The sequence below is a fragment of the Phascolarctos cinereus genome, unplaced genomic scaffold (assembly GCF_003287225.1).
Source record: "Phascolarctos cinereus isolate Bilbo 61053 unplaced genomic scaffold, phaCin_HiC Scaffold_2;HRSCAF=192, whole genome shotgun sequence".
NCBI lineage: Eukaryota > Metazoa > Chordata > Mammalia > Diprotodontia > Phascolarctidae > Phascolarctos > Phascolarctos cinereus.
The window spans coordinates 147,141,860-147,430,217 of NW_027555625.1; the positions used below are offsets into that span (position 1 = coordinate 147,141,860).

Consider the following 288,358-nt stretch of genomic DNA (forward strand, 5'->3'; position numbering starts at 1 on the left):
ATCTCATTTTAGCTGTCAATTCAGTGGTTCTTCTGCTTTCAATTTTGTTAACTATTTCTTTGATTTTTTGGGTTGCTATTTTGGTGTTTAGCTAGGGACTTTTGTTTTGTTACTTTCCCAGGGTTTTCTGTTTGTTTTTTGTTTCTTTTGTTTTGTTTTTGGTGGTATACCTAATTCATTGATCTGTTCTTTCTTGTGTTGATGAAAGTGTTTAGGAGTATAAACTTTCCCTTGAGAACTGCTTTCACTGTAATCCAAAGTTCTTGTGCATTACATATTAATAGGTGGATTAAACATTTAAAGCTACACCATGTGCAGAGAATCTAAATATAGGAAGATGCAAAGTTTAGGTAAGACAGGGCTCCTCATGGAACTCACAGTCTAGTAAAGGGGTTTCCAACCTTTTTTTGGGGGGGAGTCCTCTTCACTTTCAGTAAAGTAAATTCTATAAATATATTCAGTACATTGATTTTAAAGTAAATCCAGTAAATTTCAGTAGATTCTAGAATTTACCACACAAATGCACATACAATTTTTAAAGTGATTAATAATTTTCTAAAGGATAATATAGTTATTTACCAACTATTCTTTGTGCAACCTTCTCATATTCTCTGGCAGTACATATATCCCATGTTGGGAACCCCAATCTAGAGGGAGGATAACATATATATACAGATAACTATAAAACAAAATATTATATGTTAAATTCATTAGAGAGGTACAAAAAAGCTGCTGAGATTTGAGGTATAATATGCAGTTAGATGGTCTTCCCATTGAGCAAGTCCAATCTATCTTGGATGGGCATTATAGAATTGAACAAAAGTAGGAAAGTAAACTAGCTAGCATTCTGAAAACTACAATGTTTTTTTTTTAATCTCAAGCTATTCTGTGGCATAAAGACCCATTTCAAAAAAATCCATTGATGCCTTTTGAAAACGATATTTATAACAAGCTGTGGTATATGAGTGTAATGGAATACATTGTGCAATAAGAAATGATGAAGAGGCAGATTTCAGAAAAGCCTGGAAAGATCTGTATGAACTGACACAGTGAAATGAGCAGAACCAGGAAAGCACTGTACAAAGTATCAGCAATATTGTGTGATGATGAACTCAGCTCTTCTCAGCAATACAATGAAAGGCAAAAGTCAGTCAATGGCAACGAATACATGAGAAAGGGGAAATAGAGAAATACCTTGTATGAAAAAGTAACCACCGCTCCATCTGACTAGAAAAGAGGGAAGAGAGTTTTCCTGCCTGAGTCTATTGCAACAAATCTCAGCAAGTCTAAGGTCACTGAGGAAAACTCTTTCTCTGAAATGATTTTTTTTCCAGTGGTTTCCATCCAATTTGTTCTCTCTCACTTAGCTAAAGAGGTATTTCTTGGCATCTCCATTTCTCTTCAGATTGATCATCTATGCCTCTTGCCCTTATAGGAAGATCATATCAAGTTTAAAATGGGGAACAAGGTTTATAGAGGAGATGAAGGGCACTGAAATATCCCAGAATTTAATCTCAGCCACTTGTTCTGCAAGGAAGAGAAAGGAAATGGAGTCTCATTTAATGTTATAACTGAAAAGGTCATCATGAGTATCTAATCCAACTTGCCTCATTTGGCACATCTGGAAACAGGCCCAGAGAGGTTACTTGTGCAACTAAAGAGTGGTGCAGGTGAGACTTGACCTGAGGCCTCCTGACTCCTTCCACCACATCAAGTAGTCCCCCTCTTCAGAAGGGACATCTAGAGGGAATTACATGAGCCACCAAAGGAAGCTTGAATTTCCTTTTCTTCCAGAAAGTGACCATTCAGGTAACCGATCAGGCGTATCTGAATTAGTTCATTTATCTCTTCCCCTATTTTATAACTGATAATCTTCCACCTATCCGTACTCAAGTTTTGGTTGATAATCTCTGAGCTTCAGGAAAAGAGGATAGGGAATGCATACACAAAGAAGCTGCCTATTTTTAAGACCATGAAACGTATAGTTTTCAACTTATAATATGAGAGAGAAATAGAAGTATCATAAAATATGTAACATGTAATATGGCAGCTAGGTGGCACAGTGGATAGAGCGCTGAGCCTGGAGTCAGGAAGACCCAAGTCCAAATCTGGCCTCAGACATTTACTAGCTGTGTGACTCTGTGCAAGTCACTTACCCCAGTTTGTCTTAGTTTCCTCATCTGTAAAATGAGCTGGAGAAGGAAATGGCAAACCACTTTAGTATCTTTGCCAAGAAGACTCCAAATGCTGTCGTGGGGATTCAGATGTAACTGAACAACAGCATTTATCCAGGGGTAGGAAACCCCTCGAGGCCACATGTGGCCCTGTCCGTCTCAAGTGCAGCCCTTTTCACAGAACAAATCCCCTTAACAAAAGGATTTGTTCTGTAAAACTTGGATTCAGTCAAAAGGCCACACCCAAGGACCTAGAAGACCCCAGGTGGCCTTGAGGCTGCAGGTTCCCCACTCCTGTCAATTATACTATAAGGTCTGCCAAGTACTTTACAAATAATATCTACTTTTATCCTCACAACAACCCTGTGAGGTAAATGCTATTTTTTTTTATTATTTATCATTAGTATTAGTATCAATTTATTAGTAGTAGTAGTGGTATCAATATTAGTAGTAGTAGTAGTATCAATTTGTAGATGAGGAAACTAAGGCAGAGGTTAAGTGACTAGCCCAGAGTCATACAACTAATAAGTGTCAGAGGTGTTATTTGAACTCTGGACTTCATGACACCAGGTCCAACACTCTGTTCAACTGTACCGCCTAGCTGCCTCATCGGCAGAGGGAATTTCCTCACTATGAATTCCATACACCAATATTAAAGATCTGGCCTCTCAAATTGGTATGGGTTAGTGTCTTCAGGGTCAGTGATGACCTGTATCCTGGACCTCCTTTCTCATTTCCTAATACTAATCCAGTCCAATTCAGCTCCTGATACACTTGTGTGATTCTTTTCCGGAGAGCACTCGGTGTGTGTTTGGCATCTAATTAACATCTGTGGTAGAAGACAGCTTTGTCTCTCTGGTGGTAGTATTCTTTCATCAGATCTCTGTGCCCTCTGGTTCCATATCATGGGACAAGGATAGTAGCCCTGGGTGTAAGTGTGGAGGAGACTGTAATTTTATTTTGTAGATACTGTTATTTGTTTATACTGTGAATTATGACATCATCAGGTACTAAATGATCCATGTGAAACTGGAAACAGACCCAGACATAACATAAGCAGAGACCAAAACGCATTTGACTTGCATAAATGATTTTGGATCACAGTGATGCCAACTTTAAGAAGGGGAAGCAACTGATTCTTAATATCACAGACAAAGCCCATATACTGTGTTACAGGATTGCAACAGAGATGTCAATAGGATTATCAGTGAGCTACTGGAGAGGAATCTGAACATGCATTCCTGGGAGATAGTTGGTGAAAACAAAGGAGTATCAGGACAAAAAGATGGAGGATAGATAGAATACAATAAGGAAGGCAAAGACTCTAGGTCTCAGATAGGGTGGGGAAAGGAAATGTAGGTTTAGTATCTGTGGTAGGACTAGCTGCATGAACAAATTAATTCCTTAATTTCTGCCATTTCACTGTAGGATAGTGACACAAGTGTTGATTTCAGAAAGATTAGCATAGATATGATAACTGAAACTATAAGAGTAAAGTGGCATTTCAAGGAATAAATATAAAGGGATAAATCCAAGGGCAAAGCCTTTGAGAAAACCTAGAGTTACACTTAGGGAGGAAAAAGAGCCATTTGGGGGGGGGGGTGAGGCAATTGGGGTTAAGTGACTTGCCCAGGGTCACACAGCTAGTAAGTGTTAAGCATCTGAGGCCAGATTTGAACTCAGGTCCTCCTGACTCAAAGGTTAGAGCTCTATCCACTTCGCCATCTAGCTGCCCCTAAAAAGAGCCATCTTTAGACAGATGGGAGAAGTATATAAATATAGAAGCCAATGTGAGTTTGGAGAAGGATGTAGACAAAAGTATCACATATATAAAGAAAAGGTCATTGGATTTGGTTGTAAGAAAAGAGTGCCCTTTAAGGTAGTCCCATACAAGGTCAGTTACTGCACCACCACACAGTGGATAGAGTGACAGGCCTAGAGTCAAGAAGACCTGAGTCCAAATCTGGCCTCAGATACTTAATAGCTGTGTGACCCTGGGCAAGTCACTTACCCCAGTTTGTCTCAGTTGAGCTGGAAAAGGAAATGGCAAATCACTCCAGTATCTTTGCCAAGAACACCCCAAATGGGGTCACAAAGAGTTGGATACAACTGAAAAATGACTAAATGACAACAATATAAGGACTGGCGCAGAACAGTTTTGTGGAAGTTTTTACAGTTGCTTTGTGAATTTATGACATGTTCATGGCAGAGTACATGGAGACTACTTGCTCAGAGTTTGGTAAGTGACCAAATCAGTGTAAGTTTATTTCAGAAGACTGATGGAGAGTGTACCTCCCACTTCCAGGTAGACTAAGAAGGTAGAGGTGGTAGATTAGAAGTACAGAGTGCAGCATACAGTTTTAGCCATTGTCAATGTGTTGATTTGTTTAGAATGACTATACTAATTGTTATAAGAAAAGGTTCTATTGGGGTGGAGGGAGTCAGTGAGAAGTGGCAATAAAAGAGCATCTATAGAATATTTTTCTTTTAAAAAAACAAATTTGGGGGCGGCTAAGTAGCTGGAGCAGCAGATGAAGCACTAACCCTGAAGTCAGGAGAACCTGAGTTCAAATCCAACCTCAAACACCTAACACTTAATAGCTGTGTGACTCTGGGCAAGTCACTTAACCTCAATTGCCTTGCCAAAAAAAAAAATTGACATCAAAAGAGAGAAATTAAATATCAACCAGAACATTATCAGGTTTGTACAACAAATTTGTTTGCAATTGAGGAAGTCTGTATTAAGCTTTTATGTGTTTTCTTGCCTCTTGAGTATTTAGCAAAATAACAATTCAGACTAAATTGTTCTCCAAATTAATTATATTTCCAGGGTTACTCTTTGGCATAACGTCGCTGATGTATGATGACAGATGACTTGCTACTGAAGAATTTTCCACACACACTACATTCATAGGGTTTCTCTCTCGTATGAGTTCTCTGATGCTGATTAAGGTGTCTTCTTTGGAGGAAGGCTCTCCCACATTCAGTGCATTTATAGGGCTTCTCTTTACTATGAATTTTCTGATGTTGAGTAAGGGATGAGCGGTCAAAGGCTTTGCCACATTCACTACATTCATAGGGACTTTCTCCTGTGTGAATGATCTGATGTCTGCGCAGGCTAAGATTTTGTCTGAAGGCTTTCCCACATTCATTGCATTCAAAGGGCTTCTCTCCAGTATGAGTTCTCTGATGTCGAGTAAGGGTTGATCGGTCAAAAAAGGCTTTCCCGCATTCACCACATTCAGGGCCTTTTTCCTTAGTATTTTTTGGAGGAAGTTTGATTGACAATTGCTTGAAATCTCTCTCATGGGAAAGGGGTTCTTCCCTTGTCCTCCTTTCTGTATTTGGTCTGTATCTTTCTACTTTGCCCTCAGGTACAAACCCTCCTCCTCTAAGTCTTTTCATTAACACTTCTGGTGATCCTACTTCTTCAGGATTGTTCTTCTTTGGAGTTGACCCCTGGGCCTCAGGTATATTTCCCAGACTGAAACCAAGAGAAAATATAAATGTCATCTATTCTCTCTCTGTCCTAGACAAAAAGAAAGGAAGGAAAGAAGGAAGGAAGGAAGGAAGGAAGGAAGGAAGGAAGGAAGGAAGGAAGGAAGGAAGAAGAGAAAAAGAGAGAGAAAGAAAGAAAGAGAGAAAGAAAGAAAGAAAGAAAGAAAGAAAGAAAGAAAGAAAGAAAGAAAAATGCTGTAAGGAAAAGAGATAACAAAACTAAAAAGAATGCATACTAAAATTTGTAAGACTGGATAGGTCTCCAAAAAAGCATAGTAAACTGGAGAGAGGATCAAAAATGGGAGAGAACAGAGCTCAGGATATAATTGGAGGGAAGGTGACTGGTCTACTAACCAAGAAATAGGAGAACCAGTCTAGAAGTATGATAAGAATGATGTGCAAGTATGTTAAATGGAGGGAATAGTGATGAATAGAAATATCAGGAAAGGAATGAGGATTAGGATAGGATCTGGGAAAATAAATTTTCGGTGAGTAAGGAAGAATGTCTCTGGGTAAAGAAAAGAAAAGAGCTGGTGGGTGACAACTTGAAAAGAGAATCAGAGGAATCATAATTAAAGAATGTGATGCCACTGACCCAAGATAGCTTTCCTACATGAGTCAATGGCAATAGACATATCAACTGACCTTGGGGCCACTGAAAAAAAATTCCCTCTCACTAAACAAATAGGCTGTTATTTGAATTGACTCCCATCTACCTAGTTCTTCTGTCACTCACTCACCCAGAGAAGTATTTATTGGGACCCTTCTCACTTCAGTTCTCTGCAGGTTGAATATCCAAGGTTCTTCCCTTTGCTCCAATTGGATGATAACGTCAGATTTAGAAATGGAAAGCCCTATTTATAAAGAAGTAAATAAAACATAGCAATTTGTCCTGGGGATATAGAACTATCCTGGAAATTGGTTCCAGGAAATTTTTTTCTGTAAGGAAGGGAAGGCAAATATAGACTCATGTTAGAAATGGAAGGACTTACATCATCTAGTCTGAACCCTTTACTTTATAGGTGAAGAAACTGATGCTGGACTTCCTCAAGATCACATAGTGAATAAGTGACAGAGCTGGGATGAACCCAAGTCTCCTGACTCTACTTTTAACTCTGCCAAGCTGACATGGAATGTGGTAGACAAGTCCAGAGGGAGTTTGCAGAGATTTCTGAAGGAGGCACAGGCTGGTGCTTCCAGAAACTTTGGGACCACAAGATGGGAGAAAATAAAACATCAGAGAAGTATGATGAAGCTGTCTGTTTTCAGTTCTGTGAATTATAGAACTTTCACCTTGTAACACAGAACAGAAATACTTGATATATCTGAGTCCAAAAAAGATTAGAAACCTCTGGCTTGTCTCATAAGTCAAAACTCATTTGAGCAATTCTCTTCTCTATAACCATCTCTTTGATACCTGTGTCCAAAGATGTGTTGAGATGGTGACCCTTTCCTCTGTCCCTTGCCTCCATACTGTTGTCGTCTGTACCATGACTGACTATTCCAGGTTGTTGTTGGTTTGGTTTTTTTTTTATGGGCACAACTAATCCACACTTTATCTTCCATCCTTGTCACTAATCTTTGGTCACATTATGCACTTCCTTGCCTTTCCCACCTAGTTTTAAGAATAGGACGTTTATTTCTCTTCCCTTCAGGATCCAGAGCTCCCTTTAGGTAGCAGGTTTTTTGTTCTTACCATTTACACAGCAGTAGTCATTGTGTTTATTATTTCAAAACCTCATTCATTATGTGGTCCTCATGCAGTTAGTAGACTGTATTATCACTTTCACAGCTAAACAGGAGTCTCTGAAGCTTCAAAGCATTTCCCATAGGCATCTATTAAAGTCCTCTGCTGCCGTCTTCATTACGGCATAGAGGTAGGTGAGCCTAGGCTCTCAAAAGCTATGCCCATAGTCTTGATAAAGGCTTCGAGGATGAAGCCTCTGGTGGACCATGTGCCTGGTAGCAAGGACCAGCCCAGTTAAGTTCAGAAAACCTCATCAACAGTTTTCAGAGTGCTGAATTTGTCGGGCACAGACTAAAGAGATTATCTACAAAGTGGTAGAGAGCTGGTGCTTTGCATTTTTTGAAGACAGTATCTCTGATCCCTGGAAACAAATCATTCTAACATGACGACACTTAAGAAACAGTCACAGTGAAACAAAACCAACTCTAGTCACACACCTGCCCATCTACTACTTGAAGCTTTTTCCAATAGTCAGTGCTCTCTCCTGCCTCGAATTATCTTGTGTTTACTTTTCTATATACATGTTATAACCCCCTCCCAATAGAAAGTAAACTCCACGGGGCTGGTTTTTGTTTTACTTTGTTATCCTCAGTGCCTAGTAAAATGCCTTACACTTATTAGAAGCTTAGTGAATACTGAAGAGATGTAGCAGAGCAGATGAGCTGGCCTGAAGCCAGAAGGACATGGGTTCATGTCCCACCTCAGACACATACTAGCTGTATGAACCCGGGCAGGTCCCTTGATCTCTCACTGTTCTCAGCAACTTTCTAAGATGAAGTTTAAGGTACCAGCTTGCATTGGTAGTTTCCACGCTTGGGAGCTCCATATACCAAAAGTTCAGTTTTTATTCCCCAATGAATATTCATTGAATTAAACCGAATTATTTCCATTTAGCAAAGAAGCATATTGCCTTAATAAAGGGCGGACTCTAAATCACAGGATAAAGCCATCCTTACCCAATGAGATCAGATTTCTATAGTTCTTCAGCATCACATCCCTGTACAGGTCTCTCTGAGCAGAGTTCAGTTGTATCCACTCTTCCTGGGTAAAGTTCACAGCCACATCCTTAAATGTTAGTGATTCCTGAAACAAATACATCTTTGATTGCCCTCATCCCTGAGGGAAGAAAAGTATCTGAAAGCACTCAGAGAGAGAGAAAGGATGGACAAGAAGTGGTTCTGATGATGTTTTCAGGGGTGGGGAACCTGCAGCCTTGAGGCCACATGTGGCCTCAAGGCTGCAGGTTCCCCACTCCTGTTTAAGTGCTCTGAGCTCAATGTATTGTGAAGTGGGGAAGAAGCCAGAGAGAGGTTCTTGTTTCCAAGTCACTGTGCCCATCACTATGTCAGGCTTCAGCTTAGGAAACCATAATGGATGCGGGTGCACAGCAGATGAAGAATTAGGGCTCATTCCTGGATAATACACAGCTGGACAGAGAAGCTGTATGATAAGGGAAGTAAAATCTGGAAACTGTGTTTTGATTTCATGAAAGAGGGAGGAAAGGTCAATTCACCTGGGACCTGGCTGTCTGGAACACAGGAACCATTTTTTTCCTCTTCTATATTCCCCTCCTGGAGAAAGGCAGAGTCCTGAGAATGCAGGGCTGAGAAAGGAGAAAAAGGACATGAGGGAGATTGCTCATGTGACTCACCATGTTGGAAATCTACAGAACATCTTGGTGGGTTGTCCAACCTTCTCCATGCCCTACAAAGATGGAGGTCAGCAAGACCAACACATTCCAGGGTGGGAGAAAAGGATCAATGATACTGCTGGGACCATCACCCTGAAATGCACTTGCAGCACGTTGAAGGGGACAGACTTGTTTCTGAGTCGAGACGCACGGCTTAAATTAACAGGACGCTTCAACTAGCTGTGATTTGTAACATAACTCAAACCCCTCTCTGCCAAAGTCACCTTCTCCTTCAATGAGAAAAAGTATTTCCCATTCTTTCCCCTGATTCTAATGACATGTAAAGAATCAGCAAGCAACCTTCCAAAGTGGCCTCATGGCTCTATTACATTAACATCAGAGAGAAAGCAGAGTGTAGAAGAAAGAGCACAGCCCTGGGAGTCAGGAAATTTGGCTTGCCATTTTGGCTCTACCAGTAAGGAGTAATGTGACCTCAGGCAAACCACTTAACCTCTTAATTCTCTCTAGAAAATGATGATGATACACATGGCTCTAAAGTAATGGGAATGACTCTACAAACCAGTGATAAAAATCAGTTCCTTACATTAAAAAAAAATTTATATTTTTTTAATTCTGAATTTATTAGACACCTTAAAAAACAGGACAGTTCTACAAACAAAAACCCAAAAAGAAGATTATATGTGAAACTGTGAATCTTTATTACATACTGTCTGCTTTTTTTCCTTTTCCTTTTTTTTTTTTTTTGGTGAGGCAAGTTGAGTGACTTGCCTAGGGTCAAGTATCTGAGGTTGGATTTGAACTCAGGTCCTCCTGACTCCAGGGCTGATGCTCTATCCATTGTACCACCTAGGTGCCCCTGATACCACCTGGTTTTTTTAAGTATATAATCAATAAATTTCATTATTTTTTGGTACCTCCTTTAGTAGAATATAAGTTACTTGAGGGCAGGGACTATTTTTTTGTTTTGTTTTTATAGCCCAATTAGTGCTTTTCATCTACATTTAGAACACCATTTTACTGTCTTTAATATAACTCATAAAACTTCAAATTACTAGTAACTAACATTCTTTTTAATATATTTTTATTTTTATTCTGAACTTAAACACCAAACAGAACAAGCATTTGCATACACGTAGAATAGAAAATAGAGGATTGTACATGGAACTGTGGGTCTCTGTTATGTATAGCTTGTTCTTTGTAAGTATGTAAGATCAACTAGTAATTTTCTGAGCTGACCTACTTATCTGGCTTTCTTTCTGGCTTTCCTTCTGTTCTTTTCTCTCCACTTTTTAGAAAAATGCCCCAATGACCCTTTTTTTTCTTTCTTTTGGTACCCTGTCCTTATCTTCTCTAAACCTTGACCCTCTTCCCCAACTGAAAAAAAAAATGGAAAAACAAAAGTCTTATAACAAACACAGTCAAGGAACACAACTTCCTATATTATCTGTGTCCAAAAATATAGGTCTCATTCTGCATCTTGGGTCTGTCACCTTTCTGTTAAGAGGAGTGCCAAGATTCATCATCAGTCTTCTGAAATCATAGTTGACCACTGCAATGCTTAGCGTTCTCTAGTCTTTAATTCTGATCACTTCATTCTGCATCAGTTTGGACAGGTGTGGTGAGGCTTGTCTGAGACCATCCCTTTCAATGCTTCTTATAGCACAATAATATTCCATCACATTACATTCATACACCATCATTTGTTTAGTCATTCTGTTACTTCTTGATAACATTTCACATCAGAGAATCACAGACTTTTAAGAGGTGGAAAAGGAACTTGGGGGCCAGTTCGTCCAATTTGTACCTGCACAAGATGAACCTCTACCACATACCCTACGAGTGGTGAGAGGGTCTTTGGGGACCTCTAGTGAGGACAAACCTATCTATCCCCCAAGAAGCCCATTTCGCTTCTAGAAAACAATGTTGGGAAATTTTTCTTTACATAGACCTTAAATCTGTCTCTTTAGAACTTCCTCCAGTTTCTCCTAGTTCTGCCTTCTATGGCTAAGTAGAAAAAGTCTTAATAACTTTCTGCAACTAGATAGTACAGTGGACAGAGCACCAGGCTCGGAATCCAGGAGACTCATCTCCCTGAGTTTAAATTTGGCTTCAGACACTCACTAGCTTCATGACCCTAAGTAAGTCACTTAACCTTTGATTGCCTCAGTTTCCTCAGTTGTAAAATGGGGATAATAATAGTACATAGCTCACAGGATTGTTGTGAGGCTCAAATGAGTTAATATTTATAAAGTGCTTAGCCTACATAATATCTGGCACATAGTAGGTGCCATATAAATGCTAGCTATCATTATTATTATTATTATTGTGTAACAGTCCTTCCTTTCCCCAACAAAGTCTTCCCTTCTCCAGGTTAACAATTTCGATACCTTCAGCTAATTTCTACGTGGTATGTTCCCCAGTCATTTGTGAACAAAATAATTAGGTCTCTAGCTAGTTGAAGTCCCTCACTATGCGTTCTGGTGTCACACTTAGGGACACACTGTAGCTTGTTCATGTCATTCCTAAACTGTGATGCCCAGAAGAGAATAAAGTCTTCCAGGTGGGGCCAATAATGCAGCCTAACATTATCTTTTTTACTCCATTTTCACACAGTTAACTCAAATAGAGCTCAAAGTCCATTAAAAACCCCAGACCTTATTGTTTTAAAAAGATTTATTGATTTTTTTTTACATTGTCTTTATTTCCAAATATACTCCTACCTCCTCTCCAACCCAGTGTGCCTTTCTTGTAACAAAACTTTTTTCTTTTAAATATAGCACCCTTCACATGGTCACTTGAGCAGGAACCAGACATGGAAAATCTCCAAATGCTTCAGGGACTGGCCTCAGGAGCCAATCCATCCCTACTACACTGAGGGGGAAAAAAAGGATAGTGCATCAAAACTAACCAACACATCAATTAAACCAGACAATCCAGGCACCCCTATAGTCTCTCTGTTGGGCCACGACCAGTTTTGGTTTTGAGGATTTTTTTATTGATATCTTTTGTTTATATATATCACATTAATTTCTAAATCCCTCCAATCGGTGAGCCATCCCTTGTAATGAAAAAGGAAAAAAAAAGAGTGAAAAAAGAGTGTTCAGTTAAACACATCAAAAAGGATTGATGGTTTAGGTAATGAATATTCAACATCTATAGTCCCCCACCTCTGCAAAGATAGGAGACAGATACATTTTCTTATCTCTTGGGGACAAACTTGACTCCTAGACCTTTTTTACAGGGACTGACATCTAGTCATATCTCTCACTTCCTATATCTGTACAGTGACTGGGGGGGGGGGTGTTAGTGTCGAATCTCACATTTAACTATATTTTATTTGGTTCATTGTTCAAGGCTGTTGGTTGTTTTTTTTTTTCATTCTGACTCCATCACACAGCATGTTACTTATACCTCCTTTCTTAAGTCAGCTGCAAATTTAACAAGTTTGGCCTTTTGACTGAGTCCAAGTTTTACAGAACAAATCCTTTTATTAAGGGGATTTGTTCTGTGAAGTTTGGATTCAGTCAAAGGGCCGCACTTGAGAACCTAGCATGCTACAGGTAGCCTCCAGGCCACAGGTTCCCCACCCCTGAATTCTAGCCCATCTCCCTGTTTTATGCACAATCAATGACTTTATCAAATGCTTTACTGAAATCTATGTATACTATGTTTACACAGTTCCCTTATTCTACAATCTTCTTACTCAGTCAGTCTTTACACTTTATGCTTGCTCTGACTTCACTTTCCTCCCCTCCCAGTATTGACTCTATAATTAATCAATTAAACTTTACATTGCCATCTACTTTTAAATCTTCTGCCTTTTTCTCTTATTGCTACTCATCCCCTTCCAAATATCATCCCTGGATTCCTACCATTAACCATTTTTTCTGCTTGTAGTCATCTTGCTGGAGGAAGTCATATAACATCAGAGCTGGAGGACATCATATAACCATGCTTACTGGGTACATTATAAATTCACATTATCCAACTTCAACTGAGTCCCCACTGCAGCAAGCAGTGATAAATAAAAGCAAATACTGCTTTAAATTTTCCCCCCCTAATTGGTTCCCTATCTTATTCCTCACAAAAGCTACTTCAAATGTTCTCAAGATTCCTACATCTTCCCTCCCACCCATACTCTCAGCTGATAACCCTAGCAGAGAAGAGAAAGTGGTAAGCCTTACCTAAGCCATGGACTCTATAAAAATTAGAATAAATCAAACAGAAACCAATGACTCCATGAAATAGCAAGAAAAATTAAAATCAAATGATTGAAAAAAATAGAAAATACAAGATATATAAAAAACAACTGATCTAGAAAACAGGACCAGACCAAAATACCAAATGATTACTTGACAGAGCTAGAAAAAATGATGAAATTCATAAGGAAGAATAAAAGCCCAAGAATCTCAAGGGAAATAATGAAAAAAAATGGGAAAGAACCCCCTAGCAGTACTAGATCTCAAACCATAACAAAGCAGTAATCATCAAAATAATCTGGCACTGGTTAAGATATAGAAAGGCTTATCAGTGGAAATGATTAGGTATATAATATATCGAAGCAAACAAATATAGTAGTAGCCTGTTAAAAAAAATTCAAAAACCCAACTATTGGAGTAAGGATTCACTACTTGGCAAAAACTATTGGGAAAATTAGAAAGCAGTCTGACAGAAATTAAGTATTGACCAACATATCACATCATATGCCAAGATACATTCCAAATACATGTATGACTTAGAGATAAAAGGTCATATTATAAACAAATCAGAGAAGCAATGAAGACATTGTCTCTTAGAACTATGGCTAAGGGAAAAGTTCATGACCAAACAAGGGCTAGACAGGATCAAAAAAGATAAAAATTTTGATTACAGAAAATTGAAAACTTTTTAAAATTTTTTATTTAAATCTTTTTACAAAAACAATGCAGCTAAAATTAGAAGGAAAAAACTGGGAGGGGGGAGAAACTACAGCAAAGTTTTTCTTTCCAAGATATGTGAGAAACTAATCCAAATTTACAGAACAAGAGCCATTCTTCAATAGCTAAATGGTCAAAGGCTATGAACAGGAAGTTTTTAAAGGAAGAAATCTAAGCTATCAATTGCCCTATGGGGAAAATATATCTTCAAATAACTAATAATTAGAGAAATACAAATTAAAGCAATTCTGAGGTTCTACCTCATATCCCTCAGATTGGTAAAAATTACCAAAAAAAGGAAAATGACAAAAGAGATCATCTCAGAGAGAAGGTGCTAGTAATAGGTGGGACTGGGAGACCAGTAAAGGCCTCCTGAAAAAGGTAGGCTGTAAGGTGAGTCTTGAAGGAAGCTATAGATTGCTAAATGGTAAAAGTGAGGAAAGAGAGCATTCTAGGCATGGGATACAGATGTGGAGGTGTGGAGTCACATGATAGTGTCTTGTGCTAGGAACAAGAAAGCCAGTGTTTTGGGGTTGTAGAATATGTGGAGGGGAACAGGTAGTAAGAAGACAGGAAAGGTAAAAGGGGTTAGGTTGTCAAGGGCTTTAAAGGCCAAATAAAACATTTTATTATCTATCCTGAAGGTAAGAGGTAGTCATTGGAGTTTAATGTACAGGGGAAGTGACATGGTCAGACTTAAGCTGTAGAAAGATAACTGAACAGAGGATGGACTACACTGAGGAGAAACTTGATGTGGGAAGACCAATCGAAAAACTATTGCAATAGTCTAAGTGTGCGGTGATGAGGGCATTTACTAGGATAATGGTTGTGTGAGTGGAAAAGAGGGGATTTGTACAAGAGATATTTTAAAGGTTGGAAAATCAAAACTTAGCAACATTGGATATGTGGAGTGAGGAGGAGTAGAAGATGACAATTGGATCTTCCACTCTGGGTTTTTCTGACTCAGTGATACTAATAGACCTCTTCTTCTCAAAAAATCAAAGAGAGGATGCCTATGTACAAAAATATTTGTACCAGCTCTTTTTGTAGTGGCAAAGAACTAGAATAATGGCATACAAATGTAGTAGAATACTATTATGCTGTAAAAATTATGAAAGGGAGGATTTCAGAGAAACTTGATAAGACTTGTATGAATGGATGCAGTCGCAAGCTAGCAGAAGCAAGAGAATAATCTATACAATAACAACATTGTAAAGACAAACAATTTTGGGAGGCTCAAGAACTGTTATCAGTGCAGTAGTAAACCACTAACTCAGAGGATTGGTGATAAAAGCATATTACTCAACCTGACAGACAGTTCATAGAGAAAAATGCAGAATAAGACACACATTTTTGGATACAACCAATGTGGGATTTGTTTTGGATGCTTATGCATGCTTGTTCTAAGGGTTTGGAATCTATTTCTTATATCCTGAGCCCATCACCTCTGTCAGGAAAGAGTAGCATGTTTCAGTATCCCGCCTCTTGGGTCAATAGTTGGTCACTGCATTGATCAGAGTTTTTAAGTCTTTGGAAACTATCTTTACTATGTTGTCATTATTGTAAAAATTGTTATCTTGGTTCTGCTCACTTCACTTTGCATCAATTCATATTTCTTCCTAGGTTTCTCTGAAACCAACCCTATGAATAATTTGGAGAAACTAGAGAAGGCTTGTATGAGGTGATGCTGGGAAGTAATTAGAACAATTTACACAATCAAGTACAAGAACACAACATGAGGAGGCTTTCAGAACTCTGATCAATGCAGTGATTAAACAAGATTTCATAGATCTTTCAAAGGAGCATATTTCCAGCTGCAAAGAAGTAAATTATAGATGCAGAATGAGGTATACATCTTCAGATATACTACTTAATGTATTGACTTGTTTTGTTTAATCGTACTTCTTTGTCGAGAAAGGATTCTATGGAGGTGGAGGAGACAGTTAGCCTTTGAGAAATGACAGCAATGTTTAAAAAAATAACGAACAGCAGGCATAAAAAAAAATTTCTCAAAAACAAAACAGCAATAATAATAATAATAAAAACCTAGCAAACTGCAAGACTTTCAGCCTGGAAAACTAGAAAACGGAGGCGCACATCAGAAGGTGGGCCGACAAGCATTTTATTAAGAGCTTATTATGTTCCAAGTATAGTTGCTGATCACTGGAAAGACAAAGAAAGGAAAAAACACTGTCCTCTGCTCTCAGGGAGCTCACATTCTAATCACAGGTAATACACAATAGAGACAGTGAAAGTAGAAAGTAACCTCAGAGGGAAGGAAGTAGCAGCGCCAGTCTCCTCCACTTCCCGCTGTCAGCTCGGGCACACGTGCAGAGAATCCCCCATCCCCACCCACACAGCTGCGTGCCACCCCACCCCTGCTTCAAGTGGGACGAAAGTACCCAAGCCAGGCTTGGTAGGAGGGAAGGGAATCATCTCTCTTTTCAAAAGCAATCTGAGACCCCGCACACGGCGAAGGGATCAGCGCACTCCAGCTCCCCGCAAGCTTCTCCAAACACACACGCACACCCTCTCGCTCACTCGTTCTGCACCTCAGATCGAGGCTGCTTCAAACTCCTTCTCTCCAAATTTCTTCAGGCTGCTTCGTTTCCCGTGCCCAGACTCCCCTTTCCCAGAGGGCTCTACGGCGTTCCGCCCTGGTCAGGCCTGGAGATGGATTCTGGGACATGAAGTCCGAACTTGAATGAAAGAGACTGGTCCTATGGACTCAGGGAAATGTAGTCCTGGGCTCCCATTTGTGCAGCCCCATTTCTAGGGTCCTCAATCAGTCATGCGCTTCCTAGGTGCAGGGCACTGTGCTAAGAGTTGGGAATGCAAAGAAGTGCAAAAACAGGCCCTGTCCTGGAGGAGCTCACAGATTAACGGGGCAGACAACGTGCAAACAACTGTGTACGAACAAAATATGTGTAGGATGATGATGATAATAATAATTGTAGATTATCTCAGAGGGAAGATGCTACCATTGAGGACTAGAAAGCCTTCTTGTAAGTGGGATGTTCGCTGAGACCTGAGGATGCCAAGGAAGCCAAGACATAGGAGGAGGGAGAGAATTCCAGGCATGGGGGACAGCCAGTGAAAATGCCTGGAGTTGGGAGATGGAGCGTTTTGTTCAAGGACCAAGGAGGCCAGTGTCACTGTATCACATGGGGTGGGGGGGAGGTGTAAGCTGTAAGAGGATTGGAGGGAGGGGTCAAGTAATGGAGGACTTTGTGTATTTGAACCTGGAGGTGGGAGCCACAAGAGTTTATTGAGTGGGACTGTTGGAGAGATGACATGGCCACACCTGCACTTTATGGAAGATCACTTTGACCATTGAGAGATGAATGGATTGGAGTGTTTGGAGACTGGAGGCCACAAGAGCAAATCAGGAGGCTATTGCAGTGGTCCAGGCAAGGGGTGATGAGAGTCTGCGACAATGGCGGCACGGTGGGTGGAGAGGAGGGAATGTGGAGGAGAGATGTTTTGAAGATAGAAATTACAAGACATTTGGCAACTGAATATGGGCTGAGTTTGAATGAGGTGTGGGGGATGATGGCTTTGCAAGCTTTGTAAGGGAGGATGGTGATGCCTGTTTGATTACCTGCACTACCTGCTCTCCTTCTTTCCTCCCCAACCTCCAAATCCCACTCCTGTCATTTTACAAATAAGAAAACAGAGACCCAGATATGGAAATCATCTCAACCACTTGGCAGGCAGGATACAATGACAGGTCATTTAATTCCATATTCCATCACTTTCCTTGCACTCCCAGTGCAAAAATGAAGATGTTTGTACTACGTTAGAACAAAAATTCTATGTAGTTGAATGGCATGTATGTGGTTGTAGAAACTCTAAAATATGATGAGATGTAAGAATGCCTGAATCTACAATATAGAATATTATAAGTCAAAGTGATTCTCATATCTGGGAATATTATAAAACACACAGGCAAAATAAAAAAGACAAAGCTGTATCAGTTTTTTGTGGTTTGCAAATAACTACGAAGATGCGAAGTATTACAGTGATAGAAATAGAGCATCTTTTAGCTATATGGAATGAAGATTGCAATCAAAAACAGATTCCTCTTAGCAGAACAGCCATTAAGACAAAAACTTAAAGTTTATTTAAGGCTGTGAAAGAAAATGGAAATGAAACAGATAATGAGGAATTTTTTACTGCAAGCCATGATTGAGTCAGTTATTTTTAAAATCAAGTTTGACTGCATAATGTTAAAATTATTGTCTGGGTGGCCAATGCAAATGAGATTCCATAGATAAATAGCCTGATATTTTGAAGAAAATAGTTGAAGAAGGGTAATTACACTAATCAACAAATTTTTAATGTGGATGAAACAGGCTTATCCTGGAATAAGATGCCTTCAGAACTTACATTTCTAAGAAAGAAAAAATTGAGACTGGATTTAAAGTGTCTGAGGGATCCCTAATACTTTTATTAAAAGGTAATTCAGAAGGGGATTTTAAAATAAAACTAACACTCATTTATCATCTCAAAATCCTCACTCTCTGAGAGGCTATCTCTTCCAGTTCTTTGGGGGTCAAATAAGAAAGCATGTTTTTGAGGACTTATTTGTTAGCAATTAGAAATGTTAAGGAGTCCCCTGAACTTGTCTTTTTGAGTTGTCATATTCTCCAGGAACACTGGACTCGGAGCATGCAGGAGACCCTGCGTGTGTCAAGGACAAAGTGCCCTCACAGCTGACAGTCTGTTGTTTGCACCCCAAGCTGGATTCCCTCTGTGTCCTTGGATGGCAAAAAAGGAACCAGTCAGTCTGTGCCAGGCTGGGAAAATGCTTGTGCAGCTGGGGTCCTTTGCAGATAAGTGGACCCTCTTATCTTCATAGTTAGGGTTCCTAAGGGAAAAGAATGAGGATTTTGCCATGTCCTTGCTTCTCCCTTTCAGGAGGGGTTTTGTCCTTTTCCCCACCTTTACTGCACCTTTCTCTTCCCATGCCAGGTCCTCTTCCTGTTTTCTCCTCCTCCTTTTGTTGAACTGTCAAAAATAAGCAATCTTCTGTAAGGACTGTGAACTCTTTGGGTTCCACTTGCACGTTCATTTCTCATGTAATAAACCTGTTTATAACATAAGTCTCCTGACATTGTGATTGCCTGTTGACAGAAAGAAGTCATTATCATTGAAAACTAGTTTTATCTTCATCAAGAATTTGTTGTTCAGTTATGTCTGACTCTTCATGACCTGGTAGACCATAGCCCCCCAATACTATCCATTGGGTTTTCTTGGTGAAGATATTGGAGTGGTTTGCCATTTCCTTCTCTTGTGGGTTGGGACAAACAGAGGTTAAGTGACTTGCCCAAGGTCACACAGCTAGTTAGTGCCTGAAGCTAGATTTGAACTCAGGTCTTCCTGATTCCAGCCCCCTTCCCAAATATAATGGAATAATATTATACTATAAGAAATGACAAAAGAAACTATTTCAAAGATTTATGAGTAATGTGGACTAATGCAAAATGAAGTGAGCAGAACTAGAAAAATAATGTATACAAAGACAACAACATTGTAAATAAAAACGTCTTTGAAAGATTTAGAACTGTCATCAAAGCAATGACCAGGGGTAGCTAGGTGGCTCAGTGGATAGAGCACCGGCCTTGAAATCAGGAGGACCTGAGTTCAAATCTGGCCTCAGACCAAACACTTGACACTCACTAGCTGTGTAACCCTGGGCAAGTCACTTAACTCCAATTGCCTAAAAACAAAACAAAATTTAAAAAATAAATTAAAAAATAAAAGCAATGACCAACCATGCCTCCAGTGACATGATGAAGCATGTTACCCCCCTTCTGATAGAGGGTCGATGAACTCAAAGTGACAAAAAGAACATACTTTTTGGACATGGCCATGATGTGAATCCATTTTTACTTGACTATGCTTATTTGTTACAAGATTTTTTCTTTCTTTCAGTTTTTAATTGGGGAGTGAGGTGGAGAGAAGAGGGTGATAATGATGCCAAAATATTTGTTCAGTCTTTCCCCACTCCCTTAGAGTCTAGTCTTTCCCTGCCTTTTAGTTCCCCCTTCTGGATCAATATGTTTTATTTTTGGCTATTGCCTCCCCAGTATTATCTTTGCTCTTTAGCTCCCTTGCCTCTCCATTCCTGCTTGTTTCCCTGTTGATTTTGATGGATTTCTACACCATGTGTGTGTGTGTGTGTGTGTGTGTGTGTGTGTGTGTGTGTGTGTTCAACCCTCTTTTGTCTGTTTCAGATAAGAGCGAGGTTCATCTGATGACTGCTACCCCCAGATCCTTCCTTTAGGTCTATATATTCTTTTTGCAAACACCAGTTATGAGAAGTAGTAAGTTCTACCCCATTCTTCCTTCTTTCCACACCAATCTATTTCCTCAATCTTTGTCTCTCCCTCTCCCGTATTAATACGCTCAGAAAAGAATCAATCCTTCCCAGGTCTTCTGGTTTACTGTTTAACTCCCTCAATACCCCTTGAAGACATGAAGCTTCTGAAGGTCCACTTGTTTGGTTTCCTCATATAAGAATGTTAGCACCACACCATCATACAGCTTCTTCTAACTGTTCAAACACATTTACCTTTCTAGGTTTCTCTTGACTGTGTTTGTATTGAAAAGCTTCCTTTTTCAAAGTCATTTCATGAGGAATGCTTGGAAGTCCTCTATTTCATTAATAGTACATTATACTTTTTCTGGGTAAATTGCTCTTGATTGTTAACCTGTATCTTTTGCCTTTTGGAATGTTATATTTCAATATTGTATTTCTCCTCTCATCCATAGTAGAAACTGCCAGGTCTTCTGTGATCCTAGCTATGGTTCTTTGGTACTCGAATGTCTTTTCTGGATGCTTGCAATATATTTTATTTGATGTGAAAGCTCTGGATTTTGAATATGATGTTTCTGGGACTTTTACTTTGGGTTTTCCTCTAAGAAGTGACTGGTAGATTTTTTCAGTTTTTACTTTGTCAATTTTCATTTATGATTTCTTAAAATATAATGTCTTGAAAAGAAATATCCTTTAAATCAGTTAGTATTGATGACTTTGATTTATTGTTAGTTTGATTGTAGGATTAAGCTCCCTTCTTTAGGAAAAGCTATTCCTAACAGCTAAGCCAAACTTACATTACATTACATCTTAAGTCTAGGTTACCTATAGATTTAGTGAATAAACTGATAAGGCTTTATCATTTAGTAGCACATAATTTAGAGTAAGACACATATCTTTGTAGGAATAAAATAATCATAGGATTATAAGACTCTTTAAAGGCTAAGTTCTCCTTTCTGTAAGCTGAAGAAAGGGGGGTTAACTAAAAGTTAAGCTCCTCTTTAGAGTCTTAGTGGATGAGCTGTCTTTTTTTTTTCTTGAGCTAGAGCTTAAGTCTAACTAATCTTGGCAGGTGTGTGTGTGTGTGTGTGTGTGTGTGTGTGTGTGTTAAACTAACTAAAAACAAGTTCCCCTTTAAAGAGAACTTTCTGGTTACAAAAGGCTTCACCTGTAGTGCAAGGACTTCTGTGGTAATTTCACTTTGATGAATTTGAGTTAAGAAAGCCTGGGAGAAATGAACTAATCAGATACCCTGTTTTGTCCAAATGAATTATGTTCAAAATAAGTTTCCTGTTTTTTATTCCTCTTTTCTGTTATAAAAACAAGCTCTGTAAATCACTCCTTTGTCACTAATTACTAAGGAATTAGTTGATCTGATTTAATGGTAATAATTAACTAATTAATGCATCATCTGCTTGGTAATGTTGTGCCTCAGTTTCTTTTTATTTCAAATAATTAATTTTAACATTTGGCACCCAGATGGGACCTGAGAGATGAATTTCAGACTTGCATAAGTGGTCCATAAGGAATTTCCCTGAGAGCTCTCTGGTCCCTGAGAGACTTCTCTGAGCACTGCCTTGGAAGCCTGAATTCACTTCAGTCCAGAACCTAAATTCTTCAGAGCTAAAGTAAGCCTCTACTTTGAGGAGGAAACCACCAAATCTTTTTATCTCTGCAGAAATTGTTAATTGCAAATTTCTAAGAGTCTTTCAAATCTAAGGTCGCCTCCACTTTGGAGAAGAAAAAACTTTTTATTAGAGGGTATCCTTCACATTTGTGAAGAAAAAAGAGTTTGGGGGGGGGTTTGTTGTTTGTTTGTTTTTGCTTTTCCGAAAAAGTCCTTTGTTAGAAGATTATTGCCTGGGGGAGAGAAAGCGTTTGGGGGGGGATGTTTAAAGAAGTAAAATAGGCATTTCTCTTTTAAAAATTCTTTTTATGGGGGCAGCTAGGTGGCATGGTGGATAAAGCACCAGTCCTAGAGTCAGGAGGAATTCAAATGTGAATTCAGACACTTACTAGCTGTTCAGTTAATTTTTTTCTTTATGAATTTAGACAGACTGCTGACTACAGTTCTCATTCTGGGGCTAACATAACTCCCTGAAATGCTTCTGGGGGCTGCCTTCTGTCTACAGGCAGGACAGGATGATTGCTGACTAAAAGAAGGTTGGGAACTCTGGCTCCTGCCATAACCACTGGGCAACAAACTTCTTGAACATTAAAATGGTCCATATTTTTAAAAAGTAAAATTAAAATGGTCCAAATAGAATTGACTTGCCCAGAATGCAAGGCAAATGAGGAGAACAGAGAATAGAAGTGGAATGCATGATTTGACACAAGATAATTTCTGCCATAGAGTAATGACTCCATGGGACAACAAGAAATACTAAAGTCAAAAGGCTGAAAAAAAATACATGAAGTATCTCATATCAACTGACCTGGAAAAGAGATCAAGGAGAAATAATTTAAGAATCATTGTACTACCTGAAAGCCAGGACCAAAAAAGAACCTAAAAATCAATCTTATTTCAGTAGTTCTTAGCAAACCTTAAAGCCCCCCAAAACCCCTATTATTTAGAACTGGAGAGAAAAATGAAAATCAAAAGGATACATTATTTACCTTTTGAAAGAAACCTAAAACAAACTTTCTTAGTGGGAAAAGACAAAAGATAACTGAATAGCAGCCATAAATAGTAACAAGTTTTAATATGAATTTTATTTAAAATAAGAAGAATCAGCCTTAAGTTTTTATGTAGCCTCTTGTCCCACTTTGACTCTTGAGCATTTAATAAAGTGACAAGTCTGACTAAAGCCTTCCTATAATTCATTACATTCCCAATTTCTATTCTTTGGCATAACGTCGCTGATGTTGGATGACAGATGACTTTCGACTGAAAACTTTCCCACATACACTACATTCATAAGGCTTCTCTCCAGTATGAGTTCTCTGATGCCGACTAAGGTGACTTCTCTGGCTGAAGGCTTTCCCACATTCACTACACTCAAAAGGCTTCTCTTTACTATGAATCCTTTTATGTTGAGTGAGAGATGAGAGGCCAAAAAAGGCTTTCCCACATTCATGACATTCATAAGGTTTCTCTCCAGTATGTATTAACTTATGTCTAGTGAGTAGAACTTTCTGACTAAACACTTTCCCACACTCATTACATTCATAGGGACTCTCTGGAGAATGAATTCTCTGATGTCGAGTAAAAGATGAACGATCAAAGAAGGCTTTCTCACATTCATCACATTCGTAGGGCTTCTCTCCAGTATGAATTCTCTCATGTACGGTAAGGGATGAACGGTCAAAGAAGGCTTTCCCACAGTCATGACATTCATAGGGACATTGTCCTGTGTGAGCCATCTGATGTCTCCTTAGACTACTGCTGTGTCTGAAGGCTTTCCCACACTCATTACATTCATAGGGTTTCTCTCCAGTATGAGTTCTCTGATGCCTGGTAAGGGATGAGCGATCAAAAAAGGTTTTCCCACATTTATCACATTCAGGCCCTCTGTCTTTATTGGGATTTTTAAGAGGGTTCATTGATATTTGCTTGAAACCTCTTTCATGGCAAAGGGATTTTCCCCATGGTTCCCCTTTAGCATTTTGTTTCTTTTCTATCCTGGTCTTAGGTAGAAGATCTTCTCTTCTGAGTCTTTCTATTAAAATTCCTGGTAGTTCTAATTCAGAAATATTCTGCTTCAGAAGAGACTCTTGCACTTTAATTCTACTCTCCAAGTCTGAAAAGAGACAACACAAATTTATTCTCTTTGCTAGAAAAAGAAAAGGAAAACATTTTTATGGAAAAAGGATAATGAGATCAAAAGTAATTCCTACTAAGATACTGTTGGTACTGGACAAGTTTCAAAAAAGCCTGGTAATCTAGGGAAAGGTTAGCCAGTGGGAGAGGGGTTGTGAACAAGTAGAACCTGGTGGAGGGAAGTTAATTAGCAAAGTAAGCAGAAAATGGGAAACAAGGAACAAAGGCAGCTAGGTGGTACAGTGTATAGAGTACTCTGCCTGGAGACAGGAAAACTCACCTTCCTGAATGCAAATCTGGCCTCAGATGCTTACTAGCTGTGTGACCCTGGGCAAGTCACTTAACCCTATTTGCCTCAGTGTTCTCATCTGTAAAATGAGCTGGAGAAGAAAATAGCAAACTGCCAAGAAAATCCCAAATGGGGTCATGAAGAGTCAGATACAACTAAAACAAGTAAACAACAACAAAAAACTAGGAATGTGGTAACATATAACTCCCTCATGCTTAAAAAGAGGAGAGGCCAGTGATGAGTAAGGACTAGGATAGGACCTAGAAGTTAAAGGATGGTTTCTGGCAGGAGAAAGAGAAACAAAGAACTGGAGGCTAGCAAAATGAGAGCCAAGCAAAGGAACCACAGCTAAGGAAAAATGGGCCTTGGTGGCCCCACCAACACTGACATAGGAAGAGGAGAGATTTTATATCTGGGTCCATAGCAATGGACCTTTAGGCCTTGGGGCCACTGACTATGGCCCCTCATTAACCCTCTGGGCTCTTCCTTCCAGTGAGTCCTCTCTGTCTGGCTTCCATATCAATCATACACTCACCTTGGTAGATATTTCTTGGGACCTCTTTCTCTTCACTTCTCTGCAGATCAAATGCCCAAGGCCCCTTCTCTTGTTCCAATTGGAAGATCATATCAGATGTAGAAATGGGAAGCCCTGTTTATACAAAAAGAGGAGGAAATACAGCAGTTTGTCCTGGAGACAGACAACTGTTCCAGAAGACAGTCCCAGATCCTTTTTTTTTTTTTTGCTTAGGGATGTGAAATATAGACTTATAATATGAGCATTGGAAGGATCTATATCCATCTAGTCCAAGCCCTTCATGTTCAAAGGTGAGAATATTGATGCCATTTACAGGGGAAGATATTAAGAAGTGTCTGACTTACTAGAGATCAAATCACTAATACACAGTAGAACTGGGATGAGTCCAGTTCTCCTGATTTTACTATACCATGGTCCCTCCTCACTGAGAAAGGACAAGACAGAAAAATTCAAAGGGAGTTATGGAAATTTCTGATGGTGGCTTAGGCAGGTGTTTCCAGAGCCCTTGGGAACAAAAGATAGGGAAGGTTATAGCCTTAGACAGATACAATGAGGTTGCCAATTTTCAGTTCTATGAATGGGAGCACTTCCATCTTATAAAGGGAAGTAAGTACCTGGTCTCTGAGTCCAAAAAAGGTTATAAATCTCTGGCCTGTGAGCAATTCAAAGACTCCATAGCTATTAACTAACAATTCTCTCTTTTTTTTGTTTGTTTTTTGTTTTTAGGCAATTGGGGTTAAGTGACTTGCCCAGGGTCACACAGCTAGTAAGTGTCAAGTGTTTGGTCTGAGGCCGAATTTGAACTCAGGTCCTCCTGACTTCAGGGCGGGTGCTGTATCCACTGCGCCATCTAGCTGCCCCAACAATTCTCTCTGATATACCTGTACCTCAAGATTTGTTGAAATGGGGGTCTCTACCTTCTCTATCCTGCTGCCTTCTAGACCTTGCCTGGCCCACTTCCTGCCTGGTGTTTTTTTTTTTACTTTGCAGGCACAATGAGTCTGTACTTTGCTTAGTGCACATGGCCATCCTCATCACATTCTCTTTCTGTAATGTGCCCTTCCTCTCCCACCTCTTGGATCTAGTTTTAGAGTAGAAGTTTTCTTTGTCTTTATCAGTCCAGGTTTCCCCACAGGTTACAAAACAGATCCACACTGTTGTCACCTCCCTCTTGTTTAAGTCCCCATGCCTCTGACCTCAGAAAAATCCTATTTTTCCTCCCTAAATTATCGGGTTTTGCTATATAGCCTGCAATAGAGGTTCTGATGGGCTGTTCTATGTTTTGTGTGTCTGAGATGTTACAGGAAGCTCTTGTTTGCAGACACATGGTTCAAAAATTCTACATATGCTCTTTCTTCCTCTTCTATCCTTTCTTATCTATCCCATCCCATCACCATGTGCCCCGCCCCCTCCACACTCTACTTCTTAATCTGTAGGCTTTCTCTGTACTAGAAATGTTCTTTCTGTTTCTGTTCCAGAGGCACAGAGATGTTCTGAGGTCCTCATCCTCTCCAGCACTCCATCTTTTATCTGGTCCTTGTGTAACCAAGAGAGCCTCATTATCACTTTAGTTAGGTAGCAGGCACTGGGGATTCAAAACATTTCCTACAGGCATTGTTAAGGTCCTCCACATCAACACGGTGTTACACTGGGTTCTCAAAAGGCATCCCCACATACTCTCCTGAGCTACAAAAGCTTTAAATACAGAGCTATGGGTGGCCTGGATGTCTGTGAAGCTAAGCTGAGTTAAGGGAGCCCCATTACCAGTTCATTTGCTGGGTGGTACATTTTTTGGCCACAGAGAGTCATAAAGACCAAGTTGTAGAGGGATAGTTATCTGCCCTTGTTGAAGAGAGAACAAGAGCACAAATCCTTGGAGTAATGACATAAATCTTAATTATACTTCTTACATAAGTGCAACATGGAGAACTTCAGTTCACCTGTCTGTATTTACTTAGCTTTCTTCAAGGTTCCACTCAGGCATCACATCCTATAGGAAGCCTTTTCTGAAGTCTCCCTGGTTTTGAGTACCCTCTCTTGTCTTCTGTTTTATTATCTGTGTATGTGCATGCCCAAGTATAATTTAAGCTCCACTACACTGCTATTTATTTCCAACTTTACTATTCCCAGTGTCTATTTAGTACAGTGCCTTTTACATATTAGGCACTTAATGAACATTTGTTAAATTACTTCCATATAGCAAAGAATTGCACTTCTTTACTACAGGGCAGATTCTAAATCACAGGATGAAGCCGTCCTTACCCAGGGAGATGAGATTTCTATAGTTCTCCAGCATCACATCTCTGTACAGGTCCCTCTGAGCAGGGTTTAGTTGCCTCCATTCTTCTTGGGTGAAGTTCACAGTTACATCCTTGAATGTCACCAATTCCTGTAATAAACATATTCTTGCTCACCTATGGATGCCTCATTCCAAGGAGAAGAGAAATAACTTAAGGCATTTAAGATAGGTAGAATGGATAGGCTAGGAAGTGGTTTGTATGATTCTAATGGTTCTAATGTGAATTAGGAAGAATGTTGGGACCTGTGATCTGAAACACAAAGTACTTTGTCCCCAAGACACTGTGTCTAACACTAGGCTTCAGTGAGGGTGAGCACCAGATAGAGTACTCCTTATAATATATCATCTACCAAGGTTCTGAAGACACATTCCTGGGGATGAAGAACTGGGGTTCTGAACCCTGGATTGGACACAACTGGGCAGAGAATTTCCATGACGACGGAAAGAAAAAAAAATACAGACACTCTGGACACTGTGGTTTTCATTTCAGGGAAGAGTGAGGAAAGACCAATAACTCACCTGAGACTCAGGAGTCATTTTCTTCTTTATCTTCTGTGTTCCCTCTTGGAGAAAGGTCGTGTCCTGAAGATACAGGAATGGGGGTTGAAACAGAGGTCATGTCTTATAGTTCCCAGACTCGAGAGGCTTAGAAATCACTAAATCACAGGTTGGTGTAATTTCTGAATCTTCCGGACCCTACAAAGAGGGAAGCCAGAAAAGAGCACAGACACAACTACTCCGCCCTCTCCAGGGGTCAGAGGTAAACTTGTAGCACAGGGCAGGGGAGGGAATAGAGCTCTGTCTTGAAGTCAGAAACCAGGCTTGAAGTCACAGCTTTGTCATCAACAGGCTGTGCAATCTGGACCGTGTAACTCAAGCTTTCTATGCCTCAGTCACCTTCTCTTTCACTGAGGGAAACTGTTTCCTACCTTTTTCTTATCCCACTGGCCTCCTGAGGGGCCCAATGACATTGTAACATTAGGACTAGGGAGGAGGCTCAGGGAAGGGAAAAGATCATAAAATGAAGGATTAGAACATTTGGGCTATTATTCTGGTCCTGCCATGCACTAGTGATTTGGCTTTGGGTGAATTATATAAACTCTCAATTACTATCTATGAAATAAGAATAATCAATCAATCAATATTTATTAAGTACCTACTACATGCCAGGCACTGTATTAAGTGCTGGGGATACAAAGAAAGGCAAAGGGCAGTCCCTGCCCTCAAGGAGCTTACAATCTAATGGGGGAAACAGCAAGCAAAAAAATATATAGAAAGCAAGCCATATACAGGATAAATAAGCAATGATTAACAAAGGGAAGGCAATAGAATTAAAAGGAGTTAGGAAAGACTTCCTGTAAAAGATGGGATTTTCGTTGGAACTTAAAGGAAGGTGGAGAAGCCAATTGGCAGAGAAGGGGAGGGAAGGGATTCCAGGCATAGAGGACAGCTAGAGAATCCCAGAGCTGAGAGATGGAGTGTCTCCCTTCTATATTCATACAATGCTAAATAAAGTAATGAGAGTGATTCCACAAGCTACCCATGAAAATCAATTTCATTACTTCTTTGTAACAACTTATTTCATAGCATCTGAGAGCTAAAAAGAAACTCAGAGGGCATCTAGTCCAACCTGTAAATAAAACAATTTCTCTTTAACATAGTGGACAAGTCATCAACCAGTCTTTATTTCAGGACCTGTAGTGAGGGAGGAAACTACTGTCTACTCAGGCAGTTCATTCCACTTTTGGATACCTCTAAATGTTAGTGTTTTCTTTCTTTTAGCCTAAATCTGCCTCTCTTTATCTATGGTTGCTTGTAAAGTTCTTAGCACAACACCTGGCACATAGTAGGCACTTAATCAATATTTGTTCACTTCCTCTTTCCCTTTTCCTTATAGGGCCAAACAGAAGAAGTCTAATGCCTTTCCATAGAACAACCCTCCACATTTGTTCTAAGACTTCTCTTTTCAATTAATCAGTCAAGATACATTTATTAAGCACTTACTGTATGCCAGGCCCTCTACTACTGGGGAGGAACAATATGTACCTGAATTAGAATATACAGAATTATGCAAGGTAATTTGGGTACTTGTTGCCTCCATTTCCTTAGCTACTAACTCATTTCCCAATCCCTTGAAATCTGACTTCTGACCCTACCACTCACCTGAAACTGCTCTCTCCAAGGTTATTAACAATCTCTTCACGGCTCCATCCAATGGCCTTATCTCAGTCCTCACCCTTCTTGAGTTCTCCGCTGTTCTGACATCTTTCACCACTCCCTCTTCCTAGACTCGGATACTGCCCTCTCTAGGTTTTCCTTTTCCCTTTCTGACCGCAATTCTCAGTCTCCTTGGTTGTGTTATCATCTATGTGCTTCTATGCGCTATATGCATGGGCATACCTCAGATTTATCTTGACCCCTCTTCTCTCTTCTCTCTATATTCTTTTTTTAGTAATATCAATAGTTCCCATGGATTCATTATCATCTCTACACAGATGACGATCAAATCTATATATCCAGATTTAATCTGTCTTCTGAGTTCCAGAGCTTCATCACCAAGCATATTCTAGATGTCTCTACTTGGATTTCCCATAGATATTCCAAACTCAACACACCTAAAATAGAACTCATTATATTCCCCTATGAAACACACCCATCATATAACTTTCTCCATTTCTATTTGATGGCACCAAAATCTTTCTAGTCAACCAGATCTTCAACTCTTCAGTCTTGTCAATTCTACCTCTACTGCACCTCTTTTATCTGCTTCCTTCTCCACTCATACAACTAATCATTCTAATTAAATCTCTAATCATCTCTCAATTGGAATATTACAATAGCTTCCTAATCGCTCTCCCTGCCTTCACTCTCTTGTTTCTTGAACCTATTCTCTAAATAGCCTCCAAGCTGATATTTTAAAATGCAGATCTGATCCTGTTAACTCCCACTCAAAAATCCTGAATGGTTCTCTTTTACATCTAGGGTAAAACACTAAATCCTCAGTCTGGCATTTAAAGGGAGCTCTCCACAATCTGGCTCCCACCTGCCTTTCCAATCTTATTTCATATTAGTCTTCTTCATATATTCTCCATTCCAGTCAAATGGGCCTACTGCAGGTTTCTTACACACAACATTTCATCTACCATTTCCATGTCTTTACACAAATCGTTCCCCCATATCTACAATGTACTTTCTCCTCACCTCCACTTTGTAAAATCACTAGCTTCCTTCAAAAGTACAGCTCAGGTGCTATACTTTCCTGAACCTTCCCCACCTCCAGCATTTATTAGCATTCTGTCTTTCTTTAAATTCTTTCTATTACTTTGTGTTTACTTACTTTTATTCAAATTGTATTTCCAGTAGAATGTAAGCTCCTTGAGGGCAGGAACTGTTTTGTTTTTGTCTTTCTATCCCCAGTGCTAGTAGAGTGCTTTGCACACAGTAGGCAATTAATGTTTGAAGAACTAAATTGAGAATGTAAGAGAAATGAGCTGAAGGTAGAAACAGCCAGGTCTGGGATGCAAGAGAATCCACAGAAGTCATATTCAGAGAGGTAGGAAGAGAATCTGACCAGTATTCATACTATGCATCTTACTTCTAAAGAAGAGACAGACTTTAGTGAATAAAGAGAAGATACTGTGAAGGCAATTTATAGCATTCTGAATTTGTGAAGAAAGCCAAAAACTGAATCTTGGGGGGAGAAATTCTGGAGATATTGAGGGAAAACAGAAAAAAAAATCAACTCAAGCTAGATAAAAAAAAATTTGAGGAAAAAGGACTCAAGAAAGAAGAAAGGATTTCAAGAATTTTCAAGAAGAAAATAGTAACTAGGCAAAGTTAAAAAAAAGTTAAGGAAAACGAATGGGTGAGAGGGTCTAATATTTGTTTAGAGAAAAGTAAGTTAGATGTGGCTGTCAAGATGTTAAGGGGTAATGAAAAGTAATAAAGGCAGTCAATCTGTAATGGATATAAAGATATTTAAAAAGATGACAAGAAGGAGATCAATTAATGGTAAGAATGGGGAAATTTTGCAATGACCTGGATGTGATATCTGTTTTTAGCTACATCCAAGGAGCAAGAAAGCATTCATTAAAAAAAAAAAAAGCAAAAACCAACCCAAAGAAGAAAAATTCATATGAACTGATGTACAGCAAAACAAACAGAATTAAGAGAATGTACATGACCACAATGTAAAGGAAAAGATTGTTAAAAGAAAATCAAATACTAAGTAATTGAAAGATGGAGCCATGACAGTTGTCTACAAAGTGTTTGAAGGGTTTTCATTGCAGAAGAGGGATTATACTTGTTCTGTTTGACCCTAGAGGGCAGAATTAGAGACAGGGGGGAAAAGCTGAAATGGGGCAAATTTAGGCTTAATGCAAGGAAAACCTTCCTAATAATTAGGGCTTTTGAAAAGTGGAATAAGCTGCTGGAAGAGGTAGTAGGTTTCCCCTCTTTCAGGGTCTTTAAGCAGAGATTGGATGGCCACTTGCTGGGTGTGATATAATAAGGATTATTTGGGGGTATGGGTTGGACTTCATGGCACTGAAGCTCCTTATAACCCTGAAATTCTGTGATTCTTTCATTTGGAACACAGCAAGGAAGTCAAGGAAACAGAAAGTTTCACACATTATTCCATCTTTTCTCATTTCCTCCAGACACTCCCCCATTTTTATCATTCCCTCTAGAATCTCTTAGGCTGATCAGATGGGTAGGAAGAGAACCTGAAGCAAGCCAATATCATGAAAGTCCAGGAGGAGGGAGCATATATAGATATCAAATGCTACAGAGAAATCAAGAAATCTGAGAACTGAGGAAAGGCCATTATATTTGGCAACTATGGTCTATAGTCTTCTTTGCTGGCAGTCTTGGAACAGTCTCAGTTGAGTGGTGAAGTAGGAAGCCAGGTTATAAGAGGTGGAGGAGGAGTACAGGAAGAAGGAAAGATGTGTAGAGGGCTTCTTATAAGAACTTGATTGTGAAGGGGACTAAAGAAAAAGGGCACTGTTTTAGGGAATGATTGGGTCAAGTGAAATTTTGATTATTGTTTTTAAAAAGATTGGAGAGACCAAGGAAGGAGTCAGTAGGTAGGAAGAGATGGAAGATTCTAGAGGGAATAATCAAAGGCAGGGAGTGGCTGGAGCAAATGAGAAGAGAATGGCATGTGAAATGTGCTCAAAAATCTTCAGTGGCCTCCAGGATAAAATACAAACTCTCTAACTTGGTATTTAAACACCTTTACAAAAACCCATTCTTCCAGGCTTATTTTACTTTACTCTCCTTTAATTCACTCTCTATTCCAGTTAAACTGGCCTGATGGAATTCAGAATTCCTTCTCTCATCTCGGTACCTTTACAAAAATTGTCCCCCATGCCTGGAATTCACTCCCTCTTCCCCTCTGCCTCTTAAAATAACTGGCTTCCTTTAAGGTTCAGCTCATGGGCCATTTCCCACAGGAAGCTTTCCTTGAACCCCTAGTCCTTAGTGCTCTTTCCTTTTCAAATTATATTTCATACATTTATCTGTTTACATGTTGCATTTTCCCAGTAAAATATAAGCTACTTTTTTTGGTTTGGTTTTGTTTGTCTTATCTTGGCACCTAGGATAGTATCTTGCAAATAGTTAATAAAAGCTTTTGTTGGATTGGATTGGAAGGAGTGTGTGATGGAGAGTACTGAAAGAGTTCAAATAATGTATTAATTCCTGAGAGACGTCAAGCAGAATGGAGCCTGGGCAAATACCACTGGACTTGGCAATTAGTAGGCATTTTTCATGGGGTTAGTAGTACAGTTAACATCTGCTTGCATGTTGATTAGTAAATTGTCATATACTCTGTTAATGAATGACAGTAGAGCCTTATTCATGATAGCTGTGTCCAGTCATGTATGTGACTATGGTAGCAATTCCATTAAGGCAACACTATTAATATCTGGCATTGCAAGATGTGACGGATGTAGGCATGAAATAAATTTCCTGGCAATTTTGAAGATTTCATTACAACTTGTCCATATCCTTTAAAAATCTAAATTGTGGGAAACTTTCATAAGTGAGTAATATTTTGATAAGAAGAGGGAAAGTGGGGAGGAAAAGCATAATGAAGTTCATAGAACACTGCATCTGAAACCAGAAGAGTTGATTCCAGTCCTAGGCCTGCCATTTACCATCTATCTGATCATAAACAAGTCACTTCCCTCTTCTAGGTCTTAGTTTCTTCATCCAGAAAATGAGAATTTTGGACTAGCTGAATTGCAATTTTCCTTCCAACTCTAAAATCTTATGATCCTAAAGCACTGGAAAGACATGGCATATGGCATGAGCAAAGGTATGGAGACAAGAAGGAATATTGTGCACATGTAGATGCACAGCAGGAAGGTTGACTTGTTATAGCTGAGGATGCATAACAGAGCAAAGCAAAAAAAAAAAGGGATGGACAGGGCAAGTGGTAGATTATGAAAGATTTTAAGTGCTAGCTTTGAAGCCAGGAAGACATATCTTTTGACACATACTGGCTGTGCAACTCACTTAACTTCTAGCTCTAGGGAAATCTCTACATTCGTAGAGAAAATTCCCTCACCTGGGAGTTTCCTTTACAAATGAAATCACAGGTCCTATACCTCTCCTTATCTTTGAATTAAATAATTTCCCACATTGCTAATAGGCTTATGATTATGAAGTTTTAAATGTATTATCTATTGACCCTGTCCTGTGATCTCTTGTAGAATATAAACTCACACTCACCCCATGATGAGAAATAGAAGGTAAATTCTTTGAGGGGGTGGGATTTTTTTTTTTTGTATTTGTAGCCATGCCATCCATAACATGGCAATTTGCATGTAGCACTTACAAAAACAAAAACAAAAAATGGATCTAGGGGTATATGAAAGGACTCATTTTTGCTGGGAACCAACTGACTTGGCCTTGCTCACTCAATGACTGGTAAGGAACAGAACTGTGGCTCAAATCCAGGTCTTTCTTATTCCAAATCCACTGCTCTTTCTACCACCCTCATACTGTCAGGAGGACCGGGCTGGGAGTTTGAACACTCTAAAATGAGCAGTAATGGGACTCTTTTTTTAAAAAAATGATGTTTTTTTCTTTGTTATTCTGAACTTGACAAACACCAACAAAAATGAGCACTACTACCATATGCAAAGAAGAACAGAAAAAAGTTGCACATGAATTCTCGAATCTCTATTACATATAATTGGCTTTTAATATGTATATATACATATATATGTATGTATGTATGTATAATAAATTCAACACCTTAGTTTCAAAGCAGTGTCTTCCTTCACCCACTGTAGTCTCATGAACTAGGTAATGACAGACTGAATTTAAGAGAGATGAAAATGAATCAAGCGTGGGAGATACCGGAGTCTGTAAGACCTGCCAGACGGAGGTGAAAGTGATGGGGGAAGAGAAAATGAACAAGTAGAGCACATCTTCTGGTCTAAAGGATGGAAAAGACAAGAGCTAGCCACACTTTGGACAGAGGGGATGAAGCACGGGGAGGGGTCACCGCTGCCAGCCTGGCTGCTGGGGGTGGGAGCAGGGGTGGTGCCAGCCTCAATCCACACCCGCACACCTGCGCGCACAAGCCAGGGAGGAATTGGGAGAGGGTTCCGAAGGTACTCATTCAAGCCTCAGTGGGAGGGAAGGGGATTCTCCAGCATCTCCTCGAGCCCCCGCCCCCGGCAGGGGACCCCCACGCCAGCACAACCCCGCAGGCTTCTAATGACACAATCATTCACGCACACACACACACGAGTGGGGGCACAGAGCAGCCTTTACCTCCGGACCAAGGCTGGTCCACAGTCCTACCCTCCCGCGCCACCAGAGTACGCCTGCGCATGTAATCCCCAAGGTGAGCCCCCAATTTCTTCAGACAACTGTTTCCTGCTCGCGGACTCCATTTCCCATAGGCCTCAGTGGCGCCCCGCGACCCAGAAAGGCCTGGAGGTGGAATCTGGGAAGTTGTGTGCGAGCGTCTGCTAAGCTCAATGCATCCTGGGTAATGTAGTCCTGCATTCCCGGTCTGAGCAGTTCCCCTGCCTGGGAGTTCTACCTTTCATTTTCTCTTATTCCTTCACATCCACAGAAGACCCAAAGGCTTGGTTCAAGCAATAGCACCTGTTCGGTTTGAATTTTCTTAGTTTGACTTTGCATATTGATGTGTAACTCTTACTCGGGGTACTCCTCCCAAATCTAAGCATATTAGTGAAGTGTTGGGCATTGGTTATTCAAACATTAAAAAACAAAAAACTATGTAACACTCAGTGGAAGCCCTGAAGAAAGTTACAGCACAGAAAGTTGGGGGCATTCGACATTAAACTAAGGAAACTTCAGACGACAGAAGATCCGGGAAGGGTTATTGGTGGAGCACCCCCACTCTGTACTACTTTCCCAAACTGGTACTTTCAAGTTGGGTTCCCAAAGGGGTGACTATTCTCAAGTTCTATGGGACTGCACTTCTCACACTAGAAGAATCCAGGAGATAGTTCCTAGCAAAGTCATTTATTCAAATGATTCTCCCTCATCTCTCCACACCTCCTCCACAGCCTACTTACCTTACCATCACAAGACCACATACATGTCTCTCTCCCTTCCAATTCTGGAACCATTTGCTGTTGTTGAGTCATTTCAGTCGGGGCTGACTTTTTGTTACACCATATGGAGTTTTCTGGACAAAAATACTGGAGTGGTTTGCCATTTCCTTCTCCAGCTCATTTTACAGATGGGAAACTGAGACAAAGAGTTAAGTGGCTTGCCCAGGATCATATAGCTAATAAGTGCCTGAGGCCAGATTTGGACTTTGGAAGATGAGTTTTCCTTACTCCAGGCCAGGCACCTTATCCACTACTCTGCTATTGTTCCTGAATGGAGTGTCAATCTACTTGGCCACTTTTCTGGACCAAAAGGCCAGCACGCTTCCGTGTGTGTTTTTTTCCCCATTGGAATATAAATTCCTTGAGAGCAGAGGCTATCTTTGCTTTTGCATTTCTATACCCAGTGCTTCACAAAAGGTAAAAATGATAATAAAGGCTCTAGAGGAAGAAATCCCTTAGAAAGTGGTAAGCTTTACCCTATAAATGGACTCCTTGAAAACTAGAATAGACCAAATAGACATCAATGACTCCATATGACAGCAAGAAATAATAGGAAAAAATAAAAGATTTGAAAAAAAATTGAAGAAAATATAAACTATTTGATATAAAAAACTGACCTGGAAAACAAGTCAAGGAAGAATTTAAAGATTATTGGATTTCCTGAAAACCATGATTAAAAAAAAACCAAACTATATTTCAAAAAAATTATAAATAAAATTGTCCAACTTATAAACACTATCCTTTTTGGATAATAAGTTTATCAAACACTATTTCTGGATTTTAAAAATTCTGTTATATTGATCTGGGTTTTTTCCCCTAATATCAGGTTTTTAAAAAAATGTTACTTATATTTTGAAATCTGGTTAGTTGAGCCTCCTTTCACTGACTTTCTTCCTAGTTCTTGAAATTCTCACCTGGTTTTCCATATGAATTTTGTAATGACTCTGGTATTATATTAAATCTATATGTAGGACTTCTGGGTCATGTGAGCCGCAAGATAGAGGAAGGACTAGATATTTTCTCTGACCCCCATACTTTCTTAAATGTCTCCAAAATAGAAATTATGCAGCAAAGATAAAACAACTTTAGCTGTTCCTGTGATCTACAACACCCAGAATCCAAAAGAAGGTTAAAAACAATAATATCAAACCCATGAATACTCACTGACCCTGAACTCACTCAGCACCCTTCTCTCATCTTCCACACTACTTGTAGTGAGGCTGTATGACCTGCAGCAAGCTACAGAAGTTTGCTCCAGTTGTGACAGCAACTTTAAACACAACCCTTCAAGAGCAAAAACCTGTCAGGGGGCCACAACCCTATAGCACCAGGACTGCAAATCTCTGCATTGGCATTGTTAGGGAAAACAGGGCTACAAAGCTCTGACCTGCCTATCCTGGGCCAGAGAACTGAGGAAGAGAGGGAGCAGAACAGGATACCATGTTAGGGGTGAGAAATCTGTGTGACACTCCCTAAGCTTGAGGGAAAGAGAATATCATGCAACTGAAACCAGTTCTGACCACCCAAAAGTCATTTGGGGTAGAAATCTAGACTGGTGGACCATGAGTTGCCCAGTATGGGAGAAGGTTGATGCTTTGTGATCCATTTTCCAAGGAAACCAACATCAGAAGGGACCGGGAGCAAAAAAAGACAAATTCCTAAAGATCTCAGAAAAAAGAAAACTCAAAGACTCTGAATAGAAGCAGATAAATCAACAGGGAAACAATAAGAACAGAAAGAAATATGGCCTGCACATCTAGTAAAGGAGTTCAGATATCTATGAATAAATGCTGCAAAACAAAGGAATATGATCCAGTGCTTGATGAGACAGAGGATCCCATGGAATGTGAGAAGAACATCAAACCATAACATGCTGTTCCTGAATGGTTTAAAAGAGCCATGAGAATTACTGGGAAGAATTATAGGTCAGAATTTGTGACCTGCACAGCAAAAAATAATGGGCAGAAGAAAACAATGGGAATCTTTGTTAGCAAGTCTCATTAAAGAAACAAAAGAGAGAACAATAGATTAGGAATGTCAATGTACAGAAGTGAAGTACAATGTAGAAAAGAAGCAAAAAAGTAAAAGAAAATATGCTTACAGGCAAGCACAACAAATTGATCTCAAAGACAGGACGTGTAGAGACAACCTAAGGATCATAGGTCTCCCAGACGAACATGATAGGACAAAAAAACCTTAACGCTATAATGAAGGAAATAATACAAGAGAACTAGCCCAAAATTTTGAACAAAGAAAATGAAATGCCCATTGAAATAACTTATATATCATCCCCATGGGGAAGAAAAAACCCCAACGCCACAAACTCCAAGGCACATAATGGTTAAATTTAATAATTCATTTCAGAAACGAGATTCCACACGTGATCAGGAGAAAGACCTTTAAATACAAAGGACAGGAAATTCAAATAATGCAAGACTATCCAGCACCCACCAGAAAATTTTGGAGGGAATGGAATGGTGTGTTTTGAAAAACAATGGAGCTCAGGATGTAGCCCAAGGTGACGTAATGTGCAAATCTGAGCTTAACCACATGTGAAAGGGAAAAAAAAGATGGACGTTCAATAATAAAGAGGCTTTTGACACATTTTTGGAAAGAAAACCAGAAGTGAAGTGATTATTTGCTTCTCAAATACACCAAACAGCAGAAATGCAAGAGGAGTGAATAAATGCAGCTACCAAGGATAACAAGGGAGTGACAGCACAGACTTCAGACGGAGTGGGAAGGGGGGAGGGGAGAGAAGGCAGAAGTCTAATGGATATAATTTAACAATGAAGAGGCAAACAGGGGCTATTATGGACAAAACCTGATGACACCCTGCCTACAAGTGAATCAATGCTTCTTTTTGGGGACTCATTACAACATGAGAGGTTACATGAAATGGGGGAAGGGAAGCAGGGCATGGAGAGAAATGTATGATGTGCCAGGGTTAAATCAAGGGCTTAGCAATGAGGGAAAAGTGACCCTTGTGGTTTCAGAAAAAGAAGAGCCTATATGGGACTAGGTAAGGAGGAAGGGGGAAGGACTGAAAAGGAGTAGAAAGGAAGGAGGTCTTGCTTAAGTAGTGGGAGGGGGAGGTTCTACTGGTGAATGCTCCTATGGGGGAAGAAAGATGGTCTGTGAAAGGATATGGGGACCTTGTGCTAGGTGTGGTTTGGGGAATTTGGTGCTTGAAAAGTCTACTTCCTACTGTGAGAAGGAGGGGAGTTGGAACTCCTGGGGGCAATTGGCCCCTGAGAGAATGTGAAAGCATGGACCCAGAGGGGAGATTTTGAGGTGAATGTAGGGGAAAAGGTAACCAGAGGGGAGGTATTGATCAGTGGTGGACTACATAATCAGGGACATGATAGAAGAAACACCCTACTATTGAGTAGTGTCCTCTCTGACACCTGCAATAATTAGCATTGTTCTGGAAGTAACAATGGCAAAGGGGAAGCCATGAGGTAAGCTCTATATGGCAGTAACAAAAACTATCTAGGATATCTGGGCAACCTTGATTGCATGAGGAATATAGAGAAAAGAGCAAGACCAAATAACTGTAGGGATCATAAATCAGAGAATGAAAAGCTAGAGTAGACAGAAAGGATGGATAATGAAGGGAGTGAGAGAAATCCTTTTGGAAAATGGAATTAAAGATTTAAGGTATCTTCTAAATGAGACAACAAAATATGTGAAAGGGAGTGATGTGAGTAAGGTTTGTATATTTAGGTTTTATTCTTTTTATCCATTCAACAACCAACTCCTTTCTCTCTCTCTCTCTCTTTTTGAACTTTGAACATTTTTTTCCAATTACAGGTAAAAACAATTTTTAACATTCTATTTTTCTAAATCTCAAGTTCCAAGTTCTAAGCAATTTTATATAGGTTATACATATTCTTTTTTTTAGGTTATATATATCAATCATGCAAAACATATTTCTATATTAGTCATATTGTGAAAGAAAACACAGACCCCAAAAAAACAAGAAAAGAAAATTTTTAAAAAGTATGCTTCAATTTGCATTCAGACTCCAATAGTTCTTTCTCTGAAGGTGGGTAGAATTATTCGTCATAAATCCTTCAGAATTGGCTTAGGTCATTGTACTGCCAAGTGATTCTGAGTCATAGCTAAGTCATTCACAGTTGATCATTGGACAATATTGATGTGACTGTGTAAAATACTCTGGTTCTGCTCACTTCATTTTGCATCAGTTCATGTAAGTCTTTCCAGGTTTTTCTGAAAGCATCCTGCTCATTATTTCTTACAACACAGTAGTATTCCATCACAATCATATACCACAACTTGTTCAACCATTCCCCATTTGATGGGCATCCCCTCAACTTCCAATTCTTTGCCGCTACAAAAAAAGCTACTATAACTATTTTTGTACATATAGGGCTTTTTCTTTTTCTTAAAATCTCTTTGGGATACAGACCTAGAAGTGGTAATCCTGGGTCAAAGGGTATGCACAGTTTTACAGCTTTTTGGGCATAGTTCCAAATCACTGTCCAGAATGGTTGGATCAATTAGTTCACAACTCTACCAACAGTGCTTTAGTGTCCCAATTTTTCCACATCCCCACCAACATTTATCATTTTCCTTTTCTGTCATTTTAGCCAATTTGATAAGTATGCAGTAGTACCTCAAAGTTCTTTTAATTTGCATTTCTCTAATCAATAGTGATTTAGAGCATTTTAATATGACTATAGATAGCTTTGATTTCTTCATCTGAAAACTGCCTTTTACCATTTATCAATTGGGGAATGACTTATAAAATTGATTCAGTTCTCTATATATTTGAGAAATGAGGTCTTTATCAGAAGCACTTGCTATACAATTTTTTCACAGTTATGATTACTGTATATTTCCTTCCATCCTATTTTCCCTATTTATCCTGCTTTCTCTTTCCTTTCATCCTGTTCCCTCCTCAAGAGTGTTTTGCGTTTGAACACCACCTCCACCAATCTGCCCTCCATTTTATCAGCAACCTCCTCTTCTCTTATTCCTTTCCCCTTTCCCTCGTACTTCCCTATAGGATAAGATAGGTTTCTATACTCAACTGAGTGTGTATGATACTCTCTCTTTGAGCCAATGCTGATGAGAGTAAGGTTCAAACATTGTTTGCCATCGTCCCCAATCTTCCCCTCCTCTGCAAAAGCTCTGTTCTCTCTTTTATGTGAGATAATTTACCCCATTCTACCTCTCCCTTCCCCCTTCTCTTAGTGCATGCCTCTTCCTTACCCCTTAATTTTTTTTTAGATATCATCTCATCATAGTCAACTCACATCCATGCCCTTTGACTATGTATACTCCTTCTGTGGGCAGAAAATTCCAATCTGTAATAAAAGTCACTGAGAAAAACTTGAAGCATAATTAATCAATTTATTAGGGAGTCTAGAGGCCACTATTTAATTGGGTCCAATTTCTTCCTCACGATCAGGAACCCCTCCCCTTGGGTATTAGTTACTTTTATATACCTCTAAGGGCACTAAAAATAGAATGAGATATTACAATTCACTGATTGATCAATTCCAGAAGATGATTTTGTGACCGAGTGTATTGAATGTAGGATTCACTTCCCTTGATCTTTAAGTTTGACCGTTACTTTAAATATTTTAAGGAAATATTCCCATGTGATTCCTTTAATTATGATGGTTGGATTCTTTTCTATATCACACTTTTTAGGGAGCCCAATGGCTCTGATGTTCTTTCACCATGCTTTTTCCTCAAGATTGATCTCCTTCCTCTAATATTAAGTCCAACATCAGGAAGGAGGCTAGAAGAATCACCAAACCAAAAAAAAATACCTCCATAAAAAGCTATTATAGTGAAAAGGATTGTCTAGACACAAACTCAGAAGAGAATGACTCCAAAATATTTACAAGAAAAGCCTCCAAGGAAAAAAACTGTTTGGACACAAGTTCAACCAGAATTCCCTGGAAAAGAAGAAGCAAAAGTTTAAGGCAGGGGAAAAGAATTTAAAATGTTTTTACAAATAAATGAAAGTGCTGGAGGAAAACTGGAAAAGAAATGAAAGCTATGGAAGAAAGAATTGGAAAAGGAATTAACAACATGGCAGAAGAGGTACAAAACCTTCCCAAACAACAACCTCTCTGAAAATTATATTCGACCAAATAGAAGCTAATGACTCCATGAGGAAACAAGGAATATTTTTTTAAAAAATTAAAAGACTGAAAAAATAGAAGAAAATATAAAGTATCCCATAGCAAAAACAATTGACCTGGGAAACAGACCAAAGAGAGATAACTTAAGAATCATTGGACTACCTGAACACCATGACCAAAACACAAGCCTGGATATTCTCTTCTCTCTAGGTTTTTGGGACATCACTTTCTCCTGGTTTTTCCCCTATAGGATGCTCCTTTTTAGTCTCCTTTGCTGGATTCTTCTCCAGATCACACCCTCTCACCATAGATGTCTCTCAGGGCTCTGTCCTGGGCCCTCTGTTTTTCTCCCTCTATACTTACTTTACTTGGTGATCTCATTAGCTCCCATGGATTTAATTACCATCTCTTTGCTGATGATTCTCAAAAATAAAACCCTATTACAAACATGTATATTCAATCAAAACAAATTTCTGCACTGGCTATGGGAGAAAAAATTCTCATTCTGCATTCTGAGTTCTGTACCTCCATCAGGAGGAGGTAGCATGTTTCATTATGGGCACCTTCCATCTGCGAAGGGAATCTACTACTTCCTGCTGCTCCCTCATAGCCAGCATCCTCAGGTGAGAAGACTTCAGAGCACCAGTAAGCTTTCTTTCTAACTTTGGAGGGAGAGGTGTATTTTTACAGACTGAAAAAAAAAATTAACTATAAATAATGATTCCTCTCCTTTGTTTACAAAACTTTAAAAGCTTTCTTAGTTGGTTTTCTAGGTCTTTCCCCCGTTTCCTCAACTGTTTCTGCAATTTTATGCTCCAGCATCACGATTCTGTTTCCAAATGAAGCCACTGTTTTGTTTAGGTTCCCCAGAAGTATTTTCAAAGTACTGAAAATACTTGCAGACTCTTAAGTCTTTTTTATTTCATCTTGTGATGTTTTTGCTGATTTAATTTTCCTTTGACTTCTTTAATGTGTTTATTGTCCATATTGATGAGTATTATGATCATTTTAGCTTTGTTTCTGGGGATATTGTTAGCATTCTATTATATTTTCCTTCCGGCATTTGTTTTCGGTTTCTATGAATCTATAAGATTTACTCAAGGTATTAGAAATGTTGTTTGCTAATTTTGAGGTTTTATTACAAGGATTCAGATAGTCTTGATTTCAGGGGGGAGCAGTAGATTATGTTTTTAAGAATTTTTTGTTCCTTTTTAGCTTATGTGTATGGCTAGGTTTGTAACATAGTATGCAAAGACCACTTGCAACAAAAGGAGGGAAATTTAATATTCCGAAAAAGTAGGCTATTTGAAACACAGATTGATTTAATATCATTGGGACTAAACTTACATCTTTGCATCTCACCCCATCTTGACTTGAGAATTTAACAAAGTAAAAATTCTGAATGAAATTCTTTTCTCTGAATTTATCACATTTTCAGGGCTACTCTTTAACAAAACATCTTTGATATTCGCTTCCCTTGTACAACATATGGCCCGTGGGCTGCTTGTAGCCCACCAAAGGATTTTGGGAGGCCCACATAAAATGCAGAGGATGTAAAAGAAAGTAAAGATGTAACAAGTGCTTTGTCCGTGCTCTGCTTAACCCACCTTCAACTAGTCACTATTGTGCCCATCACAGAACGTGGTGGGTGGGTTGCCACTGCACACTCTCTGTTTGTCACGTTACCCATGGTGACCAACCATCATCAATCTGTCTCTAATCTGAGAGGAATAATATAATGATAAATGAAAATCTTAAATAGTAAGTATAATTAATTGATATTAATTGAAATTTCCTTTTTAAAATATGGTTTATTTGCAAAATAGTTTAATCATTAATTATACCTTTACTTGGAAAGTGAGCCATTAAAAACCTATCTGCAGCCCAAAGAAGTTCATTCTATTTTGATTTTGGCCCCTAATTACTGCCAAGTTGTGCAGGCCTGCTCTAGTATGATGATGTTGAGTAGATGAGCAGTTTTTAAAAAAATTTTCAAATTCATCACATTTGTAGAGTTTTTTACCAGTATGATTTTTTTGCATGTACAGTAAGCAATAAATAATTGAAAGAGGCTTTTCCACATTCATTACATTTATGGTATCTCTTCTTCATGGGTTTTTTGCCAGAGGTGACAGATGCCAATACTTGCATGACACCTCATTCATGGGAAAGGGATTTTTCCCATGTCCTCCTACCTTGAGAATTTTCTCTATGCTTCTGCAATCTGTGCTCTGGAACAGGAAAAGGTCCTGTCTCTGAGTTTTTCTTTTAAGGAATCTGGTGATTCTGTGTGTTTAGAAATGTTCTACTTTGGAATTGATTCCTGGGTCTCAGGCCTACTATGCCAGTCTTAAACCAAAAGAAAACACAAATTTGATCTATTCTCCATGGAAGAAGAAAAGAATATAATGTAATTAGATGATGATGCATACAATAAGGCCTATGAGGCATCCATTGTATGGGCAACCATAAAAAAGGACTATATTGTAATCTGGAAAGAGGCTAGGAAAGGTGAGAGGAGAGTTGAAAAAAGTAGAGAGAAGGGGGAAGAGTGCTGATAACACTAGGCAAGGTGATCAAAGAATAGAGAAAGCCTATTTAAGAGCATGATAAGAAAGATAAGAGAAGTAGATCAAGTGAAGGGGACGGTGATATTGCTAGAGTCAAGCTACAGTATATCCAACTGTGGCTGATCAGACCAATATGAACTTGTAATGTTTTACCACAGGTCAGGCACAAATAGCCCATGTGAACATTTGGGTTGGATTCTCTAAATTTGCACATCTGGTGTTTCTTTTGAGCTACTTCAAGTCTGCTTTGTTCATAGAGCACAGCACCTTCTCTGACATGAGCATGCCATGTTGAATGGTCCTATGCCATGTCTCCCATTGCACACAATTTATTCAAAATTCTTAAGAGAGACCTCAAGAAAAATAGGAATACTAAGGAAGGAAGAAGAAACAGAATGGGATCTGGACAAATAAACTGTAAGGAAAGGGTAAAGAGAGAGCAAAAGGTGGTACACCATCAGTGGGGGCTAACAATTTCAGAGAGATGAGATACCCCTGAGGCTCCTTAAGGATACTGGAGAATTGACTATTATGGAAGTGTTTTGCATGACTGTACATGTATAGCCTATGTTGAATTGCTTGCCTTCTCAACGAGGGTGGGTGGGAAGGGAGGAAGGGAGAGAATTTGGAACTCAAAAGTTTTAGAAACAAATGTTAGAAATTGTTTCTGCATGCAACTGGTAAATAAGATACACAGGCAAAGGGGTATAGAAATCTATGTTACCCTACAGGAAAATAGAAGGGGTAGGGGACAAAAGAAGGAGATGTTATAAAAGGGAGAATAGATTGGGTGAAGGGGTAATCAGAATGCAGGCTGTCATTGGGTAGGAGGGGCAGGGGAGGGATGGGGAGAAAATTTGGAACTCAAAATCTTGTGGAGGTAAATGTTGAAAACTAATAACAAACAAATAAATAAATAAATTGGGGGGGGGTGAGAATACTGGAGAACCCTGGGGAGGGGCAAAATGTTAATATATTTGGCTTCCAGATAGTAGAGGCCAGAATAATCACCATTAATATGTTCATTCCAGTTATAAATAAAAATGTTGAGCAGTAGAGGACCCAGAATAATCCATGAGGAATCTCCCTCCTTGATAACCCGTTGTATTTGATAATCAGTTATATGAGCCCATCAGCAGGTACTCTTGTTCATTCAAAGTGTCGAATCTATTTAACTGTACTAACATAAAGCCTACATTTATCGATCTTGCCCACAACAACAGTATGAGAAATTTTTTAAGATGCTTTTCTTCCCTCTCACCCCACTCATTCTCTTTCAGTTGTTGCTCTAGAGACACAAAGTAAACTCAGCCTTTATGATGTAAGCATTTGGTAGCACCTATTGTGAAGCTCACTAAAGGAATGCATTAGTACAATTCCATTCCGAGCTTGACTATGTTCGTAGAGACCTAAGTAATGTTAACAACCATTCTGAAACAAGATAGGTATGTCTTTATCCTTTTCTTTATCAGTAAGCCCCCTACCAAACTCTCATGCCTCATCTAGTCAATTTTGTATTGTTATGGGAATTTTTAATTTCCTTTTATTCCTCCTGCAGCTTTTGGTTAATATTAACTTAACCTGACCAAAACCTGTCCCATAGGATGTGAAATTTTATTTAAGGCCTTAAATATTCCTTAGATAAGAAGCCAGAGGAAGAATCTCAACTGTCCCTGACTCCTTGGACATACAAGTCCTCCTCCACAATCAGTTTACTTGTGAATCCTCTAAATGTAGTTTGATCTGCAACCTGACTTAGTTTGCCTGTAAAATTTATTAATGAGTTTTGTTTCCTTAGGGGATGTGTGCTATTGTGACCGTTTTTGATGAAATCTAGGCATACCAAATCTAAAGTACCACCTTCATCTATCCATATTATTACCATGTCAAAAAATAAATGACGCAGCTAGGTGACTCAGTGGATAGAGCACTGGGTCTAGATCAAGAAGACCTGAGTGCAAATCTGGCCTCAGACACTTACTAGTTGTGTGATGCTGGACAAGTCACTTGACCTCTGTTTGCTTTAATCCACTGGAGAAAGAAATGGCAAATCACTCCACTATCTTTGCCAAGAAAACCACATGGACGGTATTGGCATACTATGGTCCATGGGGTTATAAAGAGTCAGATATGACTAAATGAGTAAACAACTAATTCTTAATAAAGATAAAACTAGTTTTTACTGCTCATGGTTTCTTTCTAATTGCTCACAACCATACTTTCCCCACAGAATCTTTGAGGTGTAAGAGACCTCAGAATGTGATCTAATCCAACTTAAATCCAAAAGGAACCCTACCACTCACATACTATAACATCTCTGATACTTGGTCACACAACCTCTATTTGAAGACTTCCAACGGGAAGGAATCTACTACCTCTTCATGTAGCTTGTCCTACTTTTGGACAGCTCTAGTAATTAGGAAGTTTTTCAGGACATCAACCCTAAATTTAGCTCTCTACAATTTCCATCCATTGCTTTTGGTTCTGTCCTTTGGGTTTGCATAGAAAAAGTCAAATTCTCCCTTCTATATGAGAGCCTTTCAAACACTTGAAAATAGCTATCATGTTGTATATGTATAGCCAAATCAGGTTGCAGGTTGTCTTGGGGTTAGGAATAGGGGAGGCAAGGGGAAAAATTTAGAACTCAAAATCTTATAAAAGTGAATGTTGAAAACTAAAAAGAAAGGAAGAATAAAGTGAAAGTAATTTAAAAATATAATGCTGACATTATTTGTCTATTAAAATTTTCTTCCATTTTCCAACTATTAAAAAAAAAGAAAATAATTATCATGCTCCTTTCCTTCCATGCCTTGAATCTTCTCTTCTCCAGACTAAACATCCCCAATTCCTACCACCTATCTTTGGGCTCAAAGTCCTTCACCAACTTGACTGCCATCTTTGGGATGCTCTCCAGCTTACTGATGTCCTTTCAAGACAGTGGCACTCAACATTGAAAACAAAACTTCAGATATGAGCTGACCACGGAAGTTTAGTTCAGTTATCACTTCCTTATTTCTGGAAGCTATGCCTCTCTAAAGGCAGGCCTAGGTCACATTTTTTTTTTGGATGCTGTATTGCATCACAGACATATAGATTCATAGATTTAGAACTTGAAAGTACTTCAGAGGCCATTTAGACTAACAACCCCCTCATTTTACAAATGAGGAAACTGAGGTCCAGGGAGATTTAGTGACTTGCTCAAGGTCACAGAAATAGTAGTAATAGGCAAGACTTACATCCAGGTTTTCTGATCATAGAGTAAATACCGTTTCCACTGTACCATATTGCTTCCATACATTTCACACAATGTTGACTCATATTGACCATCACATTGTTGATGTTTATTGAGTCTCAAGTTCACTAAATACCCCAGATATTTTTCAGATGACTTGTTATCTAACAGCATGGTTTGAAGTTGAATTTTTAAACTTAAGTGCAAAACTTTATATTTTCTTTTAAAAAATTAAATTCAGCTCCATGTTCTAACTTATCAAGATCCCTTTTTAGATCCTGACTTTGCTTTCCAGTATGTCAGCTATCTTTCCTAGTGTTGTAGAAAAAATTCTGATACAATCCTTGGTCTGGTCAATTAAAAGTGAACTCAGGAAATAAGACAAAAAGTTTAGTTTATTGGCACCAGGACAGTCAAATCCAAGCTCCAGCCTGCCTTTATAGAGAGAAGAACAATTTACCTATAAGGATAAGACAATCCTGATTCGTAGACATTTTAAAGAAGAGATGGGATATGTGTCATCTCAGCTCCTCCCCGTTGCAGCATCTTTTGGAGATAAGACTAGTTTTCTGGTGATGGGAGTAGTCCTCAAGCAATGGGATTGCCTGCAGGCAATGAGATTAATTTGCTGATGAGAGTAATCCTCAGATATTTGTCTAAAGGGGACCTTTAGACCTGTCTCCTACATTTTGGCTAAGCAAAGTACCCCAAAGTTGAACAATATGGGGGTTATTTAGACTGTATTTTGCCCAGTGGCCTGACTTTGCACACTAGCATTAGGTAACTTGAAAATGTGATAAACATGCCACACATGCCTCTATCCACTTGTCTCTTCTTACTCTGACCATTGCTGGGTGATCTCTGACCTGATGGGCCTGTGAATCTCTATCTTCAGTCCTTGGCACATAAGGTGCTTGAGATGGTCCAAGCCCCCCTCTAACATTCCTGTGGATTAGCTCCACACATCCACACATTCAGTGGTCATTTTCTTTTCCTTCTCTATTTCCTTCTGACCTTCTGACATAGGTTAGAATTCTCTTCTGCTTTTTCATATCCTTTTTCTTTTTTTGTTTTCTCCTTGAAACATTTCTTTCATTCTTTCAGCAAATACTTCATTTCCCCAGATATCCTAAAGAAGACAAATGTGTTTCCCCAGATAATTTCATCTTCTCTAGGACAGAGACTGATTAATACCATGAATATGTAGGTGCGACCTGGTACCGCCATCAGTACAAACATTGCACAATTTCTGCAGATACTACAAAATTTTTTCTTGACCTCCATCCACACTTGGTTAAAACAAGATCTTCAGTCCTTTGTCTTCTTTTTTGCTGACACATCTGGCTAATCTTAGTGGCTAAATGCGGTGGAGATTATCTCCCAATCATACCTGATAGTCGCTCTTGGGGATTCAGTCACTAAGGACTCTTGTGAAGGATTAATTTGTAAATGTTCAGCATTAATTGGTAATTACCACATTCTGGCCTTAGTCAGAAACAAATAGAGACCTTTTCAACTAAGGAAAGATTATCTAATTAGATCTAATGACCAACCTTGTTTCTGTTTGTCTCCTATCTCCAGTATCTTCTACTTTCCTGGGTTGTTGGCTGTCTATCAAATAAACTCACAAGCTAACCAAATGGATACAATTTCTTGGGAATAAAGAATTTGTTCTCTGGTTCTTGGACATGACCCAGCCAGGAAGAGATGTTCTAAGATGGGTCATATTTTGGAAAGACAAAAAAGTCCAATTCACTTGAGACCTGGGTGTCAGAAACATGGTGGTCATTCCCTCGTTTCCAGGGCTTCCTTCTTGGAGAAATGCAGTCTTGAGGAGGCTGAGGAAGGAAAACAGGAAGATAAGGGGCAGCAGTTGTGGTGGGTAAAAGAAGAAATGACTTAGGAAATAAAGGTTTGAGCTTCCAAGCATTTCAATTTATTACGCAATGCATGCCAATTGCCTAACAAATTGGGACCAGTTAGGCTTCCTCAGTTTTGGTACAGGTGGAGACAGCATCACAGGCACTCAGTGTTAATTGAATTATCTTTCATTACTCTTCTCTACTAACCCTCTGTTTTGGCCAAAGGCAAGATGACTATACGTCCTGGACAAGAAAGTTACCACTTCCATGATTTGGTTCATACTATTCTCTCTTCCTGTATGGACTTGACCTCATTCTCCTCATATTCATAGCAATCTTAGTCCAGCTCAAATCCCACATAAAACTTTTCCCTAGCCACCCTACTCCAGAACTGATTGCTCAGTTTTCTCAATTCCTTCTCAATTTACTGTCCTCATTCTTTTGGGTCTTATCACTGACTGTCATGTTATATGTTAATGGACGTAGGTGCACATACATATATGTGCATATGTACACGCACGGATCGTGTGTGTGTATGCATCTCTCTCACGTATGTACGTATCTAAGAAGAATGAAAACTGCAAGCCAAAAGACCACCTACACAGATATGAGGGCAGTAGAAATGGAAAAGTTACAGCCTTTTGAGAGCATCTTCTCGAGGGCAGGACCAGGGCAAAGAGAATGATAAAAGGAGTCGGGGGCGGGGGTGCTATGCCCACAGATATTCATCATCCCCAGGTTTTACGCCTGCGCAGTCCTTATCCTTAGCTTCAGTGGATCAGGGAACGCCTGCAAGACTCTTCACAAATTCTATTGGCTTAGTTTACCAGCGCCCGCCGACTCCATTTCCCGGAGGCCTCAGTGTGGTTTCTGTCCCGTCCCCTGCCCCCCGCCCAAGCCTGTAGAATTGCTTTGCCATGAGGGCCCCAGGATTCGGGGAAATGGAGTCGGAAAGCAAGTCTCAGTTCAATTCTAAGGCTTCTGGGAATTGTAGTCCTAGGGCTTGTTTGAGTAGGCCAGGGATAATCTGGGACTAAGTTCCTAGGAAGAAGTGGGGGGGGGGGAGTTGGTGTGAATGAAAGGCGCAAGGTCATCATGCTAACAGTCCTTTCTTTTTTTTTTTTTTTGGTGAGGCAATTGGGTTAAGTGACTTGCCCAGGGTCACACAGCTAGTAAGTGTCATGTGTCTGAGATCGGACTTGAACTCAGGTCCTCCTGACTCCATGGCTGGAACTCTATTCACTGCCACCTAGCTGGCCCAAAATAAGTTGGGGGACTTTTCTGTTTGTTTGTTTATTTTGGGTTTTTTTTTTGCAAGCCTATTGGGGTTAAGTGACTTGCCCAGGGTCACACAGCTGGTACTTGTCAAGTATCTAGTCTGAAACCGGAATTGAATTCAGGTCCTCCTGACTCTAGGGCCAGTCCTCTATCTACTGCATCACCCACCTGCCCCATGACAGTCATTTCTTTAGGGACAGGCCCAGGGAGAGCACAGTCTGTTGATGCCTCTTTCGTCCCTCAACCTTTAGGGGTGGAGCCCTTTTCTGTTACCTAGTCCTACCCCTCATTTTACAGATGGGGAAACTGAGGCGCCCAGTGAGAAGGAATTTGTCACCAGGAAAGTAGGGAATCAATCCCAGATCTTCATAAAAGTATGAGGTCATAAAAGACCTCATTAGTGTTCATTACAGTGGGAGCACGCCCACAGATGATGGTATTGTGGCGCTTTTCTGCAAGTGGCAATGGAATTGTCATAAGCCTGTCATTCCCTCCTTTTAGTAGGTAGAGAAGCTTATTGACTAGATTCATTTTGATTGTGAAACATAATCCGCCATCTTGGTGCTCCTCATCACTTTGGTCACTCAAGAATAATGTGTATACTTATTTTTACCTTCTGTTGAGTTTTGTTTCCTCTTTCTGATGGTTCCTCCTATTGGTTTTATTTTTTACTTACAACTTCACTAATGTGAAAATATGTTTAATAGGAATGTAAATGTAAAACCTATAGCAGATTGTGCGTCATCTTGGGGAGGGTGGGGGGAGGAAGGGGGAGAAAAATTTTCAACTCAAAAGCATATGGAAGTGATTATTGATAAATCAATAAATTAATAAAATTGGGGGGAAAAAAAGAAAAAGAATAATGTGTATACAATGCCAACTTTGGTAAGCTGGCCTACATTTGCCAGCCTTGTTTCACTCAGGGAGGCTATTTAGGTGTAATATATGCTGAGTCCTCTCACAGCAAGAGCTGTTTGTCTTTAATCTTTTAATCTAATGTTTGTCATCTACTGTATGAAAATGTACCAATGGTGAGTGAAATCACCTTTGCAAAAGTTTTTGTATTTTCTTTGTGTTTTTACTGCAGGGTAGGATCCTCACCTGCCACATTAAGCAGGCTGGGGTTAGGTTTGGTGAAGCAGACAATTTTTAGGGCACCTTTTCTAGGCTCTTTTGTGATCACACCAGGAAAAGAGCAGTGCCGTCCTTTAAAAAGCCTGCTCAGACACCCTCAGAGGACTGCTGAATCCCACTGCCACTTAGTCCAGTGAGGAGATTCTATGGCCTGGGTGTAGGGTTGTGAGTACAGCTCCCAGTGTATCTGCAGCAGTTACCTTGTCACTTGCCTGTGGCCACAGGACTTTGAGTTGGATAAAAATAGTAAAATGGCATGGATGATTTCTTTTCACATTAGAATAAATTGAATTTCATTGAGGCAGAGCTGCTCGAAGTTATCAGCCTCACTTTCTCCCAGAGTCATAGAAATCCAGTGGCAAGACACATGTCCGGACTGCTGGCAATGGCCCAGGATGCGGTGGATGACCTTGGTGTCTTTGGAGTCTAACAAAGCTTTAGCTGCCTTCATGGAGCTGTTGAAACAAATTGTTTTCATCTGCCCTTTCCACTGGGATAAGTCTTCACATGCTTGGGGTAGACATTCCCCAACTCAATGATGCTTTTGAGACCCCTTGGTTACCATCAGCCTGGTTTAGCCCACCTGCCAAAAGGGTTTACTGGGGAGGGGGCACTGCTCATGCTATAGCTTCTTGGAGCTGCAGGTGAGAGCTGAGTGAATCAGGTGGATGAGCAGTCCTGAAAAGTGCTCATCAAGGCTTCACGCCAGAGGTGCTAGTCTTCCCTGAACACCTGCACACCCCACCTAGACCCAGTTACCAGTGAAATGGGGGAGGGAAGATGTCAAGAGGGTATATGGTGAGTCCCAATGCTGTCTGATAGCCTAGCCAGGGGTCTGTGGATTAGTAAGGCTAATTCACTGGACCTATTGAATAAGTACAGTTTCACAGGGGGATAAGATGTATATTTATAGGTAACTATAATACAAAATAGTGTATCATTACAATGCAAATAATATAAATATATGATACAAAAATATATATTAGAAAGGTGCAAAAAGTAGCATGTGATCTTTGAGAGTCATTAGCAATAAAGAAGATCTGATTTTTAAAAAAAGCAATTTGAAATATCTGAAGCTAATAACTAATATTATGTGTAATGGAGAATATCATATGTTAGAGCAGACTTCTTAACTTTTTGGTGTCATGGACCCCTCCAGGCACTGTCTCAATGTTTATTGACTGACTGACCCCCTTTGGCAATTTGGTAAAAACCTATGGACCCCATTTCAGAATAATCTTGAGTGCATAAAACAAAATACATAGAATTATAAAAGAAACCTAAGGAGGTGAAAATAAAGATGTATTATTTTTCCCATTTGAATTCATGGACCCTGTGAAAGCTATCCATTGATTCCTTGATGGGGAAGGGGCCCAGCTGTGGATTAGTTAAGAATCCCTTGGAAGTATTCCCACCATTAATAGATGCAAAGCAATATCGTCCTCAGCTTGTCATTCAAATCCTTGACAACCAGGCTCCAGTCTACCTTTCTAGATTTACTTTACATTACTCCTTCATTCACTTTCCCTTCCAGTCAAACAGGACTACTTGCTACTTCCCCAAAGTGGACATGCCATCTTCTAACTTGATACCATTGGAATCTCATTTCTGCAGGTCACACTCTCCTCAAATCCTTAGCTTTCTTCACGGTTACATTTTAAGATGACACTTTCTGTAGGAAGCCTTTCAGGATCCCCTTGGTTATAAGTATTCTTTCCCTCTACAAATACATCTGTATTTATCTACTTGAACGTCATTCTTCTAGTGGAATGTGAGCTCCTTGGGAGCAGTGATTGTTTTTGTTTTTGGCTTCGTCTTTGGACTCCCAGCATCTAGTACACGGTGAGTACTTAATATGTACTGAACTTTCTACTCCTATTTGATGTGGTTTTAGAAATGCTAGCTAGAGTAATGAAGCATAAAAATAAATCAAAAGAATAACTATGGATAATTCTTATTTGAAAATGACTTGATTGTCCAAAATATCCACAATCCTCAACAACAAAAAAAATTGAGATAATAAATGGCTTGAGGAAGGCAATAAATTCACAAAAATCACTTGCATTTGTACTTATACATAAATGATATTCTCTGAGACTACCTACTTTCCATTTATTCTATATGAACGCTAAAGGATGTCCCAAAAATCTGAGTGCAGTTTTAAGCTTTAATTACTTAAGTTGTACTGAGACTATTGGGACACCGTGTGTGTGTGTGTGTGTGTGTATGCATATGTACACACACACACACACACATATATATATATATACACATACATATACATATATATTATATAATTATATATTGTTTCCTCCATTAGAATACATGCTTCTTGAGGGGCAAGGATAGACTTCTTTGGCTTTTATTTGTATCTCCATCGTTTGGCACATTTGTCAGGTACGTAGCAAGCACTTAATAAATACCTGTTTACTTGACTTGAAACACTGACAGTAGAATATAGATTGACGTGGCATCTGTCTCACAGAATTGTGAGAATCAAATGAGATAATGCAGGTAAAACCCTATGAAAATGTTAGTTATAATTTTTAATGAAGACATATGTAATTCATTGCACACATTTTCCTCTGAAATTTAGAATGGTTATAATACACATACAGTTGAAAAAATATATATACAAAACAAGAAATAACCCAACATGTACATTTGACCCAGGATTTATACACACCATCCAAATAATTTAGAGAAAGCAGAAAATTGTTATAAAATATCTAACTCAGAGGGAAATATCCAATATAAAAATTCTGACCTTTATTCATTTTTTTTCTTTGTGTTGAGCACACTGGTGTTTGTTTGCAACAACAAAAACAATAAATCTGCTTGAGTAATTTAGTATAACATTCAGTCTTAAAATTAAGACATTTATTTCAACAAGGTAGGGAATTTAAAAAATCAAACATTATATACAAAAAACCAAAATTTATGTAAATGATACTATAATATTAAGGATATGATCTTGATCGCATCTTGCCTCTGAACTTGATTATTATAAATTCTTCCTGTTGTATGTCTTCACTTGGATTTCCCATATGCATCTCAAACTCAACATGTCCAAAACAATTTATTGTCTTCCCCTAAAACCATTCCTTCTTTGAATTTCTCTATTTCTTTCTGTTGGGGCAGCTAGGTAGCTCAGTGGATAAAGGGTAGGTCCTGGAATCAGGAAGACTCATCTTCCTGAGTTCAAATATGGCCTCAGACACTAGCTGTGCAGTCCTGGGCAAGCCTCTTAACCCTGTTTGCCTTAGTTCCTCATCTGTCAAATGAGAAGAAAATGGCAAACCACTCTAGTATCTTTGCCAAGAAAACCCCAAAATGGGATCACAAAGAGCTGGACATGACTGAACAATGAAAATTTCTTCTGTTGAGGGCACACCATTCTTTCAGTCACCCAGATTCACATAGGAGCCATCCTCTCAGATTCTTCACTCTCATTAACCAGCCCCAATTCGCTATCCAGATCCAGTTTAGTTACCTGTTATCAATTTTGCCTCTTCAACATATCTCTAATCTTGTTCACTTTTCTCACCACAACCAGACGCTCTTATCACATCTTGACTTGGACTACTGAAATAGGCTCCTAATGGTCTCTTCCCATCCAATTTCTCTACCCTCTCCAATCCATCCTTCAATAAAGCTGCCAAATTGACATTTCTAAAACACACACAATGTTGCATATATGTGCATATATGTATATACTTGTATATGTGCATATATGTGCACATACGTATGTGTATGTGTACAGCCACCCCCTGGCACAAAAGCTGCAATAGAAAAATAAAGTCTATTTGGCATTTAAGGGCTTTTGACTGTCTGGCTACAGCTTATCTTTCCCTCTTACATGTATGTTCACCCTTGTGCATTGATATTCCTGACAAATTGACCTACTTGTCATCCTTTCATCTATCCTACATTTCATCTCTTTTCTTGGCTGCCTCTCATGCCTGAAATGTTCTCCCTCCTTGGTTCTACCAGGTAGCATTCCAATAACCCCTCCCCACCAGCAGCGCTCACCTTTCATGACACCACAAGACCTTTCCTGATTCCTTCATCCTTTTGTTTATTTTGTATATACGTATTTGTTAATATACGTATCTTCTCCATAGGATGTAGGCTCCATGAGAGCAGGGACTACCCCACTTCTGTAGTTGTACCCCAGCACATAGTAGAGTTAAGTACCTAGGATGTGTCATAGTAGGCACTTACTAAGTCAGTTGATAAAAATGTTCTTCAGCGAAACCAGTCCCTATCCCTATTTTGTAGAGTGATTTTCCACACATTATTTCATCAGATCTTCACAACAGTGTGGAGGTTATTAGTGTTACAACTATTATATTTAACCAAAAAGGAAGCTAAGGCCCCAGGGTCACAATTCAAGTGAGAGGCACAGTTCAAACCCAGTGTTGGAACTTTGACTCCAAATTCCGTGCTCTATGTCACATATTATTTTTAAAAGGTCATTACATTAACACCAGGACATCTAGAATTAATAACTTGGAAGAGAGAAAAAGCCTAACATATACTGATTACTCATTTGGTATTTATTCCTTTCCACACTGCTCCCCAAATGTAGGTGGATAGGTAGATACTTTTGTACCAGTAGGGAAGGTTACAGTCGTAGTAAGTGCAAGAATTTGGACCCTACTTCACACCAAGCTTCCAGAACTTAGCTAAAACCTTTCCAGCTTCTGCAAGAATGTAGCTTCACAACCAGCAACTGCTGTTACAATTCATGTTTCGTTTTTCAGCCAAATCAATAAGCATTTAAGTGTCCACGACGACGTGCAGGGCAGTTGGGCTGGGAGCTGGGGATACAAGTACAAAGAATGAAAACAAAGGAGCTTAGTTTATAAGGCAAGTTCACGGGGTAATTCTTCGGCTTTTCCTCCATTTAAGAAATCATACGGGAAGGCAAGCTTTGTTTGCAGTTTCTACTTAAGAAGGCCTCCTCGAACGAAAAAGAAAAATCTAAGTATGGCAGCGCAGACTACAGGACCTAAGCAAAAAGTCCTGCAGAAAATCTGTCCCCAAGAAGGTTGACTTAAGCTCTGCACACTTTTTTTAGCGAGTTCGGACGTAAGCCGAGCCCGGAGATCGCCCGATGGCCTCGAAGACGCCTATCTCGTCTCCATTTTGCAGATGAAGAAACCGGGCCCGAGGAACGAACTGGCAAGGCCAATAACCGTAACCTCCGAGTCGGAAGCCAGCCACCTGCACACTCTACAGCTGCAAAGCCTCTGCAGGGTTAGTGCAGCCACTCCCGCCCGGGGCCTTTTTTTACAAGCTTGCGCCGTGACGTACAACGACGAGACGTCGGGATGCACCAATCGCGCACGGTCTGGCGGCGGCGGGCGCGCGTGTGCCCGCAGTTTGAACTAAAAGCCGGTGTGGCTGTCGGTAGCGGGCGAGCGGAGGAACCCGAACCGAGCCAAGCGGGGTGAGTGTGCACGCCCGCGGCGGGAGCTTGGGTGGTCGTCCTGGCGGGCTGCTCCGTCCCCTCCGCCCCAGGCCCCCCGCGCTTTGGCGCTGGCCCGGACTGGGGCCGACCCTCTGCGGCGGGGAGAGCCGGAGCTAGGCGGGCCGAGGGCTCCCGGAGCCCGCTCCGCCCCCGCCGCCGGGGCCTGGGCGCTCTCGGGGCCCCCGGGAGCTAGGGAGGGCGGGGCCTGTGTGTCTGCAGGGAGCCAGAGGCCCGGCAGCCGCTGGAACGCGCTTCCCGCCCTCCCCGCTCCTCTTCCTCTGTCTTTGTCGGCCTCTGCCCTCCCTCCCCTGGGCCGCACCGCCGCGTGCTCCGGCGTCCTTGCGCCGGCACCGGCTGCCTCCGTGCGTCCCCCTCCGGGGCAGCCTCCGGCCTCCTCCGGCCCACGCGCTCAAGTCTCCCCGACTTCTGAACACAGTCCTTCGAACAAGCTGCGCGGGGGACCTTCCCCTCCCTCCTGGACACCCGCCTGTCTGGTGTCAGCCCCTCCCTCCCGGTAGAATCTGTAAATTCCTGGAGAGCGCGGTGCCCAGGACATAGGGGACTCAACAAATGCGTGTTAATTTATTCGATTATTAATTGCTTCTCCCTTTGTTCTGCCATAGTAAGGTAATGGGAAGAATGCTGGATTTCTAGTTAAAGGACGGGGAGTTCCATCCAGATTCTGCTATTTACTACCTATTATGTGACCTTGGGCAAGTCACTCAACTTTCTGAAAGTGTGAGTTTCCTTATCCGTAAAATGTTGGATTTGGACCCAGCGATTTAAAGGGCCCCCATTTAGCATCAAATTTATGGGTCTATGAAGTCCTGCCCTACTTTCCCTGACCCTCCTGGGGCAGCCTCCTTACTCTCCTTCCCTTCTCATAGCTCTGAGTGAGTCTGTTTTAGGCAAGGCATTTACCTAATTGCTTTTCTTCTCCAAGTCAAACAAATACATACAAACAAGCCATATACGAGAGAAAGAGGTTATAAATAAGGAAATAAAGTTTGGGAAAGGCTTCCTGTAGAAAAAGGAGTTTTAGTTAGGATTTAAAGGAAGCCAGGAAAATCAGTAGGGAAAGATGAATAAGGAGAGTATTCCAGGCATGTAGGGCAGCCAGAGAAGATGCCTGGACCAGAAAGATGAGGTGTCCTGTACATCAAGGCCAGTGTCACTGAATTGGAGAATAGGTGTGTAGGAGAATAAGATGTAAGAAGACTGGAAGGGGGAAAGGAGTAGCTTATGAAGAGCTTCCAGCGCTAAAGAGAGGATTGGTGTTTGGTCCTGGTGGCAGTAGGGAGTCACTGGAGTTTATTGATTGGGGCAGTTGACATAGTTGGACCTGTACTTGGGAAAATCATTTTAATGACTGAATGGTGAGTGTTTTGAAGTGGGAAGAGACTTGTGGCAGGCAGACCCACCAACAGACTATCCAGATAGTCCAGAAATGAGGTGAGTGTACCAGAGTGGTGGAAGTGAGAAAAGAGTGGGTGTATTTGAAAGATGTTGCAGAGGGGAGATGGACGGGCCTTGGCGGGAGCTTGGATGTGGGGGGTGAGAGACAGTGAGGAATCCAGGATGACACCTAGGCTGTGAGCCCGAGGAACTGAGAGGATGGTGTTGCCCTCTAATAAGGGAAAGATTGGGGGGGGAGATAAGAGGGAGACTTTGGGAGAAAGATGCTGAGTTCTGTTTTGAACCTGTTGAGTTTAAGATGTGTATTTGACATCCAGGTTGAGATATCTGAAAGGAGATTGTAGACAGGATTGGAGGTCAACAAAGAGTAAAGGCAGGATAGTAGATTTTAATCAATCAACATTTATCAAGCTCCTGTTATGTGCCAGCCACTATGCTAAGTCCCGGGAATACAAAAAGAGGCAAAAGACAGTCCCTGCCCTCAAGGAGCTCACAATCTAATGGGGGAAACAACATGCAAACAAATATGTACAAAGCAAGCTATATACAGGAAACAATTAAAAGAGGGAAAATGCTGGAATTAAGAAAGTTAGGAAACCTTCCTGTAGAAGGTGGACTTTTAGTTGGGACTTGGAGCCAGGGAGGTCAGGAAAGAGCATTCCAGGCATAGGGGACAGACTGGAAATGGTAATTAAATCACACTTCATCGTTTCTTTCATTCATATACTTATTCAATATTAATTTATTTAGTGCATTCCTCAGAATATAGCCTAGATTTTTCTTAACTTAAAATCTGGCTGGTTTAAACCTTAGTATTGCCAATAATTGGAGTTTTTTAGTATATATTGTAATGATCCATGCTTTCCTTGGGTTGAGTATTTTCTTTAACGGTATAAGATGGTAACCTTAGATTATGGTATTAGTGAGTTGTGGCAGTTAAAACAATATTATCACCTACTCACAAACCTTCTGGTGATGTGTACCCAATAAGTATATGCAAGCTTAGGAAGGGAGCCAGCTCCTCAAGAAGTCAGGATCATTCATCAAGGAACTGATGAGGATTTTAATGAAAAGGGAAGTCTGTTTCAGTGTATACCTAAATAGGGTTGTGGCCTCTATTAATTTCTTATTATAGGTAAATTAACTATACAAAAATTTACGATAACTTATTGCTTCCTATAAAGTAAAAAGTAATTTTCTTCTACATTAACTGAATCTTAACATTTAGGGATTTTTGTCAGGTCTTCAGGCATTTTCTGGTCCCTACTGATTAGCTTCCATTCTTGTCTAAAGCAAGGCCAGCTAAAGATAAAAGCTGAAGTTAAAGTGATGGTGTCAAACTTGAATAGAAACAGATCCCTGTAGGCTGCATATGGACTCAGAAGACCGCAGATGAACACTTACTATGTTCTATTTTTATTTATTATATTAAACATTTCCCTATAACATTTTAATCTGGTTCAGTTTTGCTGGCTACAGATACTCTCTGGCTATGAGTTTGATACCTTTTCCTTAAAGCATTATATAAATACTAGCTATCATTATTATTGTTATCTAGTCCAACCCCTTCAAAGAAACTAGAGCCTTGGAAGTCATGATAACTAATCCCTGTCCCTATTGTGCTCTTAGGACAGGTGTCAACTTTGAGGCCTGATGGCCACAAGCTGCTGGAAATGTAATTGGGAAATGTTTTAACAAAATAAATAAAAATACAGTACAACATAGACAATGTTAATTTGTGGTTTTCAAAATCAGTATGTGGGCTGAAGGGGTCTATTTCTGTTTGAGTTTGATACCACTGCTGTACACTGTCAAAGATACCTGCCTGAAGTGAAAGACATGGTCCCATCCTTTCAGGAGGAACATACAGACAGAAAAAAATACATGAAAGAAATAGAGAACACTTATAAGGCATTGTATCAGCAAGCATATAATTCTTCCTATAAGCTCTATAATAGGGCATATGTATTAAAATTAACTTGTTTTGATATTTTGTGTACATCCTTTGATTAGTGATATCCTGGATTGTCACAAAATTAAGATTGTGAATTACTGTTCTAAATAATTTAATGGGTTTTTTCCCAGTTTTCATATAGATGTGTCATTGTATAGCTATAAACCCTAAACTGAAGGTAGCTAAAAGGAAGAGTTTATATCTGTGAAACCTTTCATTATGGTGCCTATTATAAGGTTATATGCAAATTGATATTTAATAAATATTCTGATAAGATGCCATATAGTAGAGTAGAGTAGTTCCTCAGATTCTTGAAGTTTAATCAGTTTTTACAGAAATAAGTATAACACTTCATGGAACTGATGAGTGGATAAGGTGATAATGTTTACTTATTTGAATATCTTCATCTATCTATGTAGGCTTTGTTTAGCTATTAAAGACCTAATATTAAAAATTGGATTTTCCCTCCAAAACAAATCATATGAATACAGATGTTCAAATAAGTTTGGCATAAATTACATTAGACTTGATGAGTCAACACATCCTTTTAATCAGTGAAAAATATTCTTAATGTTATGAATAACAGTTTAAAATTTTATTCTAGATAAAACCATGAAGAAAATGGAAGTTTTCTTGAATTCTACTTTCCCCGTTTTCCCTTGAAGTTTTACTGTGAACAATTAGTTTTAAATAATTTTTCTTTTAAAGGACTTTTTTGGGTAGTCTTATCAAGATGATTACATCATGTCCACAAAGTCCACAAACACCAAAGTTTTCATTGAATTCTCTTAGAAGAGGAAATGCACCGATTAATGCAGTTCTTTCCAAAAATATACCTTCAGAAACTCTTACACCATTAAAAGATTTAGTGAAATATAAAAACAACAATTTAAATGACAACAACAATACAAATGACCTTGGAGAGCACTTGAGCCCAGAAACAGAACAGTGTAAGAATGAAATCAGTTCACTTCGGTCAACAATAATAGCCGGTAACCTTGGCTCTGACAATTTTTCGGATGGCTCTGACGAAAAAGCTAATGAACACAAAGAAGCAACATTTTTTCCAAATGAGGAAGTTTTCAAGGGAAACAAAACTTTTGACATTGTAACCTATGACTCTCCTGCAAAAATATTTCAAAGAATGAAAACAAGGGCACAAGAAGCTTCACAAAAGCAGTCACTGAAAGACAATATATCGTTGGAGTTACAGAGAAGTCAGAGAGATGTGATCTTGAGTCCTGTTTCACTGGATAAGACTTTTATTTCTGGCTTTCCTGATTTTCACAAAGTGTCATCAGATGATCATTCATTTTCAGGTTAGTCTTATTACTTAGGTTAGTGCTAATTATTTTAAAAGTGAGAAATTAGGTAATTGCAAAACTAGTTAAAGGATAAGATTGTGTATGTATCGATACATTTTTATGGCAAGGATGTATTCTAATCTAGAAATAAATACCCAGATTTTCACTGTTGCATATGATTTTAGGTAGAGAGTGGAAGGTTCAAAGGAAATTCTTCAGTCGGTGAATAAGCATTTATTAAGCACCTACCATGTATATATGTCAGGCACTGTGCTAAGCACTGGGGATACAAAAAGAGGCAAAAGACAATCCTTGCTGTCCAAGAGTTCATAGTCTAATGGGAGAGACAACCAACAAACAAATATGTATAAACGAGCTATATACAAGAGAAGTGGAAAATAATTAAGAGATAAAGCACTAGAAGTAAGAGGGGTTAGGGAAGGCTTCTTGTAGAAGGTGAGATTTTATCTGGCCTTTGAAGGAAGTCAGGGAAGCCAGCAGGCAGAGATGAGGGAGGGAGAATGCCCAAAGAAAATGCCCGGAGTGGGGAAGATGCCTGGTTCAAGGAACAACAAGAAGGTCAGTGTCTCTGGATTCAAGAATATTTGTTGTGTTTAAGGTATAAGAAGACTAGAAAGGGTAGGGGGAGTAGATTATGTAGAGCTTCGAATACCAGAGAATTTTGTATTTGATGCTGTCAGCAGTAGGGAGCCATGGGAGTTGGGGTGGGGGGGCCGATTTGAGATAGACAAATCTTCTCAAAAGAGGTTAAAAGTTGAGAGACCAAGTAGTGCTTCAGAATGGACTACTTCTTCCTTACTCTCCCTCCGTCCACTCAGGTAGCCTGAGAAGAGACGCAAATGCACATCTCTGTTGGGCATTGGTCCTATAAAGAGAGAAGTATTTGCATTGGGACAGAACTGATTCAGGTAGTTGCTGACCTTTCCTGTCATTCCCTGCCCATTTCCAGTTGAGTGGAACTGAAAGCAGACAAACAAATTTGTCTTTATAACAAATATCATTGCAGAATTTTTTTGATGTTATTATTCTTAAGTCTCAGTCATTGGTTCCACTAATAACAGTATATTCCTTATAACAAAATTTTGGTAGCGTTAAGTATTCTTGAGTTTGTTATATTGGCTTTCAACATCTGTGGTACTAAGTATCTTTTGTGTGTCAAGAATAAGGCCTAAAGTTTCTTGATAAAGAAATATATAGAGAACTGAGTCAAATTTATACAAATAAGAGCCATTCCTCAGTTTATAAATGGTCAAAGGATATGAACAGTCAGTTTTCAGGCAAAATAATCAAAGCTCTCTATAGTCATATGAAAAAATGCTTTTAAATACTTGATTAGAGATGCAAATTAAAAAACTGAGCCACCACCACACACCTATCAGATTGACTAGTATGACAAAAAAAGGAAAATGACAAATGTTGGAGGGGATGTGGGAATATTAAAACACTAATGCCCTGTTAGTGAAGTTGTATACAGATTCAGCCATTCTGGAAAGCAATTTGGAACTATGCCCAAAGGGCTATAAAGCCATGCATACCCTTGGACTAAACAATACCACTACTAGGTCTGTATCCCAAAGAAATAAGAAAATGAAAAGAACCTACAAGTACAAAAATATTTATAGCAGCTCTTTTTGTGATGACAAAAAATTGGAAATTGAGAGGATGCCCATCAATTGGGGAATGGCTGAACAAGCTATGGCATATGAATGTAATACACAATATTATTGTGTAATAAGAAATGATGAGCAAGCAGATTTCAGAAAAACTTGAAAAAACGTGTATGAATTGATGCAAAGTGAAATGAGCAGAACCAGGAGAACATTGTATAGCAATATTTTATAATGATCTGTGAATAAGTTAGCTATTCTCAGCAATAAAATGATCCAAGAAAAATCTGAAGGACTTAATGATGAAAGGTGCTGTCCATCCCCAGAGAAAGAACTGGTGGAGCCTGAATGTAGGTCAAATTTCTTTATTTTTCTTGGGTTTTTTTTTATCTGTCTTTTCTCTCACGGCATGACTTAGATGGAAATGTGTTTTGCATGACCACACATGTATAACATATCAAATTGCTTGCCTCCTCAATGAGGAGCAGAGGGGAAGGAGGGAGAGAATTTGGAACTCAGAATTTGAAAAAAGAATGTCAACATAGTTCTTACATGTAAGTGGGAAAAATTATTATTTTTTTTAAAAAGAATAAGGCCTAAACCATGGTTAAATTTTTCAATATCTTGGAACCCATCTGTATTGGTTTTCTGAATTGGGAGGTTTGAATCATAGTGTGGTTAATAAACAGTTTATTTCAAGGAATCCCAGAAGCCTGTTGTCTTGTACAGTATTTTAAAAATTACTAAATTATTCAATATCTAAAGCTTCTTCAATACTTAGGAGAATAAGATCCTAGGAAGCAGAATAAGGAATAATCTACATGAATTTTGGAAAACTCAACATAATTTTTTCTTGAGAACATTGTGCTGATATGGAAGTTTGATATCGTACCTGTTATTTAAGAGTAGTATTTGATAGTAAGAGCTTTATCTTTAAAAGTTTGCAGGGCAACTAGGTGGTGCAATGGATAGAGCACTGGCCCTGGATTCAGGAGGACCTGAGTTCAAATGTGGCCTCAGACACATAACATTTACTAGCTGTGTGACCCTGGGCAAGTCACTTAACCCCATTGCCTAGGCAAAAATAAATAAATTAATACATTAATAAATAAATAAATGTTTGTAAAGTGATAAAAAAAAACTTGAATGAATTGTAGGGTGCATGTGAGGGAAAAAAGCACTTGGGGATTAAAATGGACGTCAATATTGAGGGGAGATAGAGTACAGTTTAGGTAGATTCAGAACTTATTGAACATTATTATTTTTTTTTATTTTTAGGCAGTTGGGGTTAAGTGACTTGCCCAGGGTCACATAGCTAGTAAGTGCCAGGTGTTTGGTCTGAGGCTGGATTCAACCTCAGGTCCTTCTGACTTCAGGGCCAGTGCTCTATCCACTGCGCCACCTAGCTGCCCCAGATTCAGAACTTATTGAACAGTCAGATTTAAAGAATCATGAGTAATGACTTAACTGGGAGGCTTGAAGAATGGTCTTGAGTAGAAGTGCTTCCACTGTTTATTTTTATAAGTGACTTGAATGAGGCATAAATGGCTTACTTGTTGAATTTGTAGATGACACAAAACTAAAAAGGATACGTTGAATGGCAGAATTCAGAAGTTTCTAATAGGCCAGAACATGCCTGCACAGCCTGTGGCACACCAAAGGATTTTGGCAGTCTGAGAAAAATGAAGAGGAAAACATTTGCGGGTTGTGCAGGCCTGGGCTGGAATGAAGTGTTAAAATCTAACATAAGAAGACTAGATGAAATAGAAATGTAAATTCATATACCTGGGGTTTAAAGAATCAGTGCCACAAGTACAAGATAGAGGAAGAGGTAGGCAAGTTCAGATGGAAAACATCTGAGAGTTTTAATGGACCGGAAGCTCAATATGAATCTATCTGTGGTGTAAACCAGTAGCCAAAAATGCCAATGCAGTCTCACTCGCCCTTAAGAGAAGCATCATGTCAAGAAAGACAGATGTGAGAGTGTTTCTGCTTTGGTTAAACCAGGTCTGGTGGTTTAGGTTTATTGTCATTTTAGGAAGTTCACTGATAAGGGGAAGTGTAGCCAAAGGAAGGTGGGTGGCATGATTAGTGGCCTAGAGTATACCCTCCCATAACAGAAACTGAGGATGTTTTATCTTAGAAAAGTAGAGACTTGGTGAGGTAGGCTGCTCCAAGCCTTTAAAAGACTGTTCTGTGGAAAGGAGATTAGCTTTATTTTGTTTCATCCCAGAAAACAGAATTAAGTGCAGTGGGTAAAAGTTACCTAGAGGAAGATTTGGGCTTGATATAAGGAGAAACTTCAAGGTAATTAGAGCTATCTAAAAGTAGAACCTGCTGTTATAGGAAGTAGTATTGGATTTCTTTCACTAAAGGTCTTCAGGCAAAAGCTGGCTAGCCATTTGTCAGATGTTTTGTACAGAAGCTATTTAAGTACACACATTGGATTAGGTGGACCTTGAAATCTCTCTCAACCCATGAAACTTTTTGGAAAAGTCTTGTCACTGTATTTACTTTATTTTGCTTTTTGATGTCAGATAGTTAGTGATGAAAATAGGAATAGAACTTGTATCTCCAGAATCCCAGACTGTTGTTCTATTGTACTATATTACCAATTTCATATATGTAGATTAAAAAAAAAATTCCACCTTCAAGTTGTGAGGGGTATAATCAAATGGCATTGGAACAGGGAACATAAGTGGGGTGTTATACATGTTAGAAAATACCCAAGTAAATATCCTATATTGCTGTAATGAAGTCTATTTAATCATTAAATGTTTGTTTTCTGAATAAATGTGTTTTCTTTATCTTCACTGATTTGTACAGGTGAACCTTCTGTTTCTTCAGAAAGAAAAACCTCTTCCCTACCTAGTGAGGCTCCCCTGATAAATTTCCAGAATAAATTTTTCCTTCCAGTAAAACAAAAGATCCCACATCAGCAAGAAAACCAGTCTTCTCATCAGAATTTGACTTATGGTAAGTTCTTTGTTCCTACACAGTTTCATTGATGAATAGTTTTCAGTATCAGTGTGAATTAAAACTTCAACTAACATTCAGAAAATGATTATTTCCCCTTTCTTCTTCCTCTCTGTAAAATCAAGTTTTTATGCCTTTACCATTTAAAAAAAAACCTAATTATGTAAAAAGTTGGAGTCTTAAGACTTAAGTGGGAAGGCTTAAAGGAAAGTTTTGGGTAGAAGAAGAACTTGGCTCTTTTTGAATGTTTGTATTTAAAACTTTAAGCATTTCTGTTTACACTTTATAGCCTTATAATTCCTTATAAATATAATACAATTTGAATGGTTTTCTGCAGACATTACAACTTCGAAAGACAGACATGAAAATATTTCAACTTCAGTAATTCTGAGTGAAGCATTAGCCAGCTCTGCCAAGCTCATTCAAGACGATAAAAACAGAACTACAAGTGTTGAATTCAGCTTGTCTAATACCCTTATTTTGGAAAGCGTCGATGCTGATGATGAAAGATCACAAAGTCCTAATATTAATGGTGTCAGTGTCGACCGGGTACCAGCTAACACGGGCAGCCAGTTATCAAAATGTGACAGTGAAGTGCCTACAAAAGGATCATTAGAACAGGAAATGAGTGAAGAAAATGAAGAAAAAATCTCTAAGACTGTCCAACAGGGTTCTGCATCAGATATGTTCAAAGTTTTGACTGCAGCTCCTAAAACTCGCGTAGTAGCACCAGAGAAAAAAGTTTCTAAGATTTCCACTAGTGTATCAAACACCAATAAAAATGCATTCACTACCAAAAAAAAGGTAGGAACATTTCTAAAGCTTTTGTTCTTCTTATTATTTGTTGTTAATTGGAAGCAGGAAGTAGACATACTTTATGTTTTCCCTGCTGCTGTTCTTCAAATGATTAGATTTGATGGGCTTCCTAGAGTACATTGAAAGACAACCTTAAATAACCAATGTTTACCTAATTGAAGATACAGTACAAGCTTACCTATTGAGAAAATGTGGTCTAATGGAAAGAAAAAAGGCTGAGGAGTCATTTGTTCTTGACCTGACTCTTCAGCTAATTAAATATGACCATTGGGAAGTCATTGATCTATTTTGTAACCATTTGTTACAAAAGGATAGTTAATGAGGATGGTTAATAACCAGCCTTCACTTCTTCCCTTATGTTGTAATGTCAGTCTTTTCTTTGATGTGGATACTTCCTTCAACAATGTCGATCATAACTTGTTTATGTTGCTGGTCTTGTGAAGCTCTTGTCCATGTCTCTCCATCTTCAGTCCACTTAATGTACTTTCCTTTAATTTTCTTGACGTTGTACGGATACTATTAAAAAATGCAGGCTGTCCATTGATTCTTACTTGCCTTTACCGTGTGATGAACCTTTGTTCTCTTCTCATCATGAATCTCTATAATGTCATCCTTTGTGCTTCTTCATTTGATTTATTCTTTTTAAAAACAGATTTTTAGTGCTATCTTTTTTTTTTTTTGGTGAGGCAGTCAGAGTTGTGACTTGCCCAGGGTCACACAGCTAGTAAGTGTCAAGTGTCTGAGGTCCGATTTGAACTCAGGTCCTCCTTACTCCAAGGCCGGAGCTCTATCCACTGTGCCACCTAGCTGCCCTTTATTGCTGTCTTTTTTTTTTTTATATTGCCTAGATTTCCTTCCCTTGCTCAATCCCAGAGAGCCATTCCTTGTAACAAAAATTTTAAAAAGAGGAAAAAGATAAAAAGCAATTTAGCAAAATTGATCAACAAATCTGATGTTCTACGTCTACACCTGTGGACACTGACCTCTACAAAGAAGGAGGGGGGAAGTATCTTCTAATATTTTTCCTTTGGTGCCAAGCTTCTTTATAATTCACTTTTGAGTGTTTTGTATTCTTTGTTATTGTTGTTCTTTCCAATTACATTTTTATAGTGGTTTTGTGTGTTTTCTTGTCTACTTAAGATAGCTCTTTTTTTTTTTAATTTTTAAGCAGTTGGGGTTAAGTGACTTGCCCAGGGTCACACAGCTATTAAATGTCAAGTGTTTGGTCTGAGGACAGATTTGAACTCAGGTCCTCCTGACTCCAGGTGCTGTATCCACTGTGCCACCTAGCTGCCCCAAGATAGTTCTTTTTAAAAAAATAGATTTTATTGATATTTTTTCTTTATATCACCTAGATTTTGTCCTGTATCCCTCTCCCTACCTTTCCACCCCCCAGCTTAACCATCCCATATAAAAAGTAATTTTTTTTAAAGAGGAAGAAGAGGAAAAGAAATCAGCAGTGCTGGTCAGCACATTGAAAAAAACAAGCAAACCAACCAACCTCATTTATGCGGTGTTCCACACCTGAGGACCCTAACTGCTCCCAAGAAGCAGTAGGGAAATATTTTCACATACCTCTTTTTTGGAAATGAGTTTGTTCTTTATAATCTTGCAATGTACAGTTTTGATTGTTTTGTGGCAATAGTTCTTTTTCATTTAAATTGCTATAGCCAGTATATGTTAATTTTCCTTACTCTTACAGTTTGTGAAAGTCTTTCTGTATGAAAATGATGCAAGTCTCTGTATTCATCATGTTTGTGATTTCTTACAGAACCATTATATTACATTATTTGTCTAGTTATTCTCCCATTATGGACATCTACTTTGTTTCCCTACCTTTGCTATCTCAAAAAAGTCCTGCTATAAATATTTTGTTGTATATGGAGCCTTTCTTTTTGAAGGTCAGTTACCTTTTCAGGATATATACCTAACAGTGGAATCTCTGGATCAAAGGGTATAGGTATTTTAGTCGCTTTTTCAGTTGGTTTGGTTTTTTATTTCAAATTGCTTTCCATACTAATGCATTGTTGGTAGAGCTCTCCATATCTAATCTATTAACTCCTTCCCAGCTGCCTACAAATATGCTTATGTTTCTGAGATCCTTAAAAAAAACCCTAGATCTTACCATACTCACTAGCTGTTAACCTATGGCTTTTTTTTTTTGTGAAGCAGTTGAGGTTAAATGACTTGCCCAGAGTCACATAGCTAGTGAGTGTTATGTGTCTGAGGCCGGATTAGAACTCAAGTCCTCCTGACTTCAGGGCCACTACCTAGCTGCCGCTTTAAAATTGCTTAGTATTTTTTTTTGGTTTTGCTTTTTGGTGAGGCAATGGAGGTTAAGTGACTTGCCCAGTGTCACACAGCTAGTACGTGTCAAGTGTCTGAGGCCAGATTTGAACTGAGGTCCTCCTGACCAGAGCTCTATCCACTGCCCCACCTAGCTGCCCTAACCTATGGCTTCTTGCCCTTTTGTGGCTAATCTCCTGAGGATAGTTTTCTGCTGGGTGCCTCTACTTCCTCTCCTGTCGCTTTCTTCTAAACCCTCTACAGTTTGGCTTTTGATCTTATTCAACTGAAACTACCCTTTCCAAAATCACCAGTGATTTCTTTAGTTGCCAAATCTAATTTCTTTTCTCAGTCTAGCTTCTTTTTTGACCTCTGCAGCGTTTTAACACGTGCTCACCTTCTGGATATTCTCTCCTCTAGATTTTCATAGTGCTTTTCCTTCCAGGACATCCTCCTACCTGTCCTACCTGTTTGACCCTTCTCTGTCTCTTTTGTTGATTCTTTATCCATGTCAGGCCTGCTAACCCATGGCAGTGCTTCAAGATTCTGTCCTTTGCTTCCTTCTCTTTTCACTCTGTTATGTCACTTGGATAATCTCATCAGTTTCCGTGGGTTAAGTTATCTCTGTGCAGATGATCCTCAGATCTAGGCATATGTCTAGCCCTTGTCTCTCCTGAGTTACAGTCCTGCATCACCAACTTCCTCTTGACATTTCAAACTGGCTATCCCATGAGAATCTCAAATTCAGTATGTCTAAAACAGGACTCATGTTTCCCCCTAAACCTTCCTGCCTTCCTAATTTCCCTCTCACTGTTGAGAATACCACCATCTCTATAGTTACCTGGCTTAAAAACTCAGTGTCATCCTCAACTTCTCACTTTCATTCATTCCCCATATCTAATCCACTGCCAAATCTGCCAAGTAAAGCTAAGAAATATATGAAGTCCTTTCTTTTTTCTTATTTCAAACAAAATTTTGAGAGCATTTGTTTTTGCATTAGTTTCTCCCAGTATCTTTCCTTCTCACCTCTCCCAGAGAGCCATCCCATATAACAAATATTTTTAAAGAGAGAAGGGGGAGGGAGCATAATATAAAAATACAGCAAAAAGTCTGAAAATATGTGCAATATACCACACTTGTAGACTTCTCACCTTTCTTGATCTTTTGTTCCTCCAGGTGAATTTTATTATTTTTTCCTAGCTTTATAAAGTAAGTTTTTGGTAGTTCGATTGGTATGGCAGTGAATAAGTCAGTTAATTTAGGTAGTATTGTCATTTTTACTGTATTGGCTCAGCCTACCCATGAGCAATGAATATTTCTCTAGTTATTTAGATCTGTCTTTATCTGTGTGAAGAGTGTTTTGTAATTGTGTTCATATAGTTCCTGGGTATGTCTTGGCAGGTAGACTCCCAAGTATTTTATACTGTATGCAAGTTATTTTAAATGGAATTTCTCTTTCTATCTCATCCTGCTGGGTTTTGTTGGTAATATATAGAAATGCTGATGATTTGTGAATAATCTTGCAGCTTTGCTAAAGTTTGTAATTGTTTTGGCTAGCTTTTTAGTTGATACCCTAGGGCTTTCTAAGTAAACCATTATATTGTCTGCAAAAAGTGATAGTTTTGTTTCTTCTTGCCTAGTCTTATTCCTTCAATTTCTTGTCTTATTGCTATCCCTAACATTCCTAATACAATATTGGATAATAATGGTGATGATAGACATCCTTACTTCTCTTCTAGTTTTATTGGAAAGGCTTCTAGTTTATCTCCATTACAGATAATGTTTGCGTGTAGAAGAGTTTGCTGTGTTGAGGAGAAGGGCAGTCTTCATCTTCATCAGAGATGTCTTCGTTATAGATGGGAATGAATAAGGAGATAGTGGGAGAAGACATCTGAATTATGGAAGAGAAGGAGGAGGGAAAAAAGAGGGAGCTGTTGGAGAATGGCCGCAATTTTTCAAGTTAAAGTATGAGATGGACCTCAACTGAGAAGGTAAAGGCCGAATTGTGGTGTTATAGGAGGCTTGAGGAGGGGCCAAAAGGTTTAGAGAAGCATTGTGTTGCTGCAATGAGGGCCTAGTTGTAACATAAATTTGTAGTGGAGCAAATCAGCTTGGTTTGTTTTATAATTTTTGATTGCATGGTTTTATGATTTTCTCCAGCTCAGTTCAGCACTGTATAAATTGGAATAAAGGAGGCAGATGGTGAGCATAATCCAGGATAGTAGCTTGGGATAGTGTGATCAGTAACAGGACAAGGGGGCAAGGGATTGAGGAATTAAAGGATAATATAGCTTAAAATTGGTTTATTGGGGGCTGAAATAAGAAAGGGAGAAAAATGTGAAAGTGCAGGGATGATAACCTAAGGTAGAACTAAGGAAGGGACAGAGTGGCAGTCAGAGTGAGAATGGAGAACAGAGTGATGAATCATGAAGCATAGGGAAAGGTGGACTCATAAAAGATTACAGACAGATTTAAAAAAATTCCAGAGTTCATGAGTATGGAAATAGGACACTTTGTGAACCATGGTAGGATCAAGGGTATGATCAGTTCTGTGTGTAACTGAAGAGGAGTAGGGGGAAGAATAAGGTCGAATATTGTCTTCTTGTTCAGTCGTATCTGACTCTACATGATAAAGTCCATGGAGCTTTCTTGGCAGAGACACTACAGTGGTTTGCCATTTCCTTCTCCAGTGTGTCCCCATTTAACAGATGAGGAACTGAGGCAAATAGGGGTTAAAGTGTCTTGCCCAGGGTCAGACAGCTAGTAAGTGTCTGAAGCCGTATTTGAACTCAGATCTTCCTGACTCCAGGCTTGGTGTTCAATCCTAGCTGTACCACCTAGCTGCCTCAGCGTCAAACAGAGTCTGGTCTGATTCATTCTCTGGCCTGCCTGCTGGAGATGAGCCTCTCTATACTTAGCCAGGCTGGTCCTCAGAAAGCAGATTTAGTCTGTTGTGGATGTTGTATCCAGAGCCTTTCCAGCTTAGTAGAATATACCAAAGTTTGTATTCTTACTAGTCTAGCATTAAGAATCCAAGTTTAGGGGCAGCTAGGTGGCACAGTAGATAGAGCTCCAGCCTTGGACTCAGGAGGACCTGAGTTCAAATGCGGCCTCAAATACTTGACACTTACTAGCTCTGTGACCCTGGGCATGTCACTTAACCCCAATTGCCTCACCAAAAAACCCCCGAAAACAAGAATACAAGTTTACCTCCACTCTTACAATAAAACATTGGAGTAGGATTTTGTGGGAGAACTATGTTTGTTGCAAGGAAATAATGAGTTGACATTTGAAAACTTGAAAATTGTTAGATCCTTTTTTAAATTTAATTTTCGTGATGACACTTTGAGGTGTGTTCTACAAGTATTATTATCTGAGTTTTACAGATGAAGAAACAGGCTTAGAGAATTTATATAGCTTGCCCATGGTGTCCAAAGATGGGATTGAAATATAGGCCCTCCTAACTCTAACCTAAGCTCAATACTTTGGAAAAAGTTAAAAATGATATGGTAATATAATGATGGAATTATTATTAATATGTATCTGGGCATGATTTAGTAAAATTCTGATTCTGAGAGTAAGAATTAATTGAGCTTTCCATAAGTAAGAGAAGCCATCCAAGCTTCTAGGGTTTTAAAGATTCTTGTTTTTAAATTTTTGAAGAATTTATCTGGAAAGGTAGAAGGGAGACTTGTACCTTATTTATATCAGCTTCACAGTGTCCATTTGGGGAGAATCTGAAGAAACCGTTGCACATCCTTTGAGAGGTACCCCTATAGAAGCTACAATCTCATACACAGAAAGGTCAAGATAACCTGGAGATTGCAGGTCATCTCAGTAGTTAAAAATAAAGTACACAATAAAAAGAAAACCTATCTAAGCAAAATAATCTACACAGTCTACTGGATTATTAATGGAAAGAAAAGTCCTTAATCTTGTAGGAGAAGTAGTTGTGGTAATGTAAATGTATTATACCTGACTAGTTTCTTCTCTGCATTCTTTGGTCTTTTTATTTTTATTTTTTTTATTCCTGAGTCTTTTTGAAAAGCAGAGGGGTGTAAGGAAAAAGAGTGCTAACTTCACTTGGGGTCAGGGGAGACTTGAGTTTGAGTTCTTGTGCTGACATTAACTGATCTGGGGCCAGCTCTGAGCCCCAATCTCCTCATCTGCAAAACTGGGTTAGTATTTCTATCATCTGCCTCACAGTGTGGTGAGAAAAACATTTTGTGAGAAATGGCCGAAGGATAATAACAGGCAGTTTTCAAACAAAGAAGCTGTTCCATGAACAAAATTGTTAACAACAAAGAAATGCAAATTAAAGTAACTCCTTGGTTCCACACAGATAACCTACAGATTGGTTAATATGATAGAAAAGGAAAATGACAAATGTTAGAGGAGACGTGGGAAACCAGGCACACTAATACATTATTGGTGGAGATGTGAATTGACCCAGCCATTCTGGAAAGCAGTTTAAGATTGTGTCCAAAAAGTCTCTAAACTATGCACATACCCCTTGATATAGGATGCTGCTATTAAACTTATACCCCAGAGAGATCAAAGAAAGAAGAAAAGGCCCATGTATACAAAAATATTTATAACATCCCTTTTTATATAGTGACAAAGAACTGGAAACCGATAGAGAAATGGCTAGATTAATTAGGTTACATGAATGTAATGAGAATATTATTGTGCTGTATGAAATGATGAGAGGGATGGTTTCGAAGAAAATCTGGGAAGACTTATATGACCTGATGCAAACTGAAGTGAGCAAAACCAGAACAATTTATGTAACAACAACAGTATTGTAAAGACTAACAACTTTGAAAGACTTAACCCTGATCAAGGCAATGACTAACCACAATGCTGTAGTGCTAGTCAAGAAGTACGCTACTCGATTTGTACCAGAGAATGGATTTGAGATTAAGAATAAACATGATTTTGGGACATTGCTAACCTGGAAAATTTTTAAAAATTATATGTAATTATTGCAAGGGTTTGGTTTTTTTCTTCCTTTTTCCCTCAGTAGGGGAAGTAACAGAGAGATACACTAAGTTCTTGTTAATTGAAAAACAAAACAAAAATTTAGGAAAGCATTTTGTAAATTTTAAGGAGCTATATAAATCTGCATATTTTTCTGTATTGTGTTGTCTTAAAGTGTGGTTGGGGAGTTTAGATTGGCTTTTCAGTTGTTTAGGATGCTAGAAGATGGTGGGAGGTATTAAAGAAGTTGAATAATTGTTACTAGATAGAAAAAGAAGAGTATATTGAAAATTCCATTCTCTTGTCCCTTCTGTTGCAGTATAAAGTTCATAGAATCAGGCATTTTTTAAAAGTAAAATGGAATAGTTTGGCAGTGTTTCTTCTTGGGTTCTCGTCAGTTAAAGTTAGGTTTTCTTAAGTTAGGTTACTTAAGTAAGGTATTTTTTCCCCCATTAACATTAAGGAAATTAATAGAAAGAATGTGTACTTTGTTTTATACTTCATTAGGAAATTTGTCTACAGAAATGGATGATTAGGAACATGAATAATAACACTGCTGTATGTGTAGAAGGAAAATTGATGTAAGTATACAATATTAATATGTTTTCAATAAATTATTTTATTCAAATTGAATATAGGAAGTGCTAAGTGGGAACATGATAGCTTTTCTTGAAGTATTTAAAGGGCTGTCAGTTAGGAAAGGGGGTAGACCTGTTCCACTTGGCCCCATAGAGCAGAATTAGGGGCATTTCCTGGTGGATGGAAATCAACTTTGAGTTGAATTTTGAAGTTTATTCTTTTTAAAATTTTATTATGAACTACAGACAACTTTTTAGTGCTTACTTACCAAAGTTATAGATGGGATTCTATCTATGTTAGCCTGAGAGGTTCCTGTACTAGGAATTTAGCACTGCCCAAATCACAGATCCTTGAATGTTTGTGTATAAATTACCAGAAATTTTGCTTTGTTCTTATTTACATTAGGTGACATAAGATAAAGCACTGGATTTGGACTTGGGAAATCCTGAATTTGAATCTTGCCTCAGACATTTACTATCTTTGTAACCCTGGACAAACAAATCGCTTAAACTCTGGCAGCCTCAGTTTTCCACTTGTAGTGATAGCACCTGCTATACAGGTTATTGGGAGGATCGAATAAGAGAATAAATATATGCAAAGCTGTTTGTAAATATTAAAACACTTTATAAATTTTAGCTAAGGTGATGATGAAGATGAGTTCATGTAAATCTTGAATGTGAATATTTGAGGATATATTTACTGAAGAATCTTAATCATCTTTTCTCTAGAGATACTCCTGACTTATATTGGCATAGTAATGCAATTGTTGAACGTCTTGACTACAACAGACTTAGGACTATATCAGGCAATGTCTATGTATTAAAAGGAACAATAGACACTATTTCCATGAAAGAAGCAGGTAAAAACTTAAGAGCAAAATTTATTTTTCTTTATTTTTATTTTTAAAGTAATAATAAACTGACTATATATCTCTAGTTTTGATGACTTACTACGTTTTTATAACAGTTAAAATAATTAGTAATAAAATAGAAAAATAACCTAGCATATTAAGATTGAAGTCACTGCCTTTGTGTTATATTTATGTCATCTGCAGGTCCAGTAGATTAACCCCTTCAAACCAAGGATGTTTTTATTTTCACCTTTTATACCTAGTTAGGTAAAATGCATGTGAGCTTCTTAAGAAATTTTTACTGAATTCAATTTAATTGAAAAGTTTGGGAAGAGAAGTAGAATATTTTCTCTTTTCCAGGGGGTCAGTTAATTAAGCTGAAAATATAAATTGCTGTTAGTAACATAATCAAACTTTAGTGAAACATTTCTCTGAAAATCAGAAGTTGCAATGAAATTCTAGCTATTTATAATTAATTAGCTATTTTGCTCCAAAATTTTGTCTTTGAAAAAAGTACTAACTTCAGTGTTACCATTTCTTTGTTTTAAAAAGGGTTTCCAGCTAGTTTTACTAGGAAGTTTATATTTGGATTTCCAAAAAACTGGAAACAATATGTTGATGATTTGTTACACGAATTAAGGTAAAATGTTTTTCTTAATGTAAAATATAACTCTGCTTTATTCTTTTTTTTTTCATTTTTGTTTTGTTCTTTTCCTTTTTCTTTCTTATTAACTTAAAATTATCAACAAGTGTGCTCACTTGGCTAGACAAAAAACAAAAAAGAGGGTTGTATATGAATCCATGAATTTCTGTTATATACAATTTTAAGTGTAAATTCATTTGAACACTGTAGTAACAAAACTCCCCTGTTGATCACCTTTTTTGAACTTTTTTCTTCTGGATATTTAAAAAAATAAATGTTTATTGCTATCTTGTGTTTACATTTCTTAAAATTCCCCTTTATCCCCCCCATTCTCCTTATTCTTAAATATGCTCTCATAAGCCAGCAGGACTTGATAAGAATTTCAGTGCTTTCTAGAAATAAAGCTGAAGTCAAAATTTGACAAGACTTGGCCATTTTAAGATGAACACTTAGCTACCTACCACTTTTCCCTGTGTTATAAAATCACAGGATCTTCTTTGAAAGGTTTTTGGAGGCCATCTAATCTAATCTAATCCAACACATAAGCATACAGGAATCCCCTTGACATCATTCAAGAAACTGTCAGCCTTTTAAAGAGCTCTGGTGATGCTCCAGCCACCTCCCAAGGTAGCCTATTCCCACTTTGGGATTGCTATTGGCTAAAAATTTTTCCTTTTGTCAAGCTGATGCCTATTTCTCAGTATACTTCGTTGTCACCATTTGCTCCTAGATCTGCATTCTAGGGCCAATGAGAATGTCTACTCTTTCATCTATGTGTTAGCCCTTTCAGGACTTACAGACTACAGACAAGTGTCATGCCCTCCATCTCTCCCAGGTCTTCTCTCCAGGACAAACAACCCCTGTTCTTTCAACCAGTCCTACAGTGTAAGGATTTTAGTTTCTTCTCCATCCTGGTCTTTCTCCTCTCTGTTCCTTCCACTTTTCAAAATGTGGCATCCAGAACTAAACACAGTGATTGAGACGTGGTATGGTCGGGATAGAGTATAGAATTGTCACCTCCCTCATTCTGATCCTGGCACTGCACCACTTAATGCAGACAAGGATAACAGATTTTTTTAGGCTACTCTATCTTACCATTGATTCATATCAAGTTTAGAGTCTACTAACATTCTCAGGTCTTGTTTTACAGAGATTGTTGCTTAGCCATACCTTCTCCTTCTTATTCCTCTGATGTCAATTTTTTTAACCCAAGTATAGGACTTCATATTTGTCTGTATTAAAATTAATCTTATTCACTTTGGCCCAGTGTTGCAGCCTGTCAAGATATCATTGACTCCAGTGTAGAGATCTGGTAATCTCCAGATTTGATAAGCCTGCCATCTCTACTCTTCATCTCAGTCATTGATAATTATTTCAAATGGCAGAGAGATGAGGAAAGATGCATGAGACACCCCACTAACGAGCCATACCATTACAGAAACATGGACTCTGAGAGGCCCTCTAGTCCAACATACCTGACAAATGCTTATCCAGCCTTTGCTTCAAAAGATCCATTGTGAGAGAAACCCATAGTCCTGGGGCAGCAAATTCTACTCTTGCTTACTTCTGTTTGTTAGGGGTCTTGACATTTAGCATAAATCTGCCTCTTTGGAACTTTAGCCCAACCCCGCTACCTCCTACTTCTCTGCCTTTGGGGCCAAGCAGAACAAGCCTAATTCCCCTTTCACGTGACAGCCCTTTTAAGTATTTGAAGACAGCTATCATGTTGTCTCACTCTAGTCCCCAAGCCTTCTCTTCCTTAGATTAAACATCCCTCGTTCTGATGAGGTACTTGGGTGCTTGTACCTGGATGTCACTTGCAAAATCATATTTCTCCCTACCCTCAGAAACACTATCCCTGGCAGTTTCCTTCTACCCCAAGGTACCTGACTCATGAGTGGGCCTAGTGAGGTGAACTATCTCTCCCTGTTACAAGAACAAGCTAACCTCTTGTATGAACAGGACTAGCTTGTACCAGCAGAACTATCAAGTACTGATGCCCAAAGTTACTGTATGCAATCTAGAGGTCAAGCTATAGATGTCAACTCCTGAAACAATCTTGTTACAGACATAACAGACCAAAAATATACCCTTTAGGAAACTCTCCCCCCTCCCTGTGGTTTCCAGTAGTGAATGACATAGTTGTATGTTAGAGCTTTAGCATCATTCTTGTCAGGTTGCAAGGTCCCTAAGGAGCTCTGCCCACCAGGGCAGGCTTCCTTAAGGACCCCTACCCTCTGTATAGCGTAACAGTAAGTCTTTGCTACCTTGACTTAAAGAATGCTTGAGTCTGTGAATTCATTCCAGATGACCCTGTCCTGTACTCTGGTCTTTGAGGGGTCTAAATCTCTCAAACAGTAACAGTTCTTCCAACTATATATGCCATAGAGTAGATAAATGTTTGTTGATTGATATGGCATGATCTAGAGGTCTTTCACTGTCTTTCACTAGGATTTATTTTGTTCTCTCTAGTCCAAAGATTATTGTCCCAGGGGAACACATAAGCAAAATAAGAGCTGAGCAGTTTTACCTTCTCATTATGGTACATTGTCATCATCATTTTCACTGTCAAAATCCCTTCCTTGATCGTTTCTTTTTCCTGACATAGCTAAGACCTTTTTGTGGCCTTATCATCATCCTTGAACTCATGCTGAGGTTAAACATTCCTGATGGTATTCTTTTTGTGTTTACATTTTGTATTTACTTGGTTTTTTTGTTTTGTTTTGTTTTTCTGATTCCTAGCCCTTCTCTCTATACCACCCCCATTTAAAAAAAAAAAAAAAAAGAAAAAATCCTTATAACACATATACATATCAAGAAAAACAAATTTTTTGATTAGCCATGTGCAAAACGCTGTGTTATTCTGCATCTTTGTCCCATCATAATGGCCTGCTTCATTATCAGTCCTCTTGAATTGTGATTGGGCATTGCATTGATCAAAATTCTTAAGCCCTTCAAAATTGTTTTTATATGAATTATTCTTCTGATTCTACTAACATCACTCTGAATCAGTCCGTAAAATCTCCCCTGAAACTTTCCATTTCATCATTTAAAAAAAAATTAATTTGCTTTTTTCTCAATTACATGTAAAAACAATTTTTAACATTCATTTCTTTAAAATTTTGAGTTCTAAATTCCCTCCCTCTGTCCCTCCTCTCCCCCACTTTGATTGTTAAGCATTTATTTATTTTTTTGTGAGCAATTGGGGTTAAATGACTTGCCCAGAATCACACAGCTAGTAAGTGTTATGTGTCTGAGGCTAGATTTGAATTCAGGTCCTCCTGAGTCCAGGGCCAGTGCTCTATCCACTGTGCTACCTAGCTACCCCTCCCCCCCCTTTGAGAAGGCAAGCAATTTGATATAGATTATACTTGTGCAGTCATGCGAAACATATTTCCATATTAGCCATGTCACAGAAGAAAACAGACCAAAAAAAATTTTTTTAAAGTATGCTTCAATCTGCATTCAGATTCCATCAGTTCTTTCTCTAGAGGCTGATAGCATCTTTTCATCCTAAGTCCTTCAGAGTTGTCTTATTGTATTGTTGAGAATAACTAAGTCATGCACATTTGGTCATTGTACAGTATTGCTGTTGCCATGTAGTGTTTTCCTGGTTCTGCTCGTTTCACTTTGCTTCAGTACATATAAATCTTGCCATCCTGTTCATTTCTTATAGCACCATAGTATTCCATTGCATTCGTATACCACAGCTTGTTCAGCCATTCCCCAATTGATGGGCATCCCTTCAATTTCTAATTGTTTGCCATCCTCAAAAGAACCATTATAAATATTTTTGTACATACAGGTCCTTTTCCTTTCTGGTTTTTTTTTTCTTTATCTCTTTAGGATACAGACCTAATAGTGGTATTGATGGGTGAAAGGGTATGCACAATTTTTTAGTCCTTTGGTCATAGTTTCAAATTACTCTCCAAAATGGTGGGATCAGTTCACAACTCCACCAACAGTACATTAGTGTCAACAATTTTTCCACATCCCCTCCAACATTTGTTGCATTCCTTTTCTGTCATTTAGCCAATCTGAAAGGTGTGAGGTAGTACCTCAGAACTGTTTTTTAATTTTCATTTCTCTAGTCAATAGTACTTTAAAGCATTTATTTCATATAACCATCATTTCTTATAGTATAATAATATTCCATTATATTTACCACATTTTGTTTAGCCATTCACTAATTGGGCATTTGCTATTTCCAGATATAGCAATTTTTCATTATTTCTTTAAGTATGATATCTAGCTTTTATTTTGTTTTTGTCATGATTTTCAGATAATGTGATGATTGTAAGATTATCTCTCCTTGACCTGCTTTCCAGATCTGATGGTGGTGGTACTATATACTTTACTTTCTCTTCTGTTTTTTTTTCCACTGTTTCAGTTTGTTTTATATATTTGTTGTCTAATAATTATTTTCTCTTTAGTCCTTTCTAAGTTTCAAGGAGTTCAGTTTTTAGGTAAGGCTTGCCACAATCTGTTTTAAGCTATTAATTTTCCTTGCTATTCTTTTTTTCCTACTTGTCCTTTCCTTTAACATTTCATTTTATATTTCTTATTTGATTTCCTCAGGGTACTTTTATAGTTCTTGTTGTCAGGACATTCTTTTCTCTGAGACTCTATGTTGACTTCTATGTGAAGTTCTTTTGGATTTACCTCTTGGGCTTCTCTTTGACCAAGATATTTTTTCATTGTGTTCAGTGTTTTCTTCTGTCTATTCATATCTTCAGATACAGTTTTCTGAATTAGGGCTATGTGCTGAGTTAGACCTTGCTACTTTCCATACTTCTGGATGATGTGGGCAGCCCCCTATTTGGTCCCATATGTGGTGATTAAGACTGGGCTTTCCTCAGGGCAGCTAGGTGGCGCAGTGGATAGAGCGCTGGCCCTGGACTCAGAAGGACCTGAGTTCAGATATGGCCTCAGACACAGAACACTCACTAGCTGTGTGACCCTGGGCAAGTCACTTAACCCCATTGCCTAGCAAAAAAAAAAAAGAAAGAAAGACTGGGCTATCCTCCTACAGGAATTCATCTTTGGCTCAGTCTTCTGGTGACTTGGCTTACATATTGGCCTTGAACCCCTTCCCTCTCTCCTTCTCCTTGTATAGTTCAAAACCTGTATTTCAGTCTGTCTTTGCTGTGATCTTGACGAATCCCACCTATATGTTGTTGATGGTGCTGGGAGAAGGCCTTCTGGGAGACTCTAAGTGGTTTGCTTCTCACATGCTGCCCTGGTCCTTTCTCCTGCTGTGTCTGAAGCACGGGGCTCCTCTGTTTCCTTCTTATATCTTGAGTAGGACTGACAAGAGACTATGCACTGCGTTCCCTGGCTGCTGGTTTGACCCCATCTTCTGTGCCTCAAACTAGGAACCCGACATTGTTTCTTGGGCACTACCTACCATTGCTTTCATCCTCTGTACCGATATTTTTAAAAATCTAAATCAATTGCTCAGTTCCCTGTGCCTTAGATACTCCCCTTTTTCTTTCTCACCCCAGTTATTTCTGTTAGTATCCTGTCTTGCTTGGACTGACTTCTTTAAAATTTTAGTTTTTTTAATCCTATTATTCTTTCTCTTTGTACTCTCTAAAATTGAGGATACAGATCAAATGACATCTGGCTTTTCTCACCTACATTATCCCATGTTCTAAAATAGAGTTGTTAATTTCTCCCTACAGTTCCCATTTTTTTCTCTTAGCAATCAGCTCCTTTTTAGTCAGAATTAAGTTCAGATTCTTCATATTGATTTCCATACTTCTGGAAAGACTAAAATGTACTTAAGACAAGTTAAAAAACGTATTAGCTACAGAACCAAGAGAACATCATACACAGTAACAGCCATGTTGTGTGATCACTGACTTTGATAGACTTAGCTCTTCTCAGCAATGGAAGGATCTAAGACATCTCCAAAGGCCTCATGATGGAAAATGCTATCCCCATCCAGAGAAAGAACTATGGAGTTGGAATGCAGCTTGAAGCATACAATTTGCTCTTTTTTTTTCTTCTGTTGTGTTTTGTTTCTTCTTTCTCGTGGTTCCTCCTATTGGTTATAATTCTTCTTTACAACATGATCAATGTATAAATATGTTTAATAGGAATGTATATGTAGAGCCAATATCAGATTGCATGCTGTCTTGGGAGGGGCAGCTAGGTGGCGCAGTGGATAGAGCGACGGCTCTGGATTCAGGAGGGCCTGAGTTCAAATCTGGCTTGACGCTTACTAGCTGTGTGACCCTGGGCAAGTCACTTAACCCCATTGCCTAGCCCAAAACAAAACCAAAAAAAAGAGAAAGGGGGAGAAAAATTTAAAATTCAGAAGCTTATGGAAGTGATTGTTGAAAACTAAATAAATTAATTAATTAAAAAAATGTATTAACGGCTCTGGTTTTGACAGAGAGGAAGCCATAGCAGATTTTCAAACAATTAGAGCGTCACTACTCATCATGCCTCATGCCAGGCTTGTAGTCTGTTTTTTGAAGTCATCATCTTATTTCTTCCTTCTGTCCCAATGGCCTATAGTATGCTACTATGACAAGATCCCTTCTCTAATCTTCACATAAATCCTATCTTTTTTTTTCGCTCTACTATCTTTCCTTGTTCCTGTACGTCCTCGCTTGAGTATATGTTAATATGCAATAGTATAGTGTTCTCCTTCAATCTATTTTTGTTCTGAACAAAGCATATTCTTTCATAGCCATAAGCCATAAATTTCACAACCATAAATTTTATCCTACTAAGTCTCAGTGTTGCCTATGATGTTGAATATGTTTTCTTATATAAGAATCTCTACTTCACCTTCCTTATTATGTTCTTTGATAGTTTTTTTTGTATAATAGCTATAACTGAGTTATTGTTTTGTTCTTTTAAAAACTCAATGGAGAGAAAACTTGAATGTTAACTATGAAAAGTATTTAATTCATACATTTTTTAATTGTTTAAAGGACACTTCCTAAGAAAGGAAAAAAATGTAAATTGGATCAACAAGAAACAGATAAATCTGTCTTTGACACAAGGATGAAAAAAAGTGATACATCAGAAGAAACTGGAACAGAAATGGTCTCCAAAAATGCCAAAACTAAAAATACTACCTTTGATGTTTCTGAAAACTGCTCTGGTATGCTCATCTTTTTTCTTATATGTTTAAATTGACAGGAAGAAGTTGAACTATTGATTAAATCTATATTATTTTCTTCTTATACCTAAAGTGCAATAGTATGGAAGTTTTTGAAACATTGCATTTATTAGGATAATTTATCTTGTTTTTGAAGATTGTTTTACTGACAAAGAAATTACATTGTAAGCCCTAGAACCTTTTGTAGCCAGGATCACAGTTTTCCTCCTGGCTTCTATTAGATAATAAATACCAGTAGATAAACCAGCTTATCTTAATTCCGATAGAGATGTAAATATAATAGGTTACCTGGAACAAAGAAAGGTATTCTGGCCACTTAAACCCTAGAAGCTGGTCCAGATTTATATCAGAGCCATCGAAATGATTCATTCCTGTTGAAAAAGAGAAAACCCACTTTCTTTTAGGTAGTGATAAGAACATAATTTTACTTAATTTGGTCTAAAAAAAAAAGACTGCTAAAATCATTAGTCATATCAAACCTTTAACATTTCAGGACAGCTGCTATTGACCTTGATAACATTTCTTGGTATATGTCCCATTATCACTTCTAGGAGGAAAAAGGATGTTTATTTCTCTGCATAATTCTCTCTCTTGACGCCCCATATCCTTATTTTCCTGTTTTGAATCAGCAGTCATACTACAAGCAGAGACTTCTCTAAGACAAATGTACTTCATTCCTTCCAGGGTAGAAAAAGGATAATTTGCATCCACTTGGTTGTGTCTCAAGCCTTTATCTGCTCTCAGGCGCCCTCCTAATTTCTCTACGTTGACATAATAGGCTTTTGGCACAGCCTGAACACTACTACCTTCTGATGAAAGTGAAGTGATAAACTGTAATGATAGTACCAGTCTAGTTCATCTTCTTCTCTAAGCAGAAGGAATCCTGCCCCCAAAGTGGGATATCATCTGTAAATTTTGCCCTCTTTAGCTCTAAAACCTCACTGTCATCTCTCATTTAGAGATTAGTTCTTTTAAGAAACCCGAGACACAGCTGAAAGAAAGGAGAAATTTTGAATTACAGTCTTGCCGCTGACTGAATTTGTGATTCTTTAGTGAATGGAACTGAAAATCTCAAATATTAGGGAAGGTTACAGAAAGTGGCAGGGAATTTCTAGGATTTAGATACTCATGTCATCTCCATCTTTATATGCCCCCAGCCCATTTAAACTGTTAGGCTGAGAAGAAAGATTTTTGCATGAGGTCATGGAACTAAAGCCTTTATTTTGTCCAACATCACAAGCCAAGGCAGGTGGAAGTTTTGGTTGCCACACAGAGAAGGAAGTTATTTTTTATAGGCCAAGAGAATTTTTTTGTGTGAGCTATTTTCTGCAGATACTTGTATGAAGGAAACATATAGTTATGTTTAGTTCCCCGCTGATCAGCTGTTTGACTTGGGGTACAGTTTTTTATGTTTCAGGGCTTTTTTAATCCTTTAATCTTTCATTTCCCTTGGTGGTCTGAGACAGGTTGGACTTTATTTACCTTTTGGTTATCCGTACACAATGATTGGGGTAAAGGAGACTCAAAAAATAAGGGTTTGATGTGTTACCTCCCATCTAATGGCATTACTTTTTTTTTTAAAAAGAGAGAAAATAACAATGTTCCACTCCCACTGCTAAGGGAAAAAAATGACATGAAGAGAAAGTATCCTCACCCAGTACTGAGGGTTGAGTAACAATATGAGAGGTGGAAATTTAAACCTTACATAAAAGAGATCAGATCATAAAATTTTTCTCTTGCTTTTATCATGGAGAGATAATCCATTTGTTAACAATCTTTAAGTGTCTTAGAAAATATAGCAATTTAACTAAACTTGCATTTTAAATTTCTCCTCTGGATCTTGATTTTTTACTAGCCTAATGACTTACAATGGAAGAATATGTTTTTTTACCTCCAGATTTCTTGATCTCTTTCCTTTCTAACCACTTGGCTCCAGTTTAATGTACATGTAGTTTGACTGTGAGTCCCTTAAATATTGTTTTTATCCTGTTAGCAGTATTTCTTAAGACATTTTTATAACATTTAATCAGTATTTTATCATTTTCCAGTTTTACTCTTTGGTCTCCAGCTCTTGAATGAGATTCTTTGAGCAGTTTCTTAGTGTGTAGGTTTTCATAATTATTATGAGAGGTTTTAATACATCTCTCACATTTCCAAGAAGTACAATTCTATGTGTAAGTAAACTTACTATTTATGTTTGTTTTTGTTGATGACTTAGTTACTATTGTACTACACAACAAAATGAACAGATTTTAACATAAGGATTCCATGTACAAATAGAAATATAGAGGAAATAGAACTAGATTTGTTAGCTTTTTATTAAATTGTTGCATTTGTACAGTACTTTCTAGGCTATAATGTGCTTTTTACCATTTTTCCTCATAACATCCCAGTGAGGAAGATGGTCAGTTATTTATTAATTCAGTCCTCCACTCTGAATACCACGTCATTGAATCTGGGGAAGAAGGTTAAAAATTCATAACTCTCAATGCGTGGAAGTCCCCTTTTCCTTTGTGTTTTGAAAAAGGGTGATATAGACAGAACCTACCCCATGAAATAAGTTGTCTAAAAGCTTTAAGAAGTTGTAAAGCATGGTATCTTATAATTTATTAGGAATAAATGAACTTCCCTTTTATTAGGAAAGATCTAAAGCAAAATTGTCCAACTCCAATGGATTACTTTTATTCAGTAATGGTTGGTTTGCAATCTGTATTTATTTGATGTGCCTTTTATTAGAAAGCACTATACATTGAAAATCTTATTCCTAATGAAATATAATCTTTGTCCTCATAGAAATACCTATTGAGTGTAATGCTTTACATAGAGCTACAGAATTAAAAATGTTTCATACTGATCAGCATCATGAAGTACCTTTAAAATTTCGGCATGATGAACATAATTGTGATAATCAAACGAATATCACTTTCCATACTGGTGGAAAAACCTGCCTACCTAAAGAGGTAATTTTTTTCATACACTATTGTTTGATCTTCAGATGAGTAAAACAGACATCTGACTTCAGTTGAATACTTAGTGTTTTTGCCCATGTTTGACTATTTTAAGAATAGGAGATTGTCAAGATGAAGCATACTATGGAATTTCCATATACTATTATCTGTTATAATCTAAAAATACATTTAAATTTCAGCCAGAGAAACTCAGTTAATATATGTACTAAAAAGACTTCATATTTTATTAGCATAGCCTCACCTAAAAAACAATATTAAGGCAAAGATTTAGAGGATATAAAGGTAATGAGGTACCAGAGTATTAACCCTTATGATGTGGTTCACGTACCTTAGCATTTTCTGGCTGTTTATTTCTACCTCTTGTGACTTAATGAAATGAAGTTGGGGTTACATGACAGATGGCCTCAGGACACAGCCTGCGGATAGGAATTTTTAATCTTTTGTGTGTCCTGGACCCCTTTGGTAATCTGGTAAAACCTATGGAAGATCCCTCAGAATGTTTTAAAATGCATATAGTAAAATACATGGGGCTACAAAGTAAAGCAATTATATTGAAATTCACTTATCAAAATACTTTTAAAACAAAGTAATGGACCCCTGCCCTAGGGAATTTGAGGGCCATGTGATCAGCTAGCTTTACTTCTACCTCATGGCTTCTTCAGCACAGAGAGGCAATTTAGGGAGGTGACTTGCAAAGCAGGAGATAAAAGAGAAGGTATTTCAGAGTTAGAAGATTCCAAGGGACAGGAGTGGTTAGAAAGTAATTTTTTTTGTTTGTTTGCCTCCACCAAGGACATGTTGGGGGGAGATGATGTGACATCCGACTATAGGAATATGTTAATTTCTATGCCGTGTACATAATTTTTAAAGTGCTCTGAGCTTCCTATTTAGGATGGATACTGGCAGTGTTACTGATAGAAAATTATTTCCATCTGTTTTGTTTTTAAGGAATCAACTTCAAAAAATGAAAGTAAACTGATAACTTCTCCAAAGAAAACCAAAAATCATGAAGTTAAAACAAATGAAACAATATTTAAAAGTCTAAAGAGAGGTAAAATGCCCCCCAGTATTTTTTAAATGAACCTTTTTATTTTGTTTGCTATATTATTTTAAATATGTAGATTTGGAAAGTGCCCATTTTTAAATTGTCTAGGCCAAAATTATTCCTGAAATTGCCTTAAGGATTCTCAACTCTTATTCTGTATTAATGACTTTTTAAAGTGTATAAAACATTTTATTTTATTTTTAATGCATTTTATTGATGCCTTTTCTTTATATGACAGCTATTTCAGCTCTCTCCTCCAGATTGAACCCTCCCTTGTAATGAAAAAACCACTTAACCAAAAACATATGATACAGTGATTGTATTGACAATGTATATGGTGTTTTTCATAGTAGTCCCCCATGTCTCTCTATGGGATCTTGATTAGTTTTTCAGTTATTCAGAATTTTATTTCTTTTTGGTGTGGTTTTTCATTTATACTGTAAATGTTATATTGTTCCCTTGGTTTGGCTTATTTCTGTCTGCAACAGTTCATGCAAATCTTTCCATGCTTCCCTGAATTCCTCATATTTGTTATTTCTTACTACATAATATTCCATTACATTAATATACTGTAGTTCCTTAGCCTTTCCCCAGTAGATAGATACCTAACTTGTTTCTGGTTCTTTTCTACCATGAAAAGTGTTCCTATGAATATTTTGGCATATGTTGGACCTTTGTTTATGTTTTTTTTATACTTCCTTGGGGTACATTTCCAGTAGTGGAAGTAAAATAGACATGTGTGCCAGCGTCTACTCTAGGACCAAGAGACGCAACACAGCGAGGCTAAGACTTGATACGTATAGTTGTAACTAGATAAAAAACCAAGTGATGAGGTGTAATGGCAGCAATGAGGCCAGTTTGTCTAGTGACAAAAGATCTATTCATATCAAGTCTTCATGACCAGAATGTGGTTCCTAGAGGTGCTTATGTGAGCTCAGGAACCACCTAGGGGCTGGTTTGAGCCAATTCTGTGATGTAGCTGCAGCAGAGTTTGTCCAGATGGTGACTGCAAAGGACTCTTGTTATGCCACACTGGGCCTTAGCTCTGGAAAACAAGGTGTCTTCTAATAGTAAGAAAAGAGAGGAGTGGTCTTGCTGTGCAGTCTTGACATTTGGATATCAGACTTTTATCAGTGATAGTTGATGCCAATATTTTTCCTGCTTTCTAGTTTTTCTTCTAATTCCACCTTCATTGATTTTATTCATGCTAATTTTATATAATCTAAATAATTGATTTTTATGTTACTGTACCAACCATGATTTATAGTATCAAAAAACAAGTTATTCTGAGGCAACAAGCCATTTGGATTTATTAAAAGTACTGGGCAATTTCCCAAATGTGAGCTTACTTCTGAAACAAATGGGCTATTTTTAGACAAAAAGAAAAAAGTTACTGTATGATTTGATGATATGTATTTTCAGAATCAAGAGCTTGTACAAATTTAGTTACTTGTTCTTTGAAATAAATTTTAGTGGCTTTATTTCTTATTACCACTCAGTATTGTCCAAACAATCTGGCCATGTGTAAACTACCTTTTACTTTTGTCAATAAAATTCCTTTTCACATAATATATAGAAGTACTTTTTATGTTCTATATAAAGAAATAAAAGAAGGCACAGGATAATGATGCATAGTGAATTTATCACTTAAAAGTTTCTTGTTTTTCTTATGGTCCTCTGAATTTTAGATTATTGACAGATTACTAAATTTGATTTCTGCTCTTTGACTCTGACTCTAAGATACAATGAAATAAATATTCCTGTGTTGCTCATTTCACTTATTTGGTGAGCACATAGAGCTACAGAGAAATTAAATTTATTTTCACTAATTTAGAGCCACAGGGCTCTAAATAATAGTGCTAACACTCTTTAAAAGTTAAGTAGGAGCTTGTTTAAAAAGTATTAGATATAGACTGTTACTCTAAACTGTTGTCATTTGGGAGGGATTATAGCAAACCCATTCTTAACGTAACAATTACAGTCAGTTTGCATAGTCTACTGTAGTTAAGAACAGCAACATGAGCGGATAATCCAAAATTCATTTAGAATCATCTTTGGTATACATTAATAGTAAGAAAGTAGATTCACTTCACTCATATGTTTGTCAAACATTAAAACCAGTTAGTCTTCACTGAGCATACACACCAAGTGATTGTAAGGAAAAGTAGAACAGAAGTGTCCTCCAAAGAATATGCTATGATTCCACAAGTGCTATTGAGGACGATCGAGAAGAGACAAGAATTGCTGGCAGATGTCGGAATCCCTGCTCAGAGATACTGAAGCAGTGTTTTGTCAAAATGGTCATTAACAACAGAGAAGTCTTCTGTATTTATCCAGCATGTGAGCGAGAACTTCCCAAGACTTCTGGAAATTCACATAGACATCAACCATACTGCCAGAAGGAATCTAGAAAGCATATCTGAAGTTTACAAAGTCTTTGGCAAGAAACTCAGCACCTTAGGGGCAAAACTAGTGTTTTCATCACCACTGCCAATCAAAAATTACGGGTTTCAGGAAAAAGAGGCAGATTTGTGAACAGCTAGTTAAGAATATGATATCTGAGTAGGGGATTTGGATTTGTGAACCACAGCTTAAAATATAAGAATGAAGGACTCTTGGCTAGTTATATAGTTTACCTAACAAGGGATGATTTAAAAAAATAAACCACTCAGATTTTCCTAGAGTCTTGCAAATCTCATTTTTACAAAAAGGCTTTAAAATGAAAAGGAATGTGAGAGAAACCTGCCTATATATAGCTATGAAGCTAGATACTTGGTACCTAGGTAGAGAATTACTTCAACCCAGGAAGAATAGCAGTGAAAACACTCATAGTCATAGAACTCAAAATTCAAGAAAAGAACGAGCAAAAAAAAAATCACCCTCAGATTTTCACACATAAATACACATATGAGGAATAGGCAAAGTTAAATGGATATCCTAATGAAATGAAGCAAATCAGACTTCATTCATAGTTCTTGCCAAGACTTGGTGACATGGGACCCATGACTGAAATGTGGCACTGGAACAGTTTAGGGGAATAAGTAAAGAAGAAGAATGACAAGTAGCATTGTATATTAAGAAGATATATTTGGGAAAAAAAAGATATATTTGTATGAAAAGATCCAGGAAACAGGTCCACTGTAGTAGCCCTGGACCAGGCGGAGGAACCTTCATTGCAATGTCAGGAAACTGGTGCATTCTCACCCAATGGACTGTGTATTGTCCCTGAGCACTGGGGGCCTTCAGCAGCTCCTTTGGCCTCAATGAACCGCAGAGGGTCCCAGAGCTAGGCATTATATCTATCTTAAAGTATGCCATCCAGAACTGAATAGGCATCAAACTGTAGGTGAGATTTGATGAGGGCAGAGTACAGCAGGAACTGTAACTTCCTTTTTTCTGGACCTGATGCTTCCCCAGATGCGGCTGAAGCTTGAGTTAGCTTTTTTGGCTGCCACATCAAATGAGCTGTTTTCTACCCCTACCTTCCCTACCCTGTATTTATGAGGACAATTTTTTGCAGCCTAAGTGTAGGACTTCACATTATTCACTTAAATTGCATCCCATTAGATTTGGCCTATCTTAACCTCTTGAGCTCTGTTTGGATCCTGACTGTCATCCATCGGATTAACTTTACAGCTTTGCACCATCTGCAGTTTAATTAAGCCATGCATTCTATGCCTTCTTTCAATTTAGTTCAGTTCAGAAATGGGGGAAAAACAAACCAAAAGACCTTCCACAACCCAAAAGAGTTTACATTCTGCCTCTAGGCGAAACGTGTCCAAGATGTATGCAAGTGTGAAATCAAGTTTAATACATGACTAGAAAGCACTACTGTCACTACTGTGGGAAGTGCTTCTGTGATTAATGGAGCAAGAAATCACCCTTGCCCCCAGTGTGCTTTGTGGACCGTCTTCGACAGCACTCAAGAGTGTGCACTCCTGTCTCAGGCAACTCAAAGTGCTCTTCAGTGGAGCTTCTTTCTATGTGTGTAGCACTAGGAACGCCAGGGAAATCTGAAATGATGGCTTGTTGCCTTTCTCATAGTCAGAGATACTTGTTTCTGGTTGGAGATGGACGCTATGAAATTGAAATTGCTCAAATTCCAACTGTTCAGATATTGAGGGCTTATTTGCAGAGGAGGCAGCGCTCAGCCTGCTGCTGTACTTCTCTGGTACAAGCCAGGAGCGCAGGATGCGACCCAAATGAAGTTCAGTAGTAGCAAAAACTCCAGTTCTTAACAAAAACCAGTCAGTTACCTGTTTAGTAGCCATGTATAAGGCAACAGCCAAACTCCTCTTTGTTTTGTTTAATTTAATATTTTCCCCCAATTACATGTAAAAACAATTTTTAACATCCTTTTTTTTTAAATTTTTGAGTTACAAATTCTCTCTTTCTTTCCCTCCCCTGCCCCTTCATTGAGAAGGCAAGTCATTTAATATAGATTATTCATGTGCAGTCATGCAACGCATATTTCCATATTAGTTATGTGAAAGAAAACACAGGCCAAAAAAACCAAACAAACAAGGAAAATAAAATTTAAAAAAATATGCTTCAGTCTGCATTCAGACTCCATCAGTTCTTTCTCCAGAGATGGATAGCATTTTTCATCATAACTACTTTGGAATTGTCTTGCATCGTTGTATTGCTGAGAATAGCTAAGTCATTCACAGTTGATCATCATACAGTATTGCTATTACTGTGTACAATGTTCTGATTCTGCTCACTTCACTCTGCATTAGTTGATGAAAGTCTTTGCAGGTTTTTCTGAAATCTTCCTGTTTGTCATTTCTTATAGCACAATAATATTTCATCATGGTCATATACCACGACTTGTTTAGTCATTCCCTGATTGGTGAGCATCTCCCCATTTCTAATTCTTAGCCACCACAAAAAGCTGCCATAAATATTTTTGTACAAATAGTTCTTGTCCTCCCCACCCCCCCTTTTTTAATCTTTTTGAGATACAGACCTTGTAGTGGTATTGCTTCATCAACGGGCATACACACTTTTATAGCTTTTTGGGAATAGTTGCAAATTGCTCTCCAGAATTAAATCAATTTAATCAAATTAAATCAATTCCTAACTCCACCAGCAGTGCATTAGTATCTCAAATTTCCCACATTCCCTCGAACATTTGTCATTTTCCTTTTCTACCATGTTAGCCAATCAGATAGATGTGGAATGGTAGCTTAGAATTACTTTAATTTGCATTTCTCTAATCACTAGTGATTTAGAGCATTTTTTTCCATATGGCTATAGGTAGCTTTGATTACTTTGTCTGAAAACTGCCCGTTCATATCCTTTGACCATTATCAGTTGGAGAATGACTAGTTTTCTTATAAATTTAACTCAGTTCTCTATATATTTGAGAAATGAGACCTTTATCAGAGAAACTTGCCATAAAAATGTTTTTACTGTTATGATTACTAATTGTAATTCCCTCCATCCCATTTTCCACTCTGCTTATCCTTCTCTCTCTCCTTTCAACCTGTCCATCCCCAAGAGTGTTTTGCTTCTGACTACTGCCTCTTCCAGTCTGCCCTTCCTTCTATCAGCCTTTCCCCCACCCTTTCTCTTACCCCCTTCACTTCCTTCTTTCCTGTATGGTAAGTTAGGTTTCTATACCTAAGTGTGTGTTATACCCTTTTTGCCCCCTTTTTTTTTTTGCTTCTTTTTGGTGAGGCAGTGGGGGTTAAGTGACTTGCCCAGGGTCACACAGCTAGTAAGTGCCAAGTGTTAGAGGCTAGATTTGAACTCAGGTCCTCCTGACTCGCAAGTCTGCAGCTCTATCCACTGCACCACCTGGCTGCCCCTGTTAATACCCTTTTTGAGCCAATTCCAATGAGAGTAAGGTTCAAGTGTTCTCCCTCATCTTCCTCTCCACTGTAAAAGCTCTTTTGTGCCTCTTTTATGTGAGATAATTTGCCCCCTTCTACTTCTCCCTTCCCCTTCTCCCTGTGCATTCCTATTTCTCACCCCTTAATTTACTTTTTTTTAATATAAATTTATTTATTTTTAGCTTTCAACATTCACTCCCACAAGTTTTTGAATTCCAAATTTATACCCCATCTCCCCCCCTCCTCCCACCCTAAGATGGCATGCATTCTGAATACCCCTTCCCCTAGTCTGTCCTCTCTTCTATCTCTCTCCCCTTCTCTTATCCCCTCCACCTTCTATTTTCCTGTAGGGCAGGATAGACTTCGGTACCCCATTTCCTGTATTTCTTATTTCCCAGTAGCATGTGAAAACATTTTTTTTAAAACATATGTTTTTAAAACTTTAGGTTTCAAATTTTCTCTCTCCCTCCCCACCCACCCTCATTGAAAAGGCAAGCAACTCAATATAGGTTGTATATGTGCAGTTATGCAAAACACATCCATAGTAGACATGTTGTGAAAAACTAACTATTTCCCTTAATCCTATCCTGCCCTCCCATTTATTCTATTCTTTCTTTTGAACCTGTCCCTCCTCAGAAGTATTTCTTCTGATTACTCCCTTTCCCAGTCTGCCCTCCTCTCTATCACCCCCCTGCTCTCTTGTCCCCTTCTCCCCCTATTTTCCTGTAGGGTAAGACAGATTTCCATACCCAATTGAATGTGTTGTTATTCCCTCCTTAAGCCAAATCCTATGAGAATAAGATTCACTCATTCTCTCACCTTCCCCCTTTCCCCTCCACTGTAAGAGACTTTTCTTTTCTGTTTTTTTTTTGTGAGATAGTTTACCCCATTCTACCTCTCCCTTTCTTCTTCTCCGAGTATTATCCTCTCTCATCCCTTAATTTTATTCTCCAGATATGACCCCTTAATCTTCAACTCACCCTGTGCCCTCTATCTGTCTATCTACATTTACATACATATAATTTTTTTCCTCCAACTACCCTAATACTGACAAAGGTCTCATGAGTTATAAATATCATCTTTCCATGCAGGAATGTAAACAGTTCAATCTTAATAAGTCTCTTATGATTTCTCTTTCCTGTTTACCTCTTCATGTTCCACTTGAGTCCTGTATTTGAAAGTCAAATTTTCTATTCAGCTCTGGTCTTTTCATCAAGAATGCTTGAAAGTCCTCTATTTCACTGAATGACCATTTTTCCCCTGAAGGATTATACTCAGTTTTGCTGGGTAGGTGATTCTTGGTTGTAATCCTATCTCCTTTGCCCTCCGGAATATTATATTCCATGCCCTGCGGTCCTTTAATGTAGAAGCTGCTAAATCTTGTGTTATCCTGATTGTGTTTCCACAGTACTTGAATTGTTTCCTTCTGGCAGCTTGTAATATTTTCTTGACCTGGGAACTCTGGAATTTGGCTACAATATTCCTAGGAGTTTTCCTTTGGGGATCTCTTTCAGGAGGAGATCTGTGGATTCTTTCAATTTCTATTTTGCCCTCTGGTTCTACTATATCAGGGCAGTTTTCCTTGATAATTTCTTGAAAGATGATGTCTAGGCTCTTTTTTTGATCATGGCTTTCAGATAGTCCAATAATTTTTAAATTCTCTCTCCTGGATCTATTTTCCAGGTCAGTTGTTTTTTTCAAATGAGATATTTCACATTGTTTTCTAATTTTTCATTCTTTTGGATTTGTTCTACTGTGTCATGATTTCTCATAAAGTCACTATCTTCCAATTGCTCTATTCTAATTTTTACGGAAGTGTTTTCTTCAGTAATCTTTTGGACTTCCTTTTCCATTTGGCCAATTTTGCTTTTTAGGGCACTCTTCTCCTCATTGGCTTTTTGGACCTCTTTTGCCATTTGGGTTAGGCTATTTTTTAAGGTGTTGTTTTCTTCAGTATTTTTTTGGGTCTCCTTTAGCAGGCTGTTGACTTGTTTTTCATGATTTTCTTGCATCACTCTCAGTTTTTCCTCTGCTTCCCTTACTTGCTTCTCAAAATCCCTTTTGAGGGGGCAGCTAGGTGGCGCAGTGGATAGAGCATTGGCCCTGGAATCAGGAGGACTCAAGTTCAAATCCAGCCTCAGAGGCATAACACTCACTAGCTGTGTGACCCTGGGCAAGTCACTTAACCCCAATTGCCTCACCAAAAAAGAAAACAAACAAAATCCCTTTTGAGCTCTTCCAAGGCCTGGGACTGATTCATATTTTTCTTGGAGGCTTTGGATGTAGAAGCTTTGACTTTGTTGTCTTCTTCTGGTTGTATATTTTGATCTTCTTTTTCACCAAAGTAAGATTCTATGGTCTGACTCTTTTTGCACTGCTTGCTCATGATCTCAGCCAGTTACTTGAGTTTTAAACTCCTTGGTAAGGTAAGAGTCTGCTTCCAATGTGGAGAATGTACTGTCCCAAGCTTCAGGGGTTTGTAAAGCTGTTTTCAGAGATACTTGTAGGGACTTATAAATTTTCAGTTCTTCCAAGGTGGTATGATAAGGGGCGAGGTGTTTCCTCCTTTCCTGGCCTGTGACCACAAGTATTCCTTTCTGTCCTGTAACTGTGAGGAAGGGTTCCTCTCCACAGCCACTCCAAGCTCTACCACACCAGCATTCCTCCTCACCCCAGCACCGCAGCCCAGAACTGTGACCCAGATCCAAACAGGGGCAAAGCAAGAGATTCCTGCCTCAGCACTGGCAAAGAGATCCCTACAGTCCCTCTCTGATCAGCCACGGGATTCCCCTTCAGTCTGTGAGCCAGAAGCTCGGGAAGCAGCTGCCCCCTCCCCTCCCCCCCAGGCCACGCTCTTGGGGAATAGAGCTGAAACCCCACCTTCCTCTCAGCACCGACAGCAACAGACTTTTCCCACTGACCTTCTAAGTTGTCTTTGGCATTGGTGGATTGAGGAGTCTGGAAACCGCCACAGCTGCCCGAGATTCAGTCCTCTGAGGCCTGCTCCAGGTTTGCTGTGGCCTGTGCGCCCATGCCATGCCACGCTGCGCTCCACCTTTCTGATCAATCATCCAGGTTGTCTTGGGCTGGAAATTCGTTTCACTCTGTCTTTTTGTGGGTTCTGCTGCTTCAGTTAGAGCCATTTTTTATGAGTATTTGGAGGGGTTTGGGGGAGAGCTCAAGCAAGTCACTGCTTTCACGCTGCCATCTTGGCTCCGCCCCCTACTTTTTAAATATCATCCTATCATAGCTCATACCTGTGCCCTCTGTCTATGTATACTCCTAACTGCCCTAATAATAAAAATCTTAGGAGTTACAAGTATCATCTTCTCATGTAAACAGTTTAACTTTATTGGATCCCTTATGATTTCTCTCCTATTTACTTTTTTATGCTTCTCTTGAATCTTATATTTGAAAGTAGAATTTTCTATTCAGCTCTATCTTTTCATCAGGAATGATTGAAAGTCCTCTGTTTCATTAAATTTCCATTTTTTCTGAGAAGTGATTCTTGGTTGTTTGTAATCCTAGGTCCCTTGCCCTCTGGAATATTATATTCCAAGGCCTCTGATCCCTTAATGTAGAAGCTGCTAAATCTTGTGTTATCCTGACTAAGCTTCATGATATTTGAATTGTTTCTTTCTGGATGCTTGCAATATTTTCTTCTTGACCTGGGAACTCTGGAATTTGGCTATAATATTCCTGAGAGTTTTTATTTTAGGATCCCTTTCAGGAGGTGATTGGTAGATTCTTTCAATTTCTATTTTACCCTCTGGTTCTAGGATATCAGGGAAATTTTCCTGATTTTGAAAATGTGAAAATTTCTTGAAAGATGATGTTGAGGCTCTTTTTTTGATCGTGGCTCTCAAAGAGTTCAATAATTCTTACATTATCTTGCCTCAATCTATTTTTCCAGGTCAGTTGTTTTTTCAGTGAGATACTTCACATTTTCTTCTATTTTTTTTCATTCTTTTGATTTTGTTTTATTATTTCCTGATGTCTCATGCAGCCATTAGCTTCCACTTGGCCAATTCTAATTTTTAAGGAGTTATTTTCTTGAATAAGCTTTGTACTTTCTTTTCCATTTGGGCAATTGTACATTTTAAGGAGTTCTTTTCTTCAGTGAATTTTTGTATATCTTTTTTCATTTGGCTAATTCTAGTTTTTAAGGAGTTCTTCTCTTCAGTAGATTTTTGTGCCTCTTTTACTGTTTACTATTTACCTATTGTTTTTTAAGGTATTATTTTCTTCAGTTTCATTTTGTGTTTCCTTTACCAAGCTGTTGACTCTTTTTTCATTTTTTTCCCGTGATTCTCATTTCTTTTCTCAATTTTTTCTCTACCTCTTTTATTTGATTTTTAAAATCCTCTTTGAGCTCTTCCAGGAATTCTTTTTGGGCCAGAAACTCATTTTTCTTTGAGGTTTTGAATGTAACTGTTTTGACTTTGTTGTCTTCTTCTGAGTTTGTGTTTTGATCTTCCCTCTCACCATAATAATTTTCTGTGGTCAGGGTTTTTGTTGTTTGCTCATGTTTCCAGCCTATTTCTTGCTTTGTAACTTGATGTTAAAGTTGGACTCTGGTCCTGGGGTGGAGGGGCACTGTCCCAAGTTTCAGGTTTTTTGTGCTGTTGTTTTCAGAGGCACTTCTCAGGATCTGTAAGTTTTCAGTTCTTCCAAGGTGGTATGATCTAAGGAGAGGTATGTTTATTGCTCTCCTGGCCTGTGCTCTGGTCTATGAGTGACCACAAGCACTCTTTTCTGGCCTAGAACTGTGACCAGAATCTTTGTATCCTTGTAGCTCTGGTGTGCTAGTGCTCCTTCTTATCCTGGAACTGTGACCCAGGACTGAGACCCTGATCCAAGTAGGAGTCGTGCACCAGAAGGGGGACCCCTATAATCTTCTGACCAGTTGTCCAACCCCCTTACCATCTGTGTTCTCTAGATTCAGTTGTCCCCCGGACCTGCTGCTGGCTTGCCAGGTCTCTGGCATTGCTTGCTCTGGACTGCACCCAACTCTGACCCCACTCCAATCAGTAGACCTTTCCTGCTGACCTTCTAAGTTGTCTTGAGCTGGAAAAATGTTTCACCTTGGTCCTTGTGTGGGTTTTGCTATTCCAAAATTCATGTTGAGGCATTATTTTAAAGTTGCTTGGAGGAGAATTTGAGAGGCTCCCTAGTAATTTCTTGACTTTCCTTAATAATAATTTCCTCCCTCCAAAATTGGAGGAACCCATAAAGACAACTGGTAGCTTATACCCAATTCTTACCAAAAAGAAGAAACTGATTTTGTTGACATATAAGTGGCAGGAACTGTGAGGAGAAATGACCACTCCTTCCTGTAATTAACGATAGAGGAGAGTTCTTGACTTGAGAGAGCAGATTTCAAAGGATTTAGAAAAAAGGTGATTAGAGGATCCCACATAGACTGAAGTTTCTATAGGGAAAGTCAGCCCAGAAGAAAGTTTTATTTATTCTGAATTTAATGAATACACACACTTAAAAAAAGAACATTTCTATATACAAAATAGAAGAGAAAAAGAGGCCAAAAATTTCTACTATATACAACTTGCTTTTAAAATAAATTCAGCATGTTACTTTCAGTTTGCTTATGTTTCCTTCTGTGCATTTTAAAAAAATGCTTCCATAACTCTCTCTTACACACACATACATTCCCCCTCTCAGTCCCTCCCCCATGCTATCACTAGTTCTTCAGGAGAAACTAATGACAATCTGAAGATATGAAAAGAAACAATTTCTGATGAGCAGAAAAAGGGAGGAGTTGTCTAGAGATCACTGTGTATGCATATGAACTATCAATAACATAGATTTTTTTAAAAAAAGGCACATCCAGAATATTGAAACAAGGGCAGGTAATAGAGAGTGAATTTAAAGGGGCATGGCCTTCAACCACAATTCCAGAGGAATTGTGATGAAATATGCTACCCACCTCCTGGGAGGAACACAGGGTGCAGATTGAGACCTTTTTCTGAACTTGGCCAAAATGGAAATCTGTTTTGCTTGATTATTCATATTGTTATAAGGATGTCCTTTTTCTAGAGGGAGGGAGAAGAGAGGGAGAGAAAATGTATTATCTTTCCCCCTAAGCGACCTTCCCACACTCCTACCTTCTACATTGCTGTAGAGGGCAAAACCATCCTCCCAGTTCCTCAGGCTCACAACCTAGGAGTCATCCCCAACTCCTCATTATCTCTCACCTTTCCTTATCCAATCTATTGCCAAGGCCTGTCAATTTCACCTTTGCAACACATCTCAAATACATCAACTTCTCTCCTCTGATAACTGCCACCACTTTGGTGTAGGTCCTCATCACTTCATGTCTGCATTACTGCAATAGCTTGCTAGTGGGTATGCCTATCTTGAGGTCTCCAAGCCATCCTCCATTCAACCACTAAAGTGATTTTCGTAAAGTGCGGGTCTGACCATCTCACTCCCCTACTCAATAAACTCCAATGGCTCCCTATTGCCTCCAAGATCAAATGATCAAGTAATCAAAGAATGCTCTGTTTGACCTGCAAAGCCTTTCATAACCTAGCCTCTTCCTACCTTTCCAGTCTTCTTACATCTTACTCCCTGCCATGTACTCTTTGATCCAGTGACATTGGCTTTCTTGCTATTTGTTCCACAAACAAGACATTCCATCTCTTTTCTTTTGGGAATTCTCCTTCATGCCTGGAATGTCCTCCTTCCTCAACTCCACCTACTGACCTCGCTGGCTTTCTTTTAGTCCCAACTGAAATTCCTTCTTGTACAGGAAACCTTTTCCAGTCCTTCTTAATTCTAGTGCCTTTCCTCTGTTAATTGAGTCTTTTTTCAATTGTGTTTGATTCTTCATTGATCCCATTTAAAATTTTCATGGCAAAGATATTGAAGTGGTTTGCCATTTCTTTCTCCAGCTCATTTTACAAGTGAGGAAACTGAGGCAAACAGAGTTAAGGGACTTGACCAGGGTCACACAGCAAGTAAGTATCTTTGGCCAGATTTGAATTTAGGAAGATGTCTTCCTAAATCCAGGCCCAGCACTCTATCCACTATAACACCTAGCTGCCCATCCTTTGTTAACTGTTTCCAATTTTTCTGTACATAGCTTACTTTGTATATATTTGTTGCTGCCCTCATTAGATTGTAAGGTCTTTGAGAGCAGGGATTGTCTTTCAAATCCCCAGTGATTAGTGAAATTCCCAGCACATAGTAGGAGCATAATTTGATTTATTGATTGATTTTTGCTAGTTGAAAAAAAATTAAAATGTTTGAAAGCAGCATATTCCTAAAGGAATGGCTAGGATTTAAAGCTTAGGATGAGCTAAGTTACTAGATATACTTTAATGTAATAAAACTAAATTTCTTTTAAAATATTATATAATTTTAAAATTACAGAACTTGGAACTAGATTAAACTGACTTTGACCTATATAGTAATAGTCCACGTGGTTCATCAGCAGAACCTGATAGGACTTTATCATTGAAAATGACACTAAAGGAGATGAATTACCATCTGCCTTGCTCTGCTGCACCCTAAAGACCTTTCCATCTGCCTTGCAACTGAAACTTCTTATATGTTTTGTCTCCCCAGATAGAATGTGAGTTCTTTGAGAAAAGTAACTGTCTTCAACTTCTTTCACCAGTGACTAGTGTAGTGCTTTGTACATAGTAAGCATGCTTAATAAGTGCTTTTTTATTCATTCATTCATTAGTACAGATCAATATAGACTTAAGATACATTATGTGTCTAGTTTTATTAGGATAAAAGGTTTCTTTTTTTGGGTATTGCCTTCAAGTGCTGTGGTAGCATATTGCTAAATATCACATGTGGTTTTGAATAGCATTATTTTCAAATGGTAGACAGTATACTTCCTCTTAAGATTCATGTATTTTAATTATTAGCTATGAAACTTTTGTTTTTTTAAATTTGCATGTATAAATGTATATGAATGACTGATTTTTTTTTTAAAGTAAGGAAGAATGTGGCTAAAGACACCACTCAAGAGTTGATTGAGTCCAGTGATACACAGTCTTCAAGGGAAGAGTTTCTTTCAGATACAGAAAAAATGGAATGTGTGAATAATATAAAAAAGAAGCTTACTGTCATGTTAACACCAATGAATTCTAAAAAGACACTGGAGCAAAAATGTAAAGATAATAATTTGTCCACTTACACCATAAAAAGAATCTCAGAACTTGCTTTGCCAAAACATAAAAATGGTGGCAACAAAGCTGACTTGAGGAAAAATAAAAACAACAGATTGTTAAAGTCTTTAGAAAAGACATTTGGAAGTGGCTTAATACACAAAACTGAGGATGAGGATGATACTGGCATATATGCTTCAGTCACCATCAACCAGAAAATTAAAATGTCATCACCTCCAAAGGAGCAAAGTTCTACTTCTGACTCTGAGAGAAAAATAAAAAAGTCATTAAGACTAAACAGAATTGAACCTTCTGGAAATATTTTGCCCCACAAAATTCAAACCAAGGTGACAGAGATCTCTAGTCAAGAAAGTGAAACAGAAGAGGAATCCAGAAAGAAGGCTCAACTTGGCATGAAAACAAGGCAGAAGGATATCAAGGAAACTCTAATTAACCAGTCAAAATGCAAAAGGAAAGATACTAGGAAAAGGCCAGTAATATTAGAACATGAAAGTGAAGAGAGCGATAAAGATATTCACTCTAAGACAAAGAAACCCACATCTCTTTCCAACAAAACTGCTGTTCAGAAGATTGGTAACCGGAAAAAGTTTTCATCAGCAGAGGTGATGGGATCTAGAGAAACAAAGGATCAACCTTTGGAGTGTTTTCCAGATTTAATTAAAGAGGATAACTGGACTGAGAAGGAGTTACAGAAATTTCAAGGGTAAGTAGTTTGATTTAATACTTTACTTTTTTCATTTTTCTAAATTTTTATTGAGCCTCTCCCCTAAAATGTTGCTTATTTCATTTATTTATTTATATTAGGCAATTGCAGTTAAGTGACTTGCCCAGGGTCACACAGCTAGTAAGTTTCTGAGGCTGGATTTGAACTCAGGTCTTCCTGACTTCAGGGCCGGTGCTCTATCCACTGTGCCACCTAGCTGCCCCAATGTTGGTTCTTTAAATTAAAAAATAATAGAGTAAAAGAAATTCTAATAGTGAAATTCATCTGTAGCAGATTGGAATCTAGAGCTAACTCTTCACACAGTAATAGATAGATATTTATTTAGAGTACTGTGACTCGTTCTGGGCACAGAAAGATAACTTTAGGAATACAAATCTGCTGATGGATTGGTTAATTGGATCTGTGAGAAAAATCTTAAAATACCAATAGAAAAGAAAACGGAAGTTTAATAAGTGGCTACATATATGAACAGCATTATTATAAGGAAGCATGACTAGTTAGTTCTTTTTTACCACTAAGGAAAACACAAAAGGAATTGATTAAATGGAATATAGTTAGTTAAGGAAGAGGGTGTAATCGCTTTCTTGAGGCATTTTTACAAAAGGAAGAGAATCAGCTGTTTATATAATTTATAAATAGATAAATAGGATTTTAAAAACTGACATAATTCTTCAAGTTTTGATAGTTCTCATTCATCTTCACTTATTTGAACTTTGGCTACTTTAACATTCTTGATTTAAAAAGCACATATGGCTTTGGACTTCCACAGGGCTTTATCATCTGTGCCAAAACAAAAACATGGTTTCTGGTTGAATGTAGCCACCTCTGTGGGACCTCGGACTACCGAAAAATCCCAGAAGAAACACACAGAAGAGCATCAAGGAAGAGGTTCTCGGAAACGTGCCGTCAAGAAAATGGTACCCAGCCCCAGAGTCTCAAATGGTAACCTTTACAGTCCAGTGGTAGAGTTTACATGGTCTCAAAAGGGCAGATTACATAGAGTAGCCATTACACAGATAGGAATTTGAGTTATTTGAAAACTTAACTGTCTAAATGCATATTTACACATTATTTGCTTCTTTTGATACTTAACTCTTATTTCCCTTATTCCCAATTAAAGCTAAAACATTTTCTGGAAATCTTAGAATTTTGTAACTGGTAGGGACCTTTGAGAGTATCTAGTCTGTGTGTTGCTTTTTAAAGCCTATTTAGTTTGTGTTTTCTCTACAGGACTTTTCTTAGCCCCAGTTGTATATACTAACCCAGGAAGATGGTAGTTCACAAGTCATCTGAAGGTGTAATCCACTGTTTAGTGTGGCTGCAGTCTGTCTGGGATTACTAGAGCTTAGACATGTTTCTCCCAGGGATAAGAAAATCACTCCTCCCTAGTAATGCTCAAAAAGCTAAGAATTACCTAGATGTTTAAGAAGAGGCAATATGTATAGAAGTAGATTAGATTGTCAACCCCTTGAGGTGTCGAGAACTGGCCTCTTTTTGGACCCCCTGCCCTTAGCACAGTGCCTGATACATAGTAGGCACTCAATAAATATTGACTGATTTATTGGTTGGGTGTGATGATACTCAAACTTTACCTCATGGCTCTACCAAAATTTAATGTTTTATACCACAGTGAAATCAGTAGCTTAGATACCTACTTGGTGATTTTCTGGTGGTAACTAATTATCAACATAATTAATACATCTGAATGTAGCCATTTTCATAATATATATAAGGACCCTATTGATCTTAGTTCCATTTTTATAATGATAATAACAATCAATGGTAATTATTTAGTGCTTTGCAGTTTATAAAGAACTTTACATTCTTCTTTCTGATACCTATTCCTTTACTGAAGTCTTACACAGCCCTTCTTTTCTGCCTTTCAACTCCCTAATTACAGGCCATAACATAAGTAGAATACCAACCTTAGATAGAGAATAGTGTATTTAAGGAAGCAGCAAGTCATCAGAAACTGAGTTTACAGTATGTGTATGCAAACTTTAGATTTTATTTAAGTTACTAACTTTCCAGACCAAATAGCACGACTGATCAAATTCTTACCGAAATCTCTGCATGAATTTAAGGCACAGAGGTTGATACTGATACAAACCAGCCTGTAAGGATAACTGCCAGAGTGGGAACTCTAAAAAGAAAACAGCAGATGAGAGATTTCTTAGAACAACTGCCTAAGGATGATCATGATGACATGTTCAGTGGATCGCCTTTGCATAATCAGAGAATACAGGTAATAATCTTAAACAGGGAATGTGGCATTTTAAATGACTTTTTATAAACTTTCATTTTTGTATACAACTACAAAATTGCATTTGGCTCTATTTAGACAAGGACAAGGGTTGACAAACTACTGCGCAAGGGTCAGATCTGGGCAGCAGCCTGTTTCTGTTTGGCCAGCTAGCTAAAAATGGTTTTTACACTTTTAAATACAACAAAACTTTGTTTTAACATGTAAAAACCATTCTTAACTCTCAAGCTGTACAAAAACAAGCAGCTGGTCAGATTTGGCCTGCAGTTTGCTAACCACCAGACTAGGGTTTCAAATAAGCAGCAGACATAGCTAAAGCAGATTGCCGAAGGCCAAATCTACCATAGCTTGCTAGAATGCATCTAACTGGGAATTGAAGATAATTATATAAAAGGAGTAATGTTACTGTCATCTGTGACTGTACATCTTTATACATGTGTGAGAATGCGCGTGTGTACACACACACACCCACACACACCCCCACACCCTTTCCCCCCTACTGGGCATAGAGGCAGTTAGAGTGACCTGCCAGAGATACTGATAGTTCCCTCCCCTCCAATATTGTGCTTCCTTGGGTTGCACCCTTTCATGTACACCTTCGTTACCAGTTGTCCTTTCCCATATTCTTTGACTTATCAAGAGGAGCTAATACTAAAGGCAGAAGGTAATAAAATAAAAAGTGACGTTGAGCCTGATGATTTCCTGTGTCCCTGGGAGGGAATGTTCAAGTTTGAAGAAGAAAGGAGCTCTCTTTTTTCCTGCTAGATTTTGACCCAAAGATGACTTCTCTTAGCCCAAAGCAAATTCCTAATCCAAGAGTCCTCAACCTTATATGCATCTGACTCATAGAAATGCATGCATTCTTTTGAACAAACCTACAGGTTGGAAAAGTTAAGCTAAATAACTAATCCCTTAATAGTCATTTCTCTCATATAAATCTGCTAATGTGCTAATTTTCCTTGAGCACTTTTTAACCAGAATGTAATATATCCTTTTTACTACAAACCACAGTGTTCTAGATGGCATATATTTATACCCATTAGAAGTACATGCTTGAGGTGAGACACTTTAGGTGTAGACCAGTGCATATATCCTCAGATTCAGTTCAGGGCTTGGTTAGTTTTGCAGAACAGCTTTCTGTCCCACCCCCTTTCATCCCCTACAACTATCTATCTGTCCTATATATCTTCTACCCTTTGTAGCTAAACTCCTTGAAAAGACTGTCTATAATAAGTGGCTCCACTTAGTCTCCTCTTACTCTCTTCCAACCTTATGATTCCACCAAAACTGCTCTCTCCAAAGTTACTAATGATCTCTTAATTGCCAAATCCCGTGGTCTTTGCCCAATCCTCATTCTCCTTGACCTCTCTGCTCTTTTTGACACCGTTGATCGCTCTCTCCTTGATACTCTCTTCTCTAGGTTTTCAGGACGCCATTCTCTCCTTCTCCTGGTTCTCCTCCTACCTATCTGACTATTCCTTCTTAGTCTCATTTGTTAGATCCTCATGCAGGTCATACCCTCTAACCATAGGCATCTCTCAGGATTCTGTCCTGTGCCCTCTTCCCTTCTCCCTCTGTACTGCTTCACTTGGTTATCTCATCAGCCTCCATGGAGTTAATTACCATCCCTATGCTAATGATTCTCAGATCTGCCTGTCTTATACAAGTCTCTCTGCTAACCTCCAATCTCACATCTCTTACTACCTACCTTTAAGACATCTTGAACTGGATGTCCAGTAAACATCTTAAAACTCAACATGTCCAAAGCAGAGCTCATTATCTTTGCTCCTAAATGCTCCCCCTACCTCCTCGCCTTCTCTATTACTGTTAAGGGCAATACTGTCCTCCCAGCCCCTCAGGCTCACAACGTAAGAGTCATGCTAGACTCTTCTCTGTCCCTCATCCCCCATATCCAGTCTATTGCCAAAGCCTGTCAATTTCACCTTTGCTACACCTCTTGAATACTCCCCATTCTCTCCTGTGACGCCACCACCACTCTAGTGAAGGCCCTTATCATCTAATACCTGGGCTATTGCAATAGCCTGCTGGTGGGTCTGTCTGCCTCAGGTCTCTCCGCATTCCAATCCACCCTCCATTCAGCCGCTAGAGTGATTTTCCTAAAATGCAGATCAGATTAAGTCACACACACACCCCTCCCCCCAATATCAATAAACTCCAGTGGCTCCCTATTGCCTGCAAGATCAAATACAAAAATGCTCTATTTGGCATTCTAAGCCCTTTGTGACCTAATCCTTCCTACCTTTTCAATCTTCTTACACTGTATACCCTGTCATATACCCTTCAATCCACTGACACTGGCCTCCTGGCTGTTCTGTGAACAAGACATTCCATCTCTTGGCTCTAGACATTTTCTCTGGCTGCTGTCCACCATGTCTAGAAGGCTCTCCCTCCTCAACTCTGCCTGTTGACTTCCCTGGCTTCCTTTAAATCCCAACTAAAATCTCATCTTTTACTGAAAGCCTTCCCCAACACCTCTTAATTCTAGTGCCTTCCTCTGTTGATTATTTCCTATTTATCCTGTGTATAGGTGGCTTTGTATATATTTGTTTGCACATTGTTTCATTAGATTGTAAGTTTCTTGAGAGCAGGGACTGTCTTTTGCCTCTTTTTGTATCCTTAGGGCTTAGCCCTGTGACTGGCACATAATAGATACTTAATAAATGTTTTTGATTGATTCATTTTTATATTCTTTGTTACAAGGGATAAGCCATGGGGGAAAAAGGGGGAAGGGGAATATAAAATAAAGGTGATATACAATCAAAAGCGGTAAATAAAAATTTTATGTATAAAATAAATTTAAATAATATTTCACATAGGTGCCTATTAATTCCAACTGATATTTACTCAAGATTGATATTATTAAAGTAAGAATAAGATCAAATATTTTACCATGATACCTAAAAGAACAGAAATGAATATTAATCATTATACTTCATTAGTTTGGTTGGTACTTTCTACCTCTGCAGGTTATATAATTCATCCTTGCCTTCATTCATCCCAAGCTATAGGTTGTCTTCATGGCTTTTCATAAATTCATTGTGGATGCATCAAGCATATCGGAAACCGATTTGACATCCAATCAAAGAGGATGCCCCTTTTAACATCAAAAACTTTCAGGAATCCACACATGATAATAATTGTGCTATTAACATCTGATAATTGAAAATATATAATGAAAAGCTATTATGAATTCAGTAACTTTTAGATGGTTTATATTTTATAATCACATGGATTTGAAAAATAACGTATGTAGATGAGAGGCAGCATAGCGTAGTGGATAAAGAGCCAGCCACAGTAGGAGGAAGACCTGGGTCAAGCCTGCCTCTGATTCATACTGACTGTGGGACCCTTGGCAACGCATTTAACTTTTTTAGTACCCTGGGCAGCACTCTTAAGACTGAGTTTCAGTGCAAGGTGCTCATCTGCATAGTAGAGGGAGTTCCCTAATTGAGAGTTTCCTGTACCAATGAAGTTACAGGTTCATTCCTCATTTACACACACATACACACACACACACACACACACACAAGCCAGATAATTTATATTCAAGTTATAGAAGATTTGTTTTCTATATTTATTACATTGTTATTTGATGATCTTATACCCCTTATAGTAATTTTTAGTCTCTCCCTACCTGCTATATATGCATCCTACTAATTGGGAACCATTTTTCTAGGTATTTTAATATTTCATAGGTGCCAGGCAGTGCTCAGGCTATTCTGAATTTTGTTTTTAATTATCAGACACATTTTCCCTCTCCTACTCTTTGTAATCTTTGTCGCAAAGAAATATAGTCAGGCAAAACAAATGTGCACGTTGGCCATATCCAGAAATGCATCTCTGATTCTGCATATCAATTCATTGGCACTGTCAGGAGGTGGGCAGTATTTTTCACCATTGGTCCTCTGGTATCATGGTTGATCACAGTTCTCACGTCTCCCCAGTTTGTTTGAGGCCATCCTTCCATTGTCTCTTGTTCTCACTATGTGACTGAGCCACCCTGCCTTTTCTGGTCACGTGTGTACTTGCCATTAGTTCCTTAGAACTGCACTGAGGTAATAAGAAAGGTGTGTGTGAGTCATTATCATTTTCTTTTCTAGTTACCAAATTTTGAAGTCAGTCAGGATGATGATTTTCCACCTATGGACAGAGATCCAACAACTCCATCTTCAGTTATTTATCCCTTGGCAAAAACCCCCCAGTGTCAACATGTCAGCCCTGGTATGCTGGAATCTGTTAACAGGTAACATACGTTTGTGCAGGGAATAAGGAATATGTCTTTAAAAAATCTGAAAGTAGGGCAGCTAGGTGGCACAGTGGATAGAGCTCCAGCCTTGGAGTCAGGAGGACCTGAGTTCACATGTGACATCAGACACTTGACACTTACTAGCTGTGTGACCCTGGGCAAGTCACTTGACCCCTAAGTAACAACTACATAGAGACACAGATCAGTTGACAGGACAGAAGTCAGGAAATAAGATTTCTGTCTCCCACATTTGACCTCATCACTAGAGTACTTTTTTTGCTGTTGTAATACCAGTGTTCCTTTGACCAGTTTTGCTTCACTGAGTACCTATGTTACTTGCTTGGGTGTATTTTCTAGTCATAGTGGAAAATAAATTTTTTTAAATGTCAAGACCTGTAGTCATCAGAGTTATCTTCCTTAACAGATTCCTGTTTTTTAGTGTACCTTGTGAAACGAGCATCCAAAATTAAACACAATATTCCAGCTATTGACTAACCAGTGCAGAGTATAGTGGGACTATTGTACCCCTTGTTCTGGATGTTATGTTTTTATTAATAAGAGTATAAGATTGCATTAACTTTTTGGTTATGTTATATCATGTTATATACCATGTTATATCAGTAATTCGTTGAGCTTGCAGCCCTCTGATGCCATCCTCAGTACCTGGTACAGTGTCAGGTATATACTATAATCTTGATAAAGTCTTATTGAATGATTAGAATATTTGAGAGTTCAAAAGACATTGTCATTTCTTAAAAGTTGCTTTTTGTAAGTCTGTGTGCAAGTTGGTGCTTTTAAGAATCTGAGTTAAATATTTGATTTGTGGGCTTAAGAATACTTTGATTTTATAAAAATAGGGAGAAAAGTTTTCTCTAGACCAAAAACAATTTAAAATTCATGTCAATTTAGCAATTACTGTATAACTAATTAGACCTCATGGATTATCTATGTTCATTTTGAAATGCTAATTTGTATTTTTGCAGAAAAGATTGTGATAAATATGTGTTTCAAATGCAAAAGGAGAATAAAAGTCATGGTGGTATGGTGTGGGCCAATGTCAAGAAGAAACTGGTAACATTTTTTATTCTTATTATTAATCTCATTTTGTTCATTCATTCATCATGTATTATGTAGGTTTCAGAAAGCCCAGCTTCCTTGTGACCATGAGTGACACTCATGACATAGTTGGTTTTTGAAGCCAATTTAAGTCTAGTCAAGCTTCTTTAGCATATCAAAAAAGAAAGCCATAGTCATACTTTAAGAAGCAGACAAACTCAGATTTTTCTAAAATCCTTTTTCCTATGAAAAGTGAAAATGTTTTTTGATAAGGAACACAATAAAATAAAAGTTAGATCTTAGTCCTGGCTTTATCATTGACACTCAGGATGACCTACAGTGTACCACCAGCTTAGCAAATCACTTCCTGGCCTTTTGCTTTCTCATACAAAATGACAGGGTTAGCCTCACTGATCTCAAATGGCTTTTCAAGTTCTAAAATGGGATTCTAGAACGACACTGACTACTTTTAGACTTTATTTTACCTAAAATGCCTTATAATTACTGAAAGTCTACTAAACCTTGATGCCTCAGAGTCCATTTTCACATCTCTTACAAATACTATTTTGTATTCGCAAAGATTTTGATAAACTTAAAAATTGGAAGAGCTAATCTCCAATGTAATACTCTATATAGCAGCTTAAGATATTAGTCCTTGATTTGAGATTATTTATTTACTCTTTTTATTCAAACCATCATTAAAATAATAAATTCAGTAAGTTCCTAGTGAATGAAGTTAATGTATTGAAGCTGAATTAACTCTTCTAAGGCACCAGTTAATTTAGTGGATTGAGCAGTTAATACATTCAGAAAACTACTATAAGTTTATGACTGCCAATATGATGACTTTTATATTATTTGTTTATCATAGTAAATTTAGCAATGTATACTGATTAAGATGAAAACCAACTCCTTACAGAGGGAACTATTAAAAATAAAATTAAAAATTAAATAGGCTGCCTCAGGACATAGTAGGTTTTATGCAAAAAAAACGTTGGCTGGGTATGTGTCAGAGGACATTCCTATTAGAGTAGATAAGATGGGTTAGATGGTCTTTGTGGTCCTTTCCAATTCTGAGGTTTTGTGATTCTTTTTAGGTTGGATCTGATTTTACAACTCCAACATCTAGAAGAAGAACTCAGTTTAATAAAGGTCAGTAACATTTCATACAGTGTTGCATGAAAGAAGGACTAAATTAGCATTTAGTGCTCCCTTCCTAAGAAGTGAAGAGGTTTTAATAGCCTTTAAATAGATATGCTTGAGGCATATGTACTTCATGACATCTAACCATGCTTGTGAAATGGCCTTGTGAAAAGAGTGTCAAGCATGCCAGAGCTCAGCATAAGTTCAAGCTGACAAAGAAAGTTAAAAATATGAAGGACTTTTTTGTTCTGTTTTTTACATATATTAGGAGAAAGTGAGCATTTAAAAAAAAAAAAGGATAAGACCACTGCTCAGGGTTGATGAAATGAATAATGATAGATGAAAGCCACTTAACTTTTACTTTGCTTCTGTTTTCCCTGACAAGAACAATCTTTAAACTGCAGAGGACGGAAGAAAAATGGATGATAGGGAGTTGCTATTTAAAATAAGTAGGGATATAGAGAGCATCTGGCTACCCTTGATGACTTCAAGTCTTCAAGATGAATTACATCTTAAGATAGTGAAAAAACTTGAACTAGTCAGTGAGCTCTGAAAGGTGACGGAGAAACAGGTACAACAGAATTTGAGAAGAGCCAAAGTCCTAGTTTTTGAAAAGGAAGGGAACAGAGGCTACAGACTGTAGATCAGTCAGTAAGTTTGGCTTGGATTCCTGGCAGAATTCTAGACTGCGTTATTAAGGGAATGATTAGTGTATGCCTAGGAAGTGATGATCATCAAGAGCTTACAGCACTTAACCTTATTGGGTTTTTTTGAGAGTTATTAGTAATCTCTGGGCTATTGAGGGAATCTTGTAGTTTACCTAAATTTCCACAAAGCATTTGACAGTCTCTCATACTGTTATTCTTGTGGAAAAGATGGTGAGAGAAATGTGGACTACATGGCAAAATGGTGGTTGTCCTTCATTCTTGAAGAGGACCAAAATGACATTACTATGTTAGAGTCAAGTTACAGTGCCTCTGATTGTCTGACAAGACCAATACAAGCTCAGAATGTGCTACCACAGGTTGGGCACACATAGTCCATGTGAATATTTGGGGTGGATTCTCTACATTTTCACATCTTGCATTTCTTTTGAGCTACTTCAATTCTGCTTTGCTCATAGAGCGCAGCACCTTTTCTTATGAGGGCACGCCATGCTGCACAGTCCTGTCCCAGTGTCTCCCATGTCACATAATTCTAAAATTCTTAAGAGAGACCTTGAGAATGTCTTTGTATTGCTTCTTCTGACCACCATGTGAGTGCTTGCCCTGTGTGAGTTCTCCATAAAATAGTCTTTTTGGCAAGCGTACACATTTAGAAGTGGAATGGGCTCCCTCAAGACGAAGGAGATTTGAGCAAAGGCTGGCTAGCCTCTTGTTAGGTATGTTGTAGAGAGGTTTTTGTTCAGCAGTGGGTTGGGCTAAATGACCTCTGAAGTCCCTTGTAGTTCTAAAATCCTTTGATTCTGAGATCTATATTTTTTACTGTTTGTGACACAGATCTATAGTATAATCCTGTGTTTGGACTAATTTGTTGCTCTAAATTTGACAGATTTGTCATTCTGTTTCTTGGAAATGTTATATTGCCATATTTATTTAAATTGTTTTCATTTATAAAATGTGTTCATCCTGTTCCTTAAAACTCTTCTGATCACAGGAATGAAATCTGATATTGGAAAACTGTTCAGTTATACAACAAAATTGAATTTTGATGAAGAAGAACAAGATGATTATTTCTCCAACTCTGATTCTGCAGAGTAAAATAAGAACACATGAATTCCACAGTTTATTTAACACCATAACACACACTTGTATATGAGGTACAGTGCATTTGTATTAATTGGAAATGTCAATATTTCCTCTGTGAGATTGTTTTACATATATGTTTATTTTTTACTTTTTTATTTAGTGTATAAATTGAGCATTTCTTTCTACTTTCCTTGCTAATGTTCAGACATGCAGATCTTACTAAAAATGTAAAAAAGGTTTTTTCTTCGTAAATATTTTTTATAAGTGATTGTTTATCTGATATTAAAAATATATATGTATATATAGTTGACAACTCTTCTGCAGCATTGTTCTGTTTATTCTATGAATGAGATGTTTCAAATAGGTATCAGCAAAAATCCATACCCTTAGATGCTGAGTAATTCTCATCAGATGCTGTACAGTGATTTTTTTGTTTGTTTAATAGAAACCTTTTAATACCAAACATGCCCAGGTGTGTGTGTGTAACTTTCGCAGAATGTTGGGTCTAGTTTATACTAACATTGGCTTTTGCCTTTCTGGGATACAGCTTTCTTTTACAATTCTTTTTTTTTTTCAACTTTATGCCGAACTTGAGTGAGGATTTGATACAATCCACAATAAATTGACCATAGTTACTAGTCTGATACTTCGGCCCAAAGATAATAGCTTTTGTTGCACTCTTAACACTTGTATATTTGACTATGAAGATGAGTCCCAATGGTAGATGACTAGAAGAAATTATAAAAAAAAAACCCAAGGCTTTAGGCAAATTTATTTTCAGTTAGAATATCATTTGTTATGTTCCAGGTTTAAGTTTGGACTATGGTTGTCTATTTGAACTCATTTCAAATCCCAGGGAGTGTTTTTCCTGCTAGTAATGACAGTCTCAAACTAACTCTTTTGAAACAAGAATTTTTTCATTTATTTCGTTGTTTTATAAATTGGCATAGAGACCATCACCTGCAGTTATTCACCTGCCTCTAATCCACAACCGGCTTAGCTCTACAAATAAAGCTCTGATGTTTTTGTGTTAGTCAGTGTCATTTTGACCTGGCCGTCAGGTGACGGTAGACTTGATGGTTTGGAGACGAGGTAGGAAGGGTGTGGTGGTCCAACAGTTCCCTCTCCTATGCAGTTTCTTTTTTCTTTTTTTTCGTTAGGCAGTGGGGTTAAGTGACTTGCCCAGGGTCACACAGCTAGTAAGTGTTATGTGTCTGAGGCCAGATTTGAACTCAGGTCCTCCTGAATCCAGGGCCAGTGCTCTATGCACTGTGCCATCTAGCAGCCCTCGCAGTTTCAAATCAACCAAAAAAATCTTCATTAGATTTAGTAGAAAAAACAAAGACCTTTTCCCTTCCAGGTTCCTCCTTTCCATTATCTTAAAGAAAAAGTTTAGTGAGTAGCAAGATTGTGGGATTTATAGAAGCTTCTAAAGGGGTAAAGTAAGAGAAATGTGATAACTATCCTGTAATATTATCTGTTATTCCTTAAAATAGGATGATGGGACTGGGACTGCTTACAAAGTAAGATACTGAATGAAATCTAGACAGATCTCGAATCAAAAAATAAAAGGACTATGTAAAATGAAAATTTATGGAAAACTCTAAAGGGAGCTTCCAGATAATTGGCCAGACTTCACAAGATACTCTTGGAAGCCTAGGAACAGATGTGATTTTTCCCAAGACCACACAACCAAATTAGCGGAAGGTTCGGAACCCAGGACTTGTCATTCATAATCCAGGCTTCTTTTCAGTGTGCCATGCTACCTCCCAGAAGTAACTGTATGATTTTAATAAGTGAGTTGAATAAATTCAGGAATTGCAAAACATTTTTGATGCTGAATTAGTATTGTGTTAGCATCTGAAGGAATGATTTGAAAGAGGGAATTGGCCAAATTCTCTACATTAACAGCAATTTCTAAAAGACTGATTTTGTAGTAATTTAGTCACCAGCCCTGAAAGATCAATCCTTGCATAGAATTTAACTAGCTTAATGAGCTTTCACAGCTAGCTAGTAGAGGTCTCCAGACATTATGGAATGTAATTTTGCCATTAGAACTGGACCATCCTATTACAGACACATCAAGATCACAATGAAGATTAGTCAATAGAATTTCAAGTTGCAACTTAAATTGTAAATTTACAATTCATGGTATACTAATACCTCCGTATGTAACCTCTGAAACCATGCTATGGAGCCAAGTTAAAAGTGAAAATATGTTCTAAGAGGGGGGCAGAGCCAAGATGGTGAAGTAAAAGCCGTGACTTGCTTAAGCTTTTCCCCAAATAATGGTAAAAAATGGTTCTAAAATTCTAAAGCAGCAGAACCCACAAAAAGACAGAGTGAAACAAATATCCAGCCCAAGACAACCTGAATGGTTAATTGGAAAGGTCTATCACTCTGGGCTGGGAGAGGAACTCAGTTCCATGAGGAAAAACAGGCCTCAGCAAACCTGGAGCAGGCCTCAGAGGACTGAATCATGGGCAGCTGTGGTGGTTTCCACACTTCTCAACCCACAAACACCATAGACAACTTAGGTCAATAGGAAAAGTCTGTGACCTCGGTGAGAGAGAAGCTAGATCCCAGCACCAGTTCAGGCTGAAGCCCCAAGGCGGTGGCTGTTTCTGGAGCTTCCAGCCTATAGATTGAGGGGGAATCGAGTTGCTGATCAGAGAGGGATTCCAGGGATTTCTTTGCTGGTGCTGAGGCAGGATTCTCTTGCTTTGCCCATGGTTGGATCTGAGTCACAGTTCTGGGTGGTGGTCCTGGGGTGAGGAGGAGTGCTGGCATGGTGGAGCTTGTAGTGGCAGTAGAGAGAGAATCCTCGTTACAGTTCCAAGGCAGAAAAGAGTGCTTGTGGTCACTTATAGACCAGAGCACAGGCCGGGAAAGGAGTAAACACCTTGCCCCTGATCATACCACCTTGGAAGAACTGATCCCTAGAAGTATCTCTGACAACTGCTGCACAAAACCCCTGAAGCTTGGGACAGCACATTCTCTACAATGGAAGCAAACACCCCTACCTTAATAAAGAGTTTATAACTCAAGTAATTGGCTGGGATCATGAGCAAACTTCACCAAAAAAGTCAGACCATAGAATCTTTCTTTGGTAACAAAGAAGATCAAAACACACAACCAGAAGAAGACAACAAAGTCAAAGGTCCTACATCCAGAGCCTCCAAGAAAAATATGAATCAGTCCCAGTCCCTGGAAGAGCTCAAAAGGGATTTTGAGAAGCAAGTAAGGGCAGTAGAGGAAAAACTGGGAAGAGAAATGAGAGTGATGCAAGAAAATCATGAAAAACAAGTCAACACCTTGCTAAAGGAGACCCAAAAAAATACTGAAGAAAATAACACCTTAAAAAACAGCTTAACCCAAATGGCAAAAGAGGTCCAAAAAGCCAATGAGGAGAAAAATGCCCTAAAAAGAAAAATTGGCCAAATGGAAAAGGAAGTCCAAAAGATTACTGAAGAAAATACTTCCTTAAAAATTAGGATAGAGCAATTGGAAGCTAGTGACTTTATGAGAAATCAAGACACTGTAGAACAAATCCAAAAGAATGAAATTAGAAAGAAATAAGTGAAATATCTCATTGGAAAAACAACTGACCTGGAAAATAGATCCAGGAGAGAGAATTTAAAAATTATTGGACTATCTGAAAGCCATGATCAAAAAAAGAGCCTAGACATCATCTTTCAAGAAATTATCAAGGAAAACTGCCCTGATATATTAGAACCAGAGGGCAAAATAGAAATTGAAAGAATCCACAATCTCCTCCTGAAAGAGATCCCCAAAGGAAAACTCCTAGGAATATTGTAGCCAAATTCCAGAGTTCCAGGTCAAGGAGAAAATATTACAAGCTGCCAGAAGGAAACAATTCAAGTACTGTGGAAACACAATCAGGATAACACAAGATTTAGCAGCTTCTACATTAAAGGACCGCAGGGCATGGAATATAATATTCCGGAGGGCAAAGGAGATAGGATTACAACCAAGAATCACCTACCCAGCAAAACAGTATAATCCTTCAGGGGAAAAAATGGTCATTCAGTGAAATAGAGGACTTTCAAGCATTCCTGATGAAAAGACCAGAGTTAAATAGAAAATTTGACTTTCAAATACAGGACTCAAGTGGAACATGAAGAGGTAAACAGGAAAGAGAAATCATAAGAGACTTATTAAGATTGAACTGTTTACATTCCTGCATGGAAAGATGATATTTATAACTCATGAGAACTTTGTCAGTATTAGGGTAGTTGAAGGAAAAAAATTATATGTATGTATATGTAGATAGATAGAGGGCACAGGGTGAGTTGAAGATTAAGGGGTCATATCTGGAGAATAAAATTAAGGGATGAGAGAGGATAATACTTGGAGAAGAAGAAAGGAAGAGGTAGAATGGGGTAAATTATCTCACAAAAAAAAACAGAAAAGAAAAGCCTCTCACAGTGGAGGGGAAACAGGGGAAGGTGAGAGGGAATGAGTGAATCTTATTCTCATAGGATTTGGCTTAAGGAGGGAATAACATACACATTCAATTGGGTATGGAAATCTGTCTTACCCTACAGGAAAATAGGGGGAGAAGGGGACAAGAGAGCAGGGGGGTGACAGAGAGGAGGGCAGACTGGGAAAGAGGGTAATCAGAAGGAAATACTTCTGAGGAGGGACAGGGTCAAAAGAAAGAATAGAATAAATGGGAGGGCAGGATAGGATTAAGGGAAATAGAGTTAGTTTTTCACAACATGTCTACTAAGGAAGTGTTTTGCATAACTGCACATGTACAACCTATATTGAGTTGCTTGCCTTTTCAATGAGGGTGGGTGGGGAGGGAGGAAGGGAGAAAATTTGGAACTTAAAGTTTTAAAAACACATGTTTAAAAAAAATGTTTTCACATGCAACTGGGAAATAAGAAACACAGGAAATGGGGTACAGAAGTCTATCCTGCCCTACAGGAAAATAGAAGGGGAAGGGGATAAGAGAAGGGGAGAGAGAGAGAAGAGAAGGCAGACCAGGGGAAGGGGTATTCAGAATGCATGCCATCTTGGGGTGGGGGGAGGGGTGAGAAATTTGGAACTCAAAAACTTGTGGAACTGAATGTTGAAAACTAAAAATAAATAAATTTATATTTTAAAAAAATAAACAATTTTTTTAAAAAAAGATTTCTTGAATAATACAAATGGCTTGATTTTATACGGAATTTTAAAATACTGCTTTAGTTTTTCCAACCAATGACCTAAAATTACCCCCTTCAATATGTAGCATATTCTTTGCTTTTTTCCTTACCACATCTTCTGAATTTTCCCTTATTTTGCATAATCTGCAAACATTTTAGTAAAATTCTCTCCCTATATTTTATTAACCCTTCTCCTCCAGTTAACAAATGTGAACTGGCCTAACAGACGATCTTTAAGGAACAGTTTTGGCAAGCGCATAGCAGATAGAGAGCTGGCCTCAGTGCCAGGAAGATCTGGGTCTGAGTCCTACCTGTGCCACCCAGTGGCTGTGTGGCCCTGGGAAGCCACGCTCTTGGCAGAGAAGGCACTGGCTGGCATTGGTAGAAGGAGTTTCCTCCCCAGTGTAATCTCAACGCCATTTCTTATGCTCCTTTGGATAGCCTGTCATACTGTGCCTCCTAATGAGATGGAGAGATGCGGCCTGCATGAGAGTAGTTACTTGGACTTGGAACGAATTGACTGGACTCCAAAGAATCATTTTTAATAAGTCAGTGTCAACATGGAGTGTAGTCTTTAATGGAAGGTCCCAGGGATCCCTCTATCCTCAGACTTGTGCTGTTCAGCAGACGGCTTCTTTGTCATATTGGCAGATGGCACAGTGTTGGAAAGAGCGGCTAATGCCGGATGACATGATATAAAAACATTTCAACAGACTAGAGCAGTGGGCCAAATCAGATACATTGAAAATTAATAAGGATACAGGGCAGCTAGGTGGTGCAGTGAATAGAGCTCCAGCCTTGGAGTCAGGAGGACCTGAGTTCAAATGTGGCCAAAAACACATAACACTTACTAGCTGTGTGACCCTGGGCAAGTTATTTAACCCTATTGCTGAGCCAAAAACAACAACAACAACAACAAAAGAAAATTAATAAGGATAAATATAGTTTAAAAAATTATTCACAAATACAGAATCTGAACTGCAAGATCATATTGGCTTGGCAGCCAAAAAAAAATGCTGTCTTAGATTATATTAAAAGAGACAGTGATCAGAACAAATGAAGTAATAATAGTCCTGCCATACTCTGCCCTGGTCAGAGAGGTAGTTAGGTGGTATGATGGTTAGAGCACTGGGTCTGGAGTCAGGAAAACCTGAGATCAAATCCGGCTTCAGTCACTTACTAGCTGTGAGTTCCTGGGTAAGTCACTTAATGTTTGCCTCTGTTTCCAAGACTACAAAATGGGGCTAATAGCATCTATTTACCAAAGTTGTGAGGATCAAGCGAGATAATATTTATAAAGGCACTTAGCATAGTGCCTGGCATATGGTAGGCGCTTAGTAATCATTCCTTTCTTCTAGTCAAGATACATCTGCAGTATTGTGCACAGTTCTGGGCACCACAGTTTAGGAACATTATGAACAAGTTGTGTCATGACCAGAGGGTGACCTGGAAAGTAAGAGAACTGGAAGATATGTCACAAAGATCAGTTGAAGGAGCCAGAGATGTTTAGCCTAGAGAAGATGACTCCTAGGCTCTGAGTCTGAAGGAGTAGGAGGACAGTGTTGCCCTCAGCAGTAATAGGGAAAGGGAGAGGTTTTAGGGGAAAAGATAATGAGTTCTGTTTTGGAAATACTGAATTTTAAGATGTCTGTTGGACATCCAGTTTGAGATATCTGAAAGGCAACTGGTGATGTGAGATTGGAAATCATCAGACTCAGGATAGGTAGATTTAAGAATCATCAGTAAAGAGATGGTAATTAACTCCATGGGAGTTGATAGGATCACCAAGTGAAGCAGGGAGAAGAGAAGAAAGCCCAGGATAGGACCCTGAGGGACACCTACAGTTAGAAGGCACGCTCTGGAGGAGGATTCCCCAAAGGAGACTGAGGAGTGGTCAAATATGTTGGAGGAGAAGTGGGAGACAGTGGTGTCCCATAAACCTAGAAAGAATATCAAGGAGGCGGGGCAGCTAGATGGCACAGTGGATAGAGTACTGGCCTTGGAGTCAGGAGGACCTGAGTTCAGATCTGGCCTCAGACACATAATACTAGCTGTGTGACTCTGGGCAAGTCACTTAACCCCAGCTGCCTCACCAAATAAAAAAAAAAGTTATGAAGGAGGCAAGGGTGATAACAATATCAAGGAGAGTGGGTGAGAATGAGAGATCATTGGGAACTTTGGAGAGAAGTTGCAGTGGGATGGTGAGGTTGGAAGCTGGGTTGTAAGAAGTCAAGAAAGAGGAAAAAAATGGAGGCCTTTTCAAGGAATTCAGCTAGAAAGGTTAGAAGAGATATAGAATGATGGGGTTGGAAGGATCAAATGAGGGTTTTTTTTCAGGATGGAGGAGACATGGGCATGTTTATAAGCAGTGGGGAATGAGTCAGTAGGCAGGGTGAGATTGAAAAGTGAAAGGGGGATGACAGGTGAACTGTTAAGAGATGGGATGGAATGAGATTGCTTGAACAAGTAAGGGGTTAGCCCTGGTAAGGAATGAGGTCACTTCATCACGTGAGACACGAATGAAGGAGGAGAATGTGACAGAAGGCGCCTGAGAGAGAGAAGATGAGGAAGAGGAGAAAAGAGTGGATTCACAGTGAATGGCTTCAATTTTTTTCTGTAAAATATGAGACAGGTTCTCAGCTGAGAGATTGGGGAAAGGGGGAGACATAGGAGGTTTGAGGAGGGATGAGAAGGTTTGGAAGAGCCAATGTGAAGACTGGGAGAGTTAGTTGATAAGGGAGGTACAGTAGGATTACCTAGCAGCAGTGAGGACCCAGTTGAGATTGTAGCGGACCTGATTAGAATGGCTACATGATTTTCTCCCTCTTTGTTCTGCCACAGGTGTGGAAGCAAAGGTAATGAATGGTGAGAGTGATCCAAGGCTGAGGCTTAGCTAGGCCTAATCAGTGATATGATAAGGAGGCTAGAGATTCAAGGATGAGGACAGTATAGAATTGAATTGGTTCACCAAGGGGTCAAGATAGGGAAAAGAGGAGAGAGTGGTTAGTGAAGGGGAGATGGCCTAGGAGAGAATTTAGGGGTCACGTGATTGGAAGCTGTGGAATGGATGAAGAGTAAGGTTTTGTGAAGTAAGGAAGAGGGAGAAGTGAAAAGCAATAGAGATTATGGTTGGATAGGGGGAATTTCAAAATTCTCGAACATAGAGGTGACACATTTGTGGGTGCTGGCGAGATCAAGGGTATGAACATCTTGGTGTGTGGCTGAGGTTGGGTGGAAGGGGAGCTCATGAGCAATGAGTAGGTTAAGGAACTGAGTGGTTAGGGTGTTTGAAGGAGAGTCAATACATGTGTTGAAGACTCTCCCAGCATGAGGGCAGGAGTTGAGGAGGAGAGAAAAATTGTGAGCCAAATGTCAAACTCATTGAAGAAGGAAGGGGAATATAGACAACAACTACCAGGATTTTGATTGGGTGGTAGATATGAACAGCATTAACCTCAAAGGAAGAGAGGTTATTTAGCAATAATGCAAGTAGCTATAGGGAGCAAGGAATATTCCAACTCTCCTGCCTTGGCCAGTGAGTTGAGAAGAATGAGGAAAAATGCAGCCAATACTTGAAAGGGTGGCAGGGGAGGGGATGGGGTAGGTTGTCATCAGAGAAGAGCCAAGTTTAGAAGGAATATGTGAAAGAAAAGATTTAAGATGAAGGGATGTTTGTTGCCTATAGAGGAGACATTCCAGAGGACACAGTAGAAGGGCTGGGTAGTGTCTGGTTGAACTTTGAGGGAATGAGGGTGGGAATGAAGAATTGGATGGGGGGGAATGAGGTTTTGGATGATACTACAGGTGTTCAGAGTCACTGGGATGTGAAGGGTATGATGAGATGTGAGAATGTTCATCATTGAATGGAAGGCACCATTCCTCTTCCCAAAAGAGGTTGAAGATTGGGCTGGAGGCAAGTGCAATATAAGATGAGAAGCACACAGTCTTGATGGTCAAATGGGAGGCATTGCTTCACAAATCCTCTTCCCTCCAAAGGCTGGAGATTAGGCAAGAAAAGTGTGTAGCTGGAGATGGAAGGGGAAAAAGGGAAGACAGCCCCTGTCCTTAAGGAGCTTATAGTCTAATAGACTATAGTCTAATAGTCTAATATAGCCTGTATAGTCTAATAGGAGCAGTCTATACATATTCTCCTATATAGCCAGTGGTGGCCAAGAAAAAGTGTTTTGCTTTGGAAAGTTGTAGGGGTGAAGACCAATGGGGGCTATGCCCTTAAAGCATGCTCAATATACTCTGCCTGGTATCAACCCACATGGAGAGTTGGTGAACCTGCTTCTAGAAATGTGTGATGGTGTATGATGGAGGGCCTCTTCCCCACCCCACCCCCATTCATAGCATGCCTACACAGGTATCCTATGACTGAGTGCTATTCTGTCTTTACATAATTATTTTACATGATTAGCTACTGAGCCAGAACTGAGTGTTCATACAAAAGAGCTCAATTAAAAAGAATTCTCTTTTCCTTGGTGATGAGGCAAGAATTGCTGTAAGCTTCAGGATAGGAAGAGAGGTTGCAGGTGCTACCAACAGCTGCCTTCTATCTCCCACTTGCACCGCCATGTGGGTATGAACCCAGGGCCACCTCTATTGTTTTGATCCCTGATAATTTTTTCCTAATCTTTGCTAAGTGAGTATCAGAGATGAAACAGACTATGAAACCTTGTGTGCTTCATTAAGATTGGAAGAATTACCAGAAGTCCAGCAACTGCAGCCCGTGGTAGAGTCTGAGGGAAGCTAGCCGTGAGAAATAACACAGCAGAAAATGGACCCATGAGCCAAAACAACTGTATCCTATAATCAAGCATTTATTCACCCATCTGCTATGCCACTTCCTGAAGCGGACTTGGTAGGTTCTCACTCTGAAGCTTATAACTTATAGTAGATCTTGTCTCTTCTCATTACCAAGGAAAAGAGGGCTCTTCCACTCATTTTAACCTTTTATATGTACACAGTTTTGGCTCACTAACCAATTAAAAAGTTTTTCATTACCATGACATAAATTGACGAGAAATATAGGACAGCCTCATCATCACTCACCATTATACATTTCTGGAAGTAGGCTCACTAAGCTTCCACATGGACTGATACCAAACACAGCATATTGCACCTATTTTAGGGACTGGGGTCTCATTGGCTAAGTCCTCTGTTACATAGTGAATAGAACCACAGAAGAATAGTGTGTTTTGAGAATCAGAAAGTTGATGTATTTCATCAGTTTTTTAAACTGGCTTGTTTAAAATTGGTCTTGTTGACCAATTCAATGGCTATTTAACTTTTTTTCTCTTTTTATTTTCAGAATTTTAATTTTTTTAGTTAGGATTTTTTGATTTATTGCTTTTCCATTTTTAAAAATTGCATGCCCAATTTGTGGAGTTGTTCTTTCCCTTTTTTTTTTTTGTTGATGAAAGCATTTAGAGATATAAAATTTCCCCTATTGACTGCTTTAGCTTTATCCTAAAAGTTTTGATATGTTTTCGGAAATCACTGTTTTAATTTTTTTTCTGATGAAATTATTTGTTTCTACTATGTATTGTTTGACCACCATATTCTTTAGGATATTACTCTCCATTCAAATTTGAATCATATCTTCAAATACCCCTTTGTTGATTGTAATCTGCATTGTACTGCAGTCAATAAAAGAACAGTTTAATATTCTTGCTTTTCTGCTTTTGTTTATGTGTAAATTTTTGTAAAAGTGCTATGTGGAGCTGAGAATTATGTATATTCCTTTCAATTTTCATTCAGGAATCACCTGAGGGCTATTATATCCAGTTTTTCTAACATTCTATTCATGTTCTTGACATCTCTCTTCTTTGTCTTATCATTTATTAACGTCTGCTACGTGTCAGGTACTCTGCCTCATCCTGAGGATTAAGCCTTCAAAGAGTTCACAGTCTAACAGGGACAATACACTAAAAAACTCGTTTACAAACAAAATATATACAGAATAATTTGGAGGTAGTCTCAGAGGGAAGGCACTAGCATTAAGGGGGCCTGGGAAAGCATTCTTACAGAAGGTGGGATTGTAGGTGAGACTCAAAGGAAGCCATGAAGTAGAGACAAAGAGGGAAGGCATTTCAAGCACGGGGACAGCTAGTGAAAATGCACTGAGTCTGAGAATGGAGTGTCTTGTGTGTGACAAATACCCTTTTTATTGTCCTTTTCTTCCCTCGTAATCTCACTTCATTCTGAGCTTTAGCATGTCTGACAATATGGTACAGTTTCATCATTTCATTTTCTTCTTCTGTTTCTTCTATCTTCTCTGCATTTTGTTGATTAGTCAATATGCATTTATTAAGCACCTACTTCATGCCAGGCACTCTGCTAAGTGTTGGGGATACAAAGAAAAACAAAAACACTATTCCTGCCCTCAAAGACTTTACAGTATAACAAAAGAGAAAACATGCAAATAACTATGTACAAAAATATTTGTGGAGGGAACTTTAGAAGGGAGGGTGAGGGAATAATACGTCAAAGAGGCATATAAAAGGATGTTTAGATTTATGGGAATAGAAGGATAAGAGAGAGCTCATTGGAGAGGGGTAGATCAAGTAATAGGAGGGCAAGGTAGTACATGGAAGTAAAGTAGAGGAGTCAGAAGGGATAGGAAATAAGAGACATGCACAAACATAAAAACAAAGATCAGGAGTAGAATCTGTTAGGGAATGTATATGTTTGTATTATGGATGTCTATATGTATACATATATATATAGACATACATATATGTATATATCTATATCTATTTATAAATTTATAAATAAAAATACAATTGCTTAATTGTAGCCTGGAGCGAGGGGGAAGAAGGAGGAAAAAGAACAAAATATTACTTGATCTGCCCTCCTCCAGATGAACTATATGTATTAGGTTCCAGCTTATTGTAGGTCTTCAAACAAATTGCTTGTTAACTCTATTGTAGAGGGCAGTACTGGATGGCTGTTGACTTACTATCCAATTCTAAATTTCTGTGATTCTATAACTGATTGGCTATGCACAACGTGGGCAAAATACTTCCCCTCTCTCTTGAGCTCAGTATCTGTGAAAGGAAAGGGTGAAAGAACAGTCCTGGTCCCACCTTCTCCCATTCCTGCAAAGTTTGGTTCCCAAAGTGGATGATACTGCCCCCTGGGGGGAGCTGGAACGATCCAGGGGGCCGTAGTAGCCTAGGGTGCAACTGGGGGGCCTTGAATAAAAATAAGGGAGCAGTGGAAACATAAGGAAAGAAGACAAGAAGAGAAAATTTTGAAAAATCGTTTGCACGTGTTTCATCTGTTGTGTAACACAGTTAAAGTCATAGTGATTACATTCTTATCCAAATAAATACACAAAATGCAAGTTTTAACCAATCAGTGGTCAAGTCTGATGACAAGTCTTAACAAGCAAGTGTTGGCAAGTGATTGAGTAGCACATCATCTGGAAGTCCAGGATGCATCAGTAGGAAAATATGCTGTGTAATGACGTGAGGCAATATTGTGTCATCAAAATTTCAATGCAGGAAAAACCCCACAAATTTACAATAAATTATTAAATTTACAATGCATCGTTTAAAAAATTTTTTTTAAATAACAAAATTTTTGTAAAAAGTCAAAGGGTTAAAGAAAGTAGATTTCGGGGTGGGGAGGTGCTGAGTAATTTTTTTTAAAAAGGGGGCAGTAGGCCAAATAAGTTTGGAAACCTCTGCTCCAAACCCTAGCAGGAGGGATAAAGGCAACCCCTGAACAACAAACTATGAGGATGCTCTTACCGTAGACCCCTCACGCAACGGCTCCTTACCTGATAGAGGGGAAAAGTCACCGCCTCTGATGCCTGTTCCTTGAGTGACCATGGTCAAATCACTGTATTACTCATCCCTAATCTGTAAAACGAAGGGGTGGAACTCAGTGGCCTCTGATGTCTGTATCTATGATATTGTTAATGTTTGTTAGGCAATTGGGGTTAAGTGACTTACCCAGGGTCACACAGCTAGTGTCAAGTGCTTGGTCTGAGGTTGCATTTGAACTCAGATCCTCCTGACTTCAGGGCCGGTGCTCTATCCACTGCGCCACTTAGCTGCCCCGTAGCTACGATATTGTCAAAGTGCACGGCTCACGTGACGTCTGTCCTTCCGCATCCATCCAAACTTGCCCACCCTGCCATGGTCTCAATGGACCAGCAACAAGACGACGACGGTCAATATTGATATGCTTCTTTAACACTTCAAAAGCACTTCACATGTCATATCTCATTTGATCTTCACAACAACCCTACGAGATAGGTGCTCTTAAAATCCTCATTTTACAAACAAGGAGACAGCGACTGTGCGCCTGAAATCCAGGACTACATTTCCCAGAGGCCAGAGAGCTCTGCTCTTGCGCACAACGCATCAATTTCCCAGAATCCATTTCCAGAGCAGACTGCCCGCCCTCGAAAACCTGGAGGGCGGGGTTCCGGAGCCACGCAGAGGCTGCTGGGAAAGAGAGTCTGGCCATTGGAAGTTGAAGCTAAGCTTCCCAAAGGGTTTTGGGTTTATGTTTATGTAGACAGAGCCCGGGATGGGATCCGGGGTTTTGGCCGTAGGCTTTATGTAGTCCAGGGCTGAACGAAGGTAAGGCCTGTGTGTGTGTGTGTGTGTGTGTATGTGTATGTGTATGTGTATGTTTGTGTCTCCGTGTCCGTCTCCGAGTGTCCCTGGAGGAGAGTGGGGTCTGCAGACCCTGGGCCGGTGCAGGGGGTGGGGAGGGGTTTCTCTGAGGATCGGAGGCCCAGAGAAGGGGAGGCGACTTGCCCAGGGTCACACAGATAGCCAGTGGCAGATCTGGATTCGCACTCAGATCTTAAGGCTCTTGGAGCATTCTCTGCCCCATGGGACGCAGACTCCCTCCCCTCCCCTTTTTCTAACAAAAGCCCATTCCCCAGTGACAGTGGGTTCTCCAGTCTCTTTTAGGAGGGAAAGGAGAGAGAGAGAGAGAGGAGGGGGAGAGGAGGGAGGGAGGTGCCTCAGCCTCAGTCTGGTGGAATCGAGGTCCTGGCTGGTGAGAGGCAAGGGAAGGGGGGAGGGAGCGAGAGAGAGGGACCTGAAACAGAGAACAGGGATGTACACTGAGGTCAGCCAGGTCCGTGACTTTTCCCAGCAACACTCAGACCTGGGACCATTTTTTGAGTAATAGGTCGAATTCTGTTACTTTGTTATTCATTCTCATTCTCAATCTCTCTCTCTCTCTCTCTCTCTCTCTCTCTCTCTCTCTCTCCTCTCTGTCTGTCTCTCTCTCTCTCTCTCTCCCTCCCTCTCTTACCTCTCTTTTTCCCCCTCCTCTCTCTCTCTGTCTCTCTTCTCTCACTCTCTCTTCTCTCTCTGTGTCTCTCTTCCTCTCTTCTCTTCTCTCTGTCTCTCTTCCTCTGTCTCTCCATCTGTGTTCTCTCGCCATACACACACACACACACACACACATACACATACAGTCTATGGGACATGTACATGGGACAGATATGTGTGTTTATATGTGTGTATATATATACACACATATACACACGTATATATACATAGTATATATAGGCATACTGTATGCATATGTGTAGTATATGTATATACACACATACCAGTATACATTATATATAAATATACATACATATGTACGTATTGTATTCCTGGTTCTTTTTTAAAAAACACTCTGCCTAACAAATGTTTGCAGTTTTTTACAGCTTTTCTCTGTTCTTTGTTTTTTAAATTAAAATTTATTTTCAAAGAAATGTCTTCTCAACCTCTCATTTTGCCCCCTTCCCCATTCAGAAAGCAAGAAAAACAAAACCCATTACCACGTGTAGTCAATCAAAACAAATTTCTACATTGATCATGTCCAACTCAATCATTTTTCATCATTAGTCCTCTGGAATTCTGTTTGGTTATTATGCTGATGAGATTTCAGCACAATAGTATTCCTCCATAGTTATATACCATAACTTGTTCATCTGTTCCTCAATTTATAGGCACCCTTCCTTAGATTCCCATTGTTTGCCTTCTCAGAGGGCCTTGTAGATCCTTAGAGTTTGTTTTGTTTAGGACTAATACCTCCCTTATTCTACTATCCCTCTGATTCCTCCCCCCCCCATTCTCCCCTTTCCCTTCTAGTTCCCTATTCAGTGAAATGTATGCTTGTACCCAACTCTGTGTGTGTTTTCTTTCTTCTTTTGACCAAGTTAGATGAGAATGAAGTTCAACTGCCAGCCACTCCCTGCCACTCTCTTCTCCTTGTTTGTGTAGGTGTCTACTTGTGCAACCTAATTATGTGAAATAATTTTCCCTAACCTTCCTTTCCCTTTCCCTCCTCCCAATGTATTCTTCTTCCCTCTCTTTCCAGTCTTAATATCATCAAGCCGCAACAGAACTATTCTCAGGCCTTGTCTAATTGGACTCCCTCTAGGAACTCTGATGATGGTAGTATCCAGAGGATATTCATGTATCGTATTTGAATGTAAGCAGTTTATCCTTGTTTAGTTCTTTATATATCATTGTTCATTCATGTTTACTTTTTTATATTTCTCTTCACTCCTGTGTTTGTGCTTCAGAGTTTCTCCATAGACCTGGTCTTCTCATCAGGAATGCCTGGAAGTCCATTATTTCATTTAAGGTTCATTTTTTCACCCTGTAACATTATACTCAGGTTTTCTGGGTAAGTAATTTTTGGCTGGAGGCCCAGATCCTTTGCTTTCTGGGGTATCATATTCCAAGTTCTCTTCTTTTAGTGGTGGCTGCTAACTCTTGTGTGATTCTCTCTGTGGCTTCTCAGTACTTCTGTTCTTTCTTCCTGGCTGCTTACAATATTTTTTTTGTTTTGAGCTGAAAGATCTGGATTTTGGCAATATTTTTCCTGGGATTTTTCATTTTGGGGTTTCTTTTAGGAGGTAGCCAGTGGATGCTTTCTGTTTCTTTTTTGCCTTCTGTTTCTAAGAGATCTGGGCAGTTTTCTTTTAAGATTTCTTTTTTTTTTTTTTAAAAGGCAATTGGGGTTAAGTGACTTGCCTAGGGTCACACAGCTAGTAAGTGTCAAGTGTTTGGTCTGAGGCCAGATTTGAACTCAGGACCTCCTGACTTCAGGGCTGATGCTCTTATCCACTGCACCTCCTAGCTGCCCCTAAAACTTTTTTTTTTTAAGATTTCTTGGAAGATGATATGTAGGCTCTTTTTTTGGTCACAGCATTCAGATAGTCCACTGATTCTTTTCTTCTTGATCTTTTTTCCAGGTTTGGTTTTTTTTTTCTATGAGATAACCTTACATTTTCTTCTATTTTTTTTTCAGCCTTTGGACTTATTTTAATATGTATTGTTGTTTCATGGAATCATTGACATCTGTTTGGTTCATTCTAATTTTCAGGGAGTCTGTTGCTTGGGCAACATTCTGAACCTGTTGGGCCAAGCTGTTAATTCCTTTTCCAGTTATTTCTTCCATGGTTCTAATTCCTTTTGACATTTTTTTTCAAGTTCTCTCATTCCATTTATGAAAGAAAAAATTAATTCTTCTTTAACTCTCGCTTCATCTCTTCCGGGAATTCTAGTTGAGTTTGTGCCCCAAGTTGGGTTGTTCTCTTAGGTCTTGCTTGTAGAGGTTTTGGAGTCATTTTTTCTTCTTCTTTGTGTCTTGAATGTCCCTGCCACTTATAATAGCTCATTATGGGATTCTTTTTCATTTGCCCATTCTTCCAGCTTACTTCCTGATTTCGGGCTTGTTGTTAGGGCTGGACTTTGTGGCACTTCTGGAGGGAAGGCCTGGGCTGGACCTGTTGCTGCTTTTTTGGGGTACTGAGTGTTGTGTTAATCCAGGATCTCAAGGACAGGCTAGGGACTGCAAGCTTTCGGTGCTCTCGACGTAGTCTGATCCCCAGGGCAAGGACTGATCACTGCCCTTCAAGTTTGAGCTCTGCAAGTTCCTAATGTGAGTTTGGGTCTGAGCAAGAGTAAATGCTGCTAGACTCTGTCCCTGTCAGCTAACTGGAAAGCCGTTGGTTCAGGGTAGCCGAATCTAGGCTCCTCTTTAGTGTGAGATTCCTGCCCTGGTTACTCCTCTCTGGGCTGGGCTAGACATTGGAAATGTAGCTCTGCTTTGCACCTGAGGCATGAACTACACTGCTGCTGATAGCTTCTGAACGTACTCCTTTTTCTGTGCATTGCCCAAGGCATTCAGCCCTGGATCTGTGACCCAGGACTGGATTATGGGCGACAAAGCTGCCTGTTGGCACTTGACCCCATTGCAGTGCCCTGGTATATGTCTGGAGATATCCCAGTCTGAGTCCAAGACCTCTTTTTGCCCTAGTGAATAGTTTCTCCCTGGGCACCGGAGAGTCCCAAGTGTAACAGCAGGCTTTTGGCCTGACTGTTTTCAGTATCCTAAAACTTCCCTCTCTCCTTATGTCGAAGTGGGCTGGACAAAGGACTCATAGTGACTTTTTCTGGATTTCCCATCAGGATTCAATCTAGTACATTATCTGAATTTGTTGGGAAGAGTTTGTGAAAAAGAGATCAAGTGCATTGCTTCCTATCACTCTGCCATCTTGGTTCTGCCCAACATCCCTGTTCTGTAGATCTTGAGATGTTAAGTTCACAATCAAAAAGAAAGTCTGGAAAGGACCTTTGAAATCCTTGGAGCCAACATTTAGAGCCAGAAGGGAACACAGAGGTCATCTAGCATTTGAAGGACTTGTGTGGGAGAGGGATTAGACTTGTCTGTTTGGCTCTAGAAGCTGGAGCCAGAAGCAGTGGTGAAAATTACAAAGAAGCAAATTTAAATTTGATGTCAGGAGAAACTTCCTAACACTTAGAGCTGATCACAAGTGGGACTGGGTTGCTTTGAGAGGCTGTGAAATCGCATGCCCTTAATTTACAGAGGAATAAACCGAGGCCAGAAAATGTCAATTGGCTTGCCTCTTGTCACATGGCGAGCTACTGTGGGTTACTTCTGACTCAAAATCCATTTTTTTCCCCACTTTATGCTGCCTTTCTCTCATCTCACCTCTTCCTATCAAGATTCTTTGCATCTGGGGCCGCTAGGTGGCCCAGTGGATAGAGCACTGGCCCTGGAGTCAGGAGGACCTGAGTTCAAATCTAGTCTCAGGCCAGATACTTGAAACTTACTAGCTGTGTGACCCTGGGCAAGTCACTTAATCCCAATTGCCTTGCCAAAAACAACAACAACAACAACAAAAGATTCTATGCATCTATGAATTTACCTACTAATTAGAAGTTTGGAAGTTAGAGACAAGTTCTTTTAAAAATATTTTAAAAAATGATAGATCCTTACTGATACTGTTTGTTTTACGTCACCTAGATTTCCCTTTGTATCCATTCCTCTCCTTTCCCAGACAGCTATCCTGTATAAGAAAGAATTTTTTTGGAAGAGAAAAAAATCAGCAAAACTAATCAACATATCCCCCAAATTCTGACATTACATGCAGTGTTTCAGCAGACAGAGATAGATGTCTTCTCTTCTTTGGTGAAAAGCTTGGTCTTTATAATTTTGCAATATTCAGTTTTACTCTTTTGTGGTTGTTCTTCACATTTACATTGCCTAAATCACTGCTGTTTTGTTTTTCTGGCTCTGCTTATGTCACTTATGTCTTTCCATGTTTCTCTGTATGGATCATATTTATAATTTATTTATATATACTTATATAACATGTAATATATTTTATTTATAATATATAAACATATAATGTATCGTCTTAGTCATTTCTTACAGCCCAGTAGTTTTCCATTACATGTATTCACTACAGTGTATTTAGCCTTCCTCAGCCCATGAGCATCTACTTTGCTTCCAATTCTTTGCTACCACAAAAAGTTTTATAAATATTTTGATGTGTATTATGGAGTCTTTCTGTCAGTGACCTCCCTGGGATTTATAATTAAGAGTAGAATCTACAGGTCAAAGAGTATGGGCATTTTTGTCTCTTTTTTTTTGTCTGATATAGTCATTTTAGAATGATTGTATCAGTGTTCCACCAAAATGCATTAGTATGCCTATCTCTCCACAGTCCCTTCTCACATTGACTATTCCCATCTTTTCTTGTCTTTTCCAGTTTGCTTGGTGTGAGATGAAACTTTGGAGTTGTTTGATTTGCATTTCTTTTATTAATTAATTGGAGCATTCCTTCATATGGTTGTAAATAATTTGCATTTCTCCTTTTATGTCATGTTAGTTCTCCTTTGACCCCCTTTTTTTTGGTTTCAGATGCTCCCCTTAGTTGTCTACCTTTCTTCTTTTGCAGATAGTTCTAATGAGGCTTTTAACATTTCTGCCTAGGATATGTCAGCACTACCTTATTCTTGCTCAATACCATTAACTGAGAGGTAGCACTAGGTATTAGTGATATTGTCTTAGTGAAATGCTACCTTCGGCATACATAACTGGACTCAGCTGTCACAAATAAGGTGCTACTGATAGTTGTTAACAGAGTATAAGGCTATCTATTAAACAAAAATTAACTGTACCAGTAAGTCTGTGAAAAATGCTTCCCATTTCCTGAATCCAATGACCTTTTCTCAATTTCCATTCTACTTGAGGTCTCGTAGCATTTGACATCACCAATTCCCAGAAACTTTCTGTTCTCTTGACTTTCTTTTATGATGTTACACCATCCTGGTTTACCTGTTACCTTTCTGATCATCTCTGTGCCCCTTTTCCTCCTTCTGCCTCCCCAAAATGTGTGCTCCAAAGTTCTGCCTTCAGTTTTCTCTATATTTTCTTCCTTCAAGATCTCATGCATTCACACAGCTTTAGCAATCACTGTACCTCTGGCTCTGAAGTCTTTCCTAAAGCATCTGTAATCACATTCTTTGGTCATTCTTTACCCTCCAATAGGAAGTCTTCCCTACAATTCTGGCCCCTTACAGAATTCTCCTTATCATTCTACAAGAGCTTGGAATTTAGAGAATTTGTTTTGCCAGAGCATTTAGAGTTATTTCTCCTTTCCAAGAAAAATATAGTTTATTTAGGATTCATTAATATAGAAAGTATAACTGAAGCCATGAGAGTGGGTAAGCTTACTATATTGTATATAATGAGATGTATGTGTAGAGGGACGTCTTCTCAGCAGACTGAGAACAGAGCCTTGTGGGCAGGAGGAGGGAGAGGAAAAGAAGGATTCTTCAGAGAGCTAGGAACAACCACCAAAAAAGTCCTTCCTTCAGAGTTTTTTCCCCCGTTGTACTACAATGCTTCATTACTTGGATAAAAGCAGAGATGGTGAGTTTATCAAATTTACAGATGCGACAAAGATAGCAGGGATAATTGACACTTTGAATGACATCAAGATCTATGAGGGTTGAACGCTTTGTGTGGGCAGTTGGTAGGATTTTTTCCCCTTAGTGCTATAAAGGCAAAAGCCCTCACTCAATAAAACATATTTTTAATCACTCACCCTTTCCTCCCACTGAAGACCAAATGAAAGAAAGAGAGTATACATAGAGTCTTTGAGGGAAAAATGGGAATGTGAAAAATTGCTACTGGCTGAGCTAATTTTTTTTCAGTGAAGTACATGAAGTACATGAAGATAATCTATAGAAAATGAAGATGTGAGAGAAGAAGGAATAGAGGGTTTAAAGAGAATGTGGATCTCTATATCTCAGCCAGATAGAGGAGTTTGGCTCTGATTAGTAAGGTTGTGGTTTGTGTAAAGTTTTATGATGGAAGTAGGGATTGTGGCAGTTTGTGGTCTCTGTGTATGTCACACATGTGCAGATTTCTGTCTGTATTAGGAAGCAACACTGGGAGCTCAATGCTTTTCAAATAGCAGTGCCATGTTGCTGCTAGCTGCTCATGTACTGGGTTATTTTCTGTGTTTAGGATTCGTTGGCTTTCTCTGAATGCAGAGCCTTGAGGACAGGTTAAGCACCTTTGGTTGATAGCTCTAATACTGATTTCTCCCCCTCTGTTTTGTTTCTAGCAGTATTTGACAGAAAGTACAATGATCCAGCTGCTGTCTGATCCAAGGAGATTAACTTTCTGCTAGGAAGAGAGGTAATTGTACTCCTCTGTTTCATTCTCCTTGCCTCCCAAAAGTCCAAGGTAGAGAGAGGCTGTCTCTTTGCCGTTCTTCAGATGTTTTAAAACCAGGGTCTATGGGAAAATGTGGATCCAGAAGATAAGGACTGCATCTAGGACCAGGAATCGAATCACTGAAGATACATTTAGTAGACCTTCAGATAATTTCAGTACCAGGAGAGAACAAGATCTTGACAGACTTTGAACCCACTCCAGGAACATGTCTGACCATGGTTGAGAAGGTTGTGTTGCTTCCAGTGCCTGGGGAATTCCTGACCATCATGCTCCTTGTGTTGGGTGGGAATACAATATCCAAAGAACAGTGAGAAAGTAGTGAACATGGTAGGTCAGAGATGAGAGGACAGAGATGAGAATAGTCAAAAATGGAGAGCTGAGGAGAAGAAGGTGGCTGTGACCTGGTCTGAGTTAGCCCTGGTTTCATTGTTTTTATGCCATGCCACTCTCTGATACTAATGTCTTCTATCCTAAGACCACTTTTAAAAAGTTAGAATATGAGTCTTTACTTATGAAGTGAGTGCGGAAGAGGAGGGTCAGATGTTGTCCTTCACTGAAGGAGCTGTGCAAATGGAGACGCAGTGGAGCAGGGTGGATAGATACCCAGCCAGAGTCAGAAAACAAGGGTACGAGGCTTGTGTCTGATCTACTTACTGACTGTATAACCCTGAGCAAGGCCTTTATCCTCCTATGGCCCCCAGGCTACTCTTCCAGGCTCTAAGTTGCAGAACAGGTGCCAGTTTGTGTTGGTGGAGGGAGTTTCCTCACTGCCATCTTGTAACAATGAAATCACAGGCCCAACCGAAAACAAAATGTGGTGCAGATAAATGAATCACAGAGCTATGGACTGTTTTCTTCCAGATCACATGTGGACATAACTGTTGATTCAGGTCATGTTTTCTGAATCAGAAATGGAGCAAGTCCCTATGATATTCTAGAAGGAATGGGACAATCAGAGTGTCAGGGAGAGTGGCCCATGTCTTTGACCTAAGGAAAGGGTACACTAGCATCTCTTTAAATTCCCTATTTGTAGAGTATGTAGGTGTAAGGAAATTCACACCAGCTGGTATTTAGAAATTACCTGCACCCGACATCCACCCCTACCTGCAAAGAGATTAAGGAACCCTTATGGTCCCCTCTGCTCTGACCTCCAGAAAAGGAAAGAGCAAAGTCAGTTCACTGTCAAGAGTAAAGACTCCCAAAAGACCTTTTGAAGCCCTGTCTACTACTTCCTGTCAAATCAGTTTGGATACTACTATTTATATGCCTACTTGATAGGATTCAAGCCTATTCATCACAGTGGCTGAAGCAGTATCTTATTGTAAATTGTGGAAGTGAGGAAATCAGCTTTGAATCAAGAGTGTCTGACTACATTCAAAAAAGAAGGCCATTCCATTGATCCAGTCTGCATGACCGGATTCTTTCAGAGGTGAGCTGTCTTCCAATTCTCCTCAGTAGTGCCTCAACCCTGAGAGTCTGGAGGCTGCTGATGGGTTTCCTCAGGGAAGGGAACCAAGTCAATGCTATTTTGAAGCTTTTGAATTCTGAATCTTCCACAGAGTCATTAAAAAGACAATCTTTTATAAAAGCTAAAAATTTTGGAAGATGATAACCTATCTACCAAGGTAAAGATAAAACTCAGAAAGTGGTTTTCAAGCCTGAGGTGAAGAGAACAGTCTTTGAGTGGACCTACAGCATCTCTGAGGATAAGGCATTAATGGCATCTGTGCAACAGGCATCCACATCACTGGAGAGGACTACTGACATGGCATCACCCTGGACTCCAGACAGGGGGTATGTACAGGTGAAGGAATGATTATCCTTCAGGAAGGCTGGGGAGGAGGGGAAGGGATAGGGGAAGAGATGGAATTACTTCTTTGTATTTTGGTTTTATTTTTTTTGCACCAACAGTGTCAAATTAAAGAATCCTGATTCAAATGTGAAAGAGACTTAGCTGGGGTAGACAACTTGGCAACTTGGAAAGAGCACTGGATTTCAAACCAGAAGATCTGGAGTCAAATCCCAATTCTTCTACTTTATGACCTAGAGCAAGTCTTTTTTCTAGGATTATGGGAATCCCTCTAGGATCTAATATAAACCCCTCTGTTTGGCATTTAAGACCTTCATTACTAAGCCCTAACCTACCTTGTTGAGGGCCGATCTTAAGAGTCTGATAAGGGTTTAAGATCCAAGGCAGAGTTTGACCTCTGCTCAGGCTTTCACCCCAAAGGGCTCAAGGATTAAGTGGTACGGCTCCCCAAATTCCTTCCTGATAAAGAGGTCTCTGAGACATCCCTTCTCTCTCTTTGAACCTTAGGTTTACATATTTACTCCTTTATGCAGGTGGCGCCTAGGCACCTGGGAAAACCTTGGAATCTACAGCCCAATCTAGGAACCCTGATAAGGAGGAAATTCATGATTGTTACATCCTCAGCAGATGTTCTGGGGAGTATCTCACAGGGAGGACTCTTTGAAGTTAGGCTAGATCTTCCCTATATATTCTGTGCCCTCAGATGAATAAACTGAGTCAGTAATTCTACTCCGCCTGGCCCATGTCATAAGTTATTTCACGCCTCTCCGTTCGGTGTACCATCTGGTTGCGGGCAACATACCTTTCTAGTTTTGTTGCACATTACTCCCCTTTAAGCACAATAGACTCTAGCTGAAATCGATAATGTATGTATGTGTTGTAAGCTTCTTGTGAGCTTGCACTGTCTCTTCTCTTTTTCTTAGTATCTGTAGCACCTAGCATAAGCCATGGCATATAGTAGGGGCTTAATAAATACTTATTGTTTGACTGACTCACTGGAGATGGGATTTGGACTCAAAGTTTTCTTGACCTATTGTGAACAGATAGCAACCCCCCTTCAATCCATTACTTGCTGTTTCCAAATATGAAAGGAGTGGATTATTTTATACTACCACCTTTCTCCCAAAATCATATAGCTATAAGGTGACATGGTAACAGTGGTTAACTATCATATTGCCATGGATGGCTGAGCTGAAGAGGCTTCATAAAAAGAAGGGAGCCAGGCAAGGACTGGTGGTATCAGTGGTACAGATGTGGAAGGGTCTGCCATTTCTATGGCACTGGTCTATCAAAGAGAATTGATAATAGCTATCAAACCTCTGAATTGCTCATTGGTTTATGGTTCTGACCAAAGGATTCTGATATCATTAAGACTAAGAAAGGGCATTTCAGCTCCAATACAAGGTGAAAGTTCTATACTTCATAGAATTGAAAACAGAATTTCATGGTTCTGGTCTTAAGGCTGTATCTTCTTTGTCCTTTGCTTTTGCAGGTCAAAACCTTTCATGCAAGATCTCAATGCAAATAATTGTTTTCTGGAAATACAAAACATGAACCTCCTTCAGAAATCCCTTCCTTTCCTCTGGATTTTCCTGTCATTTCCTTTGTGGAAAAGGAGGCATCTTGGTCTTCTCAAAAGAAGAGTCCAGATACTTGGGTTCAAGTCTCAGCGTTGTCACTTATTAGCGATATGATCGTGAGCAAGTCAGTTCACTTCCCTGGGTTTCACCTTCCTTTACCTCTATGATGGGGGGCGGGGTTTGAACTCAGTGATCTGTAACATTCCAAATCTAACATTATATGAGTCTGTGTTTTCATTCGCTGCTTTTGAGGGCAAAGAGTTAGAATAGACATTGCCAGGGTAAAGCAACCAAATACTTAGGGGAGGGGAAAGGGTTAGTATGCATATCTATCTTCGATTATCACTCCACCCTCAGTTTTTAAGCAAGCAGTCAGAATGTTCCCTTACTTAAACAGTAAGAATAGGCAACATGCATTTAGTCATGAAGAAATTAGAAATAGGATTCTTTGTTTTCAAGAGGTTAAAAAGAGAATGGAGAGTTGGTACAAGAGCTAAGAATGGGTGTATGCATGGAAGGGGAAAGAATGAATTCTGTGTTGGAACTCTGTGACTGTGGGGCTGTCACCCCAACACAGATAAAAATCTGAGAGCCTCTGTGAATGTGTGTGTGATTAAGGAAGAAAAATGTGGTTCAGATTCACTTCTACAATAAGAGACACTCCTAGAGAGAGAAGTGAAGGTAGCTTTAATTAAGATTATAATGTAGGTATAGAAAAGCTAGATTTATAGCAATATACAATTAGCAATATGACTATAGTCAGGCTAAGAATACAAAGGATAGCAATAATATAAGAAAACATCACCAATTCGGGGAAGCACCAACACCTGAAGGCCAAGCTGGGTGTTCCCAGGGTACAGCTCTCAGGGTCCTTATTGGGAAGGTCCCAGGCAGAGCATCCTCTCCATGAGTGAGAATCCAAAGATGGCTTTCTCAATTAGGATTTAAATAGGGCCTCTAACAAACAAGGCCCTGTGCCAGAGGTGTCTGTGATTCTAGTAGATGTTTTCACTTGGTCCAGGAACTGGCCAAGTTCTTGGAGCAAGCAAAACATCTTAGAATATTAATTAACTTGATATGTTCTGATGAACTGGCCAGGTTCCCAGAGCACATCTTTTCCTGAGAACTGTCTAAATTCTCAGGTCAACATAAATAACCACACTGTGGCTTATAGCCCAATGTTTAGAGTCATACAGGGGACGTGGAAGATATTTCCTTGTAAGATTTATCAATCAGTGTGAAGGCAGCCAAGCCGGGGGGATTAGAGGTGCCTCAGAGTCTGATAATGAGAATCTTTTCAGTATGCGGTGGTCTAGAGAGATTTTCCTACTGGGAAATGAAATGTTCTCTCCATCACAATAAGTATGAAAGTGTTGCACACAAAGTGTTAGGAGTGAGTGGAAAGACCAGCAAGTTATAAGGTGCTAATAAATCTGTGTATGAATGGGTCTGTGAAGACTAGTGACTTCTAAGACAATTCTTTGTTCTTATTATGAGAAGGACGGTCATAATCTCTCTAAAGCAATTTCTTTGACTGGAAGATGGAGATAATAATGCCCGTAGTATCTGTCTCAGAGGGTTGATGACAGTATATGCAAAGCATTTGCAAAGATTAAAATGTCATATAAATATTGGCTAATATTAGTATTTCTTTCCTCCAAAACAAGGTTTTCCATATCTAAACCTGAAGTGATCTTCCACTTAGAACAAGGCAAAGAGCTGCGGATTCTTAATCTGCCAAGAATTAAAGAACAAGAGTTGCCAAAAAATTCTTCAGGTGAATGATTATGAATCAGAAATACAGAAATCACTGGAAGTGCAGCTTAGCAGTTTGGTGAAAAGGGGCTATTTTCAGAGGTCTCAAGACCTGCCGCCAATGTTATTGCCATTAACAGCCCAGAACAGGAAGCTGGCTTTCCTTTTTTTCCTAAAGTGAAGTATCACTTTTTCTTCAGTTATGAATCTTCTTCCCTTTTCACGTGTATCCTTTACCACCTACCAGCTCTTCTTCCTTCCTTATCCTTTCCGAGGATGATCATTCCCTGTTCATTAAAAGTTAATTCTCCCAAATGCCATCTTCTTTCCTATTCATTCCTTAACTTCCTACTCATCAGCATTTCCTCCATATAACTTATTTCTCTTTTGAACCTTATCACACTTTTGGATGGGTCCTCTAATCAGCTTACTTAGTGAGCTAGTTTCCTTAATGAGAGGCAGCTTGGCATAGTAGATAGAGCTTTGGAATTGGAGTCAGGAAGACCTGGTTTTGAATCCTACTTCAGACACTTATTAACTAGTTTTCTAACTTGAGCATATAATTCTCCTATAAAATGAAGAGTTTAGATTCAATGATCTAAGTTGCCTTCTGTCTCTAAATCTTTGATCCTATGGTTCTCTCTAAATTACATGTGTGTTTTTGAGAACTACCTGTATGTCTCATTGACATGGCTTTCAGTTTCATTATTTTCTTTTAACGATAGCCTTTTCCTTTCTTCCCACACAAATAATTGTTATTTATCTTTTTCCTCGGTTTTAGACTGGGAGAGTCAACCTGAGCATCGCAAGTCATCTCTAAAGTTAAACATTTCTGAAGAAATAGAATCACCAGGGATAGTAATGGTTCCTTTAGACCTTGCAATTGGTGGAGTCTGTGTACCTGAATGCACATTGGATAGAAAGAAAGAAAACTCTAAAGGCAAGACATGGGAAACATCCCTTTCTCATGAAAGAGATTCCAGTCAAGTGTTAATCACCTACCAACAAAACCCTACTAATGATAGAGGCCATGAATGTCACACATGTGGGAAATCCTTTTTTGACTGCTCATGTCTTACTGAACACAGTAGGGAGTTTCTTTGAATGTAAGGAATGTGGGAAACTGTTTACTTGGAAATGTAATCTTTACGACACCAGCTAGCACATACTGGAGAGAAACCTTATGTATGTAAAGATTGTGGGAAAGCCTTCTTGAACCATTCATATCTTACTATACATAGGCGAATTCATACTGGAGAAAAGCCATATAAATGTGAATGTGGAAAAGCTTTCTCTAAACATTCGTCTCTTACTGAACATGAGAGAATTCATACTGGAGAGAAAGCCTTATGAATGTGATGAACATGGGCAAACTTTTGGACATAGAAGTGGCCTTATGAGACATCAGCTGATTCACACAGGAGAAAGTCCCTATAAATGTAGTGAATGTGGGAAACCGTTCTTAAATCCCTCATCCCTTGGTGTTCATAAGAGAACTCATACTGGAGAGAGGCCCTATGAATGTGATAAATGTGAGAAAGCTTTTGCTAGATATTCATCTCTTTCTCTACATCAGAGAATTCATACTGAAGAGAAGCCCTATGAATGTGATAAATGTGGGAAAGCCTTCTCTAAACATTTGTCCCTCACTGAACATGAGAGAATTCATACTGGAGAAAAACTTTATAAATGCAGTGAATGTGGGAAAGCTTTCCAACATAGAACTGGCATTATGAGGCATAGGATGACTCACACAGTAGAAAATCTGTAAAAACATAATAAATGTGGAAAATACTTCCTTAATTCTTCATCCCTTACCATTCATGAAAATTTGTACTGGAAAAAAAGCTCTGTGAATGTGGGAAAATATCTAGACATTCATCTGTTTCTCTATATCAAAGGACCTCAGCTAGAGAGAAATTTTATCTATAAAGTATGTGGGGGAAAACTTTTTGTAGCAGCATCAAAGATGGTATGCCAGAGAAAAATCCTGAGAATATAATGATCTTGGGCAAAACTTCAATCAGACTTGTCAGTATGTTAAATCAAAAGAATCAGAGTATGGACAATAAACCCCACAAAGGTTAAAAATTGATTTTATTTTAAATCTCTTATCTACTTCCCTTTCTGGTTAATTTTTGTTTTCTTTTTTAGCTACCGAACTTGTTGGGTGTGTCATCTATGTGTACTATATGAATCTGACCTCAGATACTCCCATACAAAAATGTGACTTTTAGGATACCCTGCCTTACATACCTACTTAAATCTGTTAATGTACAACACATCGAATACACAAATATATGAGTTGGGGATGTGCAGGAAGATTGAGGAGTTAAAAGTTGAAGGGGAATCTATCTCCTCAATACTCCCCTAAAAAACATCAGTAGAAATACCAATAATAGATGCAGTAGTCTAGAAACCCTGAAAAGAACATAGTTTTTAAAAAAAGACACACTACAAGTAAACTTCGAACAAGTTGAATAAAAGTTATGGATTCAGAGGAGATGAAGCCAAAATGAAAAAAGAAAATTATATAATGCTGTCTGTAGCCTCAGAAACAAAGCTGAAATTACTATGATACATCAAAGTGTAATATAAACATGAAATTATTTTTAAAGAAGAAACTAAAAGCCACTAAGTATTCCCAGGAATAATGACTAGCTTGGAAATATCAATGGAGAACATAAGTAGAACAGTGTCCCTCACAAATTGACAGCAGTGTGCAAGGCAGACTTAATGGGAAAACTTGTAAGACAGGAAGACCACTTAGGAAGTTAAAGTAGGTTGGCCACTGAAACAGGAGACCTGATTTTTGGATCCAACTTTAGATTCTAGAGTATGTCTCTCACAAAAATGATTTTACTTCAGGACAGAATAGCTGAAACAATACCCAAACAAACCAAAAAACCAAACCCAGAATTACTCAACTCGAAAAGTTCTGGAAGCTTTGCCAGCAAAGGAGAAGGACCAAGACGAGATCATGGAAACAAATCAAAAACTATTGGGTTCTTGAAAATTCTGTGAAAATAGATATATTCTGAGGCTGATCAAAATATTTCAGGAAAGATTACAAAAATTTTTTTATCTAAAATACTGAAAATAGGGGTCAGATTGCTGCTCAAAAGAATTGAGATGTCAGCAGAAGTTAACAGGTTCAACACATTGAAAAGGCAAAACATAGCGTGCATCCTCCAATAAGGTCCTTCTCATTAGACTGTGAGCTCCTAGAGAACAGGTTCTGGTTTTTTTTGTTTGTTTGTTTTGTTTTTGCCTTTCTTTGTATCCCCAGTGTTTAATATAGTGTCTGCCACTTGGTAGGCACTTAATAAATGCTAATTGACTGACTACTCTGCTGCCTTATTTTGGTGTGTAGGTTACCCTGGGTTTTTTTTAAGGTTGCTTAAGTATAGGCTCTAGCAGGTCTTACATCAGAATTGAAAATCTTTGAATATAGGATTGGCACTGGATTTCATTTTAGCCATTTAGTTGTTTTTTTTTGGTTTTTGGTTTTTTTTTTTAGCCAGAGGAATTCATGAAGACTTTTTAGCTTTATGATACTATTCTAAATGTTTGGCCTCTTCTACATGGGAAATGCTCTTGGGAGTAGAAAATATAATCCTATCCAACATGTACTATCTGAAAGAAAATTCATAGTAATAATAGAAGATAAAACCCATGATGCTGTGAGTGCCTGTGTCTGCGGCTGTGGTCTGATGCCGTTAGAGTGTGAAGAGAGAAAGAATCACGGGCCAAGTGGAAGATGTGAAGAACAAACTTTGTTTATTGATCTGAAGGGCTCAGGTTTATATAGTACTGGATCAAGCAATAGTAACATTATTTTCCATGAAAAGCGCAAACCTAATTAAGTGATTTCCTTACTTTCTTGTACCTTGTCTGTTACTTTCTTTCCTGTGTCCTGTCCTGTACCCTGTCCGTTTCCTCCCTTCCTGCATCATGTTCTCAAGAGACCAAGAGACGGAACAGGGGGATGGTGAGCTGACATCCTGAGTTTCACAGCTGTCGGGCTTAGTACAAACTACAAGTAAGAACCAGGCTGGCCTAGGCCCTCCAACTCCCCAGAGCCGGCCCTCTACACCATGATTTTTTTTTGTTGTTTGGGGATTTTTCCCTTCCCGACGCCATGGGTTTATTCCCTTGTTTAATCAGCTGCTGCTGATAGTTAAAGAAGTTCACGGTCTTCTATCCCAAACTCGAGTACTACTCAGGAAATACCTACTCCATTCTCTGTTTCTGTTTTTGTTTGTTTTTTTTTAAGACTAATTCTCCTTTCACCCAGGCTGGATGTGCAGGGACCACTCACTGGCCTGATCCTACTACTGCTCAGTCTGGGAGTTTTGACCTTCCTTGTTTCCAGTCTTGGCCAATATGTTTCTCCTTAGGCAACCTGGTGGCCCCCTGTCCCAGAGATCTCACCGAGTTGTTTCCAGATATAGTTCACTTGATTTGCATAGCCCGATGCATCTCAGAACTCTGAGCTCAAAAGGTCTACCAGCCTCAGCTTTCCCTGTAGTTAGGATTACAGTCATTTGGCTACATGGTTTCCTTTGCCATAGCTTCTGTCTAGTGGACTGAAAGATTATACCAGTGTGTTTCTATGGTTTGGACCAGGAGTTTCAAGTCCAGTAAATGTCCTCTCAGGTCACATGGAATTACCAAATGCCTCTGCCCCAAAGTAGCCATCTGCAATTCCTATGGTTGGCAGAGTGCAAGGAATGTTCCCTGGACCACAGATCCTTTCTTTGTTGCTTTTTCAGAATCTAGCAGCTAAGGCTAACTGCCACTGACCACTTTTTGTTTTGTTTTTGATCCTGTACAAAGGGATGACTCCAACGAACCAATCATGTCATTCCCAATTGTTGAGCCTCAGTCACTTAAATGAAGCCCAAATAGATCCAGGAGTACCAGTGGGCATGTCCATGCCCTCCATGGAGAGCCACAGTCAGAGTTCTCAAGCAAAGGCTCCCCACCCAGGAAAGACATCAGGTTCTATCAAGGAGACTCCTGAGATCAGTCCCCTTTATTTTTAATTTCTTTCATACTCGCCTCTTCTTTTCTCTTTCCACTGATCCCTACCTAGTTAAGGCCTTTATCACTTCATTCTTGATCTTCTGCAGCATTAATACAAAATAGTAGCTCACAGTTTTAGAACACTTAAGGTTCACCTAAAATGTTTCCCTTATAACAACCCTGTGGGGTGGCTTGTGCATGACCACTGCTTCCCATTTTACAGATAGGGAAACAAGTTCTTAAAGGTGACATACTCTTACCTGGAGTCACACTCTAGAATCTAAGGTGGGATCCAAAATCAGGTCTCCTCTTCCATGTCCAACCTACTTTAACTTCCTAAGCGGTCTTCCTGTTTTAAAGTGCTCCCATGCAGTCTGCCTTACACACTGCTGTCTTATTGATCTAACCAGTCACCACTGTGCCCAACTGCTCATAGTATTACAGAATCTTACGAGATGGACAGAACCTCAGTCTATCTAGTCTAACCAGTAAAGGAATAAGAATCTCCTTACCACATTTCTCAGCCACGGATCATCCAACATTTGCTTGAAGAGCTGTCAAGAGGGAGACTCACCTAGGTCCTGAGGTAATGAATTCAACTTTTGGAGAATTTTAATTATTAAGAATTTTTTCCTGACATCAAGTCTAAATCTACCATTGCATCTTCCACTCATTCCTCCTAGTTTGGCCATCGGGGCCAAACAGAGCAAATTTAATCTCTCTTCTAATTGACAACTTTTCAAATACTTAAGAACCAACAGCTATTTTGTCTTCCTTAAGTCTTCCTCAGACCAAACATCACCAGTTCCTCTAGCTACATCATTCTCATATGGAATGGTCCTTTGCTTTATTCCTCTGGATAATCTCCACCTTATCAATATTCTTCCAAAAATGTGTCATTTAGAACTGAAGATAGTATTCTGATCATCTGACCTGAGCCAGAGTGTAGTAGGGCTATCAAATCTCTGATCTTGGACACTATGCTTCTCACAATGCAGACCAAGATCATATTAATTTTTTTGACTGCTGTTATTACACCATTGCCTCATATTGAGCTTGCATTCCACTAAAATCTCTAGATATCTTACATGCAAACTTTTGTCTAGCCATATGTCTCCCATCTTATATTGGTAAAATTAATTTTTTGAAACTCTAAGACCGGTCCTATTAAATTTCATTTTACTAGGCTCAACCCAGTGTCAATCTAGCCTATCCATATTTTTTTTCTGATCCTGACATGTTGGCTGTCCCTCTCAGGTTTGTGTTACTTGGACATTTGGTAAGCATGCCTCCTGTGCCCTTATTTAAGTATTTGATAAAAATGTCAAAGAGCACAAGGCCAAAGCAGAGGTGTGTGGGTGTTGTTCTGGGATAAGGAGTGAGGAAGTTCAGAAAAAATAGTAGTGTGGCTACATGATAGTTTCAGTTTCTCCTATAATTATCTCTATTACAATGTATATGGAAATGCTCGTTTTATTTGGTGTTTTTTTCAAAGTTCAGAAAATAAAAGGAAAAATGTTACTTTTTTTTTTTTTAAAGAATCTAAGGGTGGAAGAGGTCATGGCCCCAAGGGACTCCAGGCTTCTCCCCTTCCTTGGGCAACCTGGGGCCTGTCCCAGCTTCAGGTCCGGATTCTGCAGATGACTAACTGTAAGTCCTTCTGCTAGTCGCTTCCCCTCTAGCTATCTCTGGGCCTCAGTTTCCCCATCTGTAAATGCCAGGGGTGGACCAGACGACAGGACAGCAGCAGCCGTTCTCAGCAGGAGGACAGCTCCAGAAACAAACTCAAGAGGACGCTGGACGCAGATGGCAGTTACCATGGTGACTGAGTCTTTGTTCCCCCTGTTTCCCCCCCAATGCCTCCCCTCCAATCTCGCTCTTTCTCCCCGGCACCTGGCAGAGGTTCTCCTTACCGCTCTCACACTCTCTGGCTCCAAGTAGCTGCCTCTGCCCAGGACCCTCTCTGAGCCTGCGCAGACGGAAATCCAAGACTACATTTCCCAGAGAAACTAGAGTCCCGGGGGCACGAAGACTCGGACTCAATTTCCCAGAAGACCTTTCGACATTGAGTGGTTCAACGCCCTTACAACCTTTAGGAATCTAGGTCACGAAACTTGCTGAGGCTGCTGGGAAGTAGAGTCCGCGCGGGTCGTTAGCGTGTGCGCAGGCGTCGTTCAGAGTGGGCCCTGGAGACCAGGACTTCTGCGAACAGGCTTCGGTGGGCCTGAAGTAAAAGTGTAAGCGCGTGCAAGCGTGTCTGTGTGTGTGTTCCTATTGTCTGTTCATATGTCCGTATGCGTTATGTGTTTCCCCGTGTGTGGACTGAGGAAAGAGGGGTCAGCAGACACAGGGCAGGTGGGGGGCAGGGGATGGGGTGTCCTCTCGGGATCCGAGGCATAGCTGGCTTTGCACCTATGTTTTCAGACTCCTATAGCAGTCTGCCCCATGGGACGAAGACTCTCGCCTTTTCCGAAGAAAAGCCCAGCCCCTGTTTTGGGGGTGGGGAGGAGGGGAAGGTTCGTAAGTGCTGAGGGGAGGGTGCAAGAGGGACGTAAAATCCCTCTGTCCCCCCCCCCCTTCACGAAAGCTTGTTTGGAGCCGAGGACATGAATGTACTTTGAGGTTCGTTCAGGTCGGGGACTTTTCCAAGCAACACCTGTATTACTCTGTAAAAAAGTACTAAGTCATGCCTCTCTGGTTGGGGCGGGAGGAGAGAGACTTGAAGTGGTGGTCGGTACAGATGGGGGGAAGAACAAAAGCCGTCAGAATGTGCTTTTAATTAATGTAAGAAACTATCAGATTTGGAAGGGACTTTGGAAATTGTAGGTTCCCACATTAAGAGGCAGAAGGGAACGTGTAAAGTCATCGATTCCAGCCCTGTAATATTACAAATGAGGAAACTGAGGCCTAGACAGGTTAAATGACTTGAACAATATTAATCAGGTGGTAAGGTGCAGCGTTGGGGTTTGAACCAGGTCTTATGACTATAAATTCGGTGGTGTTTCCAGTGTATGGTGCCATGAGTTGAACCACAGAATTTTACAGAGGAGAAAACAGGCCTAGAGAGGCAAAATTAACTTGCCCATATCAAACAGCTCCTAAATCTTTAAGCTTCTGATTCAAAATCCAGGGCTTTTCCACTTCCCCCCATTGCCTCTCACGGCTTCCAATCAAAAGTCTGCCCACCTATGACAGTTTCCTATTAATCAGTTTTAGAAATTGCTTATAAAGTCTGGCAGTGGCTCTAAAATTTTCTGTCTAGACAATGTCAACACTGTCCTCATGCATGGTCACTGACATCTCCTGAGAGGTGGTCCTGGTATTAGTAATGTATTAATGAACTGGCTACCCCACACACATTTAAATGAACACAGCTGTCACAAGGTGCTCTGCTTATTTGTTAACTGAATTAAGACTATTTACTAATAAGTAAAACTAAGTAATTTAGTAATAAGGAAGACTGTTTAGTAATAAAATAGTGAAAATAACTGTACCAGTAAGTCTGGGAAAAATACCTCCTACTTCCCAAGGACAGTGGTCCTTTTCTTACTCACTTCCCTTTCTACTTGAGGTCTCTCACCATGTGACACTTGTGACCAACCACTGCTAGAAAATTTCTACTCTCTTGACTTTCTCTCATGATATTCACTGTCCTGGTTCACCTCCTACCTCTCCGATCACTTCTGTGGCCCCTGTCCCTCCTTCTGTTCCCCTACAGAGGCTTTTGCCTTCAACCTCATCTTATACTTTCTTCCTTTATGATCTCCTCCACTCATAGAGATGGCTTTTTATCTCTGTCCCTGTACTTGCTGTACTATATCCCTGAACTCATATCTAACCAAATGCTTTGGTCATGTTTCTTCCTTACCATGGTGGCCCCCAGAAGAATTCTCTTTATCCTGGAGAGTTTAGAGTTGAGCATATAGATTATTTAGAAGTCTTTAACATGGAAAGTATAATTGAAGCTGTGAGAGAACCATAGAAATTGTACTTGGAGAAAAGTGGAGGAGGCAGAGAGAGAACCTTGTGATATGGCCACAGGTAGGAGTGAGAGAAGGAAAGGGCCCCGGGGGAAGGGGGGGGAGCGCAAGTGACTCTCCCTAGAGCTAAGAACAACAACCAGGAAAAGTCTTTCCTTCAAGGCCTAGCTTAAATGCCACCTTGAAGCCTTTCCTAATTCCCCTACATAGATAAATTCATGCCATAATAAGCACATTTTCTCTTTTGAATAAATTAATTTAGACAGATAGATCAAAGGAGTATTGAAGATATCATTTACTTAATTTTGGCAAAGCTTTTGGCAAAGACCCTGTATATTATGCTTGTGGACAAAATAGATAAGTAAGGACTGGATAATATAATGTTAGTGTTCATCAAAGGGTCAGGTATAAAGAATAATGAGAGTTTGGCTTGGAAGGAGGTCTCTAGTGGAGTGCCCCAGGATTTTCACTTGGCTTATGCCAGTTAACATTTTAATCATTTGTGGGATCATAGATTTATAGTTTGAAAGAACCTCAGAGGTCATCTAGTCTATCTCCTTCACTTTATAAGTGAGGATATTGAAGCCCAGGAAAGTTAAGTGATTTGCCCAAAATCACACATGTAATCAATTAAAAAACCAGAATTTAAATTGAAGTTCTCTGGCTCCAAATCTAAAGTCCTTTCTACCAGGACAGTGAATATCATGCTGCTTCATTTCTTGAATAAAAGCATAAATTATGTGTGTCAAACTTGCATATGACACCAAAAATAGTAAGGATAACTAACTTTGAATCTGAGTCAAGATAAAAAAATCCTAACAGGCCAGAACTAAATATAATAAGGTGAAGTTTATTAGGGACAAATAAAAAGTTTGGTAATCAAGTTTACACATAGGAGTGAAAGTACAGAAGAAGAGATTGGAGATGCAAAGGTTGGTGATGATTATTTTGGGACTTGGATGTTAGAGGACGTGGAAGATGATGAAATTCAGATCTAGGGAGGCTGGCTTTGAAAAAGAGAACATTGTTTTCCCTAGAAGTGACTGAAGTAAAGGCGCCAGACACCAATAAAAACATATCTTGAACAATTACCTCTTCCTCACAGACCAAAGGAAAGTTTGAAAGTAGAGATACACTTTCTATGTGGTAAAATGGTAATCTGGTGAATTGCAACTGGATGATCTCATCTATAAATTCATCCATAGAAAATGAAGGTATAAAGGGTAATGAAACTGGGGGTTTAAAGAACATGTATATCTCAGTATTTGAACTAAATCTGTCAGGGCAGGGGGATTTAATTTGTCAACTGCTTAGAATGAAAGGCAATGAGCATCTCTTTTTGTATATTTAATATATGTGCATATATCTGTGTAAGTATATGGTCTTTTTATTTTTAGTGATCAGATCTAGTAGAAATTTTTTAATTATTGAATATTCAAACAATGGTTTGGAGAATTGTTGCCTTTTAGAGATTCCTTTCTATTAGCCAACTGTACCAGTTTGACACAAGTCTGGATCTTATAAACTCTTGTGAAAAGTCCTTATGGACAAAGCTAGAAAATTCTACCTTATTACCTTATAAATCACCATATATTGTTGTAGGTCAATAAACATTTGTTAAGCACCTCCTATGGTCTAAGCACTTTGTGTCCCGAGCTAGAGGATACAAAGAAAGGCAAAAGGCAGTACCTACTGTCAAGCTGGGGTTTTACACCATTAAAATGACAACTTAGGAGCAGTATTTATCAAAGATACATAGTAGTTTTACGAGAATAAGCTAATTTCATCTTGTCATATATATTAAAATGCTAATGTTTTAAAATATAATATATGTTAATATAAGCAGATAGATTTTTATTTTAATCAACTAGTAGCTTTTAAATGTCATGTTGAAAAATGTAGTTAATCACAGGCATTTCTTAATTTCAGTTTTCTACAAATTTGAGACCCTAATGTTTTGCTTCCAAAAGATCCAAGTGGGGGCAGCTAGGTGGTACAGTAGATAGAGCACCAGCTCTGGAGTCAGGAGAACCTGACTCAGACACTCACTAGCTTGGGAAAGTCACATAACCCCAATTGCCTCGAAAAAAAAAAGATCTTATTGGAACTCTATGCTTGCCAAACAGTAGTGCTGCATTGCTTCCTTATTCTCATAGAGTAGATGATTTCTGTATTTTGGATCTTTGACTTTCTCTACATGCAGTTCCTTGAGGCTGTAACCAAGCATCTATGGTTTATACTTCCTTAATGTTGATTTTTCCCCCTTTATCACTTTATCAGTCCTTGATAGAAACTCATGATCCAGCCTTTGTGTCTCCAGAGGATTTGTGCTGTGTCAGGGAGAAAAATATTTGTATTCTCTTCCCCCATCCCCTAATTACCCAAAAGTCCATTTGGGCAAGAGCCTGATCCTTTGTTGATCTCCAGATTCCTTAATTCCTTGCTCTACAGGGAAAACTTGGGTTCCTGAAGAGAATTCCATTCATCTTAAAAATACAATCAAGAAGACACATTTGATGGACCTTCAGGTAGTTTCAATACCAGGAGGGATCAAGGCCTGGACAGACATCGGACCTACTGCAGGAGATGGGATGTCCATGTTTGAAGCTAGAGATTCATGCAAAGAAAAATCCGTTCTTCCAGTACCAGGGTAATTTCTGACCGTCATGCCCAAGGAGTTGGATTGGAAGCATGATGTCTAGAGAACAGTGAGAAGGTGGAGAATTTGACCCAAAGGTCTTTACCAAATAGAGGTGAGAATGGTAAAAATTTGACCCCTACCAAATAGAGATGAGAATGGGTAAAAAAAAAAATTGAGACCTGGGGAAAAGAAAAGGACCAAAACTAGATCATGGCTTTTCCCTGTTCTTACTGAGTGAGTGTATTTGAACATTCATCTGTTACTATTGAAATTAAGGTAAACAGTCGCAAACTTCCAAGCAAGTTCAATTTACCGATAAGTCTAGCAATTACCAATTAAAGGGGTCTTTAGCTCCTCAGCAAGCCAGAAGACCCCAAATAAGGGCAAACAGATATTTTACAGACAAAATGAGGAGCATCCAAAAACTAGAAAGCAGCATCATAAATGGGAAATGTTTTTCTCATGATTGGTTACAAAGCTTGTTGCATCATAGATGAAGAAAACCATATGATTTGTTGCACAGTCTGAAGCATCACAGGCATGAGGAACAGTGTGATTGGCTGGAAATTAAGAATGAGCAGCTAGCAACAACAACTCCTTCCAGCCTGTCTCTAAGAAATGTTCATGTTTGAGTCCACCTGCAAGTACAGTTTAGACGCAGTTAATCAGACTCCCTGGTGTTCACCTGCATCCTTCAAGGATAGCAGATTTCCTGGAGGCAAGAATGGAACAGTGATTAGCAGGAGAACTGAACTTCTACAATTAACTCAGAGAAAATGAGTCATTTCCAGGAATGTTGAATTTCCAGATTTGGCTCCGAGACAAATGAAATATGACTTAGGCAGTTACAGAAATGTTGGTAGTGATACAGAATGGAATCAGTAACAGAATCAATTTGATTTTCCCAATTTTTGCCTCATAGGGATTCTATATCATATCTTCTCTTCTCCTTTCATTTTCACTGAAGGAAAAATCTTTCAACCCATTACTCAGTGGAGATCATCCCTGCACTGGTTGGAGCCACAGAGGGGAAGAGTGGCTTATTTTATAACACCATCTTTCCTTCATGTGTGCAGCTATAAGGTGACCTGGTTGTAAATTATCATCTTGCCAAGGATGGCTGAGCTAAGGGGGCCTCATAAAGATGGGAGCCAGGCAAGGCCTATTGTCACTGATACAGAAGGGGAAGACTTCTGATAGATGCTCTGGCATCTATCAGAGAAGATTAGTAGTAGTTGTGGAACCTCTGAGTTGCTCAGCTGAGATTTAGCCCACTGTGTGTAAACATAGGAAGAAAGGTAAAGCCTGAGAAAGAACAGGCTGCTTCTGTTAAGAGCATAATCCATTCATTGTCCTGCACTCCAAAAACCCAGGGAAATCTCTTTAGAGGTTTCTTCCCTTTCTGTCTTCTATCTTTATATCTGTGAAATGAAATGAGCAATAGCTAGAATTCCTTACCATTAAAAGCCTGTCACATGTTACTATTTTGCATACTTTTCCTTCTCTTATTTCATGGGACCTTACCAAGGTGACATAGATAAAGTATAACGTATGAGATATTTTACTAAGAGATAACGAAAAATGATTCTCATAAGTAGCTTATGGAATCATCATAAAACAAGACCATACTCCCTCAATGTCTCTTTTTTTTTTTCCCAGCCCCCAGTTCTCAGGACTCTGTCTTTTTGTAAGAGAAAAAGGACAGAAGAGGAGGGAATAATGCCAATGTTCCTGGCAGTCAGGTACCAGGTGAATTGGGTTTTTTTCTCTCCCCTGAAATGTTGTCACAATCTCCAGAGTATGGCAACTTTCTATACTCTTCATGGATCTTCTCTACCCACACGAAGTGTGAAAAATATCTCTCATTAACGAGGCTCTTCCTCCGTAGGGCCCAGTGATAGGCGCAGTGACACAGAGTCAAGGTGTCCTTCTACCTTAGGTCATTGGCCTTTATTTTTTCCCCTTACCCCATGGTACCCAGAACACCTTAACATTGCCTCTGTCTCTCCAAATGTTTTCAAATTTACCCCTTCCCCTGGGGTTGTGGCTTCCATGGCTGAGCCAGATTGTCTTTGTATTTTAGGAATCAGTGACATTCAGGGATGTAGCTGTGAACTTTAGCCGGGAGGAGTGGGGACAGCTGAACCCTGCTCAGAGGGACCTGTACAAGGATGTGATGCTGGAGAACTATAGAAACCTCGTGTCATTGGGTAAGAGAGGCTTCCACCCTGTGATCTAGCATCTGCCCCATCTTAAAACATTCCTCTGTTAAATGGGAGTGAGTACAGAGATGTGCCTGGAGTTATTTATATTTCACTGTGACTGTGTCTGAAGTGTGGTCACATAAGAGATACTTACAGAAACTACTTTGAAACCTTGCTGCACTGGGACATAACTGAAGGTAACAATGAAGTCTTGCTGCTTAGGGAAAGGTGGAATGCTAGAGACTTTTTAAAGAAATCTATCTCTAGAATAAGAAAAAGTAGAGGAGCAAGTATATGGTACAAGAAGTTCTTGGATTTAGAAGGGTGGGGGGTGAGGGGCTCAAAAGGAAGTAGAGGAGTCACCTGTTGAGTCAAAAACTGGCAGAGTGGGAAAACAAGGGCATGGGGCAGAGCTCTTTGGAATAACTCAGAATGATGGGAGAACAGAACATCCAGTAGGCATTATGGTGCACAGTGAAACCAACAGGCCAATACTACGGTATATGGGACAATAGGCAGAGGAAAAAAATAGAGCTTCCTGAGTCCTGGGTGGGAGGGGGGAACTCAAATTTAAAAAGATAAAAATGGCTGTGTGATTTGTTTTGTTGAATTTTTTATTTTTTTAGTATTTTGGACATGCCCTAAGTAGAAGAGAAATTTTTAATTCTAAAACCTGTATTGGAGGATAGGGTGTGCTACAGAAAGGTACCATGACTTAAGACTGGTGACAAGGAGGTGACTAGACTAAAGAAAATGAAGGCCTCTGTAAACACAGGCCCCAGCAATGATATTATGGAGCCTGCTGGAAGAGGGAAACTTTGGGGGAGAAAGTACCTAAATCAGTTGGGGCCCAGTACTCTCAAGATCTTTTAGGCACTCGATATCCCAATACCTGGAAGCTGAACCTGACAAAATAAAGAACAAAACCATAGAGAAGGAATTTCGATGGACGCTATCAAACAAGTGAGCAGAACCAAGAGAGCAATTTACACAGAAACAGTCATATTTTTAAAATAATCAGTCAATATTAAAAGACTTTGGAGCTCTGATTAATGTAAGGACTCACCACAGTTCCAAAGGACTCCTGGTGAAACACTGTGTCTACCTCCAGATGGAGAGCTGAGGGACTCAATGTTGGATGAAACCAGTCCCTGCTGGTATTGTAGTGCTACTGCCACATCACCAATTATAAAAATATTTCACAGAGCTCAGAAGTGAATAGAAAGACCAAGATATTGTGAAGAGTTAATGAGTGTATATGAGTGTGTCTGTATCAGAATTATATTTGTGACTTCTGGGACAGTTCTGTGTTTTTGGACAAAACTCTGTGACTGTGGCTAAGTCACTTAGCCTTCATGAGTCTGTTTCCACATTTCTGAAGTGGGGATAATTATGCCTATCATATTGACTTCATGGGTTTATAATAACATTGTGACAGTGCCATCCATATAAATGTTGACCGATACTGACATTTCCTTTCCACCAATAGGACTTCCAATATCTAAACCTGACGTGATCTTCCAGTTGGAACAAGGCAAAGAGCCATGGTTACTTGGTCTGCCAAGAGCTGAAGAAAGAGAGTTGCCAAACAATTCTTCTTTGGGTGAGTGACTGAGAACCAGAAATAAAGATATCACTGGAAGTACAGCCTCGCAGTTTGGTGAGAGATCACTGTTCTCAATGGTCTTAAGGTCTACTACAGTTGTTATTGTCATGAGCAACCCAGGCAGGAAAGCTGTGTCTCTGTTTCTTCCCGAGGGCGAAGTATCACCTTTTCCTCAGTTGTGATTCCTCTTCTTCCCTTTTCATGTGTCTTTTACTATCTACTAGAACTTTGTCTCAATTTGCTTTTTCCTAGCGTCACCTCCCTTACTGACCGAAAGTTAATTTTTCTGGATTCCATCATACAATTCAATCTTTGCCCTTCCTACTCATTAGACTCCACGTTGCTCTGGTGACTTTTCCCATAGTCCTGGATTTCATGTTTTCTGCTCACTTTGCTTAGGGAGCTAGTCACTTTTCTCCAGCTTCTTAATGAGCAAGGTGCCCAATAACCCATTTTTGTTTTCTGCTTCCTGTATTTTGTCTGTCTAGATGTTTTGGGGGCATTATTTTCAGTTTCATTATCCTTTCTACTGGAACTTTTTTTTTTTTTAACAGCACAGAGAACAGATTATAGTTGTGTTTTCCCTTGGTTTCAGACTGGAAGAGTCATGAGACCCAGAAGTCAACTCCAAAGCAGAAAATTACAGAAGAAGTGGAATCGTCAGGAACATTAACAGTAGACTCTGCACGTAGAGGAGTTCAAGTACCTGGTGGCACATTGGACAGGAAGAAGGAAAACTCTGAAGGGGAGACGTGGGAGACATTCCTTTCCCATGAAAGAGATTCTAGGCAGCTGTTAATTATTCCCCCCCAAAACACCATTAAGGGGCAAGGCCAAGAATACAAACAATGTGGGGAAACTATTAACTGCTCATCTATTACTCAACATCAGAGAAGTCATACTGGAGAGAGTCCCTATGAATGTAATGAATGTGGGAAAATCTTTAGCTGGAAATGTAATCTAACACGACATCTGCTAACACATACGGGAAAAAAGCCTTATAAATGTAAGGAATGTGGAAAATCCTTCTTGAACCATTCTTACCTTACTTCCCATAAGCGAATTCATACTGGAGAGAAGCCCTATGAATGTGATGAATGTGGAAAAGCCTTTGCTAGACATTCATCCCTTACTCTACATCAGAGGATTCATACTCAAGAGAAGTCCTTTGGATGTGATGAATGTGGAAAAACCTTCTTTGACTTTCCATCACTTACTCGACATCAAAAAACCCACTCTGGAGAGAAACCCTATCTGTGCAGTGTGTGTGGAAAAACTTTTTGTAGCAAGGCATCAATCATCCAACATCAGCGACGTTATGCCAGAGAGTAACCCTGAGAATATGATGTCTTAGGCAAAACCTCAGTAAGGTTTATCACTTTGTTAAATACTAAATACAAGTTAGCACAAGATTAGTGCTACCCCAAACAAATATTTTCATATGTACTTCCCCTAAGCTGATAATATTGGCAGTGGTGGTTTTAAAAGGATAAAATTCAGTGTTGAAAAGGCACGCTCTAACACTGCTCATGTAGCCATGAATTGATGCTTCCTTTTGAAAGCATTACATAATATCTACAAAACTTTATATCTTTTGATTTAGTCATTCCAGTACCAGACCTATACCTTAAGAAATGTTATATATGGTGGAAAAGGGGTTGAGGGGGAAGAGGAAAAGAAAGGCCTATCTCTACAAAACTATTCATAGTACATTAGGAAATTTAGTGTATTAACATATAGGACTATTATTGCAGTATCAGAAGTGACAAATATGAAGAACACAAAGAAGTATCATAAGATATATAAAGTAATGCTTAGAAAAGAAAGAACCACCAAAACTATTTAGATCTTGGCTAAGTTGTGTATATAACAGTTACAATAAAATCCATAAAAAATTTAAAGGGGGGGAATAGAAACAAGATTATTTTGTTATCTTTTCAATATACACATTTTAAGCATTTTTAAACTACCTGTATGTTTAAAGTTTCAGATACAATCGTATTTAAAAAAATCTTTATTTGAACGTTTTTATTGATTCAATTTATACAGGTTGGAATTTTATTACTTTGTTGTATCTCTTATCCCATGAATGTGAGTACTCTGTCCAGCCATTCAGATCATCACCCCTATGTGCCTTACATTCCTTTTTGACTTTGGTCCAAGTCTTTTTCATAAATTCTTTATCCAAGGCCCAACCCAAATGATGGGGGCTTCTTCTAGGTCTCTTGACATGTGGGCACCAATGCAGCAGTCAGATGTTGCACTGTTATCCCTTGAACTTTCCATGTGACCTCCCCACTTGTAATTCATATCTTTGACAGTATCTTATACCTGGATTATATTATGTAATTGATGGTATTGAAATGTGGAAGTCCACTATTTCCATCATGTATGTTTTCATCACCGCTTATATGGCCTTCCATTTGAATTCCTGATATTTTTACAGAATTTGTGAGTTGGAGGAGACTTATCCATGTAGCCCAGTCTGTACGTGAAAGGAATACGCTATAATGTACCCAGAAAGTGGTTATCTAGCTGTTAACTTCTGCCTCTAAGGAGGCACAGCTCCCTTCGTGTTTTGACAGTCCGTTCTTCTTTCAGACACTCGCTTACACTGCTGGGCGGTTTTTCCTAATTTTAAGCCTAAATTTGTCCCATTGTTTCCATTTCTACCCATTGTTCCTAGTTCTCTCCTTTAGGAACAGTGAAGCAGAACAAGTCCTTTCACTACACGACCGCCCTTCACATACTTCAAGACAATTGCAATCTGCCCCCAACTCTCACCTTCTCCAGGCTGAACATACCCTTTTCCTCCAACTGATTCTCAGTATAAATTCAAGGCCCTTCCTCTTGGCTGTCATTGTAAATTCTCCAGTTTATCAATGTCTTTTTTTTTGGTGGGGAGGAGCTATCAACGTCTTTCTTAAACTGTGGTGCTTAGAACCGAACACAATATTCCAGATGAAGTCTGGTGACAGCAGAGTACAGCGGGACTGCAACAGTGAGGAATATACAGCTTGTGCCCATGTGATCTTCAGTTTTTTGCCCAAGACTTAATAATTGTTGGCACTATTCTTTTAGGTTTCTTCTGGAGGTGCTATTTGTGGCCATGGGAACCATCAGAGGTGGGTAGTTCTCATTCATTTTGATAAGTCTTGGAGGTTCTCTGCTATCTTGTGGATATGTGGAAGGTTACAGAGTTTCCTGTTGTTATCAGAGTGACCAATAGCTGTCTCAGTACCGCTGATCACCACCACTCTTCTAGAAGGTCTTTCACTTAATAGTTTCCATGGTTTTACTCTCAGAGCATCCAACTGTCTCCTCTTTAGGATAAGCCTCAAATTCATTAAAAATTTCTTTTGATTAAACATTTCTCTCCTAGTTCCTCTTCCTTAAAACAACAAAACAACAAACCCTTTTAACAAATATGCATAATCAAGCAAAACAAATGACCTCTTTGGCCCACAAAAAAGTATGTCTTTTTCTGCATCTTGAACCCATCACCTCTTTATCAGGATTTAGGTAGTATTTCTTCATTTGTCCTCTGCATTCATGGTTAATCATTGCATTGATCAGAGTTCTTAAATCTTTCAAAGTTGTTTATCTTTACAATGTAGCTGTTATTGTGTAACTTGTCCTCCTGGTTCAACTCACTTTACTCAGTTTATACAAGTCTTTCATGTTTCTCTGAAACTATCTGCTTTTTTTTTTTCTTATGGCACAATAATTTTCCATTTTGTTCAAATACCATAATTTGTTCAGCCACTCTCCAATTCATGGGCACTCCCATAGTTCTTTGCCATTACAAAACAAAAATTACTATGAATATTTTTATAACATATGGGTCATTGTCTTCTTTCTTTGCTTCTTTGAGTATAGGCCTAGAAGTTTTATTATTGGGTCAAAGGTTACACAGTTTTGTAGCTTTTTCAAGTAGTTCAAGATACCACGTAATCATCGCACCCTGTTTACAACTTTTCATGGTGTAATTGTCACATGGTATAATTCTGTTTGTCATGCCACTTAAAAGGTAAACAGAACAGCAGTGCATTTGCCAGTGGCATGTGGATACACATTTACCTTGTCAGGCATTGCAAGCCTAGAGCCTAGACTTCTCAGTGCATGTGCATTGTCATTCAATTTTAATGTATGTTCATGAGTATACCATGCATCCTAATCTTGCACCAAAGACAGTTTAGTAATAAATGATTTTTAAATAATACTGGCACAGTTTTTTAAAAGGAACTTCACATAATGGTTGAACCCCCCTTTTTTTGCAGAAAAAAATTGGCATAAAATCTGCAACGATTATGTGGTGAAATATGTGGTAACTTTACAGAATGATTGTACCAATTCACAGATCTGTGAGAAATGCACTAATATATCTGTTTTCCCAAAGTTCCTCTAACAGTTGGCATCTTTCATTTTTTGTTCAACTTTGCCACCTTGGATCTTTTTTTAAGCTCTCATTGGGCTTTCCCTTCCCTTTCCCCTCTGTGTGACACTTCTATTCTCCATTATCCTGATAAAGATCAAGTTTGTCCTCCTCCACTCTTTTTCTCCACTGAAGCTTTACTTTCACTTTTTTGAGGAACTAAGTATTGTCCCTTACCCTGGAATGTGGAGAAGTATTCTAATCCCTTCACCTCCTCTAGGAGGGAGATCATCCTATATTTAGAACATTGATAATAGCCACTAGACTATGACAGAAATATAAGCATGACACACTCAATGCAAGTCACTGCATAATTTCTTCTTTTAAAACTATTTGTGGGTGTTTACACCTTAACCCTAATCATCTGGTTAAAACTCTTTAAAAAGTTCTTAACTTTAAAGTTAACACTTTACACAACCAATTTGCCCCACCTATTAAACCATCCTACCAATTTATTTAACCCTGTTTTTGTTCCACTTATCTCTTCTTACTCTTTGCCTTGTCTCCCCAACCTTTTATCCTTCTTGAGTTTCTTTTCATGTTCCTCTCCTAGTCCTCCCTAATCTTTTATGGCATCTTTAAAAGTGTCCTTGATCTTGCTGCTGTTACAACCTAGATATAGACCACGGAGCAGTAACTGGATCTAGAGATAGCTCTCCTTCAAATTTCCTTCAGTTTCTTCCAAAATTTGCCAAATTTCTCCTCCCCAAATTCAATTTCTGGTATACTACACTAGTCCAAACTACTTCAAGCCAATTACACAATTTTCTTCTTTTTGGACTTGTCTCTATCTATTCTCCTGCTCCTTCCACAACCTTCTTCCACAGAAGCCTGAAGTGATGAGTCCTTTGTGAATACATGACTCTGACTGTGGCAACCACAAAATTATATTTACAATAAACAACCACCACCACCACCACCACCATATCACCATATACTCAGAGGAGATCCTAAGTCCCCTTATCCCCTGAGACATAGGTTCAGAAGTTCAAGGAACAAAGTTACTGCCTTGTTCACCTTAAGTTGATCTAACAACAGGGTTTATTGAACAATGTACAAACTATATGGCTATAGTCATACGTGAAGGGTACTAAGAAATGTGCACATTCACTTGTCTTCCAGCCTTTAGTTTCACATATTTATTTTGTCCAGGGAGTTGAAGCTTTCTCCAAGTTCAGCTACTCAGACCTAGCCCAATCACTGCCTGACCCATTTAGCTTATGTGCCATTGTTTACGGTACATGAAGGGATCTGGATGCTCTAATTTAGGGTAAGCAAATCTGAAATACCTTTGAATACCCCAGTTATGAGTTAATCAGATAAATACTGGCTCCTCTAGCTCAGAAGTTCTCAAGCTGGGGGGTCTATAAACTTATTTTTTTTAATTGGTAATTTTAATATTATTAGTTTCCATTGTAAAACAGTGTATTTTATTTTATGCATTTAAAAACATTATTCTGAGAAGGCTTCCATAGGCTTCATTAGACTGCCAAAAGGGTCTATGACACAACAAAAGCTAAGAACCCCTATTCTAACTCACTCTGCATATACCCCTTCTTCCTCATACTGAAGTGGCCTACAACAAAAATATTCCTTCCATCTAATCATGAGGATTTGGGTCCTACATCATTTCATGATAGTACCAAAGCTGAAGCAATATCTGTGATGATGAGTTTCCTGGCAATGAACTTTTCCTTGGAGAAGTGGGTGGGATGGGGGAAAAGGAGTTACGATGAAAGAGTGGAATCCAAAAAATACTGATGGAAAATAGATGGAGTACTATTACCTGTGAGTATCAAATGAGATGATGTACATGAACCTTTGCAAACTTTAAGCACCATAAAATGCCAGCTAAAATGTTGCCTAGGACACCAAAAAAATCCAGTTAGAATGAATACAATCTCATTTACTATATTTGTATTCCCAGTGCCCAGCACAGTCCTTGGGCTATAATAGGCAGTTAATAACTACTTGATGATTAAGGGGCATGCCCATATCATACAGCTAGTATGGCTCGGGAGCAGAACTTGAAACCGGTTCTACTGACTCCAAGCTCCATTATCTATCCTTTATGCAAATGCTGCAATAATTCAAACCTACACATTATACAAAAGTTGCTGATCTGCATCAGTGGGGGATTTTCCACATTGGGAGCTCTCTGTACAAAACAGATAAGTGTTCAAAAGTGATCAACAACAGTTTTCAAAAGAATAGCAAACCATTAACAACCATATGGAAGAATACTCTAAATCACAAAGAGAAATGCAAGTCAAAATAATAAGGCATCACCTCACACCCATTAAATTGGCAAAGATGATAAAGGATGGAAATCATGTTGGAGGGGTTGTAAAAGGACAGGTACACAAATGCATGGTTGGTAGGCTATTCCACTATTCCAGAAAGTAATTTGGAATTATGTAAATAAAGTGCCTAAAATGTCCATACTTTTTGAATTAGATATTCCTGTGTTAAGTGACTCCAGGGAGGTCACTGATAAAAAGAAAGTCTTTATATACACCAAAATATAGCAGCACTTTTTGTGGTAGCAACAAAACAAAACAAAACCTGGCAAAAATGTTCATTGATTGGGGAATGGCTAACCAAATTGGGAGAGCAAGTGGTCTAACTGGTATAAAATGAAGATTCTCTGTACTTGCAGTGTTCAAGCCTCACTGGACAGTCGTCGTCGAGGAATATTGTAGAAGGTATCCTGCACCAGATTAGATGACCTCTAAGGTCTCTTCCTACTCTAAGACCAATGAATCTTAAAACTGTTACATCATTTCGGTTCTAAAGCTATTCCAATTTCTCTTAATTCGCATTTCAGTGGAAGGTTTTTGTGATGACCATGTTGATTATTCATTTGATATTGATCTGGGTGGGCACTGTGAACTACAAAGCAAAACCCAGGACCTTAAGATTCAGATTGATTTGGCTGACTCCCTTCGTCTACAGTAGCTAATGTGCGTGTTGGGTGGAAGGCGTCATGGCTCCAGGTGACTCCAGGCTTCTCCCCTTCCCTGGGCAGGGTGGGGCCAGTCCCACCTTCAGTTCCGGACTCTGCAGATTACTAACTGTAAGTGTTTCTGGTAGTCGCTTCCTCTCTAGCCAACTCTGGGCCTCAGTTTCCCCATCTGTACTGACCACAAGCAAGTGGCAGTTACCATGGTGACCTGCCTCTGCCCAGGACCCTCTCTGAGCCTGCGCAGAAGGAAATCCCAGACTACATTTCCCAGAGGAGCTAGACTCCCAGAGTATGGGGACTTGGATTCAATTTCCCAGAAGACCTTTCCACTTGGAGTGGTTCAATCTTTAGGAGCCTGGGGCAGAGAACCTGCTAAGGCTGCTGGGAAGTAGAGTCCGCGCGGGGCGTTAACGTGTGCGCAGGCGTCGTTCGGCTTGGGACTTGGAGCTCGGGACTTGTGTGGACCGGCTCAGGTGGGACGGTGGTACATACATGCGTGTGTATCTGTATATGTCTGTATGTGTGTTCATATGTGTACATTTATGTGTGGCCTGAAGGAAGCGGCCGGATCAACAAGGGGAGGGGGTCTCTGGGGATCCAAGTCATGGATTCGCACCCAGATCTTCAGACGCCTAATGTTATCTCTGCCCCATGAAACGATAACACTCCCCACCCGACCCTCGCCCCTTTTCGAACAAAAGCCCAGCTCCCTGTGACAGTTGTTCTCCAGCCTTATTTGGAGGGGATGGGAAGGTGCAAGGACATAACACCCGCTCCCTCCCCTCTCCACCTGTCTCTCTTCCCCCAACCCCCACATACAGGAAAGCTCATTTGGTGGGAGAGTGTACCATAAGGTCAGTTCAAGTGCATGACTTTTTGGTTTTTGATCCATTTATTTTTATTCTTTATATTTGTATACCCAATGCCTAAATAAATGCTTGCTGATCGATTTGATTGCTTGATTCACCTCCTCCCCTCCCCCATCCTCCATCCCTCCTTTGCAACAAAGGGGAAGCAAACAGTTCCGCAGAGCCCACCAGCACATCAACCTCACCTGTCGGTACTGTCGTCCACCCACATAGGCCCCCACTCTTCCAGTGAAAGAAGAGAGATATGATTCCTCATCTCTTCACCAGTGCCAAGATAAGCTTTTATAATTATTGAGCATTCAGTTTTCTCTTACTGCTCTTTTCATCGTATTGGTTTTCCCTTGATTTATATTGTCTTCTTGGTTCTATTTAATTCACTCTGCATAAATTCAGTTAGTCAGTCAATAAACATTTATGAACTTGTCTCGGACCACTGTATTGCTGAGAAGGAAGTCAGTCACAGCTGATCATCACACAATGTCGCTGATACTGTACAATGTTCTGGTTCTGCTCACTTCACTCAGCATCAGTTCATGTAAGTTTTTCCAGGTTTTTCTGGAATCTGCCTGCTCATCATTTCTTAAGGAACAATAGTAGTCCATTACATTCATATACCACAATTTGTTCAGCCGTTCCCCAATTGATGGGCATCCTTTCAATTTCCAATTCTTTGCCACCACAAAAAGAGCTGCTATGAATATCAATAAACATTTATTAAGCACCTACTATATGCCAGGCTCTGTACTAAGTAAGTACTGGTGTTACAAAGAGGCAAAAGACAGTCCCTACTCTTGAGTAGCTCACAATCTAATGATACATATTTTCTCCTTATTTTTCTAGATGTGTCATAATTATTTTTTTTTACAGGACTACAATACATGACATTTAGACATCATAGTTTATCTAGCCTTTCCTCAGTAGAGAGGTGCCCATTTTGTTTTCAGTTCTTTCCTAACACAAAAAAGTTCTGCTTTTAATATTTTGATCAATAGGGGACCTTTCTGCCTTTGACTGCCTAAGGTATGTACCCAGCAGTGGGAGCTCTGAGTTGAAACCTATGAATAATTTAGTGACTTTCCCCCCCATATAATTCCAAATTGTTTTTTGAATAGTTGGACCAATTCAAAACTCTACTAATAGTGTATTAGTGTGCAGGTCTTCCCACAGTCTCTTCAATATTGACTCTTACTGTCTATTGTCTTCTTTGTCAATTTGCTGGGTCTTAGGTGAAACCTTAAAGTTGTTAAATTAATTTGCATTTCTCTTCCAAGTAATTCAGTCAGTGATGCATGTGGACAGTGTACTTGTGGACAAGATGGAGATACAGAAGGGCAATAGTACTGTAAAGTGCATTCAGATTTATTTTCATGAAATCCATTGTAAACCTGTACAAAAGGAGATGTTGAAGGTGCTGAAGAGGGAAGAGAAAATTTGGGAACATGGATACTAGAGGAGGTAGGAGAGGATGGAATCCAGTGGTTGGTTTTAGAAAAGGTCACTTCTCCCTCTGAGATTGAAGGGAAGGATGAGACCATAGACAGAAATGGAATTCTATGAAGAATTGCTACTGAATGAACTGGTTTCTTCTCCCATAAATAAAGTTTGAAACGTCATCCACTGAAAATGAAGTTGTGGTTGGGGGAGGAATTTAGGGCTTAAAGTAAATGTATGACCTCAAACTCTTGAAAAGTAGCAATCAGCAAAACCATTTGTTATTTGTTAAATAATAGTGAGATTGACTAGACAAAAATAAAAAATGATAGAACTCAGTAATCTAGTTTTTGACAAAAACATAAATGTAAATTACTTAGGAAAGAGCTCACTACTTGATAAGAACTAGTGGGAAAACTGGCGATCATTCTGGCAGAAATTAAGTTTCGACTAACATCTTATACTATATAATAAATTCAAAATGAATATATCACCTGGATATTAAAAATCATACCATAAAAATTTTAGAAGAGAAACAGATCATATACCTTTGGTACCTACAGGCAGGAGATGAATTCTTAATCAAGTAATGGATAGAGATAATTGTAAAAGATAAAATAATTTTAATTACATGAAATTTTTTAAAATTTGCATAAATAGAATTAATGCATCTAGGATAAAAAGAGAAGTCAATGGGAAAATAAATCTATGTGTCATATTCCCTGGATAAGGGTTTAGCATCAAAGATAAATAGGCAAAAGAAATATAAAAGACCAAAAGCCATTTCCTAGCAGGTGAGTGAACAAACAATTATGAACAGATAGTTCTCAATAGAAGAATTGCAAACTATTGACAACCATATGAAAGAATGTTCCAGATCACTGATAATAAGAGAAATGTAAATCAAAGAACCTTGAAATTTTACCTCATAATCACTAAAATGGCAAAGATGACAAATGATGAAAATAGTGTTGGGGAAGTTGTGGAAGAACAGGCACAATTATGCATGGTTAGTGGAGCTGAGAATTTGTTCAATAATTATGCAAAGTAATTTAGAATTATGCAAATAAAGTGACTGAAATAACCATTACCTTCTACCTAGAGATTCCATTACTAGGTACAAACCCCAGCAAGGTAATTGTCAAAAAGAAAAGCTCCATGTATACCCGTATATTGCAGCATTTTTTGTTACAGTGAAGAACCAGAAACAAAATAGATAGATGCTCATTGATTGGAAAATAGCTAAACAAATTGTGGTGCATGAGTGTAATGGAATATTATTATACTGTGAGAAACAACTAACATGATGAATATAGAGAGTCATGGAAAGACTAACATGAACTGATACAAAGTGAAGTAATCAGAACTAGGAAAACAACATACACAATAATTACATCAATGTAAATAGAATGAACAACAATGACAAAGCAATTGAAGATACATATTTTGAAACTATGAAGAATAATCTTGGTCCCAAAGAAGAAATATGAGAAGATACATTGTTCTGTTTCTTTGAGAGGCAGGAGGACAGTATACGTGGAGTGTGGAACATGCACATATTATCAGATTTTTTAATGTACTGATCAGTTTTGGTGAATTTTTTTTTACTCTTAAAAAATGTTATATGGTATATTTCTTTGGGAGGAGAGAAGGGTATCCAGGGGAAAATTTATTCAATGTAAAAACAGAAGATATCACTAAAATTTGATTAAAAATAAATGTGTGCCTTTGTATCTGATCCAGATTTGGGAGTTTGGTTTTGACTGGTGGGTGGGGGGAGTAGTAGTTTGTGTAACTTCTTAGAATAAAGGTAGAGACTGAATGTGTCAGCATGTATTCATATGCGTTATACATGTTCGTGTATCTGTATGCCTATGTGATGGCATCTGAACGAACATTAGGAACTCTATAATTATTAAATTATAGTGTCATTATTACTTGGTGCTCATATTCTGGATCATTTGCATGTTTAGGGTCCTTGGCTTTCCCTGAATATAGGACCTTGAGTTTGAAACAAGAGGCTATGGTTGTTGAGTCCCTAGTGTTGATTTGTTCTTTATTCTATGCCTGTTAACCTTACAGTGATCCAGTCTGTGCAGTACCAGGAGGTTGTCTCTCTGCCAGGAAAACAGATAGTTGGCCTTCCCTCCCTTATCAAAAGAAGTTCCTGTTGGAACCTGTGCCTTCGCTGTCCCTCAGATGCCTTAAGACCCTTTGTCTGCAAGAGAATCTGAAATTCCAGAAAAGGATAAGGAGTCCAAACTAGAAGACCCATTCCATGGACTTTCAGGTCATTTCAGTCCAAGAGGGACTGGCAGACACTGAACCCACTCCAGGAACTTGGAGGTCCAAGCTTGAGTCCAGAATTCCACACAGAGAAGGTCTGGTTCATGTCTATCACAGTAATTCCTGCCTGTTCTCCCCAAGAAGTTGGTTGGGAGCACAACAACCAGAGGGCAGTAAGAAAGCAGTGACTATGGTGGAGAATTTGATCCAAAGGTCTGGGGCCAGAGGTGAGAAGGGCCAAAAATTGAGAATTGGGGAAAAGAACCTGGCCATGACCTGGTTAGGGCTGTCCCTAGTTTTGTTGAATGAGTGTAATTTACACTTCTACATAAGCTTTTCCACCATATCCGGTAGTTTGCACCTCCTTTCTGTTTCACTGTGTATGAGATGGAGAAAACAGGCAGCCTCCTTAAGAGCACAGATATCTTCCTCCCCTTTCACTACAAACACATATAGAGAGAGCCTTCTAAAAATACATACAGTTTTTGTCTTAAATATGTATCTGAGATAAGGAATGAGCAGTAGTAAGAATTACTTACTATTAAAAGCTTGACACACCTAATATTTTACTTTCTTTCCCATCTCTAATCTCATATGATCTTAATAGAATAAGATGCTGTGAAGTAAGCAGGTTATGAGATAATTTACTCTGAAGTAATAAAACTGATCTTCATTAGTGGTTTATGGAATTGCTCTCATTAATATACAGTCTCCTCTGGTATTATTCCTATTTTATAGATAGTAGACAGAGAGACTGGGAGCTAAGGTAGATAGAAAATCAGTCTCAATTTCAGAAAGACCTGGGTTTAAGTCTCAACCTGTGACACATAATGTCAGTGTTATCCCGGACGGGTCACAACCTCTCAGTCCTGCAGATAACGCTCTGAGACTATAACTTGCAGAGAAGTTGCTAATCTATGTCCCTACACCAATTAAGTCACAAGCTTGGACCAGCTCCCTGCTCCCCGCTCCTCCTCCCTCCTGTCTTCTCCCTTTCCCCCCCAAAAAAGGATAGTGAATGAGACATTAAGTTTTTTTCTTTGGTCATACAAGTAATTCTAGAACTAGAGCCATAACCCAGGTTTCCTGATTTCCAGTTCTTTGTTCTTCACACTATACCATATTACTTCTTATATCCTAAGGCCACTTTAAGGAAGTTAGAGTTGATTCTTTATATATCAAGTGGGTTGTGGAAGAAAATGGACATATTTTCCTTCATTAAAGGCAAAGATTAAATGAATTACAGAGGTTAAGCATTATATCCCAGATTACATGAAGACACTTTTGTTATATTCAAGCTATATTTTCTGAATTAGAAACACAGATCTGAAACATTCTAGAAGCAAAGGGACAAAGTAAAGTGTCAGGTAATAGTGGCCTTTATCTTTGATCCTGGGAAAGAGCAGAGCTTTTATGCCAGACCTCCCTCAGAGCTCCCTCTTTTAAATTATTTAGAGATAGAGAGATGACTCCCAGATAATATATAGAGAATTCCATCCTTGGGAGTCTGAGCCCTCCAAGACTCATTTCCCTTTTTTTTTCCCTTCTAGCCCAATATTCTCAGGATTCTGCCTTTCTTCGAGAAGGGAATACAGAAAAGAAGGAGATAGCAGCTGTATTCCTGACAGTCAAATACAAGGTGAGTTGCTTTCCTCTTTCTTCCCTGAAATGCAGTTGTGATTTTAGAGTATGGTGACTTCTTTAAGAGGATGAACTTCAACCTAATGGATGTATTTTATGGAATATTATCTAGATGCTTAGGGCTCTTAATTAGAAAGGTCCAAGGACAGGCACATATATCCATTTTATTTCCTATCCCACAGTACTCCAAGTCTAATATCATCAGTACCACACCCTGTACTTTCCGTCTATTTCTCAAGATGTTTTAAATTTCACCTTTTCCTTCAGAATGAAGGAGTCCAGTAAGAATGTGCTTATATTTCAGGAATCAGTAACATTCAAGGATGTTGCTGTGGATTTTACCCAGGAGGAGTGGGAACAGCTGAACCCTTTTCAGAGAGACCTTTACAGGGATGTGATGCTGGAGAACTACGGGAACCTTGTTTCACTGGGTAAGAATGACTTTCACCTGTGATTCAGTATCTGTAGTACGTTAAAATATTCCTGTTCACTCAATGGGAGTGAATGCAGAGAGGAGAATGGAGTTACTTGTTTTATTGGTCATGAAACATGCCCATAGGAACTGTTTTGAAGCTACAGTGACTGTTGTGTAACTGTGAAGGTCACCATAGATGGGACCAAATAAAGCATGAGAACTTTTAAGAGGTCTTAGTTTTTCAGGAATAAGAACAAATAGAAGAGGTAAAGGGAGAAAAACTCTAGGATTTAGGAGGTGAGGAGAAGAGGGGTGAACACTGAAAGGGAAGTAGAAGGCAAATATGGGAGTCAAGTATTGAATTTAGGATTAGTGGGTCAAGAAAGCAAAGGTGGTGGCCAGTGCCTCTTTGAATAACTCACAACTCTTTGTAACAATAATCCTAAAACTGACACACAATTATGTCTTTAGAGGGAATATCAGCAGATTGACCATCAATACCTTTGGTAGATCCTTCATATAAGCTTCCTCCCCTGTAGTCCTGGCTTCTTTTGTCATTTGCTTTTCTGCTGTAGTCAACTGAAGAACACAGAAGTCTAGGTTCACATCTCGGCTCTTCTACCTTTCAGCCATGTGATCATGGGCAAGTCACATCACTTCCACGGCTTGGACCTTGCTTTCCTCACCTCTCAAATAAGGAGGATGAGTGATCTCTAAGGTTATTCCAACTCTATTATCATGTGAGCCTTTTTGCATTCTCTATAGAGCAAGAGTTTTAGGGTTGTGAATTCTGGTATCAGGCAGTCAGGTGCTCAGAGAAAGGGAAGTGTATAAAGCTATCTGTCTACAGTAGTTATCTAGCTCCTCACCCCTACCCACAAAAAGGCAACGAGATTATTCTCTGACAGTGGTAACTGGTGTAGTACTTATTGTGTAGAGTTAGTATTTGAAGCAATTATTAACTATATGTGGAAAGCAAGAATGAAGTACTAGTGTTACTGGTGAAACTGAAACTGGAAAGTGGATAGTAAGTACACAGTCGTTGCACAAAAGAGGGACAAGATGTCAGTCTGTAAACATTTATTAAGTACCTACTCTGTGTCAGCTGGGGATACAAAAAGAGACAAAAGATAGCCCCTGCCCAGAAGAAGCTCACAATCTAATGGAGGAGGCAACAAGCAACAAATATATACAAGCTGTATACAAGAGAAATAGAAAATAATTAAGAGAAGGAAGGCACTAGAACTAGAGGTTAGGAAAGGCTTCCTTATAGAGTTTTTTTTCTTAATTTTGAGTTCTAAATTCTTTCCTTTGTTCCAGCCCCATCCTCATCCATTGAGAAGGCAAGCAATATATCTCCATTATACATGTGAAGTCATGTAAAACATTTCTATATTAGCCATGTTACAAAAAGAAAAAGAAAAGAAAAAGAAAAATTGAGAAAGTACAAAATGATATGCTTCATTCTGCACTCTGAGTTCATCAGTTCTCTCTCTGAAGGTGGAAAGCATTGTGAGTCTTTTGGAATTGTTGTGGATCATTGTATTGATTAGAATAGTTAAGTCTTTTACAGTTGATCATCTTTACAATAGTATTGTTACAGTGTACAATGTCCTCCTGGTTCTGCTCATTTCACTTTGCATCAGTTCACATAAGTCTTCCCAGGTTTTTCTGAAATCATCCTCCTCATCATTTCTTGTAGCACAACATTATTCCATCACAATCATATACCATACTTGTTCAGTCATTCTAAATTGATAGGCTTCCCTTCAATTTCCAATTCTTTGTTATCACAAAAAGAGCTGCTCTAAATATTTTTGTACATATAGGTCCTTTTCCTTTTTCTTTGTTCTCCTTGGAATACAGATCTAATAGAGCATAAATCATATTTCATATAATCAAAATCATCCGTACTTCCCATAAGCTTCTCTATTTCATATTTGGTCATAAACTTTTTTTTGTAGTTAATCTTTTTTTAAAATTTTTAAATTTTCTAAAATTTTTTTTTGATTTATCAATAATCACTTCCATATGCTTATGAGTTTAAAATTTTTCTCCCCCTTTCTCCCCACCACCCTCCCCAAGATAGCGCACAATCTGATATAGGCTATGCAGATAAATTCCTATTAAACATATTAGGAGCCACCAGAAAGAGGAAACAAAAGTCAACAGAAGAGAAAAAAATAGCAAATAGTATGCTTCGATCTGCATTCAAATTCCATAGTTCTTTCTTTGAATGTGGATAGCATTTTCCATCACGAGGCCTTTGGAGATGTCTTAGATCCTTCTATTGCTGGGAAGGGTTAAGTTTATCAATATTAGTCATCGCACAACATGGCTGTTGTTGTGCACAATGTTCTCTTGGTTCTGCTCACTTTACTCAGCATCAGACCTTTCCAGGTTTTTCTGAAGTCAGCCTGCTCATCATTTCTTATAGCACAATAGCATTCCATTACATTCATATACCACAACTTGCTCAGCCATTCCCCAATTGATGGGCATCCCCTCAATTTCCAACTCTTTGCCACCACAAAAAGAGCTGCTATAAATATTTTTGTACATGTGGGTCCTTTTCCCATTTGTATGATCTCTTTGGGATATAGCCCTAGATGTGCTATTGCTGGGTCAAAGGGTATGCACATTTTTATAGCCCTTTGGGCATAGTTCCAAGTTGTTCTCCAAAATGGTTGAATCATTTCATAACTCCACCAACAATGTATTAGTGTTCCAATTTTCCCACATATTCTCCAACATTTGTCATTTCCCTTTTTTGTCATGTTGGCTAATCTGATAGGTGTGATGTGACCCACTCATTCTTTAGGATTAGCTTATTTAGTTTCTAACTAATCTTTAATCTGTGCTTCCAGGGCCCTTTATTGAATGTAATATTTATTGCATTATGGTCAGAAAGGGGTACATGTAATATTTCTGCTTTTCTGCATTTGCTTAAGAGCTTTTTATGCTTTAATACATAGCCAAGTTTTATGAAGGTACCATGTACAGCTGAGGAATTTTTTATTTTTATTCTCATTCAGATCTCTTCAGAAGTCTATCATGTCTAACTTTTCTAAAATTCTATTCTTCCCCTTAACTTCTTTCTGATTTATTTTATGGCTAGACTTATCTAGTTCTGAGAAGGGTAAATTGATATTGCCCCACTAATGTGATTTTACTGTTTTTTCTTTCTGTAACTCATTTAACTTTTCCTTTAAGAATTAGGATGCTTTGCCATTTTGGTGCATGTATCTTCAGTACTGATAATACTTCATTGTCTACAGTACCTTTTAGCAAGTTGTAGTTTCCTAATTATCTCTTTTAATTGGTTCTATTTTTGCTTTTGCTTTGTCTGATTAAGTTGAGACTTAAAGGAAGCCATGGAAGGTAGTAGGCAGAGATGAAGAAGGAAAGCATTCCAAGCATGGGGGGAAAGCCAGAGAAAATGCCTGGAGCCAAGAGGTGTCTTGTCTGTGGAACAGCCAGGAGGCCAATGCCGCTGGATCCAAGAGTAGGTGTTGTGTCAGGGAGTGAGGTGTAAGAAGATTGGAGAGGTGAGGGACAAAGGTGGGAGTAGCTTGTGAAGGGCTCTAAATGACAAACAAACAGAGGATGTTGTATTTGATCCTGGAGATGACAGGGGGCCACCTGAGTTTATTGCGTAGGCGGGTGAAAATTACTTTGACAAGCGAATAGAGATTAGATTGGAGTGGGGAGGAACTTGAGGCAGGCAGACCCACCACCAAGCTATTACAATAATCTGGGCGTGATGTGGGGATTATGATCGCCCATTCTGTAAGAAAAAACACTGAGGCAGAACTCTGAGCCAATGTCATTTTATTAAAGGATGCACGGTCCACTCTACTGAAGTGGATCTCAGATCTTCCTCATGATCTGAGATGCCCCCTTCTTCCAGGACCTTGTTTTTATAGGGTTTGATACCCAAATATGCAAAAGAAGCATGGTAAAATACAGAATCTAAGATACAGAATCTCATTGTTTAATAGACCTTGCTCTTGAAGGCCAAAAATGACATATCAGCAAGGGGTCACAGGTTGGGTGAAGCAAGGGACATCTCCACTGACTGAGCGGTCTTAAGATAGTTATCTGCTCATGTTGGACAAGAGAGAATGGTCCGGAGGTACAAAAATAAGTTCAGGGACTTTCCAAAGCATCAAGGTATCCCACCCATGCTGGGTTTACACATGGAATTTGAGTGAAACAGGATGGAGATATCTTTGTTTACATTCTTGTGGTTGTGCAAGTGAGCTTCATAAGTAGTAGACAAGTAGTGAGCATAACATTAAAGTTTAAGGCCCATTATAAAGGCCTATTATAAGAACCTATCTTATCTAATTATCCCTATATAATTTATGTAAAATATCAAACTGATTAATACTGATTGGAATAGAGGAAAGGTCCAAATGAATCATTTCTTAGAGTGAGGTGATGAGGGCCTGTAATAGACTGGTGGCAATGTTAGAGGGGACAAAGGGGCATAATCAAGGGATGTTGCAAAGGTGAAATCAATAGGCCTTAGCCAAAGATTGGAAATGGGGGGTGAGAGATAGTGAGGAGTCCAGGATGACTCCTAGGTTGTGACTAGGCTCCTAGTTTAGCCTCCTAGACTCCTAGGGCCTTAGAGGATGGTCTTGCTCTCTACAGTAATAGGTATGTGTGTGTGTGTGGGGGGGCATTTAGGGGGAAAAAACAAGTGCAGTTTTGGGCATGTTGAGTTGAAGGTGTCTACTGGACATCCTGTTTGAGATGTCTGAAAGGCAGATGGAGATGTGAGATTAGAGGTCAGCAGTGAGGGTAGGGCAATATAGGTATATGAGAATCATCAGCATAGAGATTATAATTAAATCTATGGGAGCTGGTGAGATCAGTAAAGGAGGGAGAAGCAAAGATGACCCAGGATAGAACTTTGAGGGACAACTGTCATTAAAAGACATGATCTACATGAAGATCCAGCAAAGGAGACTGAGAAGGAATTGTCAGACAGGTAGGAGGAGAAGCAGGAGAGAATGGTACCCTGAAAACCTGGACAGAAGAGAGTTATCAAGGAGGACAAAATGATCAACAGAGTCAAATGCTGTAGTGAGGAGAAATGAAAAAGAAGCCATTGGATTTGACAATTAAGAGATTATTGGTAACTTTGGAAAGAGCAGTTTTGGTTGAATGGTAAGGTAAGAAGTCAGATTCTAAGAGGTTAAGAAGAGGAAAAGAGGAGAGAAAATGGAAGCACTATTGTTGAAAACCTTTTGGATGAATTTAGCTACAAAGGGCAGAAGAGATATAGGATGATACTGCGGATGGAAATATCAAGTAAGGGTTTTTTTTCAGGATGGGGGAGACATGAACATATTTGTAGGCAGTAGGGAAGGAGCCAGTAAACAGAGACTGAAAATAAGTGAAAGAGTGAGGATGGCAAAGAAGGCAGTCTGTTAGAGGAGATGGGATGGAATAAGACCACTTTAACAGGTAGAGGGGTTAGCCTTGGAAAGGAGTAAGGCCACCTCATGATGTAAGACCAGTTTGAAAGATGTGATAGTGACAGAAGGCACCAGAATGATAGGAGAAGAGGAAGAAGGGAAAAGAAAGACCTCCCGGTGAATAAACTCAATTTCTTTTGTAAAATATGAGACAAGGTTCTCAGCTGAATGGGTGCAGGGAGAAAGAGTCATGGAATTCAGTGTGGTTTGTAGGGTGTGGGGGATTGCCATGTCATCAGAGATGGAAGGCTTGTAAAGGCTTCCGCCCCAGGAGACATTAGATAATGTGCATTCATTGCCCATATTTTCAATACAATGGTCTGGGGAATTTTTCTTCCTGGTATAGGCAATGCTGCCACCAGCCTGAGTGGGTATAAGAGTGGTGCATAGGGCTTGGATGTGATCTGAAAGCCTGACGAGTGATCAAGGGCAAATGAGTGTGTATGAGTGGATCCATATCCAAAAGAACTGACATTTGCCACATTTCTGTGTCCTTTGATCAGTAGCTCTGTGACCGTAAGAACATCACTTAACTTCACTTACCCTCAAGTCTCTCATCTGTAAAATGGGGATTATGATAGGTATAATACCTCATTCATAGATTGTGGGGGATAGTACCATGGATATAAAGCACTTGGTAAACCTTGAAAGGCTATATAAGGGTCACCTATTATTATTTCCTTCTCCACAAACAGGGCTTTCCATTTCTAAACCTCAAGTGATCTTCCAGTTGGAGCAAGGGAAAGAGCCATGGATACATAAGCTACAGAGAACTAATGTGAAACATGTGCCAAAAATTATTTCTACAGGTAAGAGAAAGAAAACTGGGAATATAGGATTTGTTGGAAGTTACATTCTATCAATTTAGTGAGAGAGCACAGTGGACCCAGAGATCTACTGAGATTGTTAATGGCATGGACTCATGGAGGAAAGCTGTCTTTCCTGTTTTCTTGGTTGGAGTATTACCTTTTCCTTAACTGTAATTCCTTTTCTTACCTTTTCATGAGTATCTTTGATCACCTGCCAGCTCTAGGGACCACCCTTCCTTATTCACTGAAAGTTAATTTTCCCAGATTCTGCCCTTTTTTCATATTCTTCTCTTGATATTCTTACTCATCACCATCTCTTCACTTAATCTATTATTCTGGTTACCACACTTCTGGATGGCATGTCCTCTGCTCACCTTGTTTAGTTACCTAGGCTTCTTCTATTTCTATTTGCTGATCACTTCTCCTATTTCCTAGACTCTCTCCAGAATACAAGGGGACTTTTTGTGAAGTGACAGTGAATGCCTAGTGATCTTTATTTCTATTGCATTACCCTCTTTCACTATAGTATGTTATTTTTACCAACAGAATAGATGACATTTGTGTTTTCTCTGTTTCAGACTGGGAGAGTGGGCTTGAAATTCAGGAATCAACTCCAATGTTTGGAATAGTCAGTGTACCTGACAACCAGTTGCAGAAGAGGGAAAACTCTGAAGAGGAGACAGGGGAGGACTTTCTTTCCCCTAAGAGAGATTTAAAACAAGTGTCAATTATCTCCCAACAAGACTCCACTCAGGAAAGAGGCTGTATATGTAACAAATGTGGAAAAACCTTCTTTGATAACTCATCTCTTATTCAACATCAGATAATTCACACTGCAAAGAAGCCCTATAAATGTCAAAAAGTCTTTAATTGCTCTTCTGCTACCCTACATCAGATAATTCATAATGGGGAAGGTCTCTATGAATGTTATCAATGTGGGAAAGTCTTCAGGTGGAAATGTAATCTCACTCGACACCAGCTAATACATACTGGAAAGAAGGCTTATGAATGTAATGAATGTGGGAAAGCCTTCTTTGACCGATCAGCCCTTACTCAACATCAAAGAACTCATAAAGGAGAGAAGCGTTACAAATGTAATGAATGTGGAAAAGCCTTGTCTAAACAATCATCCCTTACTGAACATGAACGAATCCATACTGGAGAGAAACCCTATGAATGTGATGAATGTGGGAAAGCTTTCACCCTGAAAAGTACCCTTACTAGACATCAACGAACACATGTTGGAGAAAAACCCTATGAATGTGACGAATGTAGGAAATTTTTCAGTCAGAAAAGTAATCTTACCCGACATCAGCTAACACATACTGGAGAGAAGGCTTATGAATGTAATGAATGCGGGAAAGCCTTCTTTGACCAATCAGCCCTTACTCAACATCAGAGAACTCATAAGGAAGAAAAGCCATATGAATGTGATGACTGTGGAAAAGCCTTCACTCTTAAACGTAACCTTACCAGACATCAGTTAATTCATACTGGAGAGAAACCTTATTTTTGCAGTTTATGTGGGAAAGTTTTCAGTAGTAAGTCATCTGTTATCCAACATCAGCGACGTTATGTCAAAGATTAACCTGGGGAATAATAAGTTCAGAGAATACTTCATTCAGACTTTTCATTTTTTTAAATACCTAAACATCAAGGTGGGACAAGAACCAATAAAGATTTTAAGTTGGTCTCAACTTAAATGTTTTTAGAACTATTTCTCCTTTAGGTTATTATTATTATTGTTAATAATAATAGCTGGCATTTATATAGCACTTTGAGGTTTACAAAATACTTTACAACTATCTCTTTTTATTTTCACAATAACTTTGGAAGGTAGGTCCTTATTATCCCCATTTTATAGATAAGGAACCGAGGTAGATAGAGATTAGGTGACTTGCCCAGAGTTACACAGATAATTAAGACTGAATTTGAACTTGGATCTTCTTGACTCCAGGTTTAGTGCCCTATTCACTGTGCCACCTAGCTGCCTTTATTATTAAACTGCTTTTTATTTTACTGACAAATTCACTGGGCACATGGTCTATATATAATTATGAACCTGGCTTCAGACACTCTCGATATAAAATATAGCTTTAAGTTCTCATTTCCAAAAATACATGGGCAGCTGAAGTCCCTGTTAGGGCCTAAACCAGAGGTACACATACTAGAATGGGAATTTAGAGGAAGAGGGTGAACTAACACAGTGGTTTTGTTCTGTTTTATTGGACGTATGGTTTCATTGGTGGACTGGTAAGTAACTTCCTCTACTAATGGAGGAATAACAGCTTGAAAGAGAACCAATCTCAGTATTTCTCTAAAAACATCAACAGAAACACCAACAAAAGTAATAGGGCTACCAGGAAACCTAAACAAAGAACATTGTTTAAAGGAATGAATAAATAAAGGAAAAGTTCCAACATTGTAAGAATTGTGCATTCTAAGAAGCTGAGGTCAATGCTAGAAGACAAATATAATGATAGGATACCTAGAGCAGCATCCTCTCTGGCCTCCTACAATGCCACCAACCCAGTTGCCTCACCTGTGCCTCCCTCCCACCAACCCCCACTTCCAGGTTTTTGGCTATACATTACTGCTGCCCAACTCCGGAGGAAGACTTCACCCTGATAGTGGGTGGCCTACTTGAATTCATTCTTCAATTATTAACATACTTCTACCCTCTCACACCTTTCCCACCACAGTGATTCTCTCTTGTCATTGTTCAAACCCTGTTATCCATTCCCCATGAGTGTTATTGCCATCTTCCTCAACCCACTCCCTTCAACATCCTACTTTAAAGCTACCTACCCCTCCCACTATGTTCTCTGAAATGGTTTCTCCATAGGTAACAAACTGGCTTTCTTCTTAAATCTTTTTTCTTTCTCACTTCTTTGATGTTGTACTCCCTGAAACCTGGCTCCTTCCTGATAATACCACTTCCCTGGCTACCTTTTCATTGGTTTCATTGTTCTTCATACCCAAACTCACTGTGCTCTGCTCCTTACTCAGGTAGAGTCCCTACTCCCTTATGATGATGACTGTTCCTCTCTACCCTAGAACTGTGACCTAGAACTGGGTAATGGGGACCACAGCAGGTTCTGCTTCATCCATGCTGTACTCCCAGCCACCTCCCACACTAATATCTGCAAACTTCTCTTTGTGACTTCCATAGCTGTCCTGAACCAGAAAAATGACTCAATGTAACTTTTATTGGCTTTCCCACTCAGAATTTGGTTTGGTATGTTTTTAAAATTGTTTTAGGGAGGATGTATTAGGAGAACTCAGAAAAAATGCTGGCTTCCCTCTGCCATCTCGGCTCTACCTCTCTCACAACATTCTCACTCATCCCTCTCCTCGCCCCTCCACTATAGAAGCCTTCTCTTGTAAAAAATAATAATAAAAACAAAGTCAAGTAAAATACATCAACAAATTGATTATATCTGGAAAATATCTCATTCAGTACCTCTAGTCCATCCCTTCTCTGCCAGTCTTCTTAAGTCATGATTGGTCAGTGCATTAATCAGTTTTAAATTTTAAAAATTTGTTTAAAAATTGTTTTCCTTTCCATTATTGTGGTTATTGTATACAATGTTCTCCTGGATCTGTTCATTTCACTCTGCTTCAATTAATATGTTTCCCCTGTTTCTTTGAATCTGTCATATATATAATGCCTTATGACATAATAAGTCTCACTATATTTCTACCACAATTTGTCCGACCATTTCTCAACTGATCAGAGCCCATTTTCTTTTCAGTACTTTACTACAATAAAACCCCCCCAAAACGTTTTAATATGTATATATCCTTTCCCTCTATTTTTGACCTCTTTGGGGTATGTGCCTACTAGTGGTATTTCTTGGTCAAAGGATATGTACAGTTTTGTGATTTGGGGAGTATAGTTCCAGATTGTTTTCCAGAATTATTGGATCAATTCACAGCTCCATTAACACTGCATTAGTGGGGGAGGGGGGAGAGCAAAATCAAGAGAGCAAGTGAAAGGAGGCATTTCTGCATAGCTCACCTAGTTCTTCTCCACAATGACCTAGAAAATGTACCGGACCAAATTCTGATTGGGAAAGCCAAGAAAAAAAAAATCACAGTAATTTTTTTCCAGCCCATGGAAACTTAGGGAGACAGAGAACATCTACAAGCAAAGCCTTAAAGAAAAATGCATACTAAATACAAACCCAACAAGAATTCTTGGAAGAGTTCAAGAAAGAGTGAAAAAACAAGAGAGCAAAAAAAATTCTAAAAACCAAATGAGAGGTAAAAGATATGAAAATAGAATTAGCAGCTTGATAAAAGAGACACATACACACTGAAGAAAATAACTACTTGAAATTTAGAATTGACTAGATGGAAGCTAATGACTGGAATCCTGGCATCCAATTCTCACCTGTGCATTGCAGCAGCCATACCCTGGTAAAACCTTCTTGAGAGACAGGCTAAACCAGGTTGAGGGTAACCAACAGGCCTCAAACCCATCAGTGAGTTAGAGTGATGCCTATCCCAAGCATGTGAAGACTTCGCCCAGCAGAATGGGTGGATGAGAACAATTTGTTCCAATGCCCATGAAGGCAGCTGAAGCAGGTGCTATGGAACACTTAGAGCTTGGTCAGACATAAAAGATGCCAAACATCCCCTACATCCTAGGCCAGTTGTCTTGACTTCGGCTTTGCCACTGTCTGGAAGAGAGAATGAGGCTGATGACTGTGTAACTCTGCCTTACTTCAATCCAACTCATGTACAACCCAAGATATCACCCCATAATGTTATTATCACTCTTTGAAAATGAAGGATGAACAGCAACCGGTTAACACAGCCTGCTTGCTGCCACGTCTTAGAAACCAACATTTTGTCTAGTGCTGGTACAAATGGTGGCTGTCACAGCTCCACATGCGTTGCCTTTATGCTACTTGTACTTGTCTCCCTTGCTTTCGTGTCTCTCTCCTGCTTCTCACATATTGGCTATGTAACACTGGACAAGTTAGTTAATCTCTCAGTGATCCAGGCAACCAACCTTGCAGAGAAGGTCTGTCCTGCAATGGTAGAAGGTATTTCCTCACTTGGTGGTTCCCTTTACCAATATTAATTCAAGTCCAATCCTATCCCTAAATTTGTTAAGGATTAAATTAATAATAAAAGAAATTAAAAAAAAATGATCAATAAGTCACTGCAAACAAAAAGACACTGAATAAAGTAAAAACTTGATCAGAGAAGGACTATCCAAAGACATATCATTGTGATTGACCCTGTAAAGATAGACATCTCCGGAATTATGAACAGTTAAAGATGTTTGTAAAGGTATGAAGGTAGGGAAGGGAAATTTACATAGCACCTATTGTATGCCAGGCACTGTGCTAAGTGCCATACAAATACTATCTCATTTGTAAACCTCCATCCACACTTCCCAGTGCATGACTCAAACTAGGAAGTTTCTCAGAGGAACAACCATTAGTCCTGGATAAAACATGCCACTAACATACTGCAACAGTGGCCTAGGACCGAGGTAAAGAAACAGAGGAGGCTGATAAGCCTTAAGAAACCAGAATTGGATCTGAAACTCAGTCTGATTCCAAGGTCCTGAGCCTGGTAAACAAGAATCCTTGCAGAGATTAGAGACTGGATTTGGCAGATAAAAGACAGCTTGGAAAACCTATCTTCAATTGCTCGATGTCCCCTCCCTCATCACCGTCTCCATCCCCTCCCTCACAATATCTAGTTCCTCAAATGAGACTGTTTTCTTCAAAATTACCAATGCCCAATTAAAAATCTCTATCTTTTGTTTTTACATCACCTCTATTTCCCACTGTAATCCCTTCCCCTACTTCCTCCTAGAGAGCCATCCCTTATAATAAAGAATATGGAAAAGAGGAAGAAAGTTACACAAAACTAGGAGGTGTGTGTGTGCGCGCGCGCGTGTGACTCTGAAGTCACATTCCTCATCCTTGGTCCTCTGCCAGGGAGCGGGGGAGGAGGTGTCAGGGCGGCTTCGTTGCATTCAGTCTGGGTTTGCAGAGGTGAGCCCTCCTGGGCTCTGGCTGCTCCGCGGCCCCTTCCCCCCGGGATCCGCGGGACAGATCTCCCAGGGTCACGTCTGGGGGCTCCCTCCCGGGCAGACACCGGTCTGGGGTGTCGCCTTCCCCCTCGGGGCGTCACACACGAGCTCGTCAGGGGGCACCCCCGCGCGAGGGCAGACAGCAGGACGCTCTGGTTTCTCACGCTGAGCCGCCTTGCACTGGGCCTCAGTTTCCTTCTCTCCAAAGACAGGCCCGCCCACAGCGCCCCCCCCGCCCCGTCCCGCCCCAGCCCAGCGCCGCGGCTGCGCAGGCGGAATCTGGGTCTCCACTTCCCAGACGGCACCAGGCCGCGCTATCTCTAGCGCTGCCTCATTTCCCAGCATTCCTCTCGAGGCGGGCCAGACGGCCTCGAGTGCGGCCGGGTAGCTGCCGGAAGAAATCGGAGACTCCTCCTTGAGGGAACATCTGCGCGGGCATGCTTCTGGATTGGCCCCAGAATTGACATCTCTGGGTTAGCCTTGGTCTGAGGTAAACAGTGTGTGTGTGTGTGTGTGTGTGTGTGTGTACGTGTCCGTGTACCCTGGGCAGGTGCGAGAGGTGGTGCTGGTGGTGTCTCTTGAGGAGCTACAATGGACAGATGCAGAAACCGAGGCTCAGAGAGGAGAGGCGATGTGGCCAGGGTCACACAGGATTCGCACCCAGGTCTTCAGACACCTAGTGTAACCTCTGCTCCATAGGACGAAGAATCTCTTTCCTCTCCCTTTTTCCGAACAAAAGCCCAACACCCCCCATCCCGTGATAGGTGTTCTCTAGCCCCTGTTAGTAGAGAACAGTGCAGAGAAGAGAGGTACCTCGGCCTGGTGGAAGCGAGGGCTGGCTAAGGGGGGTGGGGGAGGGAAGGGGAGGGGGAGGGAGAGAGGGAGGGGGAGGAAGAGGAAGAGGGAAGGAGAGTAGAAGGGGAAAGGAGGGGAGGTGAAGGGGGTGTTTATAGCTGCTCTGGGAGGGTGTAAGAGGGACATGAAAGTATCTTGCAAAAGCTTGGTTGGAGGCAGAAAACATGGATGTGCCGTGAAGTCAGTTCAGGCCCATCATGACCTTTTCCAGTGAGGCAGGAGGCTGAAGTGGTGGCAACCCGGGATTGGAGTCTGCTTATTGTTAGTGGATCAGTGGATTCCTAGAACTGGAAGGGGTGTTTCTCCATGAGAGGTTATCTGGTGGAGTCCAAACACCAATATCAACTTAAGTACCTGCACAACAGGTGACTCAACAAAGAGGCATCTCGTTACAGTTTGGGAAAGCTCTGCATATTGAGCCAAAATTTACCTCCCTGTAATTTCCACCCATTTTCCACAGAACTATGGCTTCTTGGAGTTGGAAGGATACCTGAATAGGAATTTTTTCCATGCCATTTCAGTAAATTGCATGAAATAATAGCTAGCATTTTTTCATATAATCCTTTAAAGTTTGTATCCATAAATTTGATAAGCATGCAACATAATAACAATTTATTATTATTAGAGCTAGCATTTATATAGCATTTTAAAGTTTGCAAAGTGTTTACAAATATTTTCTCATTTTTTCTCACAATGACCTTGGGAAGTAGGTGCTATCATTCTCCTCAATTTAGAGATGAGGAAACAAGCAGACAGAGGTTAAATGACTTAAACTAGAGTCCGAAACTAGGAAGCCTCTGAGGCTGGATGTGAACCTCTAGGTCCGATTCCCTATCCACTTTGCCACCTAGTGACCTCTAAGAAAGTACGCACTATATTCCAAGGCAACCCATTCTACTTTTGGGTAGTTCTGTTATTAAGGAAATCTGCAAAATGAAATAAACAGAACCAGAAAACTAATTTACACTATGACAACAAGATAAATGGAAAGAACAACAAGAAAACAACTGAAATGAAATTATAATGAGCACCTTTCTCAGCAAAGAAAAGCTACCATACTCCTCCTGTTTCTTTGTAGGTGTACAGGAGCAGTGATATGGACCGTTGCATAACATGTCAGACTTTTTCCTATATTGGTTAGTTTTGCTAAATTTTTTCTTTCACTTTTTAATTCCTTTATTATAAGGAATGGTTCTCTGAGAGGGAGTAGACAGGGTTACAGGGGGAAATGTAGCTGTTGTGGAAACAAAAGGCATAAATAAAAAATTATTTAAAAAAAAAAGAGAGAAGCTAAATCTGTGTCTCTGAAACTCCCATCCATTGTTCCTATTTCTGCCACCTTGGGCCATGCAGAACAAATTTATGTCCTCTTTAACATGACAGCTCATTGCTATTGAAGCTAGCATTCATGTTTCCTCTAAATCTTCTCCAGAAAAAATATTCCAGTTTCTTTAATCAGTCTTCAGAAAACATCATTTTGGGGTATATACTCTTTCCTGTAATTGATGTGGAATGGAGGTGGCAAGTCTAAGGTCAAGGAATTATAAAGTTAAAGAGTAAAATGATCATCATCAGTGTTGAAAAGCATGGAGAATGATTGTAGGGTGAAGATACAGGCAAGAGGCTGGTGTTGTAATGGTAAGAGTACTGAAGGCTCTACCTCAACAGCCATTTTATGGTAGTCTGACCTGGAACAACTCACTTATATTCTCTGAACCTCATTTTCCTCAATGGACCAACTTCTTAGCTTTTACAAGGATCAAATAAGATGGTATAAAGCAAAAAGTAAAATATTTAGTGAATATTGATGAAATCTAAGGATGTGAAATGGGTTATGATAGTAGTGACAGTTGAAAAAGGTAGAATAGACAGATCATATGGATTTCAAAAGCTAACATTCCCCCTTCTCACACACACACACACACACACACACACACACACACACTCACTCACACATGCTCCCTGCCATTCCTGGATTTCCTCACATGACTACACCTTCTTAATATGTAGTACTCTGTTACCCTTCTTCCTTTACCTATCCTGTTTCTTTTGAATAAAGTATAACTATCCAAAATCATAATTTAGTTGTGGGTTTCCTTTTACCAGATCTTGGTGATTCTTAAGAGGTCTAATTTTCCTTATTTGCCATAGATTTTACCACTGGCTCTTTTCCTGGATTTTGGTCTCTATAGAATTTCTGGTTGTCTTTTCTGCTAGTCTCCCTTCTTTGTGGTGATTTCTGTAAAGTATCTAACTTGGAGGGTATGTCTAGGCAGTCTTTTCACCTCTAATCCTCTTTAAGTTTAAAGTTTTTTGTATTATATTTGTAAGACACTTGGCAAATATATTCTTACTTCCATTGTTAGGCTTCCATTGTTAGGTGTAATCTTATCTCTGGCTAGTAATCTGTTAACCTGTATCATAGGCTGTGATCTAGAAATCCAGATCACTTTCTCAGATACTGCCTTCTTAGCCATAACTTCCCAAATTAATTTCTCTTCTTTATCAATTGCCTTCATTAGTAACAGTGATGAAAACAGCCTGTGCCCTTATGGTCTTCAGTTTCTTGCCTAGAACTTCATAACTGTTGGCCATACTTTTTATGTTCCTTTTCAAATTGTCATTTGTACCCACATGGATCACAAGTGTTAACCATGAACCCCACAAACCCCAATTTGAAACAGTCTGCTCTAAGAAAGAAACAGATGAAATTGGGGTACATGTGTCCATGGTTTAATTTTTCCAAAGTGGCTTGACATGTGTTGCATGGGAATTCAGTCCAAAATTGGGCCCCCGTAAGGGGCCCAGTTCAGAACTAGTTTGGTTTGGGATTTTGGGGGTACAGCCTTATATGCCCTTTGAAGAGTAGATGTTCCCAAGGAGTGCCAAAAAACCATGATTGGTCAACATATTAGGAAATGGGTGTGTTCCAGAGATCACTCAGTCCACAGGGGCTGATAACTCCTGGCATCAAAGGAAATATCACCCCCCAGTCCTGGAAGTCTGTCTCCACCCAGACCTGAGCAGGATAAAATCAATTCAGTCCTAGGTTGAAGTTTGACCAAGATAAGAAGATTTGATGCAATCTCATCATCAGAGATGTCCTTCTGAACAACTTTGGACAGAAGGCTGGCAGAATGGAGCTCTGAGTCTCCAGGACACAGATTACCTAGAGAAATCATTTTTAACACAAGAAATGGGTAGTTGTCTTCTGTCTTGATAAGTCTTGGGAGATTCTCTGTTCTATCTTGATATATGTCCCAGGAAGACCATAGACATCACTCTTGTTATCAAGATGACCAAAAGCTGCCCCAGTACCTCCGATTAGGGTATTATCAACTATTACCACATTGCTTCCTTTTTCTCTTACAGGATAATCTCCCATTTGATAGCTGCCATGACTCCACTATATTATTCCTAGAAGAACAAGCAGTGTCTTCCACAGAGCTCTCTCTTCTTCAGCAGAACCTGTTTGTAAGTTGTAATTGACAAATGCCGTTTCCCTTTCACTTTGATCTCTTTGCAGCACTCTTCCATTTTCCATTACCCTGACAAAGATAAACTCTTCCTCCTGGTACCTTAGAACTCCTCCTCCCTTTTTCTTCCTCAACAGAAATCTTGCTTTTATATTCCTTCAGAAACCTTTCATCCTCCCTGAAAACCTGGATTGTAGTGAGGCACTCATTTAGTCTTTTCACCTTTGTCTAGAGGGCGCTATGGAGAGTACTGGCCTGGAGTCAGGAAGATTCATGAGAGTTCAAATGCAGTCTGGGTGACCCTGGACAAGTCCTTTAACCTCTGTCTGCCTCAGTTTCCTCATCTGTAAAGTGGGGATCATAATAGCACCTATTTTACCAGGGTGATTACGAGGATCAAATGAGGTAATAATTGTAAAGGGTTTAGCACGGTGCCTGGCACATAGTAGGTGCTATATAATACTAGTGCTACTGCCAATTAGTATTATTATTATTATCCTCTGGGAGGTAAACCAATATGTACTTGGAATACAGATATTGTCTTCAGACTGGGACAGAAATATGAACATGGCATCCTCTATGCAAGTCGTTGCACAATTTCCCCTACTGTCTATAATGGGAGTTTTTTAGCATTGTCTTTTTAAAAAACCAGTGGTATCAAACTCCAATAGAAGGAGATTCCTGCAAGCCACATATTGACTTAGAAAATCACAAATCAGCATCTATGTTGTATTTTCGTTTATTTTCTTAAACATTTCCCCATTACATTTTAATCTGATTTGGGCTTCACTGCGGAGTTTTGGGGGCTGCTTGGGGCCAGTTGCCAAGGGTTTGACACTGTCTTAAAACTACTTCTTCCCTACCTCACATAATACATATATAAACATTGAAATTAATATTTCCTACTCTGATGTTCTCTCTTAGTGGGGATCTGTAATATAGAAGTAGTGACATGGAGATAAGAGACATTGTCTATTATATGAGGTGGCTTCATTAGAGGACAAAGCAAATAAGGAAGAACAGAGAGAACACTATGTTCCAAGTCACAAATGTGGTTGAATTGTTTATTCAAACCAGGTTTCCTGACTCAGAAACAGTCTTTTGTTTTTTGCGGTATGCTTAAAGCAGAGACAGAGTGAAGATCCTGGGGAGCAATGCCTGAGGTCCTCTCCTCTGGTCTTTGGAAAGAGAGGAACTGCTTTGTCCATGTTCCTTCTGACTTCCTCTTTGAAGGGGATTAAAGATGGGGTTTAGAGACTTTTAACCTGGTTGCTGTGGGAGCTCCAAGACATTGCTTTTTTCCCTCATATTGCCTTTCTCCTTCCCCAGCCTATGCTCTTGAGATGCAGCCTCTTCTCTAAGTGGGTTGTGCAAATTTGGAAGCAATGGCCACCGATTTCCTGACAGCCAAGTGCCAGGTGAATTGACCTTCCTCATTCTTCCTTGAGACGTCTTCTCACTTGCCAGAACATTCTTTTCCTTATCATGGAACCTGAATTTCTCTGCTTAGCTGTTTCCCCTCCAGAAATCCATTTCTTCATCAGTAAGAAACCGGGCCCATCCTGGTAGATTCAGGTCATCATGAGAAATACCTTTTACTCTTGTGTTTTTCCTCAGTGGGTTCCTATTCTATAGACATGGTAATGTGGGACTAAGAGACCTTTCTTTGATAGGTCACCTTGCACCTCCTTTCACATTCTATAGTACTCAGATGGCTTAAAGTCATTAAAACCACTCTATCTATCACATCAGTCCCTCTAAATGCTCTTATTTTCACACTTTCCCATTAGGTTGGAAGAGTTTTATGGGTGAGCAAGAATGTGTTTGTTTCAGGAGTCAGTGACATTCAAAGACATTGCTATAAACTTCACCCAGGAGGAGTGGGGGCAACTGAGCCCTGCTCAGAGGAACCTGTACAAGGATGTGATGCTGGAGAACTATAGAAACCTCATCTCATTGGGTAAGGATGGCTTCTCTCTGTGATTCAGAATCTATCTTAAATTAAGAAAACTCTCCTCTTTTCTAAATAGTAGTGAATGCAGAGCTGGGATTGGATTTATTTATGTTTCACTGTGATTTTGTGTCTTAAGGATAGTCATGTAACAGATACCTGTAGAAACTGCTTTGAAACAACAGTGATGGCTGTGTAACTGTGAAGGTGAGCATGAGGTCTTACTGTTTGCTCTGCGACCAGGTGAAGGGTGGGGTCCTAGAGAGGATAAGAACTTTAACAGGTCTGAATTCATCAAGAATAAGAATAGGAAAAGAAAAGCTGCAAGATAGAGGCCATGAATTTAGAAGTGGTAACTGAAGGCAAGAGAGAGATATCAGAGAGAGTCATAAGGTAATTATAATTGTTTGGGAGTTCTTCCTCACATCAAGCCTAAATATGCTTCTTGACAGTTTCTACCCATTACTCCCAGTTTTGCCTTCTGGTGCCAAACACAACAAATCTAATCCCTTTTCCACATTACAGCCCTTCAATTACTTGAAGACTGATCATAGCCCTCTGTAAGTCTTCTCTTCTTTAAGTTTAATATCCTTAGTTCCTTCACTTGGTCCCGATATGGCATGATCTCAAAGCCCATCACCATCCTGGTCACTCTCTTCTGGATGCACTTCAGCTTATCAATGTCCTTCCTAAAATGTGGTGCCCAGAACTGAACACAATTCTTCAAATGTGGTTTGACCAGAATAGAGGACAGCAGGATTAAAACCTGCCCAGTGCAATAAAGTATAAAATTCTTGTGGGTAAAGTTTTGTTCTATTTTTGTCTTTGTAGCCACAGGACATAAACACAGTAACTGCTGCAGAATACTAGTATATAAATAATGGAATTGATATGGCTTGGACACTGCCTTTTAAAAAAATTATTGACATATTTTGGTTTTATATCACTTGCATTTCCTAATACATAACTCCCTCCAACCCAGAGAGCCATCCCTTGTAACAGAAATAAAAAGACACCATCCTTTCCTAAGGTCACATTATTTTTTTGTCTGCTTTATCAATCATACTATTGATTCAGTATTGAGATTGTAGTACACTAAAACCACAGATTTTTTTCATACAAACCACAGTCTAACCATACTTTACCAGCTTGTACTTGTGAAATTAATTTTTTGAATCCACATGTAAGAGTTTACATTGACTCTAATTAAATTTCATCTTCTTAGATGCAACCTAACGTTCAGCTTATCAAAATGTTTTGGATCTTGTTAAACAATGAGTTAGTTATTCTTACTAACTTTGTGTTACTAAAAAATTTGATAAACATACCATTTGTGCCTATCTCCAGGTCATTGAGAAAAATATTAAATAGTCTGGGTCCAAATACAGATCCTTAGGATACTCCACTAGAGACAACCTTCCAAGATGATATCAAATCCTTTGGGTTTGGCTATTTAGCCAATTTTGAATCATCCTAACTCTACTATCTTTTACATAAAATGAGACAAGGTTATCCACATCTCTTTATCTTGTCCATAAGTATACAATAAGATTTTATCAAATATTTTATTAAAGTTTAGGTAAACTATATCTACAATATTCTCCTATCTAGCAATATAGTAATCCTATCAAAAAATAAGTGAAGTTAGTCTGGCAGGACCTAGTTTTAATGAAGTTGTACTGTATATTTTCTGAATGTTCACTAACTTGTTTTTATAATTCTGTCTAGAATTTTTCCAACAGTAAAAATTAAGTTCACTGGCCTATAGTTTGTGTACTCCAATCTTGGCTTTTTTGGAAATCCTGTGGCATTCATTCCTTTCTATGTGATATTTCAAAAATCAGTGAGTGTCTCAGCAGTCCCATTTACCAGTTTTTTCAGTACCCTAGGATGTAATTGGTCTGGGTCCAACGATTTGAAGTCACCAAGGATAGCTAGGTCTTTTATTTTCTTCCTTCCTTCCTTCCTTCCTTCCTTCCTTCCTTCCTTCCTTCCTTCCTTCCTTCCTTCCTTCCTTCCTTCCTTCCTTCCTTCCTTCCTTGCTTTTTAGGGAGGCAATCAGGGTTAAGTGACTTGCTAGTAAGTGTCAAGTGCCTGAGACTGGATTTGAACTCGGGTTCTCTTGACTCTAGAACCAGTGCTCTATCCATTGTGCCACCTAGCTGCCCCCTAGGTATTTTCCTAATACAGCCCTTCTTATCCTGGGAATCAACTTCACCTTTCTATTAGTGATTTTTGTTCTATTATTTTCAGCCCAAAGATATTTCTCCTTGTCAGAGAATACAGAAGCAAAAAAGAAAAAGAAAGTTGAGCATCTCTGCCTTCTCTTCATCATTCATTATCATCATCCTGTCTTTTCCCAAACAGTGGTCCTATTCTCTTTTGATCTTCTCTTCCTCAGTATAGTTTTAAAAACATAATTTTGTTATCTTTAGCTTTCCTTGCCAGCCTTAGCTCATTCTGACAGTCTTCATCTTTCTTATTCATCCTTTTGTTACCGGATGTCTTCTTCTGTAGTGTATTTTCAGAAATCTAAGTAAGTAATTAATTCTCCATGCCTTCATATTGATCTCTTTAAACATTCCCCTTTTTCCTTATCAGAATTGTTTTTCTTTATGTCTTTAAAATTTCATTCTTGAAAGCTTCCTGAGCTGACTTCCTGTATAGAATTTTAGGAGCCTACCTTTCCTTTCTGTGAACACTTTGAAATCTGTTTTCCCCAAATCTAGGTATATGTCACACTCTGACTGGCTTTCTTTCTCTATCAGAAATTTTTTTTTTTAATGGTGAGGCAGTTGGGGTTAAATGACTTGCCCAGAGTCACATAGCTAGTAAGTATCAAGTATCTGAAGCCGCATTCGCACTCAGGTCCTCCTGACTGCAAGGCTGGTGCTCTATCCACTGCACCACCTAGCTGCCCCGCTAACAGAAATTCTGATACGGAATGGTCACTTCTCCCAACGTTCCTATCATTTCCATTCCAGCCTCCAGTTCCTCCTTATTGTTGAGAAAAGGATGTAGAATAGATGTTTCCCTTGTTAGTCCTTCTCCCATTTGAAACATGAAGTTATCAAGTCAAGTCAAGAAGTTGTTAGCTGCTGTTTTTGCTAGACACTGCAGCAGACATTCGATAATTGAAATGCTCTGTCACTACTATATTATGTGTTATGCCTCAGTTATAAGCTTGTTCCCTGTTCCCTGAATTCATTTATTTCCACTTTTGGTCTAGGTAATCTGTAGGATATCCTGATGACAATTTTGCTTCTGTTTTTACTTCTGTTGAACTTTTTGAATTTCTTTTAACTATGCTTTATACCTCTAATTCCTGGATTTCCTCATATGAATGTCTCTTTTTAATACACAATACTGCTATACCCCTTGGGGTGGGAGTAATATCCTAACCACCTGTATCCATGAAAGTTAAGCTAGTTTTTTCCTTAAAAGGTATTAAAAACATTCTCTACTTAGGCTGTTGACATTTTCTGGTTGCCTGAGCACAAAACAGCCACAAGAAGAACCAAGTGCTCTCTGTTGCTTGGCTGGTGGACCACCATGGGCAATTAAGAGGCAGGGGAGTTTTGATAAGCTAAATCAAGTCATGGAGTCTTTGATGCATGTCCTTGTTGAATATCTTTTCCCTGCTATAGCTAAATAAATTTCTTTTAGTTAACTGTTGAATGACTTACTTGAGTATTTCATTTCATTCATATTTTAGACTTAAAAATACCAGGTTATCGTTCCAAGTCAGGCACTCTCCCTTTTTAAACTATCTTTTTTTGAAGAAGATATACCCTTCTAGATAATGCAGTCATGGCTGGCTCCTGTTCTTCCAAATATTAGTTATTTATGAGGTCAATTGAGCCTCCTTGTGTCAGTTCAGGAGTTTTTTACCTGGTCTACACAGAATCACAAGGCATCCATGGACAAATATCAGGGGGTCTATTTACATCTTCACTGTAATATAACTGGTTTCCTTTGTAATCCTATGTGTTTTATTTTGTACATTTAAAAACATTATTCTGAAAAGCTATCCACAGACTTCACCAGACTGCCAAAGGGGTCCGTAATACAAGAAAGATTAAGAACCCTTGGGTTAGGTTCTCTATTCATCTTGCTATCCATATTTTATGCATGTTTGTATAGACATCTAAGGGGCTTTGGATTTTATTGCTTGCTCTTTTTTTGGATTTTGTCTCCAGTAAATTTCTGGACATCTTTCCTTCTGTTTTTTCCCTTGGTTATAGGTATTTTATGGTTTGATAAGTATACATAAGCATTTTTCTCTCTCACCCTTCCCTTTCAGTTTGAGTAGATTGGCAAGACATCAGTTAAATACATTATTACTACAGCTTGTTGGGTACATGCCATTCCTAGCTATTCAGTAGCTATTGAATTTCCCAGAGAATGAATCTGGATCCAAGGAAACAGGAAAGAGTAATTCCATTTGTCAGTGTCACTGGGCAGTGTCATCCCACTGTAGATTCTGTTCAGGTCAGAGTGTATGAAGAAGAAGTACAGTTTTCTGAGTGTCCTTAATGTATCAAGATCAGTTTTCTGGAAGTTTTGATGAAAAGAGCTCAGTCTTAATAGCAAAATTCTAAGCCCCTTATGATCTCTGCAAGGGAAAAAGTATTCCTAGGAGGCACAGATAAACCCATAGCTTAAGTATTACTGAAAAGATTGGCAACTGAGAAAATGCTAATCACAGTATATGAGGGTGGGTTCATGTCAGAGCATTAGGGACTAACTTCTGGGACATTTGTGTCCCCTGCAGAGACTACTGTGTTTCATATCCTTTTCCATAAACAGGATTTTCCATTTCTAAACCTGATGTGATCTTCAAACTGGAGCAAGGGAAAGACCCTTGGATATTTAACCTACAGAGATCTGAAGAAGAAGACATGCCAAAAAACTCTTTAGGTAAATAAGAACCAACATATGAGATATATTGGATGTAACAACAGTTTAGTGAGAGGAAGTTCTCCTCAGCACTCAAGACCCATGGACGCAAGCAGGAAAGCTCTCTCTCTCTAATTCCTTTGTTGGTGGGGGATAGTAGGAAGAGTATGCCACCTTTCCTTCAATTCTGATTCCTCCTGTTTCCTTTTCATATACACATGTGCACATATGCATACATATGCACACATATACACAAAATGATCTTTCAGTAAATAAAGAAGGTGGAGCTCTGGAAAGAATGAGAAAGTGGTAAAGGTTAAATATGTGGGAAGGGATATAAATGGATATAAATACTCACACATATATGTATATATACATATCTACATATCTGTCTATATCTAGCTACTACACATTTAACCATTACCATCTTCTCTTCTTTCTAGGAACACCTCTCCTCCACTGCTTCTTTCCTCACTGAAATATCATTTTCCTAGATCCTATCCCATTTCTTTATTTATACTTTGCTATTCCTACTATCATATTCTTCTCTACTTTGTATAAAACCCTGGTAATCCTTGTTTTCTGCTCACTTTCCTTAGTGACCTAACAACTCTCCTTCTATTTCTGTCATCTACTTACTTCTTTTTTCCCCACTTGTTAGCTTTCCTCCAGATTATAAGTTTATTTTTGAGAGGTGAAAAGGGTGGGTTTGTGTACACATATACACATCTTGTGGACATTATTTTGTTTCATTGTATTATATCACCCCTTCCCCCCCATAACATTTTTTTCCTTATCTAACAGAGAATACACAGCATTTATTTTTTCTCTGGTTTCAGATTGCGAGAGTAGGCCTAAAACCAAGTGTCAGCTCCAAAGAAGAAAGTTTCTGAAAAAGAATCTTTTGGGACATTTATGGAAAGGCTCAGAGAGAATCATCTAGATACTGCATTTGCAAGAGTTTGTATACCTGAGGGCATATTGGAGAGGCAGAAAGAAAATTTTAAAGAGGAGAGTTGGAATAAATTCCTTTTCCATGAGATTAATTTCAAACAATTATCAGTCAACTTTCCGGAAAATCCCACCAAAGAGAGAAGTCATGAATGTAAAGAATGTGGGGAAAATTTTTTTGACCACCCATCTCTTACTCGACATCAAAGAACTCATAATGGAGAAAAGCACTATAAATGTAATGAATGTGGAAAAGCCTTCTCTAAACATTCATCCCTAATTGAACATGAGAGAATTCATGCTGGAGAGAAGCCCTATAAATGTGATGAATGTGGGAAGGCCTTTCGACAAAAAGGCACACTTATTCTACATCAGCTAACACATACAGGAGAGAAACCTTATGAATGTAAAGCATGTGGGAAAACTTTTAGTCTTAAAAGTAGCTTTCTGAGACATCAGTTTACTCACACAGGAGAAAGTCCCTATAAATGTGGGGAATGTAGGAAAGCCTTCATTAATTTCTCATCTCTTAGTCTCCATCAGAGAGTTCATAATGAGAGGAACCCTTATGAATGTAATGAATGTGGAAAAGTCTTCTTTGATCGCTCATCTATTACTCAACATCAGAGATCTCACAAAGGAGAGAAATATTATGAATGTAATGAATGTAAAAAAGTCTTTTCTACACATTCATCTCTTACTGAACATGAGCGAATTCATACTGGAGAGAAGCCCTATGAATGTGATGAATGTGGTAAAGCCTTTGTTAATTGTTCATCCCTCAGTCGGCATCAGAGAATTCATACTGGGGAAAGTCCCTATAAATGTAATGAATGTGGGAAAGCTTTCCGACAGAAAGGTACACTTAATTTGCATCTGCTGACACATACTGGAGAGAAGCCTCATGAGTGTAATGAATGTGGGAAAACTTTTAGTCTTAGAAGTAGCTTTTTGAGACATCAGATTACTCACACAGGAGAAAGTCCCTACAAATGTGGGGAGTGTGGGAAAGCCTTCATTAATTTCTCATCTCTTAGTCTCCATCAGAGAGTTCATAATGAGAGGAACCCTTATGAATGTAATAAATGTGGAAAAGTCTTCTTTGATTGCTCATCTATTACTCAACATCAGAGATCTCACAAAGGAGAGAAACATTATGAATGTAATGAATGTAAAAAAGTCTTTTCTACACATTCATCTCTTACTGAACATGAGCGAATTCATACTGGAGAGAAGCCCTATGAATGTGATGAATGTGGTAAAGCCTTTGTTAATTGTTCATCCCTCAGTCGGCATCAGAGAATTCATACTGGGGAAAGTCCCTATAAATGTAATGAATGTGGGAAAGCTTTCCGACAGAAAGGTACACTTAATTTGCATCTGCTGACACATACTGGAGAGAAGCCCTATGAATGTAATGAATGTGGGAAAACTTTTAGCCATCGAAGTAGCTTTTTGAGACATCAGATTATTCACACAGGAGAAAGTCCCTACAAATGTGGGGAGTGTGGGAAAGCCTTCATTAATTGCTCATCTCTTCATCTACATCAAAGAATTCATACTGGTGAGAGCCCTTATGAATGCAAAGAATGTGGAAAAGCCTTCAGACAAAAAGGTACCGTTACTCTACATCAGCTAACACATACTGGAAAAAAAGCCCTGTGAATGTAATCATGGTAGAAAAGTTTCTTGAAACATTCATCCCTTATTCAACATCAGAAAATTCATACTGGAGAGAATCATTATGAATGTAATGAATGTAGCAAAACCTTCTTTGCTCAGCTCTTAAACAACATCAGAATATACATTATGAAGAGAAGTCCTACGAATATGTTGCATATGAGGAAGGCTTCTTTGATTTCTCATCTCTTACTCAATATCAGGAAGCTCATAAAGGCAAGAATCATTGTGAATATAATGAATGTGGAAAAACTTACTTTAAAACATTCATCCTTTAATGAACTTGAGAGGATTCATACAGGAGAGAAGCCCTATGAATGTGGCAAATGTGGGAAAGCCTTCAACTCCAAAAGTAGCTTTATAGTACATCAAATGATTCACAGAGGAGAAAGTCCCTATGCATGTAATGAATGTGGGAAAACCTTTTTTTTTAATCGAAAATCCATTAATTGACACCAGAGAATTAATACTACACTGAGGCCCTATGAATGTGATAAATGTGGGAAAGCCTTCCTTGACTGTTCAACTCTTACTCAACATCAGAGGACTTATACTGGAGAGAAGCCCTATAAGTGTAATAAATGTGGAAAAGCTTTTGGCCATAGAAGTAGCTTTTGGAGACATCAGCTAACTCATACAGGAGAAAGTCCCCATAAATGCAACGAATGTGGGAAAACCTTCTTTGACTGCTCATCTCTTATTCGACATCAAAGAATTCATACTGGAGAGAAGCCCTATAAATGTAATAACTGTGGAAAAACCTTCCTTAAACATTCATCCCTTACTGTACATGAGAGAATGCATACTGGTGAGAAGCCCTACAAATGTGATAGATGTGGGAAAGCCTTCTTTATGGCCTCTTCTCTTACTTGACACCAAGGAATTCATACTGGTTAGTCCCTATAAATATGTGGTAAATCCTCTAACCATCCCATGTTATACATGAGATAATTCATATTAGAGAGAAATTTTAATTATATAGCTGGTGTGGATAAATGTTCAGTAGCAAGTCATTTGTTAGCATTATCGATGTTATACCAGAGAGTAAGTCTATGGATATAATTAAACAGGAGAAACTTGAGTCATACTTTTAATATCAGTCACTTTTTAAAACTTCAGATCAAGAGGTAAGACAGGACACTCCAAAGTACTCTAAATTGTTCTCACATTAAAGTTTTCAAAACTGATGGTGCTTCTTATGTTTATTCAATTTCTATCCCTTTGCCACCAGCCTTTTTGGGCAATTGATCTCTATTGTGAGCCTCTATAATAAACCTGGCCTCAGGTACCTAAAATACAAAATGTATCTCTTGAGAACCCCACCTTCCCTAAAGCTGGCAGGCCCAAGCCCCTGTTAGGCTCCAACCCTTGGGTTCACAGATACTTGAAGGGAGAACTTATAGGAAATTGGGGGGAGAGGTTGTAAAAAAGCATATTTTCTCAATCTCTGCCTCAACAATAGCGTCATAGACACCAAAAGGAGAAGAAGCAGGGCTACCAGAAATACTTACAAGAAATTGTTTTCAGAAAAGGAATACAATGAAATGGGCAAACAAAAGTTCTAATGTGATAAACAAATACTATTTATTTTTTGTTGATTTATTAGCATTGTTCTAGTCCACTTCCCCCCCCCCAGTTATACATTTCCTGAATAATTTCTTTATGCCACTTCTCTTGTGTAGAAATATATTGCTGCCCAGCTGTTGCTAGCATGTCTCTCTTTAAAGAAGCTGGTGCCAAAAAAGGTAGAAGGAAAATATTATGGTCCAAAAGCAGCCACAGAAGCAAAATTGAAATTATTGCACGACATCACACTAAGCACTCTAAAGAAAATAAAAGATGTAATGAAATTATCAAAATATCATGAAGCTAAGGAGCAATGAGGAGAAGGTGATGAAACTCAACAGCCTGGATAATTCCATGGAGAATGTATTTAAAACAATGGATTCTCTGGGAAACAGAATAGTTATGCTGGAGGACAAAATGATGGAATAGAAAAACAAACCCATAAAAGTACCCAACTCAAAAAATATCTGGAAGCTATGCAAACAGATATTCCAGATCTGGAAGACAGAGCAGAGAGAGAGAGATAGCTTTTGGGTTCCCTGAAAACTGAAGGAGGAAAGAATTTGACAATTATATGACAGAAAATTGTATAATAAAATGTCTGAAATTCTGAAGACAAAGTTCAAGCTGCAGATCAAAATAATCAGGACAAATCAAAGGAACTAAAGACCAAATAAGAAGAAAGCATTCTCCACCTAATCTTTCTGTACTGCCTCCTTGTTGAGTGGAGTTGCACTGGGTTCCTAAAGGTTATGCCAGCAGAGGTCTGGAAGATTTTATACCAAACTGGAAAACAACTACTATGGTTCTGATGCTGTCATTTCACAGAACAATGAAATTGTCATTCACAGAGCAATGAGACCAAAGCTTCTTATGAAGACTGTCCACTAAGGTGTGTAAAGGAGTTGTGATCTGCATTGGTAGAGAGATTACCCACACTGACAAATTCATAGATTCCTGATGGGGAATTGGTATACATATATTTAATATAAATGTAGGTGCACATATGTACTGACAAAAACCATAACTTCTTGTCTTGGATCCAAGTCAATTTGTTAACATCTATTTGCCTAGATAATTCAGAGTGATAACCAAAGACGCATAACAGACTAATGTTTGATAAATGGAAGCCCACAAAACAGTGGAGAAAGAATTAATTATTCAATGAATAATGGCAGCTAGGTGGCACTGAGCCTGGAGTCAGGAGGATCTGAGTTTGAATATGACCTCAGACACATAATAGCTGTGTGTCTCTGGGCAAATCACTTAACCTCTTCCTTAGTTTCCTCAACTGTAAAATGGGTATCATAGCACCTAACTCTCAAGATTGTTGTGAAGATCAAATGCAGTATTATTTGTAAAGTGCTTAGCACAGTGCCAGGCAATTACATTTGTAAGGGAAAATGCATTAGCAGTATGACAAAAAAGTATTGAATCCACATCTTACAAAATGTTTACTTCAGTGCTTACACTTCAGTGGATCTGTGATCTTATTGATGTGTTTATTCCCTCCATTATTGCCGACCACAATTCATCCACCCTTTCTCATCTTGTGTAATTATGGTCCTTGTTTTCTCATAGCTTTTAAAGAGATCTACTCAGCGTGCCAAAGACTTTCCCCTAGGTTTTTTCTTATTAAATATTCTCTGGGTACCAGTGCAACACTTGGGTTGTTTTGTTGATTTATTAGCACTGCTTTCATGTACCTTCTTTTCTGTTTCAGGTATAGTGCCTATCCCAGATATATGAAGTAATATACTAATCCAATATACTGGCTTTCCCACTGTATGACATAGGCTGGATAATCAGCATTTTTCGTGCAGTTTTTCCTGTGTGGATCATTAGTCCAATCTTTTGAGTTCATGGATCTCATTGAGCAGGTCCTTCAATATTTTGGGGCTTGGTACATTCCATCCACAAACATAAGCATCTTGAGACTTCACTATCTATGGGAAGTTGAACTTGGGGGAATGACTTACCCTCTTTGTGACTGAGTTTCTTCATCTGTGTAACCAAGGGGTTGGATGAGGTGACATTCAAGGTCCTTTTTCCACTGTTAATCTGTAAGCTTATGCTGCTTTTTAATTTAAATTCTACATAAGACGTCCTTCATGACACTGGAGCCCATACATATCACTGTTTAATGCTTAGGCAATAATCTGAGGATCACTGAACCGAGTTATTTCTGTGGTTGCTTTTATTAATTCTTGTATGATTGTAACATGTATGAGACACCTTGTTTTAGGTAAGACTTTAATGTGGCATTATGTTTTACCAAGTCAAATGATTTTTTGTAATCAACAAGCAATAAATAGCAGAATATGTTTTACAGTTTGTTCTAACCACAAAGATGTGGTCAGTTGTAGAAAACTGTAAAAGCCTACACATTCCTTTTTCAAATTATCATCAGGGATACCTTCAATATATGTATAGATCATCTTAAAATTTTATAGAGATGAGAAAGGCATATGGTTTGGTAGTTATAACTATCTTCTTGATGATCTTTTTTGTTAAAAAATATTAAGTGATTTTTTTCCACTCTTTTGCTCCCTATTTAGAAGGTGATTCTTCAGTAATAGTAGCTGATATTTATATAGCTCTTTATGGTCTGTAGAAACACTTTATATATCTGATTTTATTTGAGCCCTGCTTAACCCTCTGAGAAAGGTATGACATAGGTATCATCCCCATTTTATAGATGAGTAAAATGAATCTCAGGTAAAGTGATTTGTCCATAGCCATGTACTTATTAAGTATAAGAAGTGAGATTTGAACCCAAGCTTTTAAATTCTAAATCTAGCTCTGTGCCATGTCACACTGCTCCTCTTGAGGACTTTAAAATTGTGGAGGCCACAATTGTGGAGAGGCCTCTGGAGTGGACTTCGTCTTTGTATACTTGGTCTGGTCCAGCTGCTCTTTCCAATTTTGTGGCTTTTAAAATGCCATTTCAGGTTCCTCATTTAATACATTAAGGATTGAGGTGTTAAATCCTAAATGTGTTTCCTCTATCACAGATGATAGAAAGGCTGTTAGGACAACTAAGTGCTATGTCTTTCTAAATGTATGTATAATCCTGTGGCCTTAACTTTACCCTCCATTTTTGGTGCCTCTGGTATTTAAAGTGCTTATGCCTTCTCTTTTATGGACCTAGGGTACTAAATTGTCATCGTATGATGTAGGACTGACATCCTTATGAACACATAGAGGAAGTATATCTTATATGATTAAAGGGACTTTTGAGATTACTTTTGAGTGTCTGGATTAAAATTTTATAAGCATTGTACAAGAAACAAATTAAAATAAGGATAATTTTTAAAAAGAGATTGAACATGAAAGTAGAAATTTTAATTATTTCCAGTATGTTTTATATTTTAAAAGGATACACTAATTTTCAGAAGGTAAAAAATAACATTGTTTCCATTCCCCTTATGAACTTCATTTTCTCTTTTTTTGTACTTTTCTAGATTTAATGATATGTTTACCAAGTACCTGCTATGTGCAAAGCACATAGACAATTGACATAATTTCTGGCTATAAAAAATATACATTCTTTTCCGTGTATGTGTGTGTATACAACACTGATGCAGATATGAAGGAAAATCAGGACAGAAGAACAACTGAGGGAATCAGGAAAGTCATCCTGTAGTGGGTGGCACCTGAGCTGAGCTTTGAAAGAAAAAAAGGATTCTGAAAAGTAGACCAAAGAGTACATTCCAAACATGAATATTTGTGGGGAAGCAGAGAGAGGACAAATGTAGTGTTCTCTGGCTGGAACATAGCATTTGTAATAGGGAGCACTGTTAGATGATGCTGAAAGGGTGGGTAGGAGCCATGTTGTGGAGGACCTTACATAGGTTTTTTTTTTTAGGCAATTGGGGTTAAGTGACTTGCCCAGGGTCATACAGCTAGTAAGTGTTAAGTGTTTGGTCTGAGGGCAAATTTGAACTCAGGTCCTCCTGACTTCAGGGCTGGTGTTCTATCCACTGCGCCACCTAGCTGCCCCTCTTACATTCCATGTTAAGAGATATATTATCCTTGAGGCAACAGGGAAGCCACTGAAAGTTTTTCAGCCAAGTAGTGACATGGTTGTATCTGTGTCTTAGAAAGATTATTTTGGCAGCCTTATGGAGGATGGATTAGAAAGGGGAGAAACTGGTGATACAGGAGATCAGAGAAAGCTAGTTATTCCACTAGAACAGGACAAAGGTGATGGGGGATTAGGTTATGGTAGTGGCTATGTGAGTACACAGAAGGGGGCTGATGTGCAAAATGTAGTGGAAGTAGAACTGATAAGACTTAGTAACTGATTGGATGTAGGGAGTGAGAAAGCAAGCAAGCATTTAATAAGCACTTAGGCACAGTGCTAAGTGCTGAGGATACAAAACAAAAAGCAAAATAGTACCCTCTCTCAAGAGACATTCTAATGGGTCAAGTATGATTCCAAGGCTAGGAACTTGGATTACTTGGAACGAGAGTGGTATCTTCATGAGAAATATCAAAGTTTAGAGGATTGGTGGAGGGTGGGGAAGGACAGGGGATAGAGTTTGAGATGCTTATGGGTCATCCAAAAGGAGCTATCCAGCAGGCTCCTGAGTAGTTGCAATATCAGAAAGTTCATGTAAGGATGAGACTTGAATCCATGGGAGTTAATTAGCTCTCCAAGAGACTAAAGAGAACAACAGTAGAGCTCTCCAAATCACTTTGTACCCAGGAATCAGGAAATGGATGATCCAGCAAAAGAAATTCAGGTAAGAGAATGGTGTCATGGAAGCCAAGGAAAGAGAGTGTGTCTAGAAGGGGTGTGGTCAACTGTATTAAAAGCTGCTAAAAACTCAAGAATGATAAAGATTTAGCAGTTAATTGAGCATTGATAACTTAGGAGATGGCAGTTTAAATCAAGTGGTGGAAAAAAATAAACCAAACTACACTCCTCTGGACTACATCATACTCCCCAGAACCTCATTATTCTTCAAGATCACGTAAACCTTGAAATTTACCTAATCAGTAACCCCTGCCCCTGGGGCGCTACCCTCCATCTGATGGGAGAGGGTGAAAGGCAGGCAGTGGAAAGCTTTTCCCAGAACTTCCATTCAAGGAGGGTGTCACAGGACAACCATGTCTTCATTTCCCACACTGCTGTACTCCTTTCTCCTTACCCCCTTTTCAGAGCTTCGTTTTGTGTTCTTTCTCTTCTCCCATTAGATTGTGAACTCCTAGAGGGTAGGTACTGTTTTTTGCCTTTCTTTGAACCTCCCATCCCCCCAGTGCTTAGCACAGTCCCTGGCACACAGCAGGCCCCTAATAAATATCTACAGTCTAATGCAAGGTACTGAGAAGTGGGTGGTGGGGAAGGGAGAAAGCTAGAATACATAACCTTTCAAGAAGTTTGGTAGTCAGTGAAGGGAAAGAAAGGATGTTAACTTGAGGGCAAGCCGCTGAATGAGACAGAAAGGGATAGGATTAAGGGTACAGAGAGAGACTGGACTTTGCAAAGGGACTCTTCCTCAGAGAAGGAGGGTGAGGAATGAAAATGCTCTGAGGTACCAAGTAGGAGGGAAAGTGGGAGCTTAGGGTGGATGGCTTCTATTTTTTCTGTAAAATAGAAGACAAGAATATATATACTCAGAGAGCAATTAGAGTTGTTGGGGTCATTAGAAAAGGTTTGGAACAGCCATTAAGGAAAAGTGGGAAGGGGAGGCAAGGAAAGGTAAAAGGTTTGCTGAGTAGCAACAGGGCCAGAGGGGCAGCTAGGTGGTGCAGTGGATAGAGTTCTGGGCTTTGAGTAAGACCTGAGTTCAAATCTGGCCTCAGACATTTACTAGCTGGGTAACCCTGTTTGCCTTAGTTTCTTCATCTGTAACATGAGTGGAGAAGGAAATAGCAGACCACTCTAGTATCTTTGCCAAAACCCCAAATGGGATCACAAAGAGTCAGACACGACTAAAACAACAGAACAAGGGCCCAATGGGAAATAAGGTAATATCAATTTTCCTAGGAGCCAGTTGGCAACAGAGTTGTGACTTCCTCCAGCAGTGTTCCACAGCTTGGGAATACTGGTATATCAGGTGGATGGCTGGGATGACCAAGAACTAGCAGAGCATGAACTTGCACTAGAACAATTGTTACCAGTGTCATTATTTACATAGCTAGTCAGCATATTGTTGTTTGGTTCTATTTTCTTCACTCTGCATCACTTCACATGTTTTCCCCTATATATCTGTCTACATATTTAGCACTTATAATGGTACAATAACATTCAATTACATTCATATACCACAATTTGTTAGAAAATAATTTCCCAGCTGTTAGGCATACCCTACTTTTTTTTTCCCCCCCAGAGAATCTGAGATTTGGAAGGAACCCCAGATATTGAATCCAAATCCCTACCTGACCAAAAATCCCTTCTCCAACATCCCTGGCAAGTGGGCATCTAGCCCTTGCTTGAAAACCTAGAGGGAGAATTTTCCAACTCTGAAATTTTGAGGGAGTCTCCCATTTTTTGACACCTCTAATCTTTAGAAAAGTTTTCCTTCTATCAAGCCTAAGAGTGCCTCTTTTTACGGTCTACTTGTTACCACTAATGCTATTAATACCTATATAAAGCTAGGCCTCATCAATATCCTTCCAATCTTCATAATGGTATCCCTGAGTAAAAGAAGATGAACAATTTTAAAGCCTTTATTGTATCGTGCCATATAGAATCATGGTATTTCAGATTTAGGAAGGACCTCTTTGGTAATCTATTTGAATCCATATCTGAATTAAGTATCCTCTTTACATGGTATACTGTAGTGCTTTTCGAGCTTCTGCTTGAAAATATACAAGGAGAAACTATAACTACTTCTTGAGGTGGTCCATCTACTCTTGGATAGCTTTCATCTTTAATAAGTTTTGTTCTTACATCAAGCCTAAATTGATGTTTTTGAAGCTTCTACCCATTGCTTCTAATTCTGCCCTTTGGGGCCAAACAGCACAAGTCTAATCCCTTTTCTAGATAATAGTCCTTCAAATACTTGAGGCTAGCTAATATACCATTTTCTTCTTCTCCATGCTATACGTACCTGGTTTCTTCAACAAATCCTCATGTGGCATGTTCTTGGAGTTCTTCAGCATATATAATACTTTTCAAAATGGTTACACCAATTCACAGCTCCACCAGCAGTGCAATAGTCTGCCAGTTTCTTCAAATTCCCTGAAGCATTGGATTTTACTATTTTAAATTGCTATTGACAATGTGATGGGTTTAAGATTATATTCCAAAGAAATTTTAATTCTCATTTACCTGGTTATTTGAGCATCTGAAGAATTTTTCAGGTGGTTGACTATATGTTATTTTCCCTCACCCTCAAACTGACCATTCCTTCCCTTTAATTGATACTCTCATAAACTTATTTCTTCTCTGGATCTGAGTTTTTTTATCTGTAAAAGGAGGGTATTGGACTAGATGACTTTGTCTCTTCTTGCTTAAAAATCTATGATCCTTGCAGATTTCAGATGTCAGACTTTTACCAGAAATGTTTAAAGGATTTTTCCTAGTCTGTTTCCTTCTTTTTTAAATTTAGATTGCTCTTTGTTGTCGAAGTCTTTTTTTATAATCAAACTTGTTTTCTCTCCCCAAAATTTTTTTGAGGTTAAAATTTTTTCTGCATCTCTGTAATTGTGATATATATATATTCCACAACTAATTATTTTATGTGCCTCATTTTATACTACATCATTTATCTACTGGAAATTTATTATACTATATGAAGGGAGACATGGATTTACTTTCCTTTTTTGCCATGGTTAACCAAAAACAATATACCGATTTATTCTGAAAATACTGTTTTCAAGGCTTCTGATGGTCCTGGTCATTTTGGAAGTTTTTGTAAATTGATGTTTTATAGGGGGAAACTAAGAAAATATGTTCTCTTTTGACTGCTCACTCTTCCATTTTCCCAGATGTTTCCTTTTGAGTATTTGTGTACACCATGAGTTATAAGTCTATAAGAGACTTTGATAGGCCAGGGTGTTCTTTAAGGGGGGAGCCTCAGAGTTACATCTTGTATCTGGGGTACCTTGGGTCAGATTTATGACATAGTATGTTTAGAAAAAGGAGTTTGGCTAGAAAAGGGAAACTGCAAAACACTAAAAGGGGCAGGGGGTTTATAGATCTGTGTTGGCACAGTCGATAAACTGCTGGGCCCAGTCAGAAGATTTGAGTTCAAATCCAGTCTCAGGCACTTACTAGCTATGTGACCCTCAACAAGTCACTTAATCGCTGTCTGCCTCAGTTTCCCCATGAGTAAAATGGAAATCATAACAATACCTACTTCACTGGGTTATTGTGAGGATCAAATGAGAAATTTGTAAAGTGCTTAGCATAGTGCCTGATACATAGCAGGTGATTAATAAATGCTTGTTTCCTACTCCCCCACCCAACTGTTTAAGATAAGGCCATTTTTAAGTGTTTATAGGGCCTATTTTCCCACTTTGACTTTTTGGTAGTCAATCAAATGACAAATCTGATGGAAATTTTCTTTATATTCCTACATTACTCTCTGGCATAACGTCGTTGATGCTGGATGACAGATGCCTTACTACTGAAGACTTTCCCACACACGCTACATAAATAGGGTTTCTCTCCAGTATGAGTTCTTTGATGCCTAGTAAGGGATGAACAGTCAAAGAAGGCTTTCCCACATTCATCACACTCATAAGGCTTCTCTCCAGTATGAATTCTCTGATGTACAGTAAGGGATGAATGTATAGAGAAGGCTTTCCCACATTCATCACATTCATAGGGTTTTTCTCCAGTATGAATTCTCTCATGTACAGTAAGAGATGACTGGTTAGAGAAAGCTTTCCCACATTCATCACATTCATAGGGCTTTTCTCCAGTATGAATTCTCTCATGTTCAGTAAGAGATGAAGGGTTAAAGAAGGCTTTCCCACATTCATAACATTTATAGGGACTTTCTCCTGTATGAGTCATGTGATGTCTCATAAGTCCACTTCTACGGCTAAAGGCCTTCCCACATTCATCACATTCATAGGGTTTCTCTCCAGTATGTGTTAGCTGATGTCGAGTTAGGTTACTTTTCAGGCTGAAGGCCTTTCCACATTCATCACATTCATAGGGTTTCTCTCCAGTATGAATCCTGTCATGTTCAGTAAGAGATGAATGTTTAGAGAAGGCTTTTCCACATTCATTACATTTATAGCGCTTCTCTCCCTTATGAGTCCTTTGATGTCGAGTGAGGGATGGGCGGTCAAAGAATTTTTTTCCACATTCTTTACATTCATGGTCTCTTTCTTTAATGGGGCTTTCTGTGAGACCAATTGACAACTGCTTGAAAGTATTCTCATGGGAAAGGGATTTCTTCCATTTTTCCCTTTCAGAGTTTTCCTGATACTTCTCCAGTCTACCCCCAGACAGAAGAATTTCTCCAAATGTAGGGTCTAGAGGAACTAATATCCCTGGTGATTCTGCTTCTTCAGAAATGTTCTCATTTTGAGTTGACTGTTGGGTGTCAGGCCTACTCTCCCAGTCTGGAACCAAGAGAAAAAACAAATTAATCTTTCTCTGTGCTGTAAGAAAAGAAATGCTATATTGGGAAGAAAATAATGAAACAAAAAATAATGCCCACTAGATATCCATAGTCTTGTCACCTCTAAAAACAGTCTTGTAATCTGAAAAGAGGCTAAGAAGTGGGAGAGGAGAACTGAATAGGGAATAGAAGCTATATCATCAAATGAGGTAAACAGAATATAAAGTGTCTATCCAGGAGTGTGGTAAGGGTCACTAGAGTGTTGTGTTAAGTGCGAGGGATAGTGATAAATAGGAATAGCAAATAAAAAAGAAATAGTGTCATCAGGGAAAATGAACTTTCAGTAAGGAAAGGTAGTCTCTGGAAAGCATGAGGAAAAAGAAAAGGCAGGTAGGTAAGGATACATGTGAAGAAAGACAGCCACAGGTGAGACTCACATCTCTCCTTTCCCCAAAAAGCTGGAAGAGAGCTTTCTCTCAATAAACTATTGTGCTGTTTCTCCCACTGAGTTTCATAGATCTAGTTCTTACTCACTTGGAGGGGAATTTCTTGGGACCTCTCTCTCTCTGGCTTTCTGCAGACTGAACATCCATGGCTCTTTCCCTTGCTCCAATTTGAAGATCACATCTGGTTTAGATATAGGAAACCCTGTTTGTATAGAAGAAAATAAAACACAGATGTTTCTTATGGGGACAAAGAATTGTCATGGATCCTCTGACAGGACTCACTTGCATTAACTTACTAGTACTTCACCGCTTATCTGTCTTTCTTTGAACATAATTATTGGTCTTTTGTTGTTGTCTTTTACATCACAATCAACAAAGCAACCTTGCAACACTCTGCATCAGTAGTCTCCTACCTAGCCCCTAAGGAGGAGGGATATATATTTCTCTGTATTTTGGAACTAAGAATGTTTCATGAGGTTAATTTAAATTCAACTACCTTTTAATGTCATCTTCAAATACATAACTGAACTCTTTGTGTATAGTTTTCTTGGTTCCACTTTCTTCATTCTTCATCACTTCATATAAGCTGTCCCATTTTTCTATGAATTCCTCATAATCATTTCTTACGGAGTGATAATATTAGATTGCATTCATAGACCATAGTTTGTTCAACCATTTCCCATTCAATGGACACCTACTTTTTTTTTGGCTTGTTCGTTTTTTACAGAAAATCCTAATAGGAATATTTTTACATGGCATCTTTCTGTCATTGACTACTTTAGGACATACATCCAGTACTAGAATCACCAAGTCAGTGTTGGAAAAGCTGTGGGAAGTCAGAGACATTAGTTGGTGGAGATGTGAATCAGTCAAACTGTTCTTGAAAACAATTTGGAATTGTGGGAGAAAAAGTCACTAAGATCAGCTTTTCTTATAGAATTCTAACTTATTTCCCAGTACTGTTGGTTCAATTTTATAACTCCACCAACAGTGTATAAGTGTCTCTGATTTACCAAACCCACTCTGCCACTGACAATTTCTGTTCTTTATCACTTTTACTAATTTGATGGCTGTCAGTCAAAACTTCAGAGCGGTTTTTCTCATAATTTATAATTGAAGCATGTTTTCCATATGATTGTTTGTCATTTCTTCTGAAAACCATTCAAATCCTTTGTTCACTTACACTTGTCAGGTTTTTCAGTCATACTACATCTCTGGATCACTTTTCCCTTTCAGGAAACAAGAAACTCAGAACTTTGCCATTCACCTATCAATGTGTAACTAGGTTCCCTTTATTCCAGCCCCGGCACATTATGACTCAAAATATTGCCCAACCCTGACTCTATCTACCCTGCCTCTCCTCCAACATGCACATTCATCCTGACACAGAGAATTTCCACAGGGTGACAGCCCACAACTTTCAGATACATTGATCTGCTTAGCCTCTCCTCTTCCCCAGACATGTTCAGTCCTGATGCAAACATACCACCTCTTCCTTCTGTAAAAATATTCATTATCTCTAGCCACCTCTGTAAACCTGAGGCTTTTAGACAGATTCTCTCCTCGCTTTTCCATATTCTGTCATTCAAGCTCTGTTCTGTTTATCTTACAAATGAAGAACAGAGAAAAACACTGACTAGCTTGATCAGCAGGTAGCAGAATAGGTACCATAACTACTGGCCAACTGTCACCTATGGGGCAGGCAATCAAGCCTAGCTAAAGCAATAAAGCATCCTGAGGGAGAAATGAGGTAGCATGTGCCAGGAAAGTCAAACCACAACCTCTCCTCAGACCCTAATAGCGATAGCTGAGGACCCAGAACCCAAGAGCCTTAGGAATAGCAGTGGCCCTAAGATTACTGGCCTTGTTTCTGGCCTGTAATTTGTAGCCATCATTGAGGAGAGCAATCATTGTGAAGAAAGGGCTCACTTTCCTTGGCTGACTGTCACCATTGGGAATATAAACCCCAAGCTTGGGGAGTGACAGAACGCTCTACACAACAGGCCCTGCTTCTAGCCCAGCCCTCCACAAGCATCCCCGGAAGCAACCCCTGTGCAAAGATGTGCCTGGGCAACTGCTTAGAAAGGAGAGTTCTTGCCCCCAAAGTCCTTGGCATTGTCAAATGGTTTAACATTACAGGTTGACATGATTATCAGTAGAAATGACATTAAAGAATATTCATTATCATCAGCTTACTTGCTACACCCTAAGGACCATGGGATCTTTTCATCTGACTTGCAGCTGAAACCTATATATATTCTCTTTCCCCATTAGAATGTAAGCTCTTTGAAAGCAGGGACTGCCTTGTTTTTCTATTTGTTTCCTCAGCACTTACACACTAAGTGGTTAATAAATGCTCATTCATTTCCCCCTTCTCACTAACACCAGTACTGAAACTCTACTTTTTACACCCACTAGTCCAGTAACTACTCCAGATATTATCATCACATCCCCATGAACTAGTTTCTAACAAGATACCTGCTAGGGAAGAGCCTGACTGTTCTTTTACAGATCATGGAGTAATTAACAACTATCGTCCAGCACAGTTGTCTTTCTGTCTTAAAACACACATTTTTTCTTCCCTCTGTTGATTATCTCTGCCTATGGTAGAGTTTAAGGAAGCCTGTATTCTTGGGTCCCAGAAAGGAAACCAGAGTCACATTATACATTTCAGTATTTAGACAGTGTCTCCATTTAACCAGGTTTCCCCACATTCAGTGCACTTGTAAGTGGTCTTTTCACCTCCCATGAGAACATCTGTCTCATTTGTCAACTCTTCCCTCATTTTCCCTCCTTTTTACTTTTGCTCACTCCTCTGCCTGGAGAGGTTCTTTTTCTCTATTTTCTTCTTGTTTATTCATCAGCCAGTCCAGGACATTTTTTGGATACTTAATCCTCTGAGTTTTTTCTTGTTTCTTCCCCATTCCTTTTCACCAAGATACCTTTCTTCTTAAACTAGCAACCCCCTGCTTTGCATCAGCCCATGCTTTCAATCCAGATCTTTTTAGGGACTCTATCTAACAACGCTTTTCCTTGAAGTGGACAGTATATAGATAAACTCTTTCCCACCCTAAAAGCTTTTGGATAGGCACTGGAAATTCTGCGTACTGTAGATTCAGACTCTTGTTGTTATAGGGACGTTATGGGGTAGTTTTAGCCCCATCTCTCAGAGCTCAATTTGGGAAAAAGGCACTACCTAAATCTCCCATCAAAGTGAGGGTAGTGCTGCCCAAAAATTCCCTAGATCATTACATTGGAAACATGGCCCTGGACTAGATCAATATGGGTAGGCCATGAGGACCTCCCTATTATCCTTAGTGGTAAATTTCCCTTGCCTCTACTTATCAGGGTGTCATGTACCATCTGGAGCATAGCCCCAGCAACAATGATGAGCTGGGGAGCTCAGGTTTCTATACCAAAAACATTCAAATGCTCAAATAATTAAATGCAAATTAAAATAATTGTGAAATATAACCTTAAGCCTGTTAAACTGATAAAGATGGCTGTTGGTATGCCCTATAATGCCCTTGCTACAATGCCTACCTATACTGGTTAGGCCCCAGCCACAAGGGCTCTAGACTTAACTGCTCATCCCTTAACTACCTGGGTGGCTCTAGCTTCTCTAGAGGCACTGACAGGGAAGTCATTCAAATACTTTCCAGCAAATCTGCTGCACCAGTTATAGAAAACAAAAAACAAACAGACAAACAAAAACACTGGAGCAGCTGATGCTAATACAATTATTCCTCTTGACTGCCTAGGCCAAACACTCTAAAGTGACTAGAAAAGGGGAAGCTGCTTTCCTGGGAAATGCTAATTTCAGCATAGACGCACTAGTACAGACTCATCAGTACTTTACCGCTAGCATCTGAGGTTTGTGACATGCCCTGCCCACCCCTCCCTACCCCCAACCTTCTCTTTTCCATGTGGAGACTATAAGGAGATCAGAACATTTACATACGCAAAATCTGACTAGGGTCTCCACTGCAGCCCTGGACAACTGACTGGTACCCACGAATCATCAAGATGGCAAAATCCAGAACAATGTCAAACCCATAATGAACCCTCTAACATCCCTTGCTGGTAAGAGAGTTTCACGAGTATTTATGTCTTAAGCTTATTAGGGTGACAGCTCCCAGCCACACTAAGTCCCAGTATAGACTTATTCTCACCTTTCTCTTCAGAGTACAGAATTATTCTCTCCTAACTCTTCTAACCCACACTGGTATACCAGTCCTTCATTCTTTAAGCACTAAGTAACTGCTCCAAGTACTGTCTTTACATGCCAGGATCTAGTATCCTACAAGATGCCTGCACTGGTTACCAACTGCAGGAAACTTAAGAGGCTGGGAGATTAATTAGCAACTGTAGAGAGGGGTGCACAACCTTCACCTTCCATGAGAAATTTGTCTGCTTTACATTGCAGTTTTCAATCCTACACTTTTGTTCTGTAAGAGAGAAGAGAAACAGAATCTTTGCCTTACACTTGGGTTCCAAATACTTAATTTCCAAAGTACAAGATGGAGGAGGCATGGCTAAAGAGCTATTTATCTGAAAAAAGATCTGGAAGGTTTAGTAGTCTGAAAGCTCAGAATGAATCAACAATGTGATCTGGCCACCATGAAAGATAATGTGAGGCTAGAACAAATAGAAAAACAAGGCAGTCCCTGCTTTCAAAGAGCTTACATTCTAATGGGAAGAGAATATATGTAGGTTTCAGCAGCAAGTCAGATGAAAAGATCCCATGGTCCTTAGGGTGTGGCAGGAAACCTGATGATAATGAATATTCTTTAATATCATTTCTACTAATAATCATCTCAACCTGTGATGTTAAAACATTTGACAATGCCAAGGACTTTGGTGGCAAGAACTTTCTTTTCTAAGCAGTTGCCCACATGGAAAAGAGAAGGCTGGGGAGTGGGGGTGGGTGGGCAGGGCATGCAATCTTGCTGTATTTTGTCCTGGCCTGGCCACATCTGGAAGAATAGAATTCAGGAAGTATATTGATAAAGTGGAGAGCATCCAAAGGAGGACAATTAGGATGGTGAAGGGCTTTGAGTTTACACCACATGACTGATTAAAGGAAACAAGGATCTTTGCCGGAGAAGAAAAGGTTTGGGGCACTGGGGAGAGGGAGCAGGAGGAGGAGGAGTGGTGTTATACCTGACTTCAAGTATTTGAAGGGCTTTCCTATGGAAGAAAGCATGGCTCCATTGGTAGAAACAGGAGTAACAGATGGAAGCAAATTTAGGCTCAAGATAAGAAAAACCTTCCTAACAGAATTGTCCAAAAGCAGATCCTCAGTGAAGATCTTCAGTCGAAAGCTGAGTGCCCACTGGTGTGACAAGAACCTTCTGAGCAGCTTCCAACTCTGAGATTCTGTGAATCAAATGAAGTTAGAGCTGGAGACAACTAAGAGATCATCTAATTCAAACCCTATTGTTGGAAAGAAAGCTCAGGGCAAGAGAGAAGGGACTTGCCCAGGGTCAAATGGTTAATGATTAGCAGGGTGAGACTTGAACTCAGACCTCCTGACTCTTCTGTCCCCTATATCAGGGTGGGGAACCTGTGGCCTCCAGGTCACGTGTAGCCCTCTAGGTCCTCAAGTTCAGCCCTTTGACTGAATCCAAACCTCACAGATCAAATTCGTTTGGATTCAGTCGAAGGGCCGCACTTGAGGACCTAGAGGGCTACTTGTGGCCTGGAGGCCACAGGTTCCCCACCGATGCTAGGCTGCCTCTCTATCCAAAAAGGATATGATAGGAAAGCCCAGAAGGAGTTGCGGTAACTTCTGAAGGAGGTTCAGGCTTATCTTTCCAGAAAGCAGATATGTGCGCTCTTATCTTAGGTGAAAGCCCTTGACCTGTAGGAGAAGAGGACAAGGAAGTTACAGTCTCTGGAATAGCATAACAAAGCTTCTTAATTTCAACATAAGATGTATATCATTTTCACCTGTTATGGAGGAGAAGAAATGCTTTGTTTCTTAGCCAAAATCTCTGACCCAAGCCCTGAATCAAAATTCAGGTAAGAAATTCAGAGGCTCCATGGTTTTCTTTACCAGTTCTCTTTGATGCCCTGACAACTCTAGAACCTCTATAATACAACCTTGCAACCCTGCTTCTTGCTTGGCCGATTTCTTCATAGGTACCATTTGCCTTCACTTTCTTTATATGTCATACTTGTTATCAGTCCTAGGTCACATTACCTTTCTTTCTCTGCTCAGTCTGGTTTTGAGATTAGCATGTTTCCATTCTATTTGAGGTCTGGGCTCCATGTGGAAATTACCTTGCCATTATAGCTACCTCCTTCACCTTTACTTCTGGTTCCCTCCCTTTAGATTCAAGAAATCTTATTTTTCTATGCTACCTTCTTTCTCCACAGCTCTTGATCCAAGTTCTATAGTTTCCCTGAAGGTCTACTGGATACTGTTCTATGTAATGTCCACCTGAGTAGTTCTTGGAAGGTTGGGCCCTTGCTTTGCTGGCCCTCCAGTTTTGAATTTAATAGGTGACTCCTTTCCCTCCTGCATGCCTCTTCTCTTTCACCTTTTGGCTCACCACTTCTAAATCCAGCTCTATCTTGCAGCAATTCTTCCTGTTTTCATTCACAATGCATTCAGACCTCTTAAGTTCCTCATCCTCTCCAGGACCCACCCTCCACCTCATCCGATAGCAAACAGTAGGACCTCATGCTCACCTTCACAGTTACATAGCCATCACCATTGTTTGAAAGCAGTTCCTACAGGTATCTGTTACATGACTATTCTTAAGAAACACAGTCACAGTGAGACATAAATAAATCCAATCCAGGCTCTGCATTCACTACTACAGTATTCAGCAGAGAAGGGAATTTTCTTAATTTAAGATAAATTTTGAATCCCAGGGAGAAGCCATCCTTACCCAGTGAGATGAGGTTTCTATAGTTCTCCAGCATCACATCCTTGTACAGGTTCCTCTGAGCAGGGCTCAGTTGCCCCCACTCCTCCTGGGTGAAGTTTACAGCTACATCCTTGAATGTCACTGATTCCTGAAACAAACACATAGGAGAGACGTTGGAGCATTTGACCTGAGGTAGGAAGGTATCTTTTCCACATTAGTATACTTATCACTAAGCTCCAATGGAGATGAACACTAGTCAAGCAAAGCTCATTTCATCCTTAGTCCTTCATCCACAAGGAGGAGGGCAGAGAGACAGAGAAGTTCCATGATGAGGAGGAGAAAAGTGTCCACACTCTGGAAATTGAAATTTCATTTAGAAAAGACTGGAAAACTCAAGCTCACCCGGGCTTTGGTTATCAGGGACACAGTAGCCATTCCCTCCTCTTCTGTAGTCCTCTCCTGGAAAAAGGCAGAGTTCTGAGAATGCAGGCCTAGAGGAGGAGGAGAGGGGCAATGATCATACCTTGGAGCTCCCGGATTCCCCAGGTTAGAAATATCTAAATAACTGAAGCATGTGATTTCTCTACCTCTCCAAACTCTACAAAGGAGGTTGCCCAGGCACAGTAGCCTTGCTCCTTCCAAGATCAAAGAGATCAAAGAAAGAGGAAAAGGATCCCTATGTACAAAAATATTTAGAGCAGCTCCTGTGTAGTGGCAAAGAACTGGAAACTAAGGAAGTGTCGATCAACTGGGGAATGGCTAGACAAATTATGGTATAAGAATGTTATAGAATGTCATGTGTCATAACAAATGATGAAAGGGACAGTTTCAGAGGAACTTGGAAAGACTTAGATGAACTGATGCAGAGCGGTCAGAGGATAATACAATAACAATGAAAATGTTGTAAAAACAAACACTGAAGTGGTGCCCAACTACAGTTCCAGAGGACTGATAATGAAGGGTGCTACCCACCTCTGGATAGAGAGGTGATGGATTTGAGATACCAAATGAATTATATATTTTTAGACCTGGCCAACACTGGCATCTGTTTTTGTCTGACTACATATATTTCTTAAACGGGTTTTGTTTTTCTTCTTTTTTCAATGTGGTAGGGAGGAGGTGGAAAAGAGGGGAAAAAGCTTGCTAACTGAAAAACAAATAAAAATTTAAGAAAAATAAATAGCAAAATACATTGCTCCCACAAAGGGCCTGGTATGTTGACTGTTTCTGTTTTATAGCACATCACTAGAAGGATCTCTATTTTTGTTAGGAAGTATGATGGAAATTAATAGCTCTGACCCCAGAACTGTTTGATATAGAAAATAACAGCCAAAATCTATGTGACTTATTCACCTGCTCCTTTAATAAGGGAAAGTTTTTCCATTTTCTTTCCTGACTCATAGAATTAACAGAAACCATTACTCTGACTTCCTTAAAGTAGCCCAATGGATATAGGACATTAGTACAAGAAAATCAGAATGGAGATAGAACTGGGAATCAGGAAACCTCCTTATGGTTCTGTTTCTGTAGCTTAGTATTTGTGTGGCCTTTAGCAAATCACTTAACTTATCATTTATCTATAATAATCCAATGGAAAGGCAATATGATGTATTGGAAAGAGTGCTAGACTTGGGGTAAGGAAAACCTTGCCTTTAAAGCTTACTATATGACTCTAGGCATGTTAATTAACAGCTAGGTAGTATAGTGGATAGATCTCTGGGCCTGAAGTCAGGAGGAACTAAGTTCAAATTTGGCCTCAAATTTTACTAGCTGTGTGACCCTGGATAAGTCCCTTAATTAACCCTGTTTGTTCAGTTTCCTCATCTGAAAAATGATCTGGAGAAGGAAATGGAAAATCACTCCAGGATCTTTGCGAAGAAAACCCCAAATGGGGTTACAAAAAGCTGGATGTGACTGAAATATACAACAACAAAGTTAATTAACAAGCATGTATTAAGCACCTACTATGAGCCAGGTACTGTGTTAGGTTCTGCATATGTAAAGTAAAAAACAAAACAATTCCAGCCCTTGAATGGAACTTAGAGTTCACTGAAGGAGACAAAATGAACATATAGGAGTACATATAAGAATGTTGTTCAATCATTTTAGTCATGTCCAATTCTTCATGACTCCATTTGGGATTTTCTTGGCAAAGAAACTAGAGTGATTTGCCATTTCCCCTTCTCCAGCTCATTTCACAGATGAGGAATTGGGACAAATGGGGTTAAGTGACTTACCCAAAGTCACACAGCTAGTAAGTGTCTGAGGCCAAATTTGAACCCAGGAAGCTGAGTCTTCCTGACTCCAGGCCTAGCACTCTATCCACTGCACCACGTAATCGCCCCATATAAGAATACATACAAGGTAATGGGGGTCGAGCAGAGGCACTGAGGCACTGCCAGGTAGGAGTAAGAGAATCAGCAAAAGACTCCATCCGTGTAGGAGGTAGCAAATGAGTTGAGCTTTGACTGATACTAGAGAGCCTAAGAGGTGAAGGTGAGGAGGGAGGATCCCCCCCATGGGCAGATAACCTGTGTAAAGGCACAGAAAATGGTGTATCCTGTTATAGGAACAGCAAGAAGCCCACGTTGGCTAGACTGAGGGTGTGTAAAGGGGAGTAAAGTATAACGAGGAAGGAAAGATGGGCTGCAACCAGGTTGTGAAGGGTTTTAAATGATAACCAAGGAATTTATTTTCAATCCTAGAGGCAATATGGAACCACTGGAGTTTTCCTAAGCATGGTGTGACAGAGTCAGCTATGATTTAGGTACATCACTCTGGATACTATGTGGAGGATGATAGGGAGGGGAGAACAGCCAATTGGAAGGATACTGCAATAGTTCAGGCAAGAGGTGAATTCTGGTGGACCTGAATTAAGGTAAAATCCGTATAAGTGCAAAGAACAACACTGGTATGAAAGAAGCTGGAAGGTAGAATTCACAAGACTTGATAACTACTTGGATATGTAGGTGAGAAAATGAGCTGAGGATAAACACTCTCCCGTCCCACCCCCTTTAACGACTATCAGCTTCATACTTGTCATCTGGTAGAATGGGGACAATACTATCTGTAGCACACAGGGTGAGGATCAAATAAGATGATTTGTTAAAAGCACTTTGCTAATAATGATGGCTGCCATTTATATAGCACCTACTATGTGCCAGGTGTCATTTGATCCTCACTTCAATCATGGGATATAGGTGCTAGTATTATTTCTAGGAAATCGAAGCAATCAGAGATTAAGTGGCTTATGGAGGATCACACAGCTAATAAATTCCTGAGGCTGGATTTGAACTCAAGTTTTCCTGACTCTGGGCCCAGCATTCCATCCACTGTGCCAACTATCTACACAGATCCAGGCCCAGTGCCCTATCTATTGTACCACCCAGCTGCCGTAAGGCCTTTAAGGTTGGCACCTGCTAACCTTAAAGCATCAGATAACGCTAGCTATTCTTTTTTAAGATGAGGATATAACTATAAAAAATGATAGTGATTCCACAAGTCAGTTTCACTACTTTTTTAGTAACATACTTCAAATATACCCTACCTACTAAAGAGAATCCTATTTTTCTTAGGGACATATGTCAATCAGTCAGTCAATAAACATTTATTAAGTGCCTACTAAGTGACAGGCACTGTGCTAAGCTCTGGAGATACAAAGAAAGGTAAAAGATAGTCCTGCCCTTGAGGGGGCAGGGAAGAGATGACAAGTAAACAAATGTGTACAAACAAGCTATATACAGAGGATAATGAGGAAATAATCAATACAGGAAGGGTACTGGAATTAAAAGCAATTAGGAAAGGCTTCCTGTAGAAGGTGAGATTTTATCTGGGCCTTCAAGGAAGCCTGGAGGCCAGAGATGAAAAGGGAAAGCATTCTAGCCAGAGAAAATGTCTGGAGTTGGGAGAGGAAGTGTTCTGTTTTAGGAACAGAAAGAAGGCCAATGACACTGGATTGAAGAGTATGTGCAGGGGTGTAAGTCATAAAGACCAAAAATGCTAAGGCAGCTAGGTTAGGAAGGGCTTTAGAAATTAAAAAGAGGATTTTACATTTGATTCTGGAGGTGACAGGGAGCCACCAAAGTTTAATGAGCAGAGGAGTGACATGGTTGGACTTGTGCTTTAGGGAACTCACTTTGATGGCTGTGTGGCAGATAGACTGAAGTGAGGTGAGACTTGTGGCCCATAGACCAAAAAGGTACTGCTACCACCTTGGTGTGAGCCCTTATAGCCTCACACCTAATTTATTGTAATAGCCCTCAGGCTGGTCTGCCTGCCACTAATCTTTCCACACATGAATACACACATGCACATTTGCATACACACATGCACAGGTATGCATGCTCACATATCTACATGCTATTTATAAGATAAACCAGTGAAAACCATTCTCTCCCCATCTATGTCTTTCAGGTTTATTGTCGTACATGGGGAAACTAAAAAGAGAGGAGACTACAAAAAGAGATGACATGAAAAGTCAGTGAGACCGGGGATAGCCCTGACCAGGTCAGTCACAGCCACTTTGTTCTCCCCAACTCAGGTTTTTTTTGTTTGTTTGTTTAAAGATGGGTCATTTTCATATCTTCAAACATTTGAGGTCAGTCTTTTACCAGTCACTACCTCCTTATTGTTCTCTGGATATTATGCTCTCACCCCAGTTCCTGGGTAGAATGGTCAAGAAATGTTCTTCCATTGGCTACAACAGGACTGCTTCTGCATAAATTTTAGGCCTCCTTCAACCAGAGGCAGAGCTCCCAGGACGAGTTCAGCAAAAACCCTAAAAGGGGATCCCTTCCCTCCTTCTGGTATTGGAATTCCCTGAATGTCTACTGAAAGTGGAAAGAACTTGGGCCTGGAGAAGAGATGAAAAAATGAACTTCCCTCCCTTCTTTCCAAAGGTAGAGGACTATGGGTGTGGAACACTGTCAGCTTAAAGTGTTGGTTAGTTTTGTTGAACTGCCTGTTTTGTATTTCTTAGAAGGGATGGTTTGCTGGAAAGGGAAGGTGGGGTAAATATTTAGGAATGAAATACATCAATAATTTTTTAAAACAGAAAGTGACTTATAAGATTGTATTTTGGTCCCAAATGGAATGCTTCTCTTTGGGAGCTTAAATTGTATCTACAAAGCTGGGATTTAAAGTTTCAGAGAAACAGCTAACTAAAGGATAGGGCCTGTCTCCTTGGGGCTGTAGGATTTATCCCTAGCAGAGAGCCAAGCTCTGACACCCTAGAGTGGATCACTTTAGGTTTTGCCAAGGTGCAGATGCAAGATAAAATCAATATGGGGGACTCCTCAGTCACTGGGTAAAAGTGCAATGGTGCCGGAGAGATAGGCTGGGTCCACAGCCAAATCACGAAGGGCTACCCTGAGGAATCTGAACTCTGTTTCAAGGGATATAGGGAGCCACGGAAGTTTCTTGAGCGAGTGACATGTGTGACATGGGGCTGGGCTTCTGATGGGAAAACGGGAGGGAAGGGGGGGGATCGCATCCCATGCAGCAGAACACCTAGTCCTGGGAGTCTGAAGACCTCGGTCCGATTCCAGTCTCTGCCACCGACAGATTGAGGGATTCTGGGCGGGACTTGCCTTCTCTGCGCCTCAGTTTCCCGATGTGTCAGCTGTGGATCCTCAAGCCCTCGACCTGCCCAGTGCCTGCAGACCCCGCTTCCGTCAGTCCCTAAACGCCCCCACAGACCGGCCTTTACCTCCGACCCGAGACGGTCCGGATAAACTGCTATTCTCCAGGTCCGCTCCAGAGTTAAGAGGCCACAGACATTACGGTCCAAAGAGGACGCTGAGCTCTCTCTCCCGAGGCAGCTTCGCCTCCTGAGCCCAGGCTGCCTGGACCAGCCACGACAGGGGGATTCTGGGGGATTGAGTCGGAGTGCAAGAGTCGGCGCGGCTCTATGCTCTCTGGGAAATGTAGTCCTGGATTTCCACCTGCGCAGTCGCAGTGGGTGGACTTGGGGGGGCGCGCGCTTCTCAGTTGCCATGGTAACGAACTCCTCTGCAACTCCAAAAAAAGAACCTCGTGATAATTGGTAGTTTTTGGTGTCATCTTTCTCCTTACTACTGAGGAGGGGCATTGCGGGGTTCCATTTGTCATCTGGCTGTGGGCCCAGAGAGTAGATAAGGTACTTTCGGGGTTGCTCTGAGGAGAGGAAGAGAAGCTCTGGGAGACGTCCTCACCTGTCTTTGGCTGTTTTCTGCATCTGAAGCATGTAGGTTGCTTCACACCCGCCTACCCCCAGTGTAAGAGTTGGGATGTGCATCTGATGCCAGGGAGCCTTGAGGATGCTGAAAGAGCCGGGCTCTCTGTCCCCTGAGTTCTAAAGTTCAGGTGGGCCAGGTGTGAGCCCTGCATACAACCTGGAGCATCACGAGGCCCTCATAGATGCTCTGTTCTAAATTCTTTAGAAGGAAAAGTTTAACACCCAGGGCTATCTCATACACAGTCAGCCCCCTCTCAAAAAACAAGCAAAAAAGCTGACTCTAGGTTCAAAGTGTTCTGTGGGTCAGTAACCATTCAAAACCATAGTTCATGGTCCCACACTTTTGTGTTTACTTTTACTAAGGCAACCAGAAAGAGCATCAAACCAAAAGACATTCAATTTTAAAAATATAGCAATATAAGTGATAAGACAAGATCTCCCCATGTCCACAATGGCACATTCCCACCAGTTCTCATACTTCTGTTGGGCAGAAAGCATCCACACAGGAAATGTCACCATGCTAGAATGGACATATACTAGGTATATGTGAGGCCAAGCCATAAGATTTGTTAAATAACACCATTAATAAGCATATATTAATGTAATCTTCACCTGCTGAATAAGAGAAAATACATGAATATTATCACAATTCTATCAACAAAAGCAACTGGGTGGTACAATGTCTAGAGCACTGATCCGAAACAGTCAGGAAGACCTGAATTCAGATTTGTCCACAGATATTTACTAGCTATGTGTACCCATGGGCAAGTCACTTGACCTTTCTCTTCCTCAGTCTCCTCAACTATAAAATGGGGATATCAGTACTATTATTGTCTAAGTTTAAACATACTCCTCCCATGAGTGCTGTGTGTATTTATGGAAAAGAGTGAACCAGGTTCTTAGGAGAAGGTTTTCTATTAACTGTCTTTACCACATTATATGAGAGTAGTAGTACCTGCCCTCTGGGAACCCAACTCCTCCTCTTCTTCCTCCTTCTCCTTTTTTTCCCAAAAAGCTGAGACAATTTACTTTTGTCCTGTGCAGTTTTTATTTTTAATTTCTTGAAATATAGCTCTGAAAAACAGGCTTTTAAAAAACCCATTGTATTTTAAATGGGGCTACTAAACTAAGCCTTTAAACCTAAATCATTCTGGCTTTCATTGAATGGTCACTGATGGGCCCAGTCCAAGCCTCAGTGACTCATTATTTAGGTTTTGATGGCTTAGAAGAAGTATAAAAAGCAATTGTTTTCTGTTCTGGCCAAAACTTTGAGGGTCTTCCCCTCCCAGACTGATATCTTTGGGGTGGTAAATTGGGCCATCTTTTGTCTCACTTCTTACCTAGTCCTTAGTCATTGAATGGGTCTGGCCTTAGACAAACTGAGACCCGGCAAAGACTTTAATTTAGAGAGGCCAAGGTAACCCCCTGCATCCTGGGCCACGGCCAGTTGTCTTTTCTTTAGTCTTGCCACTGGACTTCAGTGACTCTGGAGGAGAGAGTGAGGCTGATGACTTTGCTCAGCTCTGCCTCACTCAATCCAATTCACGCACAAGACATCACGCTCGTGATATCATTGGTTCTCTTCGAGAATGAAGAATGAACAACAAAAAATGTGAGGCCAAGGCACTTATGTGGACGCTACCAATGTTCTTACTTGAGTAATCAATCAATATGCCAGGCACTGTGTGGATCGACAAAGATAGAGTGAGGATGAGTTTGTCCCTGAATGATTCATCCACTACTCCCCTAGCCCTTTTGATAAAGTCACAGAAAGAGCAGAGAAAATAAGGTGTTGCTGTGTTAAAAGAGTAAAGATCATGCCATGTTATCCCTTTATTCAGTGTGAAAGAATTCTCTTGGAAGTAATTAGAGGGGAAGCTGGCTATTTGTTAGCAAAAGACTGGTCACCTCCTTCCTAATGGCTTTTAAAGAGCCAAGCTTGCCAGCTTTGTCAAGTCAAGCCAAGGAGTAGCTTCAGGTATGTGATTCTAATTTCTCTATAGGGCAACTGAAAGGGGAATTTTCTCTCCTTCCCCTCCCATTCACTCTGGTATTTTTTAGCCCATTAAGAAATGGTACAAGGGGCAGCTAGGTTGCGCAGTGGGTAGAACGCCAGCCCTGAAGCCAGGAGGACTTCAAATGTGACCTCAGACCAAACACTTGACACTTACTAGCTGTGTGACCCTGGGCAAGTCACTTAACCCCAACTGCCTAAAAAAAAAAAAGAAAAGAAAAAAAGAAATAATACATAAGGAACTGAATTGAGAGACATTCAGCTCCAGAGTTTGAGAGGCAGGAAGCAGCTCCAAGAACCTGATCTGTGACAGTAGAGAAGGGAGCCAAGGCTGGATTCAAGGAAAAACTTAGTCCTGGCAGTTGGGAACTGAGTTGTGGAGACCAGGCTTTATGTGTAGTCCAGATTAGCAGAGATGTTGATTGTGGGGACACCATGAGAAAAGACAATGGGGTCCTGCAGTAACCCAGGCATAAGTTGCCTTGGCCATAAATTGTTCATTTTTATAATAGTGATATTATAGTATATAAATTGAGTCACCTTTCCTCAGCTCAGCCTCTCTCTGCAAGATAGGAGGTGTGGAAAATGAAGTCGCTTCTCACAGAAGCAGATCAATGTATTTAACTGTATATTGTGCTTTTTACTCTTGGTATAGAAACAAAAATAATTAAGAATATATAATTAAATACTTAATTGAGTAGGCTGTGTGTAATCTACAGACAGTACACAGGGGAGCTTGGCCCCGGAGCTTTTAGGAATGCACAGTTCAGTTTGGTTACTGACTGCTAGCTGTTGCTCCTGCCTTGGGCTATATGTTACTTCCTAAAAGAACATATGCTCCTCAAATGCATAAACTATTTAATTTGTGTATCCTCAGTGCCTTCCACAGGGCCTTGCACATGGCAGCCATTTAATACATTTTTATTGATTTGAATTGACTGTAAGCATGTCACTTAAGCTTTTTGAGTTTCAGATTGTTCATCAGTAAAATGGACACCTCATAGGACTATTGGGAGAATCAAATGAGATAACATGTGTTAGCAGTAAGTGGCTTTGGGGAACTAAGCAGGCTAAGCTATTATTTTTCATCCACTGAACCTACAGACCTATCTGAGCATGCCCAGACAACTAGCTTATTGTTGAAAAGTTATGATTTTATTTTAAACTTGCCTCAGCACAAAATATGGCAGCTGCCATTAAAAAAGGGGAAATACTCTCCCTCCAGCCCCTTCATTCTAGTTCGCTGAATACTGCTGTTCTTGCCAGCGTGAGATTTTGTCTCTAAGAGTGTCTAGATTCCAAATTTATTGACAGGCTTAAATTTCCTCTCCCCTGTCCTTATGCCCAAAGGTTCTAAATTAGCTCCAAGCCCCCAGGTTCAGCCTGAACCAAATATCATGTTTCTTGAATACAAGGAACAATTATCTTCTCTTTATTTTTAAGTATCATATAAAACACAGGGGTGTATGGTGTGTTCAGAGAGGACTAGCACCTCTGGTGTGAGGGCTTGCCAAGCCTTTCTCAGGGCTGCTCATCCATCTTTGGTGTCCACCTCACGCTCAACTCTTACTTGTGGCTCCAAAAAACTGTAGCATACGCAGCAGCTGTACGCTGGTAGAACCTTCTTGGCAGACAGGCTAAACCAGGTTGATAGTAACCAACTAGCCTCAGATCTGTTGGTGAGTTAGGGAGGGTTTCTACCCCAAGCATGTGAAGACTTCCCTTGGTGGACAATTTGTTCCAAAGGACAGGAAGGCAGCTGAAGCAGGCACTGTGGAGTGCTTAGATTTTTGATCAGATGTTGAAGATAACAAGGACATCCACCGTATCCTGGGCCACTGATTAGTTGTCTTGATTTTTGTCTTGCCACTGGACTCAGTGACTCTGGAGGGGAGAGTGAGGCTGACAACTTTGAGCAACTTTGCCTCACTTCAATTCATGCGAAAATCAAGAAATCACCCTGTGATGTTATTAGTCCTCTTCAAAATGAAGGATGAACAACAACAAAATACAAAGCTTAGCATTTCTGTTGACCATTAAGGGACAAATTGAACACAAGAGATAAAGAACAAACAAAGTTGCCCACCAACCTAACCCAAAAAGGGAGCAGGTTTTGATAGGAAATGGGATGGGGTGGTCACAGGTTTAGTTCTCTATTTCTGTTAAGTTCTTAGGGTTTACCTGTTAATAGCTCCTCCTGATAGCAGCTTGAGGGCTCTCCTTTTTGCCACCATATTTGACTCCTTCTTTCCTTCCTTCCTTCTTGGAATCTTGTGATAGTCTCTGCTTGCTTGGCATCTAGGTCTCACCCACCCCACTCCATCATGGTTAGTGTCACTCTGGGTACTTTACCCTCAGCACAGAATCCCACACTGTCCTCCTGTAGACAGCTACTGTCTCTATTCTGGCTCTCAGTTCAAGCCTCTTAGAAGGGCTCCAAAATGTAGTTTGCATCTGTAAATTACACCCTTCAAAGTTCTATATCAAGAATTCTTAAATTAGGGTCCACTGATCCCTGCCAAGAGGCTGTGGATAGATTTGGGAGTAATCTGCGAACTTACCTGGAAAAAAAATACAGCTTTATTTTCAGTTACCTTTAGTTTCTTTTATAATTCTATGCATTTTATATTATCAATTACTATTCTGAGATGGGGTCACCAGACTGTCAAAGTGGTCCATGACACAGAAAAGATCCTGCTTTATACATTATCATTATTAGTATCATAATTTATTATCATCACAATCATCATAATTTATTTTTATTTATAATTATAATTATTATCGCTGACAACTGCAGGAGCTCGCATACAGCAGAATAAAAGTTGAATGGAAAGCACCGCCAGTATCTCTACCCACGTGGCTCTCCAAAGTCTTCCAGACAGTAGATTTCAAAAGGACCGCGCTGCCCCGAGCCAGGTGAGCGGCGCCACTTCCGGTCTGTTCCTTCTAGTCAATTACATCGGTCCTTCTTCTCCGGGCGCCAGGCGCGGGGTCCTAATCTGAGCATTTTACTTATAGTCGCCCTAATATGAGCCCAGACTGCGACGCTCCCAGTGACGGTCCCAAGAGGCCCGGTGTGGGAGGGTGAGGGAGGGAGGTACTGCTTGATGGCGAGGGCCCGCGGGGAATGAGCTAGGGTCCTTCTCTCCCCGCCCCCCGCGCCTCCTCAGAGAGACCTTTTCTCTCAGGCAATAAGTAGCCTGCTAGGGGGCGGAGCCTTAAGGCGCAAGCCCGGCCGTGCAGAGATGGCGGCGGTCGCGGTTGTGCGCGCCGGCAGGCGTCTTCCAGTGTCTTGGGCCTCGGGGACAGGTGAGGCCCGTTGAGGTTGGGCGCTGGGCGAGGGCGAGGCTGAGGCAGTCGAGCCCCACGTGCTGAGGGGCCGAGAGCAGGGGAGAGAGACCCCCGGCATGAGGGAGGGGCGCTCTCCGGGGTGGGGGGGTGCGAGGCTGCTGCTTAGCGCATTGCGTCCGGTGGGAGAACCCGGGCAGTCCCAAGGACGCCGGCCAGCCTGAGCCTGCTCCAGCCCCTCCCGGGGCCTGCTGCTCCCAGCCCGCTCACTGGATCCCCTGGCCGGAGGACCGAGGGACGCAGAGCCCTACCCCCGGCGGGCGGAGTGACCTTGGGCCCGGTAATGGGGGTAGGGCTCCGTGCTGTTAACCTTGGAGGAGCTATGTGATAGTAATAATAATAGTGACAACAATAACAACTCGTGTCCACATGGCCTAAGAGCTTTATGTATGTTATCCCATTTGATTTTCACGGCAGCCTAGTAAGCAGGCTCTTAGTCCCTCTTTGCAGATGAGAAGACCCAGACTCAGAGACATTAAGCGGCAGCACCCAGCATCACTCACCATGTCCGAGGTGGGATTCAAACTCAGGTCTTTCTCATTCCAATCCCTGGGCCTCCATCTGCCACACTTTATCATTTCTGAATTAAGAATCATTATTGCCCTTTTATTTTGGGTAATGGTAACGACAGCTGACATTCATATAGCGCTCATTTGATTATTACATGTAAAATGATCTCATTTACAGTTATCTCATTTGATTCTCACAACAACCCTGGGAGGTAAGTGCTATCATTAGCCCCATTTTACAGATGAGGAAACTGAGGCAAACAGAGGTTAAAGTGACTTGCCCAGAGTTACACAGCTTGGAAGTGTTTGAGGCTAGTTTGAAATTTAGGTCTTCCCTACTCCACGCCCATGGCTCTAACCATTGCTGCACCTAGTGCAAATTACCCTTTCCTGTTTTTCAAAGGCCATCTATAAAAACAAGGGCTCATTGTTGTTTTGCCCATTCATATCTTAAAGCCTGACTTCCTAGTTGTTGCTTCGATTTCTTGGACATTCCCACTGACTCTTTGAAGTGATTATCTTGTTAGCTGCTTTTATCAAAAGTGGCAAACCTGAACCTGAGAAGGATAAGTAAAACTGTTGGTTATAACATCAATGATTTTTAGTATTTTTAGCAAATTTGTCAACTCAATATTATTTAGGGCAGGGGTCAACCCTCTTTGAAAAGTAATTTGAAGGCTTTCAGCCCCTGTTCTGTGCTTCCAGGTAGCAGTGGGGTGGGGTGGGCAGGGAAGCAGTCCTTTACTGTTTAAGAGTCTGTTTAAGAGAGGATGGCAGTAGGGAGGGGTCTTGTGCCTTACCACAGGGCAGCCCTTGTTCAGTATTTGATATACATGTTCTGCTGTAGGTTATCAAACTCTGATCAAGAGGATTATGTTTTTGCAGTTTTCAGGTGAATATGGATGGAAGAAGGAATAAACAGAACATTCCATTTCTCTTTCACATTGTGTGATAGAGTTCAAAAATGGTGTGATAGATTTTTGTAACAATTGGTTTGGAAAAGCATTGTTCTGCTGGTTTTCCTGATAAAGTTTGAATTCCTGAAGCTGTCCTTACTTAATACAGTCATCGATTTAGAGCTGGGAGAACCTAGAGGTTATTTAAGCTAACTCCCACGTTTTACAAATAAGGAAACTGAGGCCTAAAGGAGGTAAATGTCTGAATTATGTTTTGTGTAGATGGTTAAGTAGTAGAAAGGGAATTTGAACTGAGGTCCTCTGACTCAAGTTGAATTTTGTGGTCCAGCCTAATTGGCTTTGCTGTTCCTGCCATATAACATTCAGTTTCTCATCTTCGTACAGGCTGTCCCCCATGCCTGGAATGGTCTCACTCTTCACCTTCCTCTTTAAAATTTCCTTTAAAGCTCAACTCAGGTTAGCGTATTTGGCAGGTAGCCTTTCTTATCTCCCTAATGCCCTCCATTCCCCTTCCATCCCCAACATTGCCTTGCATTTATTTTGTATATACTTCTGTATGTACTGCACGTGTGTCACCTGGCATTCTTGAGAGCAGGAATTGTTTCATTTCTCTTTGTGTTTTTATCAAGTACACAATGTCTGAAACAGGAACTTCATACACATTTTTTGATTAATTGATTGATGATTATTTCCTCCTCCAAATGATAGAGGAACCAGGGATGAAAATTACTATTCTCAGTCTGACTGACCAATATGAAGAAACTGATTGCTGGGATGGACGTAGTAGGACCCTTGAAGGAAATGACCTTTTCATCTTAGAATCTGTAATGAAGTGGGGGAGAAGACAGCTGGGCATTAGTTTGACGTATACCTTAGATTTTAGGAGAGCACATTTCTGAGGGTTCACAGAAATAACAAGGTAGGATACCATAAACTAAGTTCTATAGGGGAAAACAACCTGTTAAGAGATGGAAGTAAAGAAAACAGTTTTGATGAGGACTAGAAGGAGTTTGATGTGGGTAAACAAGAGACCCATTGGTTAATTGAAAAAAGGTAAAGTGCAAACTGGAAACAAGGACAGAGAACAGATAACAAATGGCACAATCCTGTAAATGCTACTATTTTTAATGAGCTGGAGATGGCAAAGAAAGCAAAGGATGGCAGAAAAATTCTTTTAAAAAAGTCAAACTATACTGAGGAAAAGAAGATAAGGAGTTATCTGGGTAGGACAAAAAATTATTCATTCTGTCTTTTATTTGACAAATCTTTTGAACTGAAAATCTTTTGAACTGGAAAAATGGCTGTTACAAAATTGCTACCCAAGATAATTAGGAATGTAATAGGAGAGCACTTGTCAGACATTTACTAAATATTTATTAAATACCTATTGTGTGCTGGGCTCTGGAGATACAAAGACAAAAGTGAAATCCCATTCCCTCAAGGAACTTACTTTCTGTTGGGAAAGATAACATGCATATTGTAAATACATTCAATATTTTTTCAAGATAAATGAGAGACAGCAGAGGATAGTGGATAGAGAGCTCCCCATGGAGTCAGGAAGACCCAGTGTCAGGTCGTTCTGACACATACTGGCAATGTGACCTAGGCAAGACCTTAACCTGTTAATGACAAAGATGACTTTCTGAAGACAGTTTCAGAGAAGATGCTGATCTACACTGGTGGGGGAAGTTTCCTCACCTGGGAGCTTCCTAATAATGAAATCACAGATCCAGATAAAAAATCCAAAATATATCCAATAATTTTTTGGGAGAGGGGTCAGCCGGTGGGGATTAGGTCAAACCCTTCAAAAGGTGGCAATTAATTTGAATCTTGAAAACAACCAGCCACTACAAAGGCCTGGAAATGAGTGATAGAGAGTTATAGAGGATAATAATATAAGTCTGTAAATATATGTTTGAGCCAGGTTGTGAAGGGCTTCAAATGCCAAAATGGGGAGTTTATATTTGATCCTATAGGCAGCAGAGAAGCACTGAGATTTATGGAGTAGGAAGTAACTTGATCAGCCTTGTGCTATATAGACTGTCACATTGGCAGCTCTATAAGGATAGATTGGAGAGGGCAGATACTTGAGACAAGGAGGCAAAGTAGGAGGCCATTGGAATAGTCCAGGTAAGATGTGATGAGAATCTGAAATAGACTGCTGGCCATGTGAGCAGAAGGAAAGGGATAGATGTAAGCTATGATGGAGGTAGAATTCACAATATTTGGGCAACTGATTGGCTGTGTGGGTTGAAGGAAAGTGAGGCAGTAAAGAAGACCTCTAAGGTTATGAACCTGGGTGGGAAAGATAGTGATGCTGTCAATAGAAATGGGTAAGTTCAAAACGGGGATAGATTTTGGGGAAAAGATAATGAGTTCTGTTTTGGATGTGTTGAACTTGCATTGTCTACAGGATATCCAGTTATAAATGTCCAATGTATTGCTGGGATTGGGGTTTGGGGAGAACTGGAGTACAGTATGGAGACTAGAACTGCAGCTGTTATCTCTGCATATTTGCAAGTAGATGATCAGTTGAACCCATGGGAGCTGCTCTATTCACCAAGAGAGAAAGTTTAGAATGAGAAGAGGGCCCATGACAGAGCCTTGGGGGATAGCCACATTTAGAGGTCTTAGGGTATGGATGATGATCTAGAAAAGGAGACTAAGTATTTTAACTAACTTTTTGTTCTGTTTCTTTTTCAGGCTCTTTGTGGACAAGGCAGCTTTACCCAACTAGCTTACCTGCAATTTCCAGTTTTACATCGAGGGTTCCCCCTTGCAGTGGTGAGAGATTCAGTATTTGTAGTCTGAGCTTTGAGGATTTTTGTTTTCTTCTTTTGAAGTTGTGAATAAATGAAAAGTGTTTTATAATAAAAGAAATGTTTGTGAGCAGGCATGTTATTTTGGTCTTAACTATTGATATGATAGATTCTTTGTATTGGAGGGGATCTTATAAGTCAAATTAGACCTCATAAGTCTCCAAAAAAGTCTCTTTTTCACATGACATTCCTTCAAGTGTTTGAAAGATATTAAGCACGTCTCCTTTTCTTTTACACGTGTGAGGTTCCTAGATTCCTAGATCTTTCTTCATGTGTTAAAGTTTTCAGATTGCTCATCCCCACCATTGCCCTCTCTAGCCTGTCTAGTTTGTCAGTAACCCTCATGAAACATGGTGCGCAGAACTAATACGCCAGTACTCCCGGTGTGGATTGCCCAGTACAGAGCGTAGGGGAGCACTGCCTCTGTTCACCTGGCCCTTATGTTGTTAGCCTGTGAAGAATTTTGCAATTGATTGTGTGACATGGGAGACACTGGCACAGGGCAGCCCAGCATGGTGTGCCCTCATCAAAGAAGGCACTATGCTCTATGAGCAAAGCAGAACTGCGGCAGCTCAAAAGCAACATGAGACGTGCAGATTCAGAGAATTCGCTCCAAGTGTACAAGGAGTATTTGTGCCCGACCTGTGGTGGAGCCTTCCAAACTCAGGTTAGTCTGATCAGCCACAGTAGGACACACTTGACTCTAATGTAGTGTTGTTGTTTTGGTCCTCTTCAAGAATGAAGGACAACAACCGGTGTTTCTAGCATTTCTACTGAAACTGCCGCTACTCTGGCTCAGGGCCTCATCACTTCACATCTGGACTACTGCAGTAACCTGCCGGTGGGTCTGCCTGCCTCGAGTCGCTCCCCATTCCAATCCATCTTTCATTCAGCCACTAAAGTGATCTTAAAATGCGGGTCTGATCATGTTGTCCACTGTTCAGTAAACTCCAGTGGCTTCCTGTTCCCTCCAGGAGCAAATACAAAATGTTCTGTTTGGCATTCAAAGCCCTTCATAATCTGGCCCCCTCCTACCTTTCTAGCCTTCTTAAACCTTTTTCCCTAACAAGTACTCTTTGATCCAGTGACACCGACCTCCTGGCTGTTCCATGAACAAGATACTCCATCTTTATTTGATCTTAAGTCCCAACTAAAATCCTGTTTTACTGGGAGCCTTCTCTAACCCCTCTCAATTCTAGTGTCTTCCCTCTCTTAATTATTTCCTATTTATCCTGTATATTGCTTGCTTTGTATATATTTGTTTTCATGTTTTCACGTTAGATTGTGACGTATTAGATTGTCTCATGTTAGATTGTGAGCTCCTTGAGGGCAGGGTCTATCTTTTACCTCTTTTAATATCCCCAGCACTTAGCAAAGTACTTGGCACATATTAGGTGCTTAATATATGTTTATTGCCTGATTTTATTTTTTCAAACTTTTGATTTTGTCCTAATATTTCTTTTTTTTTCTTTTGGTCTTATAGAGTTGTTGATTCATGTATGGTCCATTCTGATTTTCAGGGAATTTGTTATTTGCGTGAATTTTTCCATTTTCTGTTTTAAGCTGTTTATCCTTCTAGTTCTTTCCTTCAGATCTTTTAGTTCATTTACAATTTCTTTTTTGGTTTGTCTCTTGCTTCTTTCTTATGGGTACTCTTGTAGTATGTATGACCAACCCCTTTTTTTCCTTTGTGGTTCTCCTTGTAGCTGTTGTGAAATTTCCTTATTTATCTAGGGTTGTCTCTTAGGCGTCTTAAGACCTATAATATATTTTTTTTTGGCTAGGCAGTGGGGTTAAGTGACTTGCCCAGGGTCACACAGCTAGTAAGTGTTATGTGTCTGAGGCCTGATTTGAACTCAGGTCCTCCTGAATCCAGGGCTGGTGCTCTATTCACTGCGCCACCTAGCTGCCCCTAGACCTGTAATATTTCTTAATGGTATTCATTGTATCCTGGTTTTTTATATCTTCAATCTCAGTCCTTGATTTGGTACTTTGTAATAGGAATAATTTATGCCCCTTCTGTTCCTTTAGATGATCAGGCCCTATTTGGTCTTAATTTTTACTGTCTGGAGTCCTGGCATTGGCTTCCACTTCCACTGGTGTGATTGTATTCAGAAAGTTGGCAGGTTTCCAGGTGTCCTCAGTCATACTAGGTCAGATTGTTTTGGTCAGAACCCTTTAGGGTATCTCAGTTCAGAGTGCTACGGACTTTGGTTCCCCTGGGACTTGCTAGTTTGGAGGCTGTTGTCATAGGTCCTACCCGCTTAGGCAGAGAGATCAGTTTCTGTCTCTGAGCAGTAGCTTAGCCCTTTCTTTGCCTAGGTACAGAATGCTACAGGCTTCAGATTGCCCTAGAGGATCTTTGGAGCCAGCAAGCTCTTTGCTTGTTTACCTCGGCTGGCAGAATCTCTTTTCCTAGTGCCAGGAGGCTTCTTCTAGCTGTCTTTTTTGTATAGTCCTGGGCTGCAGAAAGATGCTTACTCTAGTTCCTTTTTGGATTTATTGGTATTTATTCATCCCACTACTCTTTTTATATCTTTGCTTAGTATGTTTGGGAGAGCTGGGTTCCTGTAGGATGTGCAGGATCTTAAGTAGGAGTCTCTTAGTATAACTTGAGGTATGAGAGTCCCACAGATTTAGAAAATGAAGCCTAACTTCAGGCTGACAGCCTGCTACTCATTTTCCTGTCTTCTTCATACATCTTTTACAAATACTTGGTTACAGCAGCATCATCACTGAAAATTATTATTTAAGCTATTATTTGTGTACATTGTTACACTGGGGCTATTCAAAAGAATTTTGTAGACAGTAGGGTTTTGGGTTTTTTTTAAGGTCATCCAGTTTTAACATTTTTTTATTGGCAATATTAACAGTTGTGGAATGCCTTGATAAAGGTTTTGTTCTCTCTACAGGTAGTTTTGCACTACAAGGAGCCGGGAGTCATCATCATTATACCAACTTAGCCCATGCCCTCCAGACTCAGTGTTGTATTTCTGCTCCTAGCAGATTGATAGGACAGCAACATAAACACTACAGTTTCTTCACCAAAAGTAAGTATGTAAACACTTAGAATTTAATAAGAGTAAGAAAAGTAATATTTTCTAGTATTAGCTCTTCTATAATTGCCTCACTTTGGGGTTGTTTAAACATATACTCAGGTTCCATTTGGATGCCAAAGACTGCATTGACAGGTGACAAAGTCCAATGGCTAGGTTGTTGGTAAAGTATGTGAGAGGAGCTTAGGAAACCTTAAGCATAGCTTTGGTGCAATTGTTTCAAATCATTTGTTTTTTCTAGAAGTGCAAAGGCAGAATCTCGGTCCTAAGAGAAGGGTAAGATAGTTTTAGGTGTTCGGAGAAAAAAGAGCATCAAGGCTTTAGTCAAAATCTACCATGCCTCTCTTCATCTTTAGAACCATATAGGAGGATGGATATCCTTGTTCTATTTTCAGTTTTTGTAAAAACCAGGAAATGATGTGATAGTTAACTTGAAAGAATAAGCAAGAAGAGTTCTGATAGGAAAGTAAAAGAGAAATCTTAATTTATCATTAACCCTGCAATGAATCGTATTCATCGAGTAGAGGAAAAGGTGGAAAGAGTTTTGGAATGACTGTCATTACCGTGGGTTTGATTTTATCTGTATCACTAATGGAGTTTTACATTATTGTATCATTAAACTAAGGACACAGTGATGAGCAGTAATTGTTGGGAAGTAGTTGTTAAATTTCTCTTAAATCAGTCACGTTGGATGAGCTGTTACCTGTTATGGGGGTTATGAAAAATTACACATTTATTTGGGGGTAATGATAAACAGGGTCCAGAAAACAAAGAGCTGGGAAAGAGGCTGATATTGTGCGTCAGTAATAGGAAAGGGGCAGTGCTGGGGCTCTGGTCAACTTCTCCAGCTGGTAGACTGCCTTCAGACTAGAGGGCAAACTAGTAGAGCAGTCCGAACACAAACAATATCTGTCAGTTAAGTTTGCTATCTTATGGGGGTGTGGTTCTTGGTGCCCTAAAACAGTTATAATAATAATATCAATGATCATTGACCACAGATCACCATAACAAATAAAATAATAATGGGAAAAGTTTGAAATATTGTAAGAACTACCAAAATGTGACACAGAGACACAATGTGAGCACATGCTGTTGGAAGAATGATGCCAGTAGACTTGTTCAATTCAAGGTTACACAAACTTTCAATTTGTAAAAAACACATTATCTGTGAAGTGTAAAGCACGATAAAATGAGGTATGCTTCTAATGATAATACAAGTGAGGATGTGATTTTGGGCTGCAGGGATGTGTGAGGGGTCTTTTACATTGGTTCTTTGAATTCCTGGGAATCAGATCATAAACAAGTCCTGTCCAAGAAGGAATCTCTGCTGTGGATGCTGGTGTTTTCCTTTCCTGCTTCCTTAAGCACTGAGCAGTCTGGATCATCCTGGGCTCTGTGTGCCGGATTCTGTAGTTGTGAACTCCTAAAGCCCACTCAGCTAGGCCAGCTATAAGACGTCTTGCTTTAAAGAAAAAAAAGTCATGACTTAACAATTTGGGCTTCCTGGTATTTTAGATCAGCTGGTAGGGAGGAAGAATATGACAATGCAGGAGTTATTGAATGATGCTATCAGAATAATGGTCTAGAAGTGACAGTGAAGAACCAGGGATCTGCTAGGATGAAATTGAAGCAAAGAAAAATGGGCGATATTCCCAATCAGGGAGCAAGCTCAGGCTTTTCTGGGGCTGTCCAGATATTAGTAGATGGTTTCTGGCCTATTTTAGAGCCCTGGATTCACTTTTAAGTGATTTCCCAAGGAAATAACCTGGCCAAGTAAATTGGTTCCCATGGTGCCATGAGGCCTTTTCCATTTTAAAGCTAACCTCTTGGTAGAGATAGCATTAGTCGCAAATTACTAGAAAGTCTTTCATTGCCTTTATGGGTAATTGAGATTGGGACTGTGTTATTGTAGGAAATTTAAGGCAAATAAAGACCTATTGGTTTTTTTTACTTCAAAAGTAATGCACAAAGAATGCCTTGCCATAGTGGGTGCTAGGAAAACTAAAACCTTAGTTGTAGGGCAGTAACGTTACTGGTTGATCACGTGTCTCCTTTGTCTATATTTGAAAAAAAATTATCGAGGTAGTTTATTTTCACATAAGACACTTCCTCCAAGACACTTGAATAAACCTACCTAGAGAGTATCTTCTCCCAAGAGAGTTAAGCAAAAGTATATACTGTATAGTTTGTTTAGCCATTCGCCAGTCAACGGGCATCTACTTTGTTTCCAGTTCTTTGCTACCACAAAAAGTGTTATAAATATTTTGGTGTGTGTGGGAACTTTCTTTTTACTCATGGCCTCCTTGGAGATAAATCTAGTCATGAAATTTCTGGGTCAAAGGATAACTTTATTTGCCTGTTTCCAAATTGTTTTCCAAAATGTTTGTACTGATTCACAGCTCCACCAACAATGCACGGGTGGGTTCATCTTCCCACAACCCCACCAACATTGTCTATGTCTATCTTTTGTAATCCTTGCCAGTTTGCAGGGTGTGAGATTCTGTTAGTCATTTTGGAGCATTCTTTCATTTGGTGGTTAATCGTTTTCAATTCTTCTTTTGAAAACAGTTTGTTCATATCATTTGACCACTTATCTGTGGAGAATGGCTTGTGGTTTTGTATGTATATCTGTTAATTGTTTCTGTAGCTTTTCTATCAAACCTTTTTCAGAGAAATTTGATATAAAAATGTTTTCCCCCATTACGTCATTTCCCTTCTAATCCTGTGTACATTGATTTTGTTTGTGTAGAAACTTTAGTCTTATGTAATCAAAGTTATCTATCTTTTGTCTTTTGTAATTGCCTCTGTCCTTTGCTTGGTTGAGAATACATTTCCTGCCTATGTCTCAGAGGTCTTTGATCTGCTTTCCCTTCTAATCCTGCGTACATTGATTTTGTTTGTGTAGAAACTTTAGTCTTATGTAATCAAAGTTATCTATCTTTTGTCTTTTGTAATTGCCTCTATCCTTTGCTTGGTTGAGAATACATTTCCTGCCTATGTCTCAGAGGTCTTTGATCTGCTTCTCTAATTTTTTGGTAGTATGATCTTTAATATTTTTAAAAAATTAATTTATTTTAAACTTGAATACTAAAACTTAAAAACACAATAAGAAAAGAAAAAAAATTATAAACTTGAATACTAAAACTTAAGTACAAAATAAGACAAGAAGCGCTGCCATATGCATAGCAGAATGTACGAGAGGACTCAAAGTATACAGCAATAGATTTCTGTTTTAAGAAAACCTATGTAATAAATACTACACATTGTATTCAGAGATGTCCATTCTTGATTTGCTTCCTTGTGAGTGTTTTTTTCTCTGCTGTGCATTTTTTACTTTATTTTTTTCCCCTTCTCCCATGAAGGTTACAAGTAAGTACAAATACACACACACACACACACAGAGATATACTTACATATGCATATACTTATATATCTATAATCATATGCATATATAGACATATATATTCATATACATCTGTGTAAGACCCTACCATACTTGTTTGTCTTCAGTTTCTCTGAGGATGGATAATAGCTGGGGCAGCTAGGTGGCACAGTGAATAGAGCTCTGGCCTTGGAGTCAGGAGGACCTGAGTTCAAATCCAGCCTCAGACACTTGACATTTACTAGCTGTGTGGCCCTGGGCAAGTCACTTAACCCCAATCGCCTCATCAAAGAAAAGAAAAAGGATGGATAATAGCTTCCTTCGTAAGTCCAAGCCTTTCCATATTTTTCTAAGAAGTCCATTACCTCATCATATTCTACACCACCACAATATTTCAACCTTATACTGTCTAGTTATTTTAAATAGTCTAAAACAATATTGATTAACATGGCTGACATATAGTGTAGTTTCCCTATTTTTCTCTTTAGATTTTAGCTTTAATTTTGTCTGAAATCATGATATTATCTTTAATATTAAGGTCACATATCCATTTAGAATGTATTATAGAATAAGATGTAAGGTATCGCTCTAAGCCTAATCTCTGTCACACTTTTCCCATTTTTGCTGAAGTTTTTATCAACTGATGAGTTCTTTTATAAGGGTTTTCTGGTTTATTGAACACTAGGTTGTTGTGTTCTGTTGTTTCTGGTTCTCTCTTGTCTGATCTGATCATTGCTGCACCGCCTTTCTATTTCTTTTAACCAGTACTAGGTGGTTTTGATAATGGATGCTGCAGAGTGATTATTTAAATTACCTGCACATGAGGTAAAATTTTAGTTAGTGGGTATCACATGTTGATGTGGTTATAATCTGCCACTGACAGTTTCAGTCAGAACAAATTCAGAATGGGTGTCATGTATGTGCTTCCTGTATTTGACTATGAAATATGTAAATTGGAAGTAAATCTCTGAGTAGAAGTTAAGTGTCATGTGTGTTAGATTTCTCAATTTCATTAATTTTGGTAAGTAGAGTATAAGAAGTTGATTTTCAAAAAATCTGCAGCTTAAAAAAAATTGAAACCAGAGAAATTGACCCTTTCATTGAGAGAAAATAGTTTTAGAGAATTGAAGTGACTTATTCTAAGGTCAGACAGTTGAAATAGAGGGATCTAGGACTCACACTCCTGTCTTCTCATTTAGGGGTTTTTTTACCCTTTATCATGCCTCTACTTTCTGTGACATTTTCATGGTACAAAAAAAGACAGACCTAGCATGAAAAAGATAGCATGCAGATTTGTATTTCTGACCTTCATCTTCTCCTTCAGCTAGCTACACTAACCTTCTCATAATCCTCTATGACAGCCCTCTTCATGTGCCTCAGAAAATTCTCTTTCCTATATCGCTTTCCCTATACAAAGTGTGCTTGACATATATTGGGTCAAATGTTGTCAGGGTAAGCTGAGGCCTCTGCAGTTGTAGTGGGGTTGGTTGGCATGCATATGTCCCCTCCTGTATCTTGATCACCATCAGGAACTACAATTGGAGATTAATAATTGATGCCAAACTTGAAGTCAGTTTGGTACCAGTGCACAAACTGGATGTTGCACTTTGTCTTAATAGTGATGATGGCAGCGTTGACATCTTTGGGAGCCATCTCACCATGGTGCAACAAGCAGCAAGCTATGTATTCACCGTGGTTGGAAGCCACACCTCACTGTCTTATTGACCAGCTTAAGGAAAGCATTAGTAATCTGTGAGCTATAGTCAGCTGCTTATAGTAGATTTCACAGCGATGTCACTGGGGCATACATAGACAGAGGAAAGTAATGTGGGGATTGTGTACCAAGTTGTTCTGAAATTCTGCCAGATCAACATGAAGGGTACCATCAAATTGGGAGAGAGGCAGTGAGAGAGGGTACAGTTTGACTAATAAGGTGATCAGTGTAGATTGGGCATTCAGTGTCCAGGTTTCTGGTATAGATATCAGTGGCTTCACAGTCTACCATGAAGGCACAATCGCAGTTCTCTGAGGGGGATGTGAGTGGTTAGAATGGAGTTATAAGATGCAGCGACAGTTGTAGAAACCTGGTGCACTGGGTGAATGAGCATCTCCAGCTTTGACTTCTTGCCATAATCAGTGGACCTTAGCAAAGTTGGAATGGTCCCACCCGCAGAGCTGTGGAAAAACAAGAAACCTAGAAGATCCGTGCACTGATCAAGCTTCAGAGTGCAGACCACAAGGGGGTTAGTGATTTCCTTGCCAGTAGTGTAGTGCCCTCCAGCATAGTTCTCTTCTTTCTGGTGATGAGCTGCTTAGGGTGGAAATGCTGGTGGTCCAGTATGAACTTCCCCAGTGACAAGGGGTTCCAGGTATCGGAATACTGCCCAAGGCCAATGCTTTCCTGTTTCACTGTAGAAGATATTTAAGGAGAATTTCTTCCCCAGTGGTTTTGTCACTTGGCATCTGACCATCAGTCTGGACACCATGTCCAGGAAGTATGGCTCTTTCTGCTGGGCTGAGAAGGAATGGAAGGGAGGCAGCACAGGCTTCTCGCTCTCCATTAAGGAATCCAGGGAGAAGGTAGTGAGCAAATATATATACCTTTTAAAAATTTGCCTTCCTAGTGCTAACACATCATAAATCCATTCTTAGACTTCTGATTTCAAGTTAAAAAACAGTGTAGTTGAAGGGCAGCTTATGACATCCCATTAATTGCCTTCACTATGATGACTCAGATTTTTCAAAGTATATATCTCTTCCATCGTTTATATGGTGATTGTTAGGAGAGGAAACAAATTTTAAAAACAATTTTCTTGAATTTGGGTCATTGTATTTCAGAATGTCTGGTTCCTTCAGAGTCTCTGGTATATGTGAGATAGCATTTATACAGCCAAGGTAAGGACTGAAAGCTGTGCTCTGCTGTGAATTAGTCCGCTGGAGCTTTGAGCCTTCGGAGTCATACACCAAATACATAGCTATGTACCACCAAGAGCCCAGTTTCCTGGCATTTAAAAATACCTTTATTGCTAAAAGGAATAGATCATAGGATTTCAAAGCACCTCCATTTTACAAATGAGGGAACTGAGGTCCATAGAGGTTAAATGACTTGCCTGTTGTCCCGCAGGTTATAAGTAGAGCTAGGATTGGTATCCAGGCTTGGATTTCAAATCCTGAGCTCTTTCCACTGAATCCCACTGTCTCTCCTAAAAAGCAAGCCTGGTTGTTCCCTCTTTATTGTATTCTAGGATTTAGGCAGTGGCTGATCTGAACTGTAACCTGGTTAATGTTCTGGTCTCTGGAATAATCAGGTGTTGTGAATTGGACAGCATATTCCTATTAAGTCTAGTGTAGACATAGTAAGCACTTAATAAATATTTATTTAATTGACAATTCACACACAGAAGAAATAGTTTTAAATGATAGCAGTCTGGTTCCATACATATTCTTTTTCCTCTTCCATCATACAGAGCATGTTAATTTAGAAAAGGTAAGATAGGGTTCTTTTCATTCTTAGACTCAAGGCATTCGTAACAGGAAAGAGTAAAGATTTGGTGACCAGAAGTCAGTAGGCATCCTGTGCACGTAGTTAATATAAAGGATCTCTTGATATTCGAACAAATGTGACAAGTATGATATGAACTTTCTGGTATTACTCATTTGGACAGTGGAATAGAGAATGTGATTGTAAAGGAAACAGCTTATAAAAGATCGTGATTGCTTTGAAGATCAGGACTGGAATTTAGAAAATAACCTATATAAATGTGTCAAAAATCCTTGGTGTCAAATGTCAGGAAAGCATTGGCTGGGTAGTCTGAATGAGAAAGCATTTATTGTGTTCCAAATAACTGATCTAAATGCTGGAGATAAACACTGAAAAAGCAAAGCAGTTCCCACCCTCAGGGACCTCATATTTTAATTGGGAGACTACTGATGTGCAGAAGAGCCAGCTACTGGTGCAGCTGTGGGGAGGCTGGCCAGCCCCACAGATACTTAGGTTATTTAAGTAGTTATGTTGACAGTACCTGGGGACTTGGGAGGGGACAGAGGCAGGGCAGATGGGAAGGCCCAATCCCTTGAGAAGGAATGCATTGATTGACTCCCCAGTCATCCTAGGCCTGTGAGCAGTCAGACAGCCTGGGGGAAGGGAAGGCGTGGTGTGGCAGGGAGCCCCTGGTGTGGTCAGCTCTTCCTGTTGCTTAGGGATCCTTGATGGGTTCTGGGACAGCTGTGCCAGGGGAGAGGCAAAGGTGGGGTGGTGCATTCAGTGTTCTGGGTAACTGCATTCGACAGAATACCCTTAGTTTTAACCCTTCTTGGTAAAGATCTTTATAAAATCCAAGGTTATCTATGTTTTGAGTATGTGTTTTCGTCATGCCTTTATATGTACATCTCCCAGAGTAGAAAGTAAGGCAGGACTGTTTTACTTTTATCTTTGTTTCTTCAGCATTTAGCAGGGTGCCTAGCCCATAATAGGTACTTAATAAATGCTTATTAATAGATTATATTACTTTGAGGTCTCTTTTAGCCTTTTAACTTTCTAGGAGATCATGGTCCCTAATTCATGAAACCTGTTTCTTTGCAGTGACAGCAGAAGAGCTATGGAAAGGGGCCTTAGCTGACTCTGGTACTGGATCGAGGAAAGGAAGAGGAAAAAGAAGCAAGAAGAAAAGGAAGAAGGACCTAAACAGGGGTCAGATTATTGGTGAAGGTGGGTTTGTTTATCATAGAAGGTTAGTTGTCTTTTTATTATTGATAATCATTTAGATCCTAAAGAAACCAAACTGGGCCGGGCACTCACTGGGTTGCCATTTCCCTTATCTCAGTTCTCTTGAAAAAGCTAGAGGATTTGAGGGTTGGGCTGCTTGGAGGTGGCTGCCTGAACAGTCTGAAGAAAGATGGGGTTTGGGGTGCAGAGCAAGCTTATGTCTTCTCATAGAGATGTGCCTCTGTTCTGTTTATCAGACAATCAAAGAAAGTCTGGGTGGGAGACTATTGTAGGATTTTGGGGTGTTCATACCTTTGTTTCTGTAGTGGAACGTGAGCTGTTCAGGATAGGAGCTGTGTCTGCCAATATGTTTTACGTGTGGTCTGGTTGCTTAACACATGGAATATGAAAACCACTGCCAAACATAAGGAAAGGAAATAACATTGCTCATCAAGCCCAGGGATCCTGGGGCTGTTGCAAGAAGAGAGGGGGCCACTTGATCTTGGGTTTCAATGTGATGTCTGTTTTACTCCCATTATTTCTTTTCCTCTCTCGAACTCCTCACCTTTTTGCTGTCTGGCTTCTAACCTCATCACTGAACTAAAATGGCTCTCTCCAAAGTTACTAGTGATCCCTTGATTCCTAATTTTGGTGGTCTTTTCTCAGTGTTAACTCCTTCTTGACCTGTCTGCTACATTTGATGCTGTTTACCTCTCTCCTGAATACTCTGTCCTTTGTTGGGTTTTCATGACATTACTTCTCTTCTGGATTGCCTTTTGCCTGTCTGATTTCTTGTTTTCTGTTTCCTTTGCTGACTCATTATCTATATCATGCCTCTGTTGTTCCCAAATTTCTTTCCGTTTCCCTCTACATACTCTTTCTCAGTAACTTCATCAGCTCACATAGATTTAACTATCATGTCTTTGTAGGTGATTTCCAGATCATAGTTTCAGTCCCCTTCTCTTCTGGAGCTTCAGTACCACACCACCAGTTGCCTGTTAGAACTGTATGATCTGGAGACATTTTAATCTTGACACATCAAAACTGAACTCACTACCTTTCCCTCTGTATGTCCCCTCTTCCAGACTTCTCTATTCCAGTCTCGCAGGTTCATAATCTTTATATTATTTTGGACTCCTCATCTTCCCTTAACTTACATAGCTGTTCCTGCCTTCGTAGCATCTCTCAAATATGACCCCTTCTCTACGCTTGCACAGCCCTTTTCACCCCTCACCTAAGCTATTGAAATAGCCTTCCAGTTTGTCTCTCTGCCTCTCTCTCCCCTCACCCCAGTCCATCTTACGGATTTGCTGCCAAAGTCATTCTTAAGTGCAGTTATGATCATATCGCTGCCCTACTCAAACAACTCCAGCGACGTCCAGTTGCATCAGGGTAAAATAGAAGCTCTTCTGTTTAGTTGTTAAGGCTCTGTACAAGTTGTATATACAGCCATGCCCTGACTTGTCTTTCCTGCCTCACTGGGATTGCTCTTTGGGATCCAGTCAAATTGGCCTTCTTGCTGTTCTTTCATCTCTGTCTTTGCACTGACTGTCATCCATGTCTGTGAGAGTAGTCACTCAATTGAAATGACTCTCTCCAAAATTGACAGTGATCCCTTGATTTCTTTGCCTCACAGAATTCCATGATTCCTTGAAGATGCAGCTTAAGGACCATCTTTTTCACAAAGCCTTTCCTAATTCCTCCAACTGCTGGTACCTTTAATTACCTTGTCTTTATCTATATTTATTAGCTTTATATTTATGTTGTATTTGTTTTATGCGTGTGTGTTGTCTTCCCCATTTAAAATGTAAGCTCCTTGTGAATAGGAATTATTGCATCTTTTATGTTTATATCCCTAAGTCCTCATGTGATACCTGGCACATAAGCACTTAATAAATAAATATTTGACTGATTGATTGACTGATTTGCTACAGCAGTTTTTTAAAAATCTAGATTTTTACTTATAAGACAAGAAATTTTCTTTCTGTCTTATCTTAAGGACGTTCTGGTTTTCTCTGGCCTGGTTTGAATGCTCCTGTTTTAAAACATGGAATGGTTCAAAGAGTTGGCCAAAGAGGCAAAGAAGAGCAGTTGAAGATACAGGCTGAAATGATCCAGCAGAGAGACGAGTGGGACAAAAAGAGAAAAAAGAAGATTAAACGGGAGAGAGGTTGGACTGGAAGCTCTTGGGGAGGAATCAGTTTAGGACCCCCAGATCCTGGTCCTAATGGAGGTAATGATGTCTCTTTGTTTTTGTCATAGGGTATGTTTACCGTCATGACATGAGGAATGTATTTACTTCTGAAATTTTAAAATCCATTAATGTTCATTTTAAGAAAATAATTACATTGTTGAACCTCACACACCAGTAAGAAAACTCTTGAATATCCTTGGCCAATTTTGAATACCTTTTAAAATAGACCCTGTTAAAGAGATTGCCTCCCTTCATTTGGTGTATGTCTAGGGAATATATGACAAAATTTCAGGACTGGAAGAATTTTTAAAAACATTATTATTAATTAATAGAATTTTCAAAGAATGTCTGTTCCAACTTCCTCATTTTAAAGATGAAACTTAGGCTAGGGAAGTTAAATTATTTGCCTAAGGTTGTGCAGTTAATAAATAGTACAGTAATTGGATGTATTTTGCTAGTTTGGTTTACAGTCACTATTGACTGTAGTTATCTATATCCCCCTGAGGGGGATAATTTATAAAATCTTACCTCTCCTATTAGAATTTAGAAAGACTTTTGTGAGATGACTCGGGTCTCTTTAAAATGACAACAAAAACTGAAATTTGACACCTTTTTATTCTGATAGATTGTCCTGAATATACCTTGTTTAGACTAAGACATTTGAGGAAGAGCTAGAAAATGAGGTGGGAGAGGGATGGCTGGTGGACGATGACCTGACACATGAAGAGGTGCAGCGGAGGACCCGAGCCGTGTTGGGCATGATCCTCTGGGAATCTGTGAATGAGCATAGGGAGAAATAGGATAAGAAGCCTAGATAGGTTTGTTTGTACTGATGGAGGAGATACCCACCTTGAGGGGGGCACAGGTGCTTTGAAGTTCATTACCCTGTAGTAAGAAAAGGCATTCAGAGTCATTCTAGTGACCTTGGACTTTTGCTCAGAGGAGTGTGTTTGTAATAAATGCTTTTTACTAGTGCTGACTATATTTCACCAAAACATTTTTAAATTAAGCACTGACCACGTAGCATTTTTCTCCCCTTTGCCCTGTATTTAACATTTCTCTGTTTCCTTGTTCAATTCATTAAGCAATTACCAGGTACCTACTTTGTACAAAAGTATTGCATTTTTTATATATGAGATGACCTCAAAGATCTCTTCTAGTTCTTAATATTTTGTGATCTCTTGCCTCAGATTATTTAAAACTTCAAATTTAGTATCAGGGGTTTTTAATCTGGGGTCTATACATGTTTTTAATATTTTGGTAACTGTTTCAGCATAATTGATTTTTTTTGTGATCATTGTAGTGGAATTTGGGGGAGATCCAAGTGTCAGTACTCACCAATCTGGACTCTTGAGGTTGGTGTCAGATAATAGCAGTAAGAAGTCAATTAAGAATAAACCGAGGAACATTTACTTGGCCAGGTAGATAGCAAGGTGGATGGCGTCCACCAAGAGCCTGGCCGAAGAGGTTCTTTTTAGACATATTTTAGGGCAGCTTTCATAAGCTAAACATTATTCAGTGTATCATTGTATGAATAAAGAAAAGAAAGATGGCTGTTCATTAAACACAGGTGGTTATATGAAATAGAGTTGTGAGAAAAAGGTCTGTTATTAGTTATAGGAGATAGATAAGGGAGTTATTGTCTGAGTATAGCTCGTCTCCCTACATCAAAGAAATCTGTTGCTTGGGCTGGTGGGGGGTGGGGAATGGCCCCAGGACTCAGACACCCCAGACTCAGAACCCTGGCTGTTGCAGCTGGTCTTACCAGGGGTCATTTACAGCCACATGGCTGACACAGAGCAAGACAGAGTCAGCATGTCTACAAGCAGGGGTTTTTTAAGGAGGGGAGGGTCTCTGTCGCACAAATAGGGCAGGGAAGTTAATGGTGCAATAATGGGGTAGATAGGGATGTTTAGACAACAATGGTGAGGAGGCTGAGTAGAAGCTGCCACCTCAGGAAACCTGCTGAAGTCAGTCTTGGGGATTCATCTGGGGAGAGTAATTTTGTCTGCTTGTCCCACACTGTGTACTTTATTTTATATATTTAAAGACATGATTCTGTGATGGGGTCTCCATGCTTCCTCAAGCTGCCTGCTCAAGAGGTCCATGGCACAATCAAGAGAGGCTAAATGCCTGTGTAGAAGCAGTATAGTGTAATAGAGCATTGAACTCTGATTCAAGAAGACTTGGATTTGAATCCTGCCTCAGATTTTTAGAAGCTATGTGATCCCTCTTCTGTAAAATGAGGGGAATTGGATTGGATGACCTCTAAGCTCTCTTCCAGCTCTAAATCTTTCATTTCTGTACATACGGGGCCTTTCAAGAAGGATTCTGTCTTCAAAGGTTTTAAACAGCTTCCCATGGAAGAGAGCCTAACCTTGAAAGCAAAAGGGAATTAGCAAACAATAATGAGAAAGGAACTTCTTGATCATCTCTAAGGTTGCTTGCTGCTTGAGGGGCATTTTTTAAGAGAAGTGCCTGGTAGGAATAATGATTTAGAATACGATGTCTTCTTTTATCTCAACAGAAACTTATGAAGATTTCGATACCAGAATACTTGAGGTAAGCTTTTGTTTGTCAAGCATTTTTAAAGCCCCAGCTGTGTGCCAGGCACTAGGCTAAGTATCGAGGGTACAGTGACCCAATTTTTGCTTTCAAGGAGAGTTGGGGAAAATAACACTTACATATATAAGTAAACACACAATATGTACAAGGTTATTTTGGAGCTAGAAGGTCGGCCCCAGAAGGATTAGGAAAGGCCTTGTGGAGGAGCTGGGACATGGCTGGGCTTTGATGGAAACGAGGGTCCAAGAGGCAGAAGGGAAAAGAGGCAGTTTTCCAGGCAGGGCGGCAGCCTCTGTGAAGTCAGAGAGATGCAAGATGGGATATTTTGGATGAGGGTCAGTAAGTAGGCCAGCTGCCCTGACCCACCGATTGAATGAAGTATGTGATGTGTAATGACTCCCTAGAGGTAGGCAGAAACTAGCTTGTACAGTCTCCAGTGCTGGAGGAGTTTGCATTTGATCCTAGCGTAATAGGGAACTCTTTGACAAGGTAGTGATGTGGTCGGTTATACCTTAGGAATATCAGTTTGGTTGCTATGTTGAGGATAGGAAGAGAGAAAGGAAGAGAATACGCATTTCTGTATTGCGAGGCACCATGCTAAGTTCTCTACAAATATTATCTCATTTGCAGAATAGGTGCTGTTGTTATCCTCACAGTTTTACAGTTGAAAAAACTGAGGCACATAGCTAGTATGTGTCTGAGGCCACATGTGAACTTGTCTTCCTGACTCCAGGCCCAGCCCTGGACGGTTTGGAGAGGGCAGAGATTGGATGAAAGGGGATTAGTTAGGTGGCTATTATACATTTTAGGCAGAAGGTGAATAAAGGAAAAGGAACAGATGGAAGAGATGTAGTGAAAGTAAATTTAATAGGACATGGCACCTGTTTAGGTTTGATGGGGAAGGAGTGGGGGAAGATGAAGAGTTGAGGATGACACCAAGGTTGCAAATCTGGATGACTAGAAGATGATTGTGTCTTCAACCTAAATCGGGAAATTCAGAGGAAGGATTGGTTTTGAGGGAATGGTAATGAGTTCTGTTCTAGAGGTGAATTTGTGGTGCCCGTGGGACATCCCGGAGTAGATAACCCAGTAAGCAGTTTGTGGTTGATCGGAATTCAGGAGAGGCTGGGGAAGTCACGTATGTGGAGGTGAGGTGATCATTGAACCTGCAGGAGCTGGTGGGATAACCAATAGAAGGCTAGGACTGGGTACATCCCATGTCTGGTGCTCACCACTTTTGTGGCCCTGGCAAGTGACTTGGCCTCCCTGGACCTCATTTTCCTCTTTTGTAAAATGGTGGCTTTGGATTAGGTGGTCTCCAAGGTAATTCCAGCTTTAGATCTGTGGTCTTCTTCTAAGGTGTAAATAGAAAAGAGAAGAGGGTTTAGCTTTGAGAGGCACTAGATAGCAGGATGTGTATGAAGGTCGAAGGTGCCTGACAGGCCAGAGGATTACACTGATTCCAATAAGATTCTCTCTGTCGATATGTCTATATAGATCTAGCTATATCTACCTGGATAGATGTGGATAGATTGATCTATATATACATCGATATACATTTCTATGTATATGTGTACTTATAGAAATTTCTACATTTATATATTATCTATATGTGTATTTATGTATACATCTATATAGGTACATACATTCATAGATCTATCTATCTATCAAGTGTCTTACAAAGAATGAAAGTGCCCACTTTTAAGGACCTTACATTCTTACTGGGGAGATAATCACAAGTACATAGATAAATACATACATACAATAAATAGAAAGATCTTAAATACAAATAGTACAGAGCAGTTTGGGAGGAAGGGCACTAACAGTTGGGGAGGATCAGGGAAAGCTTTGTGTAAAAGGTGGTCCTTGAGCTGGGTGTTAAAGGAAGAGAGGGATTCTGTGAGTCAGGTGAGGTGGGAGTGTGTTCCAGGCATGGAGGATGACCTTGGCAAAGGCACAGAGATGGGAGATTGAGTATCCTGTATGAGGATCAGAGAAGGCCAGTTTGGCCGGTGCTGGAGGGGAAACCTTTAGTCAGGTATAAGATAAGAGAGGAAAGGTGGTTAGATAGAAGTTTTTCAGAAAAAGCCAGGGGATTTTAGTGGACTGCAGATGCAGTGTGAGTCAGGGGGAGGTTGCAGACTGAAAAAGCTAATGTGATCTTGTCTGCATTAAGAGAGGCAGAACTTAAGGGAACAAAGAAGCTGTGACAGACCCCCGTACTGGCTGCCCAGACCATTTGAGGACTGTGTTCAGTTTGAGGAGCCACAGTTTAAGAAAGACTTGACAAGAACCAGAGGAGGCAGCCAGGATAGTAAAAGGCCTCACAGTCATTCCATGGAGAGATTGGTTGAAGGAGCCAAGGAGATTTAGCCTAGAGAAGGAAACCCTCTTTAGAAACCTAGTAGCTGTCTTTGAGTGCTTGAAGGGCTGTTTTGTGGAAGAGGGATTAGACTTAGGGCAGAGGCTGGCATAGAAGCTGCAGAAAGACTGATTTCTCCTTGAGGTCAGGAAGAACTTGCTCTGTGCATAAGTGGAATGGGCTTTCTGTGAGGTGGTAGGTTCTCCTCTTGAGCTGAGGCTGGGTGACCACTTATCTGTTGAGTATCTACTGTGTGTTAGGTGCTAGGGGTACAGGTATGCAAGTGAAAGAGCCCCTGCTTTCTGAGAATTTACGTTCTACTTGAAACAAGAGGAGAGGGTGCTAAAGAGAAGATAGCAGTGTCAGATGTTGCAAAGAAGTCAGGAAAGATGAAGACCAAGGAAAAGGCCATCCAGTTTGGCCATGAAGAGATCCTGGGTAACTTTGGAGGGAGCATTTTCAGTTGAGTGGAGAAGCTGAAAAGTCAGATTTTGAGGAGACAAGAAAGAAGGTAGTGAGTATAGAGGAAGTAGAGAAAAATGAGTTTAGGTAGTTTTTTCCGTGTGCCCAGGGCCACACAGGTAGCTTCATAGGTAGGCTTTGAATATAAATCGTCCAACTCCTGAGGATACCCTAGACAGCCTGCTGATCAGATATGTTGATAACACAAAACTGTGAGTAGAGCCATCGTATTGGATGGCAGAGTCAGAATTCTTGACAGGCTAGAACATTGGGCAGAATCTAGTAAGATGAAATTCCCTAAGGGTAGATGTAAAGTCTTGTACTTGGGCTAAAAGAAAGTGGACATCATAAGTACAAGATTGAGGAGGCATGATCAGACAGTAGAGTATCAAAAAAAATGTCTTCAGCCCTTCCTGCCTCATGTCTCTGCCCACTCTACTCCAGCCTTAGCTCTCAGTGTTCTCCTCAAAGCACAGCTGACCATGGCATGTCCCCAAGCACTGTGATCATGAAGCCTTTTGTTTTTCAGGTAAGAAGTGTTTTTAATATGACAGCAAAAGAAGGAAGGAAGAAGTCAGTGAGGGCCCTCGTGGTAGTTGGGAATGGAAAAGGAGCAGCAGGTGAGTGTAGTCTGAAGATGCCACATCAGAACATCAGAGCTGAGAAATGGCCTTTTGTGACTGATGGATGCTCTGGGAAGCATGATGGTTTATCATTTTATTTTTTTGACTGTTTCAGTCCTTCACTACTATTTGTCCTTGTCCCTTATAAGAGAATTGGAAGTGTACCATGCTACATATTTTCCTGAAAATATACTTTTTATTTTGAAATACAAAGCCAGCTTATTTTACCAGACCACATATTTCTTCCTTAAAAAAAAAGTTTTATTCTCACCTTTTATATAATTATAGCATAGAATTATGGTATTTAGAGGTTTCTAAAAATTAAAGGTTTCAGTTGTACACATTGATCAAAAACTGATTTTAAAATACCTTTCTGTATGTGTGATTGAATTTTAAAATTCTCTTTGTCATACTTTATCCTCCCCATTACTTCTTTCTCACAGACAAAAAGATTTATCTTTGTTTCTATTGCTGCTTTTTGGACACCAGAGTAAAATGTAAATTAACAACTCAAAGCTGTTTCATTTGATTTTTTGGTTAACCTAGCTTGAATTCCCTATGAAGGTTCTGGTAAATCATGGTTTTTCTCAATATATGGATCTTTTTCAACATTTATAATCCTTTTCTGATATATTAGATGTCCACATCTGATCTTTCAGTTTGAGAATATCTGTTGATTCATGGAAGAAAATTTTATGCCTCTAACCTAATGTTATAATAACTAAATATTTTAGTTCAAGTTTGATATTCAAGAAATATTCCACACAGAGGCCTAGATATCCCACATTTTCTATATTGTAGAGTAGAACAGTGAAGTGTTTAGGTGATAATATGTTTCATTATCATGACATAGCTTGAACCATGGCATGAAGTAAAAGCTATTTCTGTGTGCTAAGAATGTATCTCTTCATTAATGTTTTTGCTTTTTTTGTATAGGTTTTGCTGTTGGGAAAGCCCCTGATCGGGTCAATGCTTTTAGAAAAGTATGTAGATTTCTTCTTTTTTTGAATACTTATGGAATTACAGCCACATTGGTTAGACACTCTAATGACCATGAACTTTTATAAAAGCAAAGTAGAGGACTTATTAGAGAGGTCATTATATTTATCACATAAATAGCTCTTTCAAAAATTTTGTAATAAGCACATTTAAAGAGATGAAGTCACTAATTTATAAAAATGACTTTGAGGAAAGAAATTATAACAAAATTTAATTTTTTTCCTTGTTCTCTTTTAGGCAAAGAATAAAGCAATTCATTATTTGCATTACATAGAAAGATACGAAGACCACACAAGTATGTATTACTAACCTTTAGTCCCTATACATTATAATTTTAATTATAAAGATTATGCAGGACTATGTGCAATTATTAGATAAGGTTTCTTGTTTCACATTATTGTTGAGGTAGAATCCTCTTTTAGTTAGTATCATTGGAATGCTTAGTACTATATGATATCTATTGAATGCCTACCATGTACTTAGTATTTGTTGTATCTTGGCCAGCTGCTCATCTTCCTCATTGATGAGTAAGAAATTAGAATTTAGGCTTTTTGAAAACAGGGACTTGTATCCTTAGTGCCAGTGCCTAGCACATAGTAAATACCTAATAAATGCTTATTGACTGACTGATTTTTCATCATCTTGTGTCTCTCCTTTTTGTAGTCAGACCCCTAGAAAAAGTTGTATACTTTAGCTGCTTAAATGAGTGAGAAGAGAGGAAGTAGAAGCCACTTCTTCATTTCTTAACCCCTTACATTATAGTTTCCCACCTCGTCACTCAGCTGAAATGGTTCTCTGAAGTTACCAGTGACCTCATAATTGGTTGTTCTCTGGCCTCTTCCTTTTTGGACCAACATTTGACACTGCTGGCTGCCCTCTCTTCATAGATACTCTCTCTTCTCTGAGATCTTTCCATATGGCTCTCCTTTAGTTCTTCTAGAGTCCATTACTTCTCTGTCTTTTCTCCTCCTCTTGCCTCCCTTCTCCTCTCCTCCCTCCCCAATTTTAGTTGTCATCTTTATGCACATGAGTGCCAGATCTGTATATCCACCTGGTCTCTCCGGATCTTCAGTCCCACAATTCCAGCTACCTGTTACTTTTTTTCATGTTCCATAGTCATCTCAGTATTTAACATTTACAAAACAGAACTGTCTTTCTGCCCAAACCTACTTGTAGCTTTTAAAAGGGATCGAGAGATATAATTTCTGGGTAATTTAATCATTTCATTAATAATGCCAGCATTTTAATAAAAGGATGGTCATTTGGCTGTCTTTCTTAGACAAGAGACAATCATGGTGGTGGGCTCAAGGCTTAAATGCCCTTTGGAAGAAGAGTGTTCAAAAGAATGGCAATCAACTCTGATTGGTTAAAAATTAATGAGAGGTGGACTTTACAAAGAGTAGTGGAATTACTCCAGTGAGGAGCTGAAAGTAACTTCCTGTCACCCTTGGACTGTGGGAGACTGTCTCTATACCCAGACCACCCTCAGCCTTGGGCAATTTAGACAAAAGGGTCTGTCTCCACTCAAGCTTGATTGAATGGAATTCACCTTAGACTAGAGATAAGGTTGGGTTGGGTTAGATAGAGGAGAAGGTTAGCTCAGCCTTCAGAGACTGAGGTCTTGAAATGAGAATAGGGAAAGGGGGGAACTCTGACTCTCCCCAGATCATTAGTTATTAATAATCATTTCTCTCATACCCCTTTTCCAGACTTCCCTCTTTTACTGGAGGGCAAAAGCATCCTTCTGGTCATGCAGGCTCACACCCTCAGAGGCATCCTCCGCTTCTGACCCTCCTGTAGCTAATCATTTGCTAAGTCGATTCCGCTCCTACAACATCTCAGGTAGATGTCCCCTTCCCTTCACTTACACTACCAGCCTCTAATTCAAGCACTCATCACTTCTTGTCTGTGACTTCATAGAAGCCTCCTAATTGACGCTATCTTAAGTCTCTCTGCTGCATCCTCCACACCAAAATCGCCACGGTGATTTTCTGAAAACATGTTTGACTGCATGTTACTCCATTCAGTAAACTTCAGTGCCTCGCTCTTAACAGTATGAGAACCCTTCTGGCTTCGGCCTGTCTTTTCAGCCTGATCATATATAACTTCCCTTCAGGCTCTCTGTGGTCTAGCCAAGCTTACTTTCTTGCTGATGTCCACAGACAGCGTTCTGTCTCCCACTTCCATGTCTTTGTAGTGACTGCCCTTCACTTCTGGAGTGCATAGAAAGTGCTCAACACTGGCACGTAATGGGTGCTCAGTAACTGCTTGGTCCCCTTCCCAATCCTCCCCCTCTTTAGAACCCCCAGTTAATTTTAAAGCTCAGTTCAAGTGCCACCTTTTGCATGAGGCCTTTCCTGAGCCTCCCAGCTGCTTAGTGCCTTTGAAGCCATTCCTTATTCTCCCCTACTCCCCTCTAAGATACCTTGTATTTGCAGTGGTTATTTTTGTATGTACTTATATATGTACACGTTTCCCCTGGTAGAATGTAACTGGCTTGAGGGCAGGGACCCTTTATCTTTTTTTGTCTTTGTATCTGCTGTGCTCAGGAAAGGTATTTAATATAGTAGGGATTTAACAAAGGCTTGTTAGTCTATTGATTCATAAATCTAGGTCAGCGGTCAATCTATTTAATGTGAATGCTATCCTTTGTCCAGCTCTTTGTGACCCCGTTTGGGTTTGTTTGTTTTTTACAAAGATACTGGAGTGGTTTGCCATTCCTTCTCCAGCTCATTTTACAGATGAGAAAACTGAGGCAAACAGGGTTAAATGACTTGCCTAGGGTCACATAGCTAGTAAGTGTCTGAGGCCAGATTTGAACTCTAGAATATGAGTCTTCCTGACTTCAGGCCCAGCACTCTATCCACTGTGCCACCTAGCTGCCCAGTGTGGTGCTGTCCTTTTGATATAATTTGCTTGTATTTGAATTCCTGGAGATGTTAAATACTCATTTTCCATATGCTTTAAAACCTTTTCTCTATTATGAATGTAACAATAAAATGAATGATTTAGCGTACAAAGAATGTATAAGGAAATTGTATGTGAAGCTGTGAACTTATGTTGTTTTCAAAAAACATTACATTTAGCAGCATAGTAACAAAATTCTCTGTCCCCTTCATATCTTTTTTCTTCTGTATATTTAAAAATATTTTATTGATATAGTTTACCTTTTTTTGCATCTCTGTCACAATCCCCTGACTCATTCACTTACCCTTTTAACAAATAAGTATAGTTGAGGGGCATTTGGGTGGTATGGTAGATAGAGCAGCTGGACTGGAGTCAGGAAGATCTGAGTTCAAATGTGGCCTCAGACACTTACTGTGTGACTCTGGGCAAGTCACTTAACACTGTTTGCCTCAGTTTCCTCATCTGTAAAATGAGTTGGAGAAGGAAATGGCAAACCACTCCAGTATCATTGCCAAGAAAACCCCACGTGGGGTCATGAAAAGTCAGACGTGACTGAAATGACCGAACATCAAAGTCGAACAAAACAAATCAACTTATTGGAAATATATGAAAATGTAATGTTTTTGGAAACCTTTTAGTGATGTTCTTGAGTTTGTAAATACTGAATTTTGTTTGTTTTGAATAATAAGTGGTGGGTAGTTGCCTCCAGTTGGGGATAAATTTGTGAACTTTCACAAATTATTTTTTGGAAACTTCAGATTTTTCAGAGTAACAAATTCTCAGAAACATTACAAATTACTTTCTGAGCCATTACATTGCCATAAAAATCCAACTCAGTCTCCAGTTCCTACTCTGACCCTATATAAACACTGAATGTCGATTAAAAAAAATTCAATTAACTACAGAAAGGAATTAGGTAGACTGGGGTGGGGAACCCATGGCCTCAAGGCCACATGTGACCCTTTAGGTCCTCAAGTGCAGCTCTTTGACTGAATCCAAACTTCAGGGAACAAATCCCTTTAGAACAAATCTCCTTAATAAAGAGATTTGTTCTGTAAAACTTGGAGTGAGTCAAAAGGCAGCACCTGAGGACCTAGAAGGCCACTTGTGGCCTTGAGGCCTCAGGCTCCCCACCCCTGAGGTAGTCCGATAGATTTTAAACTTCTGGTTCTCCCTTCTTCCTTCTCACGGCTGTTTCCTGTGTGTGAGTAGCCACAAAAGGCCAGAAAGGTCGAGATTGTAGTTTGAGAGCTGAAAGGCATCTCAGAGGTCATCAGGCCCTATGAATAAGATCCCCATGCACAAAGAATCGGGATTCCAACTCAGATCCTCCAGCTCCAAATTTAGTACTCTTCCTTAGTGCATCACTCTGCTTCCCAGCAGCAGCTCTAAGAAGAACCAGCAGAAACCTCCGTGCTTTTGGTTTCTTGGTGGGCATTGGCTCCAGCATGACAGATAGATGGAAAGAGCACATCCTCCTCTTTTTTCCTGGACCCTTTTTAATCTTATGCCTCCCAGGGGCAGCTAGGTGGCTCAGTGGATAGAGCACCGACCCTGAAGTCAGGAGGACCTGAGTTCAAATCCGGCCTCAGACCAAACACTTGACACTTACTAACTGTGTGACCCTGGGCAAGTCACTTAACCTCAGTTGCCTAAATTAAAAAAAAAAGACAATCTTATGCCCTCCCCTGCATCGCTTTCAGCTATAAGCAAATGTGGCATCCATTTCTCTAAGCAATTTCCTAAACAGACCCACACATGCAATTTTATGCACTTCTTTGGTAGATAGGTGTGTATCTTCACATCCTAATCTGTTTGTGTATATGTTGGTGAGGTGTTTTTATATTGTTTTGTTTAAAAGTAAATTGTCAAAATTTATCAGTCTTTCTGTGATAATTAACTGAATAAAAGAGATTGACATTCAGTAGTTAGCTCATAAATATTTAATCAGTTGGGGTAATTGTGTAAGTCATTATTTATAAGGCTAAGTTACTACTACCATTTACTTTTTGTCTTTGGTGTAGATGTAGTAGACTCGTGTCTAATTCCTCTCAATCTGTTTTTGTTCTTCTAGTTTACCATGATATTTCTTTAACATTTAAGAAAACACATATCAGGATGAAGAAGCAAACCAGAGGTATTTAAGAAATGACTGATTTGGGGGGGTAAAATGGAGGTCCTTGGAAATGAAATAACTACACAGAGTTGTACAATGTTGCCTGTGGCCAATTTGGGATAAATTTTGATAGAACCCAAATTCCTCCTCTCAGCACTACTCTCAACCTTCCACTCCCCAAAACCCAGCAACGACAACAACAACAAAAACCCAACAACACACTTCGAATCAAAAATAAGAAGGGATGAGACTGTGAAGGTAATGAGGGATAATTTCAAGCTATAGATTACTGTGTAGAGCCATCGCTGCCAATTAGTCATTAGTTGTGAAAATATTAAAGGTGTAATTCTAAGTTAAGGTCTGAGAATATGTACGGAAGTAGAGACACCAGTTAAATGGGTAGATGGGCTTGGGACAGCAGGAAGGAGAGTTCCATCCCTGACCTCACTGCTTTTTGTGGAGTAATCATTGTAACTTTGAATGAGCCCAAGTTATCAACGGCCTTCAGAGTGGAGGGCGTCACTGCCGAGGATCCAAGTGACAAGACTCTGGTCTGTTATGTAAGAACTAAAGTTCATTACCAGGTGGTGTGGCTACAGCAGCTTTCAGGTTGGTGTGACTGGTGTCAGGGAAGGGCGTCTTTTCATCTTAATGTTGATGTATAAATCCTGAAGGCTTTTAGTAAGCAGTGCATTAGTAAAGCAATGCTTTATGGATTATATAACTTGGAGAAGTTTCATTAAAGAGATGGAAAATAATTAAAGTAGAATGTGCTTTATTGCCTTAATTACGTCTTTTAAATTATAATTTAAAAAAACCTCAGCCCACAAAAACCATTTATTTTGTCATTTAAAAGAAATATTTTTATATCTGGACTTTAAGATTTAGTCCTTTATATGTTTAAATGTTACAGTTTCATCTGTAGCCTAAAATATTCCATTTCTGAAGCTTTGTTATCTTTCCTATTTCAATCATAACTTTGGAGTTTCAAGGTATCTTAGAGGATACTTAGTTCAACTCTCTTATTTTACAGATGAGGAAACTGGTGAGGGATTAAGTGACTTGCCTAAAGGCACACAGTTAGTAAATAGGACCAGGATTTTAACCTAGATCCTCCTAACTCCAAGTCCACCGCCTTTGCCATTGTATTATGGTGTCTTTTCCCAAAGCCTTTTCTGCCTTTAGAGCTTTTGAATGCATAGAACCCTACAACTGGCACAGCTTAGCTGACTACACCATACTGGCTGCTAATACTGCCCTGTACAGCAGTCTTGGGAGCAGTGGTAGGAAATCCTACCAAACTCCTTGGAGACAGCATCGACCATTTATAGATCTTAGTCCTGTAATCAGTCAGTAAACATTAAGTGCCTGATATGTGTTAAACACTGCAGAGCGATAGGGATACAAATCAGAAAGACAGTCCTTGCCCCAAGGAGCTTTTAGTCTAGTGAGGTAAGGCCACAAACAAAAGAAATTGGAAAAGTGGGGGTGGGGAGGATAGAATAGTAGAGTCCAAGTCCCCAAATACCTCTAGTGGGAAATGAAGAGTTTGGCTAGTCTGTGAGCCCTCTTTGAATGGAGACTTTGAGAGGAGTTCTTTGTTTCTCTGTACAAGTTTCATGAATTATTTCTCACTCTTTCCAGTAGGAGCTGGAAGGCCATTTTGGATCATGATACCCCCTACTTGATGGGAAAAATCAATTTGTTCTTGGTGTTATTGACACAACTAATTATATATATAAAAAAATAATTACAAAAAGTTTTTTATGGTTCTTTAGGCTCCAAATTACCTGGAAGTAGAAATAGTAATTACATTAGAGTTTGTCTTTGCCACATGTGAATTTTGAAACAGTGAGGAAATAGTTGTCTAGCAAACCTGATAAAATGTAGAAACCTGGGGCAGCTAGGTCGCGCAATGGATAGAGCACCGGACCTGAAGTCAGAAGGATCTGAGTTCAAAGCTGGCCTCAGACCAAACTCTTGACACTTACTGTGTGACCCTAGGTAAGTCACTTAACCCCAGCTGCCTAAGCAAAAAAAAAAAATGTAGAAATCTACCAAATTCAGGCAGATATATGTCAAGTACTTCAAAACAGATATGACCTATTCCCTATAGCATGCTTTCTGTTTTACATTCATGAGAATCATCCTGGAAAATCTAATCCAATTTGAAATGAGGTTTAAAAAAATAGCCCACAGAACATTTTCTAATGACCTCACATTTCCTCGAAGAAGAAACATTATGGAATTAAAAAATAAATGAAACCAACATTCTTCATTCCCTCTCAGGCATAAAAATGAACTTGCCCCTTAGAATATGACTATTTTACATAGCAGTTCTTCAAAATAAGTATTTTTTCAATTCTGAAACTACCTGTTTTCCCACAGCCCCTCCAATATTGTCATTTCCCCCTTTTTATCATATGGAAGCTCAGAGCTGATTTGCATTTCTCTCATTAGTGATTTGGATAATTTTTCATGTACATATTGATGACTTGATTTCCTTCCTTTGATAATTGCCTGTTTGTAGCCTCTGACCCTATTAGCGCATGGCTCTTGTTCACAGATATTTTTATCAATTCCCTGTATATCTTGGGTGTCAGACCTTTATTAGAGAAATTTGCTGCAAAGATTTTTTCCCCTCATTAATTTTTTCCCTTCTACTTCTGACTTCATTGCTTTTGTTTTTGTAAAAGCTTTTCAGTTTTATGTAGAGGCATACCATTTTGTGCGTAAAAATTTTGTTATTTTCTTTTGTTTTCCAGGTCATGGTCTTCGTTGTCATCGAGCCATTATTACAATTTGCAAACTTATTGGAATTAAAGATATGTATGCAAAGGTTACTGGATCTGTCAATTTAATTAATATGACCAGAGGAGTCTTCCATGCATTATCAAGACAGGTAGATATTACAAATGATATTAATATGATTTGAAAAATTTGCATTGTGTTCATTGTTTTCAGTATCATTCAGTGAAGTTGTAATGTTTAGCTGCTATTATTGGCATTCGTGAAGTGAATATTCAGTTAAATGTTACGCTTCAGTAGGTATTTCCCTTGGTTGATCTAAACTGACCAAAGCTTTTAAGTGAAACGGCAGTCAGTTGTTTTGTTATGAGAGATCACTTTTTGGGAGACAGAGGGGCAATTCTAGGTAATGTAAAAACAAAACCTATTAGTACGTATTGATTTTAACATTAAAATGAGCCTTTTGCACTTAGCTGAAAGCTGTGTATGTCATCGTCTCTCTATTTGTTACCACAGTTCTGGCCAGCAGATTGCTAACAAACACAGCGATAGTGATATTACTATGATTTCAGCCTTGGCCAGAGCTCTTAACTTCTCGAGGGGGTTTTTGGATTCCTGTCTGGAACAAAGTGCTATTACCTTATAAGGAGGTCTTTATAACTTTAGTTACAAGTGGAGAGGCAGCTTGGTCTAGTGGGTGGAGAGCTGACTTTGGAGTCAGGAAGACTTGCCTCCAAGTCCTATCCTCTGACACACACAGTGTGGCCCTGGCCCAGTCACTTAGTTGATAACCACCCCGCCCCCTCACTCTGTTCTGTTCTACAAGAAGGACAATTGACCTTCTGCATAAGGAGAGAAAGAGTTTCCTCTTTGGGAGACCCCTAGAGTTTCCAATGGTAACCCTTCATTGAGCTGAACCGAAATAAAAATTACAAGTCAAAATATTCCTGTGTGTTTACAGTTATTTAAAATAGTCTTGTGTTTTCAGCCAAATACTATGTACCTGAGTGTCAAATAGTCACATGCATACAGATAGTAGTCACAAAATACTTACTGTAGAGCAGCCTGGACAACCTGTGGCCAACCAGAGGATTTCCGGCAGCCCGACAGAAATATGGAGGATGTTTTCCTCTTCCTTTTTCGAGGGCCGCCCAAAATCCTTTGGTGGGCCACAGATTGTGCAGGCCTGCTGTGGGGTCTGCCTTTGGGGGAGGTTTCTTTTCTTTTGGGGTGAGCTGTGGGTATTTGCTCCACAAAGAAAAATCCCTCGGATCCTTTTGGCCAGGCTTTCATTTTCCTCTTACTTTAGTATAACTTGCAAGTAAAAGAAAAAGAAGCCAGCTTTACAGCACATAGTAAAACTGGTCCTTGTGACTCTTACCTACCTATTAGCTTATATTAATAGTTTCCTGGGGAAGCCTGTTCCATTGACTCCTAGCAACTGTAAGTGACTCTTTGGATTTCTCCAAGCAGACCTTGTAAAGAGAGTCTTTACTCTTAAAAATTCATTATCTTCCATGTGTGGGTGTGTGTCCTTCAAAAAAATTCTTTTTTGTTATGAATTTTAACAAATCATCAGCAAATATAAACAACGCAGCCTTTCCAGTAGTCTTGAAGTTGCCAGATTGACCTTCTACTGTTTATTTATTTTGGCTAGGCAGTAGGGTTAAGTGACTTGCCCAGAGTCTAGTTAGTAAGTGTTATGGGTCTGAGGTTGGATTTGAACTCCGGTCCTCCTGACTCCAGGGCCAGTGCTCTATCCATTGCACCACCTAACTGTCCCTACTGTGTATTTTTTTTAAGATGCTGCTTGAACTCCAGACCTAAGAGACCCAGCTGAGGACTTGCCACTCTTGGTAGCCCTGCACATAAGTTACAAGTATTAGTGCTGCTTTATTTTTCTGTGATTTCTAGAGTGCAATTATCTATATATCTTATATATATTCATATCTTTTAAAGAAATCAGATTTCCCAGTTATCTTCTTGAGGCCACATTTCACCGAAAACTAGAAAAGTCACCACTGAACACTTAATGACAACAGTAACTAACACAGACACATTTTCAGGCATTTTGAATACATTCTCCTTTGAACCTGACCCTAACTCTGTAAGGTAAATTCTATAATTATTCTCATTTTGCCGATGAAACAACTGAGACTCAGCATGTTAGTGATCTTCCCAGCTATGTTTTCACACAGTTATTCTCTTAGCTAGGATTTGATTTTACATCTTTCTGTCTCTTAAGTCCAACATGTCTATATTTGGTGATTTTGGGTTTGTGCAACCCAGTGCCCACTGCACCATTTGATCTTCACAAAGACATGGTGAGGTAGATAGTGCATTATTGTTCCCATTTTTCAGATAAGGAAATTGAGATCCACTGAGGCTGTGACTTAACTCTTGGAAATGCAGTTAGTAGGCAGCAGACTTGGACTTCTAATCTAGGGCTTCTGACTTGAAATCCAGAGACCTTCCCACTACAGCATTCTGCTAGTCAGGAAAACCTGAATCCTGCTTCAGACACTTACAAGCTGAGCAAGTTGTTTAACCTTGCAGCCTGTTTCCCTGTCTGTAAAATGGGGATAATAATAGCACCTCCATTCATGGGTTTATGAGAATCAAATGAGATAGTGTTTGTAAAGGGCTTCTTTGTAAACCTTGAAGAGCGACATAAATGTTAGTTGGTATTATTAACATCAAAAACTTTCTTACATCTCCCATTATAGTAGTTGTACTCTTTGTATCTGTTGATTGGGAAACTATCATGACAGTTCATTTAATTCAGTTTAGCAAATATTTATTGAGAGATAGCTAGGAATGAATGAATGAGAAAGCATTTATTAATTGCTTGCTATGTCCAGAGCCCTGTGCTAAATGCTGTGGTTACAAACAGAAAAGCAAGGCAGTCCTGCTCTCATGGAGCTCACATGCCAGTGGGGGAGACAGCACATAACAGGAGATTTCAGCTGCACCTCAGGGCTCAGTGGTCCTTTGGGGGTGCTGGTAAAGCAGATGGCAGTGCATCTTTCATGTTATTGTCATTAGCAAAACTTATCCGTTTTTGATACTGAACCATTTGACAGAGACAAAGACTTTAATGGTAAGAGCGTTATTTTTGTTGTTGACTTTTTAGTAACTGTGGCTGTCCTTTCTGTTTTTGTTTCTGTTTTTATTTTTTAACATAATTACCCCAACATGCCACAGCAATGGAGAGGTGAAGCTCAGATACCAAACCAGCAGAGTTTGGACTGTCGTCAGACACGTGTCAGCACCCAGATGCACAAACACTCACTCCCCTCCTCATTTCCTCGTCTTTACCGTCTCTCACCTTACCCATCTAGCGTGCATCCAGGCCAGAAGGATGCCTCAAAGTCAGGAAGGTTTCATGGTACCTGAAAGTATTGTCGTGATACTTGACTGCTGAGTTTCATCTTGTTTGTGGGAGCTTCTTCACAGGAATATTTATGTTGTTGTTGTTGTTGTTGTTGTTGTTGTTGTTGTTTTGGTGAGGCAGTTGGGATTAAGTGACTTGCCCACAGTCACACAGCTAGTGAGTGTTATGTGTCTGAGGCCAGATTTGAACTCAGGTCCTCCTGACTCCAGGGCCAGTGCTCCATCCACTGCACTACCTAGCTGCTACTATGTTCTTTTTTCTTAGGAGCTTAATTATCAACTAACATGAATCTTTCAATATACAAAAAACAGGATTGTATATGAAATGATAAACTTTTATTGCAGTTTCTTTTGAGTACATGAAATTTAATACTTCACTAGTAACAAAATTGGCATGTTCTTATTTAAGTCCTTCACTGTTTCAGCCTTCTGGACTTTTTCTTTCTCTCCCTTTTTGTTTTGCATAGGAGACTCATCAGCAGCTGGCAGAGAAGAAAAGCCTTCTTGTTGTCGAGTTCAGGGAAGAATGTGGTCCTCTGCCCATAGTGGTCGCCTCTCCTCAAGGAGCAATTAGAAAAGAGCCTGAGCCTGAAGATGAGGTGCCAGATACCAAATTAGACTGGGATGAAGTCAAGATGAGTCATGGACTGAAAAAGTCAGTTTGGGTAAACTTAAAGAGACCTGCATCCTGAGCTTTCCTCTCCCTCTTGTAGCCGAATTGAGGCATCAGAGGGCCAACAGAAAAGACTCAAATATATTATGCTTTTCAGGAAAAGTAAATCTCCTATGTGAGGACAGCACAGCTATTGTTTGAATGAATGCAATTCTTCATTACTGCTGTATATGGGATTCTCGGTGTATTATTTAATTTACTGGCAAGCTGAGTTTTAAATTCTGGGTGTTCTCATAAGTGCTACAATCAGAAGTCCCCTTTTTAAAGCACGTGAGACTCATGAGTTCAGTGTAACCCTGTATAATGAAGTATCCAAATAAACCTGATTCTGATTTTTACAAAATTCACTTGAAAACTCCCTCAAGCTTTGTCCTTTCATCATAAATGAGGGAGATACGGAAGATGGTTAATTTTGACACTGAGAGGGGACTGTAAAATGGGAACACAAAGATTGGAGAGGGGGAAGCATTTCTGGAGAAGTGACAAATGTTAACTAGGTGGCAGGCTTTAGCTTAATGAAAGGAAGAGCTTTGAAATGATTTTTAGTGGCTGGCTTTGCTTATCACTGGAGTCCTAAATGGATGACATCGACCTATCAGGCCTGCATGGGAGGGAGGAGATGGTGAACCAAATGACGTTCAATTCCATTTCCTGCTCTATTTTAGGGAGATCTCACCTTGTGAAAATAAGCTCTGTTTTTAACATTAAAAATATCATTTTGGTAGGAAGAACATGTTTCTAGATGTATCCAGGAGGTAGGTGATTGGCCAAGTAAACAAACCATCAAGAGAGCTTTCTGTTGCACCACAGAAGTCATTGTGATAGCATTGTCCACCTGGCCTGCAGTACTTCTTAGCTCCTTGCCAGAGTGACTTGGCCTGCAGCTAGGTGGGTCAGTGGACAGAATGCTAGACCTAGAATAAGAAAGACTTGAGTTTGAATCTTGCCTCAGACACCAGCTGTGTGACCCTAGACAAGTCACTAAATCTTTCAGTCTCTTCCTCTTTAAAATGGGGATGATGGTAATACTACCTGCTTCACAAGGTTGCTGTGAGGATCAAATGAATAATGTGAAATGTATTTTGCAAACTTTAAAGCACTATAAAAATGCTATCATCATTATTGTTATAGAGAACAGGACTAGGTAGAACATAGCATCAGCCCTGTTTTAGCTCAGACTGGTCCACAGCAGATCTTCCAAAGAGGCTGGTAGGGTGCAGAGGGAGGGAGGTAGCTAAGCTGATCACACGTGTTGCTGTAACACAGGTGAAGGAAAGATGCCATCAGTGACAATAAAGTGACTGGACAAAGGGCTAGCTGCTGTTTGTTATTTCTCCGTATTATGGTGGTCTATGTCAGACTATAGTCTCATAGAGACCCTGGGCCTACTTTGCCAATATACTGCCTAGAAATAATGTACAGTCCCAGTAGCTGCATAAAAGAAAAACATAGCAGAATATGTCTACTATTTACTACTGAGAAGAGACAATAGATGAGCTAGGTAACAGTTGGTCAGCAATTGTTGAGGGTGCCTGGCCCTTCCTCCACAGGGGCTGCTTCCGCGGGTGACGGCTGGGAGTCTGGCTGATGGTCTGGGCAGTGCTGATGTTCCTGGAGCTCGGGCCCTCACCTGCCTGTAGTGTCCGTTGGTCAGCAGTTGGTGTTGGTGTGTGTATGTGTACTGATGGCTGAACTCTGAGGGCTCCCTATTGAAGCACATGTCTTAGTCTTCAGCCTTTTCTGGTTTTGGTCCTTTGTGTATTGAGCCAAGATTGGCTTTCTTAGCTCATTGCTCCGAGAACATCAACAGAATCTTTTCTTTGGTTGGGTTCCCTGGAGGATCTATCTTCCTGTGAGATTCTTTACCCTTTCTGTGTAGTTCTTGGTTATTTCATAAGGAAGGCAGGACAACTAAACTATTGGGACAGGAAGAAAGCATCTGTGAGCACTAGCCCTGAAGAGGGCATCATACTCTTTTCTACTGTGAATTCACCTGCCAACAATAGCTAAAAGCAGGCAGAATTTCTGGGCTGGTTTTGTAGCCTAGAAATATATTGCTGCTTTTATCTTCATTTTTTAATTGTTATTTAAAAATTTTTGAGTAACAAGTACTTTTAAAAATTCATCTGCCCCTCCTACTATCATATCCTAACTTCAAGCAAATTTTTGTGTGTGTGTGTGAGGCAGGGTTAAGTGACTTGCCCAGGGTCACACAGCTAGTAAGTGTCATGTGTCTGGGGTCAGATTTGAACTCAGGTCCTCCTGACTCCAAGGCTGGAGCTCTATCCACTGTGCTACCTAGCTGCCCTTCAAGCAAATTTTTTAAAAGACTTAATAAACAGTCCTTCAATACCTATCCACATAGTCCAGGAAAGTAAATTTCAACATCAACCATGCCAGAAAATATGTTTCTTTCAGTGTCTTTGGTTCATCACGTCTGTCGGGAGGTGAGTGTCATGTTTTGTCTTTGTTCTTTCAGACTTGCAGTTTATCATTGCGTTGATCAGAGTTCTGGAGTCTTTTCCAAAGTCGTTTTTCTATGTTATGTTACCATTGTGTGACATGTTCTTAGCTCTGCTCACTTTGCTCTGCGTCAGTTCATAAAGGCCTTCCCAGCTTCCCCTCAAACTGTCCTTTTCATTATTTATGGCACAGTGATATTCCATTATATTCATGTAGCACAATTTGTTTATCCATTCCCCAATAGTAAAACAGTTCCTTTAGTTTCCAATTTTGGACTAACATGAAAAGGGCTGTTATAAATGTTTTTGTATAGATGGATCCTTAGGGGCAGCTAGGTGGGGCAGTGGATAGAGCACAGGACCTGAGTTCAAATCCGGCCTCTGACACACAACACTTACTAGCTGTGTGACCCTGGGCAAGTCACTTGACCCCCATTGCCTAACCAAAAAAAAAAAAAATATATATATATATATAGATGGATCCTTTTCCTCTTTTTTTGATTTCTTCGGCCTATAGACCTCCTCATGATGTAGCTGGGTCACAGGTTATGCCTAGTTTGGTGACTTTCTGGGCATACATTAGTTGTCTTTAAAGGAGAAAACAAAAGCTAGGTGAGACCTCTTCAGGGCAGAGCAACATTGTGGGTTCCAGGGAGACGGTATTACTGAGTAGCTTTCCTTTTAATTTTATTTGTTTTTTTGTTTTTTGTTTTTTTAGGCAGTTGGGGTTAAGTGACTTGCCCAGGGTCACACAGCTAGTAAGTGTCAACTGTTTGGTCTGAGGCTATATTTGAACTCAGGTCCTCCTGACTTCAGGGCCGGTGCTCTATCCACTGTGCCACCTAGCTGCCCCTTTCTTTTAATTGTATTTTTTTTTGTTGTTTTTTGTTTAAAAGATTCTATGGTCTGACACTTTTTTTTGTTATTTTAGGCAATGGGGTTAAGTGACTTGCCCAGGGTCACACAGCTAGTAAGTGTTATATGTTTGAGACCAGATTTGAACTTAGGTCCTCCTGAATCCAGGGCCGCTGCTCTATCCACTGCGCCAGCTAGCTGCCCCTTGAGTAGCTTTTCCAATGTCTATGCTTCCTTGAGTTGTGTGTGTCCCTGAGAAAATCTGTATTCTGGGCTGGATAACGAACTGTGTTAGGTCTAGGGCATCAGGAATGTTTTGGTGACCACTGTATGACAAGGCGCATCACGACGACGGTGACATCCCTTTATCATACCTCCTGCATCTTTTCCCCTGTTCTCTCCAGTGTGCTTGTGTCAGAGGTCGGAAGAGCCCAGCAAGTCTATTACATGTCTATGTATTGAAGAAAGTAGGGGGCCAGTGCACCCTAGAGACTTTACCATCTGACATCCTGCTGAAATTTCCTGTGTATTGTCTTCCCCGTTAGAATGAGAGAAGGACTGTTTCCTCTTTTCTGTTTGTATTCCCAACATTTAGCACTGTGCTTGGCACATAGCAAGCACTTAACAAATGCTCTTTTTTTCCTTAATTCATTAACACATACATAGGAGGAAATGAGGTAATAGCTGGAAAGTACTTTCCAATCCTTAAAATGCTAGTTTTTACCACACACGTGTGTATAACACATAGGAGATATGTTCACATATCAGCACGTTTTCATATGTATATGTATACATGCATACATAATACATGGGATAAGAGGAAGGGTCGGAGCTTAGGTGGTAGTTGGGAGGTAGTGTTGACAGTTTATTATGGTTAGGGCTTGGTGAGTCTGGGACTTTTCTCTCTGTTGTTTGTTTTTGTTTTTATCTTTTTTGTCCTGAACTGGTTACCATTAACAAATAATAAACATTTCCTTATAAAGAACAAAAAAAGAGGATTATATATGAAGCCATGAACTTCTGTTATGTACAGTTTGTTTTTAAAAAGTGCATATTAAATTTAACATTTAGTTGTCCTTTTAACAAAATTACCCTTCTTCTGAAAGTTATTTTCTTCTGTGTGCTTTTAAAATGTTGCAGTGGATTATTTTTTCCTTTCAGTCATTAATTGAATCATCTTACCCCCCTACGTAGGAGAAATTAGTAACAAATAGAGTCAGATTTTCCCTGAGTATTCCCAGGGAGTTCTTTGGCTACCTAAGAAGATCACTGGAAGGAGAAGGGCCTTTGCCTGTTATCTGAGATGAGAAATCAAAATCCGTTGGGTAGAGGGGTTAATAGCTTTTCCATTAAGTTTCAGCAAACGAATGCTAGCTTGGATTCTCTTGGAAGGGAAATAACTGCCAATATCCAAGCATCCTGACTTGGAAAAGGTCTCAGTTATTAAGAATTACATGTAAAGGTGTACATATATACATATGTGCATACAGTTATATACATACATGTATATATGCACATACATGCATCACACACACATATTCATCATGGGCAGCTAGTGGTGATGTAGATAGAGTGCTGGGCCTGTAGTTAGGAAGACTCATCCTTGTGTTCAAATCTGGCCTCAGACATTTCCTAGCTATGTGACTCTAGGCAAGTCACTTAACCCTGTTTGCCTCAGTTTCCTCGTCTGTAAAAACTGGAGAAGGAAATGGCAAACAACTCCAGTATCTTTGCAAGAAAACCCCAAATAAGGTTACAAAGAGTGCAATATGACTGAAAAAGGACTGAATGGCAACTTAGATAAAGAGGTATTTATGTAATTATTCCATTAGGTAGTTAGGTGCTTTGGCACTTGGGCAATTAACTATTAGGTATTTAGGTGCTCCTAATCAGGTACTGAGCTATTTAGGTAATTAGGTGCTTGTAATTAGGTAATTGACTAGGTGCTTAAATACTTAGGCAAAACACTGGTCTGAACTGTTCTAAACTGGTTTAAATTGGTCTGAATGGGTTTTGAACCAGTCTAAATTGGTACGAACTGGTCTATGTATGTATGTATTGTATATATGTATGTATACAGCCGACAATAGGAATTTGTTTTTCTTGACTATGCATATTTGGTAAAATAAATTTTTTCTTTTTTTTTTTTTAAGTGGGGTGAGGGTAGGAGGGAGAGAACATAGATATCTGTTAATTTTTTTAAATAGGCACAGGTTTAGATGTGAAATGTGTGCAATTTCAGATAAATTACAGTATTATTATTTTTCCTTAACTTTTACTTTATTATAAGAGACACCTCTCCTGGAATGGGAATAACCTGTAAATGTAAAATAAAAGACAAAAGTTAAACACATCAATAAAACTTTAAAAAAGAAAACGAATGGAGTTAGAGGTAGAATGTCTTGTGAGAGGAACAAGCCAGTGTCACTGGTATCTGGGTTGGCTTGGAGGGAGGTAGAAAGGGTTTTAATCACCAAACAGGATTTTATAATTCAACCTGGTGATAGTAGGGAATTTATTGAATGGGGGGCAGTGACCCGGTCAGATATGTGCTTTAGGGAGACCAGTTTGACAAATGAGTAGAATTTGGAGTGGAGTGGGGAGAGACTTGAGGCAGGGAGACCAACCAGAATACTATTGAAATAATCTGGGAGTAGGTAGAGTAGGACTGAGAAAGCTTTGAGGAGATTGAATTATGTATGGGGCAATATATATTTCAAACCAATGCAGGTCCTTTCATTTTATAAAGGAAAGATCCATGAGGAAATGTCTTCCAAGTCTCTCAGTAATTAACTGGACGTTCCTTAAGGGACAGCCAGTGATCTTCTTATCTGAGATAAGCTATGTCAACATGCACATCTTCAAGGTAGTTAAGAATTTTGTCTTATGGGTTCGTTAATTCTAACTCTCTTACAAGTATCCAATTCATGTTAGATACCCCTTCCCCCCCCAAAGTATTTTTTTTTAAACTTAGCCAAGAGAAAGTTTATTTCATAATAATTTTTGTTGTTATTGGGGTGGGGCAGTGGGAGGGATAAAACCTTCCTTAGACTGATCTTTTTTTAAAGTTACTTTTCTTTATTTCATTAAATATCTCCTAACTACAAGTAAAAATTTTTTTGACAATTTTTTTTAAATGAGTTCCAAATTATCTCCCTCCCACCCCTTCCTCCTCCTTCAGAAGGCAAGCACTTTGATATTGATTATACCTGTAAAGTCATGCAAAACATATTTCCATATTAGCCATGTGGCACGTTTCAGAGATTGCCTTTCAAATCAGTTCACAGCTGGAAGTTGTCTTAAGATCTAACATGGCAATGTTGCCCAGGGCAGGTCCAGTTCCCATTTTTCCCCCTTTAAAACCAAGTCATTCTATGACTTTCCCTTCCCACAACTGAGATGAACACAATTCCCTATTGCTAGTATCATAGGAGTAGAGGTAGGCTGTAGTATCAAAATATACATGCCATATTCCATCAAAGATAAGTATATATCTTAATGGTTTTGTGACTCGGTTTCCCCATCTTCAGTATAATAACTCACATAATCATAAGAGAAAACATAGTGTAATTGTATTGAAGTAAAGAAAATTTTAAAAAAGACCTGACACAACCCTGAGGTGGCCCAGGGCTAGGTGAGAGTGCAGGTTATTCATACCATATTGCATAGGCCAGTGGAGGAGTATGAGTCATGGGGCCAATGGGTTAGAATACTGATATAGGCAGGAGAGAGTGTGCTCCCTGGAAGTTGGCTACCTTTGGTGTTTTAGGGCAAAACCCAAGTTATTTCTACTTTACTTAGAGCCCTGATTTCCAAAATACTTTTCTGCAATTTGGAATTGTACTAAAAAGTCTTTAAACCAACACAACCTTTGAAGCAGAAATACTATTAATACCTTAAGGAGATCAAAGACAGAGGAAAAGAACCAGGGATGTGCTAGAGTCAGCACAAATGGACTCTGAGAGCTGACCGTTAAATTTTCAGTGTGAGCAGATTAAACTTAAAAGAATGTTGTGTACTTTCAGAGGGCTGATGGTCAAGCATTTATCAGCAAACCCTTGGAAAGGACCCATACGTACAAAATATTTGTAGCAGCACTTTTTGTTGAAGCAATGAACTGGAAAGAAAATGAGTATCCACTTATTGGGAAATAGTTGAAGAAATTGTGAATGTAGTGGAATATTATTGCATGTGAGAAATGACACAGAGAATTCAGAGACTTGGAAAGACTTGCATGAACTGATGCAGAACAAAGAAGAACCAGGAAAACATTTTACATGATGAACACAATAATGTAAGGAGAAGCAAGACAGAAAGACTTCAATTAGTGAAGAAGGCTGATGGTGTGATGGTGAAGTGTGCCTTCTGACTCTCAGCAGGCATGTCCAATGTTTTTTGTTTTGCTTAATGATTCCTGCTTATTTCAAGTATAGTGGAGAACTAGTCAATAGGCCTAGTCCTTATGAGTCTGTGCAGAATGCTTGGTTGATACAATCCCTACCTGGACTTTGGAACATATGTAGATATTCCTGAACTGGTTCTGGTCTGTTAATCACATAGTGAAGAAGAACGTCTTTGATTGGCTGCAGAGCCTGGATTGGGGGGATTCTAGTCAACCAGAGCCTCATATTTCTGTTAGGTCCATCTTCTTCCTACTTGGCCATGTTCTGGTGAAAGATCAGAGACAATGCTGTAAGGGCAGAGACCTTGGGTCCACCTTATCATATACAAATAAATAATGCTTAATTAAAATGGATGCTTCTTTTAAGGCATTTACAAGATAGACCATAAGCCAGTCTTCTTTTAACATTAATTGTAAGAAACTGAGACAGTTAAGATATTAACTAAGTAACAGAATAATATCCTGATTTCACAAGCCCTTGGCCTAATTATTCCTGTACCATTATGAGGTATTAAAGGACCCTAACTTATAATATTTAATTCTAAAATTCTAGGCCAATTAGTTCACTTATATATATACTTACATTTTACTATAATAACCTCAGATTTTCCCACATCAATCTGTCTTACAAAACTTATGATTATAGAAATTTGCCGTGCAAGTATAGGGACATAACCAAAGTAAGGGAACAATGATTCCCTGACTTCATGTCAATCCTGGGCAGAAGTTATATAATGGCCAACTGCATTGAGCCAGGCTTAAAGTCTGCCAGGTGTCATAGTAGGGAAATTGAGTCAGGAGAATCCTACCTCAGCTCATGCAGAATAGTCGTTCTCCCAACCTTCCAATGAGAACACTTTCTGCAGTTCATAGACGCAACTCATAGACACCCCGCCCCCCCCCAGGGTTGCTGGCATCATGGGTCAGTATCTCAATCAGTTCCTTCATAACCATACCTGGAGTTAGACTCAGAATAATAGTCCATTAACAGCCTCTAAGATCTTGGATACCAAATTCCCATCATCAGGGTTTCAGGTGTGACTATAATCTCACGTTAGGGAGTATCTCTAAAGTGAGCCCTAAGTGATTTACATGTCTTCCTACACATGTTCTAGTTCCTGATCAAGCAGCATCTACTCTAATAGATTTGCATCTCTGTTTTTCAAGCTTATTTACTCTGTTTCTCAGAAAGCACCTATTAAGGCCAGTCCAAAGACACAACAAACCTAGGAAATTTAAACCCAGGAAAACAAACTCGAAATTCTTGAAAATGGAAATGTAGTCTTAATTACAATACTTCAAAATGATACACAGTGACCTAACAGCTTCTTAATGATGCTGAAGACATATGGTGCCCTAAAAGTTAAAAGAATATTAATGTGGCCTTTCCAGTACTTTTGAAACCCCATCTTAGTCTGTTAAAATCCTTCCTTGATCTGTCTCTAATCTTTAATCCCCGTTAAAAAAAACCTTCTGAAACTACATCATCCTTTTGAAACTTCTATATGAGCATAACTCGCCCAAATATCAGGGTCTCTCTTAGTTTTCGGGTGAATGAATTCATAGGCAGAAAAAATTTTGAGTAAGAAGGTACCTTAAAGCTAACATAGACCAATCCCCTCTCTCACCTTTTTTTTTTAAAACAAAAGAGGAAACAGAGGCCCAGAGAATAGAAAGAACTTGTCCAAGAGCACAAGGTTATACAGGTAGAAAATGGTGGAGTCAGGACATCAACCTCAAGGTCTTCTAAATCTGAAATTAGTGTACTTTCTACTACATCAGACTGTATGTCTGGAACGTAACTATATGTAATGGACTGTTGGGATTAGGATGAAAAACAGGGTTTTTTTGTAGTTTAATTCAGTGATTAAGTGCTTACTATGTGCAAGTAGGTAGGTGCTGAGAACACAAAGACAAAAAAATGGAATAGTCCCTGCCCTCAAGGAGCTTATAGTCTTTGTTGTTCAGTCATTTTTACGGTTGTGCCCAACTCTTTGTTATCCTCATTTGGGGTTTTCTTGGCAAAGATACTGGAGTGGTTTGCCATTTCCTTTTCCAGCACATTTTCCAGATGAGGAAACTGAGGCAAACAGAGTAAAGTGACTTGCCTAGGGTCACACACCTACTAAGTATATGAAACTGGATTTAAACTCGTGAAGATGAGTCTTCCTGACTCCAGGCCTGGCACTTTATGCACTGAGCTGCCTAGCCTTATTATAAAACCACAGAGTTTTATCAGTTAATGTAGTCATTGTTGCCAGGTGCCATTTGTCCCATTTAACCCAAATGAGTGCCATGTATGACTTTCCAAATAGTAAGTTGGTGAAGCTTTCTTCATCTGCATTTCACAGAATCATAGAATCTCAGCCTCAAAAGGGACCTCAGAGGCCACCTGGTTCAAGCTGTAACCATAAATTCCTATTGCAGCTTCCCCGCAAATAAATGGTCATCAAGATTTCCAGTAGGGGGAACCCTCATACTCCTGAGGCAACCCATTCCATTTTGGGTTAATTCACTGTGGTGAAGTTTCTCTTTAATACCAAGCCCCAGTTGGCCTCTCTGAATCTTCCATCCAGTGTCCTTGATTCTAGGACTGAGGAGAAGCCTAATTCCTCCCTATAAATACTTGAAGAGAACTGTCAGATCCTACTCCCTTCCCTTCTCTTCTCCAGGCTTTCCCAGTTCCTTCAGATTGATCTTTGCGATGGATGACGATGAAAGAAATTTGTTTTCATTGTCACCTGAGAACTAGTGGGTGGTGGTGGGGAGGGTGTGTAGGCATCCTCCACTGCCGTCTCCTTTAGAGCTACCTAGAGGTCTAGGCTACACCTAGGTAGGCTAAGTATCCTTATCTAGGTAGGCCAGAATCCTTTAATTTCTTTTTTTTTTCTATTTTTTTTTAAGTCAATTGGGGTTGTGTTTGGTCTGAGGCTGGATTTGAACTCAGGTCCTCCTGACTTCAGGGCCAGTGCTCTATCCACTGGGCCACCTAACTGCCCCGTAGAATCCTGTAATATTGATTGGTCAGTGGCCAGTGGACTCTCCTACACAGAAAAGAGAGGTTTCCATTGTTGGTTCTTTTCCTATCTCTTTTTCTCTTTCTTTATACTAATGAAGCATTTCAAGAACTGTGTTTGAGGGGCTGTGTGCCGTCATGCCGTTGGATTCAATCTTCACATCCTAATATAGTCACGAGTCTGTGTCAGGGGTGTGCTGGAGTCAGCTCCTACTGGTTTGAGAGAGATGATTGTTAAATTTTCAGTCTGAGAGTGAAGTGAGCAGAACCAGGAGAACACTGTACATGGTAAGGGCCACACTGTGTGATGACTGACTTTGATAGACTTAGCTCTTCTCAGCGATGCAGGGATCTAAGACATCTCTAAAAGACTCATGATGGAAAATGCTATCCACATCCGGTGAAAGAACTTCGGAGTCTGAATGCAGATGGAAGCATCCTTTGCTCTCCTTTTCTTTTGTTGTTTCGTTTTATTCTTTCTTGTGGCTCCTCCCATTAGTTCTAATTCTTCCTTACATTATGACTAATGTGAAAATATGTTTAATGTAAATGTATAAGTAGAGCCTATCTCAGGGTGGAGGAGAAAGTTAAAAACTCAAAATCTCATGGAAGTGAATGTTGAAAACTAAAAATAAATGAATGAATTATAAAAAAAATTTCAGTCTGGGCATTTATATCTGGGATATCGACAAATGCTAAAAATCTGGACTTGATTCATTGTTTGGTTGATTGCCTAGACTTAACAAAGTGATGGAGCACATATTAATCATGTAGGTTCAAATTAAAAGGCGTCCTTTGTACATTTTTGGGAGAGCCAGCTGTTAAACATTTACCAGTACGCCCCTGACTGTTACTGACAAACTGCTCTCTGCAGTTACACTTTTCTAGTCTACAACGGTGATAAAACCACACATATTTCAAAGCCCCATGCTATAGAGTCCAGTTTCAGAAACCTCGGAGCATATTCAGAGAAAAGGTCAGGATACCAGAGCCATAGACACTCCCAAACCATTTCCCTTCTCTTTCCCTCTCCTCCCCCCCTGAGCAGCAGAGATAAGCTTTATTGCTTCTCTACGTGGGTGAAAGGGTAAATTATGATCCTGAAATACCAGGGGGCAGTTGGAGCAGAAAAAGAGGTGTTAACTTCCCATTTCAATGCCTCCCAACTGGCTTTTCTTGTTCCGGGCAGTTGGCAGGCAGAGCCGATGGAGCACTGGACAGAAGACTTGAGAAGACACTTACTAGCTGTGTGACCTTGGGCAAGTCACTTCACCCTGTTTGCCTCAGTTTCCTCATCTGTAAAATGAGCTGGGGAAGGAAATGGCAAACCACTCCAGTATCTTCGCCAAGAAAACCCCAGATGGGGTCATGAGGAGTCAGACAGGACTGAAATGACTGAACAGCAACAAATTTTAGAATCACTCTAATTGTTAGAAAGTTCTTCCTTACATTAAAAGAAGTATTCTCCTTTGCAACTTCCATCCATTGTAATAGCTAGCAGTTATATAATGCTTTAAAGATGGCAAAGGGCTTTTATGTTTATCTTACTTGATTCTCACAATAATCCTGGGATGTATGTGCTGTTATTAACACCATTTGACAGATGAAGAAATGGGGACTGAGTGAGTTTAAGTGAGGTGCCTCGGACCACACAACAAGTAAGTATCTGAAGCAGGATTTCAATCAGGTCTTCCTCACCCCAAGTCTCACGCTCTGTCCACTACGCCCTCATTCCTCGTTCTGCCCTCTAGAGCCATGTGGAATAAGTTTAATCCCTCTCACACAGGATACCCTTTCAAGTGCAGTGTCGTGGTACCCTTCATTCTCCTCCACAAGCTAAGCAATCCCAGTCCCATCTGTTCTCCTCTGGCATGATTTTGAGCCCTATTTCCTTTATCTGGACACTATCCAACTTATTAAGGCACTTTCTAAAATGTGTCACTTAGGGGCAGCTGGGTGGCGCAGTGGATAGAGCGCTGGCCCTAAAGTCAGGAGGACCCAAGTTCAAATCCGACCTCAGACACTTGACACTTACTGGCTGTGTGACCCTGGGCAAGTCATTTAACCCCCAATTGCCTAACAATAAAAAAAATAAATAAATAAAATAAAATGTGTTACTTAGAACTGAACCCAATACTGTAGATGTGGTTTGACCAGGGCAGGGTACACTGGGACTGTCGCCTTCCTCATCCTCAGCATCACTCTTCTCCTAATGGAGCCTAAGATCCTGCTTTGGCTTCTATTTTACACTGTTGACTTATTGAACTTCTAGTCCACTAAAACTCCACATCTTTATTAAGATGAATTACCACTAGCCATTTTGTCCTGGGGATTATGCATTTAGAGCCGGGAGGGCAATTAGAGGTCATCAAAGCCAACTACCTAATTTTATAGAGGGACCTGAAGCCCAGAGAGGGAAGGGATTTGGAGTCATGGTTTCTGTGCCACCGAATCTGGTGCTCTTTCCACTGTACTGCATGTCCCCCTTGAGGTTCAGACTCACAAAGATAGCATAGTACCCTAGAAAGGGTACTGAATTTAGAGTCAAAGGATTTGGGTTCCAGTTCCCACTCTGCCACTTACTAGCTGTGTGGCCTTGAGAAAATCACTTCACCTTTAAGGGCTACAGCTTCCTCAGCTGTAAAATGAGAATTTGGGGCTAGATGGCATCTAAGGTCTCTTCTGACTCTAGCTCTATCATAATAAGAATTTGTAGGGTAATGGCAGAATCATTATTCCATGGCACCATATTGCTTCCTTTACTTGATTTTTTTTTTAATCCAAGACTTTACATTTACACCTATTAAATTTCATCTTACTGTATTTGGCTCAACATTCTAGCCTGTCACAATCTTGTGGGATCCTGACTCTGGCCATTATGTGAGGTATACCTTCTAGCTCCCTGTCACCTGTAAATTTGATAAGCATGCTGTCTATGCATTTATGCTATTCATTGATAAAACTATTAAACAGCACAGGGAAAAACAAATCCCTGGGGTATTCCACTGGAGACCTTCTTCTAAGCTGATAACAAGCCATTAGTCTGGCCGTTTAGCCAGTTCTGAATCCAGCTAACTGTGCCCTTGTCTAGACCATATCTTTTCATCTTGTCCACCAGAACATCAGGAGAGAATTTTTCACGTGCTTTGCTAAAATCCAAGTAAATTGCATCTCCGGCATTCCCCTGAACTTTGCGTGTCTACTCACCTTGCTAAAATAAGGAATGAAGTTAACCTAGCATGACCTGTTTTTGATGATGCCAGACTGGTTCTTTGTGATCGCTGCTGCCCTTTTGAGATGTTCACTAAACAGCCCTTTAATAGTGATATAGAAATTGACTGGGAATCAAAGTTGAGCTCCGTAGTCCAGTCTGTAGACTCCATTCTCTTCTTCCTATTGGACATCCAGAGAATATTTGCCTTTTTTCAGTCCCAATGCACCTCTTCTATTTTATACAATATTTCAAAGATCACTGACAGTGGCTCAGCAACCACAGTGGCCAATTCTTTGGGCAACCTGGAATTAAATTTATCTGGGTCTGGTGCCTTGTACTCATTAGCGGCAGCTAAGTACTCATCATCTTCTTACTCATCTTGGTTTTCAACCATCTGTTAGTAATTTTTCATTTTTCTTTTCTTTTTCTTTTTTGGTCTAAAGATCATTATTCTTTGTAGAAAGAAATGGAATAAGAAGCTCTGCTTTTCCCTATTGTTTATTATTAACATTTCATTCACTCTGAGCAATGGTCACAGTCTTTCTTTGATTCCCCTTTTCTTTTATAGGACTTGGAAAACTCTCTTCCTTGTCCTCAGCTCATTCTGAGTCTTCATTCCTGGTAGAATTCTCACAATGCTGTGTCCTCTATTACTTGTACGTGCTTCTCAACTTGTCTTTGTAGCTCTTTATAAACTGAGGATTCTTATACCAATTCCCATTCTGACTTATGAGTCAAGTGACTGAGAAAAGCTCTCTACATCTAACTCTCTGGGTGGCAGGCATACCCTCGAGGAATTTGAGGTAACTTTCTAATACTTTTGAGTTTAACCTCAATTCTGGTGCATTTTCTCCAATATCAATCACCAGTTATAGTTTGTATCCCCCTTATATCATTCATATCCTCCAGTAATTAGAGCCTTAGGATCATTTAACCAATTAACATAAATTAACTTTTACAAAGTAATATTTGGTAAAGAGACATATTAAGAACAGAAGTAAAAATTACATATTTTTTCCCAACAATAGGGGCATACTTCACCATTTATAACTTTGGTTCTTGGAGACAGTGGACTTAAAGAAATTTATATAAAGCAGTTGTCCCATCAAATTATATAAAGCAGTTGTCCCACTTCTAAATGTGGCATGGCTCATGGATGAGCCCTTTATCATTTCAGCTTGTATGCCTTCAGTCCATTGCTGGGTTGAGCAGGTCACTTAGGACTTTGTTCCTCAATGACTTTGGTGAACTGAAAAATCTGGTATAGACTCCAGCTACTGAACCTCTGGTGGTTTTCTCTCCTGACCTTTTGAAGCTCATAAAGTTGAAAGCTAGTATGACACACTTTCCCCTAAAAGCTAGAAATAACAAAAGCAAAGAGGCAAAGAACAGAGGAGTACATATTCACCAGGTGGGGAGATTAAGTCCTAGGCCTCTCTTCTCCCTCCACCTAGAGGCTTACAGAATGTTTTCCCTCAATCATAACTAGGAAGGAAAGAGATGACTCATTCAGTTAGTGTCTTTTGTAGACATTTGCATTTTCAGTTCAGTGGTTAATCTAAAGGCTCCTCTTCTTCATGTGTGTTGTTATTGGTTCTTTCTGTTGTTTCTTTTTTTTGTTGTTGGGGTTTTTTTGTTTGTTTTTGCTTTTTTTTGGTGAGGCAATGAAGTTTAAGTGACTTGCCCAGGATCACACAGCTAATAAGTGTTAAGTGTGGTCCTTTGTTTTTGAAGAGGACTGATAACATCATGGGTGGTCTTGACTCACATGTGAATTGGATTTAAGTGAGGCAGAGTTGTGCAAAGTGGTCAGTCTCTCTCTTCCAGGGTTATGGAAGTCTAGTGGCAGGATAAAAGTCAAGACAACTGGTGATGGCCTGGGATGCAGTGGATGACTTTAGCATCTTCAATGTCTGACCAAGCTCTAAGCACTCCACAGTGCCTACTTTAGCCACCTTCATGGCCATTGGAACACATTGTTCTTATTTGCCCATTCAACATGTCTTCACGTGCTTGGGGTGGACATCCCCCTAACTCACTGCTGGGTTTGAGGCCTGTAAGTTACCCTCAGCCTGGTTTAGCCCATGTGTCCAGATGGTTTTTACCCGGTTGTAGCTGCTGCATATGCTACAGTTTCTTAGAGCCACAGGTGAGAGTTGGGTGAAGGTAGATGCCAAAGGTAGATGAACAGCCCGGAGAAGGACTCAGCAAGGCCTTACATCAGAAGTGCTAGTCCTCCTTGAACACCCCATGCACCTCATGTCTTAAGCATGCTTGGAACAATACGTGTCCACATGGCGGGTGTTTCATCAAGGGGTGCTGGGCATGCTCAGAAAGAGTAGATTCATTCGCTAGCTTGTTGCCTCATTGCATCTTTTTAAAAGCTGATTGATAGGGGCAACTAGGTGGCGCCATGGATAGAGCACTGGCCCTGGAGTCAGGAAGAGCTGAGTTCAAATCCAGCCTCAGGCCAAACACTTGACACTTACTAGCTGTGTGACCCTGGGCAAGTCACTTAACCCCATTGCCTAGACCAAAAAAAAAAAAGTTGATTGATGAAGTCCCAGTGGATCTACATTAGACTCTTTAAATACCCTTCATTTTCATCTCATGACTGAAAATGCTATCCACATCCAGAGAAAGAACTATGGAGTCTGAATGCAGATCAAAGCATACTATCTTCTGTCTCTTTTTTTTTTTTGTTTTTTCTTTCCATTGGTTTTTCCCTTTTGTTCTGATTCTTCTTTCACAACATGACTAACGTGCAAATATGGTTAATATGATTATACATGTATAGCCTATATCAGATTGTGCGCCTTCTTGAAGAAGGGGGAGAGAAGGGAGGGGGAAAAATTTAGAACTCAAAAAGTTATAAAAGTGAATGTTGAAAACTAAAAATAGAGTAATTAATTAAAAAAAAGCATTGGGGCAAACAGTTCACTCTATTTGCCCTTGCTCAATATATCAGCAGTAATATAAGCAGTCTACTTTGTTATTTGATGTGTGATCTTGAATGAGTCTAATGAGTCTGTAAAAATGGGCACAATAATACTTACTAGCTCACAGGGTTATTGTGAGGAAATATATAGATATAAAATAATAATAAATATATAGATATAAAATATAGAGAAAATTATGAAGTACTAAAAAAATATTCTGCCTTTTTTCTGTTTCAGAATTATTTTTCATTTTGTCTTTGGCTTATCATCCCTGAAAGTTCCCGTGTATTTTCCAGGCTGATTTTTCCTGTGGAATTGTAACCCATGGGCTTCTATCCTTTCTCTGAATCCTTTGAAACATGCTATTCTAAAACATAGGGTGCTTATCAAACCATCCCTGGCTTTCCTGTTCTCTATCACACATTCAAAGATGAAATAGTAACTTCCTTCCAAAGCTCCCATGATTTCTACTTCAGCAACCAATCGCTCTGTAGTGATGAGGTTCAGGTCCAGAATAGAATAGCAACTCTCTTATGTTAACTCTTCTTTTGAAGGATGAAATTATTATTGAGGCAAGCCGAGAACGAATGATTCAGCTTCCTGACAGAGAGCTCTACCAGACATCTTAAGTCTTCCATCACTACCATGTCATGCCTCTGTTCCAGGTTGGTGAGTGATTTCTTAATTTCTCATCTCTCAGCCCTTTCTGTTGAAGAGGTTTGTAATACACACCAATGACAATAATATGTCTATTTTTACCTTCATTGACCATTACACAAATGGTCTCCATCATGCTTTCCTCCCTCTGGTTTTTGGGTTTCCTCACATGAGTATACTTTCTTAATATGCAATACTGCTCAGTTATCTGTTTTGTGCTTTTTATAGAACCATATTCTAGTCATGAGTCTCATACTACTAAATTTCAGTGATGCCTAAGAAGAACAAATTACCTTTTTGCATTAGCATTTTTAGTTCATTTTGTTACCCATACTTTGTGGATTTGTGTATAGTCAATCTTAGGCCATAAGTTTTATTGCTGGCTTCTTTCTTAGATTTTTGTCTTTGGCAAATGTGAATTTTTACCACTACAATTCTTTCTAAATTACATCTATTTGCTATGGTATCTAGCTTAGAGTATATATGTTTTTAAAATAACATTTTATTTTTTCCCAATTGCATGTAAAAATAATTTTTGACAGTTGTTTTTTTTTTAATTTGAATGCCAATTTCTCTGCCTCCCTCCCTGAGACAGTAAGCAATTTGATATATGTTATACATGTTATACATGTAAAACATTTCTATGTTAGTCATGTTGTAAAAGAAGACACAGACAAGAAAAACTCACAAAAAATAATGAAAGGGAAAAATAGTATGTTTTGATCTGCATTCAGACTCCATCAAATCTTCCTCTGGGGGTGGATAGTATTTTTCATCATGAGTCCTTTGGAATTGTCTTAGATCGTCGTATTGCAGAGAATAGCTAAGTCATTCATGACTGATCATCATATGATTGTGTACAATGTTCTCCTGGTTCTGCTCACTTCACTTTGCATCAGTTTGTGTAATTCTTCCCAGGTTTTTCCTGAAAGCATCCTGCTTATCATTTCTTTCTTTCTTTCTTTTTTTGATGAGGCAATTGGGGTTAAGTGACCTGCCGAGGGTCACACAGCTAGTAAGTATCAAGTGTCTGGTCTGAGTCTGGATTTGAACTCAGGTCCTCCTGACTCCAGGGCCAGTGCTCTATCCACCGTGCCATCTACCTGCCCTCTGCATGTCATTTCTTATGGCACAATGGTAATCCATCACAATCATATACCACAACTTGTTCAGTCATTCTTCAACTGATGGACATCCCCTCAATTTCCAATTCTTTGTCACCACAAAAAGAACTGCTATTTCTGTACAAATAGGTCCTTTTCCTTTTTTTCCTTAGCGTATGTGGAGACAATATATGTATTGGAGTATATATGTAGACAATATACACACATACATATGTATGTATGTGTGTATATCTATCTATGTATGTATAGTCACATCTTCCTTCTCCTTTTCCAGCTTAAAGCTCTTTTAATTAAACTTTAAAGATGCCAGGAAAATACATTTTCCCCATCCTTTGCTATATGGACTCCGTCCTCTTCAGAAGCCTATATTCTAAGACATAGTTCTCTTCATTCCACAGTTCCCTTCGTAGGCCCCATGTTTTACGCCCTTTCTTAGTTCGTTTCTGCTAGTTCTTACTCTTGAGATGTCCCTTATTATCTTGGTGTATTACAGTCTACTCAAGGCTTGTCATAAGAGTTGTCTTCTCCTCTGAAGCCTTCCTTATTCATTAATCTCATCAATGCTCTTTTTCAAGCGTGTTACCCACAGCCGGACAAAATATTTCAGCATAGAGCAAGAGGAGAGAATTAGGAGTCAGGATAACTGGGGTATTCTATTAGCTCTACCATTGACTCACTGTGTGACCTTAGGTAAATCATTTCTCTTCTCTGACTTCATCTCCTCATCTACAAAATGAGAAATCATATTAGAGGCTCTCTCAAGCCCCTTCCCATCCTAAAATTTATTAAATTTGATACTGTATAACCAATAACCAGAAAAGCTAGCTCAACCTCTTTTTATTAAATGCCAAACATGAGCCTCAAACAGGCTCTTCACTCTGCTACCTTCCTGATTCCCCACCCCCCATATAACTACCTCCTTTGCCACTTGCCATGGTGCCTGAAATCCCACAGCTTAGGCCTAACAGTGTTTTGGTTTTTAAAGATCCCCCTTAAGAGAGATGATACCTTAACTTTATTTAACACCTTAGGGGGAATTATGACAATGAAGAGAAAGCAAGACCCCATAGGAATAGGAGTCAGGAGCAAATAGTCTTTGCATCTCAGTTAACAATAATAATCACTTAATAATAATTTTTGTATAGCACCTGAAGATCTGAAAAAGTGCTTTAATATATTATATCATGTGATCTTCACAATAGCCCAGTGGGATGGCTACTATTATTACTCTCATTTTTCAGAGAAAGAAACTGAGGGTCTGGTTAAGTGACTTGCCCAGAGTTACCCAACTAGTATCTGAGGCAGGATTCAAACCCAGGTCTCCCCAACTATAAATCCAGTGGTTTTTCTATGACATCACACTGCATGTTCCTTGAGCAACTCTTCTCAGGAGGAAACCAGATTAGTCCAGCCCATTTATTGCCTAGTTGGGCTAGAAGACCACTGATACCCCTTGTTCATTCATACTACTGCCTGGGTGTGTGATTATAAAGAAGTCATTTCACCTCTTGGGTTGATATAATTGGATAGACCCCTCTAGTGGACCTTGAGTCAGGAAGACCTGAGTTCAAATCCAACCTCAGACACTTATCAGCTGTGTGATCCTGGGTAAGTCACTTAACTGCTGTCTGCCTCATTAGCACCTACCTCTTGGGGGTGTGGTGAGGATCAAATGAGATAATATTTGTAAAGTACTTAGCACATAGTAGGAGCTTAATAAATGCTTGTTTCCTCTCTCCCTTCTGCCCCATCAGCAAAGTGAAGATAATTATCCTTGCAATATCCCCCTTAAAGAGTTGTTGCAGAGAAAGTGACTTATAAATCTTGGAGCACTATATAAACAAGAGTTATTATTGTTTACATATATGTATATATCTATAAGGGGATTGACTAGATCAGGGGTTCTTAATATTTTCTGTGTGTCTTAGAACCCTTTGGCAATCTGGTGAAGCCTACAGACCCCCTTATCAGGATCATGTTTTTAAATGTCTAAAATAAAATACATAAGATTGCAAAGGAAACCAATTATATTGAAATACAGTTATCAAGATTTTTTTTTTAAGTAACCAATTCACAGGCAGGTTAGGGATCCCTGGACTAGGTGATTTCTGAGGTCTTTTCCAGCTCTGACTTCAGCAATTTAGGAAAAACTTTGGCCCACTTTAACAGGACTCTATTGCATAGGCTAGGTTTTCAGGAGTGATAACCTCCTGGCAGTGACACATTCTGAGGTACCTGTGAGTCATTCAGCCACCCAGCAATTTGGAAATAGGCTCCTTGGTTAACCATTCTGGGCTCTGGCAGCAAACTCTTGGAACAATGGAAAGAATGGAGGGCCACCGAGTTGAGTCACTATCAGGACATTAAGCCAAAGAAAGGCAATCTTTGGTGGGCAAATAGTACAACCACATTTGTCAGTGTTTGTCCTTGGCATGGTGGGGTTCCACTTGGGAATGAGCAGTCTGGTCACCTGTGCCTTCTTGTCCTTCCTGTTTTCACAATGATTTACACAGAGGTGGAATGATTAACCAAGAGAAGAGATGACCTAAATCAGAGAGCAATCTAACTTCTTCAATAATCCCTTTTCTCTTTTTCAGTGCCTCTGTAACTCAAAATCTTATTGAAAGAACACAGAATGCTGAGGGTGGGAGGGACCTTGGGCGTCAGCTGCACTATCTTCATTTTACAGTTGGAAAAAATGAAATCCTAGTGGGTGGAGTAACTCTTGCCCAAAGTCTAACAGTAACTAGCCCAGGAAGGACTAAAATTCCTGGTATAGTGAGAAGAGCCCTGTATCTGGCTAGAGTCTGAGGGCCAGAGATCAGATCCTTGCTCTGTCCCATACTATGAGTGTGATTTTTGGGAAAGTCATTTGACTTCTCTGGGACTTAGTTTCTTCATCTCTAAAATGAAGAAGTTGGATTAGGTGACCTCCAATTTTCCTTCCAGCTGTAATGAATCCGGGTCTTCTGATTTGTGAACAAGTCCTCTTATATTGCACCACGATAGATTGGGCCCTTCATAGCTCGTCTCTCTTTCTTCTACATGTAACCTCTCATGATGTTAGCCTTTATCTCTGATTTCTTTCTTCTTCCTTAAAAAAAAAAAGCATCCCTTTGCTATCCCATATCCCCCCAGCAATAACCTTCTCACCCTGGAAAATACCTTCTCCCTGTGGCCTTTTCTCCCTAGAAGATCCCTCCACTCCTTTTAGCCTTTCTTCCGGTTGATGAATTCCTCCTGGAACCTCCATTGTGAGGAAGTGCCCATGACAGCCATGCTCACTGCAAACCTGGTCCAGCCCAGGATTCTTCAAACTTGTTGACCTTGTCCGCTACTGAGTACTTCTTTCCCTTTCCCCCTTTTTAGCTCCTTAATTTTTTGTGTTGTTTTGTCCCATCAGAATGTAAGCTCCTCAAGGGCAGGAGCTGTCTTTTTGCTAGTATGTGTAGGCCTCCAATATCCTAGCCTAGAATATTCCTGTGCATTCCTGAGCCAGGAAATACTTTTGGAAAAGTCTAAATACCAGAGACTCTTCTTAATTCACTTGTCTCAATTTATCCATCAAACGTAAATAATTGGAATAGTGGAAAGAGCTTGGAACTTGGATTTGGGAGACCTGAGTCTTATTCCAAACTCTGCCATTGACTCATTGTATGACACTGGGCAAGTCTCAGCTTCCTTGGACCTCATTTTCCTAGTCCGTACAATAAAGGGGTTGAACTAGATATACATTTGGATTTTTTTTAAAAAATCTGTCTGAAAAATGGGCTGCTTTGTACAGTACAATTTGAGATCTGGTACTGCTAGGTCCCCTTTATATCAACTTCTTTTCATTATTTTCCATGAAGTTCCTCACCTTTTTGCCATATGGAATCAAATATAGTAATTTTGTTGATCATAGTTCTTATAACTTTCAAAATTGTTTATCTTTACAGGGCTGTTGTTATAGTATAATAGAATTATTCTCCAGTTCTGCTCATTCCATTCTTCATCATTTTATAAAATCTTCACGATTGTTCCTTTTTACAATATGGTTGCTGTAATATATATTATATATGCATATATATTATATATAAAATTATTCTTCAGATTATGTTCACTTTACTCTGCATCAGTTCATATAAGTTTCTCCATGTATCTTTGAAATCTATTTCTTTATTTCTTATATCACAATAATTTTCCATCACATTCACATACCACAGCTTATTCATAATTTTCCCAATTGATGGGCATCTCTTTAGTTTCCAATTTTGAATCATCATAAAAAAAAGAGTTGCTTATTTTTGTACATATAGGACCCTTTCTATCACTTTGATCTCTTTTGGAGATAGACCTAGCAGTGGTATAGTTGGGTCAAACCAGTTAGTAACTTTCAGTGTATATTTCCAAATTGTTTCCCAGAATGATTGTGCTTATTCACAGGTCCACCAGCAGGACATCAATTTGTTTGCCCACAAAGCCCCTCCAACATTTATCATTTCCCTTTTTGTCATTGTTTGCATTTCTCTAATTAGTAGTCATTTGGGACATTTTTTCATATGGCTATAGATTAGGTTTCTTCCCTTGAAAACTGCCTGTTCATATCCTTAGATCATTTGTCAATTGGGGAACATATCTTATTCTTATTAATTTGATTCAGTACTTTATATAGCTTGAAAATGAGATCTTTATCAGAGAAAGCTGTGACAAAGATTTTTTTCCCAGTTAATTATTTCCCTTTTAATCTTAGCTTTATTGGATTTGATTGTGCAAAATCCTTTTGATTTTATGTAATGAAAATTATACATTTTATCTTCTGTGATTTTCTCTATTCTTTATTCTCTATATTCTTTATATGAATTTTTCTCCTATGCATAGATCAGATAGAGAATTTTTTCCTATATTTGTTTGTTTGTGATGTGACCTTTTGTATTCAGGTCATGTATCAGTTTGGAGCTTATCTTTGCATAAGGTGGGAGGTTTTGTTCTAAATCTAATTTCTTTCATATGGCTGTCCAGTTTCCTCAGCCATTTTAGCAGATAGTGAGTCCTTATCCCAGTAGCTGGGGTTTTTATATTTATTGCATCCTAGGCTACTAGATACATTGGTAACTGTAGATTGTGCACCTAATCTGTTCTACTCATTGATCTTTCTCTGTCTGTCTGTCTGTCTGTCTGTCTGTCTGTCTCTCTCTCTCTCTCTTTCTCTCTCTCATACCAAATTGTTTTGAGAATTACTGATTTGTGTAGTATCATTTGAGATCTGGCACTGCTAGGTCCCCTTCACATCCACTTCTTTTCACTATTTCCCATGAAATTCTTGACCTTTTCTGCTATATAAATTTTGTTGCTTTTTTTCTAGTTCTGTAAAATAATATTTTGGTGGTTTGATTGGCATGGTATTAAATAAACAAATTAATTTAAGTAGCATTGTCATTTTATTATATTGACTCATCTTACTCATGGGCAACGTATATTTTTTCAATTATTTAGGTCTATCTTTATTTCTGTTAAGAGTGTTTTATAGTTGTATTTATATAGTTCTTATGTATATCTTGGTTCTGCTTATTTCACTCTGTACTAGTTCATATAAAACTCCCCATGTTTCTTCATCAAGTCCAATGGCTTGGTAATATTCCATTACATTTATGAGCCACAGTTTGTTTAGCTATATACTAATGAATGGGTGGCTATGATGTTAACCATTGTATTGAAATTAATCAAATCATATCTAGTCGTTGTTAATTCAGATAAGGAGCAGAGAAACTTGGAGCTAGTCATTTAGGAGTCTGAGAAAGCTTGAGATTGGAGAAAAGACAGAAATGGACTTGTCTTGCTCATGATATTCTAGGTGATTGCGGTCTTCTTTAATTTTAAGAGGTCTCATGAGTTATAAATATCTTTCCATGCAGGAATATAAACAGTTCAACTTTAATAAGTCTCTTATGATTTCTCTTTCCTGTTTACCTCTTCATGTTCCACTGGAGTCTTGTGTTTGAAAGTCATATTTTCTATTCAGCTCTGGTCTTTTCATCAAGAATGCTTGAAAGTCCTCTATTTCACTGAATGACCATTTTTTCCACTGAAGGATTAGACTCAGTTTTGCTGGGTAGGTGATTCTTGGTTGTAATCCTATCTCCTTTGCCCTCTGGAATATTATATTCCATGCCCTGCGGTCCTTTAATGTAGAAGCTGCTAAATCTTGTGTTATCCTGATTGTGTTTCCACAGTACTTGAATTGTATCCTTCTGGCAGCTTGTAATATTTTCTCCTTGACCTGAGAACTCTGGAATTTGGCTACAATATTGCTAGGAGTTTTCCTTTGGGGATCTCTTTCAGGAGGAGATCTGTGGATTCTGTCAATTTCTATTTTGCTTTCTGGTTCTAATATATCAGGGCAGTTTTCCTTGATAATTTCTTGAAAGATGATGTCTAGGCTCTTTTTTTAATCATGGCTTTCAGATAGTCCAATAATTTTTAAATTCTCTCTCCTGGATCTATTTTCCAGGTCAGTTGTTTTTTCCAATGAGATATTTCACATTGTTTTCTAATTTTTCATTCTTTTGGATTTGTTCTACTGTGTTGTGATTTCTCATAAAGTCACTATCTTCCAATTGCTCTATTCTAATTTTTAAGGACGTATTTTCTTCAGTAAGCTTTTGGACTTCCTTTTCCATCTGGCTAATTTTTCTTTTTAGGGCATTTTTCTCCTCATTGGCTTTTTGGACCTCTTTTGCCATTTGGGTTAGGCTATTTTTTAAGGTGTTATTTTCTTCAGTATTTTTTTGGGTCTCCTTTAGCATCACTCTCAGTTTTTCCTCTACTTCCCTTACTTGCTTCTCAAAATCGTTTTTGAGCTCTTCCATGGCCTGGGACCAATTCATATTTTTCTTGGAGGCTTTGGATGTAGGGGCTTTGACTTTGTTGTTTTCTTCTGGTTGTATATTTTGGTCCTCTTTTTCACCAAAGTAAGATAATATAGTCTGACTCTTTTTGCACTGCTTGCTCATGATTCTGGCCAATTACTTGAGTTTTAAACTCTTTGTTAAGGTACGAATCTGCTTCCAGTGTGGAGAATGTACTGTCCCAAGCTTTGGGGGTTTGTACAGCTGTTTTCAGAGATACTTGTAGGGACTTGTAAATTTTCAGTTCTTCCAAGGTGTTATGATAAGGGGCAAGGTGGTATGATAAGGGGCGAGGTGTTTCCTCCTTTCCTGGCCTGCGACTACAAGTACTCCTTTCTGTCCTGTAACTGTGAGGAGGGGCTCCTCTCCACAACCACTACAAGCTCCACCAAGCCAGCACTCCTCCTCACCCCAGCACTGCTGCCCAGAACTGTGGCCGAGATCCAAACACGGGCAAAGCAAGAGATTCCTGCCTCATCACTGGCAAAGAGATCCCTGCAATCCCTCTCTGATCAGCCACTGGATTCCCCTTCAGTCTGTGGGCCAGAAGCTCAGGAAGCAGCTGCCCCCCCACAGGGCCAGTGGGGAATGGAGCTGAAACCCCACCTTCCTTTCTCAGCACGGACAGAAACAGACTTTTCCCACTGACCTTCTAAGTTGTCTTTGGCATTCGTGGATTGAGGAGTCTGGAAACCTCCACAGCTGCCCGAGATTCAGTCCTCTGAGGCCTGCTCCAGGTTTGCTGTGGTCTGCGCTCCCAGCCCGGCACAATACACCTTTCTGATCAATCATCCAGGTTGTCTTGGGCTGGAAATTTGTTTCACTCTGTCTTTTTGTGGGTTCTGCTGCTTCAGAATTTGTTTAGAGCCATTTTTATGAGTATTTGGAGGGGTTTGGAGGAGAGCTCAAGCAAGTCACTGCTTTCACTCCTCCATCTTGGCTCCGCCTCCAAAATGTGTTTTTAGAAGTTGAGTTCTGTTACTGCACGAAGTTGTTTGTAGCTGTACTATATATAAAAGCATAAAACTGGAGATAACCTAAATGCTCAGTGTTTGGGTCATGTCTAAATAGGTGTAATAAGTTAATGTCAATCAA

The 288,358-nt window shown here is 39.5% G+C and overlaps 8 protein-coding genes, 2 long non-coding RNA genes and 3 pseudogenes across 19 annotated transcripts; 8 read left to right on the forward strand and 5 right to left on the reverse strand.

Annotated features, from left to right (window-relative positions):
• Positions 1–3,247: 3,247 nt before the first annotated feature.
• LOC144454080 (uncharacterized) lies at positions 3,248–5,740 on the reverse strand. Its single transcript, XM_078149671.1, has one exon. The coding sequence runs from the start codon at positions 5,685–5,687 to the stop codon at positions 5,007–5,009; it is 681 nt and encodes a 226-aa protein (XP_078005797.1). The 5' UTR covers positions 5,688–5,740; the 3' UTR covers positions 3,248–5,006.
• A 135-nt stretch (positions 5,741–5,875) lies between these two features.
• On the reverse strand, positions 5,876–16,631 carry LOC110209621 (uncharacterized). The gene is made up of 4 exons (XR_013484615.1): positions 16,539–16,631; positions 8,933–9,022; positions 8,376–8,502; positions 5,876–6,526 (listed from the first exon to the last, which is right to left on the reverse strand). It is a non-coding gene; the product is annotated as an uncharacterized LOC110209621 (long non-coding RNA).
• A 6,370-nt stretch (positions 16,632–23,001) lies between these two features.
• On the reverse strand, positions 23,002–35,149 carry LOC110209584 (uncharacterized). The gene is made up of 5 exons (XM_020988240.2): positions 34,983–35,149; positions 27,711–27,773; positions 27,155–27,281; positions 24,893–25,006; positions 23,002–24,048 (listed from the first exon to the last, which is right to left on the reverse strand). The coding sequence occupies exons 2-5, from the start codon at positions 27,726–27,728 to the stop codon at positions 23,147–23,149; spliced, it is 1,161 nt and encodes a 386-aa protein (XP_020843899.1). The 5' UTR covers positions 27,729–27,773; positions 34,983–35,149; the 3' UTR covers positions 23,002–23,146.
• A 24,106-nt stretch (positions 35,150–59,255) lies between these two features.
• On the reverse strand, positions 59,256–126,782 carry LOC144455819 (uncharacterized). Of its 3 annotated transcripts, XR_013484611.1 has the most exons (6): positions 126,394–126,782; positions 126,219–126,300; positions 104,840–104,921; positions 102,593–102,666; positions 84,330–84,412; positions 59,256–63,031 (listed from the first exon to the last, which is right to left on the reverse strand). It is a non-coding gene; the product is annotated as an uncharacterized LOC144455819 (long non-coding RNA). The 3 variants fall into 3 exon arrangements; XR_013484612.1 differs by lacking the exon at positions 104,840–104,921; XR_013484613.1 differs by lacking the exons at positions 102,593–102,666; positions 104,840–104,921 and having other exon boundaries at positions 126,394–126,781.
• Positions 61,575–115,083, forward strand: MIS18BP1 (MIS18 binding protein 1). 3 transcript variants are annotated; one of them, XR_013484610.1, is made up of 18 exons: positions 61,575–62,160; positions 66,600–66,749; positions 67,087–67,553; positions 75,339–75,412; positions 76,139–76,269; positions 76,813–76,900; positions 83,851–84,023; positions 86,835–87,001; positions 87,959–88,061; positions 100,804–100,869; positions 101,860–102,757; positions 103,548–103,720; positions 104,863–105,023; positions 109,163–109,305; positions 110,292–110,379; positions 111,462–111,516; positions 113,164–113,326; positions 114,752–115,083. XR_013484610.1 is itself a non-coding variant. In XM_078149666.1 (17 exons), the coding sequence occupies exons 1-17, from the start codon at positions 61,575–61,577 to the stop codon at positions 113,265–113,267; spliced, it is 3,627 nt and encodes a 1,208-aa protein (XP_078005792.1). In that variant the 3' UTR covers positions 113,268–113,721. The 3 variants fall into 3 exon arrangements, 2 of the variants coding, with proteins under 2 accessions (XP_078005792.1, XP_020843756.1); XM_078149666.1 differs by lacking the exon at positions 114,752–115,083 and having other exon boundaries at positions 113,164–113,721; XM_020988097.2 differs by lacking the exons at positions 100,804–100,869; positions 114,752–115,083 and having other exon boundaries at positions 113,164–113,721.
• LOC144455818 (zinc finger FYVE domain-containing protein 21-like) lies at positions 91,843–93,206 on the forward strand (annotated as a pseudogene).
• An 80-nt stretch (positions 126,783–126,862) lies between the features above and the next one.
• Positions 126,863–142,957, forward strand: LOC110209669 (uncharacterized; annotated as a pseudogene). Its single transcript, XR_002324879.2, has 7 exons — positions 126,863–127,029; positions 128,780–128,893; positions 128,988–129,091; positions 134,355–136,261; positions 137,770–137,981; positions 139,525–139,634; positions 140,394–142,957. The product of XR_002324879.2 is annotated as an uncharacterized LOC110209669 (transcript).
• Positions 142,958–146,771: 3,814 nt separating this feature from the next.
• Positions 146,772–158,439, forward strand: LOC110209595 (zinc finger protein 2-like). Of its 3 annotated transcripts, XM_020988244.2 has the most exons (6): positions 146,772–146,877; positions 151,072–151,373; positions 152,921–153,010; positions 153,345–153,471; positions 154,955–155,068; positions 155,667–158,439. In XM_020988244.2, exons 3-6 carry the CDS (start codon positions 152,981–152,983, stop codon positions 156,401–156,403), a joined length of 1,008 nt encoding a protein of 335 aa, XP_020843903.1. In that variant the 5' UTR covers positions 146,772–146,877; positions 151,072–151,373; positions 152,921–152,980; the 3' UTR covers positions 156,404–158,439. The 3 variants fall into 3 exon arrangements, with proteins under 3 accessions (XP_020843903.1, XP_020843905.1, XP_020843906.1); XM_020988246.2 differs by lacking the exon at positions 152,921–153,010; XM_020988247.2 differs by lacking the exons at positions 146,772–146,877; positions 151,072–151,373 and having other exon boundaries at positions 152,919–153,003.
• Positions 158,440–166,730: 8,291 nt separating this feature from the next.
• Positions 166,731–177,128, forward strand: LOC110209570 (uncharacterized). The gene is made up of 5 exons (XM_020988209.2): positions 166,731–167,284; positions 168,608–168,696; positions 169,003–169,129; positions 175,298–175,411; positions 175,990–177,128. Exons 1-5 carry the CDS (start codon positions 167,050–167,052, stop codon positions 176,997–176,999), a joined length of 1,575 nt encoding a protein of 524 aa, XP_020843868.1. The 5' UTR covers positions 166,731–167,049; the 3' UTR covers positions 177,000–177,128.
• Positions 177,129–181,718: 4,590 nt separating this feature from the next.
• On the forward strand, positions 181,719–198,509 carry LOC110210462 (uncharacterized). The gene is given in 7 exon segments (XM_078149667.1): positions 181,719–181,959; positions 185,697–185,798; positions 187,130–187,218; positions 187,634–187,760; positions 192,561–192,671; positions 193,490–193,513; positions 193,516–198,509. Coding segments are annotated over 5 exon segments (2,046 nt in total). The 5' UTR covers positions 181,719–181,959; positions 185,697–185,798; positions 187,130–187,185; the 3' UTR covers positions 195,267–198,509.
• LOC144455817 (uncharacterized) lies at positions 195,411–200,092 on the forward strand (annotated as a pseudogene).
• A 5,260-nt stretch (positions 200,093–205,352) lies between these two features.
• Positions 205,353–219,577, reverse strand: LOC110209555 (uncharacterized). The gene is made up of 5 exons (XM_020988189.2): positions 219,409–219,577; positions 214,104–214,192; positions 213,723–213,849; positions 206,912–207,025; positions 205,353–206,378 (listed from the first exon to the last, which is right to left on the reverse strand). The coding sequence occupies exons 2-5, from the start codon at positions 214,134–214,136 to the stop codon at positions 205,381–205,383; spliced, it is 1,272 nt and encodes a 423-aa protein (XP_020843848.1). The 5' UTR covers positions 214,137–214,192; positions 219,409–219,577; the 3' UTR covers positions 205,353–205,380.
• A 5,559-nt stretch (positions 219,578–225,136) lies between these two features.
• Positions 225,137–262,054, forward strand: MRPS5 (mitochondrial ribosomal protein S5). Of its 3 annotated transcripts, XR_013484616.1 has the most exons (13): positions 225,137–225,238; positions 229,407–229,487; positions 232,435–232,572; positions 240,543–240,668; positions 242,665–242,898; positions 245,387–245,421; positions 248,778–248,868; positions 249,808–249,854; positions 250,108–250,165; positions 254,852–254,914; positions 257,659–257,795; positions 259,445–259,520; positions 261,502–261,573. XR_013484616.1 is itself a non-coding variant. In XM_020988223.2 (12 exons), exons 1-12 carry the CDS (start codon positions 225,175–225,177, stop codon positions 261,724–261,726), a joined length of 1,299 nt encoding a protein of 432 aa, XP_020843882.1. In that variant the 5' UTR covers positions 225,137–225,174; the 3' UTR covers positions 261,727–262,054. The 3 variants fall into 3 exon arrangements, 2 of the variants coding, with proteins under 2 accessions (XP_020843882.1, XP_020843891.1); XM_020988223.2 differs by lacking the exon at positions 259,445–259,520 and having other exon boundaries at positions 261,502–262,054; XM_020988232.2 differs by lacking the exons at positions 225,137–225,238; positions 229,407–229,487; positions 259,445–259,520 and adding an exon at positions 229,613–230,189 and having other exon boundaries at positions 261,502–262,054.
• The last annotated feature ends 26,304 nt before the right edge of the window (positions 262,055–288,358 follow it).

Bases quoted from the DNA above. Each gene is read 5' to 3' on its own strand.
- LOC144454080 (XM_078149671.1), bottom strand. From the start codon at position 5,687: ATGACATTTATATTTTCTCTTGGTTTCAGTCTGGGAAATATACCTGAG.
- LOC110209584 (XM_020988240.2), bottom strand. The intron at 25,007-27,154 runs GTAAGGACGGCT...TTGTATAAACAG, and splicing joins TAGAAATCTCATCTCCCTGG to GGCTTCCCATTTCTACATCT. The intron at 24,049-24,892 runs GTGAGTGTATGA...GTCTCTTTTCAG, and splicing joins CCCAAGAAATATCTACCAAG to ACTTGGAGAGTAGAATTAAA.
- MIS18BP1 (XM_078149666.1), top strand. From the start codon at position 61,575: ATGATTACATCATGTCCACAAAGTCCACAAACACCAAAGTTTTCATTG. The intron at 76,901-83,850 runs GTAAAATGTTTT...AATTGTTTAAAG, and splicing joins GATTTGTTACACGAATTAAG to GACACTTCCTAAGAAAGGAA. The intron at 100,870-101,859 runs GTAAGTATCTTT...TTTTTTTTAAAG, and splicing joins TGACCAGGGTCACACAGCAA to TAAGGAAGAATGTGGCTAAA.
- LOC110209595 (XM_020988244.2), top strand. From the start codon at position 152,981: ATGCCAATGTTCCTGGCAGTCAGGTACCAG. The intron at 153,011-153,344 runs GTGAATTGGGTT...TTTGTATTTTAG, and splicing joins TCCTGGCAGTCAGGTACCAG to GAATCAGTGACATTCAGGGA. The intron at 155,069-155,666 runs GTGAGTGACTGA...CCTTGGTTTCAG, and splicing joins GCCAAACAATTCTTCTTTGG to ACTGGAAGAGTCATGAGACC.
- LOC110209570 (XM_020988209.2), top strand. From the start codon at position 167,050: ATGGACTTTCAGGTCATTTCAGTCCAAGAGGGACTGGCAGACACTGAA. The intron at 168,697-169,002 runs GTGAGTTGCTTT...CTTATATTTCAG, and splicing joins TCCTGACAGTCAAATACAAG to GAATCAGTAACATTCAAGGA. The intron at 169,130-175,297 runs GTAAGAATGACT...CTCCACAAACAG, and splicing joins CGGGAACCTTGTTTCACTGG to GGCTTTCCATTTCTAAACCT.
- LOC110209555 (XM_020988189.2), bottom strand. From the start codon at position 214,136: ATGGCTACTGTGTCCCTGATAACCAAAGCCCGG. The intron at 213,850-214,103 runs GTGAGCTTGAGT...TGTTTGTTTCAG, and splicing joins CCCTGATAACCAAAGCCCGG to GAATCAGTGACATTCAAGGA. The intron at 206,379-206,911 runs GTGAGTAAGAAC...TCTTGGTTCCAG, and splicing joins CCCAAGAAATTCCCCTCCAA to ACTGGGAGAGTAGGCCTGAC.
- MRPS5 (XM_020988223.2), top strand. From the start codon at position 225,175: ATGGCGGCGGTCGCGGTTGTGCGCGCCGGCAGGCGTCTTCCAGTGTCT. The intron at 249,855-250,107 runs GTATGTAGATTT...GTTCTCTTTTAG, and splicing joins GGGTCAATGCTTTTAGAAAA to GCAAAGAATAAAGCAATTCA. The intron at 250,166-254,851 runs GTATGTATTACT...TTGTTCTTCTAG, and splicing joins AAGATACGAAGACCACACAA to TTTACCATGATATTTCTTTA.